Here is a 243793-nt window from a genome sequence, read left to right on the forward strand (position 1 = left end):
CTGTTTCTGTCTGTACGGGGCCTACATTTCTCTTTACCAATCTCTTTCTCTTCACATATCTGTAGAAACTCTTAGTCTCAGTCTGTATGTTCCCTGCAAGCTTCTTTTCGTACTGTACTTTCCCCTTCTTAATCAATCCCTTCGTCCTTATTTCCTAAATTCTAAACTGTGCCCTATCCTCAGACCTATTATTTTTCTTGGCCAATCTGTATGCTTCTTCCTTGGATCGGATACTATTTCTAATTTCCTTTGTAAGCCATGGGTTGGCCCTCTTACCCCCTTTGCTTTTGTGCCAGACAGGAATGAACAGTTGCTGTAGTTCCTCCATGCGTTCCTTGAATGTTTGTCATTGTCTATCCACTGTCATCCCTTTAGGTAACTCTCCCCAATCTATCAAGGCCAACTCACGTCTCATATCCTCATAGTTCCCTTTATTAAGATTCAGCGCCCTAGTCTCCGAATCAACTACTTCTCTGTCCATTTTGATAAAAAATTCTATCGTATTATGGTCGCTCTTCCCCAAGGGGTCTCGCACAGCCAGATTGGCAATGATTCCCTTCTCATTGCACAGTACCCAGTCTAAGATGGCCTGCTCTCTAGTTGGTTCCTCCACATATTGTACTACACCACATAGATAGCAGCGGTTCAAGAACAAAGAACAATACAGCACAGGAACAGGCCCTTCAGCCCTCCAAGCCTGCGCCAGTCATGATACCAACCTTGGCCAGAACCCTCAGCACTTCCTAGTGCCGTATCCCTCTTTATCCATCCTATCCATGTGTTTGTCAAGATGCCTCTTCAGCCCCGTTAATGTATCTGCTTCCACAACCTCCCCTGGCAACGCGTTCCAGGCACTCACCACCCTCTGTGCAAAAAAACAGCCATGCACATCTCCTCTAAACTTTGCCCCACGGACCTTAAACCTATGCCCCCTGGTGACTGACCCCACCACCCTGGGAAAGAGTGCCTGCCCATCCACTCTATTCATGCCCCTCATAATCCTGTAGACCTCTATCAGATCACCCCTCAACCTCCGTCTTTCTAATGAAAACAGTCCAAGTCTATTCAGCCTCTCCGCATAGCTAACACCCTCCAGACCAGGCAACATCCTGGTAAAGCTCCTCTGCACCATCTCCAAAGCCTCCACATCCTTCTGGTAGTGTGGCGACCAGAATTGTGCGCAATATTCTCAAGTGTAGCCTTACCAAGGTTCCATACAAATGCAGCTTGACTTGCCAGTTTTTATACCCGATGCCCCGTCCAATGAAGGCAAGCATCCAGCAGAGTTCAGTAGAGCAGAGTTGCTGATTGGCTGTTGCAGGGGAAATTTGCATACATGCATTGTGGTCACCCTAACTTGAAGGTGTACCTGAGGAAGAGACCAAAGGGTTCAAGTGAAGGCAAGCATCCAGCAGAGGGCAGTAAAGCGGAGCTGCTGATTGGATGTTGTGGGGGAAATATGCATACATGCATTGTGGTCACCCTAACATAGAACATAGAACATTACAGCGCAGTACAGGCCCTTCGGCTCTCGATGTTGAGCCGACCTGTGAAACCACTCTAAAGCCCATCTACACTATTCCCTTATCGTCCATATGTCTATCCAATGACCATTTGAATACCCTTAGTGTTGGCGGGTCCACTACTGTTGCAGGCAGGGCATTCCACACCCTTACTACTCTCTGAGTAAAGAACCTACCTCTGATATCTGTCCTATATCTATACCCCCTCAATTTAAAGCTATGTCCCCTCATGCTAGACATCACCATCCGAGGAAAAAGGCTCTCACTGTCCACCCTATCCAATCCTCTGATCATCTTGTATGCCTCAATTAAGTCACCTCTTAACCTTCTTCTCTCTAACAAAAACAGCCTCAAGTCCCTCAGCCTTTCCTCATAAGATCTTCCCTCCATACCAGGCAACATTCTGGTAAATCTCCTCTGCACCCTTTCCAATGCTTCCACATCCTTCCTATAATGCGGCGACCAGAATTGCACGCAATACTCCAAATGCGGCCGCACCAGAGTTTTGTACAGCTGCAACATGACCTCATGGCTCCGAAACTCAATCCCTCTACCAATAAAAGCTAACACACCGTACGCATTCTTAACGACCCTCTCAACCTGGGTGGCAACTTTCAGGGATCTATGTACATGGACACCGAGATCTCTCTGCTCATCCACACTGCCAAGAATCTTACCATTAGCCCAGTACTCTGTCTTCCTGTTATTCCTTCCAAAATGAATCACCTCCCACTTTTCTGCATTCAACCCCGTTTGCCACCTCTCAGCCCAGCGCTGCAGCTTATCTATGTCCCTCTGGAACTTGTAACATCCTTCCGCACTGTCCACAACTCCACCGACTTTTTGCCACCTCTCAGCGTCCAAAATGAAAATGTCAGTTCGAAGATACATTTGGTGGCCCGGCATTAACGCGGACATCGAGCGGGTGGCTCAGCGCTGTGTCCCGTGTCAGGCACACCAGACATCCACTCCACCCGTGGGAATAGCCAGGTTGTCTGTGGTCTCACCTCCATATAGACTTTCCGGCCCCTTTCTTTGCCCTCATTGATACCCATTCAAAGTGGATGGAGGTCTTCAAGGTACCGACGACGGATTCTGGCGGAAAGATCTGCCGGGCTCAGGATTGAACCGAGGGGGACACAGGGCACCGCAGGCCACTGCGCGAGTTCACACCGGGAGACGCAGCCCACCTCCGGAACATCGGCAGAGGGGCTCATGGAGCCCGGGTGTCGCGTTGGTGAAAACGGATCCGGTTTCTTATCAAATACGAGCACAGGGCCGTGAATCTAATCGCCTCATGCACCATCTCCGAAGCCATGTCACCGATACTCCCGCCGTACCAGCCTTTGACTCAGACTTCTTGTTTTCACCACTGCCCCGGCCACTCCTGTTGGCACCAACGCCCCCGGCTCTGCCAGTTGCCAAGGATTCGGTGGTGATTTTGGAGGACACTGAGATGACAGACGAAGAATCACTTCGCTCTGACTGGAAACTGAAATGGAGGTGCCCAGACGCTTGTCACGTAAACGCCACTCCTGGTCTGATATTTCATAGAATTTACAGTGCAGAAGGAGGACACTTGGCCCATCAAGTCTGCACCAGTCCCTGGAAAGCCCTCAGCTTCACCCTGTCCCCATAGCCCAGTAACCCCACTTAACCATTTTGGACACTAAGAGCAATTTATCATGGCCAATCCATCTAACCTGCACATCTTTGGACTGTGGGAGGAAACCGGAGCACCCGAAGGAAACCCACGCACACACGGGGAGAACGTGCAAACTCCACACAGACAGTGACCCAGCGGGGAATCGAACCTGGGACCTTGGAGCTGTGAAGCAACTGTGCTAACCACTGTGCTACCGTGCGGCCCACATTTCCAAAATATATGCCTCCTGACACCGTGAGTTCGGCGCCTGCACGCCATCCACAGGCGAAACGATTAATAACTGCTCCACTCTCCATTTAGTGACCAGGTGATGGGTCCATTGTCCAATTAAGGTCTTCCAGGGCCCTCCCAGTTTCCGATCTCCTCTCTCCAACATTAAAAATTAGATTCAGCATTCAGGCTCCCAGAGGCAGTGTGTGTGGGAGCCCCCAAGCCTCATGCAAGTGCCCACCTCCAGGCACCCAAATGGGTCATGTCCACCTGCGGAACCTACAGGCCTAGAAGAAATTCAAGGCAGACTCCTTTATAGAATCATAGAATCCTGTCATTGCAGAACGAGGCCATTCTGCCCACTGCGTCTGCACCGACCCTCTGAAAGAGCACCCTATCCAGGCCCACTCCCCACCCTATCCCCATAACCCCACTTGGGGACAATTTAGCATAGCCAATAAACCTAACCCACACATAGATTATCATAGAATTTACAGTGCAGAAGGAGGCCATTCGGCCCATCGAGTCTGCACCGGCTCTTGGAACGAGCACCTTGCCCAAGGTCAACACCCCCACCCTATCCCCATAACCCAGTAACCCCACCCAACACTAAGGGCAATTTTGGACACTAAGGGCAATTTATCATGGCCAATCCACCTAACCTGCACATTTTTGGACTGTGGGAGGAAACCGGAGCACCCGGAGGAAACCCACGCACACACGGGGAGGATGTGCAGACTCCGCACAGACAGTGACCCAAGCCGGAATCGAACCTGGGACCCTGGAGCTGTGAAGCAATTGTGCTATCCACAAGGCTACCGTGCTGCCCCACATCTTTGGACTGTGGGAGGAAACCGGAGCACCCGGAGGAAATCCACACACAGAGAATGTGCAAACTCCACACAGTCACCCGAGGTTGTAATCAAACCCGGGTCTCTGGCGCTGTGAGGCAGCGGAGGTGTCAAACATGATGATTGGCCCCAATGATGTTCTTAATGAACCTGATTGGATTCCAGCCATCGGCAGGTGGGTAACCCTGCACCCCAGGTCCCTCCCCTGCAAAAACTGTCTGGAGGCAGGACAGAGCTAGGGAGCTAGTACACAGGCACCTGGGGCTAATTTCACCTCTTACCTGCCTTTTGCAAATTCAACCCAGTGAGCCAGAGAGAGGGAAAGAGAGATAAAGACAGTTTACTCAACACTGCCACCTGGTGTGGATCATTGGGAAATTCTGCTGTATATTTCTGAAAATGTCAAACAGCCAGAATAAGTCCTTGATTCAGGGGTAGGCTTTCTGTCTGATTCAGAGGGTGAAGTGATTGAGCCCCGGAGAGTGGAGACTGGACACAGGAACTGAATGTTTGATGTTCAGCAGTGAGGAGGCTGTTATTCATGTCCAATGATATAAGGGGTCCCCCACCGTCTCGTTGTAAAGGGTGTGGGAGAAGGGGCTGAGAGATAAACTGTGATATCAGCTCAAGCTTATCATGTGTGTGGTGCGTCCCTGACAATGGACAAACATTCAGCCATGCCTGAGAATCGCTTCCGATTATTCCACTTGCTCTTCAAACTTAATCTGGTTTACACCAAGATTGAATTAGCTGAATGTTGAGAATGGAGACTCTGTCCCTCCGCACAGGGGCAGGATAGCGGGATGGTGAGGGTGGAGACTCTCTGTCCCTCCGCACAGGGGCAGGATAGCGGGATGGTGAGGGTGGAGACTCTCTGTCCCGCAGCACAAGGGCAGGGTAGAGGGATGGTGAGGGTGGAGACTCTCTGTCCCACAGCACAGGGGCAGGGTAGAGGGATGGTGAGGGTGGAGACTCTCTGTCCCGCAGCACAGGGGCAAGGTAGAGGGATGGTGAGGGTGGAGACTCTCTGTCCCGCAGCACAGGGGCAAGGTAGAGGGATGGTGAGGGTGGAGACTCTCTGTCCCGCAGCACAGGGGCAGGATAGTGGGATGGTGAGGGTGCAGACTCTCTGTCCCGCAGCACAGGGGCAGGATAGCGGGATGGTGAGGGTGGAGACTCTCTGTCCCTCAGCAGAATTTAGAATTCTAAATAAAGAGGTAATGGATAGATTACTTGATACCTTTCTTTACCTTCAGGGAATGGGGTTCTGGAATTTTTCATTCAATCAGTTATACTGTCCCAAGCATAATTCTTAATCAGCCAAATCTCCCAACTCCCCCAACCCCCCTAACCGTAACAACCCCAACCTCCCAGCACCCCCAACCACAACTGGCTCTGTTGCTCAGCAGGAGAGGGCAAAATGCAGGAGAGCGATAGTTATCGGGCACTCAATAGTAAGGGGTACAGATAGGTGCTTCTGTGGATGGGAAAGAGACTCCAGGATGGTGTGTTGCCTCCCTGGTAACAGTGTCAAGGATGTCTCTGAACGAACACAGGACATCCTGAAGGGGGAGGATGAACAGCCAGAGGTTGTAGTACACATAGGTACTAACGACATAGGCAGGAAGAGTGAATAGCTCCTGCAGAAGGTGTTCAGGGAGTTAGGCAGAAAGTTAAAAAGCAGCACCTCTAGGGTTGTAATCTCAGGTATACTCCCTGTGCCACGTGCCAGTGAGGCTAGAAATAGGAGGATAGTGCAGCTGAATATGTGGTTAAACTGGTGGTGTAGGAGGGAGGGTTTCAGATTTCTGGACCATTGGGATCTCTTCCGGGGCTTCTTCTGTACAAGGACAGGTTGCATCCAAAACTGGAGGGGCACCAATATCCTGGCTGGAAAGTTTGCTGGAGTCACTTGGGAAGATTTAAACTAGTATGGCAGGGGGGTGGGAACCAGAGCGTTAGCTGAGAAGGTGTAATAACTGAAGGGGAAATAGAGAACAAAAATAAGAGAACATCACCCTGTCTGCTCAAACACAGTGGTTTGAAGTGTATTTGTTTCAACGCCAGAAGTATAGCGGGTAAAGCAGATGAATTTATAACACTTAGTAGTACTTGGATATTGTGGCTATCACAGAAACATGGTTAAAGGAGAGGCAGGATTGGCAGCTGAACGTTGGAGGGTATAGATGCTTCAGGAGAGATAGAGGGGGATGTAAAAGGGGTGGGGGAGTAGCATTACTGGTTAAGGAGAATATTATAGCTGTACTATGGGAGGACACCTCGGAGGGCTCATACAATGAGGCTATCTGGGTGGTGCTCAGGAACAGGAAGGGGGCAATCACAATGTTCAACATTTATTACAGGCCCCCCAACTGCCAGCGAGAGATAGAGGAGCAGATAGCTAGAGAGATTTTGGATAGATATAAAAGTAGCAGAGTTGTTGTTGTAGGGGATTTTAACTCCCCTATATTGACTGGGACTCACTTAGTGCTCAGGGCTTGGATGGGGCAGAGTTTGTAAGGTGTATCCAGGAAGACTTCTTGATGCAATATGTAGATAGTCTAACTGGGGAAGGGGCCGTACTGGACCTGGTTTTGGGGAATGAGCCTGGACAGGTGGTTGAGTTTTCAGTCGGGGAACACTTGGGAGTAGTGACCACAATTCCGTAGGTTTTAGGGTTCTTTTGGTCAGGGATGAGGGTAACCCTCGCGATAAGGCGTTAACTGGGGAAAGGCAAATTACAATAACATTAGACAGGAATTGAAGAATTTGGATTGGGTGCGGCTGTTGGAGGGCAAATCAACATCGGACATGTGGGAGTCTTTCAAGCAACAGTTGATTATGATTCAGGAAAGTCACGTTCCTGAGAGAATGAATGAAGGATAAGTATGGGAAGTTTAGGGAGCCTTAGATAATGAGGGAAACTCATCAAAAAGAAAAAGGAGACTTTTGTACGGTCCAGAAGGGTGTGGACAGTTGAAACCCTTGAGTATAAAGAAAGTAGGAAGGTACTTAAGGGGAAATTAAGAGGGGCAGGAGGGGGTCATGAAAAGTCGTTGGCAAGTAGGATTAAGGTGAACCCCAAAGCTTTTTATATTTGTATAAAAAGCAAGAGGGTGGTCAGGGAAAGGATTGGACCACTTAAGGACAGTGGGAGGAATCTATGTGTTGAGCCAGAGAAAATGGGCGAGGTACGAAATGAGTACTTTGCATCAGTGTTCAGCAAAGTAAAGGACTTTGTGGAAGATTATTCTTGGGTAGGGTGTGTGGACAGTCTGGATCATGAGGAGGTATTGGGTGTTTTAAAAGATATTAAGGTAGATACGTCTCCTGGGCCGGATGGAATTTATCCCAGAATACTGAGGGCAGCAAGGGAGGAAATTGCTGGGGCCTTGATTGACATCTTCGTATCCTCATTGGCTACAGGTGAGATCTCAGAGGACTGGAGAATAGCTAATGTGGTACCGCTGTTTAAGAAAGGTAGCAGGGATAATCCTGGAAACTGTAGGCCGGTGAGCCTCACGTCGGTAGTAGTAAATTATTGGGGAGAATTCTCAGGGACAGGATTTATGCCCACTTGGAAACAAATGGACTCATTAGCGATAGACAGCATGGTTTTGTGAAGGGGAGGTCGTGTCTCACTAACTAGATCGAGTTTTTTGAGGCGGTGACAAGGATGATTGATGATGGGAGGGCGGTGGATGTTGCTTACACAGACTTCAGTAAAGCCTTTGACAAGGTGCCTCATGGCAGACTGGTACAAAAGGTGAAGTCACACGGGATCAGAGGTGAGGTGGTAAGATGGATACAGAACTGGCTCGGTCACAGAACACAGAGGGTAGCAGTAGAGGGTGTTTTTCTGAATGAAGGTTGTGATTAGTGGTGTTCCACAGGGATCTGTGCTGGGGCCTCAGTTGTTTGTAGTGTGCATAAACCATAAATAGCAAAACTCTTAGGAATATAGAAAGTCAGAGAGATCTGGGCGTGCAGGTCCACAGATCTTTGAAAGTGGCAACACAAGTGGACAAGGTAGTCAAGTAGCATACGGAATGCTTGCCTTCATTGGACGAGGCATTGAATATAAAAACTGGCAAGTCATGCTACAGTTGTATAGAACCTTGGTAAGGCTGCACTTGGAATAACCCCTCCTCCCCCCAAAGTGCAATGTTTAAACTCCTTGTGAGCCTTGCTTAATACGAGCTCCCCATTTAAGGCACAGGGAGCCCTAAACTATATCTAGCTAAATCTCTGGATGAAGTCGGCCAGTTTGGGTACCGACATGAGGAGAGACCCTGCTGGGATCTTTCGTGCCGTGTAAATAATTTTGTGGGGTGTATAAGTTAACCTAAGGTTTAAGACATGGGAGGAGATCCCAGATCCGTGTCATGCTCCTCGTGTACGATGTGGGAGCTCAGGGACACATCCACTGTGCCTGGTTCCTTCACGTCCAGCTGCAGCTCCTGTTAGACCGCTTGACGGCTCTGGAGCTGCAGATGGACTCACTTTGGAGCATCCGCGATGCTGAGGACGTCGTGGATTGGTCTTACTGCAGGTGAAAACTACTGAGGGAGATAGAAAATGGGTGACCAAAAGACAGAGCAAGAGTAGGAAGGCAGTGCAGGTGTCCCCTGTGGCCATCTCCCTGCAAAACAGATATCCCGCTTTGGATACTGTTGAGGGAGATGGCTCACCAGGGGAAGGCAGCGGCAGCCAGGTTCATGGCACCGTGGCTGGCTCAGCTGCGCAGCTGGGCAGGAAGAAGAATAGTGATAGGGGACTCAATCATAAGAGGAATAGACAGGCAGTCCTGCGGACGCAATCGAGACTCCAGGATGGTATGTTGCCTCCTCGGTGCAAGGGTCAAGGATGTCTCGGAGCAGCTGCAAGACGTTCTGTGGGGGGAGGGTGAACAGCCAGCTGTCGTGGTGCATATAGGCACCAGCTATATATGTAAAAAAACAGGATGAGATCCTGCATGCTGAATTCAGGGAGTTAGGAGTTAAACTAAAAAGTAGGACTTCAAAGGTGGTAATCTCAGTATTGCTACCAGTGCCACGAGCTAGTCAGAGTAGGAATGTCAGGATAGATAGGATGAATTTCCCTACAGATTGGAGGGTAGCTGGTTGGCAGAGAGGAAACAAAGAGTAGGAATTAATGGGTCCTTTTCAAATTGGCAGGCAGTAACCAGTGGGGTACCACAGGGATCGGTCCTGGGACCCCAGCTATTCACAATATATATTAATGATTTGGATGAGGGAACAAAATGTAACATCTCAAAGTTTGCAGATGATCTCAAATGAGGTGGGAGGGTGAATTGTGACGAGGATGCAGGGATCCTACAGCAAGATCTGGACAGGTTGGGCGAGTGGGCAAACCAATGGCAGATGCAGCATAATTTGGATAAATGTGAAGTTATTCACTTTGGAAGCAAAAACAGGAAGGCAGATTACTACCTGAATGGTTGTAAATTGGGAGAGGGGAGTGTGCAGCGGGACCTGGGTGTCCTTGTGCACCATTCGCTGAAGGTAAGCATGCAGGAGCAGCAGGCGGTAAAGAAGGCTACTGGCTGGTCGGGGCAGGGTTTCCCCGGCTGGGGGACTGGAGGGTGCAGGAGGCGCGGGCACGGGACTGGCCTAAAACAGGAGATGGCTAGTCGGCAGGGGAGGGGGGGGGGGGGGGGGGGGCGGTGGGAAGCCCCCCAATCCGGCTGATAACGTGGAATGTGAGGGGCCTGAATGAGCCGGTTAAGAGAGCCCGAGTGTTCGCGCACTTGAAGGGACTGAAGGCAGACGTGGTCATGCTTCAGGAGACACATTTGAAGGTGGCAGACCAGGTCAGGTTTAAGAAAGGGATGGGTAGGACAGGTATTCCATTCGGGGCTGGATGCGAAGAATAGAGGGGTGGCAATACTGGTGGGGAAGCGGGTGTCGTTTGAGGCCAAGAACATAGTAGTGGACAATGGGGGTCGGTACGTGATGGTGAGCGGTAGGTTGCAGGGGACGTGGGTGGTATTGGTAAATGTATACGCCCCAAACTGGGACGATGCTGGATTAATGAAGCGGACGTTGGGGCGTATTCCGGACCTGGAGGTAGGGAGCTTGATAATGGGGGGGGGGATTTTAACACTGTGTTGGACCCAGCATTAGATCGTTCCAGATCTAGGACCGGAAAGAAGCCGGATGCGGCCAAGGTGCTCGGGGGGTTTATGGACCAGACGGGGGGAGTGGATCCGTGGAGATTTGCCAGGCCTCTGGCCAGAGAATTTTCTTTTTTCTCCCACGTACACAAAGCCTACTCCCGGATAGATTTTTTTGTTCTGAGCAGGGCATTGATCCCGAAAGTGGAGGGAACAGAGTATTCGGCCATAGCCATCTCAGACCATGCCCCGCACTGGGTGGAACTGGAGTTGGGAGAGGAGAGGGACCAACGCCCGTTGTGGCGTTTGGATGTGGGATTACTGGCAGATGAGGAGGTGTGCGGGAGGGTGCGGGGGTGCATTGACAGGTATTTGGAGACCAACGACAATGGGGAGGTGCAGGTGGAGGTAGTATGGGAGGCGCTGAAGGCGGTGGTCAGGGGAGAGTTAATCTCCATCAGGGCCCACAGGGAGAAGAGAGAGGGCAGGGAGAGGTTAGTGGGGGAGATTTTAAGGGTGGACAGGAGATATGCAGAGGCCCCTGAAGAGGGACTACTCAGGGAGAGGTGAAGTCTCCAGACGGAGTTTGACCTGTTGACCACAGGGAAGGCAGAGGCACAGTGGAGGAAAGCACAGGGGGTGACGTATGAGTATGGGGAGAAGGCAAGCCGGATGCTGGCACACCAGCTCCGTAAGAGGATGGCAGCGAGGGAGATAGGTGGAGTCAAGGATGGAAGGGGAACTACGGTGCGGAGTGCGGTGAAAGTAAATGAGGCATTTAAGGCCTTCTATGAAGAGCTGTACAGATCCCAGCCTCCAGCGGGGGAAAGGGGATGCGATGTTTTCTGGACCAACTGAGGTTCCCGAGGGTGGAGGAGCAGGAGGTGGCTGGTTTGGGGGCGCCAATTGGGTTGGAGGAGCTGATTAAGGGACTAGGGAGCATGCAGGCGGGAAAGGCCCCGGGACCAGATGGGTTCCCGGTTGAGTTCTACAGGAAGTACGTAGACCTGTTAGCCCCGTTGCTGGTGAGGACTTTTAATGAGGCAAGAGAGGGGGGGTACCCTGCCCCCGACAATGTCTGAGGCGATGATCTCTTTGATCCTGAAGCGGGATAAGGACCCACTGCAATATGGGTCGTATAGGCTGATTTTGCTCCTTAACGTAGATGCTAAGTTGCTGGCAAAAGTGCTGGCTACAAGGATAGAGGACTGTGTCCCGGGGGTGATTCACGAGGACCAGACTGGATTTGTAAAGGGCAGGCAGCTAAACACCAATGTGCAGAGGCTCCTAAACGTGATAATGATGCCATCGGTGGAGGGAGAGGCGGAGATAGTGGCAGCTATGGACGCGGAGAAGGCCTTTGACCGGGTGGAGTGGGAGTATCTCTGGGAAGTGTTGCGGAGGTTTGGGTTTGGGGAGGGGTTTATCAGCTGGGTTAAACTCCTATATAGAGCCCCGGTGGCGAGTATGGCTACGAATCGGCGGAGGTCGGAGTATTTACGGCTGTATCGAGGGACGAGGCAGGGGTGCCCCCTGTCCCCCTTGTTGTTTGCATTGGCAATCGAACCTTTGGCCATGGCACTAAGGGAGTCCAGGAAATGGAGGGGGGTTGTCCGAGGGGGAGAGCGGCATCGAGTGTCGCTGTAAGCAGACGACCTGTTGCTGTATGTGGCGGATCCAGTGGAGGGGATGGTGGAGGTCATGCAGACCCTAAGGGAGTTTGGGGACTTCTCGGGCTATAAGCTCAATGTAGGGAAATGTGACCTCTTTGTGGTGCATCCAGGGGACCAGGGACGAAGGATAGACGATCTACCGTTGAGGAGGGCGGAAAGGAGCTCTCTGTACTTGGGGATCCAAATAGCTAGGAGTTGGGGGGCCCTGCATAAACTTAATTTGACGCGGCTGGTGGAGCAGATGGAGGAGGACTTCAAACGATGGGATATGCTGCCACTCTCGCTAGCGGGCAGAGTGCAGTCGATTAAAATGATGGTCCTCCCGGTGTTTCTTTTTGTGTTCCAGTGCCTTCCAATTGTGATCACCAAGGCCTTTTTTAAGAGGGTAGGCAGGAACATTATGGGGTTTGTGTGGGCAAACAAGACCCCGAGGGTAAGGAGGGGGTTTCTGGAGCGTAGTAGAGATAGAGGAGAGCTGGCATTGCCGAATCTGGGTGGCTACTATTGGGCAGCCAACGTGTCGATGATCCGTAAGTGGGTGATGGAGGGAGAGGGGGCGGCATGGAAGAGTTTGGAGATGGCGTCCTGCAAAGGAACGAGCCTGGGGGCGCTGGTGACGGCACCGCTGCCGCTCTCGCCGGCAATTACACCACGAGTCCGGTGGTGGCGGCAGCGCTAAAGATCTGGGGGCAGTGGAGACGACATAAGGGTGTGGTGGGAGCCTCGGTGTGGTCCCCGATTAGGGGTGACCATCGGTTTGTCCCAGGGAGGATGGACGGGGGGTTTCAGAGCTGGCATAGGGCAGGGATTAGAAGAATGGGGAACCTGTTCATCGATGGGACGATTGCGAGCCTAGGGGCGCTGGAGGAGAAGTTTGGGCTACCCCCGGGAAACGCTTTCAGGTACATGCAAGTCAGGGCGTTTGTGAGGTGACAGGTGAGGGAATTCCTGTTGCTCCCGGCACAGGGGGTTCAAGACAGGGTGATTTCGGGTGTATGGGTCGGAGAGGGCAAGGTGTCGGCGATATTACAGGAGATGAAAGAAGAGGAGGAGGCTTTGGTGGAGGAGCTGAAGGGCAAATGGGAGGAGGAGTTGGGGAGGAGATTGAAGAGAGTCTGTGGGCTGATGCCCTGAGTAGCGTTAATTCCTCTTCCTCGTGTGCCAGGCTTAGCCTGACACAGTTTAAGGTGATTCACAGAGCGCCTATGACAGGGGCGAGGCTGAGTAGGTTCTTTGGGGTGGAGGACAGATGTGGGAGGTGCTCAGGAAGCCCTGCGAACCATGCCCATATGTTCTGGTCGTGCCCTGCACTGGATGGGTTCTGGAGGGGTGTTGCGAGGACTATATCTAAGGTGGTGAAAGTCCAGGTCAAACCAAGTTGGGGGCTGGCACTATTTGGAGTGACGGACGAACCGAGAGTGCAGGAGGCGAAAGAGGCCGGCATCCTGGCCTTTGCATCCCTGGTAGCCCGGCGGAGGATCTTGCTATTGTGGAAAGAAGCGAAGCCCCCCAGTGTGGAAGCCTGGATAAACGACATGGCAGGGTTCATCAAGCTGGAGAGGATAAAGTTTGCCTTGAGAGGGTCTGCGCAGGGGTTCTTCAGGCGATGGCAACCGTTCCTAGACTATCTCGCGGAGCGTTAGATGGAGGTCGGTCAGCAGCAGCAACCCAGGGGGGGAGGGGGGGACGGCTCTTTCGGGGAGGGGGGCGGGTAGAAGGGTGGGCGGGGAAGGTTTTTTTTCCTAGGGGCACTTGAGTAAGGAAATACATAAACATATGGAAAAGTCGATATGTGCGGGAGGAACCCTTTGTACAAAGTTCTGTATTATGTTGAATTGATGTGTTTATGTCTTGCTATGCGACTTTTCTTTTTCTTTTCTTTTACGGGGGGGGGATTGTTTGAATGGTTGAAAATTTTTGTTGAAAAATTCTGAATAAACATATTTTTTTTTAAAAAGAAGGCTAATGATACGTTGGCCTTCATTGCGAGCGGTTTCGAGTATAGAAGCAGGGATGTGTTGCTGCAATTGTACAGGGCCTTGGTGAGGCCACACCTGGAGTATTGTGGGCAGTTTTGGTCTCCTTCTCTGAGGAAGGATGTTCTTGCTCTCGAGGGAGAGCAGCGAAGGTTTACCAGACTGATTCCAGGGATGGAGGGACTGTCATACGAGGAGAGATTGACTCGGTTGGGATTATTCTCGCTGGAGTTCAGAAGAATGAAGGGGGTCTCATAGAGACTTATAAAATTCTAACAGGACCGGACAGGGTAGATGCAGGGAAGATGTTACCAATGATGGGTGTGTCCAGAACCAGGGGTCACAGTCTGAGGAGTCAGGGTAAACCATTTCGGACCGAGATAAAGAGACATTTCTTCACCCAAAGAGTGGTGAGCCTGTGGAATTCATTATCACAGGACGTAGTTGATGCTAAAACTTTGAATATATTCAAGAGGCGGCTGGATACAGCACTTGGGGAGAATGGGATCAAAGGCTATGGGGAGAAAGCAGGATTAGGCTATTGAGTTGGATGATGAGCCATGGTCGTGATGAATGGCGGAGCAGGCTCGAAGGGCCAAAAGGCCTCTTTCTGCTCCTATCTTATATGTATCTATGAGTCTTCACCAACTCCCGAAAGAGCACCCTTACCAGGTCACTGCCTGCCCACCCCGCCATGTCCCTGTAACCTAATCAGAACATCCCCAGACACTAAGGGCAACTTAGCACGGCCAATCCACCTAACCTACACATCTTTGAAATGTGGGAGAAAACGGGAGCGCCCGGAGGAAACGCACGCAGACATGGGGAGAAAGGGGAAACTCTACACAGTCACCTGGGGCCGGAATCGAACCCGGGCCCTTAGTGCTGTGAGGCAGCAATGCTAACCACTGTGCTACCATGCCGACCGTAAATGTGGCAGCTGAATCTCAATATCTGCTCATCATCATCATTCACAAAGGCCTATTCAACTACAAGAGATTGCCTTTGGAATAAGCTTTATTTCAACGGTCAATGGACTAGAACCTGTGTAGCTTATGGGGGGGTACGGTATTACCTCAATGATATATTGAAAACCGGCACCAATGAACAAGAGCACTTACAACACTTAGAAGCACGGTAGCATTGTGGATAGCACAATTGCTTCACGGCTCCAGGGTCCCAGGTTCGATTCCGGCTTCGTTCTCTGTCTGTGCGGAGTCTGCACATCCTCCCCGTGTGTGCGTGGGTTTCCTCTGGGTGCTCCGGTTTCCTCCCACAGTCCAAAGATGTGCAGGTTAGGTGGATTGGCCATGATAAATTGCCCTTAGTGTCCAAAATTGCCCTTAGTGTTGGGTGGGGTTATGGGGATAGGGTGGAGGTGTTGACCTTGGGTAGGGTGCTCTTTCCAAGAGCCGGTGCAGACTCGATGGGCCGAATGGCCTCCTTCTGCACTGTAAATTCTATAAGCCACATTGCAACACCTTCAGATGCGCGTGCTTCATGTCAGAATAGATATCTTTCCGATATCCATACAATATCTAGGACATGGAATTGAGAGTAAGGGTCTGCACAGAGTACGTAAAGATGGAGACCTGGATTCTCCAGCCCTCACCGCTGATAGCGGGGGCCCTGATGCGGCAGATAATCGAAAAATCCGATTGGTGTTGGGCGTTGTGGGCTTCGAGCCAATCACGAGGCTCCAGCCCCACACGGGCAGCAGGATCGAGGTCCACACCCGCTCACAGCGGGAGGCTGTAACTGAATCCATGTGGGTCTTAATGACCAATTTGCATCCACTTAGCACGCCCGCACCCTAGTCCCTGTGATATTCTAGTTTCCTTTCTCTCGCATTCCAAGCATTGTTTGGCATCTTTGAATTTGTCTATGTGTGTGTTTCTGGAACATACCTCTTCATTTAACTGAGGAAGGAGCAGCGCTCCGAAAGCTAGTGACATCGAAACAAACCTGTTGGACTTTAACCTGGTGTTGTAAGACTTCGTACTGTGCTCACCCCAGTCCAACGCCGGCATCTCCACATCTAGTTTCCTTGGCTGTGAATCACGTGAGCGAGAATCATAACAGGCATCACCAAATGTGGCCCTGGTGCGGTGGTCCTCACAGAGGGTCGTGTGAGATGGGGGGTGCCCTCGTGGGGGCGGGGGGGTGCCCTCAGAAGTCCATCCAAGGACCACCCACACCCCACAATGCACGACCTGCCCACCCCTCCTTTACCAGGCCCTGACCCAGAGACCCCCTTTTCAGGAAAAACCCCAGGGACCCCCTTAATAGGGATGACCCCCCAGGGACTCCCTTAATAGGGACACCTGCCCAGGAACCCATCAATAGGGAGAACCCCCAAGGACCCCCTAACTATAGGAACCCCACAGCGACCCTCAAACTAGAGGGATCCCAAAGAAATAAAACCCCTGTCTGGAAGCTAGAGAGCAGTCTAGTTTCCAGTCAGGGGTGGTGACAGAAATTACAGTTGTAACTCTTACCTGGAAACAGCACACGCCCATTCCTGGAAAGAGAGCAGCTGTGATCGGTGTTTAAACCCCTCAGATCCTGTCGCTGCAAACCATTCATTCATTTTTATTGTGGGCTGTGACTGACAACTTCCACAAAACAGCCGCAGGCTTGATTCATTCATCTCCCTTCATGATTTAGTGACTCTAAGTGCTGAAACCCCAATGTTTACAAACATCAACCACATCAAAGCGAGGTAAGTGCATTCCAATCATTGAAGTGTGTGATTCTAACTACACTCTGCTTGGGAAGGAGGCACTGAGGATTCTATTTGGTGTACGGAAATTTCAGCAATATCTGTATGGTCATAACTTCACATTGCTGACAGGCCACAGGCCCTTAACAACTATTTCTGGGCAACACAAAGGTATTCCTTCATTATTTGCAAGTAGATTCCAACAATGGTCTTTAATCCTAACGGCACATTCCTATGAGATCAAATCTCATCAATCAGAAAATCATGTTAATGCAGATGCATTATCATGTTCGCCTTTCCCAGCTGGTCAGATACCACCTAGTCAGGATTAATATTTTTTTACTGTTCACAGATCGAGAATGTTCCAGTGACTGCAGCTCAAGTCCAAACACAGACAATAAATTATCCTGTGATGAGGAAGGTACTGGAAATGGTATTAAGGAGGATAGGAGGAAACATCCTTAATTAAAACTGAGTTGTTTGCACTGAGTGCTGAATTTGGGTGCATTTGAGTGCTATAGTGAGAGTTTGGTCACTGAGGGATATTAAGGGTTCATTTTTATCTAAAGTCTAGTCTTTCTTTTATTTAGTTAATTAACTTAAAAGTTGCTGTTTGGTTTAGACCTTTTATATGATCTTACTACTCTAATTTAACAGGAAAAGAAAAAATATTTTGTTTTGTGTTTTGTCTATTTTACTAATTTTTTTGTTTTTTGTGGGGTTTTTTTTGTGAAGTGACGACCTGTACGTTTATTTACATGTACAGGATTTAAGCCAACATCCGCCACTGATACTGGCGTGATGCTGGGTGTGACAACCAAGCAAAAGAACATAAAGTAACTGATGGATAAAACAAGAGAGGGGAGTGCCCTAAACAACGAGTGGAGCACAGCCCAAAAAGAACGAGAAAGGAAAAAACCTGTCAAATTAAAGTGTGAGAATCGGGGTCGATAAGGCAATCCAACCCCTGCGGTGCCCACCGAGCATGGAAGGCCTCGAGTGTGCCCGTGGACACCGCATGTTCCCATTCCAGGGACACCCGGCCGCGAACGAGGCCACGGAAGATGGGCAGACAGTCAGGCTGGACGACCCCCTGGGTCGCCCGCTGCCTGGACCTATAAATGGCAAGTTTCTGTTTGGTTTGGAAGAAGGTGAATTTTCAATCCGCTTTAAACAAAGGTTCTACTTGCAGCTGGAGCTTGTTAATTAGTTAATTGGATTAGGCCAGTTTTCAGAGGCTAGAATCACAGTATAAAAGTGATCCCCTACAGTGCAGACTTTGTTTGCACTGAGTGCTGAATTTGGTGCATTTGAGTGCGATAGTGAGAGTTTGGTGACCAAGGGAGTGCTGAATTTGGTGCATTTGAGTGCGATAGTGAGAGTTTGGTGACTGATGGAGTTAGGTGAGGAGGGAGTAAGGTGCTCCTTTCATTTCATTTCCGACATTTCCTCAAAGAGCGTGAAGGGAGCCTGGAGTTTACAGCAAGTGCAGCTGACTGGGAGCAGAGTCGGAGTTCCAGTTGGTCCACAGTGCAGCTATATTCTGTAAGATCAGAGGAAATGGAGGCTAGGGCAGGTGCATGCTCCTTCTGTAGGATGTGGGTGGTGAGGAATACCACCGGTGTCCCCGCTGACTATACCTGCGGGAAGTGCACCCAACTCCAGCTCCTCCAAGACCGTGTTAGGGAACTGGAGCTGGAGCTGGACGAACTTCGGATCATCCGGGAGGCAGATGGGGTGATAGAGAGGACTTACAGGGAGGTAGCCACACCCAAGGTACAGGACAAGAGTATCTGGGTTGCAGTCAGGGGAAGGAAAACAAACAGGCAGACAGTGCAGAGATCCCTCATGGCCGTTCCTCTTCAAAACAAGTATACTGTTTTGGATTCTGTTGGGGGGGGGGATGACCTACCGGGGAAGGCCCTAGTGGCCAGGTCTCTGGCACTGAGCCTGGCTCTGTGGATCAGAAGGGAAGGGGGGAGAATAGAAAAGCAATAATATTAGGAGACTCAATGGTTAGGGGAATGGATAGGAGATTCTGTGGTCGCGAGTGAGACTCCCGGAAAGTATGTTGCTTGCCGGGTGCCAGTGTCAGGGATGTCTCGGATCGAGTCTACAGTATTCTTGCGGGGGAGGGGGAGCAACCAGAAGTCATGGTGCTCATACGCACTAATGACATAGCTAAGAAAAGGGATGAGGATTTAAAAAGTGATCTTAGGGAGTTAGGTTGGAAGCTAACGAGCAGGACAAGCAGAGTAGTGATCTCAGGAGTGCTACCGGTGCCACGTGCAAGTAAGGCAGAGAGCAAGTGCAGCTGAACACTTGGCTACAGGGCTGATGCAGGAGGGAAGGCTTCAGATATGTGGATCATTGGAATATCTTCTGGGGAAGATGGGACCTGTGCATGAAGGACGGATTGCATCTAAACTGGAGGGGCACCAATATCCTGGGTGGGAGGTTTGCTAGAGCTCTTCGGGAGCGTTTACACTAGTTTGGCAGGGGGACGGGAACCAGAGCTATGGATCAGAGGACAGGGTAGCTGTTGAACAGGCAGAAATAGTATGCAGCAAGTCTGTGAGGAAGGATAGACAGTTGGTGGGGCAAAGTTGCACTCAGTGGAATGGAATGGGTTAAAGTGTGTCTGTTTCAATGCAAGGAGTGTCAGGAATAAGGGAGAGGAACTTAGAGCATGGATCAGTACTTGGAACCATGATGTTGTGGCCATTATGGAGACATGGATTTCACAGGGGCAGGAATGGTTGTTAGATATTCCGGGGTTTAGATGTTTTCAGAAGAATAGGGAGGGAGGTAAAAGAGGAGGGGGAGTGGCACTGTTAATTAGGGAGTGCACCACAGCTGCAGAAAAAGAGATAGTTGAGGAGGGTTTGTTTACTGAGTCAGTATGGGTGGAAGTCAGAAACAAGAAAGGAGCAGTCACTTCATTGGGAGTTTTCTATGGACCCCCCCCCAATAGCAGCAGAGAGATGGAGGAACAGATTGGGCGGCAGATCTTGGAAAAGTGCAGAACATAGAACATAGAACATAGAACATAGAACATAGAACATAGAACATAGAACATAGAACCGTACAGCACAGAACAGGCCCTTTGGCCCTCGATGTTGTGCCGAGCAATGTCCAAAACTAAGATCAAGCTATCCCACTCCCTGTCATTCTGGTGTGCTCCATGTGCCTATCCAATAATCGCTTGAAAGTTCCTAAAGTGTCCGACTCCACTATCACAGCAGGCAGTCCATTCCACACCCTAACCACTCTCTGAGTAAAGAACCTACCTCGGACATCCCTCCTATATCTCCCACCCTGAACCTTATAGTTATGCCCCCTTGTAACAACTACATCCACCTGAGGAAATAGTCTCTGAACGTCCACTCTATCTATCCCCCTCATTATCTTATAAACCTCTATTAGGTCACCTCTCATCCTCCTCCACTCCAAAGAGAAAAGCCCTAGCTCCCTTAACCTTTCCTCATAAGACCTATTCTGTAACCCAGGCAGCATCCTGGTAAATCTCCTTTGCACCCTTTCCAATGCGCCCACATCCTTCCTATAATGAGGTGACCAGAACTGCAACTCCAAATGTGGTCTCATCAGGGTCATGTATAGAACATAGAACATAGAAAAATGCAGCACAGAACAGGCCCTTCGGCCCACGATGTTGTGCCGAACCTTTGTCCTAGATTAATCATAGATTTTACAGTGCAGAAGGAGGCCATTTGGCCCATCGAGTCTGCACCGGCTCTTGGAAAGAGCACCCCACCCAAGGTCAACACCTCCACCCAACACTAAGGGCAATTGTGGACACTAAGGGCAATTTATCATGGCCAATCCACCTAACCTGCACATCTTTGGACTGTGGGAGGAAACCAGAGCACCCGGAGGAAACCCACGCACACACGAGGAGGACGTGCAGACTCCGCACAGACAGTGACCCAAGCCGGAATCGAACCTGGGACCCTGGAGCTGTGAAGCAATTGTGCTATCCACAATGCTACCGTGCTGCCCTGAAGAACAAATTAATCTACACTATTTCATTCTACCGTAATCCATGGACCTATCCAATAGCTGCTTGAAGGTCCCTAATGTTTCCGACTCAACTACTTCCACAGGCAGTGCATTCCATGCCCCCACTACTCTCTGGGTAAAGAACCTACCTCTGACATCCCCCCTATATCTTCCACCATTCACCTTAAATTTATGTCCCCTTGTAATGGTTTGTTCCAGCCGGGGAAAAAGTCTCTAACTGTCTACTCTATCTATTCCCCTGATCATCTTATAAACCTCTATCAAGTCACCCCTCATCCTTCTCCGTTCTAATGAGAAAAGGCCTAGCACCCTCAAACTTTCCTCGTAAGACCTACTCTCCATTCCAGGCAACATCCTGGTAAATCTCCTTTGCACATTTTCAAAGCTTCCACATCCTTCCTAAAATGCGGCGACCAGAACTGTACACTGTACTCCAAATGTGGCCTTACCAAAGTTTTGTACAGCTGCATCATCACCTCACGGCTCTTAAATTCAATCCCTCTGTTAATGAACGCTAGCACACCATAGGCCTTCTTCACAGCTCTATCCACTTGAGTGGCAACTTTCAAAGATGTATGAACATAGACCCCAAGATCTCTCTGCTCCTCCACATTGCCAAGAACTCTATCGTTAACCCTGTATTCCGCATTCATATTTGTCCTTCCAAAATGGACAACCTCACACTTTTCAGGGTTAAACTCCATCTGCCACTTCTCAGCCCAGCTCTGCATCCTATCGATGTCTCTTTGCAGCCGACAACAGCCCTCCTCACTATCCACAACTCCACCAATCTTCGTATCGTCTGCAAATTTACTGACCCACCCTTCAAATCCCTCATCCAAGTCATTAATGAAAATCACAAACAGCAGAGGACCTAGAACTGATCCCTGTGGTACGCCACTAGTAACTGGGATCCAGGCTGAATATTTGCCAACCACCACCACTCTCTGACTTCTATCAGTTAGCCAGTTCGTTATCCAACTGGCCAAATTTCCCACTATCCCATGCCTCCTTACTTTCTGTATAAGCCTACCATGGGGAACCTTATCAAATGCCTTACTAAAATCCATGTACACTACATCCACTGCTTTTCCTTCATCCACATGCTTGGTCACCTCCTCAAAGAATTCAATAAGACTTGTAAGGCAAGACCTACCCCTCACAAATCCGTGCTGACTATCCCTAATCAAGCAGTGTCTTTCCAGATGCTCAGAAATCCTATCCTTCAGTACCCTTTCCATTACTTTGCCTACCACCGAAGTAAGACTAACTGGCCTGTAATTCCCAGGGTTATCCCTAGTCCCTTTTTTGAACAGGGGCACGACATTCGCCACTCTCCAATCCCCTGGTACCACCCCTGTTGACAGTGAGGACGAAAAGATTATTGCCAACGGCTCTGTAATTTCGTCTCTTGCTTCCCATAGAATCCTTGGATATATCCCCTCAGGCCCGGGGGAGTTGTCTATCCTCAAGTTTTTCAAAATGCCCAACACATCTTCCTTCCTAACAAGTATTTCCTCGAGCTTACCAGTCTGTTTCACACTGTCCTCTCCAACAATATCGCCCCTCTCATTTGTAAATACAGAAGAAAAGTACTTGTTCAAGACCTCTCCTATCTCTTCAGACTCAATACACAATCTCCCGCTACTGTCCTTGATCGGACCTACCCTCGCTCTAGTCATTCTCATATTTCTCACATATGTGTAAAAGGCCTTGGGGTTTTCCTTGATCCTACCCGCCAAAGATTGTTCATGCCCTCTCTTAGCTCTCCTAATCCCTTTCTTCAGTTCCCTCCTGGCTATCTTGTATCCCTCCAGCGCCCTGTCTGAACCTTGTTTCCTCAGCCTTACATAAGTCTCCTTTTTCCACTTAACAAGACATTCAACCTCTCTTGTCAACCATGGTTCCCTCACTCGTCCATCTCTTCCCTGCCTGACAGGGACATACATATCAAGGACACGTATACCTGTTCCTTGAACAAGTTCCACATTTCACTTGTGTCCTTCCCTGACAGCCTATGTTCCCAACTTATGCACTTCAATTCTTGTCTGACAACATCGTATTTACCCTTCCCCCAATTGTAAACCTTGCCCTGTTGCACGCACCTATCCCTCTCCATTACTAAAGTGAAAGTCACAGAATTTTGGTCACTATCTCCAAAATGCTCCCCCACTAACAAATCTATCACTTGCCCTGGTTCATTACCAAGTACCAAATCCAATATTGCCTCCCCTCTGGTCGGACAATCTACATACTGTGTTAGAAAAGCTTCCTGGACACACAGCACAAACACCACCCCATCCAAACTATTTGATCTAAAGAGTTTCCACTCAATGTTTGGGAAGTTAAAGTCACCCATGACTACTACCCTATGACTTCTGCACCTTTCCAAAATCTGTTCCTCCACATCTCTGCTACTATTGGGGAGCCTATAGAAAACTCCTAACAAGGTGACTGCTCCTTTCCTATTTCTGACTTCAACCCATACTACCTCAGTAGGCAGATACCCCTCGAACTGCCTTTCTACAGCTGTTATACTATCTCTAATTAACAATGCCACCCCCACCTCTTTTACCACCCTCCCTAATCTTATTGAAACATCTATAACCAGGGACCTCCAACAACCATTTCTGCCCCTCTTCTATCCACATTTCCGTGATGGCCACCACATCGTAGTCCCAAGTACCGATCCATGCCTTAAGTTCACCCACCTTATTCCTGATGCTTCTTGCGTTGAAGTATACACACTTCAACCCATCTCCGTGCCTGCAGGTACTCTCCTTTGTCAGTGTTCCCTTCCCCACTGCCTCACTACACGCTTTGGCGTCCTGAATATTGGCTACCTTAGTTGCTGGACTACAAATCCGGTTCCCATTCCCCTGCCAAATTAGTTTAAACCCTCCCGAAGAGTACTAGAAAACCTCCCTCCCAGGATATTGATGCCCCTCTGGTTCAGATATAACCCGTCCTGCTGTTCAGTTCCCACCTTCCCAAGCATGCGCTCCAATTATCCAAATACCTGAAGCCCTCCCTCCTACACCATTCCTGCAGCCACGTGTTCAGCTGCACTCTCTCCCTATTCCTAGCCTCGCTATCACGTGGAACCGGCAACAAACCAGAAATGACAACTCTGTCTGTCCTGGCTTTTAACTTCCAGCCTAACTCCCTAAACTCGTTGCAGCATAACCCCTCGGCTCTTAAACTTAAGCCCCCTGTTAATAAACGCTAACACACTATAAGCCTTCTTCAAGGCTCTATCCACTTGAGTGGCAACCTTCAGAGATCTGTGGGCATACATGAACCCCAAGATCTCTCTGTTCCTCCACATTCCTCAGAACCCTGCCGTTGACCCTGTAATCCACATTCAAATTTTTTCTACCAAAATGAATCACCTCGCACTTATCAGGGTTAAACTCCATCTGCCATTTTTCGGCCCAGCTCTGCATCCTATCAATGTCTCTTTGCAGCCTACAACAGCCCTCCACCTCATCCACTACTCCACCAATCTTGGTGTCATCAGCAAATTTACTGACCCACTGTAGAAGCCAGGTATTTCTAATACAACTAGCAAAGGTAAAAGATAGCTGTTTAAGCATGAATATTAAGCCCCAGTTTTAAAAACCCATTTTTAATTCACTTATAACCTCAGGTCATCTCTGAACATACAGAGACACAAAAAAAAGCATGAAACAGCATAATTCCATCATAGATTAAAACAGCACAGTTGCAAGACAGATTGACACTATACGTGCGCTGTCAGATCAAGGACGAAGCAGGCACCATAGCAACATGAAGGCATCATTGTTCACAATGCAGATAACAGCTAAGTCAGCAGAAGACCAGTCTTTGCTGGGAAAGATTAAGCAGAATATCACATTCCATAACATGCACAAGTATTCAGACATGAAACAATTAAAACTAATGTTGCACAATGAAGATGGACGGCTTGCCGTCAAATCAAATGTGTTTGAGTCTAACCCAAACCAATTAGGATTATATTGGGGTGAGATTAGATGACTTAAGACTGATATGAAAGGGTATAACTAAAAAAGTTTTGTTCCACCATTTTAGTGTGTGTTTTGTTTTGTTTTGATGTGTTTTTAGGTAGTGTTTAGTGTGTTTCACTATGTGTGTTTTTGGTGTTTTAGTTATGTTGGAGTTTAGTTTTAGTTTAGCTCTCTCTCTCTCTCTCTCTCTTTTTCATATTTCATTTCCAGACTTTGACCTTTTAAAAGTTATTGTCGAGCTGTCTGCCTAAGCACGAAGATAATGTCTGTGATTCTCTGAAAGCTTCAAATTGTCTACAAATTGCCTTTTAAATGACTTTCAAATTGTAATCGATAGAAGACAAATAAAACAATTCCTATTGGCACCTGAGACGTTTTAACTTAAATTTCTACTGAGTTCCAGTAATCGCAAAGTGCTACTGGTAACTGAATAATAGTAGGAATACTATAAATTCCTTCAACTTGGCGTAGTCCAATCATAGAAATCTTACAACTTGGCATAGTCGGCAGCAGGGGGGAGTGCTGATACCACCTTCGGAGGAGGCCCAGGCGACGACGGAAAGCTTCGAAGATAATCGGAGGAGGCCCGAAGACAGCCGGAACCCACGGCTAGACTACGGTAAGAAATATCTTTTTCACCCAATAAAAGTCTTAAAGCCGCATCAATCAGTGCTTTGACCCCTGAAAAGAACATTTTTATAGACTGTGTTAAATCAATCAGGTGCACAGATACGCAGTCCGCGATCAAGGAAAATTTATGGCTCATCCAAATCAAAGTGTAGATTCAGAGTCTTTAGCAGGCAGAAAATTACTCCCCACTACATCCAAGGGGGTGCTGGAATACCAGATGTTTCTGTTGAAGATATGTTGGGGGATTGTCGATCTTTCATTCGTAGACAATTTGACCTATGTGAAACCTCAAAAAAAATTGAATCAAAGTGTGATATCCCCAGAGGACAGTGGTCCTTCGATAATATCAAGAGAGCATGGGGAAAATGCACACGATTACACGGCGCAGAACATGTGGGCAGCACGGTAGCATTGTGGATAGCACAATTGCTTCACAGCTCCAGGGTCCCAGGTTCGATTCCGGCTTGGGTCACTGTCCTCCCCGTGTGCGCGTGGGTTTCCTCCGGGTGCTCCGGTTTCCTCCCACAGTCCAAGGATGTGCAAGTTAGGTGGATTGGCCTTGATAAATTGACCTTAGTGTCCAAAATTGTCCTTCGTGTTGGGTGGGGTTGCTGGGTTATGGGGATAGGGTGGAGGTGTTGACCTTGGGTAGGGTGCTCTTTCCAAGAGCCGGTGCAGACTCGATGGGCCGAATGGTCTCCTTCTGCACTGTAAATTCTATGTAAATATGTAAAATGGTCCCTGGTAATTACGGGACAGATACGCAGTCAGCAAGAGATCATTATTAAAAATAAAAGTGATAATGAGTATAGGTCCACTAAAGACCAACTAATTGCAGTTGTTGAAGAATTGCAAGATGCAAAATCCAAACTTGAGCATTATGATGAAATTAAAACAGATTTGCAAAATAAAACCTCTGAACTCCAGCAGTTATCTTTTCAAATAGCAGAATTCCAAAATCAAGTTTTTGAAGTAGATTCAAAAACCAACAGTTGCAATTAAATACTGAGTGAAGTGACGATGAGTATAGGTTCACTAAAGGCCAACTAATTGCAGTTGTTGAAGATGCAAAATCCAAACTTGAGCATTATGATGAAATTAAAACAAAATTGCAAGATGCAAAATCCAAACTTGAAGATTATGATGAAATTAAAACACAATTGCAAAAGAAAACCTCTGAACTCCAGCAGTTATCTTTTCAAATAGCAGAATTCCAAAATCAAGTTTTTGAAGTGGAGTCAAAATACCATCAGTTGCAATTAAAAACTGAGCGAATTGAACTTGAAAATTGCAAGTTAATCGAAGAAAGATGTGTTTTAAAAAGAGATATAAACAACGTCACTGAACACTGCAATCTTTCTGTGCAGAAATTTGAACAAACAGCACAAACTCAGAAAGCAGCCCAAGCACCCCACCTAGTGGCACAATCGGCAATTGCACAGCCGAGATCAAGTGTCAAGAATAAATCTGTTCCTTTGTCAGATGAATCAGATGAAGATAGTGTTCCTACAATACAAAATACTAAATTAATTTGACTAGCCCCTTTAAAACGCAAACGGGTTAGAGTTGGAAGCAAAAAAATAGAAGAAGATGGTGAAACTATCACTAGAAACATATTTGACCACAAATGGATTCATGAACCAACAGATCCTTCAAAAATTGCCGAATGGTCCAAAGATCTTCCACGCCCTAAAAAAGGTGGAATGACCACATGGGATGGAATTCACAGATTACAAGCCATTTACAGTCTCCACCCATTTGATGGAGTACAAATTCTGACTATCATGCTACGTACTCGTGTAATTTCAACCCTTAGAAATGAAGTAGAAGTTGCCCTTGGAGGCGATTTGCAAAATTTAGAAGCTGGTTGGCTAGCAGTCAAGAATTGGCTATTAAAATTTCGCCCCCCGAGGATTATCACAACTTGCATTCAAAAAAATAATGTAGATCTTCAGGATTTTGAGGAACGATTTTTACATACTTGGATGGAATATTCAGGGATGACACTCGACCAGGAAAATGACACATGGGAGGCAATCACTTTAAGTCCATTAAAAACGGCTTTTATAGCCGGTGTTAAACCTGAAGTTTCTGCTGCCTTGAATTTGGTTTTACCAGCTTGGGCCACAGCTGGCACATACCGAGGCATAGTTGACCGATGCATTCAGATAGATCGTGGTTTGCACACTGCAGCTGCTCAAATGCAGCCTATTGCTCAAATCCAGCCCATGTTACCTGCTGCTCGAGCGGCGGCTGTTGCAGCACCTGCAGGAATATCAGCAGTAACTACAATTTCACCACCAGCGCCAGGGCAAACATGTACCCTTGCTCCATTATAATCATGTAGGAAAATACCACAATGTCTTTTCTGTGGTAGAGTAGGACACTGGATGGCAAAATGCTATCATAAACAACGGATGGATTTAAGAGATGATAACGAAGTAGACAATGTTCTACAATACATTTCCACCTCGTGGTCAACCATGTAACGCGTACCAACAAGACACACCCAGTATAGCTTCTGGTCAGTACCACTGGCTAAGCAACTACAACCATGGTTTGCTTTTACAGTTAATCAGCAACACTATCACAATAGCTCAACTGTTTACCACATGGCTCTACAGAATCACCTCAGGCAACTGCCTGTTCGGCCTTCCACCATTATCCAGTATGAAGATGATGTTCTGATAACCTCTATCAATAAAGATGATCATGACAAAGACTTACGGGTGATCTTGAACCACCTCAGTGCTAATAGTCACAAAGCTAGCTTTCACAAAGCACAAATTGCCCAGAAATAAGATGTTTACTTGGGACAGAAAATTTCCAGAGGAAAAAGGGAACTTACTCCGACCAGAACGGCTGCCATCAAAGCAGCTAAAGAAACCTCAATGTATCGCTAAAACGTTACCAAGAACTGTCAACTTAAGAAAACTGTCATTATTCTGAATGTTGCTTTATTAATTTAAAGAAATTAACATATCTTGTTAGCTGTGTTTCCTTTAACAGAATCGACAAATTCAGCTACAGAAAATCAAGATACAGCACAAGATTGGTTCAGTTATATATTAATAAGTTATTGTGTTTTAAATTTAAAAATGAATGTTTAGAATTAGCTTGGAAATTAAAACTTCAGAAAAGTAACTCTGATTAAAAGCAAATCTATATTTCAAAAGAACAGATCGTTCAAAGACATTTGATAACGGGAATTTGGCAGCAATCCAACTTTTACTCCCAGTCCATTTGAGTGACAAATATAAAAAACGTTTCGAGATGCGAATGGCATCATTCCAAGCTATACGCCCCTTTTTGTCTCTGCAAGAAAATTAACCCTTTCAACAAGCTTTTGTGTATAATCCAGAAGATGTCAAAGACTTGACAATTCACATCCAATACAAAGTTTCATGTTATTCATTTATTACTGAATTTTATTAATAATTTATTAATAAATTACACAATCAATTTTGATCATTTTATCATTTATTACTAGATCATATGTTCAACTTTTTATTGTATAATCATTTTATTTGTATATTATTATTAATTGTTTATTGCTGAATTATGTAATCATGATCAGTATATCAATGTTAAGATCTGTAAAATGTTAACCGTAATACTCATTTTCAGTTATTTGACTGGCTTTGTAAATGTTGTACCAAATTCACATCCAGAAATCTATTAACTTATGGAAATCTGCAGGCTCTGACAAAATGCGAGCAATTCGAACCGTGGCATTACAAAATCGAATGGCACTTGACTATGTGCTAGCCGAAAAAGCTGGCACCTGTGCCCTGATTGGTGCAGAATGTTGCACTTTCATTCCTGATAACTAAAGAAGTTAAAGATTTGGCATTACATATCCAAAAAGAAATCAAAAAACTTGATCCACCCCAATTTATCTCTCTCTGGGATAAAATTTGCGAGCGGCTTGGACACACTGGAATGTCCACAATAAGAATAATCCTATTCTCCTGTGTAGCTGTATTCATCATTTACATAACATACCAATGTGCTAAGTGCATCAAAGAACTATTCGCTAAATGCAGGGGACCAACTATCAGAATGATTCAAGCTAATCCAACTGTACCCCCAATTGATGAATTTGAGCTGAAATATTGTTGAAATGTTACTGATCAATCAACTATTTGACTGTATTATTAACATATTGTATAATCTATTAATACTGAATCAGTAGTATCAAATTTGATTAATTTATTAATTATAATAATTATTTTGAAATGCCTGTTGCAATGCTAAGTGTCCATTCTATCGTTTAAAACTGCAATGACAATATGAATGAGTTATTCTTTGCTCTTTTACCTATCCTATCGCATTAATGATGTATTTTATCTTATTCTGATATATCTCACTTTATCTTTCGATTTATCAAAGGGCCGACTGTAGAAGCCAGGTATTTCTAATACAACTAGTATAGGCAAAAGATAGCTGTTTAAGCATAAATATTAAGCCCCAGTTTTAAATACCCATTTTAAATTCACTTATAACCTCAGGTCATCTCTGAACATACAGAGACACAAAAACAGCATGAAATAGCATAATTCCATCATAGATTAAAACAGCACAGTTGCAAGACAGATTGACACTATACTTGTGCTGTTAGATCAAGGACGAAGCAGGCACCATAGCAACATGAAGGCATCATTGTTCACAATGCAGATAACAGCTAAGTCAGCAGAAGACCAGTCTTTGCTGGGAAAGATTAAGCAGAATATCACTTTCCATAACATGCACAAGTATTCAGACATGAAACAATTAAAACTAATGTTGCAACCCAAACTAATTAGGATTATATTGGGGTGTGATTAGAGGACTTAAGACTGATATGAAAGGGTATAACTAAAAAAGTTTTGTTCCACCATTTTAGTGTGTGTTTTGTTTTGTTTTGATGTGTTTTTAGGTAGTGTTTAGTGTGTTTCTGTATGTGTGTTTTCTGCGTGTTTTTGGTGTTTTAGTTATGTTGGAGTTTAGTTTTAGTTTAGTTCTCTCTCTCTCTCTCTTTTTCATATTTCATTTCCAGACTTTGACCTTTTAAAAGTTATTGTCGAGCTGTCTGCCTAAGCACGAAGATAATGTCTGTGATTCTCTGAAAGCTTCAAATTGTCTACAAATTGCCTTTTAAATGACTTTCAAATTGTAATCGATAGAAGACAAATAAAACAATTCCTATTGGCACCTGAGAAGTTTTATCTTAAATTTCTACTGAGTTCCAGTAATCGCAAAGTGCTGCTGGTAACGGAATAATAGTAGGAATACTATAAATTCCTTCAACTTGGCGTAGTCCAATAATAGGAATCTATCACCCACCCTTCAGCCCCCTCCTCCAAGTCATTGATAAAAATCACAAATAGCAGAGGACCCAGCACTGATCCACCGCTGGTAACTGGTCTCCAGTCTGAAAATTTTCCATCCACCACCACCCTCTGTCTTCTATGTGATAGCCAGTTACTTATCCAATTGGCCAAATTTCCCTCTATCCCACACCTCCTTACTTTCTTCATGAGCCGACCATGGGAAACCTTATCAAACGCCTTACTAAAATCCATGTATACGACATCAACTGCTCTACCTTCATCTACACACTTAGTTACCTCCTCAAAGAATTCAATCTAATTTGAGAGGCAAGACCTACCCTTCACAAATCTGTGTTGACTATCCCGGAGTAAGCTGCATCTTTCCAAATGGTCATAAATCCTATCCTTCAGAACCTTTTCCATTATCTTCCCGACCACCAAAGTAAGACTAACTGGCCTATAATTACCAGGGTCATTCCTATTCCCTTTCTGGAGCAGAGGAACAACATTCGCCACTCTCCAGTCCTCTGGCACTATCCCCGTGGACAACGAGGACCCAAAGATCAAAGCCAAAGACTCTGCAATCTCATCCCTTGCCTCCCAAAGAATCCTTGGGTATATCCCATTTGGCCCAGGGGACTTGTCGACCCTCAGGTTTTTCAAAATTGCTAATGCATCCTTCCTCAGAACATCTACTTCCTCCAGCCTACCCGCCTGAATCACACTCTCATCCTCAAAAACATGACCCCTTTCCTTGGTGAACACTGAAGAAAAGTATTAATTCAACGTCTCTCCTGTTTCTTCTGACTCCATGCACAAGTTCCCACTACTGTCCTTGACCGGCCCTACCCTCACCCTGGTCATTCTTTTATTTCTCACACAAGAGTAAAAAGCCTTGGGGTTTCCTTGATCCGACCCGCCAAGGACTTCACGTGCCCTCTCCTAGCTCTCCTAAGCCCTTTTTTAGCTCATTCCTTGCTAACTTGTAACCCTCAAGCGACCCAACTGAACCTTGTTTTCTCATCCTTACATACTCTTCCTTTTTCCTCTTGACAAGACATTCAACCTCTTTTGTGAACCCTGGTTCCCTCACACGGCCATTTCCTCCCTGCCTGACAGGGACATGCCTATCAAGGACACGCAGTATTTGTTCCTTGAACAAGCTCCACTTTTCATTTGTGCCTTTCCTTGACAGTTTCTGTTCCCATCTTATGCGCCCTAATTCTTGCCTAATCGCATCATAATTACCCCTCCCCCAATTATAAACCTTGCCCTGCCGTATGGCCCTATCCCTCTCCATTGCAATAGTGAAAGATACCAAATTGTGGTCACTGTCTCCAAAGTGCTCTCCCACAAACAAATCTAACACTTGGCCCGGTTCATTACCCAGTACCAAATCCAATGTGGCCCCCCCCTCTTGTCGGCCTATCCACATCTTGTGTCAGGAAACCCTCCTGCACACACTGTACAAAAACTGCCCCATCCGAACTGTTTGACCCAATCAATATTGGGAAAGTTAAAGTCACCCATGACAACTACCCTGAGACCTCCACACCTATCCATAATCTGCTTTGCAATTTCTTCCTCCACATCTCTATTACTATTTGGGGGCCTCACTACTCTCGACACTGGCTTCTGGGACACAGCTCGTTTTCCCAGCCCCCTGACAAATTAGTTTAAACCCTCCCGAAGAGCCGTAGCAAATTCCCATAATATTGGTGCTCCTCTGGTCCAGGTGCAAACCGTACTATCTGTACAGATCCCACCTTCCCCAGAATGTGCTCCAATTATCCACGTACCTGAAACCCTCTCTCCTACACCATCCCCTGGCCAGGTGTCAGATGTCTCGGTGGGAGAGCATTTCGGTGACAGTGACCACAATTCCTTGACCTTTACCATAGTCATGGAGAGGGATAGGAACACACCGTATGGGAAGGTAGCTAATTGGGAGAGGGAAATTATACTGCCATGAGACAGGAGCTGAGGAGCATAAAGTGGGAACAGTAATGTGGGGATTGTTTGAGGAGCACTTGCTGCGAGTGCTGAATAGTTTTGTCCCACTGAGACGAGGAAGGAATGGTAAGGTGAAAGGGCCTTGGATGACAAGAGAAGTGGAGCTTCTAGTCAAGAGGAAGAAGGAAGCTTACGTAAGGTTAAGGAAGCAAGGATCTGACTCGGCTCTAATTCAAAAATGGACTGAGGAGAGCTAGAAGGGGGCATGAAAAAGCCCTGGCGAGAAGGATTAGGGAAAACCGCAAGGCGTTCTACACTTATGTGAGAAATAAGAGGACGATCAGAGTGAGAGTAGGGCTGATCAGGGATAGTGGAGGGAACTTGTGCCTAGAGTCTAAGGAGAGGGCAGTAGAGCGGAGCTGCTGATTGGCTGTTGCAAGGGAAATTTGCATACCTCCATTGTGGTCACCCTAACTTTAAGGTGGTTTGTGGAGGAGCTGTTGTCAAGTGACATTTAAACCTGAAAAACTTCTTCAGTGTTTCCCTCCCTACCCCCTCCTCTAACCAAAAAAAATCAACCGCTGTAAAGATCAAGAGGAAGGCTCAAGGTCAGGTAGAAGTAGAAAGAAGTTGAACCGTGCCCCCACAGCCTGCAGGTAAGGGATTGGCTGGTGACTGGTAAGTAGTTTTTATTTTATTTTCCCTCGGGTGTTATCGTGCAGGGCGCAGAGGTTGCTGAGTGAGTGCTTGCTAAGAAGGGGAGTGAATAACAGGTAAGCTTTCTTTCTTTTTCTTTTTTTTATCTAGAGGGGATGGCAGGGAAGGCAGTGCAATGTTCCTCCTGCAGAATGTTTGAGGTGAGGGATGCCGACAGTGTCCCTGCTGATTTCATCTGTGGGAAGTGCACCAATCTCCAGCTCCTCAGAAACCGTGTTAGGGAACTGGAACTGGAGCTGGATGAACTTTGGATCATTCGGGAGGCAGAGGTGGTCATAGATAGAAGCTTCAGGGATGTAATTACTCCGAAGAATAAAGATAGATGGGTGACGGTGAAAGGGGCTGGGAGGAAGCAGTCAGTACAAGGATTCCCTGTGGTCGTTCCCCTCAGTAACAAGTATACCGCTTTGGATACTGTTGGGGGGGAGAGGGGACTTACCAGGGGTAAGCCATGGGGTGCAGGTCTCTGGCACAAAGTCTGTCCCTGTTGCTCAGAAGGGAAGGGGGGAGAGGAGTAGAGCATTAGTCATTGGAGACTCCATAGTTAGGGGGATAGATAGGAGATTCTGTGGGAACGAGAGAGACTCTCGGTTGGTGTGTTGCCTCCCAGGTGCCAGGGTGCGTGATGTCTCGGATCGTGTTTTCGGGATACTTAAGGGGGAGGGGGAGCAGCCCCAAGTCGTGGTCTACATAGGTACCAACGACATAGGTAGGAAAAGGGATAGGGATGTAAGGCAGGAATTCAGGGAGCTAGGGTGGAAATTTAGATCTAGGACAAACAGAGTTATTATCTCTGGGTTGTTACCCGTGCCACGTGATAGCGAGACGAGGAATAGGGAGAGAGAGGAGTTGAACACATGGCTACAGGGATGGTGCAGGAGGGAGGGTTTCAGATTTCTGGATAACGGGCAGCATGGTAGCATTGTGGATAGCACAATTGCTTCACAGCTCCAGGGTCCCAGGTTCGATTCCGGCTTGGGTCACTGTCTGTGTGGAGTCTGCACGTTCTCCCCGTGTGAGCGTGGGTTTCCTCCGGGTGCTCCGGTTTCCTCCCACAGTCCAAAGATGTGCAGGTTAGGTGGATTGGCCATGCTAAACTGCCCTTAGTGTCCAAAATTGCCCTTAGTGTTGGGTGGGGTTACTGGGTTATGGGGATGGGGTGGAGATGTTGACCTTGGGTAAGGTGCTCGTTCCAAGAGCGTGCAGACTCGATGGGCCGAATGGCCTCCTTCTGCACTGTAAATTCTATGATAATCTATGATTCTGGGGTCGGTGGGACCTCTACAAATGGGATGGTCTACACCTGGACCAGAGGGGTACCAATATCCTCGGGGGGAAATTTGCTAATGCTCTTTGGGAGGGTTTAAACGAGTTCAGCAGGGGCTTGGGAACCTGAATTGTAGCTCCAGTATACAGGAGGTTGAGAGTAGTGAGGTCATGAGTAAGGTTTTAAAGTTGCAGGAGTGTACCAGCAGGCAGGAAGGTGGTTTAAAGTTTGTCTTCTTCAATGCCAGGAGCATCCGGAATAAGGTGGGTGAACTTGCGGCATAGGTTGGTACCTGGGACTTCGATGTTGTGGCCATTTCGGAGACGTGGATAGAGCAGGGACAGGAATGGTTGTTGCAGGTGCCGGGGTTTAGATATTTCAGTAAGCTCAGGGAAAGTGGTAAAAGAGGGGGAGGGGTGGCATTGTTAGTCAAGGACAGTATTACGGTGGCAGAAAGGACGTTTGATGAGGACTCGTCGATTGAGGTAGTATGGGCTGAGGTTAGAAACAGGAAAGGAGAGGTCACCCTGTTAGGGGCTTTCTATAGGCCTCCGAAATGTTCCAGAGATGTAGAGGAAAGGATTGCAAAGATGATTCTGGATAGCAGCGAAAGCAACAGGGTAGTTGTTATGGGGGACTTTAACTTTCCAAATATTGACTGGAAACGCTATAGTTCGAGTACTTTAGATGGGTCTGTTTTTGTCCAATGTGTGCAGGAGGGTTTCCTGACACAATATGTAGATAGGCCAACGAGAGGCGAGGCCGTATTGGATTTGGTACTGGGTAATGAACCAGGCCATGTGTTAGATTTGGAGGTAGGTGAGCACTTTGGTGCTAGTGACCACAATTCGATTACGTTTACTTTAGTGATGGAAAGGGATAGGTATATACCGCAGGGCAGGAGTTCTGTCTGGGGGAAAGGCAATTATGATGCGATGAGGCAAGACTTAGGATGCATCGGATGGAGAGGAAAACTGCAGGCAATGGACACAATTGAAGTGTGGAGCTTGTTCAAGGAGCAGCTACTGCGTGTCCTTGTTAAGTATGTACCTGTCAGGCAGGGAGGAAGTGGTCGAGCAAGGGAACCGTGGTTTACTAAGGCAGTCGAAACACTTGTCAAGAGGAAGAAGGAGGCTTATGTAAAGGTGAGACATGAAGGTTCAGTAAGGGCGCTCAAGAGTTACAAGTTAGCTCTCTCTTTAGGTCCTTCCTAGCTAAGAAGAGCCAGGAGGGGACATGAGAAGTCTTTGGCAGGTAGGATCAAGGATAACCCTAAAGCTTTCTATAGATAGTCAGGAATAAAAGAATAACTAGGGTAAGAGTAGGGCCAGTCAAGGACAGTAGTGGGAAGTTGTGCTTGGAGTCCGAGGAGATAGGAGATGTGCTAAATTAATATTTTTCGTCAGCATTCACACAGGAAAAAGACAATGTTGTTGAGGAGAATACTGAGATTCAGGTTACTAGACTAGAAGGGCTTGAGGTTCATAAGGAGGAGGTGTTAACAATTCTGGAAAGGGTGAAAATAGATAAGTCCCCGGGCCGGATGGGATTTATCCTAGGATTCTCTGGGAAGCTAGGGAGGAGATTGCTGAGCCTTTGGCTTTGATCTTTAGATCATAGATCATAGATCATAGAATTTACAGTGCAGAAGGAGACCATTCGGCCCATCGAGTCTGCACCAGCTCTTGGAACGAGCACCCTACCCAAGGTCAACCCCTCCACCCTATCCCCATAACCCAGTAACCCCACCCAACACTAAGGGCAATTTTGGACACTAAGGGCAATTTATCGTAGCCAATCCACCTAACCTGCACATCTTTGGACTGTGGGAAGAAACCGGAGCACCCGGAGGAAACCCGCGCACACACGGGGAGGATGTGCAGACTCCGCACAGGCAGTGACCCAAGCCGGAATCGAACCTGGGACCCTGGAGCTGTGACGCAATTGTGCTATCCACAATGCTACCGTGCTGCCCCAAGTCATCTTTGTCAACAGGAATAGTGCCAGAAGACTGGAGGATAGCAAATGTTGTCCCCTTGTTCAAGAAGGGGAGCAGAGACAACCCAGGTAATGATAGACCAATGAGCCTTACTTCTGTTGTGGGCAAAATCTTGGAAAGGTTTATAAGTGATAGGGTGTATAAACATCTGGAAAGGAATAATTTGATTAGACATAGTCAACACGGTTTCGTGAAGGGTAGGTCGTGCCTCACAAACCTTATTGAGTTCTTTGAGAAGGTGACCAAACAGGTCGATGAGGGTAAAGCAGTTGATGTGGTGTATATGGATTTCAGTAAAGCGTTTGATAAGGCTCCCACGGTAGGCTACTGCAGAAAATACGGAAGCATGGGATTCAGGGAGATTTAGCAGTTTGGATCAGAAATTGGCTGGCTGGAAGAAGACAAATGGTGGTGGTTGATGAGAAGTGTTCAGACTGGAGTCCAGTTACTAGTGGTGTACCACAAGGATCTGTTTTGGGGCCACTGCTGTTTGTCATTTTTATAAATGACCTGGAGGAGGGCGTAGAAGGATGGGTGAGTAAATTTGCAGATGACACTAAAGTCGGTAGAGTTGTGGACAGTGCGGAAGGATGTTACAAGTTACAGAGGGACATAGATAAGCTGCAGCGCTGTGCTGAGAGGTGGAAAATGGAGTTTAATGCAGAAAAGTGTGAGGCGATTCATTTTGGAAGGAATAACAGGAAGACAGAGTACTGGGCTAATGGTAAGATTCTTGGCGGTGTGGATGAGCAGAAAGATCTCGGTGTCCATGTACATAGATCCCTGAAAGTTACCACTCAGGTTGAGAGGGTTGTTAAGAAGGCGTACGGTGTGTTAGCTTTTATTGGTAGAGGAATTGAGTTTCGGAGCCATGAGATCATGTTGCAGCTGTACAAAACTCTGGTGCGGCCGCATTTGGAGTATTGCGTGCAATTCTGGTCGCCGCATTATAGGAAGGATGTGGAAGCATTGGAGAGGGTGCAGAGGAGATTTACCAGAATGTTGCCTGGTTTGGAGGGAAGATCTTATGAGGAAAGGCTGAGGGACTTGAGGCTGTTTTCGTTAGAGAGAAGAAGGTTAAGAGGTGACTTAATTGAGGCATACAAGATGATCAGAGGATTGGATAGGGTGGACAGTGAGAGCCTTTTTCCTCGGATGGTAATGTCTAGCACGAGGGGACATAGCTTTAAATTGAGGGGAGATAGATATAAGACAGATGTCAGAGGTAGGTTCTTTACTCCGAGAGTAGTAAGGGTGTGGAATAGAACATAGAACATAGAACATAGAAAATACAGCACAGAACAGGCCCTTCGGCCCACGATGTTGTGCCGAACCTTTGTCCTAGATTAATCATAGATTATCATTGAATTTACATTGCAGAAGGAGGCCATTCGGCCTCCTGAGTCTGCACCGGCTCTTGGATGCCCTGCCTGCAACAGTAGTGGACTTGCCAACACTAAGGGCATTCAAATGGTCATTGAATAGACATATGGACGATAAGGGAATAGTGTAGATGGGCTTTAGAGTGGTTTCACAGGTCGGCGCAACATCGAGGGCCAAAGGGCCTGTACTGCGCTGAAATGTTCTATGTTTTATGATCTATGTTCTATGAGATGGGGGAGGCCCTCAATGAAAACTTTGCTTCTGTATTCACTAGAGAGAGGGACCTTGTTGCCCTTGAGAACACTGTGAACCAGGTTAATAGACTCGAACAGGTTGATATTAAGAAGGAGGATGTGCTAGAAATTTTGAAAAGCATCAGGATAGATAAGTCCCCTGGGCCTGACGGGATATACCCAAGCTTACTACGGGAAGTGAGGGAGGAGATTGCGGCGCCTTTGGTGATAATATTTGCGTCCTCACTCTCCACTGGAATAATGCCAGATGATTGGAGGGAGGCAAATGTTGTTCCCCTGTTCAAGAAAGGGAATAGGGAAATCCCTGGGAATTACAGACCCATCAGTCTAACATCTGTGGTGAGTAAAATATTGGAAAGGATTCTGAGAGATTGGATTGATGATTATTTTGAAAAACATAGTTTGATTACAGATAGTGAGCATGGCTTTGTGAGGAGCATGTCATGGATCACAAGCCTCAATGAATTCTCTGAGGATGTGGCGAGACACATTGATGAAGGTCGGGCAGTGGATGTGGTGCATATGGATTTCAGTGAGGCATTTGTTAAGGTTCCCCATGGTAGGCTCATTCAGAAAGTTAGGGGGCGTGGGATACAGGGAAATTTGGCTGTCTGGATCCAGAATTGGCTGGCAGAAAGAAGACAGCAAGTGGTAGTGGATGAGGCAGTGGAAGGGTGGGTTAGTAGGTTTGCCGATGACACGAAGGTTGGGGGAGTGGTAGATAGTGTTGAAGGTTGTTGCAGGTTACAACAGAACATTGACAGGATGCAGAGCTGGGCTGAGTAGTGGCAGATGGAGTTCAACCTTGATAAATGTGAAGTGATTCATTTTGGAAGGTCGAATTTGAATGCTGAATACAGGGTTAAAGGCAGGATTCTTGGAAATGTGGAGGAACAAAGGGATCTTGGGGTCCACGTACATAGATCCCTCAAAGTTGCCACCCAGGTTGATAGGGTTGTTAAGAAGACGTCAAGGGCGTGGAATGCCCTGCCTGCAACAGTAGTGGACTCGCCAACACTAAGGGTATTCAAATGGTCATTGGATAGACATATGGACGATAAGGGAATAGTGTAGATGGGCTTTAGAGTGGTTTCACAGGTCGGCGCAACATCGAGGGCTGAAGGGCCTGTACTGCGCTGTAATGTTCTGTGTTCTATTTTCTATATGGTGTGTTAGCTTTCATTAACAGGGGGATTGAGTTTAAGAGCCGCGAGATTTTGCTGCAGCTTTATAAAATTTTAGTTAGACCACACTTGGAATATTGTCTCGGATCGTGTTTTCCGGGTCCTTAGGGGGGAGGGGGAGCAGCCCCAAGTCGTGGTCCACATTGGCACCAACGACATAGGTAGGAAAGGGGACAAGGATGTCAGGCAGGCTTTCAGGGAGCTAGGATGGAAGCTCAGAACTAGAACAAACAGAGTTGTTATCTCTGGGTTGTTGCCCGTGCCACGTGATAGTGAGATGAGGAATAGGGAGAGAGAGCATTTAAACACGTGGCTACAGGGATGGTGCAGGCGGGAGGGTTTCAGATTTTTGGATAACTGGGGCTCTTTCTGGGGAAGGTGGGACCTCTACAGACAGGATGGTCTACATCTGAACCTGAGGGGCACAAATATCCTGGGGGGGAGATTTGTTAGTGCTCTTTGGGGGGGTTTAAACTAATGCAGCAGGGGCATGGGAACCTGGATTGTAGTTTTAGGGTAAGGGAGAATGAGAGTATAGAGGTCAGGAGCACAGATTTGACGTCGCAGGAGGGGGCCAGCGTTCAGGTAGGTGGTTTGAAGTGTGTCTACTTCAATGCCAGGAGTATACGAAACAAGGTAGGGGAACTGGCAGCGTGAGTTGGTACCTGGGACTTCGATGTTGTGGCCATTTCGGAGACATGGATAGAGCAGGGACAGGAATGGATGTTGCAGGTTCCGGGGTTTAGGTGTTTTAGTAAGCTCAGAGAAGGAGGCAAAAGAGGGGGAGGTGTGGCGCTGCTAGTCAAGAGCAGTATTACGGTGGCGGAGAGGATGCTAGATGGGGACTCTTCCGAGGTAGTATGGGCTGAAGTTAGAAACAGGAAAGGAGAGGTCACCCTGTTGGGAGTTTTTTATAGGCCTCCTAATAGTTCTAGGGATGTAGAGGAAAGGATGGCGAAGATGATTCTGGATATGAGCGAAAGTAACAGGGTAGTTATTATGGGAGACTTTAACTTTCCAAATATTGACTGGAAAATATATAGTTCGAGTACAATAGATGGGTCGTTTTTTGTACAGTGTGTGCAGGAGGGTTTCCTGAAACAATATGTTGACAGGCCAACAAGAGGCGAGGCCACGTTGGATTTGGTTTTGGGTAATGAACCAGGCCAGGTGTTGGATTTGGAGGTAGGAGAGCACTTTGGGGACAGTGACCACAATTCGGTGACGTTTACGTTAATGATGGAAAGGGATAAGTATACACCGCAGGGCAAGAGTTATAGCTGGGGGAAGGGCAATTATGATGCCAGTAGACGTGACTTGGGGGGGATAAGGTGGAGAAGTAGGCTGCAAGTGTTGGGCACACTGGATAAGTGGGGCTTGTTCAAGGATCAGCTACTGCGTGTTCTTGATAAGTATGTACCGGTCAGACAGGGAGGAAGGCGTCGAGTGAGGGAACCGTGGTTTACCAAGGAAGTGGAATCTCTTGTTAAGAGGAAGAAGAAGGCCTATGTGAAGATGAAGTGTGAAGTTTCGGTTGGGGCGATGGATAGTTACAAGGTAGCGAGGAAGGATCTAAAGAGAGAGCTAAGACGAGCAAGGAGGGGACATGAGAAGTATTTGGCAGGAAGGATCAAGGAAAACCCAAAAGCTTTCTATAGGTATGTCAGGAATAAGCGAATGACTAGGGAAAGAGTAGGACCAGTCAAGGACAGGGATGGGAAATTGTGTGTGGAGTCTGAAGAGATAGGCGAGATACTAAATGAATATTTTTCGTCAGTATTCACTCAGGAAAAAGATAATGTTGTGGAGGAGAATGCTGAGCCCCAGGCTAATAGGATAGATGGCATTGAGGTACGTAGGGAAGAGGTGTTGGCAATTCTGGACAGGCTGAAAATAGATAAGTCCCCGGGACCTGATGGGATTTATCCTAGGATTCTATGGGAGGCCAGGGAAGAGATTGCTGGACCTTTGGCTTTGATTTTTATGTCATCATTGGCTACAGGAATAGTGCCAGAGGACTGGAGGACAGCAAATGTGGTCCCTTTGTTCAAAAAGGGGAGCAGAGACAACCCCGGCAACTATAGACCGGTGAGCCTCACGTCTGTAGTGGGTAAAGTCTTGGAGGGGATTATAAGGGACAAGATTTATAATCATCTAGATAGGAATAATATGATCAGGGATAGTCAGCATGGCTTTGTGAAGGGTAGGTCATGCCTCACAAACCTTATTGAGTTCTTTATGAAGGTGACTGAACAGGTAGACGAGGGTAGAGCAGTTGATGTGGTGTATATGGATTTCAGCAAAGCGTTTGATAAGGTTCCCCACGGTAGGCTATTGCAAAAAATACGGAGGCTGGGGATTGAGGGTGATTTAGAGATGTGGATCAGAAATTGGCTAGCTGAAAGAAGACAGAGGGTGGTGGTTGATGGGAAATGTTCAGAATGGAGTACAGTCACAAGTGGAGTACCACAAGGATCTGTTCTGGGGCCGTTGCTGTTTGTCATTTTTATCAATGACCTAGAGGAAGGCGCAGAAGGGTGGGTGAGTAAATTTGCAGACGATACTAAAGTCGGTGGTGTTGTCGATAGTGTGGAAGGATGTAGCAGGTTACAGAGGGATATAGATAAGCTGCAGAGCTGGGCTGAGAGGTGGCAAATGGAGTTTAATGTAGAGAAGTGTGAGGTGATTCACTTTGGAAGGAAGAACAGGAATGCGGAATATTTGGCTAATGGTAAGGTTCTTGAAAGTGTGGATGAGCAGAGGGATCTAGGTGTCCATGTACATAGATCCCTGAAAGTTGCCACCCAGGTTGATAGGGTTGTGAAGAAGGCCTATGGAGTGTTGGCCTTTATTGGTAGAGGGATTGAGTTCCGGAGTCGGGAGGTCATGTTGCAGCTGTACAGAACTCTGGTACGGCCGCATTTGGAGTATTGCGTACAGTTCTGGTCACCGCATTATAGGAAGGACGTGGAGGCTTTGGAGCGGGTGCAGAGGAGATTTACCAGGATGTTGCCTGGTATGGAGGGAAAATCTTATGAGGAAAGGCTGACGGACTTGAGGTTGTTTTCGTTGGAGAGAAGAAGGTTAAGAGGAGACTTAATAGAGGCATACAAAATGATCAGGGGGTTGGATAGGGTGGACAGTGAGAGCCTTCTCCCGCGGATGGATATGGCTGGCACGAGGGGACATAACTTTAAACTGAGGGGTAATAGATATAGGACAGAGGTCAGAGGTAGGTTCTTTACGCAAAGAGTAGTGAGGCCGTGGAATGCCCTACCTGCTACAGTAGTGAACTCGCCAACATTGAGGGCATTTAAAAGTTTATTGGATAAACATATGGATGATAATGGCATAGTGTAGGTTAGATGGCTTTTGTTTCGGTGCAACATCGTGGGCCGAAGGGCCTGTACTGCGCTGTATTGTTCTATGTTCTATGTTCTATTGTGCCCAGTTCTGGTCGACTCATTATAAGAAAGATGTGGATGCTTTGGAGTGGGTGCAGAGGAGATTTACCAGGATGCTGCCTGGACTGGAGGGCACGTCTTATGAAGAAAGATTGAGGGAGCTAGGATTTTTCGCACTGGAGCGAAGAAGGCAGAGATGTGACTTGATAGAGGTGTACAAAGCGATGAGAGGCATGGATAGAGTGGATAGCCAGAGACTTTTCATGAGGGGACATAATTTTAAGGTGATTGGAGGAAGGTATAGGGGAGATGTCAGAGGTCGGTTCTTCACTGAGAGAGTGGTGGGTGTGTGGAATGCACTGCCAATGGAGGTGGTGGAGTCAGAGTCATTAGGGACATTTAAGTGACTCTTAGACAGGCACATGGACAGCAGTAAATTGAAGGGGTGTAGGTTAGGTTCATCTTAGATTAGGATAAATATTCAGCACAACATCGTGGGCTGAAGGACCTGTACTGTGCTGTACTGTTCTATAAAACAGGAGACTCTAACTGGTAGCACAGGGTGGGTGCCTATTGTCGGATGAGAGAAATTATTCCTCCAAATTTGCAACAAAGAGTATTGGAACAGTTACATGAAGGACATCCAGGTATATTCAAATGAAGCAACTAGCACAAAGCTACTTTTGGTGGCTAGGAATAATGCCCAGGTCGAAGAAAAAGGAGGACTGCGCCAGTCATATGTGCGAGTAGGGAACGCACCACCATTGTCCCCATTGCATCCATGGGAGTGGCCTAGATGCTGTGGAAACATCTACACATTGACTTGGCTGGTCCATTGGAAGGGCACATGTTCATGGTCATTGGAGATGCACACTCAATGTGGCCTGAGGTGAGCTTAACGAAGCCAACACCTGCCGAACAAACCAGTGAGAAACACGGGAAGGTCTTTATGAGATTCGGGAAACCAGGATTGTGAGCGACAATGGGTCACAATTTACAGCCCTTGTTCCTTGTCCCAAAACAGCATCTCATACAGTTTTCCTCTATGAGTCAAACAGCTAATTCCAGATAGCTAGTTGCCATACCTGAGCTGTATCTTTAATTTTTGGAAACATTTCTTCTGATTCAGTATGATTTTTATACGTTTCCAAACAGCAGCTTCCAGCATATAATCCTGCATTCAGGAGAGCTTCACTTTCCATCTGGCTGTGGCTATGATCTTAACTTCTAATCAATTTATTCTCATCAGTACAGAGCTAACCCTGTTACTGATCTACCGTATTTCTCCTTTGTTCACATTCCAGCTGAACAACTCATCTTATAAGTCATGCTTTTGGCATGTGAGACATGCATTCTTATGCCTCCACATTGAACACATGTCTTCTGTACTTCTGACACTTACAATTCTATACTCTGTTGTTCCCCACTTCATTTAAGTCAATATCTGTTTATCCTGCTGCTAAGCTAATTTATATATCAAAACCCACCTGGCAACTGTACTCAGCAATTTCATTTCATACAATTCTTTAATTTTTAGTTATCCAATTCTTTATTTCTTATTTTTAAGTACCCAATTAATTTTTTTTCCTATTAAGGGGCAATTTTGTGGGGCCAATCCACCTACCTTGCATATCTTTGGGTTGTGGGGGTGAAACCCATGCAGACACGGCGAAAATGTGCAAACACCACAGTGGACAGTGGACCCAGGGTAGGGATCGAACCTGCGTCGTCGGTGCCGTGAAGCAGCAGTGCTAACCACTGTGCCACCGTGCCGCCCCTATTTTATCCAATTCCTAAATCTTTATTTTATTCAAGCTTCCTGGCAGCAGAACTGCAGAGCTTAGATCTGGTTCATTGGTGTGGAATTGCTTTGCTCTGCACTGTACAACACTCGCTGAATATGTTGATTGTCACACAAGTAGTCCTGTGTTGTAGCTTCACCAAGTTGACATCTCATTTCTCTGGCATGCCCTCCTACACTCTTCATTGAACCAGGGTTGACCCTCTAACTTGGTAGAGTGAGGGATATGCTGGGTCGTGCGGTTATGCATTGTATTGAGTACAATCTGTTTCTGATTGACCACAACACCTCATGGATACCCAGTCTGGAATTGCTAGATCTGTTTGAAGACTATCCCACTTAGCATATTGATAGTGCCATCAAACATTATGGTGGGAGTTTGGCTCCACAAGGACTGTGCAGTGGTCACTCCTACCATACTGTCATGGACAGATGCATCTGCGGCAGGCAGGTTGGTGAGGATGAGAGTGTGGTGGAGGCAGATTTAAACAACGAGTGGATAGGATCCAGAATATACTGTCTGAGAGTGTGATGGAGACAGATTCACACAGCGACTGGTTAAGATCAGGAATGCAGCACTGTCTGTGAGTGTGATGGAGACAGATTCACACAGCGACTGGTTAAGATCAGGAATGCACTGTCTGTGAGTGTGGTGGAGACAGATTCACACGGCGAGTGGTTAGGAGCTGGAATACACTGTCTGTGAGTGTGGTGGAGACAGTTTCACACAGTGACTGGTTAGGATCTGGAATGTACTGTCTGAGAGTGTGGGGGAGGCAGATTCAATCGAGTCCTTCAAAAAAAGAGAAAAAAATATGCAGAGCTCTGGTGAAAAGGTGGCTGGGGGTGGGGGTGTGACTAGCCAGGCTACTCTTGCAGAAACATGATGGGCCAAATGGCCTCCTTGATGCTGTAAACATTTTATGATTCTGTGACACATAGTAATTATATGAGCTCACCTTTCTCCTGAATTATCCTGATTATCCATTCCTATTGGACTGACTTTCCTTCCCTTTAGGAGCTGAATTCCAATTTGCCTTTTCATAACCCAACTCAAACTGTCTTTGTACACCTTTTTCACCTCATTCTGGGATTTGGAATTATGCTTCCAGATGACTAACACGTTACTCTTGTCCCCAGCTGAGCAATCTGAAACCCTTCAGCTGCTCAGGATCCTTTTATTCCTCCTTTGACCCTATTTATAACAAAGAACAAAGAAAATTACAGCACAGGAACAGGCCCTTCGGCCCTCCCAGCCTGCGCCGATCCAGATCCTTTATCTAAACCTGTCGCCTATTTTCCAAGAAAGAACAAAGGGGGCACAGTAACACAGTGGTTAGCACTGTTGCTTCTCTAGGGTCCCAGATTCGATTATGGCTTGGGTCATTGTCTGCACGTTCTCCCCGTGTTTGCATGGGTTTCCTCCTGGTGCTCCGGTTTCCTCCCGCAAGTCCCGAAAGACATGCTTGTTAAGTGAATTGGACATTCTGAATTCTCCTTCTGTGTACCCGAACAGGCGCCGGAATGTGGCGACTAGGGGATTTTCACAGTAACTTCATTGCAGTGACAATAAAGGTTATTATTCCTGCTGTTATGTGTGCACAATCTGTTTAGTCCTGTCACACTCTGCTTATCATTATCTAAATCAGCACCCATGGACTAGTTGAACCAGGAACATTCCTCGTCACAATTTCATTTTCATTTCATTATCAATTCAATGGATGTCTACACCAGCATCCCCCATGACGACGGCATTGCTGCAACAACCTCAGTACTCAACACCAACAATTGCCAATGTCCTGACGCAATCCTGTGACTCATTCTGGATCACAACGTCTTCACCTTCGACAACAAGTGAAATGAATGAAATGAAAATCGCTTATTGTCACAAGTAGGCTTCAAATGAAGTTACTGTGAAAAGCCCCTAGTCGCCACATTCCAGTGCCTGTTCGGGGAGGCTGGTACGGGAATTGAACCCGGGCTGCTGGCCTGCCTTTGTCTGCTTTCAAAGCCAGTGATTTAGCCCTGTACTAAACCAGCCCCTAAGTTCTTCATCCAGACACATGGAAGAGCCATGGGGACCAAATTCGCACCTCAATATGCCAACATCTTCATGCACAAGTTTGAACAAGACCTCCTCACCACACAGCACCTTTAACCAACGTTATACACCAGATACATCAATGACATTTTGTTCCTTTGGACCCACGGTGAAGAATCACTGAAATGACTACAAGATGACAGCAATAAGTTCCATCCCACCATCGGATTCACCATGGACTACTCCCTAAAATCGGTTGCATTCTTGGACACACTCATCTCCATCAAGGACGGTCACCTCAGCACTTCACTTTGCTGCAAGCCCACGGATAACCTCACGATGCTCCACTTCTCCAGCTTCCACCTTAAACACATTAAAGAAGCCATCCCGTATGGACAAGCTCTCCGCATACACAAAATCTGTTCAGACGAGGAGGAGCGTAACAGACATCTACAGACGTTGAAAGATGCCCTCGTACAAACGGGATATGGTGCTCGACTCATTGATCGACAGTTCCAACACGCCAGAGCAAAAAACCGCACCGACCTCGTCAGAAGACAAACACGGGACACAACCGATAGAGTACCCTTCGTCATCCAGTACTTCCCTGGAGCAGAGAAACTACAGCATCTTCTTCGCAGCCTTCAACAGGTCATCGATGAAGACGAACATCTTGCCAAGGTCATCCCCACAACCCCACTACTTGCCTTCAAACAACCGCGCAATCTCAAACAAACCATTGTTTGCAGCAAACTACCCAGTCTTCAGAACAGCGACCACGACACCACACAACTCTGCAAGACATGCCAGATGATTGCCATTACACATGAGAAAACCACCCACCAGGTATGCGGTACATACTGGTGTGACTCGGCCAACATTGTCTACATCATACACTGCAGGAAAGGATGTCCCGAAGCGTGGTACATTGGCGAGACCATGCAGACGCTGCGACAACGAATGAACGGACATCGTGCAACAATCACCAGGCAGGAATGTTCCCTTCCAGTCGGGGAACACTTCAGCAGTAAAGGGCATTCAGCCTCTGATCTTCGGGTAAGCATTCTCCAAGGCGGCCTTCAGGACGCGCGATAACGCAGAATCGCCAAGCAGAAACTCATAGCCAAGTTCTGCACACATGAGTACGGCCTCAACCAGGATCTTGGATTCATGTCGCATTACATTCACCCCCCACCATCTGGCCTGGGCTTGTGCAATCCTACCAACTGTCCTGGCTTGAGACAATTCACACCTCTTTAACCTGAGATTACCCCTCTCTCTGGGTCTGTAAAGACTTAGTTACCTGCAAATGCTCACATTCAAAGTATCACCTTGCATCTTTGACGAACCTACCTCTTCATTCACCTGAGGAAGGAGCAGTGCTCCGAAAGCTAGTGATTTGAAACAAACCTGTTGGACTTTAACCTGGTGTTGTAAGACTTCTTACTGTGCTCACCCCAGTTCAACACCGGCATCTCTACATCATTATCTAAATAGCTGCTTTGCAATGTGTCATGTTGTTTTGCTTTGTAAGCCTACATATCCCCTCTACTGAACCATCCCCCTTCTTCTATTTAGTTTAAATCCCTCTCTATTTCCCTCATTATACGGCCCACAAGAACACTGCTCCCAGCATCGCTCAGATACAAACCATCCCAATGGTTCAGCCCCCACTTTCCCAGTACTGATGCTGATACCCCATGAACCGGAAGCCACTTCTCCCACACCATCAGTCTTTGAGATGCAGATTCACATCTCTAATTTAATGTACCCTATGCCAATTTGCTAGTGGCTCAGGTAATAATCCAGAGCTTGGAGTTTCTGTTGTTTAATTTAGTGCCTAGCTCCTCAAACACTCTCTGCAGAACCTCGTTCCTCATTCTACCTACGTCATTGGTACCTCCATGGACCACGGCAATGGGATCCTCCCCTTCCCACTGCAAGTTCTTCTCCAGCCCAGCGCAGATGTTCCAAACCCTGACAGCACACTAACACAGCCTTCCAGACACCCAATCCTGGTTACACGCACACATACATGCACACACACATACAAACACATGCACACATCCATACATACACACACATATATGCACACATGCAAACACACAAATACATACACACAAAAATACATACGTACACACAAATACTCAAACTCATCACAGGGATTTCACAGTAACTTCATTGTAGCGTTAATGTAAGCCTACTTGTGACAATAAGATTATTTATTTATTTACACATGTTACACACACGTATCCACATACATATACACATGCATAACACACACACACTTACACGCACAGACACATAGGCACGGGTACTCAGATACATGCTGAACACAGAAACAGACAAACACACAGATACACGCAAAGACGCACAAATATATATACACGGACATAAACACACACATAAACATACAATACAATGACACACACATTTATATGTAATATATATGTGCCTGTGTTATACACCCACATCTCTGTTGTCCTGCATGGCTGTCCGAATCCTGTATGTGATGTAATCCCTAATATGACACAGAGGCAGTCCAATGTTGAAAAACCTTTAAAGCTAAGTTTTCATCCTTTACACAATCTGATGTGACATAGAAAGTCCCGACTCCTGTTTACTACCAGTGACGTGTGAGGCGGCGGAGACTGGCGCTGTCCACCGCTGAAACAGTGAAGTTTCCAGCACTGAGACAGCGCAGGTCAAACACTGCGGCTGCTGGAAATGGGAAATAAAAAGAGAAAATGCTGGAAATCTCCCAAAGCTCTTTATTTTCCTCAAGTAATAAAACGTTGCCAGATTCATGCATATATTCGGATGTAACTCATACTGTTTCAATTGTGTCTATAATTCTGCTATAACATTAAACCGTAATCGGGTTGTTTAACTGTATTACAATTCAGTCGCTGTCCAGTGCTGAAATAAATGTTCAACAGGGCATCCTCCCAAACCTCATATAAACTGGTGTAAACCCCACTGTCCCTATTTTGCACCTGAACCTCCACTAATCACTGTCCCCTGCCCAGTCCCCCTGCTCTTCCCAGTCCCCTTGCCCAGTCCCCTGCCCTGCCGAGTCCCCTGCCCTGCCCAGTTCCCCTGCCCAGTCCCCTGCCCTGCCGAGTCCCCTGTCCTGCCCAGTCCCCCCTGCCCAGTCCCCTGCCCTGCCCAGCCCCCCTGCCCAGTCCCCTGCCCAGTCCCCCCTGCCCAGTCCCCTGCCCAGCCCCCCTGCCCAGTCCCCTGCCCTGCCCAGTCCCCCTGCCCAGTCCCCTGCCCTGCCCAGTCCCCTGCCCAGTCCCCCCTGCCCAGTCCCCTGCCCAGCCCCCCTGCCCAGTCCCCCCTGCCCAGTCCCCTGCCCTGCCCAGTCCCCCTGCCCAGTCCCCTGCCCAGCCCAGTCTGGTTCTGTGGAGCTCGTTCGGAGTCAGCCCCAGACGGGGGCGGGGCCAGGACGTTAATTTATGCAAACGACGCTCATTAATAATCACAGTCAGCGGCCGGGTCCATTTGCCGGGACTGGGGGGGGGGAGGGCGGGAATCCGAGTCCGGAGGGGGGACGGCTACCCTGAGCCGCCCGGCAGTAGAGAGGGTGTTGTGGGGTGGGAGTGCGGGGAGGGGTGACCGGGGGGAGGCCCGGGGCCGGGGGCGGGGGTGTCGGGGGGGGGGGGGGTGGGGAGCCGCCCTGTCCCCCCTCCCGCCGCGAGCGGTGGGCTGTCCCGGGCGGGATAAAGGCGCCGGCGCGCCGCCCGCCCGCAGTCCCGCCGCCGCCATGAGTTCCGGGCCGGATCTGTACCCGTCCTCGTACCGCCGCCTGTGGGGGGACAGCCCCCGCTCGGCCGGCCGCTTCGGCAGCTCGGCCCGCGGCCTGCGCTCGCTGTCCGTGCCCCGGGCCGGGAGCCTCCCCCCGGCTCTGCTCCGCCGCTCCGCCGACCTGGAGCTGCTGCAGGCCCCAGGCCTCGGCCTCGAGTTCCGCATCACCCGCACCAACGAGAAGGAGCAGCTGCAGGGCCTCAACGACCGCTTCGCCCTCTACATCGACAAGGTGCGCGGCCTGGAGCAGCACAACCGCGGCCTGGAGGCCGAGCTGGGCCTCCTGCGGCAGCGCCAGGCCGAGCCCTCCCGCCTGGCCGAGCTGTACGAGCGGGAGCTGCGGGAGCTGCGGGCCCAGGTGGACGAGCTGAGCTCGGGCCGCTGCCAGGCGCTGCTGGAGCGGGACAGCCTGGAGCAGGAGCTGAGCAAGCAGCGCCTGCGGCTGGAGGAGGAGCAGCGCGCCCGAGGCGAGGCCGAGGCTGCCGGCCGGGCCTACCAGCGGGACGTGGACGGCGCCAGCCTGGCCCGCCTGGAGCTGGAGAAGAGGCTGGAGTCGCTGCTGGAGGAGCTGGGCTTCGAGCGGCGGCTGCACCACGAGGAGGTGGAGGAGCTGCGGAGCCTCCTGCAGGCCGCACAGCTGCCCGTGGAGGTGGAGGTGGACACGGCCAAGCCCGAGCTGACCGCCGCGCTGCGGGACATCCGCGCCGAGTACGAGAACCTGGCGGCCCGCAACACGCAGTCGGCCGAGGACTGGTACAAGACCAAGTTCGCCGACATGAGCGAGGCGGCGGCCAAGAGCAGCGAGGCGCTGAGGGCCAACCGGGAGGAGCTGAGCGAGTACCGGCGGCAGCTGCAGTCCCGCACCATCGAGGTGGAGGCCGTGCGGGGAACCAATGAGTCTCTGGAGAGGCAGCTCCGGGAGATGGAGGAGCGGCACAGCGCCGAGATCAGCGGCCTCCAGGTACCGGGGGCGGGGGAGACACGGCAGCGGGGAGGGGGCAGCGAGGAGAGGGCAGCGAGCCCGGCACAGCGGCTACCGGTGGGGGGGGGGGGGGGGGCAGGGGTCAGCCCCGGGCGCCCAGGCTTCAGCGCCGGGGGAATGAGGCTTCAGCACCAGGGACAGCGCCGGGCGACCAGGCTTCAGCACCAGGGACAGCGCCGGGCGACCAGGCTTCAGCACCAGGGACAGCGCCGGGCGCCCAGGCTTCAGCGCCGGGGGAATGAGGCTTCAGCACCAGGGTCAGCGCCGGGGGGAATGAGGCTTCAGCACAAGGGTCAGCGCCGGGGGGAATGAGGCTTCAGCACCGGGGGGAATGAGGCTTCAGCACCGAGGACAGCGCCGGGGGGATGAGGCTTCAGCACCGGGGGGAATGAGGCTTCAGCACCGGGGGGAATGACGCTTCAGCACCGGGGGAATGAGACTTCAGCACCAGGGTCAGCGCCGGGCGACCAGGCTTCAGCACCGGGGACTGAGGCTGCAGCGCCCGAGAAACATTGCCCCGGGCACCAAGTCCAGGACACAGCAGCTAACAGATACCGGGGGTGGGGAGGGGGGGTAGTGGAAGGTTTCAATAATAATCACTTATTTTCACAAGTAGGCTTCAATGAAGTTACTGTGAAAAGACCCTAGTCGCCACATTCCGACGCCTGTTTGGGGAGGCTGGTACGGGAATTGAATCTGCGCTGCTGCCGTTGTTCTGCATTACAAGCCAGCTATTTAGCCCACTGTGCTAAACCAGCCCCTAAAATAATAACCTTTTACTGTCACAAGTATGAAGTTATTGTGAAAAGCCCCCAGTCGCCACATTCCAGCGCCTGCTCAGGTAAGCTGGTATGGGAATTGAACCCGCACTGCTGCCCTTGTTCTGCATCACAAACCAGCTGTCTAGCCCACTGAGCTAAACTGGACACAGAGCCTGAGAGAGGCTGCCTGGACACAGCGGATATCAGGTACTGGGGGGGGGGGGGGGTCGGTGGTGAGAGAGAGCAAACAGTATTCAGCACCAGGGACAATGCCAGAGAGAGAGAGATGGCATAGGTACAGCACAGGGTTAGATACAGAGTAAAGCTCCCTCTGCACTGTCCCCACCAAACACTCCCAGGGCAGGTACAGCACGGGGTTAGATACAGAGTAAAGCTCCCTCTACACTGTCCCCATCAAACACTCCCAGGACAGGTACAGCGTGGGGTTAGATACAGAGTAAAGCTCCCTCTGCACTGTCCCCACCAAACACTCCCAGGGCAGGTACAGCACGGGGTTAGATACAGAGTAAAGCTCCCTCTACACTGTCCCCATCAAACACTCCCAGGACAGGTACAGCACGGGGTTAGATACAGAGTAAAGCTCCCTCTACACTGTCCCCATCAAACACTCCCAGGGCAGGTACAGCACGGGGTTAGATACAGAGTGAAGCTCCTTCCGCACTGTCCCCATCAAACACTCCCAGGACAGTTAGAGGGGTATAGATAGGGTGCACAGTTGGAGGCTTTTTCCCAGGGTGGAAATGACAATTACAAGGGGGCACAAGTTCAAGGTAAGGGGGAAAGGTTTAATGGAGATGTGCGGGGGAAGTTTTTCACAGAGGGTGGTGGCCTGGAATACACGGCCAAGTGTGGTGGTTGAGGCAGATACGTTAGCGACCTTTAAGACTTATCTGGATAGGCACATGAACAGACGGGGTACAGAAGGATACAGGCGGTTGGTATAGATAGGACACGTGATCAGTCCAGACTTGGAGGGCTGAAGGGTCTGTTCCTGTGCTGCATTGTTCTTTGTTCAGTTCCTCGCTTTTCATTTCCCCTGATGGACAGGCTGCAGTAATAAATCGGCATCAGCTAACACTAGGAGGGAAGCATGAGTTTTAGAAATTGACTTGGTTTTCATTAATGGGAATACTTGGGACATGATTTCAAATGGCAAATTTTATGTCACATTTAATTTGGGGCTTTGTGTATTTGGGCTAATGAAACTTGAGTTAAACATTTCAATCAGATGAGTACAGTCAGCTAGCCAGCCAGGGTCTATCTGCTCCTGTATTGTGAAGCGTGAACCACATTTGCCTGATGCACTTATTAGAGTCACTGCTGCTGTGACTGAGGCACCTGCTTTGATCTGGAGCTCAGCACTGGAACAGTTGGATCATTGCTGTTAGTTTCCACATCCTGCGATTTGGAGAGGAAATCAGCCAGGTTGTTCTTTCTGGTGTGTCTAGCTCAAAGGCCGAGGATAGAAGCCAACACATGCTGTAACGTCTCATCGAAGTGGGCACAGTGCCTGAGATGGGTTCATGTTTGGGAGGGAAAGCGGTTTCATGAGTGGAGTTTAAGACCATTTATTTCTCATTCTATCAGGACACTATTGGCCAAGTGGAGGATGAGCTGAGCAACACCAAGGTTGAGATGGCTCGACACCTGAGGGAATATCAGGAACTTCTTAATGTGAAAATGGCCTTGGACATAGAGATTGCTGCTTATCGGTAAGAGTTTGACAGTGCCTGCTTAATAACCTGAATTGGGATTTGGGATTACTGGACGAGGCCCTTTGAAGGGAAAATCTCTTCATTGAAGTGAGTCATCTGGAATGACCACCCCCTCCTGAGGAGTGGGCTGTAGTTAGTAGTTTCTCCTCTACCCACTGCCCCTGTTGATGGGAATGGTGTAGCCTATAGTCAGCTTGCATGCTGAGCTCCAACAAACTCATTGCAGGATCTGGATAACTCTTTTAAATTTGTTCTGAGGATGCGGGTGGCACTCATATTGCCCATCCATTGTTGCCCTTGAGAAGATATTCTTGGATCCTTTGATTTTGGACCAGAACAATGTTCTATTGATTTGTACATGACCAAGAGCCACTGTTAGGAGAAGATTGTAAAAGAATGTGAATCTTTAACAGTCTTACTTCCTGATGCTCTTGTTGTCATGTTGCCCCAATGCCTGTGTGACCAGCTGCCCCAGAGTGTATTGTGATTAATGTTTGATTCTGACAGCCAATTATCTCTTGTCTCGTGAAATTGACAAGTCTCTGTTTCCTGCTTCCAGATTTGGCAGTTCATAAAACTCTTGGCCTCATTGAAAGTGAAGCTGACTGAAAAACTGAGGCCAGAAATGAGCTCAGCTGTACTTTGATAGTCAACTGTTCCCTCAGTAAATGAGTTCAAATGATTAACCCCACAAACAACACTTCCGGGAATGGGGGGGTGGGGGGGCGGAATCCAGTTAAACATTTCCTTTTGCTTCAAACTTGGAGGGAACGGGGTACTGGGGCCTAACTCGCTTTTTCTATCTTGTCCAAGTGACCATTCATCAGTGAGAACCCTCAATGAGTGTCAGCCTGTTTCACTAAATGATAAACCCAAGTCTGGGGGTGGCATAGTGGCACAGTGGTTAGCACTGCTGCCTCATAGTGCAAAGGACCCAGATTCAAATCCTGCCCCAGTTCACTGTCCATGTGGAGTTTGAACATTCTCCCTGTGTTTGCGTAGGTCTCACCTCCACAACCCAAAATGATGTATGTGGATTAGCCACGCTAAATTGCCCCTTAATTGGGGGGGGGGGGGGGGGGGGATTGGATACTCTAAATTTATATTTAAAAAAATAAACCCAAGTCTGCCCTTGGTTGATGTTGGCAACACCACTGGATCATGACCAGAAGTGTCTGCCCTGGCTATTCTATGTTGATGAGATGGACAATGGACCACCAGAACTGACTGCCAACACGTAGACCATGACCATCCTGTGACCCCCAAAGTTACAGCTGAGATCAGACAATGATCCCACACTTGCCTCTCTCGGGCTCCTTCACCAGTAACGAGAATTTGAGTTTGATTCAGAAAGTGGTCTGTCCTGGAGCAGGGTTAATGAATCTTTCTGCATTGTCTGGGGTAAGTGAGGTCAGCTGCTGCATTAATGTTGGCTCACAAATTGGACAGTCTTTACTGCCCCAGCATTGAACATATGCCACCTCAGTATCTGCAGAGGTCCAGGGGCACAATATTTAGCCCCTGAAGCCTTTTTCATCATTTGATAAGATCATGGCTGATCTGTGACTAACTCATAAAATAAAATTTCCTTTGTCCCCATATCTCAATAACTATGGTTAACAGAAATTAATAAATTTGCATTAAAATTAGCATTTAGCATAATTGCATTTCTTGAACTTTTACTGCCTTTGGTGTCAGTTTTTCTTAATTCCTTGAAAGGTTTGACTCTTCATTTTTCGATCCTGCCCCTTGTCCCAGTGGAAATAGCTGTGAGTGCAGTTTGAAAATCTGTCCCCTGAGACAATTGGGTGGAAGCTGAGTTATTGGTCAAGGGAGGAGGGAATTTTCCTCGCTCTGAAATTGAAAGAATTTGGAAATGTAAATGCCCAGTTTCAAACTGGGGATCTTTCGCATGTGAAGTAAATGTGATCACCATGACAGTACTGAAACACTGTAGGAGGGACATTTGTCAGTAACCATTAATTGAGGCAACTAATTGGTGTTATCCGGTTATTTAATTTGTCCATTTGTTGACGTGGCTCCCTGTTTCGGGCCTGGGGTTCAGTCAGTATCAGATTGGGGCAGAGCTGAAATAAAACTTAGAAATGCTGGGAAAACTCAGCAGATTGACAGCATCTGTGGAGAATGAAACTGAGTGAACGCTTTGAGTCCATAGTCTCTTCAAAACAAGAGGATTATGTACTGTATAGGAGGGGATGGAAAGTGGCCACTGAGTAGGTCAGTGAAAGTTGGGAGCTCGGGGATCATGTAGAAACATATAACATTATGAAGGGAATAGGAAAGATAGAAGCAGGGAGGTTGTTTCCACCGGCGGGTGAAAGCAGAACTCAAAGGTAGCCTCAAAAAAGGGGGAGCATATTTAGGATGGAGTTGAGGAGGGATTTCTTCACCCAAAGGTTGTGAATCTGTGGAATTCCCTGTCCAGTGAAGCAGTGAGGCTACCTCGTTCAATGTTTTTAAGGCGCCTCATGTAGGGGCACTGTTAACAGTGTCTCTGCCGTTCTCGCCAGCTCGGTACTCCACAAGCCCGGTAGTAGTGGCTGCCACAAAAAATATTTTTAAGGCAAAGGTAGATCAATTTTTGAAGAATAAAGGGATTAAGGGTTATGATGAGCGGGCGGGTAAGTGGAGCTGAGTCCACAAAAGATCAGCCATGATCTCATTGAATGGCGGAGCAGGCTCGAGGGGCCAGATGGCCTACTCCTGCTCCTAGTTCTTATGTTTTTATGACGTTAACTGTTTCTCTCTCCACAGATGCTGTCAGACCTGCTGAGTTAGTCCAGCATTTTCTCTTTTTATTTTGGATTTCCAGGATCCACAGTATTTTCCTTTATAGATGTGCACTGTGAGTTTGGAATAACTGTGCTCATTGGCAGGCAGCTAAGTGTCAGAATAACATAGAACATACAGTGCAGAAGGAGGCCATTCGGCCCATCGAGTCTGCACCGACCCACTTAAGCCCTCACTTCCACCCTATCCCCGTAACCCAATAACCTCTCCTAACCTTTTTGGTCACTAAGGGCAATTTATCATGGCCAATCCACCTAACCTGCACATCTTTGGACTGTGGAAGGAAACCGGAGCATCCGGAGGAAACCCACGCAGACACGGGGAGAATGTGCAGACTCCGCACAGACAGTGACTCAGCGGGGAATCAAACTTGGGACCCTGGCGCTGTGAAGCCACAGTGCTATCCACTTGTGCTACCGTGCTGCCCTAAGAAAATGGAAAGTGTAGGTGATTGATATTTAGTCACCTAATCATTAAATAATGTCCTCTAATAGAGGGCACAGTTTAATGGAGGAGGCACGGTGGTACAGTGGTGGCACAGTGGTTAGCACTGCTGCCTAAAAGCGGCAGGGACCTGGGTTTAATTCCATTCTTGGGTAACTGTGGAGTTTGCAAATTTTCCCTGTGTTGTGTGGGTTTCCTCCGGATGCTCCGGTTTCCTCCCACAGTCTAAAGATGTGCAGGTTAGGTGGGTTGGCCATGATAAATTACCCTTGGTGTCCAAAGATTAGGTTATGGGGATAGGGCGGGGGAGTGGGCTGAGGTTAGGGTGCTCTTTCAGAGGGTCGGTGCAGATGTGATGGGCTGAATGGTACCTTTTGCACTGTAGGAATTCTATGATTCTTAAGAGTTAAATCTGGATGGGAGTATATCTTGTGAAATTGGGAATATATCTTTTTTATGGGGGGTGGGGGAATTGCCAAAGGAGAAGAGAAATGACTGGACCAACCCAAAAGCTCAACCTACTCCCTTGCCACCACTACTTGTGAATCAGTCAGTGAGTGGAGGATTGTGGACGCTCGGTGATGTCTCCTAGTTTTATGTAACATTAGCTGTCTTTTTTCTGTCTAACAGGAAGTTACTGGAAGGTGAAGAGACCAGGATCAGCACCAGTATTATCAACCTGCCGCCTACCAGCTCAATCCCAGCACTATCAGTCCCATTCCAACCCCGATTCTCCACCATGACAACCTCTACCCTTGTCACCTCCAAGAAAGAGAAGGAAGAGCAGCCCAAAATGTCATCAAAATCCTCCAAGCAATCCTCCAAGCAAAAAACAGAGGCTTATGAGGAGATCATTGAAGAAACCATTGTGTCAACCAAGAAGGTTGAGCGAGAGGAACAGAATACAACTGGCCAGAAAACAGAGTTTGCCAATCCTCCAAAATAAGTCACTGGGTGTTTGAGCTCCTCCCTCCACCTGAGCTAGATGGAAGGTCACTAAGCTGATGGCAGAATTCCTTAGCACAGCCTCTGAAATGGCCACTAACAATGGCTGGTTTTCTATCTGAAGCCCCCATCTGTAAGGCCCACTCCACTCCCCCCCTCCCGGTGTCTGAACCACACAGTTCAGTGACCTCCTTTATTGGTCCAGTATTTCACTGAAACATCAGATGCCTCATTTTGGGCTATGATTTGGGGCAGGAAGACTGACACTGGTCCTCGAGACCAAAAGGGCCAGGGGTATAAAGGTGATTGTAGTGCCTGGTGAGGGATCCCAGGCACTGTTTGTTCATTTCCCATTCAACAAGCACAGAAGAATTGCTGCCATCAAGTTTACCTGTCCTGTGTAGTTAATTCTGTCCATGTTGTCTAGAAATTAGCTGCATGTATCCCAGTGTGTGCATGTCACACGCTGCTCATCATGACAGATTCTCAACTTCCAATGGACATTGTTCTTTCAAAGAATCATCTTCATGATCCCAGCAATTGTCCAGATGGAGCCTGTCAATGAGATACAGGAAGCAGAATGAAATGTTAGAATGTGTTTGTGTAAATGTGAATTTTAAAGGGTGGAGGTCACACCTGTTCACACTGCTGGATCTCACTATTAGTAAAAAGTTTCACGTACATTCCACTGTCTCGATTTGTGTAAATAAACCAAAAACTTAACCCATTTTCTATGTCTTGGCCTCCTATGGTTTTGAACGTTTCTGTCTTTTGAACAGGAATACTGCGTGCAAGGCACTCACTCTGTAATCAGTGTTACAGTGAGGTCTCTGCTTCAGCAACATGAAGTCAGTAAATAAGGAGCCTGTTCAGCCAGCAAGAAAAGTGAAGGCCCGAAATGTGAATTCTCATCTCACTATTCTGTTCATTTTAACGCAACTCAAGGGAAAAAAGCTGAAATTATAAATTAGAAAAACTCACTGCACATTGACAGGACTTGCATTTATCTACTTACTAACAGGCTTGCCCAGTTGTAGGTGTTGCAAGTACAGCAATAAGAAATGTTCAAGTAAATGCTTTTTTGAAAAATATTTTATTGAGGCATTTATATATTAACAACATATTCACAAATCAGAAAAAGCCAACACGACTGCAAATTACCAACTCAACAAGATACGCCACCAACCGCCCCCACTTCCCAACTCCCCAATCAGCCATACCTCCTCCTGGGCCAGCCCACGTCCCGCACCCCCTCAGGCCCGGCCTCAGATGTCCACCGTCATCAGCCCTCCCCATACCCCAATTCAAAAGCCCCTCCCCTGTCAGCAGACCCCCCCCAAAAATAACAATCCCAGCCCCCATCAACACTCTAACCACCTGCTCACCCCCCACTGCACTTCCATGAACTGGCCCACCCAGCTAGCTTGGCAGTCCCTGCCCATGGCACCTAGCATCCTACCCCCAACTGATCCCCCCTCCCCCCACCGCTCAAACACTATCCCACTGCAAACAACAAGACCAACATTCAAAACCCAAGAACAAAGAAAAGAGCAGCCACCACTCCCCCACAGAAGAACCCAGGACAACAGTCCCCAGAGAAAACAAACAAAGAGGATCAAAAACAAAAACCTCCTCCAAAGTTCAATGTCCTCCTTCTCCTGCCAGTCCATTGTCCCTCTGGTGTCTCAAAATAAAGTTCACGGCCCATTGTAGATCATCCACAGGCGAGCCGCATACAGCATCCCAAACTTCACCCCCTTCTTAAAGAGGGCATCCGACACCTTGCTGAACCCTGCTCTCCTCTTGGCCAGCTCCGCACCCAGGTCCTAGTACACTCGAATTTCACTGCCCTACCAGGTACATCACCTCGTCTTCCTGGCCCACCTCAGGATCCGTTCCTTATCCAAAAATCGCCCTTGGCGGCTCGTTACCCTGCGGCTTAGTCATCAGCTCCCTGTGCGCCACCGGTCCACCTCCAAGGGCTGTTCAAAGGCCCCCTCTCCCAGCAACTTCTCGAACATCTCAGGCACTATGAGCCAGCATCTACTCCCTCACTGCCCTCCGGCAGCCTCATGTTCCTCAAGATTCTGCCTCTGGGACCGGTTCTCCAAAACCTCCACCTTCTCCTGCAGCCGCCTCTGATGATCCCACATCACCCCCATCTCGGCCGCCATCGAGGTGAACTGCTCCTCGTGCTCCCCCACCATCTCCTCCACCTTCTGGATCGCCAGGCTCTGAGCCTCCAGCCTCATTTCCAGGCGGTCGATCCCTGAATTAATCAGGTCTACCGTCCTTGTGAAGTCCTCCAACGTCTCCTTCCTCTACTTGGTGAATTTATCATTCAAGAAGTCCACCAGCTGCTCCATCGACCACTGCGACGTTAGGGCCGAACCCTTACCCTCCGCCATCTTCCTCTGTGTCCCAGGTACAACTTCTCGCTCCAACTGCACCTTTCTTTTAAAACCACTGCTGGTTCACGAATCCATCCACCAGTGGAACACACTTCCCCCTCTCCTGCACCTTTCTTCCTCAACAAGTCCGCCCATTAGCCGGGGAATCGGTCCAAAAATACCGCCGCGAGCAAGAGCCACCAAATGTGCGACCACTCACACCATGGCCGCCACCGGAAGTTGTTCAAGTAACCGCTATGGGGGATAAATACTGGCTGAGAAACCAGGCAGAACTCATTTGCTCTTTGAATCATGGGCTCTTTTAGCAGAAGTTGTGGATTGTTAGGTTATGCTCAAGTCTGGAAGAGACTCCAGTTGTAGATTACAGAGTAATTCAGTTAGCAGTTGACAATTTAATTACAACCCACAGTTCTAATTAATAATTCTGAACAGACTCTGAGCCTCATAGTTTCAGCACCAACCATTTTGTGGAAAAGCTGGTGTCATGGCCTCAATCATCTTCCTGAGGGCCTGCTTTTGCATTATGTGGAGGGAAAATAAGGAATTAAGGGCTATGGTGAGCGGGTGGGTAAGTGGAACTGAGTCCACAAAAGATCAGCCATGATCTCATTGAATGGCGAAGCAGGCTCGAGGGGCCAGATGGCCTACTCCTGCTCCTGGTTCTTATCATAAGAACATAAGAACTAGGAGCAGGAGGAGGTCATCTGGCCTCTCGAGCCTGTTCCACCATTCAATGAGATCATGGCTGATCTTTTGTGGACTCAGCTCCACTTTCCGGCCTGAACACCATAACCCTTAATCCCTTTATTCTTCAAAAACTATCTATCTTTATCTTAAAAACATTTAATGAAGGAGCCTCAACTGCTTCACTGGGCAAGGAATTCCATAGATTCACAACCCTTTGGGTGAAGAAGTTCCTCCTACGCCCAGTCCTAAATCTACTTCCCCTTATTTTGAGGCTATGCCCCCTAGTTCTGCTTTCACCCGCCAGTGGAAACCACCTGCCGCATCTATCCTACCCATCCCCTTCATAATTTTATATGCTTATATAAGAACCCCCGCATCCTTCTAAATTCCAATGAGTACAGTCAGAGTCTACTCAACCTCCCCTCGTAATCCAACCCCCTCAGCTCTGGGATTAACCTAGCGAATCTCCTCTGCACACCCTCCAGTGCCAGTACGTCCTTTCTCAAGTAAGGAGACCAAAACTGAACACAATCCTCCAGGTGTGGCAATTATACAATTGCAGCACAACCTCCCTAGTCTTAAACTCCATCCCTCTAGCAATGAAGGACAAAACTCCATTTGCCTTCTTAATCACCTGTTGCACCTGTAAACCAACTTTTTGCGACTCATGCACTAGCACACCCAGGTCCCTCTGCACAGCAGCATGTTTTAATATTTCATCATTTAAATAATAATCCCTTTTGCTGTTATTCCTACCAAAATGGATAACCTCACACCTGTCAACATTGTATTCCATCTGCCTGACCCAAGCCCATTCATGATGATTGATGCAGATAGGGCAGTGGTTGTTGTCCATATGGACTTCAGTAAGGCCTTTGACAAGGTCCCTCATGGCAGACTGGTACAAAAGGTGAAGTCACACGGGATCGGGGGTGAGCTGGCAAGATGGATACAGAACTGGCTAGGCCATGGAAGGCAGAGAGTAGCAATGGAGGGATGCTTTTCTGATTGGAGGGCTGTGACCAATGGTGTTCCACAGGGATCAGTGCTGCGACCTTTGCTGTTCATAGTATATATAAATGATTTGGAGGAAAATGTAACTGGTCTGATTAGTTTTTTAAAAAAAATGTTTATTCAAAATTTTCCAACAACATTTTTGAACAAACCCCCCCCCCCCATAACAAAAAGAAGAAAAAACACAAACCCCACAATCAAAAATAATAAACTACTTATACATTGGGTTTCTCCCGCATATATTAACCCCCCCCATATGACATTCAAAAGTACCCTTGGAGAAACCCCCCCCCCACCCGCCCAAATACCCCCCGAAAGAGACTCCCCCCCTTCCCCCCCCCCGCCCGGGTTGCTGCTGCTGCTGACCTCCTCCTAGCGCTCCGCGAGATAGTCTAGGAACGGTTGCCACCGCCTGAAGAACCCCTGCACAGACCCTCTCAAGGCAAACTTTATCCTCTCCAGCTTAATAAACCCTGCCATGTCATTTATCCAGGCTTCCACACTGGAGGGCTTCGCGTCCTTCCATAATAGCAAGATCCTCCGCCGGGCTACCAGGGATGCAAAGGCCAGGATACCGGCCTCTTTCGCCTCCTGCACTCTCGGTTCGTCCGTTACCCCAAATAATGCCACCCCCAACTCGGCTTGACCTGGACTTTCACCCCCTTGGATATAGTCCTCGTGAAACCCCTCCAGAACCCATCCAGTGCCGGGCACGACCAGAACATGTGGACGTGATTCGCCGGGCTCCCCGAGCACCTCCCACACCTGTCCTCCACCCCAAAGAACCTACTCAACCTCGCCCCTGTCATATGCGCTCTGTGAGTAACCTTAAATTCTATTAGGCTGAGCCTGGCGCAAGAGGAAGAGGAGTTAACCCTACTCAGGGCATAATCCCACAGACCCTCATCAATCTCCTCCCCAAGCTCCTCCTCCCACTTGCCCTTTAGTTCCTCTACCAAAACCTCCTCCTCTTCTTTCATCTCTTGATAGATCGCCGAAACCTTGCCTGCTCCGACCCATACACCCGAAATCACCCTGTCCTGAATCCCCTGTGCCGGGAGTAATGGGAATTCCCTCACCTGCCGCCTCACAAACGCCCTCACTTGCATATACCTGAACGCATTTCCCGGGGGTACCCCAAACTTCTCCTCCAGCGCCCCTAGGCTCGCAAAAGCGCCATCTATAAACAGGTCCCCCATTCTTCTGATCCCTGCCCGATGCCAGCTCCGAAACCCCCCATCCATCCTTCCCGGGACGAACTGATGGTTCTCCCGAATCGGGGACCAAACCGAGGCTCCCATCTCACCCCTATGCTGTCTCCACTGCCCCAAGATCTTCAGCGTTGCCGCCACCACCGGACTCGTGGTGTACCTTGTCGGCAAGAGCGACAGCGGTGCCGTCACCAGCGCCCTCAGGCTCGTGCCCCTGCAGGACGCCATCTCCAACCTCTTCCACGCCGCCCCCTCTCCCTCTATTACCCACTTACGGATCATCGCCATGTTGGCTGCCCAATAGTAGCCGCACAGATTCGGCAGCGCCAGCCCCCCCCCCCCCCCCTGTCCCTGCTACGCTCCAGAAACACCCTCCTTACCCTCGGGGTCTTATTTGCCCACACGAAACCCATGATGCTCCTACCTACCCATTTGAAAAAGGCCTTGGTAATCATAATGGGAAGGCACTGGAACACAAAGAGAAACCTCGGGAGGACCATCATTTTAACCGACTGTACCCTGCCCGCTAGTGAGAGTGGCAGCACATCCCATCTTTTGAAATCCTCCACCATCTGCTCCACCAATTGCGTCAAATTGAGCTGGTGAAGGGCCCCCCAGCTCCCAGCCACCTGGATCCCCAAGTACTGAAAGTTCCTTTCCGCCCTCTTCAATGGTAGGTCGTCTATCCCCCTTCCCTGGTCCCCTGGATGCACCACGAAGAGCTCACTTTTCCCTACGTTGAGCTTATAGCCCGAGAAGTCCCCAAACTCCCTTAGGATCCGCATGACCTCCACCATCCCCTCCACTGGATCTGCCACATACAGCAACAGGTCGTCCGCATACAGCGACACCCAATGTTCCTCTCCTCCTCGGACCACCCCCTCCATTTCCTGGACTCCCTTAGTGCCATGGCCAGAGGCTCGATTGCCAATGCAAACAGCAAGGGAGACAGGGGGCACCCCTGCCTCGTCCCTCGGTACAGCCGAAAGTGCTCCGACCTCCGCCGATTCGTAGCCACACTCGCCACCGGGGCTCTATATAGGAGCCTGACCCAACTGATAAACCCCTCCCCGAACCCAAACCTCCGCAACACTTCCCAAAGATACTCCCACTCCACCCAGTCGAAGGCCTTCTCCGCGTCCATAGCTGCCACTACCTCCACCTCTCCCTCCACCGATGGCATCATAATCACGTTGAGGAGCCTCCGCACATTGGTGTTTAGCTGCCTGCCCTTTACAAATCCCGTCTGGTCCCCATGAATCACCCCAGGGACACAGTCCTCAATTCTCGTAGCCAGCACTTTTGCCAGCAACTTAGCATCCATATTGAGGAGCGAGATCGGTCTGTATGACCCACATTGCAGTGGGTCCTTCTCCCGCTTCAGAATCAGCGAGATCAGCGCCCCGGACATTGTCGGGGGCAGGGTCCCCCTCTCCCTTGCCTCATTGAAAGTCCTCACTAACAATGGGCCTAGCAGGTCCACATATTTCCTATAAAACTCGACCGGGAACCCATCTGGCCCCAGGGCCTTCCCCGCCTGCATGTTCCCCAATTCTTTAACCAGCTCCTCCAACCCAATTGGCGCCCCTAAACCAGCTACCTCCTGCTCCTCCACCCTCGGGAACCTCAGTTGATCCAAAAATCGTCGCATCCCCTATTCCCCCGCTGGGGGCTCAGATCTGTACAGCTCCTCATAGAAGTCCTTAAATACCTCATAGAAGTCCTTAAATATCTCACCGCACTCCGCACCGTATTCCCCCTGCTATCCTTAACTCCACCTATCTCCCTCGCTGCCACCCTCTTACGGAGCTGGTGTGCCAGCATCCGGCTCGCCTTCTCCCCATACTTGTACGTCGCCCCCTGTGCTTTCCTCCATTGTGCCTCTGCTTTCCCTGTGGTCAACAGGTCAAACTCCATCTGGTGGCTTCGCCGCTCCCTAAGTAGTCCCTCCTCGGGGGCCTCTGCATATCTCCTGTCCACCCTGAAGATCTCCCCCACCAACCTCTCCCTCTCCCTGCCCTCTCTCTTCTTCCTGTGGCCCTAATGGAGATTAACTCTCCCCTGACCACCTCCTTCAGCGCCTCCCAGACTACCCCCACCTGCACCTCTCCATTGTCATTGGCCTCCAAGTATCTCTCGATGCACCCACGCACCCTCCCGCACACCTCCTCATCCGCCAGTAATCCCACATCAAGACGCCACAGCGGGCGCTGGTCCCTCTCCTCTCCTAACACCAGCTCCACCCAGTGCGGGGCGTGGTCTGAGATGGCTATGGCGGAATACTCCGTTCCTTCCACTTTCGGGATTAGCACCCTACTCAAAACAAAAAAATCTATCCGGGAGTAGGCTCTATATACATGGGAAAAGAATGAGAATTCCCTGGCCTGGGGCCTGACAAACCTCCATGGATCCACTCCCCCCATCTGGTCCATAAACCCTCTAAGCACCTTGGCTGCAGCCGGCCTCTTCCCCGTCTTGGATCTGGAGCGATCTAATGCTGGATCCAGCACCGTGTTGAAACCCCCCCCCCCATTATCAAGCTTCCTGCCTCCAGGTCCGGACTCCGATCCAGCATGCGCTTCATAAATCCGGCATCATCCCAGTTCGGGGCGTATACGTTTACCAGTACCACCCACACACCCTGCAACCTACCGCTCACCATCGCGTATCGACCCCCATTATCCACTACAATATTCTTGGCCTCAAACGACACCCGTTTCCCCACCAGTATTGCCACCCCTCTGTTCATCGCATCCAGCCCCGAATGGAATACCTGTCCTACCCATCCCTTTCTTAACCTGACCTGGTCTGCCACCTTCAAATGTGTCTCCGGAAGCATGACCACGTCTGCCTTCAGTCCCTTTAAGTGCGCGAACACCCGGGCCCTCTTAACCGGCCCATTCAGGCCCCTCACATTCCAAGTTATCAGCCGGATTGGGGGGCTTCTCACCCCACCCCCCCTGCCGACTAGCCATCTGCTTTTCTAGGCCAGTTACGTGCCTGCGCCTCCCGCACCCTCCAGTCCCCCAGACGGTGGATCCCAGCCCCGACCACCTCTCCTATTTCCAGTTCCCCATTGGCCAATGCAGCAGCAACCCTATACCCCCCCCCTCCCCCCGCTAGATCCATATCTAGCCCTTTTGATCCCCCCATAACACTCCCGTAAGTCAGCTGACCCCGGCCTCTCCCGCCTTCCCATTGACCCCCCCCGTGTGGGAATCCCCCCTCCCCCTCCTCCCTAGCAGTCAGTGCGCTCCTCCGACTCCCACTGCCGTCCTTCCCTAGCGCGGGAAAAAGCCCGTGCTTTCCTGAGCCGGCCCCGCCCCCTCTGGCACAGCTCCTTTGCGGCCTTATCTCAATTCCCCCATCCCTGGGCCTCCCCTCCCTCCAACACCGGCGCCCACACTCTCCCACAGTCTCCCCATCAAATCCCTTCACCCATCCCCATCCAGCACCCAACCAAGGGAACATTCCCTACACGTGGTTAAAACCATATATACAGCAGACATCACCCCCCACAACCACAGATCCTCGATTTGAGTCCAACTTTTCAGTCTGTATAAAGCTCCAAGCCTCCTCAGGCGTTTCGAAATAGTGGTGCCGATCTTGGAATGTGACCCACAATCGCGCTGGCTGCAGCATTCCGAACTTCACCCACTTCCGATGGAGCACCGCCTTGGCCCGATTAAAGCCAGCTCTCTTCTTGGCCACCTCTGCACTCCAGTCCTGGTAGATTCGGATCTCCGTGTTCTCCCACCTGCTGCTCCGCTCTTTCTTGGCCCATCTCAAGACACTCTCCTATCCATAAAGCGGTGGAACCTCACCACTACAGCCCTTGGCGGCTCGTTGGCCTTGGGTCTCCTTGCCAGGACCCGATGAGCCCCATCCAGCTCCAGGGGGCTCGGGAAGGCTCCCGCGCCCATCAGCGAATTAAGCATCGTGCTCACATATGCCCCGGCATCGGGCCCCTCCACTCCTTCAGGGAGACCCAGAATCCGAAGATTCTTCCTCTTCGACCTATTCTCCAGGTCCTCAAATCTTTCCGCCCACCTCTCGTGCAGCGCCTCGTGTGCCTCCACCTTCACCGCCAGGCCCAAGATCTCATCCTCGTTCTCCGAGGCTTTCTGCCGCACCTCCCGGATCGCCACCCCTTGGGCCTTCTGGGTCTCCACTAGCTTCTCAATCGCCGCCTTCATTGGCGCCAACATTTCGGTTTTCAGCTCCTCAAAGCAGCGTTTAAGAAACTCCTGCTGCTCCTGCGACCACTGCGCCCATGCTGCTTGGTCTCCACCTGCCGCCATCTTGCTTTTTCTCCCTCTCACTTTTCGCTGCACCAGGATCACTTTTTTCACCGCTCCACTCCTGTCCAATCCATATACTGTCGGGGAGACCTTGCTGTCACCTTCCCACACTGGAAGCTGTCGAATAAGTGCCGTTGGGGCCCCTCTAGAGAGCCCTAAAGTCCGTTCCCGTCGGGAGCTGCCGAACGTGCAACCTATTCAGGCATGGCCGCAACCTGAAGTCCCACTGGTCTGATTAGTAAGTTTGCAGACGACACAAAGGTTGGTGGAATTGCGGATAGCGATGAGGACTGTCAGAGGATACAGCAGGATTTAGATCATTTGGAGACTTGGGCGGAGAGATGGCAGATGGAGTTTAATCCGGACAAATGTGAGGTAATGCATTTTGGAAGGTCTAATACAGGTAGGGAATATACAGTGAATGGTAGAACTCTTAAGCGTATTGAAAGTCAGAGAGATCTAGGTGTACAGGTCCACAGGTCACTGAAAGGGGCAACACAGGTGGAGAAGGTAGTCAAGAAGGCATACGGCATACTTGCCTTCATTGAACATAGAACATAGAAAATACAGCACAGAACAGGCCCTTCGGCCCACGATGTTGTGCCGAACCTTTGTCCTAGATTAATCATAGATTATCATTGAATTTACAGTGCAGAAGGAGGCCATTCGGCCCTTTGAGTCTGCACCGGCTCTTGGAAAGAGCACCATACCCAAACTCAACACCTCCACCCAACACCAAGGGCAATTTGGACATTAAGGGCAATTTATCATTGGCCAATTCACCTAACCCGCACATCTTTGGACTGTGGGAGGAAACCGGAGCACCCGGAGGAAACCCACGCAGACACGGGGAGGACGTGCAGACTCCGCACAGACAATGACCCAAGCCGGAATCGAACCTGGGACCATGGAGCTGTGAAGCAATTGCGCTATCCACAATGCTACCGTGCTGCCCTTAAGAACAAATAAATCTACATTATCATTTTACCATAATCCATGTACCTATCCAATAGCTGCTTGAAGGTCCCTAATGTTTCCGACTCAACTACTTCCACAGGCAGTGCATTCCATGCCCCCACTACTCTCTGGGTAAAGAACCTACCTCTGATATCCCTCCTATATCTTCCACCTTTCACCTTAAATTTATGTCCCCTTGTAATGGTGTGTTCCACCCGGGGAAAAAGTCTCTGACTGTCTACTCTATCTATTCCCCTGATCATCTTATAAACCTCTATCAAGTCGCCCCTCATCCTTCTCCGCTCTAATGAGAAAAGGCCTAGCACCCTCAACCTTTCCTCGTAAGACCTACTCTCCATTCCAGGCAACATCCTGGTAAATCTTCTTTGCACCTTTTCCAGAGCTTCCACATCCTTCCTAAAATGAGGCGACCAGAACTGTACACAGTACTCCAAATGTGGCCTTACCAAAGTTTTGTACAGCTGCATCATCACCTCACGGCTCTTAAATTCAATCCCTCTGTTAATGAACGCGAGCACACCATAGGCCTTCTTCACAGCTCTATCCACTTGAGTGGCAACTTTCAAAGATGTATGAACATAGACCCCAAGATCTCTCTGCTCCTCCACATTGCCAAGAACTCTACCGTTAACCCTATATTCCGCATTCATATTTGTCCTTCCAAAATGGACAACCTCACACTTTTCAGGGTTAAACTCCATCTGCCACTTCTCAGCCCAGCTCTGCATCCTATCTATGTCTCTTTGCAGCCGACAACAGCCCTCCTTACTATCCACAACTCCACCAATCTTCGTATCGTCTGCAAATTTACTGACCCACCCTTCAACTCCCTCATCCAAGTCATTAATGAAAATCACAAACAGCAGAGGACCCAGAACTGATCCCTGCGGTACGCCACTGGTAACTGGGATCCAGGCTGAATATTTGCCATCCACCACCACTCTCTGACTTCTATCGGTTAGCCAGTTCGTTATCCAACTGGCCAAATTTCCCACTATCCCATGCCTCCTTACTTTCTGCATAAGCCTACCTTGGGGAACTTTATCAAATGCCTTACTAAAATCCATGTACACTACATCCACTGCTTTACCTTCATCCACATGCTTGGTCACCTCCTCAAAGAATTCAATAAGATTTGTAAGGCAAGACCTACCCCTCACAAATCCGTGCTGACTATCCCTAATCAAGCAGTGTCTTTCCAGATGCTCAGAAATCCTATCCTTCAGTACCCTTTCCATTACTTTGCCTACCACCGAAGTAAGACTAACTGGCCTGTAATTCCCAGGGTTATCCCTAGTTCCTTTTTTGAACAGGGGCACGACATTCGCCACTCTCCAATCCCCTGGTACCACCCCTGTTGACAGTGAGGACGAAAAGATCATTGCCAACGGCTCTGCAATTTCATCTCTTGCTTCCCATAGAATCCTTGGATATATCCCGTCAGGCCCGGGGGACTTGTCTATCCTCAAGTTTTTCAAAATGCCCAACACATCTTCCTTCCTGACAAGTATTTCCTCGAGCTTACCAATCTGTTTCACACTGTCCTCTCCAACAATATCGCCCTTCTCATTTGTAAATACAGAAGAAAAATACTCATTTAAGACCTCTCCTATCTCTTCAGACTCAATACACAATCTCCCGCTACTGTCCTTGATCGGACCTACCCTCGCTCTAGTCATTCTCATATTTCTCACATATGTGTAAAAGGCCTTGGGGTTTTCCTTGATCCTACCCACCAAAGATTGTTCATGCCCTCTCTTACCTCTCCTAATCCCTTTCTTCAGTTCCCTCCTGGCTATCTTGTATCCCTCCAATGCCCTGTCTGAACCTTGTTTCCTCAGCCTTACATAAGTCACCTTTTTCCTTTTAACAAGACATTCAACCTCTCTTGTCAACCATGGTTCCCTCACTCGACCATCTCTTCCCTGCCTGACAGGGACATACATATCAAGGACACGTAGCACCTGTTCCTTGAACAAGTTCCACATTTCACTTGTGTCCTTCCCTGCCAGCCTATGTTCCCAACTTATGCACTTCAATTCTTGTCTGACAACATCGTATTTACCCTTCCCCCAATTGTAAACCTTGCCCTGTTGCACGTACCTATCCCTCTCCATTACTAAAGTGAAAGTCACAGAATTGTGGTCACTATCTCCAAAATGTTCCCCCACTAACAAATCTATCACTTGCCCTGGTTCATTACCCAGTACTAAATCCAATATTGCCCCTCCTCTGGTCGGACAATCTACATACTGTGTTAGAAAAGCTTCCTGGACGCACTGCACAAACACCACCCCATCCAAACTATTTGATCTAAAGAGTTTCCACTCAATATTTGGGAAGTTAAAGTCGCCCATGACTACTACCCTATGACTTCTGCACCTTTCCAAAATCTGTTTCCCAATCTGTTCCTCCACATCTCTGTTACTATTGGGGGGCCTATAGAAAACTCCTAACAAGGTGACTGCTCCTTTCCTATTTCTGACTTCAACCCATACTACCTCAATAGGGTGATACTCCTCGAACTGCCTTTCTGCAGCTGTTATACTATCTCTAATTAATAATGCCACCCCCCCACCTCTTTTACCACCCTCCCTAATCTTATTGAAACATCTATAACCAGGGACCTCCAACAACCATTTCTGCCCCTCTTCTATCCAAGTTTCCGTGATGGCCACCACATCGTAGTCCCAAGTACCGATCCATGCCTTAAGTTCACCCACCTTATTCCTGATGCTTCTTGCGTTGAAGTATACACACTTCAACCCATCTCCGTGCCTGCAAATACTCTCCTTTGTCAGTGTTCCCTTCCCCACTGCCTCATTACATGCTTTGGCGTCCTGAATATCGGCTACCTTAGTTGCTGGATTACAAATCCGGTTCCCATTCCCCTGCCATATTAGTTTAAACCCTCCCGAAGAGTACTAGCAAACCTCCCTCCCAGGATATTGGTGCCCCTCTGGTTCAGATGCAACCCGTCCTGCTTGTACAGGTCCCACCTTCCCCAGAATGCGCTCCAATTATCCAAATACCTGAAGCCCTCCCTCCTACACCATTCCTGCAGCCACGTGTTCAACTGCACTCTCTCCCTATTCCTAGCCTCGCTATCACGTGGCACCGGCAACAAACCAGAGATGACAACTCTGTCTGTCCTGGCTTTCAACTTCCAGCCTAACTCCCTAAACTTGTTTATTACCTCCACACCCCTTTTCCTACTTATGTCGTTGGTACCAATGTGCAACACGACTTCTGGCTGCTCACCCTCCCCCTTAAGGATCCTGAAGACACAATCCGAGACATCCCTGGCCCTGGCACCCGGGAGGCAACATACCTTCCGGGAGTCTCGCTCGCGACCACAGAATCTCCTATCTATTCCCCTAACCATTGAATCTCCTACAACTATTGCTTTTCTATTCTCCCCCCTTCCCTTCTGAGCCCCAGAGCCAGACTCCGTGCCAGAGACCTGACCGCTAGGGCCTTCCCCCGGTAGGTCATCCCCCCCAACAGCATCCAAAACGGTATACTTGTTTTGAAGGGGAACGGCCACGAGGGATCCCTGCACTGTCTGCCTGTTTGTTTTTTTCCCCCTGACTGTAACCCAGCTATTCTTGTCCTGTACCTTGGGTGTGGTTACCTCCCTGTAACTCTTCTCAATCACCCCCTCTGCCTCCCGGATGATCCGAAGTTCATCCAGCTTCAGCTCCAGTTCCCTAACACGGTCTTTGAGGAGCTGAAGTTGGGTGCACTTCCCGCAGGTATAGTCAGTGGGGACACCGGTGGTATCCCTCACCACCCACATCCTACAGGAGGAGCATGTAACTGGCCTAGCCTCCATCCCCTCTTACCTTAAAGAATATAGCTGCTGTGTGGACTAACTAGATCTCCGCCCTTCGACTCTGCTCGCAGTCAGCTACACTTCCTGTAAACTCCTGGCTCTCTTCACACTCTTTGCGGAAATGTCGGAAACAAAATGAAAGGAGCACCTTACTCCCTCCTCACCTAACTCCCTCGGTCACCAAACTCTCACTATCGCACTCAAATGCACCAAATTCAGCACTCCCTCGGTCACCAAACTCTCACTATCGCACTCAAAAAGCACCAAATTCAGCACTCCCTCGGTCACCAAACTCTCACTATCGCACTCAAAAAGCACCGAATTCAGCACTCAGTGCAAACAAAGTCTGCACTGTAGGGGATCACTTTTATACTGTGAATCTAGCCTCTGAAAAACTGGCCTAATCCAATTAACTAATTAACAAGCTCCAGCTGCAAGTGCCTAGAAGTAGAAGCCTGTTTAAAGCTGATTGAAAATTCACCTTCTTCTAAACCAAACAGCAACTTTTAAGTTAATTAACTAAATAAAAGAAAGACTAAACTTTAGATAAAAATGAAGCCTTATACTCCCTCGGTCACCAAACTCTCACTATCGCACTCAAAAAGCACCAAATTCAGCACTCAGTGCAAACTGAGTATAAAAAGTGGCAAGTCATGTTGCAGCTGTATAGAACCTTAGTTAGGCCACACTCGGAGTATAGTGTTCAATTCTGGTCGCCACACTACCAGGAGGATGTGGAGGCTTTAGAGGGGGTGCAGAAGAGATTTACCAGAATGTTGCCTGGTATGGAGGGCATTAGCTATGAGGAGCGGTTGAATAAACTTGGTTTGTTCTCACTGGAACGAAGGAGGTTGAGGGGCGACCTGATAGACGTCTATAAAATTATGAGGGGCATAGACAGAGTGGATAGTCAGAGACTTTTTCCCAGGGTGGAGGGGTCAATTACTAGGGGGCATAGGTTTAAGGTGCGAGGGGCAAGGTTTAGAGTATATGTACGAGGCAAGTTTTCTACACAGAGGGTAGTGGGTGCCTGGAACTCCCTGCCGGAGGAGGTGGTGGAAGCAGGGACGATAGTGATGTTTAAGGGGCATCTTGACAAATACATGAATAGGATGGGATTAGAGGGATACGGACCCCGGAAGTGCAGAAGAATTTAGTTTAGACGGGCAGCATGTTCGGCACCGGCTTGGAGGGCCGAAGGGCCTGTTCCTGTGCTGTAGTTTTCTTTGTTCTTTAATCATTCACTTAACCTATCCAGTATCCTCTGCACTTTTTGCTTTCCCACTTATCTTAGTGTCATCTGCAAACTTGGACACATTGCACTTGATCCCCAACTCCAAATCATCTATGTAAATTGTGAACAGTTGTGGGCCCAACACTGATCCCTGAGGGACACCACTAGCTACTGATTGCCAACCAGAGAAACACCCATTAACCTTCCCCCTGGACCATGACCCCACCTCCAAACATCAAGCCATTGGTTCTGCTCTGGAGATCTTTCCTCCAACACACCCAGTCAGTTTCCATCTCCTTCCCAAGGCAAACAAACAGGACTACCCTGGTAGAACTACTGTTCAAGCCTGTTCCTGCCCTGCTGAACTGATATCTTCCTATCTTGACACTTTTTTTCTCATATTGTCCAGTTTCTCCCCGTTTACATCTGTGACTCTTCTGGTGTCATAGTCATAGAGGTCTACAGCACATTTGGACCTGGCCAGCTCGGTCTGTGTTGGTGCTACCAGGTCAGTCCACAGTGGTGTTCAACATGGAGGAGTACTGATTCATCAGCTGATGGTGGTAATCAACAGGCGGCTTCCTTGCACATATTTGACCTGGTGCCATGAGACTTCATGGGGTCCAGAGTCGATGATGAGGACTCCCAGGGCAACTCCCTCCTGACTATATACCACTGTGTCGCCATCTCTGCTGGGTCTGGCCTGTCCCACTGAATGGTGATGGTGGTGTCTGGAACATTATCTGTCTGGTATGAGTCCGCAATATGAGTATACCAGGTTGTTGCTTGACTCGTCATAGAAACACAAAAAATAGAAGCAGGAGGAGTCCATTCAGCCCTTCAAGCCTGCTCCACCATTGATTATTATCATGGCTGATCATCCAACTCAGTAACCTGTTCCCACTTTCCCCCCATATCCTTTGATCACCTTCACCCTAAGTGCGATATCGACCTGCTTCTTGAAAACATGCAATGTTTTGGCCTCAACTACTCCCTGTGGTAATAAATTCCACAGGCCGACCACTCTCTGGGTGAAGACATTTCTCCTCATCTCTGTCCTAAATGGTCTACCCCGTATCCTCGGACTGTGACCCTGGTTCTGGACACACCCACTTTTGTGAGGGTCCAGCACGAGTTTGTAAGTCAAATGGAAAGTAACTTTATTTCCAACAATATGTAGACAGAGCCAGTAGTTCACTACTGGCTCCCTCTCTAGCCAGTACCACACTGGCCAGCTCTATTTATACAGCAGGGCTGTTAATGATTGCCCTCCCCGCCCCCTCTCATTGGGGAAGCTCATATTCCCCAAGTATCATGAGGTAACAATTGTTTCTAGCCAATGGGATCCGTGCAGGCTATAACACCCACTATCGGGAACATCCTTCCTGCATCTACCCTGTCCAGTCCTGTTAGAATTTTTCAGGTTTCTATGAAGTCCCTCCTCATTCTTCTGAACTCCAGTGAATACAATCCTAACCGGCAGTACGGTAGCACAGTTGCTTCACAGCTCCAGGGCCCCAGGTTCGATTCCCAGCTTGGGTCACTGTCTGTGCGGAGTCTGCACATCCTCCCCGTGTGTGCGTGGGTTTCCTCCGGGTGCTCCGGTTTCCTCCCATAAGTCCAAAGATTTGCAGGTTAGGTGGATTGGCCATGATAAATTGCCCTTAGTGTCCAAAAAAAATGGTTTGGTGGGGTTGCTGGGTTATGGCAATAGGGTGGAGGTGTGGGCTTAAGTGGGGTGCTTTTTCCAAGGGCCAGTGCAGACTCGATGGGCCGAATGGCCTCCTTCTGCACTGTACATTTGTGATTCTGTGACTCTACCTCTCCTCATACGTCCATCCCACCATCTCAGGAATCAGTCTAATAAATATTTGTTACATTCCCTCCATAGCAAGAACATCCTTCCTCAGATAAGGAGACCAAAACGGCACACAGTATTCCAGTTGTGGCCTCACCAATGCCCTGCATTATTACGGCAAGACATCCATGATCCTGGACTCAAATCCTCTCGCTACGAAGGCTAACATACCATTTGCCTTCTTCACCACCTGCTGTACCTGCATGCTTACCTTCAGTGACTTGTGTACAAAGACACCCAGGTCTCCCAATCAATAATCATTAAGGTAATAATCTGCCGTCCTGTTTTTGTTGCCAAATGGATAACCTCATTTATCCACATTATACTGCATCTGCCATTCATTTGCCCACTCACTCAACTCGTCCAAATCACACTGAAGCATCTGCTGCAGTCCTTGTGGTGTAGGTACACCCATCGTGCTGTGAGGGAGGGAGTTCTAGGAATTTAACCGTGACTATGAAGGAACGGCCGATATATTTCCAAGTCAGGATGCTGAATGACTTGGAGTAGAAGTTCCAGGTGGTGGGGTTCCCATGTGTCTGCTGCCCTTGTCCTTCTAGTGGTCGTGGGTTTGGAAGATGCTGCCTAAGGTGCCTTTGTAAGTTCCTGCAGTGCATCTTGTAGATGCTGCTACTGTGCATCGGTGGTGGAGGGACTGAATGTTTGTGGAAGTGATGCCAATCAAACGGGTTGCTTTGTCCGGATTGGTTTTGAGTATTTTGAATGTTGTTGGTTCTGCTCTCAGTCAGGCAAGTGGGGAATGTTCCATTACAGGAGTCAGGAGGTGAATTACTTGCCATAGTATTCTTAGCTTCTAGCCTGCTCTTGTAGCCACAGTATTAATATGGCTAGTCCAGTTCAGTTTCTGATCAATGGTAACCCCCAGGATGTTGATAGCGGGGGATTCAGCGATGGTAATGCCATTGAATGTCAAGGGGCGATGGTTAGAATGGTCAGGCTAAAGCACCTGTCTCTGGGCAGGGACTTGCTGCGATTCAACACCAGACTCAGACAGAAGCAATAGCAAAGGGAATAAGTGAATAAAAATACTAGCTGCCCTGGAGATAGTGAGACGCCAGAGCTGCTTCCAGCAGCTCCCTAGCTGCCGCCTCTGACGCTGACACTGCTGGTCACAGCTGGAGTAAACACTTTTCTGCTTAGCTCTGGGACTCTGAATGTTCCAGATGATTCTCTCAGGGATTCCTGATTGTTACTGTCAGACTCTCTACAACCTTTCAACATAAAGATTTTTGAACCCGGTTGATAGACAAAAAAGAAACTGGGCAGTTTGTTTAACAGGAAATATTAGTCACTGCATGTTGAGGCATTGTATCAGGCTGTAAATAATTCCACCCTTTCACATCCACATCATCCCATCATTCTCACACCCCCTTATCCCCATTCCCCAGGGTGGTACTCGGGATCAATGGGTACAGTTGCAATGAGGCTGAAATTTCTCTTTCCCTGGATTGCATCTGGCCTATTTTTATCCTTTTCTAGAACATCCCTAGATTGAACTGAATTTTAGTCACTAACCATTAATATACTCTCCCATTGATACTCCTACCAGATTTCCCCATTATTCTCCAAGTCCCAAACTGCCTCTTCTCGGGTTTGTTACTCACTGGCTGAAAGATTTAAGAATTCTGTTCCTCTGTACCCTTCACATGGCGGCAATGTTGTTAGCACTGCTGCCTCACAGTCAGGTTCAGTTCCAGCCTTGGGTGCCTGTGTGGAGTTTGTACGTCCTCCCCCTGTCTGCGTGGGTTTCCTCCGGGTGCTCCGGTTTCCTCCCACAGTCCAAAGATGTGCATTTTAGGTGGATTGGCCGTGATAAATTGTCCTTAGTGTCCAGGGATGTGCGGGTTAGGTGATGTTATGGGGACAGGCTGGATTGGGTGCTCTTTCAGAGGGTCGGTGCAGACTCGATGGGCCACTGTAGCGATTCTATACACTGAGTCGATCATAGTTAATATTAGGATGACTGAAATTGGCTACTATTACTGCCATTCTGCTTCTGTGCTTCTCAGCAATTTGCTCTTCCATCTCCCTCTGATTGGTGGAGGGAGGGGGGGTGCTCTGCAGTTTATTTCCAGCTGTGTAACTGCTCCTTTTGTGTTCCTCAGTTCAACATCATTTGATGCTTTTTCCAGCAAATCAGCCCTCCTTGCAGTTACAGCTGTTTCTGTGGGACTCTGCCGCAGGAATAAAGAACAATACAGCACAGGAACAGGCCCTTCGGCCCTCCAAGCCTGTACTGGTCATGATACCAGCCTTGGCCAAAACCCTCAGCACTTCCTCGTGCCGTGTCCCTCTTTATCCATCCTATCCATATGTTTGTCAAGATGCCTTTTGAACGGCGTTAATGTATCTGCTTCCACAACCTCCCCCTGGCAACGCGTTCCAGGCCCTCACCACCCTCTGCGTAAAAAACCTGCCTCACACATCTCCTCTAAACTTTGCCCTGCGGACCTGAGACCTATGCCCCCTGGTGACTGACCCCTTCACCCTGGGAAAGAGTGCCTGCCCATCCACTCTATCCATGCCCCTCATAATCTTGTAGACCTCTATCAGGTCACCCCTCAACCTCCGTCTAATAAAAACAGTCCGAGGCTATGCAGCCTCTCCGCATAGATAGCACCCTCCAGATCAGGCAACATCCTGGTAAACCTCCTCTGCACCCTCGCCAAAGCCTCCACATCTGTCTTGGAGTATGGCAACCAGAATTGTGCGCAATATTCCAAGGGCGGCCTTACCAAGGTTTTGTACAACTGTAGCATGACTTGCTAGTTTTTATACTCGATGTCCTCCACAGGAGGCTGTGGAAGCCAAATCACTCCAACAAGAGAGAATCCATCTATCTCCTCGTGACATTCCCTGGCATTCCCATCACTGAATCTTCACCATCAACATCCTGTGGGTTACCAGTGACCAGAAACTGAACTGGACCCAGCCATATAAATACTGTGGCTACAAGAGCAGGTGAGAGGCTGGGAATCCTGTGCTGGGTGATTCATTCCGACTGCCCAAAGCCTGTCCACAAGGCACAAGTCAGGAGTGTGATGGAATACTCTCCACTTGCCTGGATGAGTGCAGCTCCAACAACACTCAAGAAGCTCAACACCATCCAGGACAAAAGTGCAACACAGGTGGAGAAGGTAGTCAAGAAGGCATACGGCATGCTTGCCTTCATTGGCCGGGGCATTGAGTATAAGAATTGGCAAGTCATGTTGCAGCTGTATAGAACCTTAGTTATGCCACACTTCGAGTATAGTGTTCAATCCTGATCGCCACACTACCAGAAGGATGTGGAGGCTTTAGAGAGGGCGCAGAAGAGATTTACCAGAATGTTGCCTGGTATGGAGGGCATTAGCTATGAGGAGCGGTTGAATTAAACTCGGTTTGTTCTCACTGGAACGACGGAGGTTGAGGGGCGACCTGATAGAGGTCTACAAAATTATGAGGGGCATAGACAGGGTGGATAGTCAGAGGCTTTTCCCCAGGGTAGAGGGGTCAATTACTAGGGGGCATAGGTTTAAGGTGAGAGGGGCAAGGTTTAGAGTAGATGTACGAGGCAAGTGTTTTACGCAGAGGGTAGTGGGTGCCTGGAACTCGCTACCGGAGGAGGTGGTGGAAGCAGGGACCCTAGTGACATTTAAGGGGCATCTTGACAAATACATGAATAGGATGGGAATAGAGGGATACGGACCCAGGAAGTGCAGAAGATTGTAGTTTAGTCGGCAGCATGGTCGGCACGGGCTTGGAGGGCCGAAGGGCCTGTTCCTGTGCTGTACATTTCTTTGTTCTTTGCCCGCTTGATTGGCACCTCTTCCACAAACATTCACTCCCTTCACACAGACAAACATTTGCAGCCGTGTACCATCAGCAACATGTGCTGCAGCAACTCACCAGAGCTCCTTAGGCAGCACCTTCCAAACCCACGGCCACTGCCACCTAGAACAGGATTTTTCAAACTCAGGTTTGCGACCCGCAGCTGGGTCCAGGGTAGGTCATGGAGCGATTGGTTGTGGCGTTCCCGATTGTGGGAAGAAGTTCTCAACTGCCGTGAACGGCTTTTAAGAATGCCAGCCATGGGCAGTCCCTGATTGGTTGCGGTGTTTGGGTGGCGGGCGGCGCGAAACTGGGTTGTGAGCTGGTCGTCGTGCGCAGAGCAGTGCTGGGGGGGGGGGAGGGTGGGGGGGGGATGGGCTGACGGGCATCCACGTGGATGCGATGGTAACAGTGGTGGCCCCAGTTTGGAACTCCGCTCTATTGCTCGTCTTTTGTGTGCTGCTAGGCTCGTCCCCACCACCGATTGGCAGCATGCAACCTGCGGCTACTTGGTCAATCTGTTCAACGGCCAGCATAACGTCCGTTTGCACTCACACGACTGGTAAGTACTGGTCGGGAAGTGGTCTGTGACTGGGGTGGGTACAGTGAGAGGAAGCCAGGCCAGGTTTCTTTGAATACTGATTAACAGAGGCTAGCCAATAGGGCTGACATGTGAACACTGGAAGAAACCTACAGTCATCACTTTGTGTCGACACTCTCTGGAAAGCAGGAAGTCAGAGCTTTTGGTGAGAATGGAGCAGGAGGTGACTTGGATGTTTGGATAATGCAATGCAGTAGAACCAGTAAGAAATAGTGTGACATTGTGAGTGTTTGACAAGTTAATTCATCTCCTCTAAAGTCGTAGTTTGTAAAGTAAAAACAAGATTGTTCATTTTTCTATAATTTGTAAAATTTCTGAAGAAATGGGAATATATTTAAAACAAAGTTTGTGTGTAAATGTAAGGATGCACATGTTCAACTGAAGTTGTTTTAATTTTTAGCAGTAAAACATCATAAATTTGGAAAAATTAGGTATGAGAAATAAAGTTTCAGAGTAAGAAAAAGAATGCCGGCCGCAACCGGCCTTTAAATATGAACGATGAGTCTTTCCGCCAGAGGGAAGGTCACATGTCCGGACGTCAATGCTTTGGGTGCAAAATCATAGAGGTGAAATTCCTCCATTGTGTAGCTGCCAGCAAGCAACCAACAGGACTGTGTGAAGAACTGAAGATGGATCATTTTGTAATATGGTAGAGAGGGCCAGAGATACAAACAGAACAGGGTCCCACAACTAAATCTGCTGGAGAGAGCTTCACAGGAGAGTCCATGGTAGGACAAGGCAGTGCTGGTGTGAGCTGTATCCCGAGCTCCACGGCCTCTGGTGAACAAACAATTAAGAAACTGAAATCGGGACTTCCGGGTGCGGCGATGACCAGCTGAGTCGCACGTTTCGGCAGCTCCCTGTGAAACGGACTTTTGGGCTCTTGATAGGAGCCCCAGCGGCAATTTTAACGGCTGAAAACACCGTGCGGTAAACCAGAAGGGTGTTCCCCCTGGACACGGATGGAAAAAGGAGAGGAAAGTGGCCGGATTGCAGCGGATCCTTTGGAACAACGGCAAGGAAGGCAAGCAGAAACCAAGATGGCGTCGGAAGGTGGCAGTTTCATATGGGGCCCTGAACAACAAGAGTTTTTGAAACGCTGCGTGGAGGAGATAAAAAAGGAAATGAAGAAAGAGTTGTTGGCCCCGATATTACAGGCGATTGAAGGGCTGAAAGAGGAACAAAAGACCCAGGAGCAGGAGCTTCGGGTCGTGAAGGCGAAAGCAGCAGAGAATGAAAACGACATACAGGGCCTGGTGGTGAAGTCGGAGATACAGGAGGCACACCAGAAACGATCTGTGGAGAGGTTGGAGGCACTGGAAAATAACGCAAGGAGGAACAACTTGAGGATTCTTGGCCTTCCTGAAGGTGTGGAGGGGGCGGACGTCGGGGCATATGTGAGCACGATGCTGCACTCGTTAATGGGAGTGGAGGCCCCGACGGGTCCGTTGGAGGTGGAGGGAGCATACCGAGTTATGGTGCGAGGATCGAGAACAGGAGAAGCTCCCAGAGCCATAGTGGTGAGATTTCTCCGTTTTAAGGATAGAGAAATGGTCCTTAGATGGGCGAAGAAAACTCGGTGTAGTAAATGGGAGAACGCGGTGATCCGCGTCTATCAAGATTGGAGTGCGGAGGTGGCGAGAAGGAGGGCGAGCTTTAATCGGGCCAAAGCGGTACTTCACAAAAAAAAGATAAAGTTTGGAATGCTGCAACCGGCAAGACTGTGGGTCACATATCAAGGGAGGCACCACTACTTTGAGACGGCGGATGAAGCGTGGACTTTTATTGTAGAAGAAAAAATCCGCGTCTATCAAGATTGGAGTGCGGAGGTGGCGAGAAGGAGGGCGAGCTTTAATCGGGCCAAAGCGGTACTTCACAAAAAAAAGATAAAGTTTGGAATGCTGCAACCGGCAAGACTGTGGGTCACATATCAAGGGAGGCACCACTACTTTGAGACGGCGGATGAAGCGTGGACTTTTATTGTAGAAGAAAAATTGGAATGATTGGACTACGAAAATGAACGTTTGGACAAAGTGGTGGGACGAGTGGGGGGGGGGGGGCGAAGAGGGATTGTATGATTAATCCTGCGGTATGGTAACTTTTCTTTCTCCCACAGGTGGTGATGGGGGGAGGTGGGGAGGGAGAGGAGATGGGGCGTTGGCCATGGGAGGCAGGGCCGAGGGAGAGGCGCGGGCTTGGTTCCCGCGCTATGATAATTATGGCGGGAATAGAGAAGCAGGAAGGAGGGGGCGCCGCACGGGGCGAGCCGTGATCACGGGGGGAAGCCGAGGTCAGCCAGAGTTTGCTGACTTCTGGGAGCAACATGGGGGGAGTAATTACGCTAGCGGGGGGTCTAGCGGGGGGGGGGGGGGGGGGGAGGGGTGAATTACTGGGTTGCTGCTGCTGGGGAAAGGGGGGAGTGGGTACGGGAAAGGATGGGCGGGGGGGCACCGTCTGGGAGAAATACAGCCGCGTGGGAACTGGGCGAGAAGCTGGAAAAAGATGATGGCTAACCGGCAAGGGGGGGGGGGGGTGGGAAGCCCCCCAACTCGGCTGATCACGTGGAACGTGAGGGGGCTTAACGGGCCGATAAAGAGGGCACGAGTACTCGCACACCTTAAGAAACTTAAAGCAGATGTGGTCATGTTACAGGAAACGCACCTGAAACTGATAGATCAGGTTAGGTTGCGCAAAGGATGGGTAGGGCAGGTGTTCCATTCGGGGCTGGATGCGAAAAACAGGGGGGTGGTTATATTAGTGGGGAAGCGGGTAATGTTCGAGGCAAAGACTATAGTGGCGGATAACGGGGGCAGATACGTGATGGTGAGTGGCAAATTACAGGGAGAGATGGTGGTGTTGGTAAACGTGTATGCCCCGAATTGGGACGATGCCAATTTTATGAGGCGAATGCTAGGACGCATCCCAGACCTAGAGACCGGAAAGCTGATAATGGGGGGAGACTTTAACACGGTGTTGGAACCAAGGCTGGATAGGTCGAAGTCCAGGACTGGTAGGAGGCCGGCAGCAGCCAAGGTGCTCAAGGATTTTATGGAGCAGATGGGAGGGGTGGACCCGTGGAGATTCAGTAGACCTAGGAGTAAGGAGTTCTCGTTTTTCTCCTATGTCCATAAAGTCTATTCACGCATAGACTTTTTTGTGTTGGGTAGGGCATTGATCCCGAGGGTGAGGGGAACGGAATATACGGCTATAGCCATTTCGGATCATGCCCCACACTGGGTAGACTTGGAGATAGGGGAGGAAACAAGAGGGCGTCCACCCTGGAGAATGGACATGGGACTAATGGCGGATGAGGGGGTGTGCTTAAGGGTGAGGGGATGCATTGAAAAGTACTTGGAACTCAATGACAATGGGGAGGTTCAGGTGGGAGTGGTCTGGGAGGCGTTGAAGGCGGTGGTTAGGGGGGAGCTGATATCAATAAGGACACATAAAGGGAAGCAGGAGAGTAAGGAACGGGAGCGGTTGTTGCAAGAACTTTTGAGGGTGGACAGACAGTATGCGGAAGCACCGGAGGAGGGACTGTATAGGGAAAGGCAAAGGCTGCATGTGGAATTTGACTTGCTGACCACAGGCACTGCAGAGGCACAATGGAGGAAGGCGCAGGGTGTACAGTATGAATATGGAGAGAAGGCGAGCAGATTGCTGGCACACCAATTGAGGAAAAGGGGAGCAGCGAGGGAAATAGGGGGGGTGAGAGACGAAGATGGAGAGACGGAGCGGGGAGCGGAGAGAGTGAATGAAGTGTTTAAGACATTTTATAAAAAATTGTATGAAGCTCAACCCCCGGATGGGAGGGAGAGAATGATGGAGTTTTTGGATCGGCTGGAAATTCCCAAGGTGGAAGAGCAGGATAGGATGGGATTGGGAGCACAGATCACGGTAGAGGAAGTGGTGAAAGGAATTAGGAACATGCAGACGGGAAAGGCCCCGGGACCGGACGGATTCCCAGTTGAATTTTACAGAAAATATTTGGACTTGCTCGCCCCGCTACTGACGAGGACCTTCAACGAGGCAAAGGAAAGGGGACAACTGCCCCCGACTATGTCAGAAGCAACGATATCGCTTCTTTTAAAGAAGGAAAAGGATCCGCTACAATGCGGGTCCTACAGACCAATCTCCCTCCTCAATGTAGATGCCAAGGTCTTGGCCAAGGTAATGGCAATGAGAATAGAGGAATGTGTCCCGGGGGTGGTTCATGAGGACCAAACTGGGTTTGTGAAGGGGAGACAGCTGAACACGAACATACGGAGGTTGTTAGGGGTAATGATGATGGCCCCACCAGAGGGTGAAACGGAGATAGTAGTGGCGATGGATGCCGAGAAAGCATTTGATAGAGTGGAGTGGGATTATCTGTGGGAGGTGTTGAGGAGATGTGGGTTCGGAGAGGGGTATGTTAGATGGGTGCAGCTGTTGTATAGGGCCCCAGTGGCGAGTGTGGTCACGAATGGACGGGGATCGGCATATTTTCGGCTCCATAGAGGGACAAGGCAGGGATGTCCTCTGTCCCCATTACTGTTTGCACTGGCGATTGAGCCCCTGGCGATAGCGCTGAGAGGTTCCAAGGGATGGAGGGGAATACTTAGGGGAGGAGAAGAACACCGGGTATCTTTATATGCGGATGATCTGCTACTATATGTGGCGGATCCAGCGGAGGGGATGCCAGAAATAATGCGGATACTTGGGGAGTTTGGGGATTTTTCAGGGTATAAATTGAACATGGGGAAGAGTGAGCTGTTTGTGGTGCATCCAGGGGAGCAGAGTAGAGAAATAGAAGACCTACCGTTGAGGAAGGTAACAAGAGACTTTCGTTACCTGGGGATCCAGATAGCTAAGAATTGGGGCACATTGCACAGGCTAAATTTGACGCGGTTGGTGGAACAGATGGAGGAAGATTTCAAGAGATGGGATATGGTACCATTGTCAATGGCAGGGAGGGTGCAGGCGGTTAAGATGGTGGTCCTCCCGAGATTCCTTTTTGTGTTTCAGTGTCTCCCGGTGGTGATCACGAAGGCTTTTTTCAAAAGGATAGAAAAGAGTATCATGGGTTTTGTTTGGGCCGGGAAGACTCCGAGAGTGAGGAAGGGATTCTTACAGCGTAGTAGGGATAGGGGGGGGCTGGCACTACCGAGCCTAAGTGAGTATTATTGGGCCGCTAATATTTCAATGGTGAGTAAGTGGATGGGAGAGGAGGAAGGAGCGGCGTGGAAGAGATTAGAGAGGGCGTCCTGTAGGGGGACCAGCCTGCAGGCTATGGTGACAGCCCCATTGCCGTTCTCACCAAGGAACTATACCACGAGTCCGGTGGTGGTAGCAACACTGAAGATTTGGGGACAGTGGAGACGACATAGGGGAAAGACCGGAGCACTGGGGGGTCCCCGATAAGAAACAACCATAGGTTTGCCCCGGGGGGAATGGATGGGGGATATGGAATGTGGCAAAGAGCAGGTATAACGCAATTGAAAGATCTATTTGTGGATGGGAAGTTTGCGAGTCTGGGAGCGCTGACCGAGAAATATGGGTTGCCCCAAGGGAATGCATTCAGGTACATGCAATTGAGGGCTTTTGCAAGGCAACAGGTGAGGGAATTCCCGCAGCTCCCGACACAAGAGGTGCAGGACAGAGTCATCTCAAAGAAATGGGTGGGGGACGGTAAGGTGTCGGATATATATAGGGAAATGAGAGACGAAGGGGAGACTATGATGGACGAACTAAAAGGGAAATGGGAAGAAGAGCTAGGGGAGGAGATTGAGGAGGGGATGTGGGCAGATGCCCTAAACAGGGTAAACTCGTCGTCCTCGTGCGCCAGGCTAAGCCTGATTCAGTTTAAGGTATTACACAGGGCACATATGACTGGAACATGGCTCAGTAAATTTTTTGGGGTGGAGGATAGGTGTGCGAGGTGCTCGAGAAGCCCAGCGAATCATACCCATATGTTTTGGTCATGCCCGGCACTACAGGGGTTTTGGATGGGGGTGACAAAGGTGCTTTCGAAAGTAGTAGGAGTCCGGGTCGAACCAAGCTGGGGGTTGGCTATATTTGGGGTTGCACAAGAGCCGGGAGTGCAGGAGGCGAAAGAGGCCGATGTTTTGGCCTTTGCGTCCCTAGTAGCCCGGCGCAGAATACTGCTAATGTGGAAAGAAGCCAAGCCCCCGGGGGTGGAGACCTGGATAAATGATATGGCGGGGTTCATAAAGTTAGAGCGGATTAAGTTCGTCCTAAGGGGGTCGGCTCAAGGGTTTACTAGGCGGTGGCAACCGTTCGTCGAATATCTTGCGGAAAGATAGATGGGGGAGAACAAAGAAGGCAGCAGCAGCGGCCCAGGACTTGGGGGGGGGGGGAGGGATGGGGGGGGGGTGGTGGCCTGAGACAAGGCAGTTGCCAATTAGGGCTAGTTTTTATTTTTTGTTATTTAATATTTATTTATTTGTTGTTGTTTTTGTTTAAATTTAAAAAGGTCATTATTATCTGTATTGTTACAATGTTGTGTAAAGGATGCACAATGTACTGTGTTGGTTGACCAAAGATTTTCAATAAAATATTATTTAAAAAAAAAAGAAACTGAAATCGGGAACATAGCAGCAAAAAGATGATTTCTTGAGGTATGGCGCTCATTGTGCCAATGCAAATCTGGATGCAAAGCCCGTGTGTTTTATATGCAGGGAAGTACAGACAAATTAAGTTTAAAACCCTCAAATCTTCAAAGGCTTTGAAGACTGAGCACGGCAAGTTTGAGGACAAACCTCTTGATCTTTTTCAAAGCATGCAGCAAGAACTTAAATCGATAGCTGAAGTCCTTCGCAGAAATGTAACATTGAATGACGAAGCAAGAGAGATCATGAGGACCAAGCAGGCCCACCTGCTGCATTACAGGTAAGCAATAATGATGGGTCGCGAAGGTCGGCCGGTGTCTGATCTGGGACATCAAAACCTTTGTTGCAGGTACGGATGACTGGAAAGAACATGTGGAGCGAATGTAGTATGTTTTAGAACAAACGCCATTATCGGGGACGGTCATCCTCCTCACGGCTTGTGGAGCTGCCACTTACAGCGTAATTAAGAACCTCACTTACTCCGAAGCAACGGATACACAATCTTTTGTCGCTTTGGTAGCGTTAGTGGGCAAGCATTTCAATCCCAAGCCGCCCATAATAGATTGCCGATTCCGTTTTCATACAGCTGCCCAAACCTAAGGGGAATCCGTGACCGGGCTTTTGGCCCGCCTGAGGTAGCTCGATGAGTTTGGGGCAACCTTGTCAGAAACATTGCGAGACAGACTGGTTTGCGGGATCCGTGACGTGGCGACCCAGAAGATCCTACTGGGCAAACTGCCAGGACCTGCAGAGAACTGTCAAAATCGCCATATCCTTCAAGAGCCCAAGATTCCGTCCCCGACCCTAGGGGCATTACTGCCGAGAGCCAGGCCATCGTCAGTGGGGCCCAGATACCCAAAGGTCAATTTCCCCCGAAGTGGAGGAACCAGATCATGGAAACTGGTATGTGTATGATTGCAGGGACAGAGCTGAAAGGCGCCCAAGAGAAGTACAGACAAATTAAGTTTAAAACACTCAAATCTTCAAAGGCAATCGCCCAAAAGACCCACCTTCCCGCCAGGTGAGACTGCCCTCCCCGGGAGCAGATGAATTTTTGGGCAAAGGTGTGGTGACTATCAACAGCATCGCTGTGCTGAAGGTAGCTCTGATCCACATCATTCTCCACAAAACGGCCACCCAATTCAGATGGAGTTGGATTCTGAGTCCGCCAACTTGGTCGTCAGCCGGCACACCTTTGAATGCATCAGCTCCGGGATCCAAACGCTGACCTCACAGGACATGGACGCCCATCTGGTATATGGGGAAACCATTGGTCATTGTCGGTCCATCGACGTGGCCCGTCGAATACGGGTAACAGTCCGCCAGTTTGCCCCTGGCTGTGGTGCGCACAAGTTGTTCTAGTCTGCTGGGCCGAGATTGCTTTAAACACCTTTGCCTCGACTGGCAACGTGTTTGTTGCATGTCCCCGGATGGGCCGGAAGTTGGCGAAGTTTCCAGAGGATTTCCAGGAAGGTTTGGGCATTATCCTGGGACAACGCCCAGAATCTGCATAGTCGGTACAGCCGTGCTATTTCCGTGCCTGGCCGGTTCCATACGCCCTGCAGCCAAAAGTACACTGAACTTGACTGGCTGGAGCGACTAGGCATTATCCACACAGTTCATGGATTGGGCAATGCCAGTCGTGCCCGTGCTGAAACCTGATGGGCTCCGTATGCCTTTGCGGGGACTACTAGATGTCCCGGTTCCACCGATCTCCACTTCCCCACTGTTACCGCAGGCACCAGCCCCGTATTTCCCGGATCACCAGGACGTGGAGATGATGGATGCAGCGACCTCGGGATTCTGACTCTGAAATGGAGACCCAGCTGCTGGGGATTTGCGATGACCAGGGTACAAGTGCGGATACAGCTACTTGCTCCACTTGGAAGCGACGGTCCTCTGTGCACTACAGGCACCCTGGCCCCACAAGAATGACGCTTGAGCACCTGCCCCGGGCAGAGGACCTTCACAACATTGTTGCGGCGGACGCGGCACAGATCTTGGGGGGTGGTGTTACACCCTCATCGGGGTCACGGGGTGTGGAATATTAGGTTCCCCATGACCTCGGCAGAATATGAAATTCCCTGTTAAAGGGACGGGCTTCCCCTTAACCTTATACCTGTTGGGTATAAAACCCCGACCCAGAGCGGGAGAACGACATAGGGTCAGATGATGTGGAGTCTGTGTGGGTAGAGTTTGAGGAACCACAAAGGCAAAAAACCCATAATGGGAGTTATGCACAGGCCTCCTAACAGTGGTCAGGACCGGGGGCACAAAATGCACCACGAAATAGAAAGGGCATGTCAGAAAGGCAAGGTCACAGTGATCATGGGGGACTTCAATATGCAGGTGGACTGGGTAAATAATGCTGCCAGTGGACCCAAGGAAAGGGAATTAATTGAATGTTTACAGGAGGGCTTTTTGGAACAGCTTGTGATGGAGCCCACGAGGGAACAGGCCATTCTGGACTTAGTGTTATGTAATGAGCCAGACTTGATTAAAGATCTTAAAGTAAGGGAACACTTAGGAGGCAGTGATCATAATATGGTAGAATTCAATCTCCAATTTGAAAGAAAGAAGGTAGAATCAGATGTAAAGGTGTTACAGTTAAATAAAGGTAACTACAGGGCCATGAGGGAGGAACTGACGAAAATCGACTGGGAGCAGAGCCTAGTGGGAAAGACAGTAGAACAGCAATGGCAGGAGTTTCTGGGAGTAATTGAGGACACAGTACAGAGGTTCATCCCAAAGAAAAGAAAGGTTATCAGAGGGGGGATTAGGCAGCCATGGCTGACAAAGGAAGTTAGGGAATGCATCAAAGCAAAAGAGAAAGCCTATAATGTGGCAAAGAGTAGTGGGAAGTCAGAAAATTGGGGAAGGCTACAAAAACAAACAGAGGATAACAAAGAGAGAAATAAGGAAAGAGAGGATCAAATATGAAGGTAGGCGAACCAGTAACATTAGGAATGATAGTAAAAGTTTCTTTAAATACATTAAAAACAAACGGGAGGCAAAAGTAGACATTGGGCCGCTCCAAAATGACGCTGGTAATCTAGTGATGGGAGACAAGGAAATAGCTGAGGAACAAAGAACAAAGAACAAAGAAATGTACAGCACAGGAACAGGCCCTTCGGCCCTCCAAGCCCGTGCCGACCATGCTGCCCGACTAAACTACAATCTTCTACACTTCCTGGGTCCGTATCCTTCTATTCCCATCCTATTCATATATTTGTCAAGATGCCCCTTAAATGTCCCTATCGTCCCTGCTTCCACTACCTCCTCCGGTAGCGGGTTCCAGGCACCCACTACCCTCTGCGTAAAAAACTTGCCTCGTACATCTGCTCTAAACCTTGCCCCTCTCACCTTAAACCTATGCCCCCTAGTAATTGACCCCTCTACCCTGGGGAAAAGCCTCTGACTATCCACTCTGTCTATGCCCCTCATAATTTTGTATACCTCTATCAGGTCTCCCCTCAACCTCCTTCGTTCCAGTGAGAACAATCCGAGTTTATTCAATCGCTCCTCATAGCTAATGCCCTCCATACCAGGCAACATTCTGGTAAATCTCTTCTGCACCCTCTCTAAAGCCTCCACATCCTTCTGGTAGTGTGGCGACCAGAATTGAACACTATACTCCAAGTGTGGCCTAACTAAGGTTCTATACAGCTGCAACATGACTTGCCAATTCTTATACTCAATGCCCCGGCCAATGAAGGCAAGCATGCCGTATGCCTTCTTGATTACCTTCTCCACCTGTGTTGCCCCATTCAATGACCTGTGGACCTGTACTCCTAGATCTCTTTGACTTTCAATACTCTTGAGGGTTCTACCATTCACTGTATATTCCCTACCTGCATTAGACCTTCCAAAATGCATTACCTCACATTTGTCCGGATTAAACTCCATCTGCCATCTCTCCGCCCAAGTCTCCAAACAATCTAAATCCTGCTGTATCCTCCGACAGTCCTCATCGCTATCCGCAATTCCACCAACCTTTGTGTCGTCTGCAAACTTACTAATCAGACCAGTTACATTTTCCTCCAAATCATTTATATATACTACAAAGAGCAAAGGTCCCAGCACTGATCCCTGTGGAACACCACTGGTCACAGCCCTCCAATTAGAAAAGCATCCCTCCATTGCTACTCTCTGCCTTCTATGGCCGAGCCAGTTCTGTATCCACCTTGCCAGCTCACCCCTGATCCCGTGTGACTTCACCTTTTGTACTAGTCTACCATGAGGGACCTTGACAAAGGCCTTACTGAAGTCCATATAGACAACATCTACTGCCCTACCTGCATCAATCATCTTAGTGACCTCCTCGAAAAACTCTATCAAGTTAGTGAGACACGACCTCCCCTTCACAAAACCGTGCTGCCTCTCACTAATACGTCCATTTGCTTCCAAATGGGAGTAGATCCTGTCTCGAAGAATTCTCTCCAGTAATTTCCCTACCACTGACGTAAGGCTCACCGGCCTGTAGTTCCCGGGATTATCCTTGCTACCCTTCTTAAACAGAGGAACAACATTGGCTATTCTCCAGTCCTCCGGGACATCCCCTGAAGACAGCGAGGATCCAAAGATTTCTGTCAAGGCCTCAGCAATTTCCTCTCCAGCCTCCTTCAGTCTTCTGGGGTAGATCCCATCAGGCCCTGGGGACTTATCTACCTTAATATTTTTTAAGACACCCAACACTTCGTCTTTTTGGATCACAATGTGACCCAGGCTATCTACACCCCCTTCTCCAGACTCAACATCTACCAATTCTTTCTCTTTGGTGAATACTGATGCAAAGTATTCATTTAGTACCTCGCCCATTTCCTCTGGCTCCACACATAGATTCCCTTGCCTATCCTTCAGTGGGCCAACCCTTTCCCTGGCTACCCTCTTGCTTTTTATGTACGTGTAAAAAGCCTTGGGATTTTCCTTAACCCTATTTGCCAATGACTTTTCGTGACCCCTTCTAGCCCTCCTGACTCCTTGCTTAAGTTCCTTCCTACTTTCCTTATATTCCACGCAGGCTTCGTCTGTTCCCAGCCTTTTAGCCCTGACAAATGCCTCCTTTTTCTTTTTGACGAGGCCTACAATATCACTCGTCATCCAAGGTTCCCGAGAATTGCCGTATTTATCTTTCTTCCTCACAGGAACATGCCGGTCCTATATTCCTTTCAACTGCCACTTGAAAGCCTCCCACATGTCAGATGTTGATTTGCCCTCAAACATCCGCCCCCAATCTATGTTCTTCAGTTCCCGCCTAATATTGTTATAATTAGCCTTCCCCCAATTTAGCACATTCATCCTCGGACCACTCTTATCCTTGTCCACCAGTACTTTAAAACTTACTGAATTGTGGTCACTGTTACCGAAATGCTCCCCTACTGAAACATCTACCACCTGGCCGGGCTCATTCCCCAATACCAGGTCCAGTACCGCCCCTTCCCTAGTTGGACTGTCTACATATTGTTTTAAGAAGCCCTCCTGGATGCTCCTTACAAACTCCGCCCCGTCTAAGCCCCTGGCACTAAGTGAGTCCCAGTCAATATTGGGGAAGTTGAAGTCTCCCATCACCACAACCCTGTTGTTTTTACTCTTTTCCAAAATCTGTCTACCTATCTGCTCCTCTATCTCCCGCTGGCTGTTGGGAGGCCTGTAGTATACCCCCAACATTGTGACTGCACCCTTCTTATTCCTGATCTCTACCCATATAGCCTCACTGCCCTCTGAGGTGTCCTCTCGCAGTATAGCTGTGATATTCTCCCGAACAAGTAGCGCAACTCCGCCTCCCCTTTTACATCCCCCTCTATCCCGCCTGAAACATCTAAATCCTGGAACGTTTAGCTGCCAATCCTGCCCTTCCCTCAACCAGGTCTCTGTAATGGCAACAACATCATAGTTCCAAGTGCTAATCCAAGCTCTAAGTTCATCTGCCTTACCCGTAATGCTCCTTGCATTAAAACATATGCACTTCAGGCCACCAGACCCGCTGTGTTCAGCAACTTCTCCCCGTCTGCTCTGCCTCAGAGCCACACTGTCCCTATTCCCTAGTTCTCCCTCAATGCTCTCACCTTCTGACCTATTGCTCCCGTGCCCACCCCCCTGCCATACTAGTTTAAACCCTCCCGTGTGACACTAGCAAACCTCGCGGCCAGGATATTTATGCCTCTCCGGTTTAGATGCAACCCGTCCTTCTTATACAGGTCACACCTGCCCCGGAAGAGCTCCCAGTGGTCCAGATAATGGAAACCCTCCCTGCTACACCAGCTGTTTAGCCACGTGTTTATCTGCTCTATCTTCCTATTTCTAGCCTCACTGGCACGTGGCACAGGGAGTAATCCCGAGATTACAACCTTCGAGGTCCTGTCTTTTAACTTTCTGCCTAGCTTCCTGAACCCCTGCTGCAGGACCTCATGCCCCTTCCTGCCTATGTCGTTAGTACCAATATGTACAACGACCTCTGCCTGTTTGCCCTCCCCCTTCAGGATTCCCTCTACCCGTTCGGAGACAGCCTGGACCCTGGCACCAGGGAGGCAACATACCATCCTGGAGTCTCTTTCACGTCCACAGAAGCGCCTATCTGTGCCCCTGACTATAGAGTCCCCTATTACTATTACTCTTCTGCGCTTTGACCCTCCCTTCTGAACATCAGAGCCAGCCGTGGTGCCACTGCTCATAAGGAACTAAATAAGTACTTTGCGTCAGTCTTCACAGTAATATCCCAACAATTCCGGAGAGTCAGGGGGCAGAGTTGAATATGGGAGCCATCACAAAGGAGAAAGTGCTAGAGAAACTAAGAGGTCTAAAAATTGATAAATCTCCAGGCCCAGATGGGCTACATCCTAGAGTTCTAAAGGAGATAGCTGAAGAAATAGTGGAGGCGTTCGTTATGATCTTTCAAAAGTCACTGGAGTCAGGGAAAGTCCCAGAGGATTGGAAAATCGCTGTTGTAACCCCCCTGTTCAAGAAGGGAACAAGGAAAAAGATGGAAAATTATAGGCCAATTAGCCTAACCTCGGTTGTTGGCAAGATTCTAGAATCCATTGTTAAGGATGAGATTTCTAAATTCTTGGAAGTGCAGGGTCGGATTAGGACAAGTCAGCATGGATTTAGTAAGGGGAGGTCGTGCCTGACAAACCTGTTAGAGTTCTTTGAAGAGGTAACAAATAGGTTAGACCAAGGAGAGCCAATGGATGTTATCTATCTTGACTTCCAAAAGGCCTTTGATAAGGTGCCTCACGGGAGACTGCTGAGTAAAATAAGGGCCCATGGTATTCGAGGCAAGGTACTAACATGGATTGACGATTGGCTGTCAGGCAGAAGGCAGAGAGTTGGGATAAAAGGTTATTTTTCGGAATGGCAACCGGTGACGAGTGGTGTCCCGCAGGGTTCAGTGTTGGGGCCACAGCTGTTCTCTTTATATATTAACGATCTAGATGACGGGACTGGGGGCATTCTGGCTAAGTTTGCCGATGATACAGAGATAGGTGGAGGGGCAGGTAGTATGGAGGAGGTGGGGAGGCTGCAGAAAGATTTAGACAGTTTAGGAGAGTGGTCCAAGAAATGGCTGATGAAATTCAACGTGGGCAAGGGCGAGGTCTTGCACTTTGGAAAAAAGAATAGAGGCATGGACTATTTTCTAAACGGTGACAAAATTCATAATGCTGAAGAGCAAAGGGACTTGGGAGTCCTAGTCCAGGATTCTCTAAAGGTAAACTTGAAGGTTGAGTCCATAATTAAGAAAGCAAATGCAATGTTGTAATTTATCTCAAGAGGCTTGGAATATAAAAGCAGGGATGTACTTCTGAAGCTTTATAAAGCATTAGTTAGGCCCCATTTAGAATACTGTGAGCAATTTTGGACCCCACACCTCAGGAAGGACATACTGGCACTGGAGCGGGTCCAGCGGAGATTCACACGGATGATCCCAGGAATGGTAGGCCTAACATACGATGAACGTCTGAGGATCCTGGGATTATATTCATTGGAGTTTAGGAGGTTGAGGGGAGATCTAATAGAAACTTACAAGATAATGAATGGCTTAGATAGGGTGGATGTAGGGAAGTTGTTTCCATTAGCAGGGGAGACTAGGACCCGGGGGCGCAGCCTTAGAATAAAAGGGAGTCACTTTAGAACAGAGATGAGAAGAAATTTCTTCAGCCAGAGAGTGGTGGGTCTGTGGAATTCATTGCCACAGAGGGCGGTGGAGGCCGGGACGTTGAGTGTCTTGAAGACAGAAGTTGATAAATTCTTGATTTCTCGAGGAATTAAGGGCTATGGAGAGAGAGCGGGTAAATGGAGTTGAAATCAGCCGTGATTGAATGGTGGAGTGGACTCGATGGGCCGAATGGCCTTACTTCCGCTCCTATGTCTTATGGTCTAACCCTTTGGGGAGTGGAGTAGTATGCGTGTGTATGATTAAACCTTTCTTTTTGCCTCGTTCCTTGTGGTCACTCTGCTCGGATCCAACATTAACACTGCTGTACCAGCCCTGGGAGTGCTTGCTGGGGGCAGTGTAGAGGGAGCTTTACTCTGTATCTAACCCCGTGCTCTACCTGCCCTGGGATGTTTGTTGGGGACAGTGTAGAGGGAGCTTTACTCTGCATCTAACTCTGTGCTGTATCTATCCTGGGAGTGTTTGACGGGGACAGTGTAGAGGGAGCTTTACTCTGTATCTAACCCCCGCGCTGTACCTGTCCTGGGAGTGTTTGATGGGGACATTGTAGAGGGAACTTTACTCTGTATCTAACCCCGTGCTGTACCTGTCGTGGGAGTGTTTGATAGGGACAGTGCAGAGGGAGCTTTACTCTGTGTCAGTCCCGTGCTGTACCTGTCCTGGGAGTGTTTGACGGGGACAGTGTAGAGGGAGCTTTACTCTGTATCTAACCCCCGCGCTGTACCTGTCCTGGGAGTGTTTGATGGGGACATTGTAGAGGGAACTTTACTCTGTATCTAACCCCGTGCTGTACCTGTCGTGGGAGTGTTTGATAGGGACAGTGTAGAGGGAGCTTTACTCTGTATCTCACCCCGTGCTGTACCTGTCCTGGGCGTGTTTGATGGGGACAGTGCAGAGGGAGCTTTACTCTGTATCTAACCCCGTGCTGTACCTGTCCTGGGAGTGTTTGATGGGGACAGTGTAGAGGGAGCTTTACTCTGTATCTATCCTGTGCTGTACCTGTCCTGGGAGTGTGTGATGGGGACAGTGTAGAGGGAGCTTTACTCTGTATCTAACCCCGTGGTGTACCTGTCGTGGGAGTGTTTGATAGGGACAGTGCAGAGGGAGCTTTACTCTGTATCTAACCCCGTGCTGTATCTGTCCTGGGAGTGTTTGATGGGGACAGTGTAGAGGGAGCTTTACTCTATATCTAACCCCGAGCTGTACCTGTCCTGGGAGTGTTTGATGGGGACAGTGTAGAGGGAGCTTTACTCTGTATCTAACCCCGAGCTGTACCTGTCGTGGGAGTGTTTGATGGGGACAGTGCAGAGGGAGCTTTACTCTGTGCCTGTCCCGTGCTGTACCTGTCCTGGGAGTGTGAGATGGGGACAGTGTAGAGGGAGCTTTACTCTGTATCTAACCCCGTGCTGTACCTGTCCTGGGAGTGTGAGATGGGGACAGTGTAGAGGGAGCTTTACTCTGTATCTAACCCCGTGCTGTACCTGTCCTGGGAGTGTGAGATGGGGACAGTGTAGAGGGAGCTTTACTCTGTATCTAAACCCTGTGCTGTACCTGTCCTGGGAATGTTTGATATGGACAGTGTAGAGGGAGCTTTACTCTGTATCTAAACCCCGTGCTGTACCTGTCCTGGGAATGTTTGATATGGACAGTGTAGAGGGAGCTTTACTCTGTATCTATCCTGTGCTGGGAATGAAGGATCTTTACTCAATTTGGAACCTCTGCTATATTTTGTCATGTAAGTGTTTCGTTGAATATTTAATTGCAAGGGTAATACTGTTCCTGAGTTTAATTGCTCTATCATTGGTGGCCACGCTTTCAGTTGCTAAGCTGAGCTGAGTTGAACACTTTGACCAAGGTTTTGGCCACCCGCCCTCATTTCCTTTATAACGCTCCTGTGGAATGTATCTTGCTCATCAGGAATACATCAAAACTTTTTTTTAAAAATCAGAACTATTTTCATATTTCATATAGTAAACAATTTCATTCCAATTTTATTAATCAGCAAAAATTTAACAAACTGGTGAAAAATATCTAAAACTCTCCTGAATAATAAAAAAATTAGCAAGGTTCTCTGTACAAAGGCAAAATGTCTGAGTATTGATATCAGCTCCAGTACTGCCAACAACTGGTGTCACAGCAGCCTCACCATCACCGGTCAGTACCAGGACGTGGCAGCCGGACAAGGCCAGTATTTAAAGGTGACATTACTATGGTTCTACGCTACTAGTGATCAGGACGAGGATGCAATGTCACAGTTCAATGGACACTGACATGATATGCAGTTAAAGCTGTCCCGTAGTGTTGGTGTCACATACAATATTTTAAAGTAACTTACAGTACAGTGCAAGCTCGGCAAGCAAAAGCTCTGCTGCATAAATAACTACAGAATTGGAACAGGCTGAGAGGTCCAGAGGATGAAGTGGGGGTAACTGACAGGATGTAATTTTTTGCCATGTTGCTCTACTGATCCTCAAGTGATCATCTTTTGAGTGACGACAATGCAGCCTCTGATTCTGGCCACACTGGAGCTGGTCAGTGCAATTTCCAAGCAGAACACAGAAAATGTGCTCCTTTACAGCTTGTTCGATGTCACAGGGGATCCCAATAACATTGCTGTATGATAATGGGAGATAATCCACCATCATTTCTGGGTTTGCACAAGTCCATAGTGTAGAATAAGTAAACCATCCTGAAACAGAACAAAGACAAATGTGTCATTGATTAAAAGACTTTCTCTCAATTTTCCCTTGACCCCACCCCAATGTCTATGAGCAACAATGTAAATGATCCTGGATTACTTGCGTTGTGCAGACAGCCCTGTCCTTTAGGAATTGGGCAGAGATGCAAAACCTATCTTGAATTAATGCTTTGATGGAAATCTGCAGCAAACTGGACAGGAATGGAAATTATACATCAGATATAATCTATTTTAGGAGAGATAAAGAATGAGACATGGGCAATCTTGATTAAAGAGTGAACATGTTGTGCAGAGTGGTTTACTGTAGATAAGGAAGTGAACAGAAAGGTATTATGAGTGGAGCCCAAAGCTCCATTAGTCAGGGATAGTAGATATATTAATATTTGCCAAATTATGGGAAAGAAATGGGAGAGGAAATCTGCAGTCATTTAGAGATGAGCAAAATAACAAAACATATTTAATTATCCCCTTATTGAAATGAAATGAAATTCATTAGGACAGATATTGATTAGGACAGAGAAAATGGAGAAAATGGAATGGAACACTGATACACACAGAACTGCTTTCTCTTAATAACAATAATAATCTTTATTAATGTCACAAGTAGGCTTACATTAACACTGCAATGAAGTTACTGTGAAAATCCCCTAGTCGCCACATTCCAGCGCCTGTTTAGGTACACAGAGGGAGAATTCAGAATGTCCAAATTACCTAACCACACGTCTTTGGGGACTTGTGGGAGGAAACCGGAGCTCCCGGAGGAAACCCACGCAGACACGGGGAGAACGTGCAGACTCCGCACAGACAGTGACCCAAGCCGGGAATCAAACCTGAGACCCTAGTGCTAACAGTGTACATTTTTGTCCAGAATGAATCACTCCTCAATGAAATCTTCAAACAAAATATAGCCTTGGATGGAAAACAGAACTTATTGATTTGTGCAACTGTTCGCACTCTGGATAAATCAATAAAGTGCCTGTGGACATGGGAATGATCAATCATTTTAAATCAGGTCATGGTAAGGCCATATACGGTCAATGATTATAGTGGCAACAAGCAGAAACAGTACATGGATTAAGCAGGGGGCAGAGATTGGACCAGCAGACAAGACACGGGGAATGGGTAACTTGGGCAGAGATAGTCATAACATTTGATACAGTTTCCCAATTCCACACACCTGAATACCCAGACCAGAGATTATCTCACAAGTCGATATCATGTATATCACGTAGGCAGCAAGGTGGCACAGTGATTAGCACTGCCACCTCACAGCGGCAGGGATCCGGGTTCAATTCCGTCCTTGGGGGATTGTGTGGAGTTTGCACGTTCTTCCCGTGTCTGCGTGGGTTTCCTCCGGGTGCCCCGGTTGCCTTCCACAGTCCAAAGACGTGCAGGTTAGGTGGATTGGCCATGCTAAATTGCCCTTAGTGTACAAAGCTGTGGCTTAGATGGGGTTACGGGCATAGGGAGTGTGCCTAGGTAGAATGCTCTTTCAAGAGGGTCGGTGCAGACTCGATCGGCAGAATAGCCTCCTTCTGCACTGCAGCAATTCTATAAACAGTGCGGGCAATTTTAGCACAGCTATAAAGAGGGCAAATATTGGGGTAAGCTGTGTTCATTGAGTACAAAAAACACCAACTCTCCTTTGTAGTTCAATAGCTCCCGTAATACACAGCGTGGGTCTGGCATCAGAGTAGTCACACACGGAAACTACTACATCTACTTTGGCCTAGTGACAATACAGGAAAGGTTTCCACTCCAGCTGGAAGCTCCCAACAGCAGGAGTTGGCAAAGTTAGCAGTGAAGAGCTTAGAGAGCAGATGGTTTTTATTTCAGATTGTATGCTGCAGCTATTCTTGGTCTCCACAGTTGAGATTCGTGATCATGTTCAACTCTTCCTGAAGCAGCCGATATCGTGCACTGAACCTTTCATTACAAAAGTGCAATAATCGCCATTCTTTATTCAATCACAACACATTTGTCAGCAAAGTCAGTTTCTGTTCCAACCAAATGGATCAGCACCCTGTAGGATTCAGTCAGCGTGGGTGCTCAGTCCCACTGGGATACGGGTCCCACACACTGACTCTCACTGGGGTACGGGTCCCACACACTGACTCTCACTGGGGTACGGGTCCCACACACTGACTCTCACTGGGGTACGGGTCCCACACACTGACTCTCACTGGGGTACGGGTCCCACACACTGACTCTCACTGGGGTACGGGTCCCACACACTGACTCTCACTGGGGTACGGGTCCCACACACTGACTCTCACTGGGGTACGGGTCCCACACACTGACTCTCACTGGGGTACGGGTCCCACACACTGACTCTCACTGGGGTACGGGTCCCACACACACTGACTCTCACTGGGGTACAGGTTCTACACACACTGACTCTCACTGGGGTACGGGTCCCACACACACTGACTCTCACTGGGGTACAGGTTCTACACACACTGACTCTCACTGGGGTACGGGTCCCACACACACTGACTCTCACTGGGGTACAGGTTCCACACACACTGACTCTCACTGGGGTACAGGTTCTACACACACTGACTCTCACTGGGGTACGGGTCCCACACACCGACTCTCACTGGGGTACGGGTCCCACACACTGACTCTCACTGGGGTACGGGTCCCACACACTGACTCTCACTGGGGTACGGGTCCCACACACACTGACTCTCACTGGGGTACAGGTTCCACACACACTGACTCTCACTGGGGTACAGGTTCCACACACACGGACTCTCACTGGGGTACAGGTTCCACACACACTGACTCTCACTGGGGTACGGGTCCCACACACTGACTCTCACTGGGGTCTTGGTCACACACACACTAACTCTCACTGGGGTACGGGTCCCACACACTGACTCTCACTGGGGTACGGGTCCCACACACACTGACTCTCACTGGGGTACGGGTTCCACACACACTGACTCTCACTGGGGAACGGGTCCCACACACACTGACTCTCACTGGGGTACGGGTTCCACACACTGACTCTCACTGGGGTACGGGTCCCACACACTGACTCTCACTGGGGTACGGGTCCCACACACACTGACTCTCACTGGGGTACAGGTTCCACACACACTGACTCTCACTGGGGTACGGGTCCCACACACTGACTCTCACTGGGGTATGGGTCACACACACACTAACTCTCACTGGGGTACGGGTCCCACACACTGACTCTCACTGTGGTACGGGTCCCACACACACTGACTCTCACTGGGGAACGGGTCCCACACACACTGACTCTCACTGGGGTACGGGTTCCACACACTGACTCTCACTGGGGTACGGGTCCCACACACACTGACTCTCACTGGGGTACAGGTTCCACACACACTGACTCTCACTGGGGTACGGGTCCCACACACTGACTCTCACTGGGGTATGGGTCACACACACACTAACTCTCACTGGGGTACGGGTCCCACACACTGACTCTCACTGTGGTACGGGTCCCACACACACTGACTCTCACTGGGGAACGGGTCCCACACACACTGACTCTCACTGGGGTACGGGTTCCACACACACGGACTCTCACTGGGGTACGGGTCCCACACACTGACTCTCACTGGGGTACAGTCCCACACACACTGACTCTCACTGGGGTACGGGTTCCACACACTGACTCTCACTGGGGTACGGGTTCCACACACACTGACACTCACTGGGGTACGGGTCCCACACACACTGACTCTCACTGGGGTACGGGTCCCACACACACTGACACTCACTGGGGTACGGGTCCCACACACACTGACTCTCACTGGGGTACGGGTCCCACACACACTGACTCTCACTGGGGTACGGGTCCCACACACACTGACTCTCACTGGGGTACGGGTTCCACACACTGACTCTCACTGGGGTACGGGTCCCACACACACTGACTCTCACTGGGGTACGGGGCCCACACACACTGACTCTCACTGGGGTACGGTTCCACACACTGACTCTCACTGGGGTATGGGGTCCACACACTGACTCTCACTGGGGTATGGGGTCCACACACTGACTCTCACTGGGGTACGGGTCCCACACACTGACTCTCACTGGGGTACGGGTCCCACACACACTGACTCTCACTGGGGTACGGGTCCCACACACACTGACTCTCACTGGGGTACGGGTCCCACACACACTGACTCTCACTGGGGTACGGGTCCCACACACACTGACTCTCACTGGGGTACGGGTTCCACACACACTGACTCTCACTGGGGTATGGGTCACACACACTGACTCTCACTGGGGTATGGGTCACACACACTGACTCTCACTGGGGTACGGGTCCCACACACACTGACTCTCACTGGGGTACGGGTTCCACACACTGACTCTCACTGGGGTACGGGTCCCACACACACTGACTCTCACTGGGGTACGGGGCCCACACACACTGACTCTCACTGGGGTACGGTTCCACACACTGACTCTCACTGGGGTATGGGGTCCACACACTGACTCTCACTGGGGTATGGGGTCCACACACTGACTCTCACTGGGGTACGGGTCCCACACACTGACTCTCACTGGGGTACGGGTCCCACACACACTGACTCTCACTGGGGTACGGGTCCCACACACACTGACTCTCACTGGGGTACGGGTCCCACACACACTGACTCTCACTGGGGTACGGGTCCCACACACACTGACTCTCACTGGGGTACGGGTTCCACACACACTGACTCTCACTGGGGTATGGGTCACACACACTGACTCTCACTGGGGTATGGGTCACACACACTGACTCTCACTGGGGTACGGGTACCACACACACTGACTCTCACTGGGGTACGGGTTCCACACACACTGACTCTCACTGGGGTACGGGTCCCACACACTGACTCTCACTGGGGTATGGGTCACACACACACTGACTCTCACTGGGGTATGGGGACCACACACTGACTCTCACTCGGGTACGGGTCCCACACACACTGACTCTCACTGGGGTATGGGTCACACACACACTGACTCTCATTGGGGTACGGGTTCCACACACACTGACTCCCACTGGGGTACGGGTCCCACACACACTGACACTCACTGGGGTACGGGTCCCACACACACTGACTCTCACTGGGGTATGGGTCCCACACACACTGACTCTCACTGGGGTACGGGTCCCACACACACTGACTCTCACTGGGGTACGGGTTCCACACACTGACTCTCACTGGGGTACGGGTCCCACACACACTGACTCTCACTGGGGTACGGGGCCCACACACACTGACTCTCACTGGGGTACGGTTCCACACACTGACTCTCACTGGGGTATGGGGTCCACACACTGACTCTCACTGGGGTATGGGGTCCACACACTGACTCTCACTGGGGTACGGGTCCCACACACTGACTCTCACTGGGGTACGGGTCCCACACACACTGACTCTCACTGGGGTACGGGTCCCACACACACTGACTCTCACTGGGGTACGGGTCCCACACACACTGACTCTCACTGGGGTACGGGTTCCACACACTGACTCTCACTGGGGTACGGGTCCCACACACACTGACTCTCACTGGGGTACGGGGCCCACACACACTGACTCTCACTGGGGTACGGTTCCACACACTGACTCTCACTGGGGTATGGGGTCCACACACTGACTCTCACTGGGGTATGGGGTCCACACACTGACTCTCACTGGGGTACGGGTCCCACACACTGACTCTCACTGGGGTACGGGTCCCACACACACTGACTCTCACTGGGGTACGGGTCCCACACACACTGACTCTCACTGGGGTACGGGTCCCACACACACTGACTCTCACTGGGGTACGGGTTCCACACACACTGACTCTCACTGGGGTATGGGTCACACACACTGACTCTCACTGGGGTATGGGTCACACACACTGACTCTCACTGGGGTACGGGTACCACACACACTGACTCTCACTGGGGTACGGGTTCCACACACACTGACTCTCACTGGGGTACGGGTCCCACACACTGACTCTCACTGGGGTATGGGTCACACACACACTGACTCTCACTGGGGTATGGGGACCACACACTGACTCTCACTCGGGTACGGGTCCCACACACACTGACTCTCACTGGGGTACGGGTACCACACACACTGACTCTCACTGGGGTACGGGTTCCACACACACTGACTCCCACTGGGGTACGGGTCCCACACACTGACTCTCACTGGGGTATGGGTCACACACACACTGACACTCACTGGGGTACGGGTCCCACACACACTGACTCTCACTGGGGTACGGGTCCCACACACACTGACACTCACTGGGGTACGGGTCCCACACACACTGACTCTCACTGGGGTACGGGTCCCACACACACTGACTCTCACTGGGGTACGGGTCCCACACACACTGACTCTCACTGGGGTACGGGTTCCACACGCTGACTCTCACTGGGGTACGGGTCCCACACACACTGACTCTCACTGGGGTACGGGGCCCACACACACTGACTCTCACTGGGGTACGGTTCCACACACTGACTCTCACTGGGGTATGGGGTCCACACACTGACTCTCACTGGGGTATGGGGTCCACACACTGACTCTCACTGGGGTACGGGTCCCACACACTGACTCTCACTGGGGTACGGGTCCCACACACACTGACTCTCACTGGGGTACGGGTCCCACACACACTGACTCTCACTGGGGTACGGGTCCCACACACACTGACTCTCACTGGGGTACGGGTCCCACACACACTGACTCTCACTGGGGTACGGGTTCCACACACACTGACTCTCACTGGGGTATGGGTCACACACACTGACTCTCACTGGGGTATGGGTCACACACACTGACTCTCACTGGGGTACGGGTCCCACACACACTGACTCTCACTGGGGTACGGGTACCACACACACTGACTCTCACTGGGGTACGGGTTCCACACACACTGACTCCCACTGGGGTACGGGTCCCACACACTGACTCTCACTGGGGTATGGGTCACACACACACTGACACTCACTGGGGTACGGGTCCCACACACACTGACTCTCACTGGGGTACGGGTCCCACACACACTGACACTCACTGGGGTACGGGTCCCCCACACACTGACTCTCACTGGGGTACGGGTCCCACACACACTGACTCTCACTGGGGTACGGGTCCCACGCACACTGACTCTCACTGGGGTACGGGTTCCACACACTGACTCTCACTGGGGTACGGGTCCCACACACACTGACTCTCACTGGGGTACGGGGCCCACACACACTGACTCTCACTGGGGTACGGTTCCACACACTGACTCTCACTGGGGTATGGGGTCCACACACTGACTCTCACTGGGGTATGGGGTCCACACACTGACTCTCACTGGGGTACGGGTCCCACACACTGACTCTCACTGGGGTACGGGTCCCACACACACTGACTCTCACTGGGGTACGGGTCCCACACACACTGACTCTCACTGGGGTACGGGTCCCACACACACTGACTCTCACTGGGGTACGGGTCCCACACACACTGACTCTCACTGGGGTACGGGTTCCACACACACTGACTCTCACTGGGGTATGGGTCACACACACTGACTCTCACTGGGGTATGGGTCACACACACTGACTCTCACTGGGGTACGGGTACCACACACACTGACTCTCACTGGGGTACGGGTTCCACACACACTGACTCTCACTGGGGTACGGGTCCCACACACTGACTCTCACTGGGGTATGGGTCACACACACACTGACTCTCACTGGGGTATGGGGACCACACACTGACTCTCACTCGGGTACGGGTCCCACACACACTGACTCTCACTGGGGTACGGGTACCACACACACTGACTCTCACTGGGGTACGGGTTCCACACACACTGACTCTCACTGGGGTACGGGTCCCACACACTGACTCTCACTGGGGTATGGGTCACACACACACTGACTCTCACTGGGGTATGGGGTCCACACACTGACTCTCACTGGGGTATGGGTCACACACACACTGACTCTCACTGGGGTACGGGTCCCACACACTGACTCTCACTGCGGTACGGGTCCCACACACACTGACTCTCACTGGGGTACGGGTCCCACACACACTGACTCTCACTGGGGTACGGGTCCCACACACTGACTCTCACTGGGGTACGGGTCCCACACACTGACTCTCACTGGGGTACGGGTTCCACACACTGACTCTCACTGGGGTACGGGTTCCACACACTGACTCCCACTGGGGTACGGGTCCCACACACATTGACACTCACTGGGGTACGGGTCCCTCACACATTGACACACACTGGGGTACGGGTCCCACACACACTGACTCTCACTGGGGTACGGGTCCCACACACTGACTCTCACTGGGGTACGGGTCCCACACACTGACTCTCACTGCGGTACGGGTCCCACACACACTGACTCTCACTGGGGTACGGGTCCCACACACACTGACTCTCACTGGGGTACGGGTCCCACACACTGACTCTCACTGGGGTACGGGTCCCACACACTGACTCTCACTGGGGTACGGGTTCCACACACTGACTCCCACTGGGGTACGGGTCCCACACACATTGACACTCACTGGGGTACGGGTCCCTCACACATTGACACTCACTGGGGTACGGGTCCCACACACACGGGAGGAATTCAAGCAAAAAATACCTCTAGTGTCATTTTGGGTTAGTCTGGCGGGTGTTTCTAGTCAGCTTTTTGGGTGAGATCCATACCACTACTCAACCGCACCTGTAATTATTTTGAGCCTTGGGGCGTTTCTCCCTGATCCACCCCAAATGTATAATTTTTTCAGCAATGGGGAGCTGAACTCGCCGGGGACACCAGCTCCTCAGAGATCGGGCTCAATCTTTGAAAGGGTGCCCCTATCTTTAAGTGGGCTGGAGGGTCTTCCCCACCCCCCCCTACCCCCCAAAGTCAGGACATCCTGCTATGGGTTCGCTGCGGGCCCCTCCTCCTTTTACAGGCCTCCCCAACCCGCTTCAGGACCCTGTCCCAAAACCCCATCAACTTTTTGGGGCCCCTTTAGGCATATCCTTCATAATCCCCATCACCCCACTTTTCATGGGCATGGCCCCTTCAGGCCCTGGCCCCTGGCAGTACCATCCTAGCACACCGTCACTGCTACCGTAGCAACCTGGCAGTGCCACCCAGACAGTGAAGTGTGACAGTCTGGCAGTGCCAAGTTGCACAGGTGCCATAGGGAGAGCCAGTGGTCATCCTGTTCTGTTATTGACCACCCAGATCTCTCCACTAACCTGGGAGAGCCCTTACGCCTGGACGAGATCCAGATTGCGACGTCTTGCGGGGTTTGGTGGAATCTCACGAGATGTCTCAAGCGTCGCGAATCTCGCAAGAAGCCTCTCGCAAGATTCAATGGCCTTGTCACAGCACCAAGTCAGGTGTGACCAGGCCAGTAAATCGCGCCCTATGACTCTCACTGGGGTATGGGTTCCTATACAACAGCAGAAATGCAAGTTCTGATTCTTTGTTTTCTGAATCCAGGGCCCCTGTACTTCCTAAACTCCTCTCGGCTTCCACTGTTTTGAGCTCACTGTACCTCCCACAAGCCTTTCTTTTTTTCCTTATCCAATCCTGTTTTACCCTTGGCATCCAGTGGGATTTTTGGTCCCGTCCTTTACCTTCCGGGAACATGTTATCTTTGTGCTCTATTTCCTTTTTGAATGACTCCCACTTCTCTGATGTGGATTTTCCGACAAGTAGCTGCTCCCAGTCCACTTTGACCAATTCCTGTCTTATCCTATTAAAATCTCGCCGCCCCTAATTCAGAACATTTATTTTCAGTCCCTCATTGACCTTTTCCCTAATTGTCTTAAATCTTACTGAGTTAGGGTCACTATCACTGAAATGCTCCCCACTAACACTTCTACTCCCTGCCCGGCTTCATGTCCTAAAAATAGGTCATGTATCTCCCCCTCACCTGTAGGATTTCTATGTACTGGTTCAAGAAGCTCTCCTGGGTGCACATTAAGAATTCCGCACCCTCTAAGTCTTTCACACTCTGCCTATCCCAATTCATACTGGTGAAATTGCAATCCCCTACTATCATTACCCTATAACTTTTACACTTCTCTGCGATTTGCCTACATATCTGCTGTACTGTCTCTCCCTGACTGTTTGGGGGCCTATAATACACTCCAAGCAAAGCGATTGCTGCCTTTATGTTTTTAGGTTCTACCCATATGGCCTCAACTGAGAAGCCTGTGAAGATATTATCCCTCCTCACTGCAGTTATTGATTAATCATGCAACACCACCTCCTCTTTTACACTGCCCCGTCTCGCCTGAAGATTCTGTACCCGAGAATATTGAGCTTCTGGTCTTGCCCCTCCTTCAACCATGTCTCTGTGAGAGCAATAATATCATAGTCCCATGTGTTACTCATTAAAATAAATGCCATCCAGCCGTGCCACATTCCCCTATGCGTTAGCATGTCTCTCTTTGCTCTGCCTTCCAGACGGACTTGGTTTTTCTTATACATTTGGCTGTGAATCATTCAGTACTGTACCTCCAACTCCATGGCCCATGCCCCTGCCAAATTAGTTTAAACCCCACACCCCACCCGCAAAAGCACTAGCAAATCTCTCCGCAAGGATGTTAGCCCAGTTTCGGTTCAGGTGCAACCTGTACAGGACCCACCTTACCCAGACACCGACCCAGAAACGGACAGTGAAGGAACAAAGATATATTCCAAGTCAGGATGGTGAGTGACGTGAAAGGCAACTTTCAGGTGCTGGTGTTCCCATGTGGCTGCTGCCCTTGTCCTTCTACATGGTAGTGACTGTGGATTTGGAAGGTACTGCCTCAGGAACACTGGTGAGTTCCTGCAGTGCATCTTGTTGATGGTACATTTAGATTTATTGTCACCTTTACTGAGGTACAGTGAAAAGTATTATTCTGTATACAGTCCATGAAGATCGTTCCATACATGAAAAACATGGGACATACGATACACTGCTACTACTGTGTATCCATGGTGGAGGTACTGGATGTTTATGGATGGACACCAATCAAGTGGGCACCGTTGTCCTGGATGAGGGTGGTGGTTTTTGGCCATCTGGACACGGTGCCCAGTTCCTCAAAGTCCTCCTATGAGTCCAGAGGCTGCAGTGGAGGCATTGCAGAGATGGTGGGTGCAAGTTAAGATACGGACAACAGGGGTTTGGAAATTAACGATGTGTAGAAGATGGGAGTCTGGTCAGGGAAACATTGGAATAGTCAAAACTGGAGGTGACAAAAGCAAGGGTAGGTGTTCAGCAGCAGATGAACAGAGACAAATGTTTTTACAGAGGCAGAAGCAGGCACGTTTTGAGGTGGAGAAAATGGGGTTGCAAGTTCAATTCAGGGTCTAATAGGACAGCCAAGTTCTTACGTCTGGTTTAACCCGAGACAGTTGCCAAACATTGGGGGTATTGATGGAAAGGGAACAGAATTTGTTAGGAGGTCTGAAGACAATGACTCTGGTCCTCCCAACATTAACTGAGGGAAACAGTAGTGATTCAGGACTGGATGTCAGACAAGGAATCTGAGAATGGCTGGAATTCTCTGGTCGTTGGGATTCTCTTTTCCAGCTGACAACGCCACCCCCGCCCGTGGGTTTTACACCGACGTGGGGATATTCAATGGGAAATCCTATTGACAAGCGGAGAGAAGATAAAATCCAGCTGCCAGCAAACTGCACGCTGCTGAGAAACCAATGGCTGGGGGAACCAAGAATCCAGCCCAATATCCTTCACCACCCATTGATTCCTTTGAGCAACATATTTTCAGCACATTCAGACATGGAAGATTAAATATTGATGAAAATGGCTTTGTCTGTGTAACTACATATAAATCTACAAGCCATAAAGGAATCTGTCATGTGCTAGACTAATCTTCTCCTGTCTCCAGAAAATTCTATTCACATTTCTGTACCGCCAGTCTAATTGCACTATCTGTATGTTACTTATAAAGGTGTTATAAAATCCAATATCCAAACATTCATATAAATTTTCTACTTCTAAAACCTGCGTGAGTGTGCATATGAATTGACCGGGATAAGTGTAAAAACATGCATGAGGCTCAGTGTATACTGTGAGAGAGAAAGTGACAGTCAGAAGCATCTGGGAGCAGCAGAGGGTGTAAAATTTATTTGATTAACAGTGATACAGAATTGCACACTGAAAACCAACAATCCATTTATATAGCGCTCCTCTTGTGGAATAATGTCTTAAAGAGCTTCACAGAGGCATAATCAAAAGGAATGGATACCAGGTGAAGGATAGGGATATTAGCAAGGATAACAAAGAGCTTGGTCAAAGAGGTGGCTTATAAGAACATTTTCAAGCTTTCAGAGCTGACTGCTGAGGTGACAACAGACATGACTGCCAATGATGGCCGATGGGTTTCAGGTTGCATAATGGGTAGAATTGAAGAAACTCTAAGAGGGTTACAGCCATTTAGTTCCAAGTCAGGATGGTGTGTGAATTGGATGATACAAACAATGTCATTTTGGGCTATTTTTAAATACGATGGGCACTTTATTGTTCCTGATTCACAAGGCACAGATCACTAGGACTTCACTGCACAAATGACAGTGGTGGTGTTTCCATGCATCTGCGGCTCTTGTCCTTCTAGGTGGTAGAGATAACAGGCTTGGAAAGTGCTGTCAAAGGTACCTTGCTGAGTTGCTACAGTGCACCTTGTAGATGGTACACAGTGCTGCCACTGTGTGTTGGTGATGAGAGTGAATGTTGGAGGTGGTAGATGAGATGCCAATCAAGTGGGCTGCTGGCATGCAGTGGGCATGGACAGGAGGTGAGTTTCTCTCCACAGAATTCCCACTCTCTGACCTGTGTTTGTAGCTACAGTATTTATATGGTGAGTTTTCAAGGAGTCAGGAGGTGAGTCCAGTTCAGTTTCTGGTCATTCGCCGTCCCCCAGATGTTGATAGTAGGGAATTCAGTGATGGTAATGCCATTGAATGTCACTGGGAGATGGATGGATTCTCTCTTGTTGGAAATAGTCATTGCTTGGCACTTGTGTGGCACAAACGTTCCATGTCATTTATCAGCCCAATTCTGAATGTTGCCCGGGTCTTGCTGTATATAAGCATGGAGCACTTCAGTACCTGAGGGGTTGCGCATGGTGCTGAACATTGGGGAATTATCAGCGAACATCTCCACATCTGACCTTATGTTAGAAGGAAGGTCATTGATGAAGCAGCTGAAGATGGTTGGGCCTAGGACACGACCCTGAGGAACCCCTGCAGTGATGTCACAGGGTTGAGACGATTGACCCCCACCAACCACAACTATCTTCCTTTGTGCCGGGTATGACTCCAACCAGGGGAGAGTTTCCCCAGATTCCCATCGACTCCAGTATTGCTCGAGCTCCATGATGCTACACTCGGTCAAATGCTGCTTAATGGCAAGAGCAGTCACTCTCAACTCACCTCTGGAGTTCAGCTTTGTCCATGTTTGAACCAAGGCTGTAATGAGGTTAGAAGCTGAGTTAGCTTGTAGAACCCAAACTGAAGAGCAGTAAGCAGGTTATTTCTGAGTAAGTGGCACTTAACAGCACTGTTGATGACCCTTTCCATCACTTTACTGATGATCAAGAGTGCACTGATGTGGCGGTAATTGACCAGGCTGGATTTGTCTTGCGTTTCTTTGTGTACAGGACACAACTGGGCAATTTTCCACATTGCTGGATAGATGCCAGTGTTATGGCTGCACTGGTACAGATTGGCTAAGGGTTCAGCTAGTTCAGGAATAGAAGTCTTCAGAATGATGTCAGCATCCATAACCTTTGCAGTTTACAGTGCCTTCAGCTGTTTCTTAACGTCACAATGGGGTGAACTGAATTGGCTGAAGACTGACATCTGTGATAATGGGAACCTTCGGAGAAGGCCGAGATGCATCATTCACTCAGCACTTCTAGCTGAAGATTGTTGCGAATGCTTCAGCCTTGTCTTTTGCACTGGTGTGTTGGGCTCCCCCATCATTGAGGATGGGGATATTTGTGGAGCCTCCTCCTCCAGTGAGTTGTTTAATTGGCAACCACCATTCTCAGCTGGATGTGGCAGGACTGGAATGCATAGATCTGATCTGTTCATTGTGGGGTCACTTAGTTCTGTCTATTCACTGTTTGACATACAAATATTTCTGTGTTGTAACTTCACCAAGTTGACAACTCATTTTTAGGTATGCCTGACTAGGTAGACAGCAGATTTCCTTCCCTGAAGTAGATTAGCGAATTTAGTAAAGCACGTACCTATTGGCAGCAGATTGTAGATACATGATGTCTCTTGTAGGTGCCTGGAAGTACTAGGCACAAAACCCCAAGGCAGAGGTGACCTGCCTTGTTCTGTCTACACTAGAGAATGGCTAGCGGGGTCTTTGACACAGTCTGGTCACAATTTCTACTGAAGTGCAGCATGTTTTGCACGATAGCCTCTAACGATATGTGGCTTTGAGGGGAGGTGATGTTGAGATCAATGTGGATGTGGCACAATCTGACCTCTTTCTCTTGTTACCTCAGCAATCCTACCGTGAGAATCCATGGGAGCCCTCACTGACACTATTAATGGAAGTGTAAGAAAATAGGGGAAAAGTGCAAGGTAAATGAACCGCAGCAACATTTCAATTTTGAAATAAAAAGTCCTTGGGGCAAACTTTCAAACGGAAAGGAACATTTAATTTCAAAATGAATGCACAGCTATGTGTGCTCCCTCCACATTCAATGCCCCTACATGCCTCTCCTCAACAGGCAGTCGGGGCAATTAATGTACAACAACAACCTGCAATTTCATGGCACCTTTAATATGATAAAATACCCCAATGAGCTTCCCAGGAACATAATTCAGGCAAAATTTGACATCATGCCACGTAAGGAGATACTAAGCTGGATGAGTCAGAGCTTGGTCAAAGTGATAGTGTCAAGGAACAATGTAAAGGAAGAGAGATGGAGGAAATCCACAGCTTGGGGCCCAGGCAGCCCACAATGGCAGAGTGATGAAAATTGGGGATCTGAAAGAGGCCAGAATTGTTATTAACCAGCTTCCCGCTGATGTGGGGGCAGGGAAGAGCACGGGGAATTCAAATATCTACCTGTAATAGCAGCTCAGAACATGAGACATTCTTCCCGGTATATCTAGCAATAATGATTTTATTATGGAGGACTGGATCCATGACAGTTTCCAGGGTTTAAATAGTTCTACTGATAATCTAAGTGATATATATATTTTACATACACACACACACACACACATATATATATATATATATATATATATAGAGAGAGAGAGAGAGAAAGAGAGAGAGAAGGGGAGAGATATTGAAACACTGCCTGAATCAGCTTTCATCACAAAAGACTAGAAGTTGTACAAAACATGGGCTCCACCCACTTTTCCTTTGTAGTGTTGCTTTAATAAAGTGAGTTAAGAGCCTTCTAATCTTGCCGCAATGCTGTTAAACCCAAGTCCTCTAGGGAGTAGCCAAGCCTGCGCCCACCCCCAGTCTTTGATTACGCAGTATTTCACTCACGCTCTATCACACTTACACTACAGGGAGATGATGACACAGCTTTCAAACCTTTCAGACACATTCAAATTATGATCGCATCAGTGCTACTGAAGGAGCAAAAGGAATAACTATGATGCTGTTAGTTTTTTCAGAAAGGTGATGGTGTCAAGGAAAAGCTGCTGATTTAAGTGCCATTGTCCCCTTTGCATGTTCTACAATAACACAAGCAATTTGCATTTAGGGGCTGGTTTAGCACAGTGGGCTAAACAGCTGGTTTGTAATGCAGAACAAGGCCAGCAGCACGTGTTCAATTCCCGTACCAGCCTCCCCGAACATGCGCCGGAACGTGGAGGCTAGGGGCTTTTCACAGTAACTTCATTGAAGCATACTTGTGACAATAAGCGATTATTATTATTATAGACTGCCTCAAAAGTAATAAAATGTCCAAAGGCACTACACAGATTTTTTTCATTTGTTCATGGGATGTAAGGGATGCTGGCTAGGCCATCGCTAATTGTTCTTGAGTAGGTTGTGGTGAGCTGCCTTCTTGAACCGCTGCAGTTCATGTGCTATTAAGGAGGAAATTCCAGGATTCTGACCCAGGGACAGTGAAGGAACGGCCATATATTTCTAGATGGTAGTGATTGTGTGTTTGGAAGGTGCTATCAAAGGAGCCCTGGACGTCTTTCAGCAAAATATCTTGTAGATGACACACTGCTGCCATTGTACATCGGTGATGGGAGGAGTCAATGTTTAATAATGTGGTTGGGGATCAAACCAAGCAGGTTGCTTTGTCTTGGGTGGTGTTGGAGTTGCACTCAGCCAGGCAAGCCAAGAATATTCCATCACACTCCTAACTTGTGCTCACTAACTCGTTTTCCTTTTTGGATACTGGTTTGGGTGATAGTTGCTCAGATGAGTGCAGCCAGCGCCAGGCCATGTGGCGACTCAGCTGTAAGGGGGGGGAAAGAGGCGAGGTATCATGACCGGTACAGGCTTGGAGGGCCGAAGGGCCTGTTCCTGTGTTGTATTGTTCTTTGTACACAGAGGGAGAATTCAGAATGTCCAATTCACCTAACAGCACATCTTTCGGGACTTGTGGGAGGAAACCGGAGCACCCAGAGGAAACCCACGCAGCCACGGGGAGAACGTGCAGACTCCGCACAGACAGTGACCCGAGTGAAGTCGGGGAATCGACCCTGGAACTGTTAAGCAACAGTGCTAACCACTGTGCTACCGTGTCCTCTGCAACTACCCTGGAACCCAGCCTTCCATCCTCCCCACCACTAGCTTAGCCAACACTTTTGTGTCTGTATTTAACAGTGATATGGGCCAGTACGACCCACACTCTAACGGGTCCTTCCCTTACTTTGGTATTAGCATGATCGTTGCCTGTGTCATTGTCTCTGGCTGGCAGCTCCCCTTCTCCAGCGTCTCGCTAAACACCCCCAGTAGGTGTGGTGCCAGCTGCGCCGCAAACTCCTTATACATTCCGCCGGGTAACTGTCCAGCCCCAGGGCCTTCCCCAACTTCATCCCTCTTATACCTCTCCATTACTTCCCTCAGCCCCAAGGCTCCTCCAGTGCCTGCCTACTCTCCTCATCCAGCCGAGCGAATTCCAGCCCATCCAAAAACAGCCTCGTATCCCCTTCCTCACCCCTCGGATCTGCCCTGTCCAATTCCTCATCATACTCCCTAAACGCCTCATTTATCCACCCTGGCTCTGACACTACCATCCCCTTCCCTGCCCGTATCCTCAGAATTTCCCTGGATGCGGCCTGCCTCGGTAGCTGGTGGTCTAGCACGCGGCTCGTCTTCTCTCCATATTCATAGTGCACCTCCTCACCCTCCGTAGCTGCCCAACAGTCTTCCCCATCGGCAGCCTATCGAACTGCCCCTGTAACTTCTTTCTCGTCGCCAATCCCTCCAAGGTGGGGCCCTCAAATACTCCCTATCCACCGCGACTATCTCGCCCAATAAGCATTCGTACTCCTCTCTCCTTTTCCTGTCTCTGTGCACCTTGAAGGAGATAATCTCTCCCCGAACTACCACCTTCAACCCCTCCCAGATTGTGGCCCCCGACGTCTCCCAATTTTGGTTCAACTCCACGTACTCCTTAATCAACAACCTCCTGTCTGCTAACAGCCCGAGTCTAACTTCCATCCCAGTCTCTGCTCCAGCCCCGAGCTAAGTCAAAACTAAAGCCAATGAGGTCGGAGATTAGAATTCCCGCATACTGTGCCCCCACCACCCCATCAACCAATTTTGGCTTACCATTAAAAAAAATGATTCAGGAGTAAACGTTGTAAACGTGCAAGAAGAAGGGATACTCCCTCTCCTCCAGGTTCTTAAACCACCACGGGTCCACTATACCCATCCTTTCCATAAACCCTTCCAGCTCCTTCGCCATCCACAGCCTTTCCATTGACCTGGGGCTCGACCTGTCCACCCTCGGCTCCAGAACACAATTAAAGTCCCCTCCTATAGTCAACTGATGTGTGGCTAAGTCCGGAATCGCTCCCAGCAACTCCCTCACAGACCCCCCCCGTCACCCCAATTCAGTGAAATTTAGATTCACGAACACTGCTGGCGTCCCCTCCAATACCACACTCACCATCACTTATCTCACACCCGGGTCCCCCATTTCCTTGGCACTTACAAACCCCGTCATTTTACTCAGCAAAATGGCCACCACCCCCGTGACTTTGAGTCAAACCCCGAGTTATATACCTGACCCACCCATCCCTTTCTCAACCTAACCTGATCCCTCACCCAGAGGTGTGTCTCCTGCAGAAAGACCACCCCCACCTTCACAAAGTCTCTTCACTGGCCTGTTTAGCCCCCGCATGTTCCACGTTATGAGGCCTCCACTGCCCTCTACCGTCGGCCATCCTCTCCTACCGATTCTGATCCCTTTAATTTCACCCTAAACCGGGCCCATCCAATATGGCCCCCTTCTTCACCCATGACCACATTTCTCCTCCAACACTGCCATATCGCATCTCTCTCTCCCTCCCCCTCTCCCCATCGGCCACCCCTCGTGGCAATTGCCCCCACCTCATTTCCATTCACCAGCATTACCTGCGAGCATGGCTGCTCCTGCCGAAGGCTCCTCCTAGTTACCCCTCCCCCACCCCTCCCTCTTTGATCTGTACAAACAGCTCCCTGTGGACCACCCCCTCCCCCACCCAAACAAAGACACATCCCAACCTCCTCCAAAAAATAAACAGTACCACAGGCGGCAGGAGCGGGGGGGGGGGGAAAAATTACCCCAAAACAAATAGTCATCACAATGAAATCCTCCCCCAACCGAGAAGGAAAGCACCCCCCCTACCCTCCAAACCCCACACTACCCATATCCTCCGAACTGCACCGTGCCAACTCCTCCATCACCCATCCAAGTTCAGTTCTTCCCCCAGTTTATCCTCTTTAATAAAGTCATCGGCCTCCTCTGGGGTTTCAGGATAATACTCCCGGCCTTCAGAAGTCACCCACAGCTTTTCCGGGTACAGCAGCCCAAACCTCATCTGCCGTTGACAGAGAGCCGCCTTGGCCCTGTTAAACTCAGCACGCCTTTTTGACAGCTCGGCTCCAATGTCCTGGTATATTCGGACCTTGTTCCCCTCCCATTCGCAGTTCTGTTTCTCCCTGGCCTAGCGTAGGATGTTTTCCTTCTCCATAAATTTGTGGAGCCTTATAATCGCCACCTGCAAAGGCTCCCCTGCTCTTGACTTCTGCCTTCGAGACCTGTGCGCTCTATCCCCTTCAGGAGCCTTGTCCAGCACCCACTCCGCCACCAGCCCTGCCAGCATCCTCGAGATGTATCTCGTGGCACTCGTGCCTTCCACACCTTCAGGCAGGCCGACTATATGCAGATTATGCCTTCCGGATCAATTTTCCTGCTCCTCTACCTTTGCTCTTATCGACTTGCAAAGGGCCCCCAGGAGCCCCACCCCACGATCTGCAACCCCTGTGACTCCAAGTACTTCTCGACCCTCTCCATCGATCTTTCAGGGGTGCAACCGCTACGTTGATCGATTTTCCTGCATTTCCTATCTTTGCTGGCGGAACTCCTTTTTGATTAACGCTACCAACTGCTCCATCTGGGGTTTTCCAACATGCGACGACCCTTCCCCCCCCTCTGCCATCTTTCCAATTGCTCCTGCGCCACAGATCTCTTCCAATTACTTGGCCAGGTCTTTAACCTTCTCATGCCGGGTCTGATAATCAGCAGATATGCTACTCCTGGGGGGAGCTTCTCCTCCACACCCTCAACTACACTTTCCCGTCAAAATTCTCCCGTTTTCGGGTAAAAAGATCTCAAATCCACACTTTTGAGCCGGAGCTGCCCTGCATGTGACCACTCACTCCATGGCCTTCACCGGAAGTCCATGGTTTACAGGTGCCTGCAGGTCCGGGATTTTGTGACGAGAGAGGTGCCATGTTATCCTGGGTTATCGCTCTTGGGGTTGCAGGAGAAGGTGCTCTCGAAGGCAGGGATGGGGGAGGAGAAGGTGTTCGAAGTTTACAAGGAGCTGATGGATGGGGAGGAGCCCTGGTGAGGGATGAATATCATAAGTGGGAGGAGGAGCTGGGAGGGAGGTGGAGGCCGGGATGTGGGCTGTGGCCCTACGTCCTTGCCGCGTGCGAGGCTTAGCCTCATTCAGTTTAAGGTCATTCATCGGCACGTATGATGGCAGTGCGGATGAGTAGGTTTTTTGAGGGGGTGGAAGGTAGGTGTGGGCGGTGTGCGGGAGGCCCACAAACCATGCCCACATGTTCTGGGCATGTCCGAAGCTGCAGGGGTTTGCGGACATAATGTCCACGGTGCTGGGGGTGAAGGTGGCCCTGAGTCCAGGGGTGGCAATATTTGGGATGTCGGAAGACCCAGGAGTCCAGGGGGCGAGAGAGGCAGATGTTTTGGCCTTTGCCTCCCAGGTAGCCCAGAGACACATCTTACTTGGATGGAGGGACGTGGAACCGCCAAAAGCGGGGGTGTGGGTGAGTGACCTGGTGGAATTTCTGAGGCTGGAGAGGGTCAAGTTCGTCCTGAGGGGGTCGGTTGATGGGGTCACTCAGAGGTGGAAGCCGTTCATTGACTTCTTGAAGGAGGATTGAGGGAGTCAGCAAAAGGGAGGGCAAAATCGGGAAGGCAGGATGGGAGAAGGGGCGATGTTGGGGAGTGGGGAAGAATGGGTGTTGGGTTATTTATAATGTTGTGCAAACTTGCTTCTGCTTCAGTTTGTTTTTATGAAAATGCTTGAATAAAATATTTGTTTAAAAAGCCTGGGTTAGAGTGTGTTTGACTGCTGCAATCACGCTTTTAAAATAATCTTGGTTTGAAAGATAACAAAGCCTTTAGGAGCCTGAGGTGCAATTAACCGTCATTGGGCTAATGCAATTTTGTTTTGATTAGCAGGGTTTCCTGGGGTGTTAATTAGGTTTCAGCTTGGTGAGATTATGTCAATGCTGGGAGCGAAGGCATCGGCATTTTGAGAAAGAATTTTCAGTTTCTGATCTGGCTGAAGTTGGGACTAAGTAAGGCTCGAACTTTAAGTTAGTTAAAAGAGATTAACTGTATTTAAAGCAGTGCAGACTTGTCTGAGGACGAGGGTGAACTGAAACAAACCAGTTAGCCAGAGTTTCTGCAGGAGTTCGGATCAGAGTCAGATCTGTTCTGTAAAGCAGCATCAAGAGATCTTTTTCTCAAAGAATAACTCTAAAGCAAGTATTCTTTTGAGACATTGGTATTTAGGGTGGATTGAGAGCTGAGATGGTCTATTTTCTTGTTTTCTAAGTGGGAATAAAGATAACAGTTAAGGGGAATGTATTCACTGCGTTGAGTAGTATTGTTTTAAGGGGTAATTGTAAGCTATTTTCGGTGTGATGTTAAAGATTTTAATACTGTGTTGGTAATGAACTTTGTTTTAAAATACCAAACCCCCATTTCTTTGTGAAATCACTCCTGAAGTGAAGTATCCTGTCCTCAAAGTCTTACAAAATTAAAATAAAATATTGGGGTTTTTGACCAGGATCCTACAATGTAATTCTGTACAATGTACCTCTGGTGTTTGAGTCTCCTGTGTTGGAGATCGTTCTGTGTATGTGTGCACTGATCTCATTGCACATCAGCTCTTCCCCTGGGCATCAGGAAAAGAAATTGTCCAAGAGCTGGCCAGATGAAGGCTGCTCATCAACCCCCGCCTGCAGCCCCACTCCCAAATCCTCACTGGTAAGGGGCGGCCTTGGTTAACAAGGGAGAAGGTGAAGGGAGAAGAATTTTTGAATGATTCTAAGGATGAGGGACTTCAGTTCTGTGGAAAGACGGGATAAGTTTGGATTGTTCTCCTTGGAGCAGAGAAGATTAATAAGGAATGATTTTGATTAAGTAAATAAGGAGAACCTCTTTCCCCTGACAGGAGGATCACTAACCAGAGGACACAGATTTAAGGATGCTGGCAAAAGGACCAGAGGTGACATGAAGAAACTCTCTTTGTACACAGCGATTTTTGTTCTCCAGGATGCGCTGCGAGAATATGCGGTGGAAACAGAGTCAATAATAACATTCAAAAGAGAATTGGGTAAAATTTGATAAATATTTAAAGGGAAAAATCTGCAGGGCTGTGGGACAAAGACAGAACAGTGTGTCTAATTGGATAGGTCTTTCAAAGGGCCAGCACAGGCACACAGGGCTGAATGGCCTCTCTCAGTATCATTCCAGGATTCTAATCAAGATGAATACTGACCTCCCAAAAATACACACAACAGTTCTGCAGCACAGTCCAGAGAGCTCTGTGGGTATAGATTCTTTGTCTTGTCAATAAGATGTGTGATCTCCCAGATCACAGCCATACGCAAACACAAAGCAATTCTGTAAACTGACCAGTTACTTCCAGTCTGCCTCCACCATCAAACAGAGCGGAGGACTGACCACCCACTAGCGAGCTTCAGTGCAAAATACATGAAATAAATTTTTAACTTATTAAGCCCTGCCATCCCAGGAGGCAGTTTCCTTGGTTACTGCACATGTGAAGTAAAGATCACTCACAGGTCACACAGTAGGCACATTCACTTAGTTACAGCACAATATTCACAGCCTTCACAAGGCAAATCCATCAAAGTTGCAGCATCCTCGGAGAAGAAAGGCAACTTGCAGCAGCTGGGGCTATCTATTTATCCTGTGCTGCAATTCCGAGCTGGGTATAAATTGCTAGCTGTGCGTTAGTTACTAGGCACCAATGTGACCCAGTACTTGCCTCCCCCTCAGGACTTCCCCACCGCCTCAGTTTGCCCACCCCCAGGGGCGGGCAGGCGTGGTCACGCCTGTCTGTATCATTAGACATTGACCATTCTGCACACAGCCAGTATGGGGTGGGCTCTATTGATCTCAGCTCTTTTGCACAGTAAGGCAACAAGGCACCATGAGGAACACTTATCCATGGAGAGGTATGTCCCAAGCCCTCCTCTGCAGCCAGAGACTCTGCCGCAGGCTGTCTGCTGTGCCTTTACATCGATGATGGATTATGTGATATGAGTGAATGAAGAATGATTGAATTCTTTAAATTGATTATATGACAGCTCACGGTGATTGACCACACGCAGTTAGACCTTCCAATGAGGTGTCAGCTGTTACTCCATTGGGTAACACTCGCATCTCAGTCAGAAGATCATGACTCCAAGTCCCACTTCAGAGAGCAGAGCACTAAAATCTAGTCTGACAGAGATGTTGTCTTGTATATGGCAGCATTTGATGGAGTGTGGCATCAAGGAGCTAGTGCCAAACTGGCTCAACGGAAATCAGTGGAAAACACTCCACGGTTAGAGTCATACTGAACAAAATGGAAGGTGGTTTTTGGAGGTTAATCTTCTCAGTCCCGGGACATGGCTGCAGAAGTTCATCAGGTGAATGTCCTCGGCCCAACCATCTTCAGTTGCTGCATCAATGACCTTCCTTCCATCGTAAGGTCAGAAGTGAGGATGTTCATTGATAATTGCACAATGTTCAGTACAATTTGCGACTCCTCAGACACTGAAGGAGTCCATATCGAAATGCAGCAAGACCTGTACAATATCCAGGCTTGCGCTGACAAGTGGCAAGTAGCATTTGTGCCACACAAGTGTCAGGCCATGACCATCTCCAACAAGAGAGGATCTAACCATCGCCCCATGATATTCAATGGCATTACCATTGCTGAATCCCCCACTATCAACATCCTGGGGGTTACCATTGATCAGAAACTGAACTGGACAGGAGCTGGAGGGGGAGCTTCCGATACCTGTGGCACCCTACCCAAGGTCAACACCTCCACCCTATCCCCATAACCCAGTAACCCCACCCAACACTAAGGGCAATTTTTTGGACACTAAGGGCAATTTATCATGGCCAATCCACCTAACCTGCACATCTTTGGACTGTGGGAGGAAACCGGAGCACCCGGAGGAAACCCACGCACACACGGGGAGGATGTGCAGACTCCGCACAGACAGTGACCCAAGCCGGGAATCGAACCTGGGACCCTGGAGCTGTGAAGCAATTGTGCTATCCACAATGCTACCGTGCTGCGGAAATATATCACCGTTCCTTCACTGTCGCTGGGTCAAAATCCTGGAACTCCCTCCCTAATAGCACAGTGGATGTACCTACACCACTGGAACTGCAGCAGTTCAAGAAACCAGGCCACCACCACCCTCTCAAAGGCAATTAGGGGTGGGCAATAAATGCTGTTCCAACCAGCGATCCCCATATCCCTTAAATTAATTTTCAAAAATTAATGTGCAGTCTGCTCTCTCTCAGATGGAGGCAAAAGATCCATTGGGACTATTTGGAAGAAGAACAGGGAAGTCATTCCTGGTGTCTTGGCCAATATTTATCCTTCAATCAACACCACAAAATCAGATTATCTGGTCACTATCAAATTGTTGTTTGTGAAAGCTTCCTGTGTGTAAACTGGTTACAACAGTAACTGGACTTCAATATAACCGCATTTGGTTGTGACGTGCTTTCGGACATCCTTGGGTTACAAGTTTTGTTTTGATACTGAGGTCTGTAATATACAAGATAAATCGGCAATCATCTGCACTGGTTACAAGCTACAGAGTAGGGTGTCCAGATGGAGTTTTATGAAAAGACTGCATGCACATCAATAACAGTACACAGAGCATCTGGTAAATGGTTAAAGCCAAAGACTAGTTAACGGCAATGCTCTACAGCACATGTATATTCGCTAAACTGCATGTGATGTTCAATCATCAAAACTCATTGTGTGACAGAAATTCAAAATCATATCTTTCCTCCGTTTAACCTCTGTGTTCACCATAAGCTGCTGCAATGATTGACTCTATCACCACAGCCACTACTCTGAATTCCAGATGAGGTCATAACACACATAGATCAGGGAGGTTATTCCCCCCACGGTGGGATATCCAGACAGACCCACATTCCCCCCCCCAGTGGGATATCCAGACAGACCCACATTCCCCCCACGGTGGGATATCCAGACAGACCCACATTCCCCCCGCAGTGGGATATCCAGACAGACCCACATTCCCCCCCCAGTGGGATATCCAGACAGACCCACATTCTCCCCACGGTGGGATATCTAGACAGACCCACATTCCCTCCCCTCAATCACACGTCAGCATCTATTCATTTCCTACATGATTCCAGGATTCTTCATTCCAACTCTCTGCCTCGGAGTCCTTTTTATGTATTGATCATTCTATCAATGGGAAGAAAAATATCCTGATGCAAGTTTACGTTTCCTTTTTTCCCTACTCAATGTTGGATCTTGTATTGGGGAATTAGGTGATCAAGCGGATTAAGTATCAGGATGGAACAATGAATGTAGTATTATAAAGTTTAGGTTAGCCATAATAAAGGGCAATCCAGAGCAAAAATATTCAATTGGAGGACAGACAATTTCAGTAAGGTGAGAACTAGTCTGGTAAATTGGAATCGGGAGTGCACTGTCTGAAAGTGTCACGGAGGCAGGTCCAATCCTGGCTTTCAAAAGGGAATTGGATAAGAACCTGATGAGAAAATAACTTGTTAGGCTACAGGAAAAGGGCCAGGGAGTGGGATTAGATGGGAAGCTGTTTCAGAGAGCCAGCACAGACATAACTGCCCTCTCTGTGGTGTACCCATTCTATGATTCTACAATTCTGTCTGCAATCTGACCAGAACTGGACTATAAGTGCAGTCAGACACAACCTTCAGTTCCAGCACTCTGCAATAAGTACCACCCATACCTGGGTATTTATTTTGATCTCACTTGTAAGTCATTTATAGCAAAGTCAAAATCAGAATTATATTTTAGTTCTGTTGTATACTATGAGGCAGTAACCGTACAGAATATTAATATTTTGTAACAAAAGCAAAAAATACTGGACAATTGCAGCAGGTCTGACAGTATCTGTGGAGAGAGAAGGGAGCTAACGTTTCGAGTCTGGATGATTCTTTGTCAAAGCAATATTTTGTGTTCAGTGTAAAATTCATGCCGGTTTGCGCCTCAGAATACCCAGTCTGACATTTCTCTCTCCTGTGCTGCCCACGCTCCCTTTCCAATCAAATTCGAAACATTAACTTTATTTTCTCTCTCCACAGATGCTGCCAGACCCGCTGAGGTTTCCAGCATTTTCAGTTTTATTTCAGATTCCCAGCATCGGCAGTATTTTGATTTTATCCACAATTCCAACTTGTCTGTTCCATTCACAGGTATGACCCTCTTCTCATTTATGCTAACTGATATCCAATTATCAGGGGCTGTTTTAGCACAGTGGGCTAAACAGCTGGCTTGTAATGCAGAACAATGCCAGCAGCGCGGGTTCAATTCCCGTACCGGCCTCCCCGAACAGGGTCTTTTCACAGTAACTTCATTGAAGCCTACTTGTGACAATAAGCAGTTATTATTATTAATTAGACCGTTCCTCCTCAATGTTACAGCACAGAATCCCAATAAAGCCCTGCCCATTGATTCCCATTGCAAAGATTGCCCAAATTCTTCCCACGGATCCCTATTGTTACACAATCCCATATTATCCTTCGCAATTGTGGAGTTTGCACATTCTCCCCAGGTCTGTGTGGAGATGTGCCCAAAGATGTGCAGGGTAGGTGAATTGGCCACGCTAAATTGCCCCTTAATTGGAAAAAAAGAGAATTGAGTACTCTAAATTTTAAAAACAGAAAAAAAAATCCTTCTGAATGATTCCTATGTACTCGGTTCTGGTGATATATTTTCATTCTTTCCCATTACATAGAAATTAATTTGCTATTGGGTGAAGCGAGGGGACCAGCACTAACCCGTATGCTGCTGTGGGTGACGCTGCTTCGAATGTGCCTCAAGGTCTGGTGATGTTCTAAGATCTTGTCTCCACAGATGATGTCTACCTGTCAATTAGACAAAATATGACCTGTGATTAAACATTTACTGACAGAATGTGACCCTGGAAAGAGACAGGTCCAGGCGCAATGTCTTTGTTTTCAAATGAGTGCCGCCTCCCTCCCCGACCCAGATTGATTTTCCGCACCGCACTTGGGGCTGGACATCCCCCAACCCTCCGCAAAATGATCAGTTCTCCACCCGTTCTCTACAAAGCTGCAGCAACACCTCTCTCCCCACCATCTACAAAAGTCAGGTGTCGAGACCCGCACTCTGACCAGACTCAAATATTGGCAATTGCTGTTAGAACTCAGATTCAATCAGATTTTTTCTCTATTTACATTAAGGCTAATTCCTATTTGCATATCCTTGAATGTTCACTTAGGATAACATTCCTGCACTGTATTCCACTGGAAACCAGGAATCTCTATTTGCAGCCGTGAACTCCACTGTTCCTGACAATCAGAGGACATGATTAAAGCAGTAACTTCATTCCTGCAACTTTAAACTGCAAATTCAGTTATATCCCCTCAGGAATTCTTGCAGGATGACTTGTTTCCACTTTGGTTGGATGGGTTCTGGGATGGTTTAGAATGCGTAATCTACAGTCTCTGTCACATGCCGGGGAGGTGGTGTTTGAGGGGTCAGGTAGATAAGGTGTTGGGAGATTGGTGCTCTCTCCGACTTTGCCTCCTGGTGTTCCCGATGAAGTATTTTGGTATCTTTGGTGCCTTCCTGAATGAACCTAGTGGACAGCTTGTCCTTTGATTCCAGGTGTCCTCAAAGGTTGTTTTTTTGAGGAGTTCTTGGTGCCAAACTTGATCAAATGCTGCTTTGATGTCAAAGCCCATTATTCTCACCTCACCTCTGGCAGTCACGACAGGATCAAAAGTGTGATGGGACCTGGAGGCAAGTGATTTGAGTAGAAGCCAAAGTTTCAGTGAGATAATTATTGGTCACTAGGTGTTGCTGGTTGACTCTGTCCATCACTTTTGTGACAATTAGAAGATTTTAGGAAATTGGATTATAAATGTTGGGGGCAATTTACGGGTTAAAAACCTGGGGTGAGTGTGGTTTGACTGGTTAAAAGCCTGGGGTTAGTGTGGTTTGACTGGTTAAAAGCCTGGGGTGAGTGTGGTTTGACTGGTTAAAAGCCTGGGGTGAGTGTGGTTTGACTGGTTAAAAGCCTGGGGTGAGTGTGGTTTGACTGGGGAAGTCCCTGGAGAGTTAATGATTTGGAACCTGCAGAGCTACTGGATTAGATTTGTTTATTGTCCCGTGTACCGAGGTACAGTGAAAAGTATTTTTCTGCGAGCAGCTCAACAGATCATTAAGTACATGAAAAGAAAAGGAAATAAAATAAAATGCATAACAGAAAATACATAATAGGGCAACACAAGGTACACAATGTAACTACATAAACACCGGCATCGGATGAAGCATACAGGGTGTATGTAGTGTTAATGAGGTCAGTCCATAAGAGGGTCATGTAGGAGTCTGGTAACAGTGGGGAAGAAGCTGTTTTTGAGTCTGTTCGTGCGTGTTCTCAGACTTCTGTATCTCCTGCCCAATGGAAGAAGTTGGAAGAGTGAGTAAGCCGGGTGGGAGGGGTCTTTGATTATGCTGCCCGCTTTCCCCAGGCAGCGGGAGGTGTAGATGGAATCAATGGATGGGAGGCAGGTTCGTGTGATGGACTGGGCGGTGTTCACGACTCTCTGAAGTTTCTTGCGGTCCTGGGCCGAGCAGTTGCCATACCAGGCTGTGATGCAGCCAGATAAGATGCTTTCTATGGTGCATCTGTAAAAGTTGGTACAAGTTAATGGGGACATGCCGAATTTCCTTTTTCATCAGGAGGGGGTGAAGTCAGAGAGACACAGAAATATTTTGAAAGCATTAGAAGTTTACCGTTTTGGGAGAAAACGGAAAGGAAGTAAACTCTGATCTGGTAACCCTTGTGTGACCATAAGAGAGACCGTTTTCTTTCCCAGTGAGATAGCTTAATAAGTGACAACATTTAATAGCAGAGCAGTCTTGTCTGGAGACAAGGAAAAAGCTGAAACAACCCAGTTGAAGCAGCCATTTGAAGACATTCAGCGAGAGTCTGAAGGGGTTCTCACAAGAGGCAGGATCTGTTTTGGAATGCAAGTATCACTTTAGGCCTTGCGTGTTTAAGTTGAATTGAGAGCTGTTTACTTATTTATTTATTTGTTTATTTTCTTTTTGTTTAATGCAAAATGGAGTAGTAGTGCTAAAGTGTAATTGTAAGCTGCTCGTTTCGGGTTTGAAGTTAAAACCAGTTTAATATTGTGTTAATAATAAAGTTGTGTTTTAAAAATACCAAAGCCCTATTTTTTCACGCAATCACTCCTGGAGCATCTGTCTTTCTGCAGTCTTTCAAAATAAAATAAAATATTGGGGTTTTTATCCAGTATTTTAGCCATCGTTGTGGCCTGGTCGGGGATTGTAATACTTTACTGACGATTTGGAGGAAGTTCGATGGGTGATAAAATTGGCTTGGTTCATTTTGGGAACAATCTGGTGTGGGTTTGATGAGGGAAGTGGCGAGGGAACTGTATGTTCACTGGCTGATAATTCAACGACTGTTCGTTCAATACCTGGTTAATCCTGTGATAGTTCACGACTCATTCCGCTGTGTTGTGAATTTGCGGCTTTTCGTTTTTTTAAACAATAATTCTTTTTATCTTCACCACCTTGGTGGCTGCCTGGGTCTCTTGGGCCTTGAAGTAACCTTCAGATGTGTGATTTGTGCAAATAATTGCTAAGCAGCACAAGCCTCCAGATGAGGCAGCACTTAACCACTGAGAACGATCAAAAGCTAATTATAAAACCTGGGAGTGTACTGCAGAAGCTGAAAATGGCACCTGGAGATTAGATGGAGAGCCACTGAATAAATGCAGATGCTGCAACAGGCAAAACAGGGAGAGGGGACGCCAACGACCTCAATTACAGAGACTAGTCCACAGAGGAAGAAAGAGAGAATGGATGAGTAAAAAAATAAGAAAGAGAAGGAGCAATAAACATCAGGAAGGTAGAAAGAAAATGGAATAAAGAGTAAGGAGAGAAAGAGAGATAGAATGAGAAATGAAAAGAAAAAGAACTGACAGAATGAAACAAGAGAGAAAATAAGATTTTTAAAAAGGCATAGAAAAAAAAAGGAGATAAGAGTAAACCAAAAGAAGAGAGAAAAGGAAGAAAAGAGAATGAAAGAGAATGGAGAAAACCAAAAGAACGAAAGAGGTATGAAATAAATCAAAAGGAATGAAAGGAAATGTGAGAGAAGGTAGAGAAAAAGACACAGAGAAGGATAGAAAACATTGCCCAACAACGGAAACCCAAACATCTACATCTCCACAAACAATTAAACTCAATCCTTGCAGAAAAGATTCCAACAAGTGAAATCTTCCTGGAGACGGTTCACATCATTTGTTTATACACTGCTGTGTGCGTGTCTGCAGCTCCCAGGCCTCGGAATAAACTCAGGTCCTGAGCAGCACTCTCCGCCTCCCACATCGCCCCAGAGAATCCATCTGTCTGATGTGTAATTACATAAAATTAACCAGACTTGGGTGACTCGGTTTTCGATGTAATTGGTATCCAGGACTGCTCCGACATCAGGTTTTATACAGCCAAAATAGACAGCACTGGGGGTAAACACAGCGCCTGTCTCCTCACTGTAACACACTGTGACAGAGAGACAGCACTGGGGGGAACACAGCACCTGGCCCCTCACTGTAACACACGATGACAGAGGGACAGTACTGGGGTAAACACAGTGCCTGTCCCCTCACTGTAACACACTGTGACACAGAGACAGCACTGGGGGTAAACACAGCGCCTGTCTCCTCACTGTAACACACTGTGACAGAGAGACAGCACTGGGGGTAAACACAGCGCCTGTCTCCTCACTGTAACACACGATGACAGAGGGACAGTACTGGGGGTAAACACAGTGCCTGTCCCCTCACTGTAACACACTGTGATAGAGGGACAGCACTGGGGGTTACACAGCGCCTGTCCGCTCACTGTAACACACTGTGACAGAGGGACAGTACTGGGGGTAAACACAGTGCCTGTCCCCTCACTGTAACACACTGTGACAGAGGGACAGCACTGGGGGTTACACAGCGCCTGTCCCCTCACTGAGACAGAGAGACAGCACTGGGGGTAAACACAGCACCTGTCCCCTCACTGTAACAAACGTGACACAGAGACAGCACTGGTTGTTACACAGCGCCTGTCCCCTCACTGTAACACACTGTGACAGAGAGACAGCACTGGGGGTAACACAGCGCCTGTCCCCTCACTGTAACACACTGTGACAGAGAGACAGCACTGGGGGTAACACAGCGCCTGTCCCCTCACTGTAACACACTGTGACAGAGGGACAGCACTGAGGGTAAACACAGCACCTGTCCCCTCACTGTAACACACGTGACACAGAGACAGCACTGGGGGTTACACAGCGCCTGTCCCCTCACTGTAACACACTGTGACAGAGGGACAGCACTGAGGGTAAACACAGCACCTATCCCCTCACTGTAACACACAGACAGCACTGGGGGTTACACAGCACCTGTCCCCTCACTGAAACACACTGTGACAGAGGGACAGCACTGGGGGTAAACACAGCGCCTGTCCCCTCACTGTAGCACACTGCGGCAGAGAGACAGCACTGGGGGGAACACAGCACCTGTCCCCTCACTGTAACACACAATGACAGAGGGACAGTACTGGGGGTAAAAACACAGTGCCTGTCCCCTCACTGTAACACACTGTGACAGAGAGACAACACTGGGGGTAAACACAGTGCCTGTCTCCTCACTGTAACACAGTGTGACACAGAGACAGCACTGGGGGTAAACACAGTGCCTGTCTCCTCACTGTAACACACTGTGACACAGAGACAGCACTGGGGATAAACACAGTGCCTGTCTCCTCACTGTAACACACTGTGACGCAGAGATAGCACTGGGGGTAAACACAGCGCCTGTCCCCTCACTGTAACACACTGTGACACAGAGATAGCACTAGGGGTAAACACAGCGCCTGTCCCCTCACTGTAACACACTGTGACACAGAGACAGCACTGGGGTAAACACAGCACCTGTCCCCTCACTGTGACACACTGTGACACAGAGACAGCACTGGGGGTTACACAGTGCCTGTCCCCTCACTGAGACAGAGAGACAGCACTGGGGGTAAACACAGCGCCTGTCCCCTCACTGTAACACACACTGGGGGTTACACAGCGCCTGTCCCCTCACTGTAACACACTGTGACAGAGGGACAGCACTGGGAGTAAACACAGCGCCTGTCCCCTCACTGAGACAGAGAGACAGCACTGGGGGTAAACACAGCGCCTGTCCCCTCACTGTAACACACTGTGACACAGAGACAGCACTGGGGGTAAACACAGTGCCTGTCTCCTCACTGTAACACACTGTGACGCAGAGATAGCACTGGGGGTAAACACAGCGCCTGTCCCCTCACTGTAACACACTGTGACACAGAGACAGCACTGGGGTAAACACAGCACCTGTCAACTCCTCCATCTTTCATTCTTTTTCACCATTTGGAAGCTGGCACAATACCCTGGGTAGTGTGATCATCTCTCTTTCTGCTCAATTCTAACTCGATGGAATCTGTCCTTGCCCTCACATTGTCTTCTCGAATGGGGATTATCACCCCACCTACTTTTTTTCTTCTCTATCCTTTCTGAAGGCTTTGTTTGAGATCTTGCAGCTGTCCATGCCGCTGGGGTCCTCTGGTCTGCCAGTGCAACCCGCCCCCGAAAAATATGCTGCAGGGGGCCAGAGAATCTCGCCCTTTATATCTTTATGTCAGCACACAGTCTTCACCATTTCAAAGGTATGTTTCTGTTATTGTCGCTACACATAACTCACCAGCCATTTACATATATGCATTCTAAACTTGTCTTTGTATTCCTGGTAGTCTTTCTCAGTCTATGTTCTATCATTTTATGATGAGTAACAAAGACTTATCTATGAGTTTCTGTATTATTGTTTGTTGCGAGGGTAAACTGAATGTTACCAGTATTAGTATTGTTACTGGTGCAATTTTAGTGAGTTGCGAATGATACAGATGTTACATATCATGGGGTAGAATCAGAGCTGGAGAATAAAATATAGTAAAATAATGATATAGGAAATGAGAATCAGAGAATGGAAGGAAGGGAAAGGGAGAAAAATTCCTAAGACTACATTAACAGTCAAAACTAGATGTTACATGGCAGCAGGGTGGTGCAGTGGCTAGCACTGCTGCCTACGGCGCTGAGGACCCGGGTTCGATTCCAGCCCCGCGTCACTGTTCATGTGCACATTCTCCCCGTGTCTGCCTGGGTCTCACCCCCACAACTAGGGTAGCACGGTAGCCTTGTGGATAGCACAATTGCTTCACAGCTCCAGGGTCCCAGGTTCGATTCCGGCTTGGGTCACTGTCTGCGTGGAGTCTGCATGTTCTCCCCGTGTCTGCGTGGGTTTCCTCCGGGTGCTCCGGTTTCCTCCCACAGTCCAAAGATGTGCAGGTTAGGTGGATTGGCCATGATAAATTGCCCTTAGTGTTGGGTGGGGTTACTGGGTTATGGGGATAGGGTGGAGGTGTTGACCTTGGGTGGGGTGCTCTTTCCAAGAGCTGGTGCAAACTCGATGGGCCGAATGGCCTCCTTCTGCACTGTAAATTCTATGAACCCAAAAGGATGGGCAGGGTAGGTGAATCGGCCCTGCTAAATTGCCCCTTTAATTGGAAAAAAAAGATTTGGATATTCTAAATATATTTTTAAAAACTAGATGTTACAAAGACAAAACTAAAGGCTTTGTATCTGAATGTGCACAGCCCTCGTAACAAAGTAAATGAATAAATAGCACACATTGAAGTAAATAAATTCAATCTGATAGCCATTACAGAGGCTGCAGGATGGCAAGGATTGGGTCCTGTGAATTAAGACCATAAGACATAGGAGCGGAAGTAAGGCCATTCGGCCCATCGAGTCCACTCCACCATTCAATCATGGCTGATTTCAACTCCATTTACCCGCTCTCTCTCCATAGCCCTTAATTCCTCGAGAAATCAAGAATTTATCAACTTCTGTCTTAAAGACACTCAACGTCCCGGCCTCCACCACCCTCTGTGGCAATGAATTCCAGACCCACCACTCTCTGGCTGAAGAAATGTCTCCTCATCTCTGTTCTAAAGTGACTCCCTTTTATTCTAAGGCTGTGCCCCCGGGTCCTAGTCTCCCCTGCTAATGGAAACAACTTCCCTACGTCCACCCTATCTAAGCCATTCATTGAGGGGAATTGAGGGGTATATAACATTCACAAGTATAGAAGTTGGTTAAAGGTGGAGGGGCCGCACTGTTAATCAAGGATGGCATTGCTGGTGCTCGCTTCAGCAGCACATATACTAAAATTGGAACGATACAGAGAAGATTAGCATGGCCCCTGCGCAAGGATGACACGCAAATTCATGAAGCGTTCCAAGGCTGGCATTGGGCAATAGTCAGAGATGACCTTGGTTTAGGAGATCAGGATGTGGAATCAGTTTGGAAGGTGAGGACTAGTAGGGGAGTGTTGTGGATGATGCATCTGTAACGGGTAGATTGGTAAGGACGAGGTCAAGTAGGTTTTTCCCTCATGTTCGTTCTCTTTCCACATTCTGCAGGCCCAATTTATCAGTAGTGTCCTTCAGGAGTACCCATGGCGGTGGATACTCCCCTTAGAATTTTTTGTTATAGTAGGGATATACTTATTCTGAAGCATCATCTTAATGTCTGCTGCTGCTGTATTGATCTAGTCTCGTATCCCAGTTCATTTCAGCTGGCTCAGCTTTCAGTCATATAGTTGCCCTTATTTATGTTTAAAATACTAGTGTTAGACCTACTATTCTTCTTTTCAGACTGTGTAAAATTCAGTCATATTGTGGTTGCTTCTACCTATGGGTGACTTTACTCTGAGGTCATTAATTAATCGTGTCACATTACCCAATATCATGGCTAATGTAACCTGCTGTCTGGTTAGTTCCAGGATGTGCTGCTCTTAGAAACTATGTCAAAAACATTCTATGAGCCGCTCATCCAGCCTACTGCTGCCAATCTGATTTTTCCAGTTTATATGTAGATTAAAGTCACCCATGATTATTGGTGTCTCTTTGTAACCAATAATTCTTCTTGTATACTTCTTCCTACAGTAAGAAGTCTTACAACACCAGGTTAAAGTCCAACAGGTTTGTTTCGATATCACCAGCTTTCGGAGCGCTGCTCAGTGTGAACCATCTACAAAGATGCAATGGAGCAATTCACCAAGGTTTCTTTCGCTGCACTTCCTACACCTACATTCTCCATTTCTGAGAAGTACTAGGGCAGCATCTACAAGGGAACATCACCACTACCTGCAAGGGAACATCACTACTACCTGCAAGGGAACATCACTACTACCTGCAAGGGAACATCACCACTACCTGCAAGGGAACATCACCACGACATAGATGATTTGGAGTTGGGGACCAAGGGCAATGTGTCCAAGTTTGCAGACGACACTAAGATAAGTGGTAAAGCAAAAAGTGCAGAGGATACTGGAAGTCTGCAGAGGGATTTGGACAGGCTAAGTGAATGGGCTAGGGTCTGGCAGATGGAATACAATGTTGACAAATGTGACGTTATCTATTTTGGTAGGAATAACAGCAAAAGGGATTATTATTTAAATGATAAAATATTAAAACATGCTGCTGTGCAGAGAGACCTGGGTGTGCTAGTGCATGAGTCGCAGAAAGTTGGTTTTCAGGTGCAACAGGTGATTAAGAAGGCAAATGGAATTTTGTCCTTCATTGCTAGAGGGATGGAGTTTAAGACTAGGGAGGTTATGTTGCAATTGTATAAGGTGTTAGTGAGGCCACACCTGGAGTATTGTGTTCAGTTTTGGTCTCCTTACTTGAGAAAGGACGTACTGGCACTGGAGGGTGTGCAGAGGAGATTCACTAGGTTAATCCCAGAGCTGAAGGGGTTGGATTACGAGGAGTGGTTGAGTAGACTGGGACTGTACTCGTTGGAATTTAGAAGGATGAGGGGGGATCTTATAGAAACATATAAGATTATGAAGGGAATAGATAGGATAGATGCGGGCAGGTTGTTTCCACTGGCGGGTGAAAGCAGAACTAGGGGGCATAGCCTCAAAATAAGGGGAAGTAGATTTAGGACTGAGTTTAGGAGGAACTTCTTCACCCAAAGGGTTGTGAATCTATGGAATTCCTTGCCCAGTGAAGCAGTAGAGGCTCCTTCATTAAATGTTTTTAAGATAAAGATAGATAGTTTTTTGAAGAATAAAGGGATTAAGGGTTATGGTGTTCGGGCCGGAAAGTGGAGCTGAGTCCACAAAAGATCAGCCATGATCTCATTGAATGGCGGAGCAGGCTCGAGGGGCCAGATGGCCTACTCCTGCTCCTAGTTCTTATGTTCTTACCTGCAAGGGAACATCATCATTATCTGCAAGGGAACATCACCACTACCTGCAAGGGAACATCACCACTACCTGCAAGGGAACATCACCACTACCTGCAAGGGAACATCATCACTACCTACAAGGGAACATCACCACTACCTGCAAGGGAACATCACCACTACCTGCAAGGGAACATCACCACTACCTGCAAGGGAACATCACCACTACCTGCAAGGGAACATCATCACTACCTACAAGGCAACATCATCACTACCTGCAAGGGAACATCACTACTATCTGCAAGGGAACATCACTACTATCTGCAAGGGAACATCACCACTACCTGCAAGGGAACATCACCACCACCTGCAAGGGAACATCACCACTACCTGCAAGGGAACATCACCACTATCTGCAAGGGAACATCACTACTATCTGCAAGGGAACATCACCACTACCTGCAAGGGAACATCACTACTATCTGCAAGGGAACATCACCACTACCTGCAAGGGAACATCACCACTATCTGCAAGGGAACATCACTACTATCTGCAAGGGAACATCACCACTACCTGCAAGGGAACATCGTCATCATCTACACGTTTCCCTCCAAGTCACATGTCACTCTGACTTGGAACAATATCGTTCCTCCTCCAAAATAGCTGGATTAAAATGCTGAAATGCCATCCATTATAGCCTGTAAGAGTACCATCACCACGTGGATTGCAATGATTCAAGAGAGCAGCTATCACCACATTCTCAGGGATAACTAGGGGCAATCAATAAAACCTGGCCTTGCCTGTGACCATATTCCACGAATGACCTTTTTAACAAAAGCTATTCCGTTCTCATTTGCAGCACTGAGGCTCACAGCCATTGCAACTTTCTACTCCAGGTACATCAGAGGGATCGCAACCTTCCTCGGAGTGATGCCCCTTCCAGGTGTACACTCAGATTTCTGACAATCTTTATGTGGCCTACCTGACAGATTGGGTCCAATTCCAGCTTCTTTCTAATGAACTTTTCAACATGTCGAATTGTTGCCTCCTCCGACACCCGGATGTATTTCTTCTGCAATGGCTGAAGAAAAAAAGATCGAAAATCAACCTGGGGGTTAATGGAGTCCGAGGTTTGAGTGGCAAAGTGACCTCATTGTGTTGATATGAAAATGGGTGCCAGAAGCCTTCATTTCAGGATTAACACACTGTTCATCAGTCGGATTATGCAGGTGGTACACTCTAGAAATGGAGTAGCAGCCACTTCCACACACAGCCTGCTGTTCACCGGAGATGCGTCAATGTATCCTGGTGCTGGATGGTATTATATCAAAAGCTGATCATCCACGACAACTCTCACTTTCAGATCCGTATAACATAAAATATAATATTATGATAATCGCTAATTGTCACAAGTAGGCTTCAATGAAGTTACTGTAAAAAGCCCCTAGTCGCCACATTCCGGCACCTGTTCGGGGAGGCCGGTACGGGAATTGAACCCGCGCTGCCGGCATTGTTCTGCATTACAAGCCAGCTGTTTAGCCCACTGTGCTAAACCAGCCCTGAAAATATCCAGCTTCAAATCTGTAAATAATGGCCTCTAGATGTCACTCATATTGTCAAATTATGCATCTGATTATGTTCATAAAACATAACGAAGACAGCGTAGGCCATTCTGCCCCTCCAGCCAGATCTACAACTCAATAATGCAATCATGACCTCAACTCCACTTTCATGCCTGCCCCTCCAACTCATCAAAAATCTATCCAACTCAACCTTGAATATATTCAGTAACATAACCTCCCCTGTGCTCTGGGAAAGAGAATTCAAAGATTAATAACCCTCAGAGAGAAGAAATGACACCATCTCTATGGTAAGTGGGAGACCCCTTAATCTGAAACGGGGAGGCCCGAGGTCTAGATTCCTTCACGAGGGAAACATTCTCTCAGCATCTCCCTCAGAATCTTAGATCTTCCACTAAGATCATCTGTCATTCTTCTAAACTCCAATAAGTATAGGCTCAACTTTTCCTCAAAGACAATCCCCTTATCCCAGAAATTGGCCTCTTTTTGTTAATTCGGAGGAGTAGGCCATTCGGTCCCTCGATGCTGCTCTCTCATTTGATTGGATCATGGCTGACATTTCTGCCTGCCCTCTATATTTTTGATTCTCCACTGGTTTCTGGAGAAGTGAATTCCATAGACCATTGGAGGGAAAAAGTTCTCCTTGCATCCATCTTAAATGGGAGACTATTTATTTTTAAATTGTCCCCGAGTTTTGGTCTCTCCCACAAGGGGAAACATCCCCATAGTATCAACCCCATCAGTTCACCTCTTCTAAACTCCAATGGATACAGGCCCAACCTGTCAATCTCCCATCCCAGGTATCAGCTGAGTGACCCTTCTCTGAACTGCTCCTAATGATATTATATCCTTTCTCAGGTAGGTGGGGCACAAAACTGTACACAGAATTTCAGATGTGGTCTCATCAATGCCCTATTCAACTGTCGTGACATTTAAGGGGCATCTTGACAAATACATGAATAGGATGGGAATAGAGGGATACGGACCCAGGAAGTGTAGAAGATTGTAGTTTAGTCGGGCAGCATGGTCGGCACGGGCTTGGAGGGCCGAAGGGCCTGTTCCTGTGCTGTACATTTCTTTGTGCTTTGTTTGTAGTAAAACGTCCTTACTTCTATATTCCATTCCCCTTGCAATAAACAACCACATTCCGTTTGCCTTCCTAATTATTTGTTGTGCCCTGCACATTAACTTTTTATGATTCATGTACCAGGACACCAGATCCTTCTGTACCACACAGTTTTGCATCTTTCTCTATTTAAATAATATACTGCCTTTCTATTCTTTTGACAAAGTAGGTGAGTTCATACTTTTCCCCATTATACGCCATCTGCCAGTTATGTGCCCACTCACTCATCTATACACCTTTGTAGACTCTTATATCCTTCACCAATTTACTTTCCCACCTGTCTTTGTGTTATCTCCAAGTTTAGCCTCAATACATTCTGTCCCTTCATCCAAGTTATTTATGTAAATTGTTAATAGTTGAGGCCGCAGCACTTTGACACTTTCTGCTTCCTGTAAGCCAACCAATCCTCTATCCATGATATGTTATCCCCCACACTAGTTTTTGTGGTAATCTTTTACGTAAACCTTATTGAATGTCTTTTGGAAATGCTACAGTACAAGTTCTCTTCCCTGCTTGTTACATTCTCAAACAGATTTCTCTTTCACAAAACCATGCTGACTCTGCCTGATTGCATTATGATTTTCTAAATGTCTTGCTGCTATTTCCAATGAGAATGGATTCTAGTATTTTCCCAATGACAGATGTTAGGCAAACTGATCTATAGTTTCCTGCTTTTTGTCTTCTTCCTTTCTTAAACAGAGGAGTTAAATTGTGGTTTTCCAATCCGCTGGAACCTTTCTGACCGTATCCACTACCTCTGCAGCCACTTATTTTAAGACCCTAAGATGCGGGCCGTTGGATCCAGGGGACTTGTCGGTTTTTGGTTCCACTAGTTTTCTCAGTACATTTCTCCACTGAATGATTGTTAAGTTCCTCCCTCCCTTTCCCTCCTCAATTTTCTTTTATTATTTATTTTGCATCTTCTACTGTGAAGATACACATTCAAAATTTCTGCCATTCCCTTGTTTCCCATTAGTAATTCCCCAGTTGCATCCTCTAAGAAACTGTTTACTTGAACTACACTCTTTTTTAATATACTTGTCGAAGCTTTTACTCGGTCTTTATATTCCTCACTAGTTTACTCAGATTCTAATTTTTAAAAACCATTTTTTACTGGTTTATAAAATTTTCTAAATACCTACTACTGGTCTTTGCAGCATGATATGCCTTTTCTTTCCATTTGATACCATTCTTACTTAGCCACGAGTGGTTCAGCCTTCACATTGAGTCTTTCTTCCTCAACAGGCTATCCACCAACAACTTTGCCTTAAATCCAATAGAGGTTTCAGAATTGTAATCGAGTGGTGCTGTCAAGCCCCAAAACCTTTGCACTTAACCCATCATGCCCCCACCCTCACATTAATTTCATGCCAGGCACTGGGAGGGCAACAGTAAAGGATGGAAATCTCAATGTTGAACACTTCCCTTCACACTGTTCCTACAGTGGAGGAATGGCAAGTTTTTAATTCCATAATTAGTCTGCAAGCTGAAGGATATTGCATTCAGGATCTATTTGGTAGGTGTTTATGAAACGTCTTTACATGACAGAATAAAGTCATGATCAAATGATGAGTGAATCCAGCAGCTCAACGTGCGACCTCTGGCCACAGGAGAGGTGCCGGAGGACTGGAGGATACCACTATGCCACCACCTCTCCTAAATATGTGGGGGCATATACTCAAGGTAACAACAGTCTTGGCCTCTCGTGGTTGAATATTTGCCAGTCTTTAGGCAAGGTCACTGCAAAGATTGTGTACTTCTGTGAAGTACTGCAGGGGTTGGCATTTTTGCCACGAGACAGAGGCAACAGAGAGCAGCAAAGGGGAGGGGGGGGGGGGAGAGACAGTTAGTGTTCCAGGGAAAGGGGAGAAACGTTTTTAAAAAGCACACACAAACTCTCAATTTTAGTGCCAAAGCACTTGCCCAGAATGCCCCTTAGTGCCAATCACTCACTATTAATTGATCACTATCCTTCTATAATAGGAATGTTTACATGGTCCCCAGAACCAATCCTGCATGCAGGTAATACTCCCCCTACCCAGCATCAATCCGGTGCAAACATACAACCCTCCCCCCCACTCCCCCCATCCCAGGATACATAATACTTACCATCAGGGTGGCACGGCGGCACAATGATTAGCACTGCTGCCTCACAGCGCCAGGGACTTGGATTCAATTCCGGCCTTGGGTGGCGGTGAGGAGTGTGCACGTTCTCCCAGTGTCTGCGTGGCTTTCCTCCAGGTGGCCCGGTTTCCCACTCGGATGTACACAATGCCCTGAGTGGGACCAATTCCTTTCTCTAACCTGTGCCTTGTTCCCAACTGGTACACAAGAGTGCCAACAGCTAAATGCAGAAAATCATCCAGCCTGCTCCCACTTCAGTACACCTTTGCCAGAGTTCAAAGATTTGCTGCTGGCCCTACTAATTCTAAATATTTCTGTCAGTTTATAATTATACTAAGCACCATTTCTCGATTCAAAAAGTCTTCAGAGCCGACATGAAATGAAATGGAAATTGCTTATTGTCACAAGTAGGCTTCAATGAAGTTACTGTGAAAAGCCCCATTCCGGCGCCTGTTCGGGGAGGCTGGTACGGAAATTGAACCGTGCTGCTGGCCTGCCTTGGTCTGCTTTAAAAGCCAGCGATTTAGCCCAGTGTGCTAATGTTAGTCCATGATATAAGGAAATGTCATAGAATCATAGAATTTACAGTGCAGATTTACACAGTGCAGTGTCACTTGCACATTATTTGTTTGGTAGCTTCAATTCTTCCAAAAATTCTTGGATTCACAGGATAACAGCTGCATCACCACAAGGAAGAGCAAGAGCAGATTTTTAAAAATCCTATCATGTTTCAAGCATATTTACCACAAACGGATTCTCACAAATGGATTGCAATATTCCCCTACTGATTCTGAATAAATCGATATTCTGTCATTTCCAGTGCATTAGTGACATCGGCAATATCAAAATACATTAAAATGACTGCGTGGCTGCAGCAACTATTCCACAATCTTTTCACACTGTAACCGCAAAATAAACTCCTTTTCCGCACGTAATAAACCATAGCTGCAAGATAAACTCCTTGACCCGCGATATAAACCCTAACCGCGATATAAACCCTAACCGCGATATAAACCCTAACCGCGATATAAACTCCCCTATCCCCACTGGGATATAAACCCTAACCGCAATATAAACTCCCCATTCCCTGGGTGCTATAAACCCTAACCGCAATATAAACTCCCCTATCCCGCTGCGATATAAACCCAAACGGCGATATAAACTCCCCTATCCCTTCGTTGATATAAACCCAAACCGCAAAATTAACTCGCCTATCCCGCTGTGATATAAACCCTAACCGCGATATGAACTCCCCTATCCCCGCGGTGAAATAAACTCAACAATCCCCAGGTGATATAAACCCAAACCGCGATATAAACACTCCTGTCCCCGCTGTGATATAAACCCTAACCGCAATATAAACTCCCCAATCCCGCTGTGATATAAACCCTAACCGCGATATAAACTCCCCTATCCCCACGGTGATATAAACCCTAACCGCGATATAAACTCCCCTATCCCCAGGTGATATAAACCCTAACCGCGATATAAATTCCACAATCCCCAGGTGATATAAACCCTAACTTTGATATAAACACCCCCATCCCCGGGTGATATAAACCCTAACCGCGATATAAATTCCCTATCCCTTCGTTGATATAAACCCGAAATGCGATATAAACTCCCCTATCCCCAGGCGATATAAACCCTAACCGCGATATAAACACCCCTATCCCTTTGTTGATATAAACCCTAACCGCGATATAAACTCCCCAATCCCTGCTGCGTTATGAACCCTAACCGCGATATAAACTCCCCAATCACCAGGTGATATAAACCCTAACCGCTATATAAACTCCCCTATCCCTGGGTGATATAAACCCTAACAGCGATATAAACTCCCCAATCCCCACGGTGATATAAACCCTAACCGCGATATAAACTCCCCAAACCCGCTGTGATATAAACCCTAACCGCGATATAAACTCCCCAATCCCCATGGTGATATAAACCCTAACCGCGATATAAAGTCCCCAAACCCGCTGTGATATAAACCCTAACCGCTATATAAACTCCCCTATCCCTGGGTGATATAAACCCGAACCACGATATAAACACCCCGATTCCTTCATTGATATAAACCCTAACCGCGATATAAACTCTCCAATTCCAGCTGTGATATAAACCCTAACCGCGATATAAACTCCCCAATCCCCGCTGTGATATACACCCTAACCGCGATATAAACTCCCCTATCCCCAGGTGATATAAACCCAAACCGCGATATAAACTCCCCAATCCCGCTGTGATATAAACCCTAACCGCGATATAAACTCCCTTATCCCCGCTGTGATATAAACCCAAACCGGGATATAAACTCCCCTATCCCCAGGTGATATACACCCTATCCGCGATATAAACTCCCCAATCCCCGGGTGATATGAACCCTGACCGTGAAAATAACTCCCCTATCCCCACGGTGGTATAAACCCTAACCGCGATATAAACTCTCCTGTCCCCGCTGTGATATAAACCCTAACCGCGGTATAAACTCCCCTATCGCCAGGGTGATGTCAACCCTAACCGCGATATCAACTCCCCAATCACCGGGTGATATAAACCCTAACTGCGATATAAACTCCCCATTCCCTGGGTGATATAAACTCCCCTATCCCCACGGTGATATAAACTCAACAATCCCCAGGTGATATAAACCCTAACCGCGATATAAACTCCACAATCCCCAGGTGATATAAACCCTAACCACGATATAAACTCCCCTATCCCTTCGTTGATATAAACCCTAACCGCGATATAAACTCCCCTATCCCTGCTGTGATATGAACCCTAACCGCGATATAAACTCCCCAATCCCCAGGTGATATCAACCCTAACCGCTATATAAACTCCCCTATCCCGCAGTGATATAAACCCTAACCGCAATATAAACTCCCCTATCCCCACGGTGATATAAACCCTAACCGCGATATAAACTCCCCAAACCCGCTGTGATATAAACCCTAACCGCGATATAAACTCCCCAATCCCCATGGTGATATAAACCCTAACCGCGATATAAACTCCCCAAACCCGCTGTGATATAAACCCTAACCGCTATATAAACTCCCCTATCCCTGGGTGATATAAACCCGAACCGCGATATAAACTCCCCAAACCCGCTGTGATATGAACCCTAACCGCGATATAAACTCCCCAATCCCCATGGTGATATAAACCCTAACCGCGATATAAACTCCCCAAACCCACTGTGATATAAACCCTAACCGCAATATAAACTCCCCAATCCCTGGGTGATATAAACCCTAACCGCGATATAAACTCCCCTATCCCGCTGTGATATAAACCCTAACCGCGATATAAACTCCCCTATCCCTACGGTGATATAAATCCTAACCGCGATATAAACTCCCCAAACCCGCTGTGATATAAACCCTAACCGCCATATAAACTCCCCTATCCCTGGGTGATATAAACCCTAACCACGATATAAACAGCCCGATTCCTTCATTGATATAAACCCTAACCGCGATATAAACTCTCCAATTCCAGCTGTGATATAAACCCTAACCGCGATATAAACTCCCCAATCCCCGCTGTGATATAAACCCTAACCTCGATATAAACTCCCCTATCCCCAATCTGTGATATGAACCCAAACCGCGATATAAACTCCCCAATCCCGCTGTGATATAAACCCTAACCGCGATATAAACTCCCCTATCCCCAGGTGATATAAACCCTAACCGCGATATAAACACCCCTATCCCTTTGTTGATATAAACCCTAACCGCGATATAAACTCCCCAATCCCTGCTGCGTTATGAACCCTAACCGCGATATAAACTCCCCAATCACCAGGTGATATAAACCCTAACCGCTATATAAACTCTCCTATCCCTGGGTGATATAAACCCTAACAGCGATATAAACTCCCCAATCCCCACGGTGATATAAACCCTAACCGCGATATAAACTCCCCAAACCCGCTGTGATATAAACCCTAACCGCGATATAAACTCCCCAATCCCCATGGTGATATAAACCCTAACCGCGATATAAAGTCCCCAAACCCGCTGTGATATAAACCCTAACCGCTATATAAACTCCCCTATCCCTGGGTGATATAAACCCGAACCACGATATAAACACCCCGATGCCTTCATTGATATAAACCCTAACCGCGATATAAACTCTCCAATTCCAGCTGTGATATAAACCCTAACCGCGATATAAACTCCCCAATCCCCGCTGTGATATACACCCTAACCGCGATATAAACTCCCCTATCCCCAGGTGATATAAACCCAAACCGCGATATAAACTCCCCAATCCCGCTGTGATATAAACCCTAACCGCGATATAAACTCCCTTATCCCCGCTGTGATATAAACCCAAACCGGGATATAATCTCCCCTATCCCCAGGTAATATACACCCTAACCGCGATATAAACTCCCCTATCCCCAGGTGATATACACCCTATCCGCGATATAAACTCCCCAATCCCCGGGTGATATGAACCCTGACCGTGAAAATAACTCCCCTATCCCCACGGTGGTATAAACCCTAACCGCGATATAAACTCTCCTGTCCCCGCTGTGATATAAACCCTAACCGCGGGATAAACTCCCCTATCGCCAGGGTGATGTCAACCCTAACCGCGATATCAACTCCCCAATCACCGGGTGATATAAACCCTAACTGCGATATAAACTCCCCATTCCCTGGGTGATATAAACTCCCCTATCCCCACGGTGATATAAACTCAACAATCCCCAGGTGATATAAACCCTAACCGCGATATAAACTCCACAATCCCCAGGTGATATAAACCCTAACTTTGATAGAAACACCCCTATCCCCAGGCGATATAAACCCTAACCACGATATAAACACCCCTATCCCTTCGTTGATATAAACCCTAACCGCGATATAAACTCCCCTATCCCTGCTGTGATATGAACCCTAACCGCGATATAAACTCCCCAATCCCCAGGTGATATCAACCCTAACCGCTATATAAACTCCCCTATCCCGCAGTGATATAAACCCTAACCGCAATATAAACTCCCCTATCCCCACGGTGATATAAACCCTAACCGCGATATAAACTCCCCAAACCCGCTGTGATATAAACCCTAACCGCGATATAAACTCCCCAATCCCCATGGTGATATAAACCCTAACCGCGATATAAACTCCCCAAACCCGCTGTGATATAAACCCTAACCGCTATATAAACTCCCCTATCCCTGGGTGATATAAACCCGAACCGCGATATAAACTCCCCAAACCCGCTGTGATATAAACCCTAACCGCGATATAAACTCCCCAATCCCTGGGTGATATAAACCCTAACCGCGATATAAACTCCCCAATCCCTACGGTGATATAAATCCTAACCGCGATATAAACTCCCCAAACCCGCTGTGATATAAACCCTAACCGCCATATAAACTCCCCTATCCCTGGGTGATATAAACCCTAACCACGATATAAACAGCCCGATTCCTTCATTGATATAAACCCTAACCGCGATATAAACTCTCCAATTCCAGCTGTGATATAAACCCTAACCGCGATATAAACTCCCCAATCCCCGCTGTGATATAAACCCTAACCTCGATATAAACTCCCCTATCCCCAATCTGTGATATGAACCCAAACCGCGATATAAACTCCCCAATCCCGCTGTGATATAAACCCTAACCGCGATATAAACTCCCCTATCCCCAGGTGATATAAACCCAAACCGGGATATAAACTCCCCTATCCCCAGGTGATATACACCCTAACCGCGATATAAACTCCCCTATCCACAGGTGATATAAACCCGAACCGCGATATAAACTCCCCTATCCCCACGGTGATATAAACCCTAACCGCGATATAAACTCCCCTATCCCAGGGTGATATAAACCCTAACCGCGATATAAACTCCCCAATCCCCACGGTGGTATAAACCCTAACCGCGATATAAACTCTCCTGTCCCCGCTGTGATATAAACCCTAACCGCGGTATAAACTCCCCTATCCCCAGGTGATGTCAACCCTAACCGCGATATCAACTCCCCAATCACCGGGTGATATAAACCCTAACCGCGATATAAACTCCCCATTCCCTGGGTGATATAAACCCCCCTATCCCCACTGTGATATGAACCCTAACCGCGATATAAACTCCCCTATCCCGCTGTGATATAAACCCTAACCTCGATATAAACTCCCAATCCCCACGGTGATATTAACACAAACCGCGAAATAAACTCCCCAGTCCCCACGGTGATATAAACCCTAACCGCGATATAAACTCCCCTATCCCTAGGTGATATAAACCCTAACCGCAATATAAACTCCCCTACCCCCGCTGTGATATAAACCCGAACCACGATATAAACTCCCCAATCCCCACGGTGATATAAACCCTAACCGCGATACAAACTCCACCAATCCCTGCTGTGATATAAACCCTAACAGCGATATAAACACTCCTATCCCCGGGTGATATAAACCCTAACCGCGATATAAACTCCCCATTCCCCGGGTGATATAAAACCCTAACCGCGATATAAACTCCCCATTCCCCGGGTGATATAAAACCCTAACCGCGATATAAACTCCCCAATCCCCACGGTGATATAAACCCTAACCGCGATATAAACTCCCCTATCCCCAGGTGATATAAACCCTAACCGCGACATAAACTCCCCATTTCCCGGGTGATATAAAACCCTAACCGCGATATAAACTCCCCAATCCCCACGGTGATATAATCCCTAACCGCGATACAAACTCCCCTATCCCCGGGTGATATAAACCCCAACCGCGATATAAACTCCCCAATCCCCGCTGTGATATAAACCCTAACTTTGATATAAACTCCCCTATCACCGCTGTGATATAAACCCTAACCGCGATATAAACTCTCCTATCCCCAGGTGATATAAACCCTAACCGCGATATAAACTCTCCTTTCCCGCTGTGATATAAACCCTAACCGCGATATAAACTCCCCAATCCCAGCTGTGATATAAACCCTAACCGCGATATAAGCTCCCCTATCCCGCTGTAATATAAACCCTAACCTCGATATAAACTCCCCTATCCCCAGGTGATATAAACCCTAACCGCGATATAAACTCCCCTATCCCGCTGTGATATAAACCCTAACCGCGATATAAACTCCCCAATCCCCACGGTGATATAAACCCTAACCGCAATATAAACTCCCCTATCCCCGCTGTGATATAAACCCTAACCACGATATAAACACCCCCATCCCCGGGTGATATAAACCCTAACCGCGACATGAACTCCCCATTTCCCGGGTGATATGAACCCTAACCGCGAAAAAAACTCCCCTATCCCCACGGTGGTATAAACCCTCACCGCGATATAAACTCCCCTATCCCCGCTGTGATATAAACCCTAACCGCGATATAAACTCCCCTATCCCCACGGTGATATAAACCCTAACCGCGATATAAACTCCCCTATCCCCGCTGTGATATAAACCCTAACCGCGATATAAACACCCCTATCCCCGCTGTGATATAAACCCTAACCGAGATATAAACTCCACTATCCCCGGGTGATATAAAACACTAACCGCGATATAAACACCCCTATCCCGGGTGATATAAACCCTAACCGAGATATAAACTCCACTATCCCCGGGTGATATAAAACACTAACCGCGATATAAACACCCCTATCCCCGGGTGATATAAACCCTAACCGCGATATAAACTCCACTATCCCCGGGTGATATAAACCCGAACCGCGATATAAACTCCCCTATCCCGCTGTGATATAAACCCTAACCGCGATATAAACACCCCTATCCCCGGGAGATATAAACCCTAACAGCGATATAAACTCCCCAATCCCGCTGTGATATAAACCCAAACCGCGATATAAACTCCCCAATCCCGCTGTGATATAAACCCAAACCGCGATATAAACTCCCCAATCCCGCTGCGATATAAACCCAAACTGCGATATAAACTCCCCAATCCCCACGGTGATATAAACCCTAACCGCGATATAAACTCCCCTATCCCTGGGTGATATAAACCCTAACCGCGATATAAACTCCCCAATCCCCACGGTGATATAAACACTAACCGCGATATAAACTCCCCTATCCCGCTGTGGTATAAACCCTAACCGCGATATAAACTCTCCCATATCCACGGTGATATAAACTCCTCAATCCCCATGGTGATATGAACCCTAACGGCTATATAAACTCCCCATTCCCCGGGTGATATAAACCCTAACCGCGATATAGACTTCCCTCTCCCCACGGTGATATAAACCCTAACCGCGATATAAACTCCCCGATCCCGCTGTGGTATAAACCCTAACCGCGATATAAACTCCCCTATCCCCACTGTGATATAAACCCTAACCGCGATATAAACTCCCCATTCCTTGGGTGATATAAACCCTAACCGCGATATAAACTCCCCAATCCCCACGGTGATATAAACCCTAACCGTGATATAAACACCCCAATCCCCGCTGTGATATAAACCCTAACTTTGATATAAACTCCCCTATCACCGCTGTGATATAAAGCCTAACCGCGATATAAACTCCCCTATTCCCAGTTGATATAAATCCTAACCGCGATATAAACTCCCCTATCCCGCTGTGATATAAACCCTAACCGCGATATAAACTACCCAATCCCAGCTGTGATATAAACCCTAACCGCGATATAAACTACCCAATCCCAGCTGTGATATAAACCCTAACCGCGATATAAACTCACCCATCCCGTTGTGATATAAACCCTAACCGCGATATAAGCTCCCCTATCCCGCAGTGATATAAACCCTAACCTCGATATAAACTTCCAATCCCCACGGTGACATAAACCCTAACCGTGATATAAACTCCCCTATCCCCAGGTGATATAAACCCTAACCGCGACATAAACTCCCCATTCCCCGGGTGATATAAAACCCTAACCGCAATATAAACTCCCCAATGCCGCTGTGATATAAACCCAAACCGCGATATAAACTCCCCAATCCCCACGGTGATACAAACCCGAACCGCGATATAAACTCCCCTATCCCCGCTGTGATATAAACCCTAACCGCGATATAAACACCCCTATCCCCGGGTGATATAAACCCTAACCGAGATATAAACTCCACTATCCCCGGGTGATATAAAACACTAACCGCGATATAAACACCCCTATCCCCGGGTGATATAAACCCTAACCGCGATATAAACTCCACTATCCCCGGGTGATATAAACCCTAACCGCGATATAAACTCCCCTATCCCCGCTGTGATATAAACCCTAACCGCGATATAAACTCCCCTACCCCGCTGTGATATAAACCATAACCGCGATATAAACACCCCTATCCCCGGGTGATATAAACCCTAACCGCGATATAAACTCCTCTATCCCCGCTGTGATATAAACCCTAACCGCGATATAAACTCCCCTATCCCACTGTGATATAAACCCTAACCGCGATATAAACTCCCCTATTCCCGCTGTGGTATAAACCCTAACCGCGATATGAACACCCCTATCCCCGCTGTGATATAAACCCTAACCGCGATAAAAACACCCCTATCCCCGGGTGATATAAACCCTAACAGCGATATAAACTCCCCAATCCCCGCTGTGATATAAACCCTAACCGCGATATAAACTCCCCTATCCCGCTGTGATATAAACCCTAACCGCAATATAAACTCCCCAATCCCCAGGTGATATAATCCCTAACCGCGATATAAACTCCCCAATCCCGCTGTGATATAAACCCTAACCGCGATATAAACTCCCCTATCCCGCTGTGATATAAACCCTAACCGCAATATAAACTCCCCAATCCCCAGGTGATATAATCCCTAACCGCGATATAAACTCCCCAATCCCGCTGTGATATAAACCCAAACTGCGATATAAACTCCCCAATCCCCACGGTGATATAAACCCGAACCGCGATTTAAACTCCCCTATCCCCGGGTGATATAAACCCTAACCGCGATATAAACTCCCCAATCCCCGCTGTGATATAAACCCTAACTTTGATATGAACTCCCCAATCCCCGCTGTGATATAAACCCTAACTTTGATATAAACGTCCCTATCCCGCTGTGATATAAACCCTAACCGCGATATAAACTCCCCTATCCCCACGGTGATATGAACCCTAACGGCTACATAAACTCCCCATTCCCCGGGTGATATAAACCCTAACCGCGATATAGACTTCCCTCTCCCCACGGCGATATAAACCCTAACCGCGATATAAACTCCCCTATCCCGCTGTGGTATAAACCCTAACCGCGATATAAACTCCCCTATCCCCACTGTGATATAAACCCTAACCGCGATATAAACTCCCCAATCCCCACGGTGATATAAACCCTAACCGCGATATAAACACCCCAATCCCCGCTGTGATATAAACCCTAACTTTGATATAAACTCCCCTATCACCGCTGTGATATAAAGCCTAACCGCGATATAAACTCCCCTATTCCCAGTTGATATAAATCCTAACCGCGATATAAACTCCCCTATCCCGCTGTGATATAAACCCTAACCGCGATATAAACTACCCAATCCCAGCTGTGATATAAACCCTAACCGCGAAATAAACTACCCAATCCCAGCTGTGATATAAACCCTAACCGCGATATAAACTCCCCAATCCCCACGGTGATATAAACCCTAACCGCGATATAAACTCACCCATCCCGCTGTGATATAAACCCTAACCTCGATATAAACTTCCAATCCCCACGGTGACATAAACCCTAACCGTGATATAAACTCCCCTATCCCCAGGTGATATAAACCCTAACCGCGACATAAACTCCCCATTCCCCGGGCAATATAAAAGCCTAACCGCAATATAAACTCCCCAATCCCGCTGTGATATAAACCCAAACCGCGATATAAACTCCCCAATCCCCACGGTGATACAAACCCGAACCGCGATATAAACTCCCCTATCCCCGCTGTGATATAAACCCTAACCGCGATATAAACACCCCTATCCCCGGGTGATATAAACCCTAACCGAGATATAAACTCCACTATCCCCGGGTGATATAAAACACTAACCGCGATATAAACACCCCTATCCCCGGGTGATATAAACCCTAACCGCGATATAAACTCCACTATCCCCGGGTGATATAAACCCTAACCGCGATATAAACACCCCGATCCCTTCATTGATATAAACATTAACCGCGATATAAACTCCCCTATCCCCGGGTGATATAAACTCAACAATCCCCAGGTGATATAAACCCTAACCGCGATATAAACTCCCCTATCCCACTGTGATATAATCCCTAACCGCGATATAAACTCCCCAATCCCGCTGTGATATAAACCCTCACCGCGATATAAACTCTCCTATCCCGCTGTGATATACACTCTAACTGTGATATAAACTCCCTTATCCCCGCTGTGATATAAACCCTAACGGCGATATAAACTCCCCTATCACCGCTGTGATATAAACCCTAACCGTGATATAAACTCCCCAAACCCACTGTGATATTAAGCCTAACCGCGATATAAACTCCTCAATCCCCAGGTGATATAAACCCTAACCGCTATATAAACTCCCCTATCCATTGTGATATAAACCCTAACCGCGATATAAACTCCCCAATCCCCAGGTGATATAAACCCTAACCGCTATATAAACTCCCCTATCCCGCTGTGATATAAACCATAACCGCGATATAAACTCCCCAATCCCGCTGTGATATAAACCCAAACCGCGATATAAACTCCCCAATCCCGCTGTGATACAAACCCAAACCGCGATATAAACTCCCCAATCCCCACGGTGATATAAACCCTAACCGCGATATAAACTCCCCTATCCCCGGGTGATATAAACCCTAACCACGATATAAACTCCCCTATCCCTGGGTGATATAAACCCTAACCGCGATATAAACTCCCCATTCCCTGGGTGATATAAACCGTAACCGCGATATAAACTCCCCAATCCCCACGGTGATATAAACCCTAACCGCGCTATGAACACCTCAATCCCCACGGTGATATAAACCCTAACCGCGATATAAACTCCCCTATCCCGCTGTGATATAAACCCTAACCGCGATATAAACTCCCCAATCCCCAAGGTGATATTAACACAAACCGCGATATAAACTCCCCAATCCCCAGGTGTTATAAACCCGAACCGCGATATAAACTCCCCTATCCCGCTGTGATATAAACCCTAACTTTGATATAAACTCCCCTATCACCGCTGTGATATAAACCCTAACCGCGATATAAACTCCCCTATCCCCAGGTGATATAAACCCTAACCGCGATATAAACTCCCCTATCCCGCTGTGATATAAACCCTAACCGCGATATAAACTCCCCAATCCCCACGGTGATATTAACACAAACCGCGATATAAACTCCCTAATCCCCACGGTGATATAAACCCTAACCGCGATATAAACCCCCCAATCCCCACGGTGATATAAACCCTAACCGCAATATAAACTCCCCTATCCCCGCTGTGATATAAACCCTAACCACGATATAAACACCCCCATCCCCGGGCGATACAAACCCTAACCGCGGCATAAACTCACCATTCCCCGGGTGATATAAAACCCTAACCGCGATATAAACTCCCCAATCCCCACGGTGATATAAACCCTAACCGCGATATAAACTCACCTATCCCCGCTGTGATATAAACCCTAACCGCGATATGAACTCCCCTATCCCGCTGTGATATACACCCTAACTGTGATATAAACTCCCTTATCCCCGCTGTGATATAAACCCTAACGGCGATATAAACTCCCCTATCACCGCTGTGATATAAACCCTAACCGTGATATAAACTCCCCAAACCCACTGTGATATTAAGCCTAACCGTGATATAAACTCCCCAATCCCCAGGTGATATAAACCCTAACCGCTATATAAACTCCCCTATCCATTGTGATATAAACCCTAACCGCGATATAAACTCCCCAATCCCTAGGTGATATAAACCCTAACCGCTATATAAACTCCCCTATCCCGCTGTGATATAAACCCTAACCGCGAGATAAACTCCCCAATCCCCGGGTGATATAATCCCTAACCGCGATATAAACTCCCCAATCCCGCTGTGATATAAACCCAAACCGCGATATAAACTCCCCAATCCCCACGGTGATATAAACCCTAACCGCGATATAAACTCCCCTATCCCTGGGTGATATAAACCCTAACCGCGATAGAAACTCCCCATTCCCTGGCTGATATAAACCGTAAACGCGATATAAACTCCCCAATCCCCACGGTGATATAAACCCTAACCGCGATATAAACACCCCAATCCCCGCTGTGATATAAACCCTAACTTTGATATAAACTCCCCTATTACCGCTGTGATATAAACCCTAACCGCGATATAAGCTCCCCTATCCCGCTGTGATATAAACCCTAACCTCGATATGAACTCCCCTATCCCCAGGTGATATAAACCCTAACCGCGATATAAACTCCCCTATCCCGCTGTGATATAAACCCTAACCGCGATATAAACTCCCCAATCCCCACGGTGATATTAACACAAACCGCGATATAAACTCCCCAATCCCCACGGTGATATAAACCCTAACCGCGATATAAACTCCCCAATCCCCACGGTGCTATAAACCCTAACCGCAATATAAACTCTCCTATCCCCGCTGTGATATAAACCTAACCGCGATATAAACACCCCTATCCCAGGGTGATATAAACCCTAACCGCGATATAAACTTTACTATCCTCGGGTGATATAAAACACTAACCGCGATATAAACTCCACTATCCCCGGGTGATATAAACCCTAACCGCGATATAAACACCCCTATCCCCGGGTGATATAAACCCTAACCGCGATATAAACTTCACTATCCCCGGGTGATATAAACCCTAACAGCGATATAAACTCCACTATCCCCGGGTGATATAAACCCTAACCGCGATATAAACTCCCCGATCCCCGCTGTGATACAAACCCTAACCGCGATATAAACACCCCTATCCCCGGGTGATATAAACCCTAACCGCGATATAAACTCCACTATCCCCGGGTGATATAAACCCTAACCGCGATATAAACTCCCCTATCCCGCTGTGATATAAACCCTAACCGCGATATAAACACCCCTATCCCCGGGTGATATAAACCCTAACCGCGATATAAACTCCCCTATCCCCGCTGTGATATAAACCCTAACCGCGATATAAACTCCCCTATCCCGCTGTGATATAAACCCTAACCGCGATATAAACTCCCTATCCCCGCTGTGGTATAAACCCTAACCGCGATATAAACACCCCTGTCCCCGCTGTGATATAAACCCTAACCGCGATATAAACACCCCTATCCCCGGGTGATATAAACCCTAACCGCGATATAAACTCCCCAATCCCCGCTGTGATATAAACCCTAACCGCGATATAAACTCCCCTATCCCGCTGTGATATAAACCCTAACCGCGATATAAACTCCCCAATCCCCAGGTGATATAATCCCGAACCGCGATATAAACTCCCCAATCCCGCTGTGATATAAACGCTAACTTTGATATAAACTCCCAAATCCCCGCTGTGATATAAACCCTAACCGCGATATAAACTCCCAAATCCCCACGGTGATATAAACCCTAACCGCGATATAAACACCCCAATCCCCACGGTGATATAAACCCTAACTTTGATATAAACTCCCCTATCACCGCTGTGATATAAACCCTAACCGCGATATAAACTCCCCTATCCCCAGGTGATATAAACCCTAACCGCGATATAAACTCCCCAATCCCCGCTGTGATATAAACCCTAACCGCGATATAAACTCCCCAATCCCGCTGTGATATAAACCACGATATAACCGCGATATAAACTCCCCAATCCCAGCTGTGATATAAACCCTAACCTCGATATAAACTCCCCTGTCCCGCAGTGATATAAACCCTAACCGCGATATAAACTCCCCTATCCCCGCTGTGGTATAAACCCTAACCGCGATATAAACACCCTTGTCCCCTCTGTGATATGAACCCTAACCGCGATATAAACACCCCTATCCCCGGGTGATATAAACCCTAACAGCGATATAAACTCCCCAATCCCCGCTGTGATATAAACCCTAACCGCGATATGAACTCCCCTATCCCGCTGTGATATAAACCCTAACCGCAATATAAACTCCCCAATCCCCAGGTCATATAATCCCTAACCGCGATATAAACTCCCCAATCCCGCTGTGATATAAACCCAAACCGCGATATAAACTCCCCAATCCCGCTGTGATATAAACCCAAACCGCGATATAAACTCCCCAATCCCGCTGTGATATACACCCTAACCACGATATAAACTCCCCAATCCCCGCTGTGATATAAACCCTAACCGCGATATGAACTCCCCTATCCCGCTGTGATATAAACCCTAACCGCGATATAAACTCCCCAATCCCCAGGTCATATAATCCCTAACCGCGATATAAACTCCCCAATCCCGCTGTGATATAAACCCAAACCGCGATATAAACTCCCCAATCCCCACGGTGATATAAACCCTAACCGCGATATAAACTCCCCTATCCCCGGGTGATATAAACCCTAACCGCGATATGAACTCCCCTATCCCGCTGTGATATACACCCTAACTGTGATATAAACTCCCTTATCCCCGCTGTGATATAAACCCTAACGGCGATATAAACTCCCCTATCACCGCTGTGACATAAACCCTAACCGTGATATAAACTCCCCTATCCCCAGGTGATATAAACCCTAACCGCGACATAAACTCCCCATTCCCCGGGCAATATAAAAGCCTAACCGCAATATAAACTCCCCAATCCCGCTGTGATATAAACCCAAACCGCGATATAAACTCCCCAATCCCCACGGTGATACAAACCCGAACCGCGATATAAACTCCCCTATCCCCGCTGTGATATAAACCCTAACCGCGATATAAACACCCCTATCCCCGGGTGATATAAACCCTAACCGAGATATAAACTCCACTATCCCCGGGTGATATAAAACACTAACCGCGATATAAACACCCCTATCCCCGGGTGATATAAACCCTAACCGCGATATAAACTCCACTATCCCCGGGTGATATAAACCCTAACCGCGATATAAACACCCCGATCCCTTCATTGATATAAACATTAACCGCGATATAAACTCCCCTATCCCCGGGTGATATAAACTCAACAATCCCCAGGTGATATAAACCCTAACCGCGATATAAACTCCCCTATCCCACTGTGATATAATCCCTAACCGCGATATAAACTCCCCAATCCCGCTGTGATATAAACCCTCACCGCGATATAAACTCTCCTATCCCGCTGTGATATACACTCTAACTGTGATATAAACTCCCTTATCCCCGCTGTGATATAAACCCTAACGGCGATATAAACTCCCCTATCACCGCTGTGATATAAACCCTAACCGTGATATAAACTCCCCAAACCCACTGTGATATTAAGCCTAACCGCGATATAAACTCCTCAATCCCCAGGTGATATAAACCCTAACCGCTATATAAACTCCCCTATCCATTGTGATATAAACCCTAACCGCGATATAAACTCCCCAATCCCCAGGTGATATAAACCCTAACCGCTATATAAACTCCCCTATCCCGCTGTGATATAAACCATAACCGCGATATAAACTCCCCAATCCCGCTGTGATATAAACCCAAACCGCGATATAAACTCCCCAATCCCGCTGTGATACAAACCCAAACCGCGATATAAACTCCCCAATCCCCACGGTGATATAAACCCTAACCGCGATATAAACTCCCCTATCCCCGGGTGATATAAACCCTAACCACGATATAAACTCCCCTATCCCTGGGTGATATAAACCCTAACCGCGATATAAACTCCCCATTCCCTGGGTGATATAAACCGTAACCGCGATATAAACTCCCCAATCCCCACGGTGATATAAACCCTAACCGCGCTATGAACACCTCAATCCCCACGGTGATATAAACCCTAACCGCGATATAAACTCCCCTATCCCGCTGTGATATAAACCCTAACCGCGATATAAACTCCCCAATCCCCAAGGTGATATTAACACAAACCGCGATATAAACTCCCCAATCCCCAGGTGTTATAAACCCGAACCGCGATATAAACTCCCCTATCCCGCTGTGATATAAACCCTAACTTTGATATAAACTCCCCTATCACCGCTGTGATATAAACCCTAACCGCGATATAAACTCCCCTATCCCCAGGTGATATAAACCCTAACCGCGATATAAACTCCCCTATCCCGCTGTGATATAAACCCTAACCGCGATATAAACTCCCCAATCCCCACGGTGATATTAACACAAACCGCGATATAAACTCCCTAATCCCCACGGTGATATAAACCCTAACCGCGATATAAACCCCCCAATCCCCACGGTGATATAAACCCTAACCGCAATATAAACTCCCCTATCCCCGCTGTGATATAAACCCTAACCACGATATAAACACCCCCATCCCCGGGCGATACAAACCCTAACCGCGGCATAAACTCACCATTCCCCGGGTGATATAAAACCCTAACCGCGATATAAACTCCCCAATCCCCACGGTGATATAAACCCTAACCGCGATATAAACTCACCTATCCCCGCTGTGATATAAACCCTAACCGCGATATGAACTCCCCTATCCCGCTGTGATATACACCCTAACTGTGATATAAACTCCCTTATCCCCGCTGTGATATAAACCCTAACGGCGATATAAACTCCCCTATCACCGCTGTGATATAAACCCTAACCGTGATATAAACTCCCCAAACCCACTGTGATATTAAGCCTAACCGTGATATAAACTCCCCAATCCCCAGGTGATATAAACCCTAACCGCTATATAAACTCCCCTATCCATTGTGATATAAACCCTAACCGCGATATAAACTCCCCAATCCCTAGGTGATATAAACCCTAACCGCTATATAAACTCCCCTATCCCGCTGTGATATAAACCCTAACCGCGAGATAAACTCCCCAATCCCCGGGTGATATAATCCCTAACCGCGATATAAACTCCCCAATCCCGCTGTGATATAAACCCAAACCGCGATATAAACTCCCCAATCCCCACGGTGATATAAACCCTAACCGCGATATAAACTCCCCTATCCCTGGGTGATATAAACCCTAACCGCGATAGAAACTCCCCATTCCCTGGCTGATATAAACCGTAAACGCGATATAAACTCCCCAATCCCCACGGTGATATAAACCCTAACCGCGATATAAACACCCCAATCCCCGCTGTGATATAAACCCTAACTTTGATATAAACTCCCCTATTACCGCTGTGATATAAACCCTAACCGCGATATAAGCTCCCCTATCCCGCTGTGATATAAACCCTAACCTCGATATGAACTCCCCTATCCCCAGGTGATATAAACCCTAACCGCGATATAAACTCCCCTATCCCGCTGTGATATAAACCCTAACCGCGATATAAACTCCCCAATCCCCACGGTGATATTAACACAAACCGCGATATAAACTCCCCAATCCCCACGGTGATATAAACCCTAACCGCGATATAAACTCCCCAATCCCCACGGTGATATAAACCCTAACCGCAATATAAACTCTCCTATCCCCGCTGTGATATAAACCTAACCGCGATATAAACACCCCTATCCCAGGGTGATATAAACCCTAACCGCGATATAAACTTTACTATCCTCGGGTGATATAAAACACTAACCGCGATATAAACTCCACTATCCCCGGGTGATATAAACCCTAACCGCGATATAAACACCCCTATCCCCGGGTGATATAAACCCTAACCGCGATATAAACTTCACTATCCCCGGGTGATATAAACCCTAACAGCGATATAAACTCCACTATCCCCGGGTGATATAAACCCTAACCGCGATATAAACTCCCCGATCCCCGCTGTGATACAAACCCTAACCGCGATATAAACACCCCTATCCCCGGGTGATATAAACCCTAACCGCGATATAAACTCCACTATCCCCGGGTGATATAAACCCTAACCGCGATATAAACTCCCCTATCCCGCTGTGATATAAACCCTAACCGCGATATAAACACCCCTATCCCCGGGTGATATAAACCCTAACCGCGATATAAACTCCCCTATCCCCGCTGTGATATAAACCCTAACCGCGATATAAACTCCCCTATCCCGCTGTGATATAAACCCTAACCGCGATATAAACTCCCTATCCCCGCTGTGGTATAAACCCTAACCGCGATATAAACACCCCTGTCCCCGCTGTGATATAAACCCTAACCGCGATATAAACACCCCTATCCCCGGGTGATATAAACCCTAACCGCGATATAAACTCCCCAATCCCCGCTGTGATATAAACCCTAACCGCGATATAAACTCCCCTATCCCGCTGTGATATAAACCCTAACCGCGATATAAACTCCCCAATCCCCAGGTGATATAATCCCGAACCGCGATATAAACTCCCCAATCCCGCTGTGATATAAACGCTAACTTTGATATAAACTCCCAAATCCCCGCTGTGATATAAACCCTAACCGCGATATAAACTCCCAAATCCCCACGGTGATATAAACCCTAACCGCGATATAAACACCCCAATCCCCACGGTGATATAAACCCTAACTTTGATATAAACTCCCCTATCACCGCTGTGATATAAACCCTAACCGCGATATAAACTCCCCTATCCCCAGGTGATATAAACCCTAACCGCGATATAAACTCCCCAATCCCCGCTGTGATATAAACCCTAACCGCGATATAAACTCCCCAATCCCGCTGTGATATAAACCACGATATAACCGCGATATAAACTCCCCAATCCCAGCTGTGATATAAACCCTAACCTCGATATAAACTCCCCTGTCCCGCAGTGATATAAACCCTAACCGCGATATAAACTCCCCTATCCCCGCTGTGGTATAAACCCTAACCGCGATATAAACACCCTTGTCCCCTCTGTGATATGAACCCTAACCGCGATATAAACACCCCTATCCCCGGGTGATATAAACCCTAACAGCGATATAAACTCCCCAATCCCCGCTGTGATATAAACCCTAACCGCGATATGAACTCCCCTATCCCGCTGTGATATAAACCCTAACCGCAATATAAACTCCCCAATCCCCAGGTCATATAATCCCTAACCGCGATATAAACTCCCCAATCCCGCTGTGATATAAACCCAAACCGCGATATAAACTCCCCAATCCCGCTGTGATATAAACCCAAACCGCGATATAAACTCCCCAATCCCGCTGTGATATACACCCTAACCACGATATAAACTCCCCAATCCCCGCTGTGATATAAACCCTAACCGCGATATGAACTCCCCTATCCCGCTGTGATATAAACCCTAACCGCGATATAAACTCCCCAATCCCCAGGTCATATAATCCCTAACCGCGATATAAACTCCCCAATCCCGCTGTGATATAAACCCAAACCGCGATATAAACTCCCCAATCCCCACGGTGATATAAACCCTAACCGCGATATAAACTCCCCTATCCCCGGGTGATATAAACCCTAACCGCGATATAAACTCCCCAATCCCCGGGTGCTATAAACCGTAACCGCGATATAAACTCCCCAATCCCCGCTGTGATATAAACCCTAACTTTGATATAAACTTCCCTATCCCGCTGTGATATAAATCCTAACCGCGATATAAACTCCCCTATCCCCACTGTGATATAAACCCTAACCGCGATATAAACTCCCCAATCCCCACGGTGATATGAACCCTAACGGCTATATAAACTCCCCATTCCCCGGGTGATATAAACCCTAACCGCGATATAGACTTCCCTCTCCCCACGGTGATATAAACCCTAACCGCGATATAAACTCCCCTATCCCGCTGTGGTATAAACCCTAACCGCGATATGAACTCCCCTATCCCCACTGTGATATAAACCCTAACCGCGATATAAACTCCCCATTCCTTGGGTGATATAAACCCTAACCGCGATATAAACTCCCCAATCCCCACGGTGATATAAACCCTAACCGTGATATAAACACCCCAATCCCCGCTGTAATATAAACCCTAACTTTGATATAAACTCCCCTATCACCGCTGTGATATAAAGCCTAACCGCGATATAAACTCCCCTATTCCCAGTTGATATAAATCCTAACCGCGATATAAACTCCCCTATCCCGCTGTGATATAAACCCTAACCGCGATATAAACTACCCAATCCCAGCTGTGATATAAACCCTAACCGCGATATAAACTACCCAATCCCAGCTGTGATATAAACCCTAACCGCGATATAAACTCACCCATCCCGCTGTGATATAAACCCTAACCGCGATATAAGCTCCCCTATCCCGCAGTGATATAAACCCTAACCTCGATATAAACTTCCAATCCCCACGGTGACATAAACCCTAACCGTGATATAAACTCCCCTATCCCCAGGTGATATAAACCCTAACCGCGACATAAACTCCCCATTCCCCGGGTGATATAAAACCCTAACCGCAATATAAACTCCCCAATCCCGCTGTGATATAAACCCAAACCGCGATATAAACTCCCCAATCCCCACGGTGATACAAACCCGAACCGCGATATAAACTCCCCTATCCCCGCTGTGATATAAACCCTAACCGCGATATAAACACCCCTATCCCCGGGTGATATAAACCCTAACCGCGATATAAACACCCCTATCCCCGGGTGATATAAACCCTAACCGCGATATAAACTCCACTATCCCCGGGTGATATAAACCCTAACCGCGATATAAACTCCCCTATCCCCGCTGTGATATAAACCCTAACCGCGATATAAACTCCCCTACCCCGCTGTGATATAAACCATAACCGCGATATAAACACCCCTATCCCCGGGTGATATAAACCCTAACCGCGATATAAACTCCTCTATCCCCGCTGTGATATAAACCCTAACCGCGATATAAACTCCCCTATCCCACTGTGATATAAACCCTAACCGCGATATAAACTCCCCTATTCCCGCTGTGGTATAAACCCTAACCGCGATATAAACACCCCTATCCCCGCTGTGATATAAACCCTAACCGCGATAAAAACACCCCTATCCCCGGGTGATATAAACCCTAACAGCGATATAAACTCCCCAATCCCCGCTGTGATATAAACCCTAACCGCGATATAAACTCCCCTATCCCGCTGTGATATAAACCCTAACCGCGATATAAACTCCCCTATCCCCGGGTGATATAAACCCTAACTTTGATATAAACTCCCCAATCCCCGCTGTGATATAAACCCTAACCGCGATATAAACTCCCCTATCCCGCTGTGATATAAACCCTAACCGCGATATAAACTCCCCTATCCCCGGGTGATATAAACCCTAACTTTGATATAAACTCCCCTATCCCCGGGTGATATAAACCCTAACTTTGATATAAACACCCCAATCCCCGCTGTGATATAATCCCTAACCGCGATATAAACTCCCCTATCCCGCTGTGATATAAACCCTAACCGCAATATAAACTCCCCAATCCCCAGGTGATATAATCCCTAACCGCGATATAAACTCCCCAATCCCGCTGTGATATAAACCCAAACCGCGATATAAACTCCCCAATCCCCACGGTGATATAAACCCTAACCGCGATTTAAACTCCCCTATCCCCGGGTGATATAAACCCTAACCGCGATATAAACTCCACTATCCCCAGGTGCTATAAACCGTAACCGCGATATAAACTCCCCAATCCCCGCTGTGATATAAACCCTGACTTTGAAATGAACTCCCCAATCCCCGCTGTGATATAAACCCTAACTTTGATATAAACTTCCCTATCCCGCTGTGATATAAACCCTAACCGCGATATAAACTCCCCTATCCCCACGGTGATATGAACCCTAACCGCGATATAAACTCCCCATTCCCCGGGTGATATAAACCCTAACCGCGATATAAACTTCCCTCTCCCCACGGCGATATAAACCCTAACCGCGATATAAACTCCCCTATCCCGCTGTGGTATAAACCCTAACCGCGATATAAACTCCCCTATCCCCACTGTGATATGAACCCTAACCGCGATATAAACTCACCATTCCCTGGGTGATATAAACCCTAACCGCGATATAAACTCCCCAATCCCCACGGTGATATAAACCCTAACCGTGATATAAACACCCCAATCCCCGCTGTGATATAAACCCTAACTTAGATATAAACTCCCCTATCACCGCTGTGATACAAAGCCTAACCGCGATATAAACTCCCCTATTCCCAGTTGATATAAATCCTAACCGCGATATAAACTCCCATATCCCGCTGTGATATAAACCCTAACCGCGATATAAACTCCCCAATCCCAGCTGTGATATAAACCCTAACCGCGATATAAACTCACCCATCCCGCTGTGATATAAACCCTAACCGCGATATAAGCTCCCCTATCCCGCGGTGATATAAACCCTAACCTTGATATAAACTCCCAATCCCCACGGGGATATAAACCCTAACCGTGATATAAACTCCCCTATCCCCAGGTGATATAAACCCTAACCGCGACATAAACTCCCCATTCCCCGGGTGATATAAAATCCTAACCGCAATATAAACTCCCCAATCCCCACGGTGATATAATCCCTAACCGCGATACAAACTCCCCTATCCCCGCTGTGATATAAACCCTAACCGCGATATAAACACCCCGATCCCTTCATTGATATAAACCCTAACCGCGATATAAACTCCCCTATCCCCGGGTGATATAAACTCAACAATCCCCAGGTGATATAAACCCTAACCGCGATATAAACTCCCCTATCCCACTGTGATATAATCCCTAACCGCGATATAAACTCCCCAATCCCGCTGTGATATAAACCCTAACCGCGATATAAACTCTCCTATCCCGCTGTGATATACACTCTAACTGTGATATAAACTCCCTTATCCCCGCTGTGATATAAACCCTAACGGCGATATAAACTCCCCTATCACCGCTGTGATATAAACCCTAACCGTGATATAAACTCGCCAAACCCACTGTGATATTAAGCCTAACCGCGATATAAACTCCTCAATCCCCAGGTGATATAAACCCTAACCGCTATATAAACTCCCCTATCCATTGTGATATAAACCCAAACCGCGATATAAACTCCCCAATCCCCAGGTGATATAAACCCTAACCGCGATATAAACTCCCCTATCCCGCTGTGATATAAACCATAACCGCGATATAAACTCCCCAATCCCGCTGTGATATAAACCCAAACCGCGATATAAACTTCCCAATCCCGCTGTGATACAAACCCAAACCGCGATATAAACTCCCCAATCCCCACGGTGATATAAACCCTAACCGCGATATAAACTCCCCTATCCCCGGGTGATATAAACCCTAACCACGATATAAACTCCCCTATCCCTGGGTGATATAAACCCTAACCGCGATATAAACTCCCCATTCCCTGGGTGATATAAACCGTAACCGCGATATAAACTCCCCAATCCCCAAGGTGATATTAACACAAACCGCGATATAAACTCCCCAATCCCCAGGTGTTATAAACCCGAACCGCGATATAAACTCCCCTATCCCGCTGTGATATAAACCCTAACTTTGATATAAACTCCCCTATCACCGCTGTGATATAAACCCTAACCGCGATATAAACTCCCCTATCCCCAGGTGATATAAACCCTAACCGCGATATAAACTCCCCTATCCCGCTGTGATATAAACCCTAACCGCGATATAAACTCCCCAATCCCCACGGTGATATTAACACAAACCGCGATATAAACTCCCTAATCCCCACGGTGATATAAACCCTAACCGCGATATAAACCCCCCAATCCCCACGGTGATATAAACCCTAACCGCAATATAAACTCCCCTATCCCCGCTGTGATATAAACCCTAACCACGATATAAACACCCCCATCCCCGGGCGATACAAACCCTAACCGCGGCATAAACTCACCATTCCCCGGGTGATATAAAACCCTAACCGCGATATAAACTCCCCAATCCCCACGGTGATATAAACCCTAACCGCGATATAAACTCCCCTATCCCCGCTGTGATATAAACCCTAACCGCGATATGAACTCCCCTATCCCGCTGTGATATACACCCTAACTGTGATATAAACTCCCTTATCCCCGCTGTGATATAAACCCTAACGGCGATATAAACTCCCCTATCACCGCTGTGATATAAACCCTAACCGTGATATAAACTCCCCAAACCCACTGTGATATTAAGCCTAACCGTGATATAAACTCCCCAATCCCCAGGTGATATAAACCCTAACCGCTATATAAACTCCCCTATCCATTGTGATATAAACCCTAACCGCGATATAAACTCCCCAATCCCCAGGTGATATAAACCCTAACCGCTATATAAACTCCCCTATCCCGCTGTGATATAAACCCTAACCGCGATATAAACTCCCCAATCCCCAGGTGATATAATCCCTAACCGCGATATAAACTCCCCAATCCCGCTGTGATATAAACCCAAACCGCGATATAAACTCCCCAATCCCCACGGTGATATAAACCCTAACCGCGATATAAACTCCCCTATCCCCGGGTGATATAAACCCTAACTGCGATATAAACTCCCCTATCCCTGGGTGATATAAACCCTAACCGCGATAGAAACTCCCCATTCCCTGGCTGATATAAACCGTAAACGCGATATAAACTCCCCAATCCCCACGGTGATATAAACCCTAACCGCGATATAAACACCCCAATCCCCGCTGTGATATAAACCCTAACTTTGATATAAACTCCCCTATCACCGCTGTGATATAAACCCTAACCGCGATATAAGCTCCCCTATCCCGCTGTGATATAAACCCTAACCTCGATATGAACTCCCCTATCCCCAGGTGATATAAACCCTAACCGCGATATAAACTCCCCTATCCCGCTGTGATATAAACCCTAACCGCGATATAAACTCCCCAATCCCCACGGTGATATTAACACAAACCGCGATATAAACTCCCCAATCCCCACGGTGATATAAACCCTAACCGCGATATAAACTCCCCAATCCCCACGGTGATATAAACCCTAACCGCAATATAAACTCTCCTATCCCCGCTGTGATATAAACCTAACCGCGATATAAACACCCCTATCCCAGGGTGATATAAACCCTAACCGCGATATAAACTTCACTATCCTCGGGTGATATAAAACACTAACCGCGATATAAACTCCACTATCCCCGGGTGATATAAACCCTAACCGCGATATAAACACCCCTATCCCCGGGTGATATAAACCCTAACCGCGATATAAACTTCACTATCCCCGGGTGATATAAACCCTAACAGCGATATAAACTCCACTATCCCCGGGTGATATAAACCCTAACCGCGATATAAACTCCCCGATCCCCGCTGTGATACAAACCCTAACCGCGATATAAACTCCCCTATCCCGCTGTGATATAAACCCTAACCGCGATATAAACACCCCTATCCCCGGGTGATATAAACCCTAACCGCGATATAAACTCCCCTATCCCCGCTGTGATATAAACCCTAACCGCGATATAAACTCCCCTATCCCGCTGTGATATAAACCCTAACCGCGATATAAACTCCCTATCCCCGCTGTGGTATAAACCCTAACCGCGATATAAACTCCCCCATCCCTGGGTGATATAAACCCTAACCACGATATAAACACCCCGATCCCTTCATTGATATAAACCCTAACCGCGATATAAACACCCCTATCCCGCTGTGATATAAACCCTAACCGCGATATAAACTCCCCTATCCCTGGGTGATATAAACCCTAACCACGATATAAACACCCCGATTCCTTCATTGATATAAACCCTAACCGCGATATAAACTCTCCTGTCCCCGCTGTGATATAAACCCTAACCGCGATATAAACTCCCCTATCTGGGATATAAACCCAAACCGCGATATAAACTCCCCTATCCCCGCTGTGATATAAACCCAAATCGCGATATAAACTCCACTATCCCCGCTGTGATATACACCCTAACCGCGATATAAACTCCCCTATCCCCACGGTGATATAAACCCTAACCGCGATATAAACTCCCCAATCCCCGGGTGATATGAACCCTAACCGCGAAAAAAACTCCCATATCCCCACGGTGGTATAAACCCTAACCGCGATATAAACACCCCCTATCCCTTCATTGATTTAAACCCTAACCGCGATATAAACACCCCTATCCCCGCTGTGATATAAACCCCCCAATCACCGGGTGATATAAACCCTACCGCGATATAAACACCCCTATCCCTTCGTTGATATAAACCCTAACCGTGATATAAACCCCCCTATCCCCGCTGTGATGTTAACCCTAACCGCGATATAAACTCCCCAAACCCGCTGTGATATAAACCCTTACCGCTATATAAACTGCCCTATCCCACTGTGATATAAACCCTAACCGCGATATAAACTCCCCAATCCCCAGGTGATATAAACCCTAACCGCTATATAAACTCCCCTATCCCGCTGTGATATAAACCCTAACCGCGATATAAACTCCCCAATCCCCATGTGATATAAACCCTAACCGCGATATAAACTCCCCTATCCCACTGTGATATAAACCCTAACCGCGATATAAACTCCCCTATCCCTGGGTGATATAAACCCTAACCGCTATATAAACTCCCCTATCCCGCTGTGATATAAACCCTAACCGCGATATAAACTCCCCTATCCCCAGGTGATATAAACCCAAACCGCGATATAAACTCCCCTATCCCCACGGTGATATAAACCCTAACCGCGATATAAACTCCCCTATCCCCGGGTGATATAAACCCTAACCGCGATATAAACTCCCCAATCCCCGGGTGATATGAACCCTAACCGCGAAAAAAACTCCCCTATCCCCACGGTGATATAAACCCTAACCGCGATATCAACACACCAATCCCCGCTGTGATATAAACCCTAACTTTGATATAAACTCCCCTATCACCGCTGTGATATAAACCCTAACCGCGATATAAACTCCCCTATCCCCAGGTGATATAAACCCTAACCGCGATATAAACTCCCCAATCCCCGCTGTGATATAAACCCTAACTGCGATATAAACTCCCCAATCCCGCTGTGATATAAACCACGATATAACCGCGATATGAACTCCCCAATCCCAGCTGTGATATAAACCCTAACCTCGATATAAACTCCCCTGTCCCGCTGTGATATAAACCCTAACCTCGATATAAACTCCCAATCCCCACGGTGATATAAACCCAAACAGCGATATAAACTCCCCAATCCCCACGGTGATATTAACACAATCCGCGATATAAACTCCCCAATCCCCACGGTGATATAAACCCTAACCGCGATATAAACTCCCCTATCCCCGGGTGATATAAACCCTAACCGCGATATAAACTCCACAATCCCCAGGTGATATAAACCCTAACCGCGATATAAACTCCCCTATCCCTGGGTGATATAAACCCTAACCGCGATATAAACTCCCCTTTCCCTGGGTGATATAAACCCTAACCGCGATATAAACTCCCCAATCCCCACGGTGATATAAACCCTAACCGCGATATAAACACCCCAATCCCCGCTGTGATATAAACCCTAACTTTGATATAAACTCCCCTATCACCACTGTGATATAAACCCTAACCGCGATATAAACTCCCCAATCCCCACGGTGATATTAACACAATCCGCGATATAAACTCCCCAATCCCCACGGTGATATAAACCCTAACCGCAATATAAACTCCCCTATCCCCGCTGTGATATAAACCCTAACCACGATATAAACACCCCCATCCCCGGGTGATATAAACCCTAACCACGACATAAACTCCCCATTCCCCGGGTGATATAAAACCCTAACCGCGATATAAACTCCCCAATCCCCACGGTGATATAAACCCTAACCGCAATATAAACTCCCCTATCCCCGCTGTCATATAAACCCTAACCACGATATAAACACCCCCATCCCCGGGTGATATAAACCCTAACCGCGACATAAACTCCCCATTCCCCGGGTGATATAAAACCCTAACCGCGATATAAACTCCCCAATCCCCACGGTGATATAAACCCTAACCGCAATATAAACTCCCCTATCCCCGCTGTGATATAAACCCTAACCACGATATAAACACCCCCATGCCCGGGTGATATAAACCCTAACCACGACATAAACTCCCCATTCCCCGGGTGATATAAAACCCTAACCGCGATATAAACTCCCCAATCCCCACGGTGATATAAACCCTAACCGCGATACAAACTCTCCTATCCCCGCTGTGATATAAACCCTAACCGCGATATAAACAACACTATCCCCGGGTGATATAAACCCTAACCGCGATATAAACTCCCCAATCCCCGTTGTGATATAAACCCTAACTTTGATATAAACTCCCCAATCCCCGCTGTGATATAAACCCTAACCGCGATATAAACTCCCCAATCCCCACTGTGATATAAACCCTAACCGCGATATAAACTCCCCTATCCCCGCTGTGATATAAACCCGAACCGTGATATAAACTCCCCTATCCCCGCTGTGATATAAACCCTAACCGCGATATAAACTCCCCTATCCCCGCTGTGATATAAACCCGAACCGTGATATAAACTCCCCTATCCCCGCTGTGATATAAACCCGAACCGCGATATAAACGCCCCATTCCCTGGGTGATATAAACCCTCACTTTGATATAAACTCCCCAATCCCCACGGTGATATAACCCTAACCGCGATATAAACCCTAACTTTGATATAAACTCCCCAATCCCCGCTGTGATATAAACCCTAACCGCTATATAAACTCCCCCATCCCTGGGTGATATAAACCCTAACCACGATATAAACACCCCGATCCCTTCATTGATATAAACCCTAACCGCGATATAAACTCCCCTATCCCTGGGTGATATAAACCCTAACCACAATATAAACACCCGATTCCTTCATTGATATAAACCCTAACCGCGATATAAACTCTCCTGTCCCCGCTGTGATATAAACCCTAACCGCGATATAAACTCCCCTATCTGGGATATAAACCCAAACCGCGATATAAACTCCCCTATCCCCGCTGTGATATAAACCCAAACCGCGATATAAACTCCACTATCCCCGCTGTGATATACACCCTAACCGCGATATAAACTCCCCTATCCCCACGGTGATATAAACCCTAACCGCGATATAAACTCCCCAATCCCCGGGTGATATGAACCCTAACCGCGAAAAAAACTCCCATATCCCCACGGTGGTATAAACCCTAACCGCGATATAAACACCCCCTATCCCTTCATTGATTTACACCCTAACTGCGATATAAACACCCCTATCCCCGCTGTGATATAAACCCCCCAATCACCGGGTGATATAAACCCTACCGCGATATAAACACCCCTATCCCTTCGTTGATATAAACCCTAACCGTGATATAAACCCCCCTATCCCCGCTGTGATGTTAACCCTAACCGCGATATAAACTCCCCAAACCCGCTGTGATATAAACCCTAACCGCGATATAAACTCCCCATTCCCTGGTTGATATAAACCCTAACCGCGATATAAACTCCCCAAACCCGCTGTGATATTAACCCTAACCGCGATATAAACTCCCCAAACCCGCTGTGATATTAACCCTAACCGCGATATAAACTCCCCAAACCCACTGTGATATAAACCCTAACCGCGATATAAACTCCCCAATCCCCAGGTGATATAAACCCGAACCGCTATATAAACTCCCCTATCCCGCTGTGATATAAACCCTAACCGCGATATAAACTCCCCATTCCCCATGTGATATAAACCCTAACCGCGATATAAACACCCCTATCCCCGCTGTGATATAAACCCCCCAATCACCGGGTGATATAAACCCTACCGCGATATAAACACCCCTATCCCTTCGTTGATATAAACCCTAACCGTGATATAAACCCCCCTATCCCCGCTGTGATGTTAACCCTAACCGCGATATAAACTCCCCAAACCCGCTGTGATATAAACCCTTACCGCTATATAAACTGCCCTATCCCACTGTGATATAAACCCTAACCGCGATATAAACTCCCCATTCCCTGGGTGATATAAACCCTAACCGCGATATAAACTCCCCAAACCCGCTGTGATATTAACCCTAACCGCGATATAAACTCCCCAAACCCACTGTGATATAAACCCTAACCGCGATATAAACTCCCCAATCCCCAGGTGATATAAACCCTAACCGCTATATAAACTCCCCTATCCCGCTGTGATATAAACCCTAACCGCGATATAAACTCCCCTATCCCCGGGTGATATAAACCCTAACTTTGATATAAACTCCCCAATCCCCGCTGTGATATAAACCCTAACCGCGATATAAACTCCCCTATCCCCGGGTGATATAAACCCTAACTTTGATATAAACTCCCCTATCCCCGGGTGATATAAACCCTAACTTTGATATAAACACCCCAATCCCCGCTGTGATATAATCCCTAACCGCGATATAAACTCCCCTATCCCGCTGTGATATAAACCCTAACCGCAATATAAACTCCCCAATCCCCAGGTGATATAATCCCTAACCGCGATATAAACTCCCCAATCCCGCTGTGATATAAACCCTAACCGCGATATAAACTCCCCAATCCCCACGGTGATATAAACCCTAACCGCGATTTAAACTCCCCTATCCCCGGGTGATATAAACCCTAACCGCGATATAAACTCCACTATCCCCAGGTGCTATAAACCGTAACCGCGATATAAACTCCCCAATCCCCGCTGTGATATAAACCCTGACTTTGATATGAACTCCCCAATCCCCGCTGTGATATAAACCCTAACTTTGATATAAACTTCCCTATCCCGCTGTGATATAAACCCTAACCGCGATATAAACTCCCCTATCCCCACGGTGATATGAACCCTAACCGCGATATAAACTCCCCATTCCCCGGGTGATATAAACCCTAACCGCGATATAAACTTCCCTCTCCCCACGGCGATATAAACCCTAACCGCGATATAAACTCCCCTATCCCGCTGTGATATAAACCCTAACCGCGATATAAACTCCCCTATCCCGCTGTGATATAAACCCTAACCGCGATATAAACTCCCCTATCCCCACTGTGATATGAACCCTAACCGCGATATAAACTCACCATTCCCTGGGTGATATAAACCCTAACCGCGATATAAACTCCCCAATCCCCACGGTGATATAAACCCTAACCGTGATATAAACACCCCAATCCCCGCTGTGATATAAACCCTAACTTAGATATAAACTCCCCTATCACCGCTGTGATACAAAGCCTAACCGCGATATAAACTCCCCTATTCCCAGTTGATATAAATCCTAACCGCGATATAAACTCCCATATCCCGCTGTGATATAAACCCTAACCGCGATATAAACTCCCCAATCCCAGCTGTGATATAAACCCTAACCGCGATATAAACTCACCCATCCCGCTGTGATATAAACCCTAACCGCGATATAAGCTCCCCTATCCCGCGGTGATATAAACCCTAACCTTGATATAAACTCCCAATCCCCACGGGGATATAAACCCTAACCGTGATATAAACTCCCCTATCCCCAGGTGATATAAACCCTAACCGCGACATAAACTCCCCATTCCCCGGGTGATATAAAATCCTAACCGCAATATAAACTCCCCAATCCCCACGGTGATATAATCCCTAACCGCGATACAAACTCCCCTATCCCCGCTGTGATATAAACCCTAACCGCGATATAAACACCCCGATCCCTTCATTGATATAAACCCTAACCGCGATATAAACTCCCCTATCCCCGGGTGATATAAACTCAACAATCCCCAGGTGATATAAACCCTAACCGCGATATAAACTCCCCTATCCCACTGTGATATAATCCCTAACCGCGATATAAACTCCCCAATCCCGCTGTGATATAAACCCTAACCGCGATATAAACTCTCCTATCCCGCTGTGATATACACTCTAACTGTGATATAAACTCCCTTATCCCCGCTGTGATATAAACCCTAACGGCGATATAAACTCCCCTATCACCGCTGTGATATAAACCCTAACCGTGATATAAACTCCCCAAACCCACTGTGATATTAAGCCTAACCGCGATATAAACTCCTCAATCCCCAGGTGATATAAACCCTAACCGCTATATAAACTCCCCTATCCATTGTGATATAAACCCAAACCGCGATATAAACTCCCCAATCCCCAGGTGATATAAACCCTAACCGCGATATAAACTCCCCTATCCCGCTGTGATATAAACCATAACCGCGATATAAACTCCCCAATCCCGCTGTGATATAAACCCAAACCGCGATATAAACTTCCCAATCCCGCTGTGATACAAACCCAAACCGCGATATAAACTCCCCAATCCCCACGGTGATATAAACCCTAACCGCGATATAAACTCCCCTATCCCCGGGTGATATAAACCCTAACCACGATATAAACTCCCCTATCCCTGGGTGATATAAACCCTAACCGCGATATAAACTCCCCATTCCCTGGGTGATATAAACCGTAACCGCGATATAAACTCCCCAATCCCCAAGGTGATGTTAACACAAACCGCGATATAAACTCCCCAATCCCCAGGTGTTATAAACCCGAACCGCGATATAAACTCCCCTATCCCGCTGTGATATAAACCCTAACTTTGATATAAACTCCCCTATCACCGCTGTGATATAAACCCTAACCGCGATATAAACTCCCCTATCCCCAGGTGATATAAACCCTAACCGCGATATAAACTCCCCTATCCCGCTGTGATATAAACCCTAACCGCGATATAAACTCCCCAATCCCCACGGTGATATTAACACAAACCGCGATATAAACTCCCTAATCCCCACGGTGATATAAACCCTAACCGCGATATAAACCCCCCAATCCCCACGGTGATATAAACCCTAACCGCAATATAAACTCCCCTATCCCCGCTGTGATATAAACCCTAACCACGATATAAACACCCCCATCCCCGGGCGATACAAACCCTAACCGCGGCATAAACTCACCATTCCCCGGGTGATATAAAACCCTAACCGCGATATAAACTCCCCAATCCCCACGGTGATATAAACCCTAACCACGATATAAACTCCCCTATCCCCGCTGTGATATAAACCCTAACCGCGATATGAACTCCCCTATCCCGCTGTGATATACACCCTAACTGTGATATAAACTCCCTTATCCCCGCTGTGATATAAACCCTAACGGCGATATAAACTCCCCTATCACCGCTGTGATATAAACCCTAACCGTGATATAAACTCCCCAAACCCACTGTGATATTAAGCCTAACCGTGATATAAACTCCCCAATCCCCAGGTGATATAAACCCTAACCGCTATATAATCTCCCCTATCCATTGTGATATAAACCCTAACCGCGATATAAACTCCCCAATCCCCAGGTGATATAAACCCTAACCGCTATATAAACTCCCCTATCCCGCTGTGATATAAACCCTAACCGCGATATAAACTCCCCAATCCCCAGGTGATATAATCCCTAACCGCGATATAAACTCCCCAATCCCGCTGTGATATAAACCCAAACCGCGATATAAACTCCCCAATCCCCACGGTGATATAAACCCTAACCGCGATATAAACTCCCCTATCCCCGGGTGATATAAACCCTAACTGCGATATAAACTCCCCTATCCCTGGGTGATATAAACCCTAACCGCGATAGAAACTCCCCATTCCCTGGCTGATATAAACCGTAAACGCGATATAAACTCCCCAATCCCCACGGTGATATAAACCCTAACCGCGATATAAACACCCCAATCCCCGCTGTGATATAAACCCTAACTTTGATATAAACTCCCCTATCACCGCTGTGATATAAACCCTAACCGCGATATAAGCTCCCCTATCCCGCTGTGATATAAACCCTAACCTCGATATGAACTCCCCTATCCCCAGGTGATATAAACCCTAACCGCGATATAAACTCCCCTATCCCGCTGTGATATAAACCCTAACCGCGATATAAACTCCCCAATCCCCACGGTGATATTAACACAAACCGCGATATAAACTCCCCAATCCCCACGGTGATATAAACCCTAACCGCAATATAAACTCTCCTATCCCCGCTGTGATATAAACCTAACCGCGATATAAACACCCCTATCCCAGGGTGATATAAACCCTAACCGCGATATAAACTTCACTATCCTCGGGTGATATAAAACACTAACCGCGATATAAACTCCACTATCCCCGGGTGATATAAACCCTAACCGCGATATAAACACCCCTATCCCCGGGTGATATAAACCCTAACCGCGATATAAACTTCACGATCCCCGGGTGATATAAACCCTAACAGCGATATAAACTCCACTATCCCCGGGTGATATAAACCCTAACCGCGATATAAACTCCCCGATCCCCGCTGTGATACAAACCCTAACCGCGATATAAACTCCCCTATCCCGCTGTGATATAAACCCTAACCGCGATATAAACACCCCTATCCCCGGGTGATATAAACCCTAACCGCGATATAAACTCCCCTATCCCCGCTGTGATATAAACCCTAACCGCGATATAAACTCCCCTATCCCGCTGTGATATAAACCCTAACCGCGATATAAACTCCCTATCCCCGCTGTGGTATAAACCCTAACCGCGATATAAACTCCCCCATCCCTGGGTGATATAAACCCTAACCACGATATAAACACCCCGATCCCTTCATTGATATAAACCCTAACCGCGATATAAACACCCCTATCCCGCTGTGATATAAACCCTAACCGCGATATAAACTCCCCTATCCCTGGGTGATATAAACCCTAACCACGATATAAACACCCCGATTCCTTCATTGATATAAACCCTAACCGCGATATAAACTCTCCTGTCCCCGCTGTGATATAAACCCTAACCGCGATATAAACTCCCCTATCTGGGATATAAACCCAAACCGCGATATAAACTCCCCTATCCCCGCTGTGATATAAACCCAAATCGCGATATAAACTCCACTATCCCCGCTGTGATATACACCCTAACCGCGATATAAACTCCCCTATCCCCACGGTGATATAAACCCTAACCGCGATATAAACTCCCCAATCCCCGGGTGATATGAACCCTAACCGCGAAAAAAACTCCCATATCCCCACGGTGGTATAAACCCTAACCACGATATAAACACCCCCTATCCCTTCATTGATTTAAACCCTAACCGCGATATAAACACCCCTATCCCCGCTGTGATATAAACCCCCCAATCACCGGGTGATATAAACCCTACCGCGATATAAACACCCCTATCCCTTCGTTGATATAAACCCTAACCGTGATATAAACCCCCCTATCCCCGCTGTGATGTTAACCCTAACCGCGATATAAACTCCCCAAACCCGCTGTGATATAAACCCTTACCGCTATATAAACTGCCCTATCCCACTGTGATATAAACCCTAACCGCGATATAAACTCCCCAATCCCCAGGTGATATAAACCCTAACCGCTATATAAACTCCCCTATCCCGCTGTGATATAAACCCTAACCGCGATATAAACTCCCCAATCCCCATGTGATATAAACCCTAACCGCGATATAAACTCCCCTATCCCACTGTGATATAAACCCTAACCGCGATATAAACTCCCCTGTCCCTGGGTGATATAAACCCTAACCGCTATATAAACTCCCCTATCCCGCTGTGATATAAACCCTAACCGCGATATAAACTCCCCTATCCCCAGGTGATATAAACCCAAACCGCGATATAAACTCCCCTATCCCCACGGTGATATAAACCCTAACCGCGATATAAACTCCCCTATCCCCGGGTGATATAAACCCTAACCGCGATATAAACTCCCCAATCCCCGGGTGATATGAACCCTAACCGCGAAAAAAACTCCCCTATCCCCACGGTGATATAAACCCTAACCGCGATATCAACACACCAATCCCCGCTGTGATATAAACCCTAACTTTGATATAAACTCCCCTATCACCGCTGTGATATAAACCCTAACCGCGATATAAACTCCCCTATCCCCAGGTGATATAAACCCTAACCGCGATATAAACTCCCCAATCCCCGCTGTGATATAAACCCTAACCGCGATATAAACTCCCCAATCCCGCTGTGATATAAACCACGATATAACCGCGATATAAACTCCCCAATCCCAGCTGTGATATAAACCCTAACCTCGATATAAACTCCCCTGTCCCGCTGTGATATAAACCCTAACCTCGATATAAACTCCCAATCCCCACGGTGATATAAACCCAAACAGCGATATAAACTCCCCAATCCCCACGGTGATATTAACACAATCCGCGATATAAACTCCCCAATCCCCACGGTGATATAAACCCTAACCGCGATATAAACTCCCCTATCCCCGGGTGATATAAACCCTAACCGCGATATAAACTCCACAATCCCCAGGTGATATAAACCCTAACCGCGATATAAACTCCCCTATCCCTGGGTGATATAAACCCTAACCGCGATATAAACTCCCCTTTCCCTGGGTGATATAAACCCTAACCGCGATATAAACTCCCCAATCCCCACGGTGATATAAACCCTAACCGCGATATAAACACCCCAATCCCCGCTGTGATATAAACCCTAACTTTGATATAAACTCCCCTATCACCACTGTGATATAAACCCTAACCGCGATATAAACTCCCCAATCCCCACGGTGATATTAACACAATCCGCGATATAAACTCCCCAATCCCCACGGTGATATAAACCCTAACCGCGATATAAACTCCCCTATCCCCAGGTGATATAAACCCTAACCGCAATATAAACTCCCCTATCCCCGCTGTCATATAAACCCTAACCACGATATAAACACCCCCATCCCCGGGTGATATAAAGCCTAACCGTGACATAAACTCCCCATTGCCCGGGTGATATAAAACCCTAACCGCGATATAAACTCCCCAATCCCCACGGTGATATAAACCCTAACCGCAATATAAACTCCCCTATCCCCGCTGTGATATAAACCCTAACCACGATATAAACACCCCCATCCCCGGGTGATATAAACCCTAACCACGACATAAACTCCCCATTCCCCGGGTGATATAAAACCCTAACCGCGATATAAACTCCCCAATCCCCACGGTGATATAAACCCTAACCGCAATATAAACTCCCCTATCCCCGCTGTCATATAAACCCTAACCACGATATAAACACCCCCATCCCCGGGTGATATAAACCCTAACCGCGACATAAACTCCCCATTCCCCGGGTGATATAAAACCCTAACCGCGATATAAACTCCCCAATCCCCACGGTGATATAAACCCTAACCGCAATATAAACTCCCCTATCCCCGCTGTGATATAAACCCTAACCACGATATAAACACCCCCATGCCCGGGTGATATAAACCCTAACCACGACATAAACTCCCCATTCCCCGGGTGATATAAAACCCTAACCGCGATATAAACTCCCCAATCCCCACGGTGATATAAACCCTAACCGCGATACAAACTCTCCTATCCCCGCTGTGATATAAACCCTAACCGCGATATAAACACCACTATCCCCGGGTGATATAAACCCTAACCGCGATATAAACTCCCCAATCCCCGTTGTGATATAAACCCTAACTTTGATATAAACTCCCCAATCCCCGCTGTGATATAAACCCTAACCGCGATATAAACTCCCCAATCCCCACTGTGATATAAACCCTAACCGCGATATAAACTCCCCTATCCCCGCTGTGATATAAACCCGAACCGTGATATAAACTCCCCTATCCCCGCTGTGATATAAACCCTAACCGCGATATAAACTCCCCTATCCCCGCTGTGATATAAACCCGAACCGCGATATAAACGCCCCATTCCCTGGGTGATATAAACCCTCACTTTGATATAAACTCCCCAATCCCCACGGTGATATAACCCTAACCGCGATATAAACCCTAACTTGGATATAAACTCCCCAATCCCCGCTGTGATATAAACCCTAACCGCTATATAAACTCCCCCATCCCTGGGTGATATAAACCCTAACCACGATATAAACACCCCGATCCCTTCATTGATATAAACCCTAACCGCGATATAAACACCCCTATCCCGCTGTGATATAAACCCTAACCGCGATATAAACTCCCCTATCCCTGGGTGATATAAACCCTAACCACAATATAAACACCCGATTCCTTCATTGATATAAACCCTAACCGCGATATAAACTCTCCTGTCCCCGCTGTGATATAAACCCTAACCGCGATATAAACTCCCCTATCTGGGATATAAACCCAAACCGCGATATAAACTCCCCTATCCCCGCTGTGATATAAACCCAAACCGCGATATAAACTCCACTATCCCCGCTGTGATATACACCCTAACCGCGATATAAACTCCCCTATCCCCACGGTGATATAAACCCTAACCGCGATATAAACTCCCCAATCCCCGGGTGATATGAACCCTAACCGCGAAAAAAACTCCCATATCCCCACGGTGGTATAAACCCTAACCGCGATATAAACACCCCCTATCCCTTCATTGATTTAAACCCTAACTGCGATATAAACACCCCTATCCCCGCTGTGATATAAACCCCCCAATCACCGGGTGATATAAACCCTACCGCGATATAAACACCCCTATCCCTTCGTTGATATAAACCCTAACCGTGATATAAACCCCCCTATCCCCGCTGTGATGTTAACCCTAACCGCGATATAAACTCCCCAAACCCGCTGTGATATAAACCCTAACCGCGATATAAACTCCCCATTCCCTGGTTGATATAAACCCTAACCGCGATATAAACTCCCCAAACCCGCTGTGATATTAACCCTAACCGCGATATAAACTCCCCAAACCCACTGTGATATAAACCCTAACCGCGATATAAACTCCCCAATCCCCAGGTGATATAAACCCGAACCGCTATATAAACTCCCCTATCCCGCTGTGATATAAACCCTAACCGCGATATAAACTCCCCAATCCCCATGTGATATAAACCCTAACCGCGATATAAACACCCCTATCCCCGCTGTGATATAAACCCCCCAATCACCGGGTGATATAAACCCTACCGCGATATAAACACCCCTATCCCTTCGTTGATATAAACCCTAACCGTGATATAAACCCCCCTATCCCCGCTGTGATGTTAACCCTAACCGCGATATAAACTCCCCAAACCCGCTGTGATATAAACCCTTACCGCTATATAAACTGCCCTATCCCACTGTGATATAAACCCTAACCGCGATATAAACTCCCCATTCCCTGGGTGATATAAACCCTAACCGCGATATAAACTCCCCAAACCCGCTGTGATATTAACCCTAACCGCGATATAAACTCCCCAAACCCACTGTGATATAAACCCTAACCGCGATATAAACTCCCCAATCCCCAGGTGATATAAACCCTAACCGCTATATAAACTCCCCTATCCCGCTGTGATATAAACCCTAACCGCGATATAAACTCCCCAATCCCCATGTGATATAAACCCTAACCGCGATATAAACTCCCCTATCCCACTGTGATATAAACCCTAACCGCGATATAAACTCCCCTATCCCTGGGTGATATAAACTCTAACCGCTATATAAACTCCCCTATCCCGCTGTGATATAAACCCTAACCGCGATATAAACTCCCCTATCCTCAGGTGATATAAACCCAAACCGCGATATAAGCTCCCCTATCCCCACGGTGATATAAACCCTAACCGCGATATAAACTCCCCTATCCCCGGGTGATATAAACCCTAACCGCGATATAAACTCCCCAATCCCCGGGTGATATGAACCCTAACCGCGAAAAAAACTCCCCTATCCCCACGGTGGTATAAACCCTAACCGCGATATAAACACCCCCTATCCCTTCATTGATTTAAACCCTAACCGCGATATAAACACCCCTATCCCCGCTGTGATATAAACCCTAACTGCGATATAAACACCCCAATCACCGGGTGATATAAACCCTACCGTGATATAAACACCCCTATCCCCACGGTGATATAAACCCTAACCGCGATATAAACTCCCCTATCCCCGGGTGATATAAACCCTAACCGCGATATAAACTCCCCAATCCCCACGGTGATATAAACCCTAACCGCGATATCAACACCCCAATCCCCGCTGTGATATAAACCCTAACTTTGATATAAACTCCCCTATCACCACTGTGATATAAACCCTAACCGCGATATAAACTCCCCCATCCCCAGGTGATATAAACCCTAACCGCGATATAAACTCCCCTGTCCCGCTGTGATATAAGCCCAAACAACGATTTAAACTCCCCAATCCCAGTTATGATATAAACCCTAACCGCGACATAAGCTCCCCTATCCCGCTGTGATATAAACCCAAACCGCGATATAAACTCCCCAATCCCCACGGTGATATTAACACAAACCGCGATATAAACTCCCCAATCCCCACGGTGATATAAACCCTAACCGCGATATAAACTCCCCCATCCCCAGGTGATATAAACCCTAACCGCGATATAAACTCCCCTGTCCCGCTGTGATATAAGCCCAAACAACGATTTAAACTCCCCAATCCCAGTTATGATATAAACCCTAACCGCGACATAAGCTCCCCTATCCCGCTGTGATATAAACCCAAACCGCGATATAAACTCCCCAATCCCCACGGTGATATTAACACAAACCGCGATATAAACTCCCCAATCCCCACGGTGATATAAACCCTAACCGCGATATAAACTCCCCTATCCCCAGGTGATATAAACCCTAACCGCAATATAAACTCCCCTGTCTCCGCTGTGATATAAACCCTAACCACAATATAAACACCCCCATCCCCGGGTGATATAAACCCTAACCGCGACATAAACTCCCCATTCCCCGGGTGATATAAAATCCTAACCGCGATATAAACTTCCCAATCCCCACGGTGATATAAACCCTAACCGCGATATAAACTCCCCTATCCCGCTGTGATATAAACCCTAACCGCGATATAAACTCACCTAACCCCGGGTGATATAAACCCTAACTTTGATATAAACTCCCCAATCCCCGCTGTGATATAAACCCTAACTTAGATATAAACTCCCCTATCCCGCTGTGATATAAACCCTAACCGCGATATAAACTCCCCATTCCCTGGGTGATATAAACCCGAACCGCGATATAAACTCCCCAATCCCCACGGTGATATAAACCCTAACCGCGATATAAACTCGCCAATCCCCGCTGTGATATAAACCCGAACTTTGATATAAACTCCCCTATCCCGCTGTGATATAAACCCTAACCGCGATATAAACTCCCCTATCCACACGGTGATATAAACCCTAACCGCGATATAAACTCCCCTATCCCCACGGTGATATAAACCCTAACCGCGATATAAACTCCCCTATCTGGGATATAAACCCAAACCGCGATATAAACTCCCCTATCCCCGCTGTGATATAAACCCAAACCGCGATATAAACTCCACTATCCCCGCTGTGATATACACCCTAACCGCGATACAAACTCCCCTATCCCCAGGTGATATAAACCCAAACCGCGATATAAACTCCCCTATCCCCACGGTGATATAAACCCTAACCGCGATATAAACTCCCCAATCCCCGGGTGATATGAACCCTAACCGCGAAAAAAACTCCCATATCCCCACGGTGATATAAACCCTAACCGCGATATAAACACCCCCTATCCCTTCATTGATTTAAACCCTAACCGCGATATAAACACCCCTATCCCCGCTGTGATATAAACCCTAACTGTGATATAAACACCCCAATCACCTGGTGATATAAACCCTAACCGTGATATAAACCCCCCTATCCCCGCTGTGATGTTAACCCTAACCGCGATATAAACTCCCCAAACCCGCTGTGATATAAACCCTTACCGCTATATAAACTGCCCTATCCCACTGTGATATAAACCCTAACCGCGATATAAACTCCCCATTCCCTGGGTGATATAAACCCTAACCGCGATATAAACTCCCCAAACCCGCTGTGATATTAACCCTAACCGCGATATAAACTCCCCAAACCCACTGTGATATAAACCCTAACCGCGATATAAACTCCCCAATCCCCAGGTGATATAAACCCTAACCGCTATATAAACTCCCCTATCCCGCTGTGATATAAACCCTAACCGCGATATAAACTCCCCAATCCCCATGTGATATAAACCCTAACCGCGATATAAACTCCCCTATCCCACTGTGATATAAACCCTAACCGCGATATAAACTCCCCTATCCCTGGGTGATATAAACCCTAACCGCTATATAAACTCCCCTATCCCGCTGTGATATAAACCCTAACCGCGATATAAACTCCCCAATCCCGCTGTGATATAAACCCAAACCGCGATATAAACTCCACTATCCCCGCTGTGATATACACCCTAACCGCGATACAAACTCCCCTATCCCCAGGTGATATAAACCCAAACCGCGATATAAACTCCCCTATCCCCACGGTGATATAAACCCTAACCGCGATATAAACTCCCCTATCCCCGGGTGATATAAACCCTAACCGCGATATAAACTCCCCAATCCCCGGGTGATATGAACCCTAACCGCGAAAAAAAAAACCCTATCCCCACGGTGGTATAAACCCTAACCGCGATATAAACACCCCCTATCCCTTCATTGATTTAAACCCTAACCGCGATATAAACACCCCTATCCCCGCTGTGATATAAACCCTAACTGCGATATAAATACCCCAATCACCGGGTGATATAAACCCTACCGCGATATAAACACCCCTATCCCCACGGTGATATAAACCCTAACCGCGATATAAACTCCCCTATCCCCGGGTGATATAAACCCTAACCGCGATATAAACTCTCCAATCCCCACGGTGATATAAACCCTAACCGCGATATCAACACCCCAATCCCCGCTGTGATATAAACCCTAACTTTGATATAAACTCCCCTATCACCACTGTGATATAAACCCTAAACGCGATATAAACTCCCCTATCCCCAGGTGTTATAAACCCTAACCGCGATATAAACTCCCCTGTCCCGCTGTGATATAAACCCTAACAACGATTTAAACTCCCCAATCCCAGCTATGATATAAACCCTAACCGCGACATAAGCTCCCCTATCCCGCTGTGATATAAACCCAAACCGCGATATAAACTCCCCAATCCCCACGGTGATATTAACACAAACCGCGATATAAACTCCCCAATCCCCACGGTGATATAAACCCTAACCGCGATATAAACTCCCCTATCCCCAGGTGATATAAACCCTAACCGCAATATAAACTCCCCTGTCCCCGCTGTGATATAAACCCTAACCACAATATAAACACCCCCATCCCCGGGTGATCTCAACCCTAACCGCGATATAAACTCCCCATTCCCCGGGTGATATAAAATCCTAACCGCGATATAAACTTCCCAATCCCCACGGTGATATAAACCCTAACCGCGATATAAACTCCCCTATCCCGCTGTGATATAAACCCTAACCGCGATATAAACTCACCTAACCCCGGGTGATATAAACCCTAACTTTGATATAAACTCCCCAATCCCCGCTGTGATATAAACCCTAACTTAGATATAAACTCCCCAATCCCCACGGTGATATAAACCCTAACCGCGATATAAACTCGCCAATCCCCGCTGTGATATAAACCCTAACTTTGATATAAACTCCCCTATCCCGCTGTGATATAAACCCTAACCGCGATATAAACTCCCCTATCCCCACGGTGATATAAACCCTAACCGCGATATAAACTCCCCTATCCCCACGGTGATATAAACCCTAACCGCGATATAAACTCCCCAATCCCCACGGTGATATAAACCCTAACGGCGATATTAACTCCCCATTCCCCGGGTGATATAAAACCCTAACCGCGATATAGACTTCCCTCTCCCCACGGTGATATAAACCCTAACCGCGATATAAACACCCCTCTCCCGCTGTGGTATAAACCCTAACCGCGATATAAACTCCCCTATCCCGCTGTGATATAAACCCTAATCGCGATATAAACTCCCCTATCCCCGCTGTGATATAAACCCTAACAGCGATATAAACTCCCCATTCCCCGGGTGATATAAACCCGAACCGCGATATAAACTTCCCTCTCCCCACGGTGATATAAACCCTAACCGCGATATAAACTCCCCTATCCCCGGGTGACATAAACCCGAACCGCGATATAAACTCCCCAATCCCCGCTGTGATATAAACACTAACCGCGATATAAACTCCCCAATCCCCACGGTGATATAAACTCCCCTATCCCCGGGTGATATAACCCCGAACCGCGATATAAACTTCCCTCTCCCCACGGTGATATAAACCCTAACCGCGATATAAACTCCCCTATCCCGCTGTGATATAAACCCTAACCGCGACATAAACTCCCCTATCCCCGCTGTGATATAAACCCTAACCGCGATATCAACACCCCAATCCCCGCTGTGATATAAACCCTAACTTTGATATAAACTCCCCTATCACCACTGTGATATAAACCCTAACCGCGATATAAACTCCCCCATCCCCAGGTGATATAAACCCTAACCGCGATATAAACTCCCCTGTCCCGCTGTGATATAAGCCCAAACAACGATTTAAACTCCCCAATCCCAGTTATGATATAAACCCTAACCGCGACATAAGCTCCCCTATCCCGCTGTGATATAAACCCAAACCGCGATATAAACTCCCCAATCCCCACGGTGATATTAACACAAACCGCGATATAAACTCCCCAATCCCCACGGTGATATAAACCCTAACCGCGATATAAACTCCCCTATCCCCAGGTGATATAAACCCTAACCGCAATATAAACTCCCCTGTCTCCGCTGTGATATAAACCCAAACCGCGATATAAACTCCCCATTCCTCGGGTGATATAAAATCCTAACCGCGATATAAACTTGCCAATCCCCACGGTGATATAAACCCTAACCGCGATATAAACTCCCCTATCCCGCTGTGATATAAACCCTAACCGCGATATAAACTCACCTAACCCCGGGTGATATAAACCCTAACTTTGATATAAACTCCCCAATCCCCGCTGTGATATAAACCCTAACTTAGATATAAACTCCCCTATCCCGCTGTGATATAAACCCTAACCGCGATATAAACTCCCCATTCCCTGGGTGATATAAACCCGAACCGCGATATAAACTCCCCAATCCCCACGGTGATATAAACCCTAACCGCGAGATAAACTCGCCAATCCCCGCTGTGATATAAACCCTAACTTTGATATAAACTCCCCTATCCCGCTGTGATATAAACCCTAACCGCGATATAAACTCCCCTATCCCCACGGTGATATAAACCCTAACCGCGATATAAACTCCCCTATCCCCACGGTGATATAAACCCTAACCGCGATATAAACTCCCCTATCCCCGCTGTGATATAAACCCAAACCGCGATATAAACTCCCCTATCCCCGCTGTGATATAAACCCAAACCGCGATATAAACTCCACTATCCCCGCTGTGATATACACCCTAACCGCGATACAAACTCCCCTATCCCCAGGTGATATAAACCCAACCCGCGATATAAACTCCCCTATCCCCACGGTGATATAAACCCTAACCGCGATATAAACTCCCCAATCCCCGGGTGATATGAACCCTAACCGCGAAAAAAACTCCCATATCCCCACGGTGATATAAACGCTAACCGCGATATAAACAACCCCTATCCCTTCATTGTTTTAAACCCTAACCGCGATATAAACACCCCTATCCCCGCTGTGATATAAACCCTAACTGTGATATAAACACCCCAATCACCTGGTGATATAAACCCTACCGCGATATAAACACCCCTATCCCTTCGTTGATATAAACCCTAACCGTGATATAAACCCCCCTATCCCCGCTGTGATGTTAACCCTAGCCGCGATATAAACTCCCCAAACCCGCTGTGATATAAACCCTTACCGCTATATAAACTGCCCTATCCCACTGTGATATAAACCCTAACCGCGATATAAACTCCCCATTCCCTGGGTGATATAAACCCTAACCGCGATATAAACTCCCCAAACCCGCTGTGATATTAACCCTAACCGCGATATAAACTCCCCAAACCCACTGTGATATAAACCCTAACCGCGATATAAACTCCCCAATCCCCAGGTGATATAAACCCTAACCGCTATATAAACTCCCCTATCCCGCTGTGATATAAACCCTAACCGCGATATAAACTCCCCAATCCCCATGTGATATAAACCCTAACCGCGATATAAACTCCCCTATCCCACTGTGATATAAACCCTAACCGCGATATAAACTCCCCTATCCCTGGGTGATATAAACCCTAACCGCTATATAAACTCCCCTATCCCGCTGTGATATAAACCCTAACCGCGATATAAACTCCCCTATCCCGCTGTGATATAAACCCAAACCGCGATATAAACTCCACTATCCCCGCTGTGATATACACCCTAACCGCGATACAAACTCCCCTATCCCCAGGTGATATAAACCCAAACCGCGATATAAACTCCCCTATCCCCACGGTGATATAAACCCTAACCGCGATATAAACTCCCCTATCCCCGGCTGATATAAACCCTAACCGCGATATAAACTCCCCAATCCCCGGGTGATATGAACCCTAACCGCGAAAAAAACTCCCCTATCCCCACGGTGGTATAAACCCTAACCGCGATATAAACACCCCCTATCCCTTCATTGATTTAAACCCTAACCGCGATATAAACACCCCTATCCCCGCTGTGATATAAACCCTAACTGCGATATAAATACCCCAATCACCGGGTGATATAAACCCTACCGCGATATAAACACCCCTATCCCCACGGTGATATAAACCCTAACCGCGATATAAACTCCCCTATCCCCGGGTGATATAAACCCTAACCGCGATATAAACTCTCCAATCCCCACGGTGATATAAACCCTAACCGCGATATCAACACCCCAATCCCCGCTGTGATATAAACCCTAACTTTGATATAAACTCCCCTATCACCACTGTGATATAAACCCTAAACGCGATATAAACTCCCCTATCCCCAGGTGTTATAAACCCTAACCGCGATATAAACTCCCCTGTCCCGCTGTGATATAAACCCTAACAACGATTTAAACTCCCCAATCCCAGCTATGATATAAACCCTAACCGCGACATAAGCTCCCCTATCCCGCTGTGATATAAACCCAAACCGCGATATAAACTCCCCAATCCCCACGGTGATATTAACACAAACCGCGATATAAACTCCCCAATCCCCACGGTGATATAAACCCTAACCGCGATATAAACTCCCCTATCCCCAGGTGATATAAATCCTAACCGCAATATAAACTCCCCTGTCCCCGCTGTGATATAAACCCTAACCACAATATAAACACCCCCATCCCCGGGTGATCTCAACCCTAACCGCGATATAAACTTCCCAATCCCCACGGTGATATAAACCCTAACCGCGATATAAACTCCCCTATCCCGCTGTGATATAAACCCTAACCGCGATATAAACTCACCTAACCCCGGGTGATATAAACCCTAACTTTGATATAAACTCCCCAATCCCCGCTGTGATATAAACCCTAACTTAGATATAAACTCCCCAATCCCCACGGTGATATAAACCCTAACCGCGATATAAACTCGCCAATCCCCGCTGTGATATAAACCCTAACTTTGATATAAACTCCCCTATCCCGCTGTGATATAAACCCTAACCGCGATATAAACTCCCCTATCCCCACGGTGATATAAACCCTAACCGCGATATAAACTCCCCTATCCCCACGGTGATATAAACCCTAACCGCGATATAAACTCCCCAATCCCCACGGTGATATAAACCCTAACGGCGATATAAACTCCCCATTCCCCGGGTGATATAAAACCCTAACCGCGATATAGACTTCCCTCTCCCCACGGTGATATAAACCCTAACCGCGATATAAACACCCCTCTCCCGCTGTGGTATAAACCCTAACCGCGATATAAACTCCCCTATCCCGCTGTGATATAAACCCTAATCGCGATATAAACTCCCCTATCCCCGCTGTGATATAAACCCTAACAGCGATATAAACTCCCCATTCCCCGGGTGATATAAACCCGAACCGCGATATAAACTTCCCTCTCCCCACGGTGATATAAACCCTAACCGCGATATAAACTCCCCTATCCCCGGGTGACATAAACCCGAACCGCGATATAAACTCCCCAATCCCCGCTGTGATATAAACACTAACCGCGATATAAACTCCCCAATCCCCACGGTGATATAAACTCCCTTATCCCCGGGTGATATAACCCCGAACCGTGATATAAACTTCCCTCTCCCCACGGTGATATAAACCCTAACCGCGATATAAACTCCCCTATCCCGCTGTGATATAAACCCTAACCGCGACATAAACTCCCCTATCCCCGCTGTGATATAAACCCAAACCGCGATATAAACTCCCCTATCCCCACAGTGATATAAACACTAACCGCGATATAAACTCCTCTATCCCCAGGTGATATAAACCCAAACCGCGATATAAACTCCCCTATCCCCACGGTGATATAAACCCTAACCGCGATATAAACTCCCCTATCCCCGGGTGATATAAACCCTAACCGCGATATAAACTCCCCAATCCCCGGGTGATATGAACCCTAACCGCGAAAAAAACTCCCCTATCCCCACGGTGGTATAAACCCTCACCGCGATATAAACACCCCAATCACCGGGTGATATAAACCCTACCGTGATATAAACCCCCCTATCCCCGCTGTGATGTTAACCCTAACCGCGATATAAACTCCCCAAACCCGCTGTGATATAAACCCTAACCGCTATATAAACTCCCCTATCCCACTGTGATATAAACCCTAACCGCGATATAAACTCCCCATTCCCTGGGTGCTATAAACCCTAACCGCTATATAAACTCCCCAATCCCCAGGTGATATAATCCCTAACCGCGATATAAACTCCCCAAACCCGCTGTGATATTAACCCTAACCGCGATATAAACTCCCCAAACCCACTGTGATATAAACCCTAACCGCGATATAAACTCCCCAATCCCCAGGTGATATAAACCCTAACCGCTATATAAACTCCCCTGTCCCGCTGTGATATAAACCCTAACCGCGATATAAACTCCCCAATCCCCATGTGATATAAACCCTAACCGCGATATAAACTCCCCTATCCCACTGTGATATAAACCCTAACCGCGATATAAACTCCCCAATCCCCACGGTGATATAAACCCTAACCGCAATATAAACTCCCCTATCCCGCTGTGGTATAAACCCTAACCGCGATATAAACTCCCCTATCCCGCTGCGATATAAACCCTAATCGCGATATAAACGCCCCTATTCCAGGGTGATATAAACCCGAACCGCGATATAAACTCCCCAATCCCCGCAGTGATATAAACCCGAACCGCGATATAAACTCCCCAATCCCCACGGTGATATAAACCCGAACCGCGATATAAACTCCCCTATCCTCGGGTGATATAACCCCGAACCGCGATATAAACTTCCCTCTCCCCACGGTGATATAAACCCTAACCGCGATATAAACTCCCTTATCCCGCTGTGATATAAACCCTAACCGCGACATAAACTCCCCTATCCCCGCTGTGATATAAACCCAAACCGCGATATAAACTCCCCTATCCCCACGGTGATATAAACCCTAACCGCGATATAAACTCCCCTATCCCCAGGTGATATAAACCCAAACCGCGATATAAACTCCCCTATCCCCACGGTGATATAAACCCTAACCGCGATATAAACTCCCCTATCCCCGGGTGATATAAACCCTAACCGCGATATAAACTCCCCAATCCCCGGGTGATATGAACCCTAACCGCGAAAAAAACTCCCCTATCCCCACGGTGGTATAAACCCACACCGCGATATAAACACCCCAATCACCGGGTGATATAAACCCTACCGTGATATAAACCCCCCTATCCCCGCTGTGATGTTAACCCTAACCGCGATATAAACTCCCCAAACCCGCTGTGATATTAACCCTAACCGCGATATAAACTCCCCAAACCCACTGTGATATAAACCCTAACCGCGATATAAACTCCCCAATCCACAGGTGATATAAACCCTAACCGCTATATAAACTCCCCTATCCCGCTGTGATATAAACCCTAACCGCGATATAAACTCCCCAATCCCCATGTGATATAAACCCTAACCGCGATATAAACTCCCCTATCCCACTGTGATATAAACCCTAACCGCGATATAAACTCCCCTATCCCTGGGTGATATAAACCCTAACCGCTATATAAACTCCCCTATCCCGCTGTGATATAAACCCGAACCGCGATATAAACTCCCCAATCCCCAGGTGATACAAACCCTAACCCCGATATAAACTCCCCAAGCCCCAGGTGATTTAATCCCTAACCGCGATATAAACTCCCCAATCCCGCTTTGATATAAACCCAAACCGCGATATAAACTCCCCAATCCCGCTTTGATATAAACCCAAACCGCGATATAAACTCCCCAATCCCGCTTTGATATAAACCGCAACTGCGATATAAACTCCCCAATCCCCACGGTGATATAAACCCGAACCGCGATATAAACACCCCAATCCCCGCTGTGATATAAACCCTAACTTTGATATAAACTCCCCTATCACCGCTGTGATATAAACCCTAACCGCGATATAAACTCCCTATCCCCAGGTGATATAAACCCTAACCGCGATATAAACTCCCCTATCCCGCTGTGATATAAACCCTAACCGCGATATAAACTCCCCAATCCCAGCTGTGATATAAACCCTAACCGCGATATAAGCTCCCCTATCCCGCTGTGATATAAACCCTAACCTCGATATAAACTCCTAATCCCCACTTTGATATAAACCCAAACCGCGATATAAACACCCCTATCCCCGCTGTGATATAAACCCTAACCGAGATATAAACTCCCCAATCCCCACGGTGTTATAAACCCTAACCGCGATACAAACTCCCCTATCCCCGCTTGATATAAACCCTAACCGCGATATAAACACCCCTATCCCCGGGTGATATAAACCCTAACCGCGATATAAACTCCCCTATCCCCGGGTGATATAAAACCCTAACCGCGATATAAACTCCCCAATCCCGCTGTGATATAAACCCTAACCGCGATATAAACTCCCCCATCCCTGGGTGATATAAACCCTAACCGCGATATAAACTCCCCTATCCCCGCTGTGATATAAACACTAACCGCGATATAAACTCCCCAATCCCCACGGTGATATAAACCCTAACCGCGATATAAACTCCCCTATCCCTGGGTGATATAAACCCAAACCGCGATATAAACTCCCCTATCCCCGCTGTGATATAAACCCTAACCGCGATATAACTCCCCAATCCCCACGGTGATATAAACCCTAACCGCAATATAAACTCCCCTATCCCCGGGTGATATAAACCCTAACCGCGATATAAACTCCTCAATCCCCACGGTGATATAAACCCTAACCGCGATATAAACTCCCCATTCCCTGGGTGATATAAACCCTAACCGCGATATAAACTCCCCAATCCCCACGGTGATATAAACCCTAACCGCGATATCAACACCCCAATCCCCGCTGTGATATAAACCCTAACTGCGACATAAACTCCCCATTCCCTGGGTGCTATAAACCCTAACCGCGATATAAACTCCCCTATCCCCACGGTGATATAAACCCTAACCGCGATATAAACTCCCCAATCCCCACGGAGATATAAACCCTAACCGCGATATAAACTCCCCTATCCCTGGGTGATATAAACCCTAACCGCGATATAAACTCCCCTATCCCCGCTGTGATATAAACACTAACCGCGATATGAACTCCCCAATCCCCACGGCGATATAAACCCTAACCGCGATATAAACTCCCCTATCCCTGGGTGATATAAACCCAAACCGCGATATAAGCTCCCCTATCCCCGCTGTGATATAAACCCTAACCGCGATATAAACTCCCCAATCCCCACGGTGATATAAACCCTAACCGCAATATAAACTCCCCATTCCCTGGGTGATATAAACCCTAACCGCGATATAAACTCCCCAATCCCCACGGTGATATAAACCCTAACCGCGATATCAATACCCCAATCCCCACGGTGATATAAACCCTAACCGCAATATAAACTCCCCATTCCCTGGGTGATATAAACCCTAACCTCGATATAAACTCCCAATCCCCACGGTGATATAAACCCAAACCGCGATATAAACTCCCCAATCCCCACGGTGATATTAACACAAACCGCGATATAAACTCCCCAATCCCCACGGTGATATAAACCCTAACCGCGATATAAACTCCCCTATCCCCAGGTGATATAAACCCTAACCGCAATATAAACTCCCCTATCCCCGCTGTGATATAAACCCTAACCACGATATAAACACCCCCATCCCCGGGTGATATAAACCCTAACCGCGACATAAACTCCCCATTCCCCGGGTGATATAAAATCCTAACCGCGATATAAACTTCCCAATCCCCACGGTGATATAAACCCTAACCGCGATATAAACTCCCCTATCCCGCTGTGATATAAACCCTAACCGCGATATAAACTCCCCTATCCCCGGGTGATATAAACCCTAACTTTGATATAAACTCCCCAATCCCCACTGTGATATAAACCCTAACTTTGATATAAACTCCCCTATCCCGCTGTGATATAAACCCTAACCACGATATAAACTCCCCAATCCCCACGGTGATATTAACACAAACCGCGATATAAACTCCCCAATCCCCACGGTGATATAAACCCTAACCGCGACATAAACTCCCCATTCCCCGGGTGATATAAAACCCTAACCGCGATATAAACTCCCCAATCCCCGCTGTGATATAAACCCTAACTTTGATATAAACTCCCCTATCCCGCTGTGATATAAACCCTAACCGCGATATAAACTCCCCTATCCCCACGGTGATATAAACCCTAACGGCGATATAAACTCCCCATTCCCCGGGTGATATAAAACCCTAACCGCGATATAGACTTCCCTCTCCCCACGGTGATATAAACCCTAACCGCGATATAAACACCCCTCTCCCGCTGTGGTATAAACCCTAACCGCGATATAAACTCCCCTATCCCGCTGTGATATAAACCCTAACAGCGATATAAACTCCCCATTCCCCGGGTGATATAAACCCGAACCGCGATATAAACTTCCCTCTCCCCACGGTGATATAAACCCTAACCGCGATATAAACTCCCCTATCCCGCTGTGGTATAAACCCTAACCGCGATATAAACTCCCCTATCCCGCTGCGATATAAACCCTAATCGCGATATAAACTCCCCTATCCCAGGGTGATATAAACCCGAACCGCGATATAAACTCCCCAATCCCCGCTGTGATATAAACCCTAACCGCGATATAAACTCCCCAATCCCCACGGTGATATAAACCCTAACCGCGATATAAACTCCCCTATCCCGCTGTGGTATAAACCCTAACCGCGATATAAACTCCCCATTCCCCGCTGTGATATAAACCCTAACTTTGATATAAACTCCCCAATCCCCGCTGTGATATAAACCCTAACCACGATATAAACTCCCCATTCCCTGGGTGATATAAACCCTAACCGCGATATAAACTCCCCAATCCCCGCTGTGATATAAACCCTAACTTTGATATAAACTCCCCTATCCCGCTGTGATATAAACCCTAACCGCGATATAAACTCCCCTATCCCCACGGTGATATAAACCCTAACGGCGATATAATCTCCCCATTCCCCGGGTGATATAAACCCTAACCGTGATATAAACTTCCCTCTCCCCACGGTGATATAAATCCTAACCGCGATATAAACTCCCCTATCCCGCTGTGGTATAAACCCTAACCGTGATATAAACTTCCCTCTCCCCACAGTGATATAAACCCTAACCGCGATATGAACTCCCCTATCCCCACGGTGATATAACCACCCCCAAACCCTCAATATAAACTCCCCTATCCCCCACTGCCTGAAGGAGGATTTTAATCAATAAGTTTGGTTCTGTTTACAATGCTCCTACCTTATAGTCACCAACTCCCAGATCAGCTCTGCAAAAACAAAACAACAACTATTAGATTGTGATGGTACAGGACTGAGATCCACTTGAGCTCAATGTGCAAACTCCAGAAACATATGGCAGGCTGATGTTTCACCTTGGTTAGGTCCAGAGGACAGGATTTCTCAGGCCCTCCCTCTGCTGGGGTCATCAAGCCCCGCCAAGTGAAGGGGGATTTGAATGGATTGTTGCATCAGCCGTGAAAAAACCTGTTGTGGCTGGTCTGGGAAGCCCCAGTGAGAGTGTTGGTGACCTCTCGGCTGAGAAACATATATAATTGCATAAGATGTCAAACGTGTCCCAATGCCATTGCGCCTTGCAAGGAGGAAATAACAATAATCTTTATTATTGTCACAAGTAGGCTTACATGAACAGTGCAATGAAGTTACTGTGAAAAGCCCCTAGTCGCCACATTCCGGCGCCTGTTCGGGTACACGGAGGGAGAATTCAGAATGTCCAATTCACCGAACAGCGCGTCTTTGGACCTGCCAACAAGAAAGATGCCAATTTAAATTAATTAAACAGCAACTGAGTGGGATTCTACATTGCCTGCCTTTACAACTAGCATGGTAGCCTTTTCACTTTAGCTGCAATCTTGATCCAGGGGAATGAAAGTCAGGGCTCAAATAAGATTAACAAATGTATCTGGGGACAGAGGTCTGTGTGTGATTGTGCTGCCTAGACACTCGTGGCAAAGGTTTTCCACTGATATTTATTTGTCAGCTGCTCCCTCAGACGGCTCCGCCATGGCTGTCTCCCGGAGGGAGCACAATGCATGTGCCAACCTGCCCCTCTGGTTTCTCAGTGTGTCCGCCCTCCTTGGCAGCACTCAGCCTTTTACAGAGCACGTTTCAGCCTCAATGGCCGTTAATGGGCCAGCCAGCGTAATATCCCGTTACCAACGCGATCTCAGACGGGAGCGGGTTCACATCCGCTCCCACCCTCACTGACTTCAGGTGTGCCCCGAATGTTAAATTCAAAGTCAAAGCTGCAAAGAGTGATCGAGTGAATGGGGAAAGCAGGAATCGAGGGTAAACAACCATTCCAGCTGACCAATTCATAGCCAGATTTTGAATTCTTTTGGATATATTTTTAGAGCCCGTGGATTGGTGGCAAACTTCCCTTTTGGACCCTTTAATGAATTTATTAGTCCCAGCTGCAGAATCAACGGCCAGATGTGAAACCTGAGAGCACCGCTGCCCAGTCACAGGACCATAAAATATTACAACATAAACAAAGCCTTTCAGCCCATCAGGTTTGTGCTGTTGTTCACTGTCAAAAGCCACCCAGCCTAATCACACTCCCCTACTCCCCATCCAACAGTTCTGATGAAAGGTCCTTATCTGCAATGTAACTGTATCTCTCCCGTTACAGGCCAGCTGAGCATTTCCACTCTTTTTGATTTTAATTTCAGTTCAGTTTGGCTGTAGTACCCTCCACGCCTCTAGTTACAAAACCATGCATTTGGTTTGCCCTATTTATCCACACCTATTTGTGCTGCTCCATTTAGTGTATGTCTGCACATAATAATAATAATCTTTATTGTCACAAGTAGGCTTACATTAACACTGCAATGAAGTTACTGTGAAAAGCCCCTAGTCGCCACATTCCAGCGCCTGTTCGGTTTAAGGGCAGCACGGTAGCACAAGTGGCTAACACTGTGGCTTCACAGCGCCAGGGTCCCAGGTTCGATTCCCCAGTGGGTCACTGTCTATGCGGAGTCTGCACGTTCTCCCCGTGTCTGCGTGGGTTTCCTCCGGGTGCTCCGGTTTCCTCCCACAGTCCAAAGACGTGCAGGTTAGGTGGATTGGCCACGTTAAATTGCCTTTGGTGTCCAAAAAGGTTAGGAGGGGTTATTGGGTTACAGGGATAGGGTGGAAGTGAGAGCTTAAGTGGGTCGGTGCAGACTTTATGGGCCGAATGGCCTCCTTCTGCACTGTATGTTCTATATTCACAGAGGGAGAATTCAGAATGTCCAAATTACCTAACAGCACGTCTTTCGGGATTTGTGGGAGGAAACCGGAGCACCCGGAGGAAACCCACGCAGACACGGGGAGAACATGCAGACTCCGCACAGACAGTGACCCAAGCTGGGAATCGAACCTGGGACCCTGCAGCTGTGAAGCAACAGTGCTAACCACTGTGCGACCGTGCCGGCCGCCTGACCTCTGACGGGCATCTGATCTCTCTGCTCATCTCACTATTTAAAGGGCATTTCCTTTCCTTATTCTTGCTTTCAAAATTATTTTGTATTTTCCTTCACTAAATTGTCTGTTCCTAGATGTCTATCTTGCAGAACTATCCATGTCTTCTGGAATCTTTCACAATTTCTATCACAATTTGATGTCAACAGAAGATTCCTCATCCCTGAACCAGAATGTCATAGCTGGCACAGTAGAATCATGGCTAGGTTCAGACCGTGAGGAGTCAAGGGACCGATAGAAGAATGAATAATAACCAAAGAGACAGTGGGGGTTAAAGGTCGGAAAACAGTACCCCCAGGAGTGGGCTGGGACCACTGTTCCTCCGTCACAGAAATCATTTGGTGGGGATGTGGGCTTGGGAAGGGTGCTCTTTCCAAGAGCCGGTGCAGACTCGATGGGCCGAAGGGCCTCCTTCTGCACTGTAAATTCAATGATTCTTTATTTACAGCTCCAAAATTTGCGAAATGCACCAAATTCGGGAATGCCCAGAGGACTGCGATATAATATAGGGAGACATTAATAATTCATAGATTTTCATAGAATTTACAGTGCAGAAGGAGGCCATTCAGCCCATCGAGTCTGCACCGGCTCTTGGAAAGAGCACCCTACCCAAGGTCCACACCTCCACCCTAGCCCCATAACCCAGTAACCCCACCCAAACTAAGGGCAATTTTGGACACTAAGGGCAATTTATCAGGCCAATCCACCTAACCTACACATCTTTGGACTGTGGGAGGAAACCGGAGCACCCGGAGGAAACCCACTACACACGGGGAGGATGTGCAGACTCCGCACAGACAGTGACCCAAGCCGGAATGGAACCTGGGACCCTGGAGCTGTGAAGCAATTGTGCTATCCACAATGCTACCGTGCTGCCCAAAATAAAGTTGGATAATTGGCAAATAAACTCCATAATTGAAAAGTATGAAGTAACATTTTGGTAGTACGAATAATATTCCTTGGGATGGCGAGCGCTCTGTGCCCATCATCCTGAGAGTCAGTGGGAAATACATCCCTGCCGACTCAGAGAGAGATCCTGCTATTTTCCGCTCACTTGGGCGTTTATTGGTGCAAGTCCCACATTGGTCCATAAAATAATGAGGAGCATACAAGGTAGATAGTTGACATCTTTTCCCAAAGGTAGAGGAGTCCAGAACTAGGTGGGTATGGAGAGATGTGGGCCAAATATGGGCAGGTGGGACTCGCTTAGTGATAGAAACTGGGCGGCATGGACATGCTGGGCCGAAGGGCCTGTTTCCATGCTGTAAACATCTCTGACCCTAACTGTCAGCCAATTAGAGGGAGGAGGAGAGAGGGCCAGGCCTCCAAACATATGCCCGAGATAGAGGATGAAAACATTTTCGGTTTCCCACTTCTGGCATTGGGTGCCTGCCAGAAGTTCTGGGAGCTGACCGTAGAAGACGGTTTTCTCCTGTGGGATACGGGGGTTGTCGTTCCAGCGAAGGGCCAGGCAAACGTGTTGAAGGACCTTCACAAGGGGCATTCCGGAGAGTCCAAACTGAAGATGCTGGCGTGAGGTTATGTCTAGTGGCCAGGTTTGGACACGGATAGAGATGTTGGCTCAGCAGCGCTCCATCTGTCCAGGGCACCAGAAGCTCCCCGCGGAGGCACCGCTACACCCTTGGGAGTGTCCTGGGCAGCCTTGAGCTGATGTACACACCGGTTTCTCCGGCCCATTCCTGGGTTTGATGTTTCCCGTCCAAGTGGCTGGAGGTCCCACAAGTTGGTGATGATCACCACCCGGGTGACCGTTGAGCGATTATACATTTCTTCATCTACCCACGGAATCCCGGAGATGCTGGTAACAGATAACGGGACCTCTTTCACGAGTGAAGAGTTCACCGCCTTCATGAAAGGCATCGGGATTCGGCATGTCCGCACTGCCCAAACCATCGGCCTCAAATGGCTTAGCAGAGAGGGTCGTGCAGACGGTTAAACCGGGCTCAAGAAGCAGACTTCGGGCACGATCTACACAGGCTGGCACGTTATTTATTCTCGTACATGACTAGGCCGCACGCAGCAACTGGGGTGGCCCCCGCTGAGATGCGAATGGGTCGTAGACTTTGCACCCAATTCAAATTCACCCAGACATTGGTGGGAAGGTGCGGCGTAACCACGAGTTGCCGGGGTGTTGTCCAGTTCGACGTCAGCCTCTCCGATGCTTCACACCTGTTCGCAACTTCAACCACGGCGCTCGTTGGCTCTCTGGGATTGTCGTCCGTCAAATGGGACTAGTCTCTCACCAGGTTTGGGTCCAGGGGCAATTAATGAGATGACATTTGGATCATCCTCAATCACGGAGGATAGTCCCTCGTGAGGTTCCTCAGAAGATACCTGTCGTGGATCCTCCAAATCAGGGGGCGGTGTAAAGGGGCCTCACGGGCCATATCCAGCCTGCAGGGGGCGGTGTAAAGAGGCCTCACGGGCCATTTCCAGCCTGCAGGCCTTACCTTGTCCCAGCCTGGATGTGCTTTAATCACTCCCTGTGCTCGTGAGTTCCATCAACGCACCACCGTGAATAATGACATTTCTTCCGATTTCCTTATTGGATTTCTTGGTGACGAGGAAAAGGGAACACCCGGAGGAATCCCACGCAGACACGGGGAGAAAGTGCCAACTCCACACAGACAGTCACCCGAGGCGGGAATTGAACCCGGGTCCCTGTTGCTGTGAGGCAGCAGTGCTAACCACAGTGTCACCATGCTGCCGTTGCTGTGATCTGGAATCACATGTGAGCCAGACCATGCAAGACAGCAGTTTTCCAGACAGATTTTTATGACAATTGACAATGGTTTCATGGTCATCATTAATTAGACTTTTAATTCCAGATTTTTATTGAATTCAAATTTCACCATCTGCTGTGGGATTCGAACCCGGCTCCCCAGAGTAATTCCCTATATCTCACGCCTGATCTGAGGATGTTTTGTTGATACATGCTTTGGTTAACAGCTTACTATAACTCACCACCTAGACGCCTAGCTAAAGAAATGAAATGAAAATCGCTTATTGTCACAAGTAGGCTTCAAATGAAGTTACTGTGAAAAGCCCCTAGTCGCCACATTCCGGCGCCTGTTCGGGGAGGCTGGTACGGGAATTGAACCGTGCTGCTGGCCTGCCTTGGTCTGCTTTCAAAGCCAGCGATTTAGCCCTGTGCTAAAAATAGGTCAGGAAGAGGTGAGAACTATAACCCTAACTCTACAGCAGGGAACTAGAGTCCAGAGAGGAGTGGTGAGGTAGAGGGAGGGAGAGTATTAAACTACAGTGTAGAGGGGAGGTACAATTTTCAAGAGTGGTGGGGCAAATCGGGGTTGGAAAGAGTGAAAAAATTAATTAACCAATAGTCTGACTAAATTTCTCAACTGGTGACAATCCAAATAGCCTATGAGATCAAGAGAACTCAAAACGTAGCGTCAACATTCTCAACAGAGAATTCAAATCGTCACAGTCTGAGACCTAGTTTAAACAGCCTTAAAACAGGAGCCAGCAGCAAGCTTTGACATGTGAGACTGGACTCTGTTGTGCCCAGAAGACTGTCTGCGACTCAAGTCATTTAAATAACTAATCAACTGTAAATATTAAACATACAGCATCAACTGATGTCAGCAAGGATTCTCTACTCAAAGAGCTTCACAACTTCTGACAAATAAACTGCAGACAATGAAAGGTTGTGACATTCGGAACTATTTGTATTTAGAAAAATAAATGTTGTTTCAATCCTTCAGAATCACGTTTTTTTAACATAGAAACTGCAGACAGTATTCACTTCAACACACACCCCTCTCTCCCACCAATACCATAAACTCAACCCCCACCCTCAAGTATACAGACCACCCAGACTGATCAATAGCACAAACTTCCCCTCCCCCTACCCCGCACACTGACCGCTTTTGCTCTTCCCGAGGTCCCTAATCATCGCAGACCCAGCCTTCAGCTCACTGAATTCATGCCATGTGGTATGCAGAAATGGCTGAGCATACTGCATACAGCAAAGGCCAGGGGCCCCGACAACATCCAGGCTCCAGCGTTACCAATTTGTGCTCCAGGACGTGTTGTGCACCTAGCCAGCTGTTCCAGTACAGCTACAACACTGGCATCTACCCAACAATATGGAAAATAGCCCAGTATGTTCCGTCTGCAAGCAGGACAAATCCTAATTGGCCAACTACTATCCCATCAGTCTCTTAAATCATCAATAAAGTGATGGAAGGTATCATTGACAGGGCTATAAAGTGATTTTTGCTCACCGGGGCTGTTTAGCACACTGGGCTAAATCGCTGGCTTTGAAAGCAGACCAAGGCAGGCCAGCAGCACGGTTCAATTCCCGTACCAGCCTCCCCGAACAGGCGCCGGAATGTGGTGACTAGGGGCTTTTCACAGTAACTTCATTTGAAGCCTACTTGTGACAATAAGCGATTTTCAATAGCCGGTTCTCGGATGCTCAGTATGGGTTCCACTGGGGCCACTTGGCTCCAGTCCTCATTAGAGTTTTTGTTCAATAATAGAATAGCACATTCACTCTATCAAGTCTGCGCCAGCTCTTTCAAAGATAATATAGCTAATCCCACTAGCCTACTCTTTTCCCAGATCCCTGTATTATTTGTCTCCTTTATCCATTTCCCTTTTGAAGGTACCAATGAACCTGTATCCACTATCCCACAGGCAGTGCAGTCAATCCTAACTATTTCATTGCATTAAAATCACCCTTTCTGTTTTTGCCAATTGCCTTAAATCTATGCCCACAAACCATCAGCCACTGGAAAGTTTTGCTTTATTTATTTATATCCTTCATGATTTTAAAGTATTTCTCAAATTTCCTCTTAACCTTCTCTGCTCTTTAAAAATGTTAAAGGATTTATATTTGTATGGGCAGATATTAGAAATAAGGTGTAGTTTTAGGTGGGTTTAATTTAATATTTCTGAGTCTGGAAGGGACCTATAGTTAGATTCATACTGGACAAAGGTGTTTGTGTGTGTGGGGGTTGGATTCAGTTCCAACTGGGATTTTATTGTGATAGGAGTACAGCGTGAAGAGTAAATATAGTTGTTTGGCAACTAGAGGCCTGTAAGGAGAAAAAAAAGCTTTCTTTGTTCTTTAGTTTTAGCTGGAAGTTACAGCAGTTGGTGACAGGCAGCTGGAGAGAGAACACCTCTCTCAGCTTTGCTAAAAGAAAAGCCATACAGTAGAGTTATAGTTAAGAATGCCAGTGCCAGAAATCTAAAGGCAGCTACTTAAGGAAACGAGAGAAATGAAGAGGAGTTTCCAGGGAGCCTGAAGTGAAAGGAACAAAGAAGACCTGCGTATTGTTCATTTCAAGTCACAGAATTATAAACGGGTTGGCTAGTGAGAAGTCAGAAAAATATCTGCTGTGGTTTTAAGGTTTGTGATATCTCACTATCCTTCGTGAAATGTTAATTGAAATAAATGTGGAGCAATCGGTGACTGGATATCGGAATCTTTGTGTGTAAAAGCAGTCAAGACAAACAAATTCTGAAAGGGGTGGGTGTAAAACATGGGAGTGGATTTGCTGGTTAAAGTGGAAGCTATGTTCAAAAAAGTCCTTTGGATAATGTGGAGCGCATTTCAGAATGCAAACTGCTAGCGGAAAGCATGATTAAGAGAGAGGTTTTGAAGTGTGTTTTGGGAGTGGGGTTTGGAACCTCCCATAGGACAATCATCATGGGGGGATTCAGAGGAGAAATCCAAAGATACTGGGCTGGATTCTCAGGTCGCCGACGGCGAAAACGTGTTCGGCGACGGGCTGGAGAATCCAAATTCCCGACAGAATCGGGGGCAGCGCCGTTTCCGCGATTCTCTGCCCCCTCCAAAGCAGCGTACTCGACGAGTATGCCGTGCCACGTACCTACGGCTTCAGGCCATTGCCTGAGACCCATCACCAATGCTCCGTCCCCGACCGGCCGAGTTCCCGACGGCATGTGACACGTGTGGTCTCACCCGTCGGGAACTCGGCGTGGCGGCTGCGCACTCAGTCCAGCGCCGCCACAGTCGGGTGAGGGCCGATCCGTGGGCAGAGATGGACATATTCGGGACTGGGGCACTGTGCTGGGGCGGTCTGGGGTGCACGAGCCGGCCAAAGGGGGGGGGGGGGGGGGAAGAGAGACTATTTCGTGGTCTGGGTCCGCAAGCGGCATCCGCGTTGAAGCAGGGCGCGGCCGCTGCAGGCCATTGACGTGCACATGTGCGCCCACCGACCTGACAATTCTCCAGGCCGTTTCGGCAGCTCAAGCCGCGTGCTCTACGCTGCCTCCCCGCTAGCCCCCAGCAAATTGGGGAATAGGTGGCCGTTTTGCACCAGTTTTCCGCCACTGTTCCCACGCTGGCGTGGGGACATAGTCTCCAAATCGGAGAATCCAGCCAACTAACTTAGGTTCAGAGCGGAAAGTGTATTTGACCACAGCCAATCTGTGTACTTTAAAAAAGGGACTTTGTGTGCTAATGAGACCATTGTAGCTTCAAATGTATTCTGCCATCCGCGTGAAGCTCAAAACCTGCTTATAATTGTGACCAAGAGTTGGGGGTAGGAGGAGTAAAGAAGTGCCGCATTATAATCTATTTTTTCATGTTGAATAAATATTTTTTGTTGTTGTTAAAACTAATCAGTGGTCCTGTCGCTCTGTTCATCAACGTTTTATAAAAAAGTAAAAGTTACGGTCTTGTGAGCCTGGGTTCCATTCTGGGACCTTCACATCCAGTTATAACATCAACTGGGATCATAACACCCAGTGTCTCCAGCCTGTTTCCTACCCCAGCACCCAGTGAGGTGGTGGCCGAGTGGTATTTTCACTTAATAATCCAGAGATCCAGGGTAATGCTCGGAGAACCTGGGTACAAATCCCACCGTGGCAGCTGGCTAAATCTGAATAAGAAAAACCTAGAATTGAAAATCTAATATGGCCATGATACCATTGTCAATTGTTACAAGAACCCAGCTGATTCACTAGCTGGTCCCCTTGAGGGAAAGGAATCTGCTTCCCTTACCCGGTCTGGCCTACATGTGGCTCCAGATTCACAGCAATGTGGCTCACTCTTAAATGTCCTCTGAAATGCCACTCATTTCAAGGTCAATTAGGAATGGGCAGTGAATGCTGACCATCTTTCCCACCCCAGCCTCTCTAGCCTGGGAAGTCAGGGACACTTCCAGTGTCAATGGTAAGCACATGTGCAGGAAGCATCTCTGGGTGACAGTGCCACATGCACAGATGCTAGAGTGCCAGGGTACTACCCTGCCTTGTCCCCAGCCACCCAGGGGTCTCCAGTGGCCTGTGAGAGCCCCAAAGTGGCGTTACACCTGGTGCATGCCTGTGGGGAGCAGTACGAAAGGACGCCCAGACGAGGCCTTGCACATGCGGCCACGAAGTCCTGGGTGCCGGGTGAATCTGCCATCTGGGTATTTAAATGAGCCAATAGTACTCATCCAGGCAAGTGGAGAGTATTCCATCATGCCTTGTAGATGGTGGACGGGTTTTAGGGGGTCAGGTGGTGAGTTACTCGCTGCAGGATTTCTAGCCTCTGACCTGCTGTTGTAGCCACAGTATTTATATGGCTAGTCCATAAGAACATAAGGACTAGGAGCAGGAGTAGGCCATCTGGCCCCTCGAGCCTGCTCCGCCATTCAATGAGATCATGGCTGATCTTTTGTGGACTCAGCTCCACTTTCCGGCCCGAACACCATAACCCTTAATCCCTTTATTCTTCAAAAAACTATCTATCTTTATCTTAAAAACATTTAATGAAGGAGCCTCTACTGCTTCACTGGGCAAGGAATTCCATAGATTCACAACCCTTTGGGTGAAGAAGTTCCTCCTAAACTCAGTCCTAAATCTACTTCCCCTTATTTTGAGGCTATGCCCCCTAGTTCTGCTTTCACCCGCCAGTGGAAACAACCTGTCCGCATCTATCCTATCTATTCCCTTCATAATCTTATATGTTTCTATAAGATCCCCCCTCATCCTTCTAAATTCCAACGAGTACAGTCCCAGTCTACTCAACCTCTCCTCGTAATCCAACCCTTCAGCTCTGGGATTAACCTAGTGAATCTCCTCTGCACACCCTCCAGTGCCAGTACGTCCTTTCTCAAGTAAGGAGACCAAAACTGAACACAATACTCCAGGTGTGGCCTCACTAACACCGTATACAATTGCAGCATAACCTCACTAGTCTTAAACTCCATCCCTCTAGCAATGAAGGACAAAATTCCATTTGCCTTCTTAATCACCTGTTGCACCTGTAAACCAACTTTTTGCAACTCATGCACTAGCACACCCAGGTCTCTCTGCACAGCAGCATGTTTTAATATTTTATCATTTAAATAATAATCCCTTTTGCTGTTATTCCTACCAAAATGGATAACCTCACATTTGTCAACATTGTATTCCATCTGCCAGACCCTAGCTCATTCACTTAGCCTATCCAAATCCCTCTGCAGACTTCCAGTATCCTCTGCACTTTTTGCTTTCCCACTCATCTTAGAGTCGTCTGCAAACTTGGACACATTGCCCTTGGTCCCTAACTCCAAATCATCTATGTAAATTGTGAACAATTGTGGGCCCAACACTGATCCCTGAGGGACAGCACTAGCTACTGATTGCCAACCAGAGAAACACCCATTAATCCCCACTCTTTGCTTTCTATTAATTAACCAATCCTCTATCCATGCTACTACTTTCCCCTTAATGCCATGCATCTTTATCTTATGCAGCAACCTTTTGTGTGGCACCTTGTCAAAGGCTTTCGGGAAATCCAGATATACCACATCCATTGGCTCCCCGTTATCTACCGCACTGGTAATGTCCTCAAAAATTTCCACTAAATTAGTTGGGCACGACCTGCCCTTTATGAACCCATGCTGTGTCTGCCCAATGGGACAATTTCCATCCAGGTGCCTCGCTATTTCTTCCTTGATGATAGATTCCAGCATCTTCCCTGTTACCGAAGTTAAGCTCACTGGCCTATAATTACCCGCTTTCTGCCTACCTCCTTTTTTAAACAGTGGTGTCACGTTTGCTAATTTCCAATCCGCCAGGACCACCCCAGAGTCTAGTGAATTTTGGTAAATTATCACTAGTGCATTTGCAATTTCCCTAGCCATCTCTTTTAGCACTCTGGGATGCATTCCATCAGGGCCAGGAGACTTGTCTACCTTTAGCCCCATTAGCTTGCCCATCACTACCTCCTTAGTGATAACAATCCTCTCAAGGTCCTCACCTGTCATAGCCTCATTTCCATCAGTCACTGGAATGTTATTTGTGTCTTCCACTGTGAAGGCCGACCCAAAAAACCTGTTCAGTTCCTCAGCCATTTCCTCATCTCCCATTATTAAATCTCCCTTCTCATCCTCGAAAGAACCAATATTTACCTTGGCCACTCTTTTTTGTTTTATATATTTGTAGAAACTTTTACTATCTGTTTCTGGGCAAGTTTACTCTCATAATCTATCTTACTCTTCTTTATAGCTTTTTTAGTAGCTTTCTGTTGCCCCCTAAAGATTTCCCAGTCCTCTAGTTTCCCACTAATCTTTGCCACTTTGTATGCTTTTTCCTTCAATTTGATACTCTCCCTTATTTCCTTAGATATCCATGGTTGATTTTCCCTCTTTCTACCGTCCTTCCTTTTTGTTGGTATAAACCTTTGCTGAGCACTGTGAAAAATCACTTGGCAGGTTCTCCACTGTTCCTCAACCGTTTCACCATAGATTACAATCCCCCATGATAACTGCTGTACCATTTCTACATGCATCCGTTATTTCTTTGTATATTGCCTGCCCCACCATAATGTTACTATTTGGTGGCCTATAGACTACTCCTATCAGTGACTTTTTTGCCTTACTATTCTGGATTTCCACCCAAATAGATTCAACCTTATCCTCCATAGCACCAATGTCATCCCTTACTATTGTCCGGATGTCATCCTTAAATAACAGAGCTACACCACCTCCCTTACCATCCACTTTGTCCTTCCGAATAGTTTGATACCCATGGATATTTAACTCCCAGTCGTGACCATCCTTTAACCATGTTTCAGTAATGGCCACTAAATCATAGTCATTCACGATGATTTGCGCCATCAACTCATTTACCTTATTCCGAATGCTACGAGCATTCAGGTAAAGTACACTTATGCTGGCTTTTTTACCCCTGTTTTGAATCTTAACACCTCGATCAGTAACCTCTCCCAAATTATATTTCCTCTTAACTTTTCTCCTAATTTTCCTTGTCGTTGAACCCATATCTTCATGTAACAACCTGCCGCGTTGCTTACCATTAATGTTTTTACTTCCCGTTTTATTCCTTTTAGTATTCCTGGTCCTATTCACTGAGCTCCCCTCAGTCACTGTACCTTGTATTGTCGCCCTTTTTGATTTTTGAGTATGGCTTCTCTGCCTTACACTTTCCCCCTTACTGCCTTTTGTTTCTGTCCCTGTTTTACTACCTTCCAACTTCTTGCATTGGTTCCCATCCCCCTGCCACATTAGTTTAAACAACAGCTCTAGCAAACACCCGCCCTAGGACATCGGTTCCAGTCCTGCCCAGGTGCAGACCGTCCGGTTTGTACTGGTCCCACCACCCCCAGAACCGGTTCCAATGCCCCAGGAATTTGAATCCCTCCCTCTTGCACCATCTCTCGAGCCACGCATTCATCCTATCTATCCTGACATTCCTACTCTGACTAGCTCGTGGCACTGGAAGCAATCCTGAGATTACTACCTGTGAGGTCCTACTTTTTAGTTTAACTCCCAACTCCCTGAATTCAGCTTGTAGGACCTTGTCCCATTTTTTACCTATATCGTTGGTGCCTATGTGCACCACAACAGCTAGCTGTTCACCCTCCTCCCCAGAATGTCCTACAGCCACTCCGAGACATCCTTGACCCTTGAACTAGGGAGGCAACATACCATCCTGCAGTCTCGATTGCGTCCGCAGAACCGCCTGTCTATTCCCCATACGATTGAGTCCCCTATCATTATAGCCCTGCCATTCTTCTTCCTGCCCAGCTGCGCAGCAGAGCCAGCCACGGTGCCATGAACCTGGCTGCTGCTGCCTTCCCCTGGTGAGCCATCTTCCTCAACAGTCTCCAAAGCGGTATATCTGTTTTGCAGGGAGATGACCACAGGGGACACCTGCACTGTCTTCCTACTCTTGCTCTGTCTTTTGGTCACCCATTTTCTATCTCCCTCAGTACCTTTCACCTACGGTGTGACCAACTCGTTCAACGTGCTATCCCCGGCGCTCCCAGCATCGCGGATGCTCCAAAGTGAGTCCATCCGCAGCTCCAGAGCCGTCAAGCGGTCTAACAGGAGCTGCAACTGGACACACTTCTTGCACGTGAAGGAGCCAGGGACAGTGGACGTGTCCCTGAGCTCCCCCATCGCACACGAGGAGCATGGCATGGGTCTGAGATCTCCTGTCATGTCTTAAACCTTAGGTAAACTTATACAACTACAATTCCAAAAAACGAAAGAAAAAAGAAATAAATTAGACAATGAAAAGAAAAACTACTTACCAGTCACTTACCAGGCATAAAAAGCACCTCCTCCCCACCCAGCTTCCAATTCCCACCTCGATTCAAATTCCCAAACTCACTCTTTGCTGTCTCACTCTGGCTGTGTCTTCTCCGGCTCACTGGGAGAACTCACTGGGAGTGAATTTACAAGTTGCTCTTTTAAAATTGGCCTGAGCTGCCCCCCCCCCCCCCACCTGCTTTTAGATCAAAGTTCAGTTTTTGGTCAATGGTAGCCCCCAGGATGTTAATACGGAGGGGGATTCAGTGATTTTATCCAGCAGTGATTAGGATCTGGAGGTGGATTGAATGAGGCTTTCACAAGTGTGAGTTGGCTAATTATCTGGTGGGAAAATATTAGGCGGGCTACAGGGAAGAGATGGGGGAGTGGGACGAGGTGAGCTGCCCTTGCACAAAGGGCTGAATGAACTTTTTCAAAGATGTAAACATTGTAATTCCCGTGACATTGATGTCAATGGAATCTCGGAGAAAATCCTTCATCGGTTGGAGACATATTGAGCACGAAGGAAGATGGTTGCGGTTGGCCAAAGGTAAATCATCTTTCACCCCAGGACATTGTTCCAGGAGTTACTCCGAACAGTGTCTCAGGCTGCTTCATTGATGACCTTCCCCTTATGTTAAAGTCAGAAGTAGGATGTTTGCCGATGATGGCACTGGCACATTCGCAAATAATGCACCTGCCACATGCAGCAAGACTTGGAGAACATCCAAAATTGGGTTGACAAGTGGTAAATAAGATTTGTGCCACACAATTACCAGACACGGATTATCTCCTCCAGTCTAACCACCTACATTTTCTTTAAGAAAATTCATTTTATTCCAATTAAGGGGCAATTTAGCATGGCCAATCCACCTACCCTGCTCATCTTTGGGGGCAAAACCCATGCAAACACGGGGAGAATGTGCAAACTCCACACAGACAGTGACCCAGAGCTGGGATCGAACCTGGGACCTCGGCGCCGTGAGGCTGCAGGGCTAACCCACTGCACCACCGTGCTGCCCTCGTCTAACCACCTACATGATGTTCAACAGCATTAACAGCACCAAATTCCCCACCATTAACATCCTAGGGGGTTACCATTAACCAGAAACCAAGTTACTGGAGCAGGTCAGAGTCTGGTACGATATGACAAGTGATTCACCTCCATCTCCAAGGCACAGGTTGGAAGTGTGGTGGTGTACCCTCACTTGCCTGGATCGATGCAGCGCTCACAACACTCAGGAATCTCGTCATCATCCAAGGCAAAGACACTGCCTTCAACATTCAGTCACTGCACAGCCGATGACAGAGTGGCAGCCGTGTGTACCATCAACAACGTGCGCTGCATTAACTCACCAAGGCTCCTTTGACAGTACCTTCCAAATCTCTGACCTCTAGCACAGCAGATTCATGTTAACACCGCCTGGAACCATATCGCTGTTTACTGTCACTGGGTTAACCGCATGGATTTTCCTCCCGAAGAGCAGCGTGGGGTGTACCTACACCAGATACAGCAGCTGACCACCACCACCATCTCGAGGGAAATTAGGGTCAGACAATAAATGTTGACCGGGCCAATAATGCCCATATCATGGGAACAGACACTTTAGCTTTGACCTTCTCCCTGTCTGAGGCATAGTCTCAGTCCAAGTACAACTTTTCTTGGCCTCAGATACTGTGCTATAGCACACTCTGCTGCTCTATTCACTTTCTGAGCCATTGAGCAAAGTGATTGATCTGTGCAGACAATGCAATATAACAGCACACGGCAGACCATCCATCTGCACTGCAGGTTCTGCGAAGCTCGCCAGTGGACAGCCTAGACATGTCGATACCAGGGGGGGGGGGGGGGGGGGGGGGGGGGAGAGAGAGAGAGAGAGAGAGAGAGAGAGAGAGAGAGAGAGAGAGAGAGAGAGAGAGAGAGAGAGAGAGAGAGAGAGAGAGAGAGAGAGAGCGAGAGAGAGAGAGACAGAGTGTGAGAGAGAGAGAGAGAGGAGGAGATAAATCTGACTGAAGACGACCTGTTATTTATTAAGACTGAAAGCAGCAAAGCCTAAACCTGGTTAAACTGGACAGCGGATACAATCATCCCAAACCCCGATACGACCCCCACACCCAAACCCCGATACAATCACCCCCAAACACCAATTCAACCCCCACCCCAAACAACCCTCACCCCCAAACCCCGATACAGCTAATCCCTCACCCCCCAATACAGCTATTCCTTCACCCACACCCCAGCAATAAACCTACACCTTGTTGCTCCCAGTTGTCCAGGTTCGGGTCAGATGTGCCTGGAGATGGTGCTGGGGAAAATGTGGCGATTACTCCAATATACCCAGCAATGGTGTTCTTGATCTGCAGTTGGTCAGAGTTTAACGGGTGCTATATCAGCCTCAGTATGGGGATACTATCTGTATTGGCACGGTAGCACAGTGGGTAGCACTGTTGCTTCACAGCGGCAGGGTCCCAGGTTCGACTCCCGGCTTGGATCACTGTCTGTGTGGAGTCTGCAAGTTCTCCCTGTGTCTGCGTGAGTTTCCTCCGGGTGCTCCGGTTTCCCCCCACAGTCCAAAGACGTGCTGTTAGGTGAATTGGACATTCTGAATTCGCCCTCTGTGTACCCGAACAGGCGCCGGAATGTGGCGACTAGGGGATTTTCACAGTAACTTCATTGCGGTGTTAATGTAAGCCTGCTTGTGACAATAATGATTATTATATTGTAAGGGGCAGGTCAATAGAAGGCTGTGACACCAGGATTCTGATACAAGTCTGTGAGGAGTTTTGTGAAAAATGTATTGACTACCTTCAAAATAATTCTGCAATTCACATTACCCATAGGTCTCAAACAACTCCCTGTACCCAAAAAGAAAGAGGCTCACCTAATCACAGGAAGGGTCCCGTGGACTCTGCGTGCAAGTCTCTCACAAACCCTATGGTCTCTGCAGCCCCCTACTGGGCACCAAAATAACTGCACTTAGACACTGAAAGTACACAACAATCTTAGAGCGGACAAGTTCGCTCAACCGGAGGAAAAACTTCGATTTTGAGACACAATGGTAAAAAATCTTATAAACTTATGAAATCATTAATGTGTTTTAATTCCTGATGTTCATTTGTCTTTGAGCCAGAATTGAATTGCAACACTGCAATATTCACAGTCTGCATCAGGAACAGCATCCCGGGGAAATGGGCAGCTTGGCAAACAGGAAGCAAATGCCAGCCCACATTGGAGCTCCCTCTCTGAACCGCCTTCCCGTAACAGCCTCCCCGAACAGGCGCCGGAATGTGGCGACTAGGGGCTTTTCACAGTCACTTCATTTGAAGCCGACTTGTGACAATAAGCGATTTTCATTCATTTTCAACTGCTCGTCGCTCACACCAAAATTAGTCAAAAATGAAAACCCAACTGCTGGGATTAAATAGGAATTTGCAACGCACAAGACCTTGTCTGCTGCCCAAATTCAAACCCTAAATATAAAGTAAAATTCTGACATGAACAGTTCATCTTACGGAAAGCACAAGGAGATAGACACAGTGTCAGGACTGAGAAAAGGTCATTGTGACCTCTTAGAAATATCACCCCGCCAGATTCCTGCATTATCAGTGCAGCACGCAACTGCATTGGGAATTAACCAGCTTCCAAACTCCTCACAACATTCCCTGTCTTGGAATGGAGTCAGTCTCTTTTTATCAATTTTAAATTTAACTTCGTGACGTCTGCTCCTCCAGCCCAGCCGAATGGGAAGTAATAATCTGGGTTTCGTTTCTCTACCTTCATGATTGTCCAGCCCTGTTTCGAGACTGTTTGGAGCTGCCTCGGGAGGCTGTGCTCAGAGTTTTACTTCACGGCGTCGTATTATAATGGGCAGCACGTTAGCACAGTGGTTAGCACTATGCCTTCACAGCTCCAGGGTCCCAGGTTCGATTCCCGGCTTGGGTCACTGTCTGTGTGGAGTCTGCACGTTCTCCCCGTGTCTGCGTGGGTTTCCTCCGGGTGCTCCAGTTTCCTCCCACAGTCCAAAGATGTGCAGGTTAGGTGGATTGGCAAGGCTAAATTGCCCTTAGGTTGGATGGGATTGTTGGGTTACAGGGTGGAGGTGTGGGCTTAAGTAGCGTGCTCTTTCCAGTGGCCGGTGCAGACTCGATGGGCTGAATGGCTTCTTTCTGCACTGTACATTCTATGGTGTCTGGAGGCCAAGTGCTGAATACTGCTCGGCTGCACCATTAAACAGGCGGCTGACATTCTATGCAGAAGAGTTTCTGTCTGAGCAATTCCTCCATTAAAGCACATTCACTCAACCAAGCGTCAAACAACCTGGTCCCCAGGCAGGCAACAAGGCAGCTATCAGCAGAAAACAAGAAGTCTCCCCTGATATACGGGCCTGTCTCAAGAGAGTTGGGAGGGTTTGGCAACAAGAGTGAAAAATATCACGAGAAGACCAAAGTGGTGTTTCAAATCGACGTAAAAGCAGGAAGCAATTGGCCCCCCTCTCCAAAACCCCCCCCCCCCCCTGGTCAGTGAGAAGCCGCTTTCCACACTGACAGATGGATATTTTCAGACGTTTTATGATTTAATTTCACATTTGCAGAGCATTTTGTATGTACACACATATATACACACATATGAATAAAGAATTTGTATTTCTACAGCATCTATCATGACCTCAGGACATTCCAAAGCACACTGAGATACATTCAAAATGCAGTTATAGTTGGATATGCACGAGTCAATGGGCAGGATTATCTCTGATATCAGCAAAGGTTGATGTCTAGCGGGAAAAGCGATGCGGAGGCTGCCAGGGCAATGATGGGCTTTTTCCGTCATGAAGTGCGGCATTAACCAGGAACCCCTGTCACAACCCTCTCCCCTCTCCCTCCTGGCCTGCACCCACCTCTGAGCTCCCCTGGGAGTGCTGCACGCTGGGTCCACACCTTCTGACACCAGCCACGCTTCGCGCCATTCTGACATCGCACCAACGTGGGCGCAGAATCTGATGTGGGGATGCGGGCCTGATAATGAGATGCTAATTATTACAATGAGGTTCCAGACAGTGACGTTGAACAGTGTGGAATGCGGCTTCTTGGATTGGATTGGATTGGATTTGTTTGGATTTGTTTATTGTCACGTGTACCCCAACAGATCATTAAATACATGAGAAGAAAAGGGAATAAAAGAAAACACATAATAGGGCAACACAACATATGCAAGGTAACTACATAAGCACTGGCATCGGATGAAGCATACAGGGTGTAGTGTTAATGAGGTCAGTCCATAAGAGGGTCATTTAAGAGTCTGGTGACAGTGGGGAAGAAACTGTTTTTGAGTCTGTTCGTGCGTGTTCTCAGACTTCTGTATCTCCTGCCCGATGGAAGAAGTTGGAAGTGTGAGTAAGCCGGGTGGGCGGGGTCTTTGATTATGCTGCCCGCTTTCCCCAGGCAGCGGGAGGTGTAGGTGGAGTCAATGGATGGGAGGCAGGTTCGTGTGATGGACTGGGCGGTGTTCACGACTCTCTGAAGTTTCTTGCGGTCCTGGGCCGAGCAGTTGCCATACCAGGCTGTGATGCAGCCCGATAGGATGCTTTCTATGGTGCATCTGTAAAAGTCGGTGAGAGTCAATGTGGACATGCCAAATTTCCTTAGTTTCCACTGACCGGGGGGGGGGGGATTTGCTTCCTGCTTTTACGTCGATTTGAAACACCACTTTGGTCTTGTCATGATATTTTTCACTCTTGTTGCCAAACCCTCCCAACTCTGACGGGAGCAGAAAATCTCAGAAATTGTGTGTGGATAAACTTCCAGAACAGCGATGTGATAATGAGAGGATCATTGACATTGCTCATGGTGAATGAGTGATCAATGTTGACCAGGTTACAATAGTATTGAACTGGTGGTAAAGTTAATAACATTTATAAAAGTGGGAAATTAAAAATGAATAATACAAGTAATTCATTAAAACACATTAATGATGGCAGGACAACTGATTGATTGCTGGCAGTTTGGGTGAGTGAGGGAGTGTTAATATCTGTAAAAATCTCATTTTGTTTCTATTTAGCATTTAACCGAAATTTCCTGTCTAAATTTCCCAACCGGAATCAAGGTTCCAGGCCTCTCCTGGAAGAGGTGAAGTTAGCTAATTAGGGAAAGCAGATTAAAACTTTTTCTGTAACTGGGGTCCAACTAACTCCTTGTTTCAGGATGTTTAAACAAACATTTCAGCGGGCTGCAGGTGATTTCAGGCAATTTGGTGAGAAGGCAAGCAGGCACTCCTCTGCTTTTGCCTTTTCTGACTTTTTCACCTTGTAGGAATTGGTTCTTGCTCTACTACAGGGGAGGAGCTGGCTGTTTGGTGAGCATCTGGTAAGTGGTTCATATCTATTCTATTCCTAACATTTAAAAACGACACAAACTGGGGGCAAGGTTAATAAAGTATGTTAAAAAAAGGAAAATAATCAATTGAAGAAACCAATTGGAGTCATTCAGGGTGGCAGAACAGGGGAAACACGCCTGTAGTGTTTGCAGCTCGAGGATCCAATGGTTGTGGTCCACGTAGGTACCAATAACAAAGCTAGATCTAGGAAAAAGGTTCTGCATAGTCAATATGAGGAATTAGGCACCAAATTAAGAAGCAGAACCTCAAAGGTAATAATTTCTGGATTGCCTAAACCCCGAGCAAACTGGCATGAAACAAATAAGATGAGAGAAATTAATGCACGAGTCACTGATTGGTGTGGGAGAAGTGGATTCTGGCTAGTGGGGCACTGGCACCAGTACTGCTGGGACGGTGCACGCCTGAACCGTGCTGGCAGTGGTGTTCCAGTGACCATAACCAGGAAAGTAGAGAGGGTTTTAAACTAAACAGTGGGGCGTGCGAACAAATTTGGGCAGCTGTGGTAAATCAAAGAGTAGAGATAAGGCAAGTGATAAAGACATTTCTGTGGGAAATAATAAACAGATTGTGACAGGAAGAGATAGAGAGTACAAATCTAAGAGTAAATCAGCAGATTTATAAAAATAGGAAGTTCAGGAAACTAGGAAAAGGTGGAGGTATGGCTCTATTAATTAATGACGGTATTAACACAATATAGAGGAGGGTTGACCTAATTTCAAGAAAGCAGGATGTAGAAATAGTTTGGATGGAGATGAGAAATGATGCAGGAAAGAAGTCATTTGTGAGAGTAGTGTACAGGGCCCACATCTTCATTATAGAGGATACAATGTCCCAGATATAGCTGTAAATTCGGAATTGGAAGGGAGGGATGAACTCAGGAAAATTACAATCACCAGGGAAGTGGCATTGAGAAAATTGTTGGGTTATGCGGCTGACAAATCCCCAGGTCCTGATGAACTTTAATCTTTATTATTGTCACAAGTAGGCTTACATTAACACTGCAATGAATTACTGTGAAAATCCCCTAGTCGCCACATTCTGGCGCCTGTTCGGGTACACAGAGGGAGAATTCAGAATGTCCAATTCACCTAACAGCACGTCTTTCGGGACTTGTGGGAGGAAACCGGAGCACCCGGAGGAAACCCAAGCAGACACAGGGAGACCATGCAGACTCCACACAGATAGTGATCCAAGCAGGAATCGAACCTGGGGCCTTGGTGCTGTGAAGCAACAGTGCTAACTACTGTGTTACCGTGCCGGCATAATCAGCTTCGGGTCTTAAAAGAAGTGGCTAACGAGATAGTTGATCCATTGGTTTTAATTTTCCAAAACTCCCTGGATTCGGGAAGGTTCCATTAGGTTGGAAGATAACAAATGTAACTGCTTTATTCAAAAAACAGGATAGAAAACAGGAAATTACAGACCAGTTAGCCTAGCATCTGTTATAGGGGAAAAGTTGAAATCATTACTAAAGATGTTATAGCGGAGCACTAAGAAAAATTCATGTCAGTCAGGCAGAGTCAACATGGTTTTGTGAAAGGGAAATCATGGTTAACCAGTTTATTGGAATTATTTGAGGAAGTTACATCTGCTGTGGATAAAGGGGTAACTTTTGATTGTCTAGCTAACGGGAGCAGAGAGTAGGCATAAATGGGTATTTTTGGTTGGCAGGGTATGACGATTGATGTGTCACAGGGATCAGTACTGGGGCCTCAACACTTCACAATTTCTATAAATGACTTAGATGAAGGGACCATAAGATTGATTGTTAAATTTGCTGATGGCACAAAGATAGGTCGGATAGTAAGATGTGAAGAGGACGTAAGGAGGTTACAAAGGGATACGGATATGTTAAGTGAGTGGGCAGAAATGTGGCAAATGGTGCAATGTGGACAAATGTGAAATAGTCCCATTTTGGCAGGAAAAATAAAAAAGCTTGTTAACTAAATGGTGAGAGACTGCAGAGCCTTAAGATGTAGAGGAATTTAGGGGTCCTCGTGCCTGAATTGTAAAGGTTGGTATGCAGGTATATCAAGTAATTAGGAAAGCTAATGGAATATTATCATTTACTGTGAAGGGAATTGAATACAAACGTAGGGAGGTTATGCTTCAGTTACGCAGGGTTTTGGTGAGACCATATCTGGAGGATTATGTACATTATTGTCTCCTGATTTAAGGAAGAATGCAGAGTCACTGGATGTAGTTGAGAGGTTTCCCAGACTAGTACCAGGAATGGACAGGTTGCCTTATGAGGAAAGGTTGGATAGGCCCCCTTGTATCCACTGGAGTTTACAAGAGTAAGGGGCGACTTGACCGAAACACAAGGTCCTGATGGATCTTGACAGAAGTGGATGTGGAGAGGATGTTTCCCCTTTTAGGAAAATCTAGACCTTTGTAAGGTTTTCGGGCAATTCGGCCCTTTTTGGACTGCCCAAGGATAAAACCCAGAGACTGTAAACTGGACACTTTTCAGCCAAGGGAACGTAACCAAATTTCCCAGCAGGCTTGGTCCGCTGAGCCGAGTAGGGGCATAGGTATTTACAAACCCCCCCCAGGAGCTACAAGGAAGAAGGAGCCAGACAACTAGATAAGATTAAAACACAGACAAAGGGGCACGGGAATACACAAGGGGCCTGCCTGCAAGCAGGACAATGGGATGGTCATAGCCCCATGCAGATGTAAATGACTATGCCTCCACCAGAGCAGAATCCAATCAACACCCCATCAACATAGCAGCGATCTCCAGAGCAGATGGAAGACTTTGAAAATCTTCACAAGGGAGCTCAACCTCGTTACCTCAAAAAGCAGACTGGAGGCGGACCTAGGGGAGGTACTCCTATCTTGACAGGTCTGACCGGCTCAAAGGGGGCAGGATCAGCGGGAACTTTAAACCTTATGGATTCAATGCAAAAGGGGCTGGCCGAACACAGGAAAAAGCCAGGTAAAACGGATATAAAAGGGGCTGTGTTTCGATTGAGGGTCTCTTGGCTTGACCTCTCCACCTTTGACTTGACCTCCTGCAGCCTGTGACTGTAAGTACCCTGCAGCAGCTTGCGAAACTCCCTTGACTTTGATAGTGGTTGAGGCTTTGGGGAAGGGGACTTGATTTGTGTTTTGTGTCATTGCTAAAATTGTGTAACAATAAGATTTTACGTTGTGTCCGTTATAGTACTTTCTGAATAGACTTAGTTTGTGTTAGAGTTTAAGATTTTATTATAATTTCTTCTGTTTGATGATTTTGACCTGGGTTTTGCAATAAACCTCGATTTGCTGATAATTGGAGTCGTTTAAATTCTTCAATCTCTCACCAGCGATCTCTGACCAAGTCATTGTTAAGATATTCCTCACCTTAATTCCGGGGTCGAGAATCTAGGGTCATCTTGAACGATTCACTCAGGACAGGCTGCTGGTTAGGTAATAAACAGCAGTGTCCTATTCTCTCTCTTGGGAAAGCTACTCCAGCGAAGTAGGAACCGGGTGGGTGTTGCACCACCGGCAAGAGAGAGAATCACCTGGGCATTGGTGGGGGTCTGGATATCTGTGTGATATAAGCCTCAGGCTTCCGGTTAGGGATAAACGGCAGGCTTGATTCAGTGCTCTCTTCCGTGGAGGTGTCCCAGTGCGGCATCCCCTGGCCTCTGAAGTTTCAGTGCCAGCTGGAGAGAGACACACACAGATACTCAAACCCCAGATATCGGCCCAGTAGTGGAGTAGCAGAGATGGAACCCTCTACACCTTGGAGCCACCCATTTGGTGCCATTTAAGGGACAAACTGCCGAGAGGGCCAAGTGGCCCGGGTAGCTGATCAGGGAGCGGGGTGGGGGATCACACGAGCAACCCCATGTTTCTGAATCAGTTCGATCCTGGAAGCTGCTCACAGCCACGAGGTTGCAAACCTCGGCATTGTGGTTACAGGTAAATAAACACTGCAGTTGTTATTTACCTAACTGGTAAATGGGAAATATTACAGCCACTTCATAAAAGAAGTGAGGACAATTGTTTTTCGCTAAAAAGGGTAGAATCCTTCGAACGCTTTTCCTCAAAAGGAGGTGGACGCAGAATCTTTGAATATTTTAAATGCAGAGGTATCAGATTCTTGATTAACAAAGGGGTGAAAGGTTATCAGGGGTGAAAGGTTATCGGGGTTCAGCAGGAATGTGGAGTTGAGGTTACAATCAGATCAGCCATGACCTTATTGAATAGTGGGGTAGGCTCGAGGGGCCGAATGGCCTCCTCCTGCTCATAGTTCGTACATTGACACAGGGAAAATCTCTGCTCTTCAAACTGAAATAATGCCGGGGCTCATTTATTTTTTAAAAATAAATTTAGAGTACCCTATTATTTTTTTTCCAATTAAGGGGCAATTTAGCGTGGCCAATCCACCTACCCTGCGCATCTTTGTGTTGTGGGGTGAAACCCAAGCAGACACGGGGAGAATGTGCAAACTCCACACGGACAGTGACCCAGGGCCGGGATTTAAACCCAGGTCCTCAGCGCCGTAGTCCCAGTGCTAACCACTGCGCCACATGCCGCCCTGGGGCTCATTTATAGACACATGAAAGGTCGGATGAGGCCAGAGTTTATCATCCCATCTGAAAGACAGTGCCTCCACAAATGCAGCACTCCCTCAGTACTGACCCTCTGCCAATGCAGCACTCCCTCAGTACTGACCCTCTGCCAATGCAGCACTCCCTCAGTACTGACCCTCTGACAGTGCAGCACTCCCTCAGTACTGACCCTCTGACAGTGCAACACTCCCTCAGTACTGACCCTCTGACAGTGCGGCACTCCCTCAGGACTGACCCTCTGACAGTGCAGCATTCCCTCAGTACTGACCCTCTGACAGTGCGGCACTCTCTCAGTACTGACCCTCTGACAGTGCAGCACTCCCTCAGTACTGACCCTCTGATAGTGCAACACTCCCTCAGTACTGACCCTCTGACAGTGCGGCACTCCCTCAGTACTGACCCTCTGACAGTGCGGCACTCCCTCAGTACTGATCCTCTGACAGTGCGGCACTCCCTCAGTTCTGTCCTTCTGACAGTGCGGCACTCCCTCAGTACTGACCCTCTGACAGTACGGCACTCCCTCAGTAATGTCCTTCTGGCAGTGCAGCACTCCCTCAGTACTGACCCTCTGACAGTACGGCACTCCCTCAGTACTGACCCTCTGGCAGTGCAGCACTCCCACAGTACTGACCCTCTGACAGTGCGGCACTCCCTCAGTACTGACACTCTGACAGTGCGGCACTCCCTCAGTACTGACCCTCTGGCAGTGCGGCACTCCCTCAGTACTGACCCTCTATAGTGCGGCACTCGCTTCGTACTGCACTGGAGCTTGAACCCACATCTTGTGACTTAAGAGTCTTGCCCATTGAGCTGACTGAATTACATATTTGGTTTAAAATGTTACAGGGAGTTTCACATGACGAATCCCTTGGGGCTCAGATTACTGCCAGTCTATCAGTGTTAGTTATGAGACGTTACTTACCCGATGAACTCAAGCACCAACGAGATTTCAAGGTGAGGTGAAGGACGGTCCAAGGGAACCATGGGCAATGCCAACTTCTTACCCAGCGATCGGATACGGCTCACTTTGCCATTGCTGGTCACCGGGACAACTGGATAGCCAAAAAAAACCACAGGAAACTGTCAGTCGGCGAGATGGCGCACATGCAGAAGCAACCTGCATTTTACAGCATCTTTAGCATCGTAAAGCCATGACAAAGCCATACTGACTATTCTTGATCAAACCTTGCTTCTCTGATTGGAGATAGATTCTCTCCTTCAGAATTTTCTCCACTAGTTTCCCAACCACTGACGTGAGCTGGGTGGTGTCAGCATTCGTATGGGGAGGCAGTTGTGTAGTGGTATTGTCACTGGACTAGTAATCCAGAGACCCAAGGTAATGCTCTGGGGACCTGGGTTCGAATCCCACCACGGCAGATGGTGAAATTTGAATTCAATAAAAATTTGGAAGTAAAAGTGTAATGCTGACTGTGAAACCATTGTCAATTGTCGTAAAAAACCATCTGGTTCACTAATGTCCTTTAGGGATGGAAATCTGCCATCCTTACCCGGTCTGGTCTACATGTGACTCCAGACCCACAGCAATGTGGTGCCAATGAGGGGCTGCTTTAGCACAGTGGGCTAAACAGTTGGCTTGTAATGCAGGACAAGGCCAGCAGCGCGGGTTCAATTCCCATACCGGCCTCCCCGAACAGGCGTCGGAATGTGGCGACTAGGGGCTTTTCACAGTAACTTCATTGAAGCCTACTTGTGACAATAAGCGATTATTATTTCAAATGTCCTCAGAGATTGGCACATCTCATAAACAAATTTCTTAAAATGCAACCTGGTGCTGTGTTTTCGGATGACTTTGTGGAGGGGTAAAATTTAGACAAGAAAAAAGGATAGATCCTTGGGGCATATGAATGCAACGGTCCAGGAGCAATAAGAAAAGCCAATGCAGGAGATTCTCTGGCTACAATGGGATAAGAAAAGAATCAAGCAAGGCAAGTCCAGTGAAGTAGTCACACTGAAACCAACAGGACTGAATGAAACACTTTCAGACCAAGTGCATGCCGATGCCACCTAGCAACGTGAAATGTTCAGTGTGATTTTGAATACTTGTTCACCTTGGTGGCAGTGTTATGAGTGAAATGCACTGAGCTTTGGAGAAGTCACATCTACATCTACATTGTTCACCCCACCATCGCCCCCACTCCCAATCTGGTCAAAGTATCAGTAGCAGAATGTGTGCGAGGCACCGATGACCTCTGCTACAGGCCGAAATTCAATTACCTGAGTGCAAGGAGGAAGTGGTCTCCCTGTACATCTGGCTGAACGGCGAGAAGCAGCCGCAACTCAAAGATGGAAATGGAAGGAGTGTAAACTCGGATTTCAGGTTACCTACGTTTTAATTCAAAAATGAAATTCTCCTCCCTGCACAGCACACATTGAAATCCACAGAAAGGTCAAGTTCACCCCTTCAGCCAGATAACTGTTGTTCTGGCTCCTTCACAGCATCACCCAATGACCAGACAGGGCTTGTGTCTGCTAATTAGTCAACAAGGTGACATACCAGAGAGCCAATGGTGCCCAATTGGCAAGCAAATGTGTGATGTTGCACTCAAATCTCAGGCTGAACGCTAAATATTATCTGTGATCACAAAACAGTCAATTATAATTCTGCACAGGTTGACTGTTACCAGGGGCATGGCTTGAGGCATGACAGGGACAAGGAAGGAAGAACCCAGACGAATGAACTGATTTAAGAACTGTTCAGGAGCCCGCAGCTGCACACATGATCAGTGTTACAGACTTCAGTCTGTACTGGAGATCAGATGGAGCCATCAGGCCCTGGGCAGGGTTGTTCGGCAGCGCAATCTGGGTGAAAAGACAAACTCATTGAGTTTGGTCTCCGAGAGCTCTGGAAACACTGTTACACACAGGGCGCAGTGGGCAGAATCTCAGCTCCCAGCACATCCAACTGAGAGTCCTCAAGGTGGAAAATTCATTATTCTTCTGACGTACTCATAGTGAGTGTGCAGTGAAACAATTGAGAAATAGGGCTAGCTGGAGGTTACTGAAGCTGTGCTGCCCTCAGTGATTGTGGTGTGTCAGAGATAATGACTTACTTCAGCAGATGCGTGTCCGACAACGAACTTAGTGGTTATGTTCTGGGGATGCCATTTCAGTGAACAAAGAAGCTGATTCAGTATATTCCACACACACAACACACCACCAGAATCCAGAGGCCATATAGCAGAGAACTCGGCACCTGAAGCACATCTTGAGAACTCACCTAGTTTGGGAACCTCAAGTCCCCGCTCTCTGTAGAAATCATGAAGCCGCTTTTTTTCATCTAAATACAAAGAGTCTCACATCACTCACTGATTAAACATCGGAATGAGACAATTTAATGTTTAAATTCCAACAGTACTGACCACAACTGACTGGTGAGGTGAGTAACCCCAGACAGACCCAGCAGCCAAAGCCTAAGTTCTGACCGGAATGCAGACGGTTAACCCCCAATGCCCACCATACCCAGATTGTAAAGGAGAGGGGCCATGTTGTTGAGGAGGATAGTGCGATACAGGCTGGTAGGCTGGAGGAGGTAGATATTCGCAAGGAAGATCTGTTAGAAATTTTGAGAAGCCTGAGGATAGATACGTCCCCTGGGCCTGATGGGGTATATCCTAGGATTCTTTGGGAGGCGAGTGATGAGATTGCAGAGCCTTTGGCTTTGATCTTTATGTCCTCACTATCTACAGGAATAGTGCCAGAAGACTGGAGAGAGGCGAATGTTGTCCCCTTGTTCAAGAAAGGGAATCGCTATAACCCTGGGAATTATAGGCCAATTAGTCTCACTTCGGTCATCGGTAAATTACTGGAAAGGGTCCTGAGGGATAGGATTTATGATCATTTGGAAAGATACAGCTTAATCCAGGATAGTCACCACGGGTTTGTGAGGGGTAGGTCTTGCCTCACAAGTTTGATTGTATTCTTTGAGAAGATAACTAATTACATAGATGAAGGTAGAGCAGTTGATGTCGTAAGCATGGATTTTAGTAAGGCGTTTGATAAGGTGCCCCATGGTCGGCTCATGCAGAAAGTAAGGAGGCATGGCATAGAGGAAAATTTGGCCGATTGGATCAGTAACTGGCTATCACATAGAAGACAGAGGGTAGTGGCAGATGGTAAATTTTCATCCTGGAGCCCAGTCACCAGCGGTGTATCACAGGGATCAGTGCTGGGTCCTCTGCTATTTGTGATTCTTATCAATGACTTGGATGATGGAATTGAAGGTTGGGTTAGTAAATTTGCTGATGACACCAAGATTGGTGGAGTATTGGATAATGTGGAGGGATGTTGTAGGCTGCAAAGAGACATTGATAGGATGCAGAGCTGGGCTGAGAAGTGGCAGATGGAGTTTCACCCTGATAAGTGTGAGGTGATTCATTTTGGTAGGACAAATTTGAATGCGGATTACATGGTTCTGAAGAATGTGGAGGAGCAGAGAGATCTTGGAGTTCATGTCCATATATCTCTGAAAGTTGCCACCCAAGTGGGCAGCACATATGGCTAGTACCGTGGCTTCACAGCGCCAGGGTCCCAAGTTCGATTCCATGCTGGGTCACTGACTGTGCGGAGTCTGCACGTTCTCCCCGTGTCTGCGTGGGTATCCTCCGGGTGCTCCGGTTTCCTCCCACAGTCCAAAGACGTGCAGGTTAGGTGGATTAGCCATGCTAAATTGCCCTTACTGTCCAAAAAAGTTAGGAGGGGTTATTGGGTAACGGGGATAGGGTGGAAGTGAGGGCTTAAATGGGTCGGTGCAAACTCGATAGGCCGAATGGCCTCCTTCTGCACTGTATGTTCTATGATAGAGCCGTGAAGAAAGCCTATAGTGTGTCAGCATTTATTAACAGGGGGATTGAGTTTAAGGGCTGTGAGGTTATGCTGCAAATGTACAAGATCTTGGTTAGATCACATTTGGAGAATTGTGTGCAGTTCTGGGTCACTTCATTATAGGAAGGGCGTGGAAGCATTGGAAAGGGTGCAAAGGAGATTTACCAGGATGCTGTCTGGATTGGTGGGTGGGTCTTATGAGGAAAGGTTGAGGGAGCTAGGGCTTTTCTCATTGGAGCGAAGGAGGATGAGAGCTGACTTAATTGAGGTGTATAAGATGATGAGGGGGATAGATAGAGTGGACGTTCAGCGACTTTTTCCTCGGGTGGATGTAGCTGTTACAAGGGGGCATAACTATAAGGTTCATGGTGGAAGATAGAGGAGGGATGTCAGAGGTAGGTTCTTTACTCAGAGTGGTTGGGGCGTGGAACGCACTCCCAGCTATGGTAGTGGAGTCGGAAACTTTAGGAACTTTCAAGCGGTTATTGGATAGGCACATGGAGTGCACTAGAATGATTGGGAGTAGGTTGATTTGAATCTTAGTTTCAGACAAGTTCGGCACAACATGGTGGGCCGAAGGGCCTTTACTGTGCTGTACAGTTCTATGTTCATCTGCAGTAATTTGCTTTTACCCATTACAGTCAGACTGTAACAGTGACATTAACTCTCAATGTCCATTACACCCAGACTGGGACAGTGACATTAACCCCCAATGCTCATTACACCCAGACTGTAACATTAACTCTCAATGTCCATTACATCCAGACTGTAACAGTGACATTAACTCTCAATGTCCATTACATCCAGACTGGGACAGTGACATTAACCCCCAATGCTCATTACACCCAGACTGTAACAGTGACATTAACTCTCAATGTCCATTACATCCAGACTGTAACAGTGACATTAACTCTCAATGTCCATTACATCCAGACTGTAACAGTGACATTAACCCCCAATGCCCATTACACCCAGACTATAACAGTGACATTAACCCCCGATGTCCATTACACCCAGACTGTAACTGTGACATTAACTCTCAATGTCCATTACACCCAGACTGTAACAGTGATATTAACTCTCAATGTCCATTACACCCAGACTGTAACAGTGACCTTAACCCCCAATGTCCATTACACCCAGACTGTAACAGTGACATTAACTCTCAATGTCCATTACACCCAGACTGTAACAGTGACATTAACTCTCAATGTCCATTACACCCAGACTGTAACAGTGACATTAACCCCCAATGTCCATTACACCCAGACTGTAACAGTGACCTTAACCCCCAATGTCCATTACACCCAGACTGGGACAGTGACATTAACTCCCAATGTCCATTACACCCAGACTGTAACAGTGACATTAACTCCCAATGTCCATTACACCCAGACTGTAACAGTGACATTAACTCCTCAATGTCCATTACACCCAGACTGTAACAGTGACATTAACGCCTCAATGTCTATTACACCCAGACGGGAACAGTGACATTAACTCCTCAATGTCCATTACACCCAGACTGTAACAGTGACATTAAGAAAGCGAATGTCGTGCCCCTGTTCAAAAAAGAGAGTAGGGATAACCCTGGGAATTACTGGCCAGTTAGTCTTACTTTGGTGGTAGGCAAAGTCATGGAAAGGGTACTGAAGGATAGGATTTCTGAGCATCTGGAAAGACACTGCTTGATTAGGGATAGTCAGCACAGATTTGTGAGGGGTAGGTCTTGTCTTACAAGTCTTATTGAATTCTTTGAGGAGGTGACCAAGCATGTGGATGAAGGTAAAGCAGTGGAAGTAGTGTACATGGATTTTAGTAAGGCATTTGATAAGGTTCCCCATGGTAGGCTTCTGCAGAAAGTAAGGAGGCATGGGATAGTGGGAAATTTGGCCAGTTGGATAACGAACTGGCTAACCGATAGAAGTCAGAGAGTGGTGGTGGATGGCAAATATTCAGCCTGGATCCCAGTTACCAGTGGCGTACCGCAGGGATCAGTTCTGGGTCCTCTGCTGTTTGTGATTTTCATTAATGACTTGGATGAGGGAGTTGAAGGGTGGGTCAGTAAATTTGCAGACGATACGAAGATTGGTGGAGTTGTGGATAGTGAGGAGGGCTGTTGTCGGCTGCAAAGAGACATAGATAGGATGCAGAGCTGGGCTGAGAAGTGGCAGATGGAGTTTAACCCTGAAAAGTGCGAGGTTGTCCATTTTGGAAGGACAAATATGAATGCGGAATACAGGGTTAACGGTAGAGTTCTTGGCAATGTGGAGGAGCAGAGAGATCTTGGGGTCTATGTTCATACATCTTTGAAAGTTGCCACTCAAGTGGATAGAGCTGTGAAGAAGGCCTATGGTGTGCTAGCGTTCATTAACAGAGGGATTGAATTTAAGAGCCGTGAGGTGATAATGCAGCTGTACAAAACTTTGGTAAGGCCACTTTTGGAGTACTGTGTACAGTTCTGGTCACCTCATTTTAGGAAGGATGTGGAAGCTTTGGAAAAGGTGCAAAGGAGATTTACCAGGATGTTGCCTGGAAAGGAGAGTGGGTCTTATGAAAAATGAAATGAAAATCGCTTATTGTCACAAGTAGGCTTCAAATGAAGTTACTGTGAAAAGCCCCTAGTCACCACATTCCGGCGCCTGTTCGGGGAGGCTGGTACGGGAATTGAACCGTGCTGCTGGCCTGCCTTGGTCTGCTTTAAAAGCCAGCGATTTAGCCCAGTGTGCTAAACCAGCCCCAGGTTCCTCTTACGAGGAAACGTTGAGGGTGCTAGGCCTTTTCTCATTAGAACGGAGAAGGATGAGGGGCGACTTGATAGAGGTTTATAAGATGATATGGGGAATAGATAGAGTAGACAGTCAGAGACTTTTTCCCCGGGTGGAACAAACCATTACAAGGGGACATAAATTTAAGGTGAAAGGTGGAAGATATAGGAGGGATATCAGAGGTAGGTTCTTTACCCAGAGAGTAGTGGGGGCATGGAATGCACTGCCTGTGGAAGTAGTTGAGTTGGAAACATTAGGGACCTTCAAGCAGCTATTGGATAGGTACATGGATTACGGTAAAATTATATAGTGTCGATTTATTTGTTCTTAAGGGCAGCACGGTAGCATAGTGGATAGCACAATTGCTTCACAGCTCCAGGGTCCCAGGTTCAATTCCGGCTTGGGTCACTGTCTGTGCGGAGTCTGCACATCCTCCCCGTGTCTGCGTGGGTTTCCTCCGGGTGCTCCGGTTTCCTCCCACAGTCCAAAGATGTGCAGGTTAGGTGGATTGGCCATGATAAATTGCCCTTAGTGTCCAAAATTGCCCTTAGTGTTGGGTGGAGGTGTTGACTTTGGGTAGGGTGCTCTTTCCAAGAGCCGGTGCAGCATCAGGGGGCCGAATGGCCTCCTTCTGCACTGTAAATTCAATGATAATCTATGATTAATCTCGGACAAAGGTGCGGCACAACATCGTGGGCCGAAGGGCCTGTTCTGTGCTGTATTTTTCTATGTTCTAACTCTCAATGTCCATTACACCCAGACTGTAACAGTGACATTAACTCTCAATGTCCATTACACCCAGACTGTAACAGTGACATTAACCCCCAATGTCCATTACACCCAGACTGGGATAGCGACGTTAACTCCTCAATGTCCATTACATCCAGACTGGACAGTGACATTAACTCCTCAATGTCCATTAACCCAGACTGTAACAGTGACATTAATGCCTCAATGTCCATTACACCCAGACTGTAACAGTGACATTAACTCCTCAATGTCCATTAACCCAGACTGTAACAGTGACATTAACTCCTCAATGCCATTAACCCAGACTGTAACAGTGACATTAACTCCTCAATGTCCATTACTCCCAGACTGTAACAGTGACATTAGCGCCTCAATGTCCATTACACCCAGACTGGGACAGTGACATTAATTCCTTAATAATCATTCCACCCGGGTCTGATGTGCCACTTTGTAGGAACAATGCCGGGCCTTGCTGTTGTTTATTTTGGCAAAGTAGCGTTTTATCTGACCAGGCAGTATCAAGAACCTTTAACTGCATTCTTCTGATATTTCCATTTCTCAAGATAACTTGCTGAACTGGGAAACTGTTCCATCCAATATGAACAGAGTGAAGATCATGACTGGAAGTACTTATGCTATCCATGACTATCAGAGAAAAACAAGACAGTATTCTATAAAAGTTGTTCACTGTGATCCCCATCACTTACTGCTTTCTAAGTTTGGCACCAGCTTGTAAACAATATCTTGTAATTTTCTGTCTAGTCTAGAAAAATCAAAAAAACACAGGATCACACATTCATCAAAAATGACTAGTGGTAAAACTATGGCAGGGAGTTTTAATTTCATAAAGATTTATTTACAGCATGTGGGCATCACTGGTTAGGCCAGCATTTATTGTCCACCCCTAATTGCCCTTGAGAAGGAGCTGCCTTCTTGAACCATTGCTGTCCCTGAGGTGCAGGTGCACCCACAGTGCTGTTTGCCACAGTTTATGTGGGAAGTTGTGAGCTCACCCACTCTGAATTTCCAAGTCAAGTTGGCATCAGTCTCTTGATAGAGAGACTGGGTGCTGTGCACATCTTAAAGAATTTGAGTGTTCGAGTACTGAATCGCTAAGAGTTAGTGCGTTGTTCGAAAAGCTAATTTGAAATGCAAATAAAATGTCTGCTTTCCTGCTTCTTTAAGATAAAGGTATCATGTGAGTATCCCTTTAAGAAAGGTTTTTGTCTTATCACATGGCTTCAGTGATGTCATTGTGTGAGTGGAGCTGGGCTGTGGCTCGGTGAGCTGTTTTCGGTTTCGCTTTCACATGTGGCTGCTGTGGACTCAGACAGAGAACAGAGTGTTTTGGCCTGTCTCTCTCTATTTTCATTTTAAATATTTGTTCCCGTAAAAATCACCTTGGTGGTGGCTTTAGATATAGTTTGCTTTCCCGAAGGGTTTAACCCTGCTGGTGAGACAGGGTCAGAATCTCCGGGAAAATCAGTCTTATTCAAGTGAGAATGCGGAGTGCTGGTCCACGCCCTTGAAAAGGGGTTCCTGGTTTACGGGATTTTGCTTTTGAATTGGAACAGTTAAGGGGGAATTCATTAAGGGGTATACATAGATTACTGCAGCTGTGGGTATCTTTATGTTTGTAATTGATAAAATTCTTGCTGTATTTATATAAATGTGAGCTAAGTTCTTATAATAAAGCTTGTTTTGATTAAAATGTCTCGGAAGACTGTTGAATCACACTCGAAGGGAAGGCTCCTGTGCTTATCCTAGCCAAATTCAGCAAAATGTTAGAGGTCAGGTGAACTCCACAATACACTTTGGAGTTTCTAAACCCTGGCCCATGACAGAGGCCAAGGAGAGAAATGCTTTGGATATAAAAACATTGATCAGACCCCTTCTGGAGAACTGAATTCTGTCCAGGCACCACACAGGTAAAATCACCAGAATGATATTGGATCCAAAAGGGTTAAATTATGAGGTCAGATTGTGTAGACCAGGCTTGTATTCTTGCAAGTAGAGAAGATTAAAGGATGATCTAATCAAGGTGCTTAATAAGAGTAACAGGATCAGATAGAGTAGAGTTGGAGCCAGGTTGTTCACAGAAGCACTGCCTCTCACATGGAGAGGCGGTGGTAATGTCACTGGACTAAATATCCGGAAGCCCAGGCTAACGCGCTGCGGCACAGGTTCAAATCCCACCATGGCAGCTGAATTTATATCCAATTCGGAATTAAAAGATAGTCTAATGGTGCACGATACGACTGTTGAAAAAACCCATCTGGTTCAGTCTTTTAGGAAATCTGCCCTTCTTACCTGGTCCCACATGTGATCTGTCCCCGGGCCCACAGCAATGTGGGTGAAATGGACGAGCAAGCCACTCAGGTTGTTACGAACTGGACGATCAACCTGGGCACTGGAAACGACACCGTAAAACTCATCCCTGTTGACCTGAAAAGTCCTCCTCAGTAACATCTGGGGGCTTGTGCCAAAATTTATAGAGTTGCCCTGGAGATGAGCCTGAACCAACAAGAAGGAATAACCATCTTGACCTCACCCTCACTAATCTGATGCAGGTGCCATGATAGAATCGGTAGGACTGACCACTGCACAGTCCTTGCAGAAGTCCCGTCTTCACATTGACGATACCCTCCATCATGTTGTGTGACACTACCACCCTCCATCATGTTGTGTGACACTACCACCACGTTACATAGATTTTGAACAGATCTAGCAGCTAAAGACATGGCATCCATGAGGCGCTGTGAGCCATCACCAGCAGAATTATATTCAACCACAATCTCAAACCTCATCACCCAGCATATCCCCCACTCCACCATTACCACCAAGCCAGGAGACCTTTTCTTTATTCGTTCATGGGATTTAGACATTGCTGGGGCAGCATTTATTGCCTATCCCTAATTGCCCCTGAACTAAGTGGCTTGTTAGGCTGTTTCAGAGGGCATTTAAGAGTCAACCACATTGCTGTGGGTCTGGAGTCACATGTAGGCCAGACCCGGTAAGGACGGCAGATTTCCTTCCCTAAAGGACATTAGTGAACCAGATGGGTTTTTACGACAATCGACAATGGTTTTATGGGCATCATTAGAATTTTTATTCCAGATGCTTAATGAATGTTCTTAAATGTATAAAGGAATATGGATAAAGATGAGTACTTGCCCTCCCCCCCACTCACTGTACCTCCCCACTCACTGTACCCCACCCTTCCCCCCCACTCACTGTACTCTGCCCTCCCCCCGCTCACTGTACCCCCCCGCTCACTGTACCCCCCTCCCCCGCTCACCGTACCCCCCTCCCCCACTCACTGTACCCCCTCCCCCCGCTCACTGTTCCCCCTCCCCCCGCTCACTGTACCCCTCCTCCCCCCGCACCCCCCACTCACTGTACCCCCCTCCCCCCACTCACTGTACCCCCTCCCCCCACTCACTGTACCCCCTCCCCCTAAGCTCACTGTTCCTCACTCCCCCCACTCACTGTACCCCCTCCACCACTCACTGTACCCCCTCCCCCACTCACTGTTCCCCCCTCCCCCCGCTCACTGTACCCCCCTCCCCCACTCACTGTACCCCCTCCCCCCACTCACTGTACCCCCTCCCCCCAAGCTCACTGTTCCCCCCTCCCCCCACTCACTGTACCCCCTCCACCACTCACTGTACCCCCCTCCCCCACTCACTGTTCCCCCCTCCCCCCGCTCACTGTACCCCCCTCCCCCACTCACTGTACCACCCTCTCCCCACTCATTGTACTCCACCCTCCCCCACTCACTGTTCCCCCCTCCCCCGCTCACCGTACCCCCTCCTCAGTTCCCCCTCCCCACTCACTGTTCCCCCCTCCCCCCCGCTCAGTTCCCCCTCCCCCCGCTCACTGTACCCTCCCCGCACACTGTACTCCGCCCTCCTCCCGCTCACCGTACCCCACCCTCCCCCACTCACCGTACCCCACCCTCCCCCACTCACCGTACCCCACCCTCCCCACTCACTGTGCCCCACCCTCCCCCACTCACGTACACCACCCTGCCCCCACTCACCGTACCCCAACTCCCCCCACTCACCGTACCCCAACTCCCCCCACGCACGGTACCCCAACCTCCCCCGCTCACTGTGCCCCAGCCTCACCCCGCGCACGGTACCAAACCCTCCCCCCACTCATTCTACCACACCCTCCCCTACTCACTGTTCTCTCCCTCCCCCCGCTCACCTTATGTTGTACAGCGGTTGTGTCTGATGGACAATAATGTTGCATTTTGGACAACGGTTGCTGTAGTCAAAATGTTTGACAATGCAGCTCTTACAGACTGCAGAGACAGAAGGGAAGAATTTCACAATTTAAGCAGTATACACTTTAAACATTCTGATAATTAAACAATAAACTCCAGCGCCAAATCTGCTGACAGAAACGTTGTCTTCCCATTTCAGTTTGTGAATTCTGAACACAGATACTGTCAATGATCCTGAGGAACACGAGTTAAATAAGAAAAAAACCATTACCTCTGAGGTGAACTGAGAACGAGAGGGCGAGATCACTCAGGAGTGAAATCAGGAAGTATTTTTCTTCACATGAAGGGGAAACCGAACCTGGAACTTTCAAGACAGGGATGGATTTTTGTTGGCTAAAAAGGTCAAAGGATATGAAGCAAAGGCAGGAAATGGAATTTCGCTGAGGGTCCGCCTCGAGGGACTGAATGGCCTCGTCCTGTTCCTCCATGTGATCTTGGCGTAACCAAAATCACCGCTGCATTTCCCACAGAGACCACACGACGTATTTCACTCAACGTGAAACGCTTCGGGATGTGTCCGAAACTTGACACAATGCAACTAAACCGTAATAGCTTTATTTTATACATCCTAACAGGCAAAACAGTGGTGGAAAATGCCCTCTGTGGAAGAACATTCTGTGTAACTGTACTCACACGTGTGCAGGCATTCTGTGATGGTGGTTGCATCAATGAAGTAGCCTCCACAGACAGGACACAGAATATACGGATTCACGTCTGCCAGACAAATACTCTGTTGTAAAAATAACAGATCCTCTCAGTACTTATCTCACATTCTGGCAAAAGGTCTACTGATATTAAAATTCTTCTGCCCAGAGCACTTGCTACTTAACAGAAACCTTGTGCTGCATTATTTGGGACATTCATTGTGTCAAAGGTGCGATATGAATACAAGTTGCTGCTGGCTCTCGCAGCCATTTTATTACAGCCCTGAAGCAATTAAATTGTACCATTTGAATTTAGACAAATATTTTTGGTTTGGATAACCAATGGCACTGGTTCTAGGAAAACGTACTCTCATTTTCAACTGTTGCAGTTCTTGTAAATCTTGCTGATGTGACCATAAGACATTGGAGCAGAATTAGGCCACTCGGCCCATCGAGTCTGCTCCTCCATTCAATCATGGCTGATATTTTCTCATCCCCATTCTCCTGCTTTCTCCCCATAACCTCTGATCCCCTTATTAATCAAGAACCTATCTATCTCTGTCTTAAAGACACTCAGTGATTTGGCCACCACAGCCTTCTGCGGCAAAGAGTTCCACAGATTCACCACCCTCTGGCTGAAGAAATTCCTCCTCATCTCTGTTTTAAAGGATCGCCCCTTCAGTCTGAGATTGTGAACCCTGGTTCTAGTTTTTCCTACAAGTGGAAACATTCTCTCCACGTCCACTCTATCCAGGCCTCGCAGTATCCTGTAAGTTTCAATAAGATCCCTCCTCATTCTTCTAAACTCCAACGAGTACAGACCCAGAGTCCTCAAACGTTCCTCATACGACAAGCTCTTCATTCCAGGGATCATTCTTGTGAACCTCCTCTGGACCCTTTCCAAGGCCAGCACATCCTTCCTTAGATACGGAGCCCAAAACTGCTCACAATACTCCAAATGGGGTCAGACCAGAGCCTTATACAGCCTCAGAAGTACATCCCTGGTCTTGTATTCTAACCTTTTCGATGAATGCTAACATTGCATTTGCCTTCCTAACTGCCGACTGAGCCATTCCTCCTTCCAACGTGCATAACCTCACACTTTTCCACATTATATTTATTTTTAAAAATAAATTTAGAGTACCCAATTTATTTTTTCAAACTAAGGGGCAATTTAGAATGGCCAATCCACCTCACCTGCACATTTTTAGGTTGTCGGGGCGAAACCCACGCAAACACGGGGAAAATGTGCAAAGTCCACAGGGACAGTGACCCAGAGCCGGGATCGAACCTGGGACCTCGGCGCCGTGAGGCAACAGGGCTAACCCACTGCACCACCTTGCTGCCCTGCCACATTGTCCGGTTCCACGCTGAGAGCTGACTTGTCCAGCAGTAACTTCAGCTGGGATCATAGCAATCTGCCATGTTCTTATCCAGTGTGTGTCAAGGATATCACAGAGTGGCTGCAGGTTCTTCCAGGGGAGGATGAACAGCCAGAGGTGGTGGTCCACATTGGTACTGGTGACGTAGGTAGGAAGTGGGATGGAGTCTTGCAATCAAAACTTAGGGAGCTGTGTAGACAATTAGCAAATAGGACCTCAAATGTAGTAATCGCTGCATCACTCCCAGTGCCATGTGAAACTGAGTACAGAAGTAGGAGGACAATGCAGATGAATGCGTGGTTGGAAAGATGGAGCATTTTAGATTCCTGGGACACTGGGACTGGTTCCAGTGGAGATGGTACCTGTACAAGACGGATGGGTTACACCTGAAGAGAACTGGGACTGAGTTTCTCATGGGCCATTTTGCTATTGCTGTCGGGAGGGCTTTATACTAATCCAGTAAGGATGTGGGAAGTAAGAGGGAATATTGGAGAGGAATACCAGTGTTAGCGGGCACGAAATAGAAGAATCACTCGACACTCGGGTATGCTCGTTACACTAACGGGGAGCAGTCCGCTGAGCATACTGAGCTATCTTGAAAGTTGCCACTCAAGTGGATAGAGCTGTGAAGAAGGCCTATGGTGTGCTAGCAATATTGGATTTAGTACTTGGTAATGAACCAGGGCAAGTGATAGATTTGTTAGTGGGGGAGCATTTTGGAGATAGTGACCACAATTCTGTGACTTTCACTTTAGTAATGGAGAGGGATAGGTGCGTGCAACAGGGCAAGGTTTACAATTGGGGGAAGGGTAAATACGATGTTGTCAGACAAGAATTGAAGTGCATAAGTTGGGAACATAGGCTGTCAGGGAAGGACACAAGTGAAATGTGGAACTTGTTCAAGGAACAGGTATTACGTGTCCTTAATATGTATGTCCCTGTCAGGCAGGGAAGAGATGGTCGAGTGAGGGAACCATGGTTGACAAGAGAGGTTGAATGTCTTGTTAAGAGGAAAAAGGAGGGGACTTCCGGGTGCGGCGATGACCAGCTAAGTCGCACGTTTCGGCACCTCCCGTTTCAGCGGACTTTTGGGCTCTTATCGGGAGCACCAACGGAAATTTTCAAAGGCTAAACCCAGTGTGAGGCGACATAGGAAGGAGTCCCCCCGGGTGTGGATGGAAAGGAGTGATAGTAGTGGCCAGATTGTGGAGGATCCTCTGGAGCAGTGACAGAGAAGGGAAGGGAGAAGCAAGATGGCGGCTGAGGGAGCCCAGTTGGTATGGGGCTTGGAACAGCAGGAGTTCCTCTGGCGATGTGTGGAGGAGTTCAAGAAGGAGGTGTTGGCGCCGATGCTGCAGGCGATTGAGGGGCTGAAGGAGACGCAAAAGACCCAAGAGATGGAGCTCCGTGGAGTGAAGGCAAAGGCTGCCGAAAATGAGGACGAGATACAGGGCTTGGTGGTGAAGACGGAGACGCACGAGGCGCTACAAAGAGGTGTATGGAGAGATTGGAAGCCCTGGAAAATAGCTCGAGGAGGAAGAACTTAAGGATTTTGGGTCTCCCCGAAGGGGCAGAGGGAGCGGACGTTGGGGCGTACGTGAGCGTGATGCTCCATACCTTAATGGGAGCTGAGGCCTCGACGGGCCCCCTGGAAGTGGAGGGAGCGTACCGGGTCCTCGTGAGAAGACCAAAGGCAGGGGAAATACCGCGAGCAATAGTGGTGAGATTCCACCGCTACAAGGACAGGGAGACGGTCCTGAGATTGGCTAAGAAGACACGGAGCAGCAGATGGGAGAACGCGGTGATCCGCGTCTACCAAGATTGGAGTGCGGAGGTGCTCAAATACCCGAGTTTCAATCGGGCCAAGGCGGTGCTCCACAGGAAGAAAGTGAAATTCGGAATGTTGCAGCCGGCAAGACTGTGGGTTACACACCAGGGCAAACACCACTACTTCGAGACGGCAGAGGAGGCGTGGAAATTCATTCAAGAGGAGAAGTTGGACTAGATTTGGGAAAGGATGTTTGGAATGAAGTAGCGAGGTGGTGGCAAGAAATTGTAAATCAGATGGGGGAATTTTTTCCCCTCGAAGGGGGGGGACACGAAGAAATGTGGGCGCCGGTGGGGAAGGGGAAGGAGAGAGGGAGCTGCGCCATTGGGGCAGGGCCGAGAGGGAAGCGCGGGCTCTGTTCCCGCGCTATGGAAACTGTGGCGGGAAAAGGGGGCGTAGGAACGAGGGGGCCTCACACGAAGGGAGGCTAAGGATAAATGGGGGAAGCCGAGGTCAGCCAGAGTTTGCTGACTCCGGGAAGTAATATGGGGGGTGCAATCAAGCTAGAGCGGGATCTAGCGGGGGGATTAACTGGGTTGCTGCTGCTAAGGGGAAGGGGGAGCTGTTACGGGATGGGATGGTCGGGACGGAGGGCGCCGTCTGGGGGACAAGCGGTTGCGTGGGAACCGGGTGAGGAGCTGCTTTAAAAAAGGGGATGGCTAGTCGACGATGGGGGGGGGGGGGGTGGTAAAGAGCCCCCCAACCCGGTTGCTCACGTGGAATGTGAGAGGGTTGAACGGGCGGATTAAGAGGGCAAGGGTATTTGCGCACCTAAAGAAGCTAAAGGCAGACGTGGTCATGCTTCAGGAGACGCACCTGAAACTGGCGGATCAGGTCAGATTAAGAAAAGGATGGGTGGGACAGGTATTCCACTCGGGCTTGGATGCAAAAAATAGAGGGGTGGCAATACTGGTGGGGAAACGGGTATCGTTTGAGGCGAAGACCATAGTGGCGGACAGTGGGGGAAGATACGTGATGGTGAGTGGCAGATTGCAAGGTGAGGCGGTGGTGCTGGTGAACGTATATGCCCCGAACTGGGATGATGCGAACTTTATGAAGCGTATGTTGGGGCGCATCCTGGACCTGGAGATGGGAAAGTTGGTAATGGGGGGGGGGGACTTCAACACGGTGCTGGACCCTGGGCTGGACCGGTCCAGAATTAAGAGCTTTATGGAGCAGATGGGAGGAGTGGATCCCTGGAGAGTTCTTCTCCCATGTCCATAAAGTGTACTCCCGGATAGATTTCTTTGTCCTGGGAAGAGCGCTGATCCCGAAGGTGGCAGGAGTGGAGTACTCGGCTACAGCCATTTCAGATCATGCCCCATATTGGGTAGATCTGGAACTAGGTGAGGAAAAGGAGCAACGCCCACTTTGGAGATTGGACATGGGACTGTTGGCGGACGAGGGGGTATGTGGAAGGGTGAGGGGATGTATTGAAAGATACCTAGAGGTCAATGATGACGGAGAGGTCCAGGTGGGAGTAGTCTGGGAGGCGCTGAAGGCGGTGGTGAGGGGAGCTGATCTCCATAAGGGCCCATAAGGGGAAACAAGAGGGTAAAGAAAGGGAGAGACTGATTGGGGAGATTCTGAGGGTGGATAGGCAATATACGGAGGCTCCGGACGAAGGGTTATACAGGGAAAGACGGAGACTACATACGGACTTTGACTTGTTGACCACGGGTAAGGCGGAGGCGCAGTGGAGGAAGGCACAGGGAGTACAGTATGAATACGGAGAGAAGGCGAGCCGACTGCTGGCCCAACAACTTAGGAAGAGGGAAGCGGCGAGAGAGATCGGAGGAGTCAGAGACAAGGAGGGAAGGATGGAACAGAGAGCGGAGAGGGTGAATGGGGTATTTAAGGTATTCTACGAGAGGCTGTATAAGGCCCAACCCCCGGAAGGGAAAGAGGGAATGATGCATTTCCTAGACCAGTTGGAGTTCCCGAAGGTTGAGGAGCAGGAGAGGACAGGACTGGGAGCGCAGATTGAGGTAGAGGAGGTGGTAAAAGGAATCGGGAGCATGCAGGCAGGGAAGGCCCCGGGACCAGATGGGTTCCCGGTGGAATTTTATAGGAAATATGTGGACCTGCTGGCCCCACTCCTGACGAGAACCTTCAATGAGGCTAAGGAAAGGGGGACACTACCCCCGACGATATCGCTGATCCTGAAAAGAGACAAAGACCCGCTGCAGTGCGGGTCATACAGGCCTATCTCCCTCCTGAACGTAGATGCCAGGTTATTGGCCAAAGTGATGGCTTCAAGGATAGAGGACTGTGTCCCTGGGGTGGTGCATGGTGACCAAACAGGATTTGTTAAAGGGAGGCAATTGAATACCAATATACGGAGGTTGTTGGGGGTGATGATGATGGCCCCACCGGAGGGGGAGGCGGAGATAGTGGTGGCTATGGATGCAGAGAAGGCATTCGATAGAGTGGAGTGGGACTACCTGGGGGAGGTACTGAAGAGATTTGGATCTGGAGAGGGGTTCATTAGATGGGTTCGGCTCCTGTACGAGGCCCCGGTGGCAAGTGTGATTACGAACAGGCAACGATCCGACTACTTCCGACTATATAGGGGCACAAGACAGGGGTGCCCCCTGTCCCCGTTACTGTTTGCGTTGGCAATTGAGCCATTGGCCACAGCACTGAGGGGCTCTAGGAAGTGGAGAGGGGTACTTAGAGGAGGAGAAGAACATCGGGTGTCATTATACGCGGATGATCTGCTGTTATATGTCGTGGACCCAGTGGAGGGGATGCCTGAGATAATGCAGACACTCAGGGAGTTTGGAGAGTTTTCGGGCTACAAATTGAATATGGGGAAGAGTGAACTGTTTGTGATGCACCCCGCGGAACAGGGCAGGGAGATAGACGAGCTGGCGCTGAGGAGGGTAACAAGAGATTTCCGGTATTTAAGGATCCAGGTGGCCAGGGACTGGGAAACCTTGCATAAGCTTAACTTGACACGACTGGTAGTGCAGATGGAGGAGGACTTTAAGAGGTGGGATATGGTGCCCCTGTCATTGGCGGGCAGGGTGCAGGCGGTTAAAATGGTGGTCCTCCCGAGGTTTCTTTTTGTGTTTCAGTGCCTCCCCATACTGATTACAAAGACCTTTTTTAAGAAGGTGGACAGGAGCATCATGAGCTATGTGTGGGCCGGAAAGACCCCAAGGGTAAAGAGGGGGTTCCTGCAGCGCAGTAGAGATAGAGGGGGATTGGCACTGCCGAGTCTGAGTGATTATTATTGGGCCGCTAACGTGTCTATGATATGTAAGTGGATGAGGGAAGAAGAAGGAGCGGCGTGGAAAAGGCTGGAGATGGCGTCCTGTAGGGGAACTAGCTTAAAAGCACTGGCGACGGCGCCGCTGCCGTTCTCCCCGAAAAGGTACACCACAAACCCAGTGGTGGTGGCGACTCTGAAGAATTGGGGGCAGTGGAGACGACATAGGGGAGTGACGGGGGCCTCAGTGTGGTCCCCGATAAGGAACAACCACAGGTTCGTCCCGGGAAGGATAGACGGGGGATTTCAATCTTGGCAGCGAGCAGGAATTGCAAAACTGAAGGACTTGTTCTTGGACGGGATGTTCGCGAGTCTGGGAGCACTGACAGAAAAATACGGGTTGCCACCTGGGAATGCATTTCGTTATATGCAAGTGAGGGCATTTGTGAGGCAACAGATGAGGGAATTTCCGCAGCTCCCGGCGCAAGAGATCCAGGACAGAGTGATTTTGGGGGCATGGGTGGGTGTCGGTAAGGTGTCCGATATATACAGGAAAATGAGAGACGAGGGGGAGACGATGATAGAGGAACTGAAAGGAAAATGGGAGGAGGAGCTGGGGGAAGAGATTGAGGAGGGGCTGTGGGCAGATGCCCTAAGTAGGGTAAATTCCTCATCCTCGTGTGCCAGGCTCAGCCTGATCCAATTCAAGGTACTACACAGGGCGCATATGACGGGAGCAAGATTGAGCAGGTTTTTTGGGGTGGAGGATAGGTGCGGGAGGTGCGCGGGAAGCCCTGCGAACCACACCCACATGTTTTGGTCATGTCCAGTATTGCACGGGTTCTGGTTGGGTGTGACAAAAGTGATTTCAAAGGTGGTGGGGGTCCAGGTCGAACCAGGCTGGGGGTTGGCTATATTTGGGGTTGCAGATGAGCCGGGAGTGCAGGAGGCGAGAGAGGCCGATGTTTTGGCCTTTGCGTCCCTAGTAGCCCGGCGAAGGATTCTACTTATGTGGAAAGAAGCGAAACCCCCGGGCGTGGAGGCCTGGATAAACGACATGGCAGGGTTTATAAAATTGGAGCGGATAAAGTACGCACTAAGAGGTTCGGCTCAAGGGTTCACCAGGCGGTGGCAACCGTTCCTCGACTATCTCGCAGAGCGATAAGGGAAAATAGGAAAGACAACAGCAGCAACCCAGGGGGGAGGGGGTGGGGGGGAGAGAGGGTGTATTCGGGGGGTTTTTGTGTGTTGTTACATAATTGCTGTTCATATTTATCTTTTCAATGTTATTATTTCTTTCTGTTTTTTATTTGTGTTGGCACTTGCCATTAGTTAATATATTATTTTTAAAACGATCAATGTATATACTGTTACAAAGTTGTAAAAATGGAAAATTCCTGGTTGATCGAAAAACTTTAATAAAATATATTTTTTTTTTAAAAGAGAAAAAAGGAGACTTATGTAAGGCTGAGGAAACAAGGTTCAGACAGGGCGTTGGAGGGATACAAGATAGCCAGGAGGGTACTGAAGAAAGGGATTAGGAGAGCTAAGAGAGGGCATGAACAATCTTTGGCGGGTAGGATCAAGGAAAACCCCAAGGCCTTTTACACATATGTGAGAAATATGAGAATGACTAAAGCGAGGGTAGGTCCGATCAAGGACAGGAGCGGGAGATTGTGTATGGAGTCTGAAGAGATAGGAGAGGTCTTGAATGAGTACTTTTCTTCTGTATTTACAAATGAGAGGGGCTATATTGTTGGAGAGGACAGTGTGAAACAGACTGGTAAGCTCGAGGAAATACTTGTTAGGAAGGAAGATGTGTTGGGTATTTTGAAAAACTTGAGGATAGACAAGTCCCCCGGGCCTGGCGGGATATATCCAAGGATTCTATGGGAAGCAAGAGATGAAATTGCAGAGCCGTTGGCAATGATCTTTTCGTCCTCACTGTCAACAAGGGTGGTACCAGGGGATTGGAGAGTGGCAAATGTCGTGCCCCTGTTCAAAAAAGGGACTAGGGATAACCCTGGGAATTACAGGCCAGTTAGTCTTACTTCGGTGGTAGGCAAAGTCATGGAAAGGGTACTGAAGGATAGGATTTCTGAGCATCTGGAAAGACACTGCTTGATTAGGGATAGTCAGCACGGATTTGTGAGGGGTAGGTCTTGCCTTACAAGTCTTATTGAATTCTTTGAGGAAGTGACCAAGCATGTGGATGTAGTGTACATGGATTTTAGTAAGGCATTTGATAAGGTTCCCCATGGTAGGCTTCTGCAGAAAGTAAGGAGGCATGGGATAGTGGGAAATTTGGCCAGTTGGATAACGAACTGGCTAACCGATAGAAGTCAGGGAGTGGTGGTGGATGGCAAATATTCAGCCTGGATCCCAGTTACCAGTGGCGTACCGCAGGGATCAGTTCTGGGTCCTCTGCTGTTTGTGATTTCATTAATGACTTGGATGAGGGAGTTGAAGGGTGGGTCAGTAAATTTGCAGACGATACGAAGATTGGTGGAGTTGTGGATAGTAAGGAGGGCTGTTGTCGGCTGCAAAGAGACATAGATAGGATGCAGAGCTGGGCTGAGAAGTGGCAGATGGAATTTAACCCTGAAAAGTGCGAGGTTGTCCATTTTGGAAGGACAAATATGAATGCGGAATACAGGGTTAACGGTAGAGTTCTTGGCAATGTGGAGGAGCAGAGAGATCTTGGGGTCTATGTTCATACATCTTTGAAAGTTGCCACTCAAGTGGATAGAGCTGTGAAGAAGGCCTATGGTGTGCCCGCGTTCATTAACAGAGGGATTGAATTTAAGAGCCGTGAGGTGATGATGCAGCTGTACAAAACTTTGGTAAGGCCACATTTGGAGTACTGTGTACAGTTCTGGTCACCTCATTTTAGGAAGGATGTGGAAGCTTTGGAAAAGGTGCAAAGAAAATTTACCAGGATGTTACCTGGAATGGAGAGTAGGTCTTACGAGGAAAGGTTGAGGGTGCTAGGCCTTTTCTCATTAGGACGGAGAAGGATGAGGGGCGACTTGATAGAGGTTTATAAGATGATCAGGGGAATAGATAGAGTAGACAGTCAGAGACTTTTTCCCCGGGTGGAAGTCTGCATCAGAGGTAGGTTCTTTACCCAGAGAGTAGTGGGGGCATGGAATGCACTGCCTGTGGAAGTAGTTGAGTCGGAAACATTAGGGACCTTCAAGCGGCTATTGGATAGGTACATGGATTACGGTAGAATGATGGGGTGTAGATTAATTTGTTCTTAATCTTGGACAAAAGTTCGGCACAACATCGTGAGCCGAAGGGCCTGTTCTGTTCTGTGCTGTATTTTTCTATGTTCTATTGTATGTCATCTGCCACTTCTTTGCCCCCTCTCCTAGCCTGTCCAAGTCCTTCCTTTTCTTGGGATCTACTACCAACCTGATTTTCCCAGTCCACTTGCATATTGAAGTCCCTCATGACTACAGGTGTGTAACTACATCGTAATATTCCAAAATGTTTAATTCATTATCTTTGGATGAAGCATCCAATTATTTAATGATTTGTTTGAACAAACTTCTCATTTCCCCTGCTTTGCTGAAATAAATAAACACATCATATAAATCACCATGGACTGCTACACATGCATTTACGGCATAATCTGAGTGCAAACTCTTCCCTCCGGTACCGGACCCTCTGCATGGTGCTCCTCTCAGAGACCTCTTGTCGATAACTCTCATTATGCTAGAAATGTGGAATACTATTCACTGAGACTATATTCAGTGTGATTGTGTTCTATTAAAGTTTTGTGCCTGCACAGACTTCCAGATTATAAATCCTTGCCAATGGAATTAAGAGTGTAAACTGTCACACTGTAATTACACTGTCCCGCCAACAGGGGCACTGCTGCATCACCATTGGTGCCAGTGGAAAAGTGAGACGGTAATTAGTGTGTTAACTTCACACAGTTTTGGGCAGCGCCACTGCCCAGTGGTTAGCACTGCTGCCTCACGGCGCCGAGGTCCCAGGTTCGATCCCGGCCCCGGGTCACTGTCCGTGTGGAGTTTGCACATTCTCCCCGTGTCTGCGTGGGTCTCACCCCCACAACCCAAAGATGTGCAGGGTAGGTGGATTGGCCGCGCTAAATTGCCCCTTAATGGGAAAAAATTGACAGTTTCCATTAGAAATGGGGACTTTAAACAACCGTAAATAGCAACGCTGGAGGAGCTGGGAGTCCTCCCGGGGGCGGGGCGAGGAAGAGTGCCGCCCCCGCGTCACTGACCACGCCCCCGTCCCCATGGTAACCGCGGCCTCCTGATGACTGACGGCTGCCTCGTGCCGGCAGGAGGCTGTCTCACACATGCGCACTGAGGTAACTCCTCCTGTATCCCGGCAGGCCCCGCGCCCTGACCAAAACACACCAATGTTGGGAAAGTGCGGGAAAGGCCGGGCGGCCGGCGGCCCGGGCTCAGCCCGCCCGCCCCGGGACCCGGCCCCGGGCTCAGCCCGCCCGCCCCGGGACCCGGCCCCGAGCTCAGCCCGCCCGCCCCGGGACCCGGCCCCCTCACCTCATCCTGTTCCACTTCTTCCTCAGACGATTCGTCCTCCTGCCAGGACTCCAGCTCGCTGTTGCCGGCCGAGCTGCAGCGACTGTCCGAAGCCGGGAAGCCCCCGAACTCCATCTCTTCGTCCGACTCTGACATCGCTCCGCGCGCGCTTCCCCCTCCGGACAGGCAACCATGGACCGGGCCGCCGGCTCTGCGCCTGCGCACCATCCGTCAGAGCTGGGAGTTGTAGTCCTGATCAGGCGGGCGGACTACACCTCCCGGCATGCCGCAGGGTGCACCGCCGTGCGCGTGGCCTGCTGGGAGCTGGAGACTACACCTCCCGGCATGCCGCGGGACAGCACCGCCGTGCGCGGCGTCTGCTGGGAGGTGGAGTTTCAGCTGGAGACTACACCTCCCAGCATGCCACGGAGTGGCAGCGGCCCCTGCTGGTTAGCTGGCACAGTGCAGGGAGTGGGTTCAATGCTGAGCCCTGTCCCAGCCCTAGGGCAGGATCCTGCTGCAGCCTGATCCAGTCACACTTCCATTAACATCACCAAAAACACATTCCCCTCCACTGCCAGCATTCCAGGATTTCGATTGGTTTGTTGTCACGTGTACTGAGGTACAGTGAAAGTATTTTTCTGCGAGCAGCTTGTCATGATATGCAAACATGCAGCTAAT

General features: G+C 48.0%; 2 protein-coding genes and 1 non-coding gene across 6 annotated transcripts; 2 read left to right on the forward strand and 1 right to left on the reverse strand.

Moving 5' to 3' along the window:
• The first annotated feature begins 50472 nt into the window (after nt 1-50472).
• Nucleotides 50473-58964, forward strand: LOC140393382 (alpha-internexin-like). Its single transcript, XM_072479767.1, has 3 exons — nt 50473-51518; nt 53909-54033; nt 57922-58964. Exons 1-3 carry the CDS (start codon nt 50517-50519, stop codon nt 58235-58237), a joined length of 1443 nt encoding a protein of 480 aa, XP_072335868.1. The 5' UTR covers nt 50473-50516; the 3' UTR covers nt 58238-58964.
• Nucleotides 58965-96934: 37970 nt separating this feature from the next.
• On the reverse strand, nt 96935-243339 carry pcgf6 (polycomb group ring finger 6). Of its 4 annotated transcripts, XM_072479768.1 has the most exons (10): nt 243134-243336; nt 232155-232251; nt 231443-231539; nt 227938-227993; nt 222109-222168; nt 219793-219922; nt 194135-194162; nt 135046-135144; nt 124512-124598; nt 96936-97664 (listed from the first exon to the last, which is right to left on the reverse strand). In XM_072479768.1, exons 1-10 carry the CDS (start codon nt 243266-243268, stop codon nt 97617-97619), a joined length of 837 nt encoding a protein of 278 aa, XP_072335869.1. In that variant the 5' UTR covers nt 243269-243336; the 3' UTR covers nt 96936-97616. The 4 variants fall into 4 exon arrangements, with proteins under 4 accessions (XP_072335872.1, XP_072335871.1, XP_072335870.1 ...); XM_072479771.1 differs by lacking the exon at nt 135046-135144 and having other exon boundaries at nt 96935-97664; nt 243134-243339; XM_072479770.1 differs by lacking the exon at nt 124512-124598 and having other exon boundaries at nt 96935-97664; nt 243134-243338.
• LOC140393431 (U6 spliceosomal RNA) lies at nt 132010-132116 on the forward strand. The gene has a single exon (XR_011935612.1). It is a non-coding gene; the product is annotated as a U6 spliceosomal RNA (small nuclear RNA).
• Nucleotides 243340-243793: the final 454 nt, after the last annotated feature.

The sequence above is a fragment of the Scyliorhinus torazame genome, chromosome 16, assembly GCF_047496885.1.
Source record: "Scyliorhinus torazame isolate Kashiwa2021f chromosome 16, sScyTor2.1, whole genome shotgun sequence".
NCBI classification, from domain to species: domain Eukaryota; kingdom Metazoa; phylum Chordata; class Chondrichthyes; order Carcharhiniformes; family Scyliorhinidae; genus Scyliorhinus; species Scyliorhinus torazame.

Excerpts from the sequence above, each read along its gene's own strand:
- pcgf6 (XM_072479768.1), bottom strand. The coding sequence starts at position 243,268 with ATGTCAGAGTCGGACGAAGAGATGGAGTTCGGGGGCTTCCCGGCTTCG. Across the intron at positions 227,994-231,442 it reads CAACCGCTGTACAACATAAG|ACTAGACAGAAAATTACAAG; the intron begins GTGAGCGGGGGG and ends TGATTTTTCTAG. Across the intron at positions 135,145-194,134 it reads TGGGAGTTGGTGACTATAAG|CCATTGCAGAAGAAATACAT; the intron begins GTAGGAGCATTG and ends TTTTTTCTTCAG.
- LOC140393382 (XM_072479767.1), top strand. The coding sequence starts at position 50,517 with ATGAGTTCCGGGCCGGATCTGTACCCGTCCTCGTACCGCCGCCTGTGG. Across the intron at positions 51,519-53,908 it reads CCGAGATCAGCGGCCTCCAG|GACACTATTGGCCAAGTGGA; the intron begins GTACCGGGGGCG and ends TCATTCTATCAG. Across the intron at positions 54,034-57,921 it reads ATAGAGATTGCTGCTTATCG|GAAGTTACTGGAAGGTGAAG; the intron begins GTAAGAGTTTGA and ends TCTGTCTAACAG.